Source organism: Heloderma suspectum, chromosome 4, assembly GCF_057233095.1.
Source record: "Heloderma suspectum isolate Gila_16-S chromosome 4, 16-S_ref, whole genome shotgun sequence".
In the NCBI taxonomy this organism is placed as follows: domain Eukaryota; kingdom Metazoa; phylum Chordata; class Lepidosauria; order Squamata; family Helodermatidae; genus Heloderma; species Heloderma suspectum.
This window is the reverse complement of record NC_139461.1, coordinates 263,106,834-263,346,751: the sequence shown is the minus strand read 5'-3', so window position 1 is coordinate 263,346,751 and position 239,918 is coordinate 263,106,834. Positions and strand designations below refer to the sequence as shown.

Genomic DNA, 239,918 nt, shown 5'->3' with positions numbered 1-239,918 from the left:
GATACACTTCCTGCTGACTGCTGGATCTGAACTAAGTCTGTGCTGTAACTCACTTTGATCTCCTCTGCATCTCTGATTTGAAAAACACACACCTTTAGATGGCACTTCAAGCGTGTCATAGCTATTTCAAATAGAAGCTTGTGATGCCTAATTAAGCCTCAGTTTTTGGTGGATCTACTGCAACTTTTGACATCTCTGTTTTTGTTTTCTTTTGCGTTGTTTTGATGGCAGGTAACTGAAAATGTCAGACACTGAAGAGATCATTGAGGAATATGAAGAGTAAGTATTGCTTAAATAGTTTTCATTCTCTTCCAAATCCAGAAGTGTGACAGGTGGCAACTTGGTGGCTTTTCTGTCACTCACAATGATAGCTGTGGCTGTATGGCTGCTCAGATATGCCATGCATATCTTTATTCAACCAGTTACAGGGATGAGAGAAATCATAACACGAAGGGCCAATCTACACTTACGGGTTTTTTTGCTTCCAATGAGGTTTCACCACCCGTCTTTCACACTACGCAGTACCCACCTCGAATTGGAACCGGAATTTCCCACTTCCGTGCTCCCGCTTTCAATACCCTAATATCCTGGTATTTCCCCTTAATGTGCTCTGATTTTCCGCTACCATATCTGGTCGTAGTCCCCTCCCCTGCCTGTCCATATATGGTGGTGTTTGTATTTCCCTCCTGTCCAATCACAGCTCTCGACGGCCCCATGTCGTCTTCCGGCTACTGATCACATAGCTTCCTCAGCACTCAATGTTTCCTCAGCAACAAGCAAAGGGCTGGATGTGTGCGCGCTTGTCTGATCTCGGAAGCTAAGCAGGGTTGGCCCTGGTCAGTAGTTTGATGGGCTTCACATCTTCGAATCTTCAAATCTTCAAAGACCATGCCTGAATTAGAAAAAAAAATTGCAGAGAAGCCATGATTCTTCGAAGATAATGCCTTAATTAAAAAAAAAAAAATCCAGAGAGGGGGACAGGAGGGGGTAAAATTTAGTCTCATTTGAAGGGATAGAACAACCCCCTGCTCAATGCAGGAAGCCTGATTCCCAGGCGGTCGCCCATCCAACTACTGAATGGGCCAACGTGAAGCTTCGAATCTTCAAAGATGCCAGCAGCCCCCCCAAAATGCGAGCGCTGGGTGCTGCTGCCACTGCCGCACTTCCTCGCGCCAGCTGTCAGGGGCTGGCGTGGGGAAAAAAGCATTTGCAGACACCCCCAGCCACTTGCCCTGGCCTCCAGCAGGTGGGGGGAGAAGAGGATAGGTGCCTCCTTCTTCCCTCCACCCCCACCTGCTACAGTGGCAGCAGCAAGGGACAAGCTAGTCATTTTCCCCAAGGCCAGGAAAACATGCGGAAAACGACAAGCCTCTCCCATGCCACTGCTGCGTGGTGGGCATGGAATCAGCAGAAACAGGAAGAGTTTCTGATCCTCCAAGGAGAGCCACCATCTTTAAGAGCAGGAAAACAGCACAGCACTTGAGTGTGAACTGAGCTCGTGCATTTGATAAAGCACCGCAACAGGGAACATGGCTGAGTGTGGATAATCACCTTTTAACGTGAGAGCGTTTAACCCGACAGGACACCGAATTCGCTGCGATGCCGGGCGCAATGTAAATCGGCCCGAAATCACTCTGATCAACCTGGGGGATTCGTTAATAGCAAATCTCTTGAGAAAAATGTCAATACCTGGGGAAGACATTGTTCATAGCTGCTGTCCCAGCAAGAGCTTCACCAAGCCACCTTGATTTCCCATACCCTTATTTTGAAAGATGTATTTATGTGGCAAATAATACTGGGGGGGGGGGCTTGCTCTCAGTGAACCTGACACCCTAAGGTTTTCCTCCTCCTCCTCCTCCTCCTCCCCCCTACTGCCACTGTCCATTTGCTTGCCTCTCACACTGGGCCCAACCCACATCCCAGAGGGAGCAGACAGGACATGTGGGTTATAGCTTCTTCTCTTCACTCCTCTCACTGTTCAGTTGCTCAGAGAGGGCAGGTGAAGCAGTAGCAACAGCATGGAGGAGGAAGAGGAGGAGCAAGACCAGGGCTGGGAGGCTCCAGGGATTGGCTGTGGGCCTCTTATTGGAGCATGGGAATTGACAGATGTCTGATAATGCCAACCCCTGATTAGGGTGGCTCTGTGTCCTAATTTACAGTCTTCTATCTGAAGGGCTGTCAGGGGAAAGTCCTCTATTTGAAGGGCTGTCCTGTCCAGTTCCACTTTAATGATAAAGAATCATCAGCAGGGAGAGCTGCAGCCTTGAAGTTGCCCATCCACAGTGAGCACCTGGACAACAGGCTCAGCAAGCGCATGGGACACCTGGTCACAGTCTCCCTCTCCCCACCTCCGCCACTATAGTGAGATGCATTGTATTTCTATTTAAACCATAGTCATTCTTTTTAAATGTGGTTCTATGCATATGAATCAGCATATGCACATTTCATGCAAATCTGTGTTCCCTTTGGCAATGTGTAAGTGGCCATCCTACACCTGACACTGGCCCTGATGGCAACTACAGAAGGATTGCCTGGCGGCTGAGTCAGAGCAAAGGTCCATTTAGTTCAGCACACTGTCTCCAAGAGAGGCCAGCCAAGTGCTCCTGGCGAACTCACAAGCTTAATGTGTTTGTCCCCAGCATCTGACTGAGGAGTGCTTTAGTTACTATAGAATTTGGGGACAGCATCAAGGCTAAGCATGGCCAGGCACCTGCTGAGAACCCACACCCCTAGCAGGGGCCCACTGACAAGAACCCCCTGGACTTGCTCCTCCTCTTCACCAGTGCAAGCTGCTTGTTCACTTGCTCTGGTCCAGACAACAGCAGTGGTGAGAAGAAGGTGCAGTAGATGCCACGGCCTACTTGCTCACTGGCTCTCTGCCTGCCAAGCAAGCAAGTGATAGCAATGACAAGAACTAGGGGTGTACGAACCCCACTCACCACAGTCCACTGGCAGGTCCACGGGGGGGGGGGGGGAGGTGATCTGTTCCTCTCCCCGAAATCCTCCCTGGCCGGCTCCGCTCCACGGCAAGTCCGCGGAGCTGCCGGCCAGGTCTGTCCGGTTCTGGACTTCCATCCACTGCCGGTCTGCGGATGCAAATGGCGTCTGGCGTAGCAGACGCCATTTGCGTCCCTGCTCTTTGCCATGATAGGCTACATAAAGATTTACATAGCCCATCACGGCAAAGAGCAGGGACACAAATGGCATAGCGGATGCTATTTGCGTCCCTGCTCTTTGCCGTGATGGGCTACGTAAATCTTTACGTAGCCTATCATGGCAAAGAGCAGGGACGCAAATGGCATCCGTTATGCCAGATGCCATTTCCATCCGCAGACCGGCAGCAGAGAGCAGTGTGGTTAATGGATGGACCCAGACCCAGCCGGCGGCAGGTAGGATCCAGCCGGCGCGAACTTCATGGGGTGGCAGAGGTGAGTGGTCCGCCATTCTTAGAATCCGGCCTCATCAGAGTCCACAGCAGAATTCTCCGCCATCCCTAACAAGAAAAAGGATAACAAGCAATAGCAGCTGGCGACAATGGTGGTGGGAAGGTAGACTCCCTGAGGGAGAGGGCCCATTAAGGATGTCTCAGAAACCTGGAGCCAACCCTGCCAGACAGCAATATTAAATACGGGTCAAATGGTCACGCACACTCTTTTGTGGATGCAAAGGGATGTGCCCCCTTGACAGGCATGCCTACTATATAGGCCCATTTGATGGTTTATAAAATAGTTCCTCATTGTATGGAACTAGTGAGTTGGCCAGAAATGTTGGTGCCCCTGATGAATAATTGCATGTATTCTGAAGCACAGGGGCAGAGATGGTCTCTCTTGTGCTCTTCCCAAATAATACCCCTTCTCTGAATATAAAGATTCAATTTTTATTTATTGTAGATAATAGCCATGGATAAACCTAACATTTACATATTTGTATCACATTGCTTGTTTTGAAAAGCCATTTGTGCTAGGGACCACTTCTTAGCCTGGACATCATTGTGGCTTGAAGACTTTGGATACAGGAAGAAATAAATTAGGAACCGCACAGGAACCATAGAGCTATAAATGTCTTAGAAGGCATCGTCCAGTTGTGACTTGGCTATGTTTGCAACCCTAGGAATTCTTCATACCTTTTTGACACCCTATGACTCCCCATCCCTCACACTTTCTCAGTTTCCTACACACCCACAACTCACTCATCAGCTTCTCACATAGTCTCATTTTCATCTCCAAAGACTCACCCAACAGAGACTACCAAAAAATATTCTTGCAGAGCCTGCCTCATTCCTTTTGCGCAGGCAATAGCCCTCCGTTTTTATTAGCACCTGTTCCAGTTACTTGAGCGGCATCTCCAGCTGATGCATAACGTGAAGTCATACATTAACTTGTCCAATATGCCACATGCTACTTTTAACGTGCTTCTTCTACCTCTCCCCCAAAACAAAATGGCCCTAGATCTACATGTCAGTTCATTTAAATATATTCAGATTTCCAACCACCCCGAGCCTAGAACTGAGACAATAAAAACAACACCAGCCAGTTTAAAATCAGAAACCACCCTAGGAAATGGGAGCATTGCTGAGTGTATCCTTAGAATGCCAGGCCCACATAGAAGGAGCACAGTGATGAAGTTTACTGAAAGGAGGTCCAAAGTAGAAAATCAGTCCATCGTAATGACTGACTCCAAATCACACAGTAATAATAGACTGAGGTCAGGGGAAAATTACACAGGTTGTCTAGTGCACCATGGAAGAAATTGTTCCGGCTTGGTAGGAATTGATTAGGAAATACCAGGACACAGACAGGAATGACACACAACTGAAGAGTAAGTCTACATCCTTTAGCTACTATGTGGAAGACACTGAAAGCTTTCAGACTGATGTTGATCTCCTCTGCAGCTGAGCTATGACATATGAGATGCTATCTGTGGTTCACCCGGGATCATGGAGAGCTTCCACACCAGCACCACTCCTTCCTGATGGTGATTTGTATTCTCTAAGCTAATAGTGGGATCGATGTGAGGTTTAGCACCCTTCAAACATTACAGTCATGTCAGGGAACTGCAAACTCTGAGGCTGTTTCTAGCATCTTTCTCATAAGTATGACTTGTAGAGAAAGCCCTAGATACAGGGAGAAATGGAGTACAGAATAAAACATAGAAACAGGTGGACCAGTTGAGGGGGAAACCAATAAAAAGCCCCTGTGGCTGTTCAGGTATGTTCCTAGTTTTATCCTGGAAGCATTTAGAGGAATTTTGGGGTAGTTAGGGTGAAATGCACAGATGATCAAACAAAGCATTCGTGTGTGGATGGCTGCTGTTGTGGCCCAGGAGCTGCAATTACAGCTTTAAACCACAGAGAATGTATGACTGTATAGGGAGCCATTTTGGTACTCCTAGAGCAGTGGTTGCCAACCTTGGGAATATTGTTGGACCTGCCCATCATCCCTGTCTATTGGCCATGCTGGCTGGGGAAATGGGAGCTGTAGTCCAACAACATCTGGGGATCCGAGCTTAGGAACAACTCTTTTAAAGCAGCCTTCCCCAACCTGGTGTACTCCAAACATGTTGGATTTGAACTCCCATCACCCCAGCCATGGCCATGCTGGCTGAGGATGGTGGGAGTTGTAGTCCAACACATCTGGAGGGCACCAAGTTGGGGAAGGCTATTCTAGAGACTTCTGCTGTCAGACTATAAGGACATTTAACTTCTTTCATTACTGATATCAGTGACTGACCTAGCACTGAAGGTGTGCAAAAGACTTGGACAAGGCATAAATCTGAGGCAAAGGCCCCAGTTTGGAGATATTCAGACTGCTTCTGGATCAGATGTGACTCAGGTCTGAAGTGGCCTGGACTCAAGGATTCAGAACCATCTTGGAGATTTGGGGGTTGTTTTCACAAGCGATTTAGTGTGAAGTTAGAGCAGTCTGAATTTCTTTGCGACAATGATGTCATCACCAATCCACTGCCAACCAGCTGCTTCCCTCTTGAAAAGCCACATTTTCTGAAACTCCTTTTATTCAGACTTTTTTTTTAAACTGAAAAAAGGCTCCCTGGAAGTTTTACCACAGTGTGCCATGCCCCCCTCCCCACCCCCACATTCAATCCTGGGCCTGCCTCTGTGACCTGGCAATGATGTGGTCAAGGGGGTAGGATGACCCATTCCCTCTTGTTTCCCCAGTGGAAGTAGTGGGAGCACTCATTGATCTTAGCTAGCCTGCCTTTAATCTTTAAAATATCCCCGCCCCCCATGCCTGTTAACTCAGAAGTAAGAAATAAATCTCGCTCCCCTGCAGTGAAAGGGTTAAAGTAACTTATAGCATGCAGCAAGCACTACTTGAATACTGTGTGTGTGTGTGTGTGTGTGTGTGTGTGTATCTATCTATCTATCTATCTATCTATCTATCTATCGAGGTTGGTGTAAAGCGGCACAACAGCAAAACATCAAGGAGGCTCTGGAACCACTGTGGATGCAGTCAGTCTTAATGTCAAATATATAAGAAAGATATTCAACAAAATACATTTAAGCTCAACATTTAAAGAGCTACTGATGAGGGCAGAAGCCGAAACCTTTAGCTTTACACACACACACTGTTGTTAGTCTTTCTATCTTTAGATAGATAGATAGATAGATAGATAGATAGATATAAAATATCACAGTCACACAACAAAGGACACAGCAAATTTCCCAAGCAACCACAGGGGGAGAAAATTGGTTAGGTTTCATCCCCTCAGAATGGGTGGCTATGCCTGCATATTTCATCCAATTCTGTCCCTGAATTTAAAAACAAACACACGCTATAGACACTTGTCAATATTCCCGTTATCATCAACGGGGAAGACACCAGAAGATGAGGTGAGACTCTGCCTGGAATCGAAGCTGAAGTATGATTTCATGCTGAGGTGCCGAGCTGAGGGGTGCCCCCATCGAGGTCACCAAGGCAAGTTCCAAAGCGAACAGCCCTAGCAAGCATCTCCCGGTGCCCAGGTGGGGCGTGATCCCTTGACAAACCGTTGATTAGTGTAGCAGGAGGTGTGAGGTAGCCCAGGTGTCTGTTTTTCTGACAAGCTGCCACAGCCCACAGCCTCCAGTAGTGGTATATGAACTGCTGCCACCTGCTGGATAGAATCAATTTAGCAAAAACAACAACAACAACCCCACACCAGATTCTAAAACAGACAACAAATAATCTTGCGACACCTGAAAGACTGATAGATTTATAAACTTTTATGTCACCAGACTCTTTGTTGTTTCTGTGGCAATAGATCAACGTGACCACCCATCTGGATATTGATTCTAGCACAGTCTCCCTAAAAATGTACGTGCAGGGGCCATGGACCACATTTTTCTATCCTAAATCATGTTGTCGTTTTTGAATGGTCAGATATGATCCTAACCTAGCTGTTTTCCATTCTGCTTTACAGGGAACAGGAAGGTAAGATAACAAAAACAATTGAATTCAAGGGGTTTTCCAAATGATCATTGCAGCTCTGATCATGCTGTCTCTTTTCCTCTCTCCCGGTGTGCTGCAGAAGACTGTATCGAAGAAGGTAGGCTTCCATCATTACTACAAGAGTTAGGGTTGGGGATGGTTGTGTGTCTTACTGATTCATAATGACATGTGCTTTTTACAGTTACCTGCCATGTTGGTCACTATGCGTTACAGTGTAGTTAGTGATGAGCTCATCATTCGATGAAGGGCATTTGCTCATGCCACTGCCTTTTGAGCTGTGATTGGTGGTGACGTGAGGGAGGGCATTTTCTGTGGTAGCACCCTATGTGTGGAACTGCTGGCCACATGAGGTCAGGTTATCTCCTCCTTTGCCAGTGTTCTGTGAACATTTGTAAACTCTCCTGGTCAAACAACATTTCACTTTCTCTGCTGTGTAGCTCCCCACCCTCTCTTTGGTTAGCCTGGCTATCTTTCTGTGTAATAGTATCTGATATTTTATTGGTGATTTTATTAGTGTTACTGATATCTTAATTATTGCCAATTCTTCTTTTATTATGTTTTTATAACAACTGTGAACTGGTCTCAGTGTCTCCATTTGGAGGGGGAAAGCAAGTTATACACACTGGAGGCTGGTGGTCCCACTGAAATTTTGGAAGCCACCAGCCACCACTGGTTATACATGGTTTATAAATAAAAACAATGGGTTGATTCCAACAATTGCACAAGCAGATGTCTGCTTGTGCAGTGATCTCCACTTGCACAATGGGACTTCCCCATCCTCTCCTCCCCTTGCAGCCCCCTGTTCATGTCCCAAATCTACTCCAGAGGGTCCCCAACCCTCTGGAGCAGATTGGGGGGGCACACAGGGGGCTGCGGGCAGGGGGGGAGGGGAAATCCATCCCACTAGTGGTTTCTATTCTGCCAGTGGATGACCAGCATTGGATCCAGCCCACTAATAAATAACCTTGGACATGTAAAGTATACTTTATCCAAATAGCCTTAAGGATGTCCAAAATAAATTTTGTGAGGATGCCATTTTAGTATAACAAAGAGCTATGGGAACTGAAGATAGAACAACGGGGTGTTTACTTGTCTTAACTTGTAGCCCTCCAGATGTTGTTGGACTGCAACTCCCATCAGCCCTAGCCAGCATAGCCAAGGGTGAGGATGATGGGAGTTGCAGTCCAGCGATATCTGAAGGGCCAGAAGTTACCCTTCCCTGACTTAAACCAATATTTTCGGGACTATAGTGAATTATTTCTGTGCAAACCGGTACATGGGGAAATCAGCTTTCCCATGGAGTAAGCTTTCTGCTACTTGCATAAATTCACTAGAAGCTATTCAACGTGCCTTGCATTTTTTACGTGCATGCTTCCTCTTCTATATATTTGAATGAGGGCATAATTACTGATGTCTGTTTGTATATGAATATGTGAACATTCTGGATATTCCAGGCTTGAATATCCTATTGCCTTTACTAATGCCTGGCTTCTTAACTGCTTAGCACCTGAACACTAGCGATGTGCACAGACATGAAGCAAAGATCAACACTGAATGAGAAATCCATGCTGTGTATAAATGTTCTAGCTTGACGCCACAGCTTACTGTGATCCCTTGCTAACCTTCTTTACTTATTCCCTTTCACCATGCTTTTTTGCCCTGGTTAAGAAGAGGAAGAATGGATAGAGGTGGAAGACGGTAGTAGAACATTTCTTTTCATTTACTCTTTGCTCTTTCATGCACGGGAAGCATATGCCTGTATGTACTGTGCATCAACCATAGGGCAAATCTACCCCCAAACAATAACCAGATGAGATATTTCTTCTTCTTAGGGAACTCTGGCAACTGTAGTTCTGGGACAAGGGCATAGGGATCTCTCACAGAGAATTCTCAGCCTCTCACCAAAATACAGTTGCCATAATTCTTTGGGGGAAGGCAGGATGATGAAGCAGTCTCAAATTGATACAAGTTTGTACTATAGATACTATATTGTCTAGCCTTGTGCCCTCCAGATACGTTTGTCTACAACCCCCATCATCCCTAGCATTGATGGGCATTGCAGTCCAATACCTCTGGATGGCACCAGACTCGGGAGGGCTAATAAAAACCTGCATAATAGTGTAATCTAGATTTCCCTAGCAGAAACCATCTGTCAATGGCAGGTCAATTCTTGCCTGACTTTCATTGCCAGATATTTTGCATCATTTATTCCCCTACCTGATATTTAAAGTGGGATGTTTCTGAAGACCCTGTTGTTCTGCATTTCAGAAATGCACAATTGCGAAACAAGTGCAGGATGGATGATGTTGGAGTTGGATTCTCCTTTGCCGCATCATACCTCTTGTTTAAGGATAGACTTTCATACATAAGAAAAAAGTTGCTGGATTACACCAAAGGTCCATTTAATTCAGCATCCTGTTTCCCACAGTGGCCAGGCAGATCCCTCTGGTAGCCTACTAGTAAGATGTGAAGGCAAAAGCTTTTCTTCACTATCGCCACCCACCCACCCACCCAGTAACTAGTATTCAGTAGCATAGGAACTGTGAAGGAGGCTTTTACTTGTACAACATTTGTATAAGCCCCTTTTAAAGCCATCTAAGTTAGTGGCCGTCACATCTGATAAGCACTTTGTGCACTGTATGAAGACATATGTCACTTCAGTTTCACTCAGTGATGCAGCTGAGGCTCAACCTTGGGGCCAAAGTCTAGCCGCCGCCCCCCTGCCAAATAACCACGCAGAGACAGAGAGCGACAGATGAGGAGGGCTTCAGGGCAGCATAAGCCAACCCCATTTTATTCCTGTAGTCATGATGGTGCTATGATTTCAGTGAACTTAAAATGCAAAACTGCCTAGTTTTTAAAATGCTCAGAGTATTTAAAAACAAAACAAAACAGGGGCTGGCAATCATTTTAACATGCAAGGAATGTAGAAGTAATGGCAAGGCATGGAATAGTGATTGGAGGCAAAGAGAAAAGTGAGTTGTGTGCTTCACAACTGAAATAATACAAAAGGCCATCTAAAGCCCCCCCCCCCGCCCCCAGACCATTATGTCCAAGGTCTAAAATGACCTAGCTGCACCACCAGTTTCACGGGTGACCCTGAGTTCCCGTTTTATGAGAAAGGGAGGAAAACCTTGTGCTGTCCATTGTCCTCACACATTGCATAACATTATAAACCTCTTATCATGGCCCCTTGCCTCTTAATTTCCTGTTTTTATCAACAAAAAAGCCTCCAAATGCTCTAGCTTAGCTTTTCCCTGGAGGGAAGGTGCTCTAACCCGCTGAACATTTTGTTTGCCCCTTTCTTCTTTGCTGTTCTTAACACTGAGGGCTTCTCCACATGGGGCTTTTATCCTGTGATTGAGATTGGTTACTCACAGAAGTTTGTGGGTCCTTTACATGACGTCGTCAACCTTCAGGACGCCTCCCGTGCTAAATGACCTTTATCCCGTTTTTAAAAGATCGGAGATAATGAGCTATCAATTTACAGCATGTTGAATTTCCTCGTGAAAAGAGGGAGTTGAGCAATAAGATGAGCTAGACCACAGTGCCAACTAGTGGCTGTATAGTGAAACATATAGAACACAAAGATAAGGGGGGGAAGGGAAGCATGTGTAAAGGGAGCCCATTGTGATCCTGCATTTAAAATGGAAGCAGAAAGCCCCAGTAAAGTTGCAGGATTTTAGCCTGGTGTAGAAATGCCCTTAGTCTTTAACACTGTTGAGATGGACCAGGAGTGTGGGACGCTCCCACTTGGATGCACCCTCAGTAACCTACCTCTGTGTTTGAGATGTGTCATGATGAGGGCTGATGGAGCTCATCTCAGATCCCCCCACCCAAAGAATGTCATTAAATGTTATGAAATTGAACCAGAAAGTGTTCAGTTTAAGATGGCCATCCTGAGTGATCACTATTGTCATTTCACCATATTCTAGGATTATGCTTCTTCTCTTCTTTGACTGACATCCCAATGGCTGGGGTTCATTGCCTTATACAGAACTTTTGTCAGCCTACAATTGAAATCCTCAGAGGTCTTATTGTTTTCCTATTGTTTTATTACATAGAACAAGAAGAACAGGCAGAGGAAGACAAAGAAGATGCAGAGGAAACCACAGCAGGAGGCATGTATTGACATCCTAGTGAGCCAGCCCTGGCTGGTACAAACCTTGTGATCATGTGCCCTTTGCAGGGATGCAAAGATGGGGTGAACCCTGAGCCCAATAAATAAATAAAGTATATTGTAAAATTCAACAACATTGTTCTGGTCAAACCGTAATGGGCGTAGAGTTGTAGGGTGTTTGTTTTAGGGGGAGGAAGTGAATATAAAAAAGTACAAATGAGAAATATTATATTGCTTTATTACTTGTAGTTGTATGATACTTTGGTTTCTTAGGTGTGTAACAAATCTATTATCATGATGTCTCATACCTCTATGTGTCTATTTTCCTGCCCTCTCCCCCTTACTGTTTCATCAGCATGAGCAGTAGGGGTACCATAAGAAACTTCAGAGGTATGGGAAGGTAATCTGTGTTTTCTGAATGGACAACCTTCCACTTGGCAAAGGGATCCCCAAATATCCCTTCCTCCCTTGGAGCTGCATGGGAGAATATCACTGCTTTGGAGAACCATCAGTACCTTGATGACGTCAGCAGTCATCATTACACCCAAAACAAATATGATTTTTCCGGTGGGAAAGGAGAAACAAAACATAATGTTTTCAAAAGAAATAAGTATTAGGAAATGGTATCAAAACCTGGCATCTCTCTCTCTCTCTCTCTCTTGCTCTGTGTATTTTACTGATTAAAATAGCCCTCCTTTGGTGCGGCCAAGTGCTTTGGTGTCCATAACACTGACATCACATCATAATCTGTCCTGTAGATTCTGGTGTTATAAAAATTTAGGAGAGGGGAGGCTGCTGCCTCTGATCACCAAATACCAGAATGCCAGCAATGTGAATCTTTCCAGCAATGAGTGAATGAAGTATGAAGCATGCTAGGAATGATGTCAGGCCCAGCTTAGAGGAAATAAAATGTATCAACAGGGAGTGGAGGTTCTTGATGCAACTTTGCCCGTGTGGTAGAACCCTAATCAAAATTCTTTACTCCTATTTTAAAACAGAACAAGAAGAGCAAGCTAAAGAACCGGAAGAAGGTAAATGAAAAGGGGACTCCATGTGCAGCGTGGCCACCGCCTAAGGAAATCTCATTCCTTTTGGACTGATACTTATATTGCGTTCAGTGACGTATCTGGCATGAAAAGATGAGAGGGAGACAGGGCCATTGTGACCATTAGGCAGAGTGAGGCAACTGCCTCAGGCAGCAGATGTTGGGGTACAGCGGCTGTTCCTCCTTAGTCTCCCAGCCATTTCCCCTCAGCTGGTGGGCGGAGCTGTGTGTGTGTATGCCACTGCCACACAGCCTGTCCTGCACCCCATAAGCTAGCCTGCTGCCCTCGGGTGCAGCAGAGAATGCTGTCCCCTCACCAGCTTTAAAGCAAGGGCCATCTTGTCCTTTGCCGCAGGGAGCAAAATGTCTTGGGCCAGCCCTGAAGATGAACATGGAAAAGAAGCACAAACTATACGATTGTCTCCAGTGATTAACAAAGAAAGATTAAAAAACAAAACTTTGTGCTGTGATGTGGCACCTAGAACCATTTCTACCCATAAAAAGTAGTATAGGCCTTAGAGGTGTCAGTGGGAATACTGGAAGTCCTGTCTCTACCATTTATCTTCAAAGGGAGCAGATAACTATCTTTGTTTTATCTTAAGTGTTCATTTGGTTTCTTGCAGGGGAATCAAAACGCAGGCCCAAGTAAGTATATATATACACCTTAGATTTAATGTTGTGGTAAATTATGCAATTGCTGAGGTGGCAGCTGCCATAAAGAAGGGAGAAGATGTTAAGGGATTAAAGAAAAATGGAAGAAAAATAAAGACAGAGGTGCCCATGCTTGATAACGGAATTGGCTCTCCCCTATTCATTTTTCAGCATAGTAACCCTATTGCATTCTCCTGGGTGCTGTTTGAACATGTGCAGTATTGTTGTTGTTTTTTAAATAAAACTTTCCCCATGTATTTATTTAGTTAGCTAAGTTATACCCTGCCTTTTCACCAAAGAATGGCATTCAGGGTGGCTGACAATAATAAGATCCAGATTAAAACAAAATTAAAACATCATAACACTAAATAAATTAAAATCATAGTTAAAAACACAACAATAAAAGAAAAATAAATGATGTAACAGTGTGGTATAGTGGTTAGAGCAGCCTTCCCTGATCTAGTGCACTCCAGATAAAATAATAATTATTGCACATTTTCTCAGATAATCTCTGCGGGCTACATTCAGCTGTGAGCCTGTGAGAGATAATGATTTTCCCAAGGTCATCAAATGATTGTCAAAGCTGAGGTGAAGAAGAGGAGTGGGATTTGATAAATAATATTTAGTTATTTTTTAAAAATTATACACTGCCTTTCTTTATAAAATAACCCTAAAGGAACTACAAGTCCCAGGTTCAAATGTGAGCTTAGCGATGAAATCCCAAGATAGATAGTCTTAAATTCACTACCTCTTAGCCTCAGCATATCACTTCTGTAACATGAGGTGCAATGTGGTTGAGCTGCCCAGTTCCATACTTCCATCCCCACTGCTGTTTTTCGGATCCCATGACTCTTTAGGAACCAGTTGACTTTAGGAAGTTCTCTTTGTCCACTTCCTGTTGCAAACTCATCAGTAGGATCAGTCCTACCCAAAGGTTCAGGGAAGGGCAGAGATGAGGTTCAGATATGAGGGTTGGACTGGGGAGCCATATGTATCAGCTGTCTCTGCAGTCTTCCTCTTCCTGTATGCCATGTTCAGTCAGGACTTTTCTACTCAAGGCAGTTATGTGCTCCTCATTCCCTACTTATGGCTGTTTATGGGTTCTTTAGACAATGTCATGACACTCCAGTTTCACTTCTGTGTTTAACAAGCACTTCCTGTGAGGTTTTTTTTGGGGGGGGGGTAGGGAAAATACGGTATTTAATTGTGAAAGTGAAAGAAAGTGCTTTTTTTACTTGTTTATTTGTGTTATTCCACTATACCACAGTGCCAGCTAAAGGCTATGTAGTAGAAAAGCAGGAAAGGAAACACTCTTAGTGTAGCGCAATTCTGCAACGAAACCGAAAGTAGATACAGCCGATTAACAACCTCATGTAGAAAAGCTCTCAGAAGGCTCTTTGGTGGACACAACAATGGCTCCAATCTCACTTAAGCTACTGAATTTTCAGAAGTGCTCAGTATAAAACCATAAAATACAACAACCTGACATATGGGTAAATACTGTTTACCGATACGTTTCTGAGCCCGATTTAAAGTGCTGGTTTTTACCTTTAAAACCTTAAATGGTTTGGGACCAAGTTACTTGAAGGACTGCCTTCACCCATATCCTTAGTAGCCACCTGTCTCATCTAATTTGTTGGGGTCATCTGGAGGAGAGCCCACTGAAGACGATCTTAGGGTCCAGGCAGGTATATATGGGAGGAGACGATCCTTCAACTCACCTAGCCCCAAGCCATTTAGGGCTTTGAAAGTTAATACTAGTACTTTCGATCAGACCCAGAAATGGACTGAAAGCCAGTGCAGATCATAAAGCACTGTAATTATATCATCACACTGACTGGTCCCTGTGAACAATCTCGCTGCCCTGTTTTGGAACAGTGTAAGTTTCCAGACCATTTTTTTACATTTGTATCCCGCCCTTCCACGAAAGAGCTCAGAGAGGCAGATTGGTTTCAACATTTCTACAAAGACAAAGTAAGCTAGAAAGAGTGACTCCCCCAAAGCCATCCGAAAGCTGAGCACAGACGTCAACCTGGATCTCCCATAGCCACAACCCATTAACCATGCAAATATGTCTAGCCTGGAACTAACTAGAGGGTAAAGTGCAGTGATATTTTAGGCTTCCTAAAAGGAAATTCATGAAAGATTTGTAGCATAGCTTACGTTTCATCTGTTTTCACACTACAGATACTATTTTTTAAAGTTTATTTGGTTTTTACTTATATTTTTATCTTTAATTATAACAATATATAAGAACAACAATAAAAAGAGACAATCAAGCTGCAGTCCTATACCCACTTCCCTGGGAGTAAGCCCCACTGAACTCAACAGGCCGCATGTCTGAGTAGACATGTATAGGATTGTGTTGTAAGGCTTTAATCCTATGTGCACTTATGTGGGTGTAAGTTTTATTGATCATAATAGGATTGCACTGCAAAGATTGCACCTTTTAAGAAAAATGAAATTCAGAGAAGCAAATACACAATCTCTTTGGGTGGTACAACATTATCTAGAATATTTTAAAAACATTTTTATTTAGTGCTTGCAAGTGCAGAGACACTGTGCAATGCGACAGGGTGTACAAGCTCACAGACAGAGTGCTATCTCAAGGATAACATTCCCACTCCACATGCCCAGATATAAAGTTATTACAGCTGCTCAGTGGCTCATATAAGGAAAATAAGACCACAGTGACAGGTGTGGTCATTGTAAAAGCCCATGATGACATTCCATGTGGCGCCCTCGAACAAGCTATAAATTGTTCCCTTGGCTTGGAACTATATCCACATTGACAACCAGTTTACATAAAATGTGCACAGTGAGTTCTAACAGGAGCGAGTGTCGGTTTAGCTCCCTCCCAGGTTTTCATTGTTACAGATTTGGGTTTCATTCATGTATCATTCCCCAGTATGGGATCTTTTGTGTTTCATAGAAAGATTCTACTCACAGATGCTACATCTCTTTTTTTCATTTAAAGCATAAGATAATGACCTTTTGATGAGACTATCTAGTTATTAGACCACTGGCCAAAGGGATGAATATAAGAAGTTTAGTCTGTGTGTGTGTGTGTGTGTGTATTTAAAAATCATCTTTGTCCACCTCAGGCATTTAAGAACTCATGAGATTAGTATTACAGACTTAGATTTTTTTTTTAAATTATTCCATTCATGCCACCTTTGTTTACATATAACAGCAGTTTGTGCCCCCCAAAAGGGCCGTCATATGGCCTGTTCTAAACAAACATCTCATCCTATGGTAAAACTGTTCCTGTACTATTCCATTTGGACTGTATACTGGGGCATTGCATAACTGAATGCTTCCCCAAATTAAAAAAAAAATGAAACAAAACATCCCCGCACATAGAAAACTAGATGTTGGGGAGATAGGTTGTAGCCTAACCCTGATATGCTGGTTTTCTAGATGTATGTGGTCCCCCCCACCCCATTGGTGAGCATCCAAGCAATGCAGTTCCCCACCTGTAGGCTGAAGTGGTACTGACAAAGGAAGAGTTTTACAAGGGAAGAATTGTCTGTATTGTCTTGGTCAGATTGTCTTGGTTCACATTTGCAAACAGAGAGACAGACCCCCATTGAAAAAAATGGATTAATTGTGGATTCTTACAGGGGCTGCAGTGAGACGAAAGATAATTTCAATAAATATTTAGGTTTACAAAAAGAGGTGGGCTGAAACAGAAGCCAGGGGTTGCAATACCAATGGGTTACCGCTTTGTTTATTTTTCCCCTCCTGATTTCAGGCTCTTTATGCCAAATCTGGTGCCTCCGAAGATCCCTGATGGGGAGAGAGTAGATTTTGATGTGAGTACACCCACTGCCATCTCAACAAACCAGTTTTTTCTCTGTCAGTCAGTTTCTTTGTTTTTGATAGAAGGGTACCAAATCTTGGCCATGTCTTTTCTCCCTTGTAGGACATTCATCGCAAGAGAATGGAGAAAGATCTGAATGAGCTGCAAGCCCTGATTGAGGCCCATTTTGAGAATAGGAAGAAGGAGGAGGAAGAGCTGATATTCCTCAAGGACAGAATTGTACGTCAAAGAGTTGCACACCTCTTATCTAGGAACCTTTAATGGGTCCCTAGATTTGTTCCTCTAACAGGGCTCAGGTTCAGTCCCCTAATCAGCTGGCATGCTGCTACTGGTAGTAATAGTTTTACTGTTCTATGACCAAGTGCCAAGGTCATGACCACTTGTGCAGCCATTAATGTTTATGGCCCAAATACAATTGTCAAGGTTAGGGTCCATAGACACCATGGGAATCTCTTCAGGGAACCTTACAGTTATGGTATTTAAGATTAGAATCTAAGGCTGTAATCCTCCACTTAACTAGGGAGGAAAGTTATTGGGCGTACGTCTGACTTAACATGCATCTCAAAGTCATGGTTTATTTAGATGCTGAGTTTTGGAAGAGTGCCATCTGTTCCTCTCTTTGACCTTGTGGCCCATCGTGCCCCCCCCCCACACACATACACATGGATCCCCCCAAATACTATTTTGTTTTCAGTAAGAAGTTGGGAACTGGGAACTGAGAAATGACCAGAGCTGGCCCTACCATTGGGCAAAGGTAGACAAGGTACTGTAGGAAGCAAAATGTGTGCATCATTAAAGGGGAAACATACTATCAATTACATATTAACACTGCAATCTTATGCCTATTTATTCAAACGTAATTCCCATTGTGCTCAATAGGACTTACTCCCTAGTAAGTTTGTGTAGGATTGTAGCCATAATATTCTATATTTTACTGTTGGGAGGCACCATTTGGATTTCCCTGCTCAGATGTCAAAATAGCTTGGTCCAGCACCAGCACTATTGACAGCAGAGGTATTTTAGCATCACCCCTGGCTGTCTCAGGCCACGTTGTTTGTGTTCAGAGCAGGGGGACATCGATCAGAATATATCAGGACTCCCCTGAACAGTACTGGGCTTTCTTCTTCCTACAGGAGCAGCGGCGAGCAGAACGAGCTGAGCAACAACGGATCCGTAGTGAGCGAGAGAAGGAACGCCAGGCCCGCTTGGCTGTGAGTACAGTTGTTGTTGTTGTTGTTCAGTCGTTCAGTCGTGTCCGACTCTTCGTGACCCCATGGACCATAGCACGCCAGGCCTTCCTGTCCTGCGCTCTCTCCCGGAGCGTGCTCAAGTTCAGTGAATGTTAATTTCAAGGCCTTTGAGAGTTTGAAAAGAAATGGTTCTGGCAGCCCCCTGCCTATGCATGGAACAAATTGTTCACCGAGCTGTCTATGTAAGGGCCAAACAAAACATTCTGCTAATCATGCATAATGTAGGAATGCGTGATAGCTTTCCTTACTCTTGTGTAACCATGTGTGGCCCAGATTCATATCAGGACCACAGCATCCTGGAGAGGGGGACCTTCTCCCCCTCCATTCCCCCCCCAAAATTCCACCTCCTGTGAAAAAAAAAGAAAAACGTCTCCATTGGGATTAGCAGAATGTTTAGCTTGGCCCTAAGAATTATGCTCAGGCAGTACAAGTCCATCATCCTTTGTCTGGGTGCTATTCCAGTGAACAGGAAGCCTTGGAAATGGGTGATATCACTTACCTAGGTTTTATGCGCACCAGACCAAACCAGATTATAATTCCTCAGTTTATAATGCAAACCCAGCCAAACTGTTCCATATTTTCTTACATGTCCCCTGCCTTCAGGCGCAGAAAAACCAAACCAAACAAGGAAGAACCTATTAAGAACTGTTATTATTTTGGCTAATCTTCCAGCATATTGAATAGCGTTGATGATCCTCCAGAAACACTGGAGTCCGAAGCACCTGTATACCATCCTTTCTGAGTTGTGTCCATCCAGTCCCCTACACAATTGGAAGTTTGGATTTGACCTTCCTGTAAATTACCTTTACCTCTCTGTACATTCTGAAACACTATTGTGTTTCTGTCCTTGGCAGGAAGAGAAAGCTCGGAAAGAGGAAGAGGAAGCTAGGAAGAGGGCCGAAGAGGATGCCAGGAAAAAAAAGGCTTTCTCCAACATGCTCCATTTTGGAGGCTACCTACAAAAGGTACCTGTACAGCCTGAGTGATCTAGTACAAGCTAGGATGGCTTGATAGGACATATCACAAAAAAGAGAGGAAATGCGTCATCAAAAAAGAGGACAGGAGAGGGCAGAGATTTGCTTAAAATTTGTATATGCTAATTTGCATGTATAAATGTATGTTTAGAAAGAATTCATCTAATTTAAATAGAAATTTAATACATCTCACCTGAGTGGGGAACACTGTGACCTGGGGGGATCTTCGCGACAATGGAATGAGAAGCGTGTTGAAGTATTATCCAGATTTTCATGAAATTGGAAAACACGAAGCAAGAAAAGCTGAGTGTACCGTACCTTTAAAACCCGGTTTTCATGGGTCACACGGTGCTTGAAAGGAACATACTTCTAGGTTGGGTGGGGGGGAGTAGAACTGAACATCATCAACCAGGCAGGTGCTGCTCAACCAATGAGAGAGTCTTGTTTCCCGCCCCTGTCCAGGCTCCCCCGGGCTACCATGTTATTATTCCCGACAGCATCTGAAGTTTCCCTATGAGAGCACCCCACCAGCACAATTTTGCCCCATTCCAGCCAATAGGGATTTAGAGCTTCCACCTCCTTTCTCCTTCTCCAGGGAGTAAATACAGGGATCTAGCTGCTTTATCCATTGACGGTCTGCAGCCTGTGTTGCCCAGTCATAAAAACCCAGTTGTGCACTTCCAGGGAGCAAATGCAGGGATCAAGCTGCTTCACCCATTCTCATTCTGCAGCCTCTGTTGCCTGCTTTCCCCCCATGGAGAATCTGTAGCATCTTTTTCTCATTGAGAAAATCTAGCGGCACTGTTTCAAGTACTAGCTATCTAGTGAGAGGAGGCAGGCAGAAGCGGGAGTCTGCAGCCCCAGTACTTCGCTGTATCGATGGGGTGATAACAGTGAAAACTGAAGGATGCAGGAGAGGCAGCAGCAGAGAAGCAGTGCCCATTGAGAATAATAGGCTCACTTCCCTCTGCACCCCCCTTTCCGTGCTCAGTGATATGCAAAGAGACAACCAGCCTACTTCCCCAATCTGACGCGCCCCCCCCAATTGATGTGGAGCAAATTAAATCCAAAATTAAACTGGGGCAGTCAGCTGTTCCCTTACTTCCAACTAGGGACGCTGAGCATGTGCTTACCCTTTGGCAGGAGTTCTGCCCTTTGCTCAAGTGCATTTGAGGGCAATGAGTTCCCCAAATCCTGATGGCCGCCATCCCACAAAGCAGGGATGAGGCAGGGGAAAAAGGGGGGCAGCCCACCTATGATGATGCAACAGCAGAACACGCCCCCAACACACATGCAAAAAGCCACATTTAGTTCGGGGATATGGGGCACACTGCACTGGAAGCAGGCGGAAGCCAACTTAAAGGGAAAGTGCAGCACACAACGCCCCTGAGAAAACTCTGGGTTTCAGGGTGGAAATGACGGCTTTGCTGCAGAGTAGCCATGACATCATGTGTCCCTAATGACTTTAAGCCACAGCAACACTGGAGAAAACCTCCCATGTAGACGGGCCCCAGGTGACCTGTGTGCTTGCTGCTCAGTCTGCTGTCGAGATGCTAACTGTTGATGGACAAGCTCAAGGCCCTCTGCTCTCCCTTCTTAACATTTTTTTTCCATCTTAAAACCAGAGGTGAGCTGGACAAACCTTCAAATAGAGGACTGTCTTCTGACAGCCTTTCAAATAGTGGACTGTCCTTTGGAAAGTGGGACACATGGTCACCCTTGTACAAGCTGAAGCCCATATCTGGGGGCAGAATTTCCTGTGTGTGTTTGTGTGGCAATTTATCCTCTTGGAAAGGCTGGGAGAGATACACTGAGAGCATATCACACTTGCATAGCCCTTGGAAACTCTTCAGCTTTCTTTTTCATCCATGTGTACTACTTTCACCTTCCATGTCCAGAGTTCATGTACCTGATGAAGTGGGCTTTTGCACAGGGACATTCTTGCCCCATTCAAGCTCCAATCAGTTGTTAAAGTGCCACAGCATACTTTGAGCCAAGCTGACAACAACAACAACACGTTATGCTAATCACGAAGCATGTAGCTGAGGCTTGTTTTATTTTTTACTCTAGTTTAAGCATGCGCAACACTGATTTGGATTGGGACCACCGTGCTCCAGGTGGGAAGGGTCAAAACTCCCCCCTCATTTCCCCCTGAATTTCCTCGACCATGGGAGGGGTTAAAAATAGGGGGGAAGTTATAAAAAATGGTTGTGTGTGTGTGTGGGGGGGAGGTTAACCTTCTTCTCCCACACTGTGGTGGTCCTGATCTGAATCAAGGCCATGTGTGCTTATACTAGAGTAAAAAGTGAGACAAGCTGCAGGTACATGCTACGTAAGTAGCGTAACATGTTGTCTGGTCCTTTGTCACTTTGATTTCTGCCTGAGTCCTTGAACTCACCATGGAGAAGAGGAGGAGGGATTTTGTTAAACTCAAGAGACAGCAATGCCACTCATGAACTGCTTCCTTTAGACGGAGAAGAAAAGTGGGAAAAAACAAACAGAGCGGGAAAAGAAGAAAAAGATCCTCGGTGAGCGTCGGAAACCTCTGAATATTGATCACTTGAATGAAGACAAACTGAGGTGAGAAGGAAGGCTAATACCTTGGTCAGCAGAAAGAATCTCAAATGCCAGTAAGGAACCCATTTCTTCATTAGACCCAAGGCATGGTAAAGAAGGAATCAGAGAAAAACACAGTCTTTTACTCACTACTTTCCACATTTTGAAGGTTAGGTATGATTTGTGGTTCCTCGGGGTGAAACTAGACATGACGCTAAATGCCGGCCCTTGCATTTAACATGGAAGGGGTTTGTTCTGTTTTAAAAATGCAGATGGCACCAACTTGGGGGAGGGGTGTTAATTAATGCAGTTCTGAAGAAATCCCCTCCTCTGAAGCTAGTATATGCATTGGGGGTGGAATCCCCCACTGGTGCCAATGCCACCCTGTCTGATGATGCCATGTCACAACTTGTTTGCCTCTCTCACACATATCAAGGGGGGGGGGATTTGCAACAGAAAGCCACCGGTGAGGTCCAGGGACTGATTGCACAGCCCCCCACAAACACCTAAATAACAGCAAAATGAACAAGGGGAGCAAGTGAAGGCATTACTCTAGAGCGTTATTGGTAGTGCCTGCACCGCCTGATCCATTCTCCTATAAATCCCATGATCTAAAGACCTCCTCCATATGTTGTGGGATAACAGTCGACTACGGCTGTCCACAGCCGGAAGCAGGAAGACCAGGTGGAGGGAGATAGGAAGGAAGGGGCCTGTAGGCATGGCAACAGCAACTGCCCCTCCTCTTGGTGCTTTTCTATAGACCAGCTTTCCTCAATCTGGCATCCTCCAGGTGTTTTGGACTTCAACTCCCATCATCCCCAGCCGGCATGGCCAATGCTGGGAGTTGTAGTCTCAGACATCTGGAGGCCACCGGGTTGGGGAAGGCTGGCCTATAGGCACTACGTCTGGGAGAGGATTAGGTATTGTAGTTATAGTAATCCTATTCAACCACATCTCCCAGATTTGAATGGCTGGAGTAATAAGGGGGACAGAGATGTTAAGGATGGAGGAAGAAATACACTGGAGGCATGATGGCCTGAGCATACACTGAGATACTAAAGCATGCATTGTAAGAGTACCACAATTCCATAGTGTCATAATGAACAACATTCACTTCATGGAATCTGATTCCCACATTCAAAGCTCTTCTCCAGCAAAGAAGGAGAATAAGGCCTTCTCCATATGATATAATTTGGGGTTACATATCATGTGGTAATATGTGAAGACAGTGAGATGCCAAGGCTTATTGCCATGACAAGTTAGGTCCAGGTTAGCTTCTAGTAGTGTATCAGTACTTGGAAATGTAAACACTGCTTCGGATATGGGTGCATATGCACCCGCCCACAACACACCTTAAGTGATGGCAGAGGGTCTTATATCCTAAACGGTTACATGTCAAGAAGTGTGAGAATTGGTATGCAATTGTAATAACGGCTACTCATACAATTATCATGCATCCGTCCCAGGAGGCAGGCAGTTAGACCACTAGAGGGTGCAATGACCGCACGGAAACAAACTGAGTTGGTTGGAGGCAAACCTCCGGTAAACTTAAAGACGGATGCACAGTGCCTCAGTTTTATCCAGGTTGTTCCACACTTGCCAGAAAACCTAGTTCTGGCAAAGTGGTCAGCATTAGTATTGATGAAGTAGGAATTATCCAAAGCATTTATGTATTTAAAAAGAAATAAAAGATAAAGGACATAAATGGGTGGAAGGGTGAGTGACTGGCAGTTGGGACTTCCAAAAACTTAAAGGATATTCTGGTTAAACATTACACAAAATCCATAAACAATACATATATCCATATTCACAGACTGAAACACACACACAATACATCCACAACCAAAACCCAATATGCATACACAATACATACACGAAACATTTTTTTCCCCAAGGACGTAGAATATCGTCACACATGTTAACACTGTGCATGTAAACACTGGCTACCACCTTGACTGATACTGCATGTTCTCTTATCAGGGAAAAAGCCAAGGAACTGTGGCAGAGTATCCATGACCTGGAAGCTGAGAAATTTGACTTGCAGGAAAAGTTCAAGAAGCAGAAATATGAAGTGAGTCTGAATGTCTGCTGGAATATCTGGTTTTCTACAGCTTCAGTTTCTATGCAGGGTAGCTGGATATTCCTACTAAGCCTGAGCTGAAAGAGAGGGCACTTTTCACAAGCATTTTCAGCAGTGTCAAAAAAAGTAATTGCCCTTTGAGCAATTTTTCAGATATTTTGTCAAAAGAGGGTGAAAGTATTTGTCCATTGAGAGGGAAGGCAATTCTTCCTGAAGGCTGCTTCATTTGCTCTCCATGACATCTGATTGGCTACAGCTTGTTTCACCCAGAGGTTTTATCCTGCGATTGAGATTGCTCCTTCACTGAAGTTTGTGGGCTCTTTACATGACGCTGTGACCCTCCAGGGCATCTCCTGCACTAAATGCCCTTTGTTCCGTTTTTAAACAGATCACAGATAATGAACAATCAAATTACCCTGTTGTGTTCTGCTTGAGTTCCCTCTGTGAAAAGAGGAAAAGTTGCAAGAAGAGAAGTGAGATCAATGAAAGATAATGGAAGACTCAGATATGGGGAGAAGGAGGGAGAAGGGAGAGCGGGAAAGGAAGCAGGTGAGAAAGGGAATTGTTGTGATCCTGCATTTAAAATGGAAGCAGAAAGCCCCATTTTAAATGCAGGATTTTAGGCTGGTGTAGAGACATCCTACATATTGTCATGTCATCATAGATGATCCCCGATTGGCTGGGATCACCCATGTGACTGATATAGGAAGCATGGCCCTCCCAATCAGTTTCCTTTGTCCTGAGGGACCTCATCATATCATTCTGTCACGACGTCCCATTCACTACACAATCCCGGATTGGCTGGGATCACCCATACTACTGTTCTCAGGAAGAAGACCCTGTAATTATAAACAGGGGTGGGAGTGGGGAGAGAAATGGCACTGAAGCATTGCAGCAGCTTGAGGACATCATGGTGATGAACAGATTTGGGGTGGGGGGAACTTTCTCATCATTACGGCTTCCCAGGAAATACTTTTCCTTTTCTAAAAGCACTACTTCCAACCTGAAAACTGAACATTAAACACAACACTAGTTGAATTTATGCATCATCTTTATTTTTATTACAAGGTAACTCCCTTCTTCCACCCTGCTCAGAACAAGTACAGACAGACAGGCATGATTCATCTGACCTGTCTCACTTGAAGCTAACTTTATCACCATTTGAAGCCTGCCTCAAATGGCTGTTTCAGTGAGTGGAACCAGATACTTCCCTGCTTCAAACTGATGTAGCTTTATGGGTGAAAAAGCACCAGTCCGGGCTCGTGAAGGTTCAGGAGGCCACAAATCATGCCTTAAGCTACAACAGACTCTGTCGAAGCTGTTCTGGCCCGGTTCACTCTTCAGCAAATATTTATCCTGTACTGAGGAGACCAGGTCTCATTTGCTTTGAGAGCACCTACCTGTGCGGTCGTGGTTGCATCTAGTGAAATAGGGCCACAGCTGCTTAATTAATCTGCACTAAAACTGGAGTGAAATATAGCATCTACCTATTCCAATTTCTCATTCACAAACTAATCATAACATAAGCTAGGGCCAAGCCGAAAGTGAGAATTTTCAAATATTTGGCTTAAAATTTGGGAAGCGGGGGAAAGGGAGGCTGAAATTGGGGGCCATTTGGGGAAGGAAATTGCTAGGCAGTAGTGGCAGTATTTTTCTTTCTTGGGTGGGGTGGGATGCTGTCTCTTCTCTTTAGTGGCAGTGGGTCTCCTGTTGGCAGTTTCCTGATATTTGTTTTGCTAGAATGCCTTTGACTTAGCATTGTTCTGGGACATTACTAGAGAAATTGTGCTCCCCCATTTATTTTGTGATGGCCACCATTTCCTCCCAGAATGCCCCACCATAATTCTATGTCCAGGGCATTCTGGGGATGGGTGGGTGAGGGGGATGGTGCTGCCAAGAGGAACTCTGCCACTGGGGGTCAATTCATCACCACCACCCGATATATATTCTCCACCCCTCCCCAAAATTTGTTCCGCCCATGAATTGGAGAGTACGGCAGGCAGGAGGGGGGAGCATTTTGGCTTGGCTCAAATATAAGCCTCTAGATTTCATCAGCACACCTTAACCCTCCTCTGAGGGGCTCCAGCCTCTTCCAGGCTAAGTGCTCAACTTTCAAAGGCAAGCAGAGATATTGCAAGAGGAAGCAGAAATGTTCAGCCTGTTCCTTTAGAGGAGCCACTGGCCATGATGGCTGGGAATTATGGGAGTTGCAGTTGAACACATCTGGGAGGTGCCAGGATGCGGAGGGGTGTTTTAGAACTTGCAGCAAAAGCCTTTGGCTAGTACTCTCTCCTCATCCATCAGCCAGCTCTGCAAACAGCCTTTACAGAATGCCAGAGCTCTGTCCCCCAACCCCCTGAGGTCAGGAGACAACTTGAGCTCTCCTGAATCATAGCCTGTCCCCTATTTGCCATCTGTTGTGTGGTGGGCATAAGATTCCCGTTGGCTTGCTGCTCTGTACCTCCCAGTCCCCTTCTATATTGATAAAGCCCTAGTTCCATACATTAAAATGAGCAAGGACTTTTGTCTGAGATGCTGCTGCCACTGATCAAATGCAGGGCCACAATGCAGTGTTTATGGAGCTGGTCAGTGGCATGTGCGTCTTGTCGTTGGCTACCCTGCTTACTTTCAGGCCTCACCATAATAGACACCTACAACAAAATTTTGCAGTATGGAGTGCTCATGTTCAGGATTACAGCCAGCTGTGCCCTTTTCCAGGTTCCTTCCCTCCTCTCAGTTTTCCATTTTCCCCACCCCAACAGACACTTAGCATTATGTGGCCATTGAGCATGCTCAGTCCTCATTGGACTAATTTCAGGGCTCCTCCTTTCTTAGAATTTTTATTCTGATGAGTTTTGTTTTCTTGATGGGGGGGGGACTTCTGCAAACCTTGAGGTTCTTCTAAGCCTACTGACACCTCCTTCTTGTGCGTGGATGGTGCCATTTTGGTTACAGAAGGGTCAGCACTCTAAGAATGAGTTTGCTACTAGTATATAGGATGCACTCTACCATAACCCATAGTTCTGCTTCTCGTTGTGCATATTGACCCTTGTTCAGCAAGGTGCTAAGTGTCCTTAACTGCATATTGAAGACTGATTTCTCAGGTCACCATCTTCTTTCTGTTCACGTTCCCTTTTCCAGGGCTTTCAGATCTGTAACATTCTCCTTTCTCTAACCCTAACCAGATTTCCATACTCACTGCACGCTGCGATGAGTTAAGCAAGTAGTAAGTATGTCCTGCTCCCTGCAAACAGCAAAGTACAGTGATGAATGATATACCGTGTGTGCAAAGCCCTGCTCTGAATATTGCCCTCTTATGGCCCAGTAAAGTTTGGATGCTGTCAGTATCTTCTCAAGGTTGCCTTTTGTCGTCTTGCATGCTTGTCCTGCTTGGCTTGCAATGATTTCTAGAATCAAGATTCAGTTTACTGAGATCAACCAGTGACTTCTCTTATCAGCCAGACCATGGGCAGGGGTAAGTACATGGGCAGCGCTTTTGGAACCTCTCTTCTGTACTTTGGATCTTTACACCAGAGAAGCAAGAGTGAGTTGGCATCTTAAGCAAACAAAACTGCATTTCTAGCTATCCACATGGTCTTGTGCTTTGGCTTTACACCTTTGTCATTCTCCTTTCCACATTTGTGGGAACTTCATGAGCAGGGCATTCTTGAACAGAGAACAATACATAATGCTCAAGCTCTAGAGCACTGCAGAGATGCTTCGAAAGGAGCATCAGGTCCAGGAAGTGCGGATCTTGCCACAAATGGCTCAGCTTTGCTTCCAAGCCCTACTATTGCTATAGAAAAGAGGATATTTACTGAGGATTCTGTTGCTGGCCAAGATCACTATGGAACCTCGCTGGCGAAGCACCCGTGAAATATATATCCGAAGTCTTCCAGGGATTTGGGAGAGCTGGCTTTGCCTTACTTCCTTCACCAACCATGCATGCCACATTTCATTTCAGCCAGCTAGATTTATAATCTCTCCATACTGAAAGAGTAGCATGTGGCAGAGAAGAACTATTTGAGAGTTATTATGATATAAGAAAAAGGATAGGGTCTGATGTAGGTGAACACAAACTGTTCTTTCTGGTTCCTAGTTCTGCAAATGGAAATTCCAACAATCCACAAGAGGCATTATTTATATCTACAATGGTGCTCCACAGCCCTACTGACTACAATACTGCACATGGTTGGTGTAGTCCATGCTCCATATTCTTTCCTTGCAGTTCATGCTGTCCTGACACAGTAGTCCTCCTCCGTCCTACATAGTGAAGTTTTGCCATAAAGCTTCACCTCTTGTCTATTTCTCTTGCAGATCAATGTTCTACGGAATCGCATTAGTGATCATCAAAAGGTGTAAGTACTCGGGTCGTGTAGTTATCCCTTCCTCTTTCATGGCACGGAGCACTCCCAATAGATCTTCCACAATCACCCATTTTTATTACATGCACACCTCTTTTTCCCTTCCCTTCTGTGGGATGCCTTGGTAGAGCTGTCCAGATTCTCTTTGTGCTCTACTTGCCTGCTTACATTCTTCTCTTCCTCCTTTCTCTTCCACTTTGTTAGTGTCTGCCAGCCCTGTGCTCTTCATTTCTTGCCTTCACTTTCTGCTCTAGCAATCCATGGCTTGTAAATGATGACCATATCCTGTGCTTTGGCGTTCAAGAGTCTTGGATCAAGCACTTCTGGCTATCCATGGAATTGATACTATTTGATCACTTTTTTAAAAAAAAAACACCCATTGTTGTCACCACCTTTTCTAACTTTCTTCCTTCATTTCTAATTTCAATTGGTGTTTTTTTGTTTTTTGCTGTCTTCCAACTATAATGTTTACACCCTTTATTTCCTGCTTCCTCTTCCCTGGGTTGGATCCAGAACTGGCTGTTCCATGAATGGGCTCCTTCCATCCATGGAATAAAGTCAGCTGAGGGCCCCTGCTGGAGGAAGGTGGGCGGGGGAGAGACAATTTTCACTGATTCCCCACTGCAGCCCCTCATGCTCCCTCTCATGTGGCTCTGGAGAGTCCCTCAGCCCCCCAGAGAAGTCTTTCAGGGGGCAAAGGGGGCTGCACGGGGAAGGAGGGATCACCTCCCCACTCCCTCCAGCATTAGCAGATAAGTTTGGATCCAACCCTATGTCTTATATTTGCTCCACCTCTTAGCCCTTTCCCTCCCAATCCATCCTTTAGAGTTTGCTTCTGCTCCCGTGCATTTCTCCATTTCTTCATTAACTTTAAGTTCTTTCCTATTTTTCCTTTTCCACCTGTTTTCCTCTGATCTCTGAACTCTATTGCCTCCTTACAGTCTTTGGTCTTCACCTTGCTCGTTCCTTCACAGCGCTTCCCCTTCTAAGAATGTTCTATAAGCATTATGTTCGAAGTGGCTTGGCACAGTGGAATTTTGCTGCAGCAGCTGAGCTGTCCAGCAGTGAGGCCTCCAAGTGGAAGCCATTTCCCCCCCTATGAACCTTGTAATCCAACAAATGATACATAGAGCATCCAGCCTCTTTCCCCATGAGTCAGCACCTCTTCTATGAATCTGACTTCTCTGCTTGTATAAATTATTGGGTAACTCTTGTGGATTTTCCATCATGCTTGCCCATTCCCCTCTATTCCTCTTGGCCATCACCTCCAGTTCAGAGATGAAGAACAGTGGCCCAGAGAGGCAAAAAAACCCCCCCTTCCTCGGTCTCATATGGCAGAGTGGGGCATGGATCATCGCCTGACCTCTCGACAACAATTCCGATCACTGTACAGAGCATGCTTCAGCCCACTGATGTGGGCAAGTGATGTAGCCACCTTGCCAAGTGGCTATGCAGCAGCGGGAGTTGTTGCAAGATTCATCTTTTTAATCCAGCAATCCAGAAACAAATGGCAGCTTGTATTAGGAATCCCTCTTTTCCTAGTAACCTTTTAGGTGGTGCATCAGACCAAACCTGTTGGTTAGCCAGGAGTTTTATGTGCTACTTATACCCTGTTTCTTCTCTTGTTCCCTCCTTACCTGCTTCAGAAAAGGGTGAGTCGCATGTTGTGCCCATTGGGATGTGGTGGTGGTGTGCTGTGATGGCTTGTAGTGCAAGTAATTAGGGGAAATGGCTTTACGTACCCACCCCAAGGTAGGTCTTGAGTTTCTGTATCAGGGATGCTTCAGGTGGACACCTGCTCCTTAAGCCACTGGGTACGGCTTCATAGGGAGGGGCACTTTCTTTAGCATTTGGGAGTTGAGGAAAGAGGATATATCAAAATTCAAAAAGCAGCAATACAAGATTTTGACAATCACGTCTCGGACTATCAGCCTCTTCACACATTACTTTTAAAGGTGTGCACATATGATTAAGTGTACACTTAAAAATGTAAGGTGCAAATGTGACAAACAAGTGTTTCAAAAAGTGTGTAGCATGCAGGCGTGCTCATCAGAGAGCTGGGATTGTTCCTTTGCTGGGTGTATACAGGGTAGCAAACTCAGGTTTGCTGCTATGCATCCTATCTCTTAAGTTGCACGTCAGGATTTCATGAGCTAAAATTATAAGAAGTAAAGGTCCTGCATCCTGGATGATCAGTGGGAAATCACGCCATACAAGACGTGGAGGACAGTTTGGTGAGGACAACAGATGAGGGAATGGGGAAAAGCAAAAATGAATATCAAAGGCTGAGGGTGATATGGGAAATCTCTGTACAGTAAATAAGGGCACAATCCTATGCATGTTTAGACAGAGAAAAGGCCTACAACCCCCAGCATTCCCCAGCCAGCTTTGCTTTGCTGGCTGGGGAATGCTGGGAGTTGTAGGCCTTTTCTCTGTCTAAACATGCATAGGACTGCACCCTAAATAACATTCTTAATCTGATGATACGAGGACCTCAGATTTAGAAACAGCTGCTTTCCTTTCTAAGAAGCAAGCCAGATGCACTGGCCGGTCACAGAGGGATGGGAATTAGACAAATATTTAGACATTGCCTGGCTGGCTCATCAGTGATTTCAGCTGACACGAAAGCCTCAGTCAATATACATCGAAATGACATCACTGGCTTCACTGACACTGTGTTCTTGCTCTTCCAAATGCTTTCTGACCAGCTCATTTGTGGCCCACTTCCAAGATAACATCTCACTTGGTTTACTTAGAAGTCCAGGCCCCTTGAGGACTTGCTTGAATGAACAGTAATCCTAGGCTAGTAAAATGTTCACAGTTTAAAACTGCATGGACAGAAGTGGGGCTCAGAACCTCAGGTCTGGGGGCCAAATACAGCCCATCTGGGGCTCCAATCTGGCTGTCTGAGGTTCCCCAGATGACTACACCCCTTTCTTCTGCCACATTCCCTTTCCCCTGATCACTGATGGTTTGGTGGTTTCCGGACTTTTATGTAGTCCCCCCCCCCCAATTCTAAAAGGCTGAAATACCTCTCCTCAGGCTGAGTTACTGGCAGTAAGAGTGTTAAGCTAAAATACGTTGGAATTTTTGCCCCTGCCCCTTTTGCCTTTGGCCCCACTCACCACTAGAATGCAGCCCCCAAGAGCTTCTCAAAATAGAATTCAGCCCTCAGGCTGTAAGAGGTTCAGCACCCCTGCGTTGAGCCTTAGGGCATTTCCTGCCACTGCTTGGACCCAATCCTCTTTCTGCTCACATTTACTGAGGTAGTCAAAGTTGGGGGAAGTGCCTTAGGGTGCAATGCTATGCATGTTTAGACAGAAAAAGGCCCCATGACTCCCAGCATGCTCCAGCCAGTCATGCTGGCTGGAGCATGCTGAGAGTTGTAGGACTTTTTTCAGTCTAAACATGCATAGGATTGCACCTTTAATATAGAATTCCTCCTTGGCACAGACATAGCTCTTGCTCACTCCAGCACCAATCCTGCCACAGGTCACAATATGACTATTACTTATTCAAGAATGATTTATTTTGCATATTGAGTCACCCTGATACATTTTATTAAAGGCTGGGCTATATGTCTATTAAGCAAAACAACAGCAAACAGCCCCCAAAGGCTGTAGGGAAGATCTAGAAATAGGAGGCTGAAGGTGGGTGATGTGGTTCATTAGTGTACCAGGTTCATACGTTAGGTTGTCTTTTGGATGGAAACATCCAACAACTGAAATAAAGATCAGATCTAATTTCTAAAAATAAAGAGGACTGAGTTTCCCAACTCAACTGGCAGTGGCTTGTGGACATTCCTCTACTCTCTAGCTAGTGAGGGATGAGACAGATCTACAGTACATACTTGTACGTGCTTTATACTAATTTAACTATCATGCCCTCCTCTAAAAACTGCAGTCTTTGGGGTTCTCTGGGGAGAAAAAAATCACTTTTATATCAGTTTAAGTCTGTGGTGTAGAGATGTTTAAGTTTCTACTTCCTGGGTGCCCAGCTCATTATTGAATGTGTAGAAAGAAATGACAATGTTGCATGATTTGCAGCTTATACTCTGCTGCCATTGCTCTTTCCTCGTGTGGCCTGCACATCCCATGCATTGCCACATTGGCCAGAATGGCCAATGAATCTGGTTGGGCTGTGGCCAGGCTCTGTGTGGGAGCTGTTGAATGAGGTCACCCGAGACCTAAAAGAATCTCTGTTCAGAAGCACCCACACAGGCTTTGTCCAGAGCCAAAGTGGACCCTCCCATGCTCTTTCCCATCTGCCTTTTGCTTTGACCTCACCATCACCTGAAAAACTTCATTTCCTTCTCTGTTTCCTTAACAGTTCAAAGGCTGCCCGTGGAAAGCCTGTGGTTGGTGGCCGATGGAAGTGAGAAGTCATTTGTACCTAGCCTGTGGAGAAGGCAGAGGAGCAGCTCTGTGCTCTGGCCAGCTCTTGATCCAACGTCCCAGTCCACGTGGTCCAAAGGAAAGCACCAACTGCACCAGATTATTCAGATCAAGCCACCTTCCAAAGGCCTCACTCTGTAGAATGACCGTAGCTGTGTGTGCAGCACTGTCACACATGGAGCAAACACACTGCTGTGTGGCGATTACCGTGTCACCAAAGTTAAGAATACTGTGTCTGTAAATAAAGCAAATCATGCAGCAACTCTTTCTCTCTCTCTCCTTGATTGCCTATTACAAATCCTAACTGGATAATTGTACAATCCTGAGTAGAAAGGACATTGTTGTTGTTCAGTCGTTCAGTCGTGTCCGACTCTTCGTGACCCCATGGACCATAGCACGCCAGGCCTTCCTGTCCTCCGCTCTCTCCTGGAGCGTGCTCAAGTCCATATTCATTGCATCGGTGATGCTATCTAGCCATCTCATCCTCTGCCGTCCCCTTCTCCTTTTGCCCTCAGTCTTTCCCAGAATCAGGGTCTTTTCCAGAGAGTTTTCTCTTCGCATTAGGTGGCCAAAATATTTGAGCTTCAGTTTCAGTATCTGTCCTTCCATTGAGCACTCAGGGTTTAATTTCATGGCTACAGTCACCATCTGCGGTGATCTTGGAGCCCAAGAAAATAAAATCTGTCACTGCTTCCATTTCTTCCCCTTCCATACGCCAGGAAGTGATGGGGCCAGATGCCATGATCTTCGTTTTTTTAATGTTGAGTTTCAAACCAGCTTTTGCACTCTCCTCTTTCACCCTCAACAAGAGGCTCTTGAGATCCTCTTCACTTTCTGCCATTAGGGTGATATCATCTGCGTATCTGAGGTTGTTGATAATTCTCCCAGCAATCTTAATTCCGACCTGTGATTCATCCAACCCGGCGTTTCTCATGATGTACTCTGCATATAAGTTAAATAAGCAGGGTGACAATATGCAGCCTTGTCGTATTCCTTTCCCAATTTTGAACCAATTGGTTGTTCCATGTCTGGTTCTTACTGTTGCTTCTTGACCCTCGTACAGGTTTCTCAGGAGACAGGTAAGGTGGTCTAGTACCCCCATCTCTTTCAGAATTTGCCACAATTTGTTGTGATCTACACAATCAAAGGCTTTAGCATAGTCAATGAAGCAGAAATAGATGTTTTTCTGGAATTCTCTTGCTTTCTCCATGATGCAGCGAATGTTGGCGATTTGATCTCTAGTTCCTCTGCCTCTTCGAAACCCAGCTTGTACTTCCAGTAGTTCTCGGTTCGCATACTGCTGAAGCCTAGCTTGTAGGATTTTGAGCATCACCTTGCTGGCATGTGAAATGAGCGCAATTGTATGGTAGTTTAAACACTCTTTGGCATTGCCCTTCTTTGGAATTGGAATGTAAACTGACCTTTTCCAGTCTTGTGGCCACTGTTGACTGTTCCAAATTTGTTGGCATATTGAGTGCAGCACTTTAACAGCATCATATTTTAGGATCTTAAATAGCTGAGCTGGAATACTGTCATCTCCGCTAGCTTTGTTGTTACTAATGCTTCCTAAGGCCCACTTGACTTCACTCTCGAGGATGTCCGGCTCAAGTTCAGTGACCGCACTATCATGGCTATCAGGGACATTCAGATCTTTCCTGTATAGTTCTTCTGTGTATTCTTTCCACCTCTTCTTAATCTCATCTGCTTCTGTTAGGTCCCTGCCTTCTTTGTCCTTTATCATGCCCGTCTTGCACAAAACGTTCCCTTGAGATCTCTGATTTTCTTGAAGAGATCTCTAGTCTTTCCCATTCTGTTGTTTTCCTCGATTTCTTTGCATTGTTCATTTAAGAAGGCCTTCTTGTCTCTCCTTGCTATTCTCTGGAACTCTGCATTCAGTTGGGTATATCTTCCCCTTTCTCCCTTGCTTTTCGCTTCCCTTCTTTCCTCAGCTACTTGTAAAGCCTCATCAGAGGCACTGATAGTTCCTCTGGCACTCTGTCTATCAGGTCTAATCCCTGAAATCACCTCACCTCCACTGTATATTCATAAGGGATATGATTTAGGTCATACTTGAACGGTTTAGTGGTTTTCCCTACATTCTTCAATTTAAGCCAAAATTTTGCAAGAAGCAGCTCATGATCTGAGCCACAGTCAGCTCCAGGTCTTGTTTTTACTGACTGTATGGAGCTTCTCCATCTTTGGCTGCAAAGGATATAATCAATCTGATTTCGATATTGACCATCTGGTGATGTCCATGTGTAGAGTCGCCTCTTGTGCTGTTGGAAAAGAGTGTTTACTATGATCACCGTGTTCTCTTGGCAAAACTCTATTAGCCTTTGTCCTGCTTCATTTTATACACCAAGGCCATGCTTGCCTGTTATCCCGGTGATTTCTTGACTTCCTACTTTAGCATTCCAATCCCCTATGATGAGGAGGACATCTTTTTTTGGTGTTAGTTCTAGAAGGTGTTGTAGGTCTTCATAGAACCCATCAACCTCAGCTTCTTCGGCATCAGTGGTTGGGGCATAGACTTGAATTACTGTAATGTTGAATGGTTTGCCTTGGATTCGTACTGAGATCATTCTATCATTTTTAAGATTGTACCCCAGTACTGCTTTTCCCACCCTTTTGTTGACTATGAGTGCTACTCCATTTCTTCTAAGGGATTCTTGCCCACAGTAGTAGATATGATGGTCACCTGAATTAAATTCGCCCATGCCTGTCCATTTGAGTTCGCTGATTCCCAAGCTGTCGATGTTCAGTCTTTCCATCTCATGTTTGACCACCTCCAGCTTACCTTGATTCTTTGATCTTACATTCCAGGTTCCTAAACAATATTGTTCTTTACAGCATCGGATTTTCTTTTCACCACCAGACACATCCACAGCTGAGTGTCCTTTCAGCTTTGGCCCAGCTGCTTCACTCTTTCTGGTGCTACTTGGAAATACCCTCTGCTCTTCCCCAGTAGTATATTGGACACCTTCCGACCTGAGGGGCTCATCTTCTGGCGTCATCTCTTTTAGCTTTGTGATACGTTGCATGGGGTTTTCTTGGCAAGAATACTGGAGTGGGTTGCCATTTCCTTCTCCAGTGGACCACATTTTGTCAGAACTCTCCGCCATGACCTGTCCATCTTGGGTGGCCCTGCACGGCATAGCTTATGGCTTCACTGAATTACGCAAGCCCCTTCGCCACAACAAGGCAGTGATCCATGAAGGGGAGAAAGGACATAGGCTTCCCTTAAAAACATGGCCCCTCATATATTGCTAAGGGTGCAGTCCTATGCATCTTTCGACAGAAACAAGTCCTACAAGCCCCAGAAGACCCCAGCTAGCATGGGTTGCTTTCATGGGAAATTGCATAGGACTGCACCCTAAGTGAATGTGGTTTGAAAAAAAGACATCCAAGTTTGGCATTATTATTGTTTTTTAAAAAGCCTTGGAGGGAGCAATCCTATGTCCCTCAGACAGCCTCTGGGCAGACATAGGATTGTTCAGTTTCCTGGCTCTGAGCTCATAGACTGGGCTCCGAGCTGGGAGCCAGGAAACCGTGTCCCCCCCCACCCCCCGGTAGCTGGTGTGAGGAGAACCACACCAGATACTTCTCTGTGCTCGCAAAATGGAGCACGGAGATGGGGGAAGGGAAGCATTCCCGGGGGCAGGGAGGGGAGGAGACTGGGGACATGGGGCTATGCGGTCTCCCCAGCCATCCCCAGCCTCCTTCCCTCTCCCTCCCCAAAGCCTCCGTTAGATGGGCGAAATAGCCTGTCTCGCTAAAATGCAGAGCAGGAGGGGTGAACTGCCTCCTGCTCTGCATTGCATACATGTAAGCCTCCATGTTCAGAGGTTTACAAGTACCCAGCACACATCCGATAGGATTGCACCCTTAATTCTGTAAAAGGGTGGTGCCAGATGTCCCTAATTTGGAGGGACACCCTAGATTTGAAAGCCATCTTTATTATACCATCCATAGCACTTTAGAAAGAACAGATGTGGCATGTTTTTAGTTACATTTTTATTTATTATTACATTTATAGCCCACCTTTATTCCTCTTGCAAAGAGCCCAAGGCAACTTACATGGTCTCCCTCCTCTCTGTTTTATCCTCACAACAACCCTGTGAGAAAGGTTAGGCTGAGAGTCAGTGACTAGCCCCAAACCACCCAGTAAGCTTCATGGCCAAGTGGGGATCAGAACCCAGATCTCCAGAGTCCAAGTCCAACACTCTAACTACTGCTCCACACTGGGTCTCTGTTCCTACCCGAAGGGGCTTACAGTGTAAAATAGACACAGGGAAACATTGGAAACGGAGGCATGGATAGACAAGGGGAGATAATGTGATTATTTCAATTACACATTCTTTAGCCTAGTTACAATAGGGTATATGGTAATGTGTTAGGTTTTGGTGAGGACAAGTAGTTTGAGGGTCCAAGAAAGGGAAGTACCATGAAATGTGACGGCTATCTGGATGAGGGAGCAGCAGTTTCAGAAGGAACAGGAGACGGGAGGTGGGGCTGGGGGAACAAGAAATTTGGAGAGAAAGAGAGGGAGAGTATCTGTGGGTGCCATAATGTTTGAAACTGGCATTTCAGGAGTTCTGGCACTGAGGACATCCACAGACTCTTCAGGGGCTTTTGACAGTTGCTGGGTTTTTGAAGGGGGGTAGGGCAGAGAGCAGCCACCTGGACAAAGATGTCACACACACGCAAGGAGTCCTTAAAAAAAAAATACTTTTTATTCTATTTTTTAACTTTATAAATGAAATAAACCATACCAACAACCTAATCAATAACTACAATTTCCCAACAATACAGTATTCTTAAGAGGACACAGCAATAATGGAAAAGAAAGAGAAAACAGGAGAAGGAGAAGGAAGAAGGAAAAAAAATGAAAAAATATATAAAGGATTATTTAAAGAAATTAAATTTAAACTCCATTACACAGAAACTTCAAATCCCATTCTGCTTAAAAATTATACCTATAACACTGGCAATATTACAATTCAGTACAGCATAAATAATCAACCTAACATTTCAATATCATATCATCAGTCTTATAGCAAGGAAGCAGGCCTACAATTCATTTCCAGTAACCATATATTGCCCTTCAGCTAACATATAGTATTAAAGCTTAACAATTTAACCAGCCAAAGATCTTACTAACCAGTAATAATGGTAATAATAATTTAAAAAGGAGTTTTAAAAGGATACATCATAATAATAACAAATCACTAATACATTTTATAATGTTATATAATAATAAAGCTTAAAACCAACCTCACAACAATCACTAATATATTTTGTACTAAATATATAAATTGTACAGTATATCATGAAGGATTTGAAGACACCCAAGGAGTCCTCATCCACTTGGAGACTCTTCAAGCATAGCCTCCTATCCCAGTCAGAGTATCACCCTCTCATGGATTGTAACATCTATCCTTTCTCTCCTAACCACTTCCCATGGGTTGAGGTGCTTTGTGTCCAGTTTGCAGATATACAGAATGATGGCACAGACATGTAACCTGCTCTACACATGTTTGTTAAAAGTTAGTCCTCTATGTGCAGCGGGGACTTGCTTCCTTGAAAGTATAAATGGAATTTCAGCTTAAGGCTGCAAACCTAACCATACTTTCCAGAAAGTAAGTTCCTCTGAGCTCAGCCATATGAAGCTATGCTCAAAGGGCTTCCACACACAAATAATCTCAGAATTACTTAAAACAACCCTGGCTGATAGGTCAGTATTATTAACTCCAGATGAATATGAAAGATTGGTTTGCCAAAGCCCTCTGGAGTATATAATTCATGCTCTTACAAATATTAATAAAGGTCTTATCTTAAACCAAAATGGGTTTAAGTGCAAGATTAGGATGGAGCTACCATGAAATGCATTTTAATAAAATTAGGTAAAATAAATCCATAATACAAAGAGTAAAAAGTAGTTATAAAAATTTAATTTTATGACAACACATAAAAAATTGTATCAAAATGGAAAATGGACAGTCCCAAAGCTTATTTAACATTCCTGATTCAAAATAATCATATAATAAGTTATACTAATACACATCAACCTATCCCAGATGTGTTTCAACCCCAAGGGGCTTCATCAGTGAGATAAAAAATATTACCATAACTATAACCCCCAAACATTCAGTTTTGTTAAATTAATTTTTGAAATCGGAAGTGCAAGGGAAAAAAACACAAAAACAAAGATAGCAGGTTATAGTCACCCTTCACCACTTTCATTAAATGAAACACAGAAATTTAAAGTGATAAAGATACGTTTTCCAGAAAACCACTCTTCTATAGCCTGTCCGTTTCATCTACTTCAGTCGGTTACTGGATACAGCAGGAAGAGAAGGGGGGAACACCATTCCCATCTATCTCTGAAGTATACAAAGAATGCAGAAGCATAGCATATTAATTGGCCGTAAATGGCTTGGCCAAAGACCAAGCAATCTAGAAGCAACCCAAATGAAAATATTCTTACTATAACCAGTGGCTTGCATATGCCGACCCAAAGCATACATCACATTTTAGATAAAATCCTGCATATGAAAAGTCTATACACCACAGGTTTGGGTGCCATAATCCCATTTTTTTGAGGTTTTGTCTGTTAAATACCAGTCAAGGCTAAAGCCCTGTGTGGCTGTGTTATCACCGCATTAGGGAGTAGATAATCACAGTGGTCTTCTCTTAATTAAATCACTTCAAGGTCTGGAGCACATGGCTCCTGATCTGAAATCTTACCCCTTAAGGGCACACACAGGGCTGCTACAATTTCAACAAATACAACAGTGCTCCAACAAAGCTGAGATAAAAAACCAACACACTATACTATACAAAATCATATCTACAAACAATGGCAAGTAAAAAGCAGAAAACAAAGTCCAGTTCAGGGGGCAAGGAAGAAAGATGGGGAAAAGGAGGAGGTAAACACCATATCATCAGTTCTTTACTATGTGAGTCCTGTAATAGACTCTCAAAGTACACTGGTTGTGCTACCCTAGATCAGTTTCTCGTGTGTGTGTGTATGTGTGTGTGCGCGCGCGCGCGTGCGTGCATGCACGTACGCGCACACGAGAGAGAGATTTCTGCCAAACCATACTTTGGAGAGAGGATATGCCTGTAAAGAATACAGGCAGCAAGGGGAATGACTAAAGATTCATGAATGAAACACAAAGGTAGTTTTCAGAAAATGGATTTGTCAGCCAGAGAACATGCTGCTCAGCCCTAGTCATTCAATATGAAGAAAGGAAAGATCAGCAAAGAGGCCAGTGTTATCCTCTACTGTTGCCTTCCTAGCTGAACCAAAAACTTGGATGCAAAGGGAAAACTCCAGTGCCGTATATTTCCCTTCCCTTGACACAGGGTGGCACCCTGACATCTCTCTCTCTCTGACTTTGCCTTTCTAGTAGGACTGTGCACCACTTCAGCCCAAGGCCTGAACCCTGAGTTAAAGTGGGCTGCTTCAGGTCATTTTGTGCCCCTTCTGAGGAGAAGCAGAGTGGGCATGAAGCGCCCTGGAGTGGGTTGGGGGCTCTCTGGAGCACTCAGTGTGCTTCGGAGCTTCGCCCCCTGGCTCAGCCCCCCTGGCCCAGCCCCCCCGGCACCTCCAAGTCCTTACCTGAGCTGCTGCCACTATCGCCCTCCTCACCACCACTGTCGCCGTTCTCACCACCGCCAGCTGCCGAGGCCTGGACGTGTGCAGCGACTCTTGCTGCAGGGAGTCGCCATTTTTAAAATGGCGACTCCCTGCAGTAAGAGTCGCCGCGCACGTCCAGGCCTCAGCAGTCGGTGGTGGCGAGGGCTGCGGCGGCGTGGGCGGTGACGAAGAAGGTGGCAAGGATGGCGGTGACGGAGGAGGTGGCGGCAAGATAAAGGGGTTTGCGTGGGGGCATCGGGGGGGGACCCGAAGTGGGGTTCAACATCCGAACCCCACTTTGGGCTCAGGGCCGAGGTGGGGGCCCAAATCTTCCTGAGCTGGATTGGGCCTGCCTCAGAATCTGAGTCGGATCAGGGGGTCCCTGCACAGGCCTACTTTCCAGGACCAGGACCCCGCCCTGCTTTCCACAGTACATTTTAGCAGCCATGCCAAGCTCATGGTACTGCCACCTGTCTGTTTTCTTTCTGCCTCTCAGCCCACTGGTGTAGCTGAATCAGACAGCTGAGTCAATGAGTGGAGAAGCGGAGAACAGCAAACCTCAAAACCAACACCCTGCAGAACTTGTCTGACACCTGCTCTCCGTTGTCCATTGAGGGCTCCCTTTCTACTGTCCTCTTGAAGGGCCAAACCATGATGTTAATGACATTAATGTGCCCCTGAGGACAAGCTTTTTCATTCAGAAATGACATGGTCTGGATCCTGTGGAGGGCAGGGGGCTGCAAAAAGTTGCAAAAACCATATAAGGTATCCCACTAAATCCATGTAAGGCACACTGATTCGTGATACCAAAAGGTTTCCTTGGACAGCAGTTATGCTTTTGTTGTTGTTCAGTCGTTCAGTCGTGTCCGACTCTTCGTTACCCATGGACCATAGCACGCCAGGCCTTCCTGTCCTGCGCTCTCTCCCGGAGTGTGCTCAAGTTCATATTCATTGCATCGGTGATGCTATCTAGCCATCTCATCCTCTGTCGTCCCCTTCTCCTTTTGCCTTCAGTCTTTCCCAGCATCAGGTTCAGTTATGCTTTTAGTAAATCTTAAAAGAGCAGCTGGCAGTTGAGCCATTAATACTAACTGGTGGATTTGCCACTAGTTTTGCGTAACCTGGCACCCTTTTCATGCTGTTAAAGTGGCCTTGTCCAGTCAAGGCTTTACCCAAGGGGCGGGGAACTTGTCTCCAGATGTTGTTTGACTTCACTTCCCATCAGCTCCAGACAGCATGGCCAGCCATCCGTAATGATGGGACTTCACTCCAGCAACACCTGGAGGCCCACAGGTTCCACATCCTGGTCTAAAAAAAGACTTCTTAAGCATCTGAAGTCAAAACCGGTTCCATATTCTATCTTCCTTCATCTCAGCTGATAAGAACTGGAATTCTGGATGAGAGAGGTTTCTAATGTCACACAAGGAATCTGTTGCATTATGCAGAATTAGACCTGGGCAAATTCTAGGCATCCTGTTCCCTTCTCTTCCCCTCCGTCTACCATGTGTATGTGTGCACACACTTGTGTGTCTGTGTGCATGTGGCATGTGAGTAATAGCAATGTTTGTATAGTAATTAATTGTCCCAGCTGGAACATGAATATGATGTATTTATTGATTGCATAAGCCACTCATTAACATAAATAAAATTTCTTCAATGCACATATAGGCATATTTCAGTTTATATCAGGCATTTGTCACCGTGACCCAGCACACAACAATGCCAGGCAAACGTTTTTTCTAACTTTGACCAGTGCCAATTGACATGTAAAGGAAAGGGCTCCACTGAAAGAAGAAAAGCTATTAGTCTCTCAACAGAACAGAGCTCCTGAGTCATGCGCTTTGCATGTTGCTTCTTGCCACTGTTTTGTATAAATGTATTAAATGCAACTTGCAAGAAGTGCATTTTTTCTTGCCTAGCTCAGGAGTCCTTGGAAGAGGGAGTTAGGATTCATCGTCGGTCTGAAAATTCCACACCTACCCTTGTCCAGGCTTCATCTGCAACAACAACAACAACAACAACAACAACAACAATGCATCTGTATCTGTATCTGCACAAATACACACACACACATATGCAAACACGCATGCATACGTGCATACACGTCAGTTCAGACAAGACAGATATTTACTGTGAGTGGTCAGTCTTCCTAGTTTAGTGGCATTCAACCTGCTCTGGAGGGCCTTGCACTCCCCCTAAAGGAGCAAGTCCATAGTTTGGTGGCAGGGGCAGGGGGGACGGGACTCCTTGACCTATCATTGTTAGTGAGGCCTCAGTGGCCTGGAGCACCTGTTATCATCTTAAGCTGATGTACCAATTTATGACCCTATCTGGACAGATATTACCTTTGTGACAGTTACTCATGCTCTGGTAACCTCCTGTTTGGATTTTTACGGCACATTATATATGGGTCTGTCTTTGAAAATGGTCCAGAAACTTCAGTTAGTCCAAAATAGGGAGGCTAGACTGCTATCTGGGACTGGCAAATGTGATCACGTAAAGCCAACACTTTCCCATCTGGCTGCCAGTCTGTTTCCAGACCCAATTCAAAGTGCTGGTTTTAACCTTTAAAGTAGGGCTGCACTTGCCCCCCCCCATCTGCCCTGGAAGCTGCTTTGGGGCTTCCGAGGTGAGCCTGATCCACTTTGGGCTGATTCGGGGGGCCTCCAACCCACTTCAGCCTATGGAGCCAAAGCGGGACTTGAACATCCAATTCCCACATCGCCCCTGGCCCCAACATGCCGCCCTGCCCCAGCTACTTATCTGGGCCCTTATGCTGTCAGCCATCTTTTTCTGGGGGGCAGAAAGCCACCCTTGCCCAGGGAGCTGTAACCGCTGAGGGAGCCACTGCCAGGCAAGGCACCACTGCCAGCACCTGGACCCTCCAGACACATGCCAGCAGCTGTCTTGTTATTTCGGAGGGGGGGGCTCTCCCACTCTGGAACAACAAGACAGCTGCTGGCACGCATCCAGAGGACCCAGGTAAGGAGCTGGGGCCTGGGCAGTGGCAGCGCAGCTGGGCTTGCAGATTGTGCCGAAGCACACTGAAGCACTTTGGAGTGACCCAACCTGCTTTGTGCCACTTCATGCTCCTTGGAGGCACCACAAAGCATCCCGACATGCCCCGCTTCGACTCAGAGCTCAGGCTTCGGGTCGAAGCAGTGCACAGCCCTACTTTAAAGCCCTAAACAGCATAGGGCCAGGTTACCAGAAGGAATGTCTCCTTCTATATTCACCTACCCATCATCTGAGGACCTCCCCCTGGTGCCCCCACCAAAAGAGGTGAGACAGGTGGCTACAGTGGTGGTACCTCATTTGTGGAATGCTCTCCCCAGAGAGGCCTCACATTCTGTTCATTCTGGTGCCAGGTGAAGACCTTTTTATTCTCCCATGCATTCAAAGAATTGTTTTTAGTGCTCTCAATACTTTATTCTGCTCCTAGTTTTAATTTGGTTTCATGATGTTGTAATGGTTTTTTTCTTTGCTCTGGCACTATTTTGGGGGGGGGGTTGGTATGGTTTTTATTTTTTGTTATTATGTTTGTATTTTATTTTTTTAATGTATTGTGCACTGCCCAGAGAACTTCAGTTATTAGGCAGTTTAAAATACAGTACTTACATACATACACGGAACATTCATCCCATGTGAACCAAACTATTATTCTCTCAGACATAGAGAGCACTGCTGATAAACACATTTGATCCACCATCCCCCCTCCCATTGGCTTCAGATGAAAACAATATTTGTGGCCAAAATCATGCATGTATTTTCAAGGGCTTGAGAATCTTTCACCTCTTTAACTCTATTAAGTTATATTTTTCTGCTTTAAATGCTACCACATACTAATGTGCACAGGAGAAGGCAGTTTGGGCCAAATGTTAGCCCAAAGCGCCCTGGGATTAGACTGGCCTCTGGTGAAACTAATAAGGTTGAGGGCGGGGAAGTCTTGTCAAGTGCTTGCTTTTCTTTCATCCTCCCATACTTTCTAGAACAAGGGTCCACAACCCCTGGCCCATGGACTGGTCTATTAGGAACCGGGCCGTACAGCAGGAGGTGAGCATAGGGGTGTGCGAAACCCACTTACCTTGGGTCCACAGGGGTCTGCGGGGGGGGGGGGGCGATCCGTCCCTCCCCCTCGGAATCCTCGCCAGCTATGGCCGGCTCCGCTCCATGGTGAGTCCACAGAGCTTCCAGCTGGCTTTGGCCGCTGGCAGACTTCCGGCTGCTGAGATGCAAATGGCTTCCACGTAGCGGACGGCATTTGCATCCCTGTTCTTCAAGTAATAGGCTACATAAATCTTTACGTAGCCTATTACTGCAAAGTAATAAATGTAATGTGCTTGAATCATCCCGAAACCATCCCCCCCGGTCCGTGGAAAAATCTTCCATGAAACTGGTCCCTGGTGCCAAAAAGGCTGAGGACCGCTGTTCTAGAAGGTGCTAGGGAAATTGACAAGGACAAGGGAATTTCTTGTCAATTTCTAATGTCAATGTCAACAGTGTCTTGTCAGTGTGTTGTATTTTAATTAACTATGTGTATCCGCTGTGGTGTACTACATACCATTTTGAAGTGGAATGGGGGACCCAGATGAGTGAAACTGACACCATTTTCTCCTGACATTGTCTTATTGATTGATTAATTGATTGATTGCATTTATATCCCGCCTTTTTTCCTCCAAGGAACCCAAGGAGGCATACATAATCCTCCTCCTCTCCATTTTATCTTCACCACAACAACCCTGTGAGGTAGGTTGGGCTGAGAGTCTGTGACTGGCCCAAAGTCACCCAATGAACTTCCATGGTCGGGTGGGTACTAGAACCCAGATCTCCCAGCTCCCAGTCCAACACTCAAACCACTACACCACACTGGCTCTCTGTCAAAACATTGTCAGGTTTGCCAGACATGTATGGCGGGGGGAGGATGGCAGTGAAGGAAATGGTCATGTCATTCCATTGATGACTGTTGCCAGGGCCAGTCCTTCCATGAGGCAGAGCGAATCCCCTGCTTCAGGTGGCAGATCCCAAAGGGTGGTAGATTCCAAGAGAATTGCGAGCCCCACCCATCCTTGCTGGCCACTCTGCTGCTGTAGCAGGGATGGCTGGCTCAGCTCTCTGCCACCTGCCTGATACCTTGCATTAAGGACCCCACAGAGTGCAGCATTGGGCAGGTAGGCTCTGGGAAGCCCCACTGGCCCCTCAGAAGAGAGAGTGGTCAGTGTAGTTCTCCCGAAAGCCTCGCTCAGATGCCCCACTGTGAGGAGTCCTTTCTTAAAGCAAGGCATTGGTGGGGAGGTAGCCCCGGAGATTGCCTGTGCTGTGGTGGTCTCCAGGGCCACCTCCACAGGTGGTCTCCAGGGCCACCTCACCTCTAATTGCTTTCTCTGAGAAAGGAGCCACAGTGAGGCCTCTGAGGAGAGCCTATGGCACAGCATGGCAGCGCTATGCGGGGAAGAGAGGGGGCAGTGGTGGTTTCTGCCACCACAATTGTTGGGGGAAGAGGGGAGGAGAGCCGGGCCGAGCCGCTGTTGTGACATCATGGTCGTGGGGGAGGGGTGGCCTCGGGGAGCAGCAGCAATGGGGAAACTGAAGAGGAGCAGGCAGGCACTGCCCCCATCATGATGTCATGGCTGGGGGGAGGGGGGAAGAGGGCTGTGGCCATCATCATCGTCGTTGGGGGGAAGGAAGGAAGAGAAGCAGGAGAAGAAGCTGCTGCCATGGCCAGGGGGGAGAGAAGAGAGGACAGTGGATGAGGAGGGCCAAGGAGGGCAGGCACCACCATGACTGCCATCCTCCTCCTTGTGGGATGTGGGGTGGGAGGACGAGGGGCCAGGCAGTTGTCACTGCTGTCATAGCAGCCAGGATGGGGGGAGAGAAGAGAGGGTGGCGGTGGGAGGCCTTGTGCCAGCCCTGACCATGGCCATGGTTACTGGAAAGGAGGAGGGATCTGAATCAGGTAAAGGAACCACACAGCACCTATTAATGGCAACCAGAGACACTCTTGCACAGGAGGAGAGGTTAAAGTTGAAAAAGCATTTCTCAAATGTGCACAGCTTTCTGGAAGAAATGATGGGTGGACTCCACCTGGGGGAGAGCTGAAAAGTCAACTTCCTGCATGGATCTGATGCAAGGTGAAACTGCTTTTCTGTCTTTCCCGTTGGCGCACCAACAGTAGACAGGAGCCGAAAAATGCTTTAAGTAGCAGTAATAAAGCCAGTCTAAGTGAGATATGGACATATAACCTTGATAGATAGGTGCCAAGGACCGATTCCTTCCCCTAGAGTTCATGAGAGGTGCTGGATCTTTGCATCCTCTCTCAGGATCAGGCCTGAACTTGAAGAGGCTGGGTGTGTGAGTTTTGATTGGCACAGTCCCATGGATGACTATAAAGGCAAAGAAAATGCAGGAGGAGGTTCCTACAGAGGGGAGACGACATCTGACTCCACTTGTACACACTATTTAGTTTATTTATATTTTAAAATTTGATTTATACCCTGCCTTTCCACCAAGGGAACAGTGCTCAAGGCAGCTAACAATAATAGGAAACAAACTCTAAAATAAAAACCTGGTCAAAACAATCATAAAACCAATACATTAAAAACACAATTAAAAACACGCAACAATAAAAGAATAAGAACAGCACACAGCCCAACGGGTCAGCTTAGATGCCAAAGGCCTGCTTGAATAAAAACATATTTGCCTACTGGTGAAGACGACAAAGAGGGATGAGCCAGTGTGGTGTAGTGGTTAGAGTATTCGACTGGGTTATGAAGCCCACTGGGTGACTTTGGGCCAGTCACTGCATCTCAGCCTACTGCACAAGGTTGTAGTGAGGATAAAATGGAAAGGAAGAGGACCATGTAAGCCACCTTGGGTTGCTTGCAAGAGGGAAAAAGGTGGGATATAATAATAATAATAATAATAATAATAATAATAATATATTTTTTTTAACCTCATTTGACAAGAAGTTCTAAACCATGCAGCAGCCACCAAGAAGTATGACAGCAGTCCTCTGAATGCCCTTCTGATGGTGGCGGTAACAAGCAAATGGTTCCCGAAGATCCTAAAGCTCAGACTAGGGAAGTCATGAGCGTCCGGTTGGTGGCTCGAGCTTGGTGGGTTCCTGCCAGTTCAGCCCCCCGGACAGGAGTCCGAGGACCCCCATGCTTGCCCCACTTGGTGCACACTGAGTCAGGCAACCACGGCGATCTCCGCTGCTCCACCGAGCCGCCGTTTTGCGCAGAGTGGCGGCTTGGCCTATTCCATGAATCACTGTTTTACGTAAATGGCAGATGTAAAGAGGTCCATTTATGCAAAATTACAGGCGTAAATGGCCCTCTTCACGGCAGCCATTTATGTAAAATGGTGATTCCTGGAAAAGGCCAAGCCGTCACTCTGCGCAAAACGGCAGCGGGACGCCGCTGGCTGCTTGCTGGGTGCCTGCGGGCCGCTGGTCAGCTCACCATCTGTGGCAAGCAGGGTTGGGTGGCAGGTGGGGGTCCAGCGAGCGGCACAGGCAGGGGTGAGCTCACCCATCGTATGAGAGGAGCCTAACGTTCAGGTAGCCTGGTCCCAAGCCATGAGCAGCACTTTGAAACGTGCCTGGAATCAGTCCGGCAGCCAGGGAAGCTGTTGTAACGAGGGAGTCATGTGCTTCCCATAGCTGGCCCTGGTCACCGTCTGGCTGCTGCGTTCCAGACCAGCTGCAGTTTCCAAATGCTTTTCAAAGGCAGCCCCACATAGAGTAGTCCAAACGGGATATAACTAAGGCTGTGCAACCATAGCCATGCATGGCATTCGCAGAGATGCACCTTCTGCTCAATAGCAATGACCAAGATGTGTGTGCAGGGAAAGGGGGGGATCTCCCCAAACCAGGAGGAGGCCCCTCCATGAGCCTTGGGGATCTCCCCTTGCCCCACACTGCAGCCTACCCCATTCACCAGGGTTCCCCAACCCTATGTGTAGCGTTTTGGGAAGGCTGGGGAAGCTGCCATGAGGAGGAGGGTTGGGGAAGTCCACTTCAACAGGCCCAGTCACATGTGCCTAAATCTGGATCCAACCCATAATGAAATCACCAGGGTTGGTGGTTTCTTTATGATGAATGGGAGGCAGGTTTTGTCTGTTCCTGAGCTGCACAAAGCAAATAAAACTTCTCCTTCGCAAGAGGAGCCTTGGGAGTGCAGCTTGTTTCTCTAGGCTCTCTCTGAGTCACATCTGCCTTTCCATAAGGCTCAGCTGCTGATGACAAGAGATATCAGGAGATTGGACTGTGTTGATCCTTTGTTTCACTAGAAGGTGTGGTGTGAACTCCAGGCACAGACTTGAGGAGAAGCCTGGGAATAGGTGCAGGGCCAGACCACTGCAGACTCCTCCTAGGACTGAAGCGTTGGCAATGATCATTCTTTGAAGTCGTAAAAAAATCCTTTACACTGAAACTTCAGCCAGTAAAGCCATCCAATATCAAATACTGAGATTGTGTTGCCTACTATTCAAATTCCCAGGAAACTCTCTGTGCATGAATAAGCATGCACAATGTATTCCAAGCGAACCAAAGATATATACACTTGCTCAAATCCAGATGCAAGCAAAACCCTGTTGCACAGCTGCATGCACACAGAGGCATGGGCAAATGCGGCATGTACCCCTATGAACAGGAAAAGGATTACACACAGAGATATTTTGAATAAAATGAAATGACTATACACCACAGAAGAACAGTAGCCTTGCTCAGATTAGTTTTTCTCTTTGAGCAGGCATGTGAGCTTTTCTTAGACAAGGACGTTAATCTTCTGTATCTACTTTCTGTTTCATCGCAAAACTGAGAAGTGAGCACTGCACAAAAAGTGTTCCCTTTCCTGCTTTTCTGCTACATAACCTCTAGGTGGCACTGTAGTATAGTGGAATAGTGCAAATACACAAGTGGAAAAAGCATTTTCTTTCACTTTCAGAAACACTACCGCATTTTCCCTGGGTAAAACAATTCTCCAAAAGTGCTCTTTAAATACAGAAGTGTAACTGGAGGGCCATGTCATTGTCTAAACAACTCATAAACAACTATGAGTAGGGAATGATGAGTGCCCAATATATGCCTTATGAAGAAAAGCTCCGTATCTTTTCATCAGTGATATGAATAGCACTATCCAATATATATGCTATTGACAGATGTACAGCTAGAGCAAGTATGGTGTAGTGAAATGGGGGGAGAGAATTGCATTTAACAGCAAACTCCAATTGCACCATAAAGCTCCCCTAAAGTTTAATTTGACATCTTAGGTTTAAGCAGTGACTCTGCATGCTCAAACCATGTGGGTAGGACTGGCTTTGTATGTCAGGAACATATACACAGTCAAAGATAAAAATCACAGAACTGCACCATTACTCGCTCTGGATTTATTTATAATGCATTTCAACACAGAGGGCACATTAAGTATCATATAATATAGACTGGATTACGCTATAATGCAGCAAAGTCTTTTTGAAAGTTGTTTATTTCTTCGTATGAATTTCTTCTCTTTTGTAACTTCAGCACGCTCAATGGCCTCCTTTGGGCTGATTCATGCAACCCCAAACCAGACCTGTTTTTCAGCCCTTGCTGAATTTGTGAATTAGTTTGCCATGAGCACAAATTGTATGGTGCTCTCGCGGCAATCTGATTCGGAAAACCCACACAGCTCATTTGTGGGAAGGCTGTGCCTATCTGTGCTTCTACTGAGCATCTGTCATGCAACAAACTGATCATGGGCACCTCCAATCCATATGAACTTTCAGCTGTTCTTGCAATATGGGGACATAGTAGGCAGCAATAGGAGCGTGATTGGTGATGGTTATCGACAGTTCAGAGATTAAGAGTTATCAACCATCCATCTAGCTCCACATCTCGTGTCTGTGGGTGCTTCCAGGTGAGGCTTTTATTCTGCAATCGCTCTGCCTGTTTCATCAAACTTTAAAAGGAGACCAGACACTGTTGCCTTCCACTTGTAACCCCCCCCCCCATGTCTTCCCACTGCTTCTCCCATCTTCTCTCTTTCCATAAAAAATCCATAAAGGAGGAGGAGAAGACAAAACAGCTGCACAATGCCTTTTCATTGGTACCATCACGAGATCTCTACCTGGAAGCATCCGGACAGTGACTGCTGTGTGTGACACTCACGCGCATACTCCTTGAGTGCAGAGCAGAGGAACCTGGTGCCAATGCAAGGGAAATCTTTCCTACGGATCATGAGGGTTGGATTTAATTTTGCTTTGTTTAAAGACATTTCTGCCAGAGATTATAGATATGATTATGAGGCAATAATCCTTCTCACTCAGTTAGCACTTTTCATCTTCAAAGAACGTCAAAAACACAAACCCATTAAAGCAGCCACAGCATAAGTGGATGACTAAGTGCTGAGCAAAGTGGCACACCATTCAGTCTGCCTGCAATATGCCCTTTGAAGATTCTAATAAAAACTCTCGTGAAGGCCTGGTCGCTGCTTGGACTGGCGTGACCCGAAATGGAGACTTTTCTTGGCTTCAAAGCCGCTACTGGGCCAAAACCAATTAGTTGGCAAAGTTGATTAATGCTGCAGCTGGGGGAAGCAGTGTTCAGGCAGTGAATTCACAGCCCTGAAGAAAACCTGTTCCATTGAAAATCCAATTCAGCCCATGAGACAGTTGTGTTTTCTTCCAGGCCTGATGTAATGAACTGATGTTATAGTTTAACTTTGCCAAAGGGCTGTCTTTGGAGGCAGCACACTGTATGTAGCCCTTGCAATGGAAAGCACAATGTCCATCCCAAAGATTGCTGTGGATCCATACAGCAGCATTTCAACTTCAACTTTACACACACTCACACCCACACCCACTCCTTGGGTTTTAAAGATACTTGTTTGTTTCTAGCTTTGACACATGTTCTATTCAATGCAGATTTAGAGGATGCTACAGCCAGTACTGATAAGATGATTAATGCTTAGTTAATCATACTGCAGGTGTTAATTAACCTCTCAGTGCCAGGATGTTTATCAATACTATGTTGTAAATGTTCACTTATTTACATGTATTTAAGCTTTCATGTAATTATCGCTGTTCACATGTCTTGCAGTTCATCTCCCTCTGACCTCACTGCTAACATTTATTTCCCGTCCTTTCTATACCCACGTGTATATATACTTGCCAACTCAGGATGGCACTCCATATATCTGATGGAGTGGGCTCTGGTCTACAGAAGCTTATGCCATAATCATGTGTTAGTCTTTAGGGTTCCACAAGACACAATGGGCAGTACGCCAGTTGCTGGGGAACATAGGTGGGAAGTTGCTGTTGCACTCATGTCCTGCTTGTGGGTTTCCTGTCGTGCTGGTTGGCCACTGTGAACAGAATACTGAACTAGATGGACCCTTGGTCTGATCCAGCATGTCCCTTCATATGTTCTGTGCACAATGCTACCCTGCGCACTAGTGAGACTCACTACTAGCACAATGGAAAGCCAGCACTTCATAAGGCAACCAGAAAGAGCAGAAACACTTGTTTCCAGAAAGGGGCAAGTCAGTGGAGCTCTCAGAAGGGAGCACCACTAACCTGTCCCATTCCAGAAACAAGCATTTCCACTCATTTCTGGGTTGCTTTTGGAGTGCTAGCTCCTGTTGTGCTAATGGTAGGTCCCACAAGTGCAATGGAATTAGCAGAGGCACAGTGGTGGTATTGGGCACTGTCCTTTGTGTTTCCCATCTGGATCAGTTTTTGTTTGAAAAACCCCTGAGGCTTTCTTCTTTTTTTCTGCAATACTTTCTATCTGCTGGGGCAAAAAAGCACCCCAAATGCAAAATTCAGTTGATTTCTTGGGATATTTACTGTCCCAGACACTTTTTGTTTACAGAAAGAAAACTATAAATGGTAAGTGGCTGAAATTTGGGGAAATTGTTTACAGCTGTGCAGGTGATAATGTCCTAGAAGGACTATCTTATACTGTAGCTCTACATCTGTATAAATTCTGTAATGAAAAGTGTATCCGTGATAGGATTTTGTCTCACATTTTGCTGAAGAAGGTTTTGGCTGCAATCCTATACCTACTTACTTGGAAGTAAGTCCCATTGTATTCAGTGGGGCTTACCTCTGAGTAGACATGTATAGGATTGCACTGTTAGCCTTCTTCTGACACCACACACATGGATTTGTTTTGGGATATTTTACTACCCTGATACATTGGAATTTATCTTGAAGCAGTACAATGATCCCCCAAAGGCTATGTAAGTTTCTTTGCACCTGTGTAATTAAATAAATTGCTATATCACTAGAACCTCAGTTATGGGTACTCCTTTGCGTGATGCTAAAGGAAGTGTGTAATAACTTCCAATTTAATAAATACAACCTAGCTCTCATTGTTTGAAGGAACATCAGTTTTTATATTTCTTTTCCATTCCTTAGAAATACACCAGAGTCAGCCTCAGAAAATAAATGTGTCATTCTTCGTTCTCAGTTTACCCATTACACTTTGTCCTTAATCATTCAAAGTGACGCCACACCAATGCATCACCTAAGGCTGCAATCCTATGCACACTTCCCTGGAAGTAAGCCTCATTGAGCCCAGCAGGACTTACTTCAGAGTAAATCTGTGTATTATTATTATTATTATTATTAATTTCTATACTGCCCCATAGCGGAAGCTCTCTAGGCGGCTTACAGAAGTTAAAACATTAAATACAATATAAAAAGTTTGAAAGCACGCAGACAATATACACAAATAACATAACTAAAAACAACTTTGAACTGTCAGTCATAACTAAAGACACATCAGGGACCCATTAAAGCTTATCATGTGCTGCCAAATGCCTGGGAAAAGTGATAGGTCTTAACCTGGTGCCGAAAAGATAATAATGTTGGTGCCAGGCAGACCTCATCCAGGAGCATATTCCACAGATGGAGGGCCACCACTGAGAAGGCCCTCTCCCTCATTGCTGCCTTCCAAGCTTTCCTTGGAGGAGGCACTCGGAGGAGGACCCTAGATGCTGAACATAGCATGTGGGTAGTAGGGATGTATGAATCCCTTACCTTGTTCCAGGTGGGGGCATCTGCGGTGGTGGGGGAGGTGATTCGTCCCTCCCCCCGGAATCCTCCCTGGCTGGCTCTGCTCCACAGTGAGTCCGCAGAGCTGCCGGCCGAGGCTGGCCACTGCCTGACTTCTGGCCGCGCTGGTCTTTGGACGCAAATGGCGTCCAGCGTAGCATACGCCATTTGCGTCCCCTGCCTTTTGCTTTGCCATGATAGGCTACATAAATTTTAGATCTACGTAGCCTATTACAGCAAAGAGCAGGGGTGCAAATGGCGTAGCAGACACCATTTGCATCCCTGCCTTTTGCTGTGATAGGCTACGTAAAGATTGAGTTGCAGCTTCCAAACCATCTTCAAAGGCAGCCCCGCATAGAGCGTATTGTAATAATCCAACTTGGAGGCTATCCCAGCATAGATGACTGAAGCCAGGTTATCCCTGCCCAGATAGGGGCACATAGCTGGGCCACCAGCCACAGCTGGTAAAAGGCACTCTGTGCCACTGAGGCCACCTGAGCCTTAAGTGACAAGCTGTGAAGCTTGTGTGACTCAATGCCGAGTACTCTGTCCCAGAGAGTAACCTGTCGGGCTTCTAAAGTGTTTTCTATACATCATCCTTTCCCTGGGCAGAGACAGCCCTGACCATTCTCAGCCTGTACTAACCCCTCTCATGAGTTGCTCGCTGTCAAAAATCTTGATGGACGGCTTGACTAGTGGTTTCTAATAGCATACAGCTTTATCCAGCTACCTGCACCATTATGTCCCATGTGGATGAATCTGTGATTGTTGCTTTTAATGGCGTTTAATTTGAAATCGACACAGAATTTGTTTTATTTATTTTATTTATGAAGTGTGCTCAAGAACAAGAACAATAGTAGAACACAATAAAACACTAAGGCATTAACTCCCAATGTTCTCCAGCCAGCACGTAGGACTGTTTTCTGTCTGAACATGCATAAGATTGCACCCTAAAACAATTAATAAAAAAGAGTGGAGATTTTCTTTAGGATAGAACAGGGAGTGAACATTAAAATCCATTAAAAGCTCATTGGAACAATACAGTCTTCATACCCACTGAAAACACGGTAAAGAGGAAGGCTAATCTAAGGGAGAGATTTTCAGAATTGGGGTGCTGCTACAGAAAAGGCCCTGTCTCATGTACCAACCAACCTAATGTCTTAGAGGGAGCAATCCTATGGCCTCTAGACAGCGGCTAGACAACCATAGGATACGCTGTTTTCTGGGAACCGACCTCGGAGCCCGCGTTCTGAGGTCAGTTCCCGGAAAACCGACCTCCCCGCCACTTCCGCACTGCCTCCAAGGCAATGTGGAACAGCCCTGTCCTCTGCACTCGCAAGACGAGCATGGAGGGGCCAGAGAGGGGCATGGCTGGAGGGGGGTGTTCCAGGGCAGGGAGAGCATAACTGCCTGTACGACGCATCCAGTGTGTCGTACAGCAGCCTCCTTCCCCGCTCCATGCTCCCGTGGCTAGACAGCCGCAATCGGCTGTCAAGCAGAAAAACCAGGGCAGGAGTAGCGCGGAAAGAACGATCCCCTCTGTGCTTCTTTTGCCCTGCTTTGGATAGGCAGTTGCCTCCGAGTTTGGAGGCAGCTGCCTATCTGGATAGGATTGCGCCCTAAGGGGGGGGGCATATAACAGCACCTCTGATGATGATTGTAAGTTATGGGCAAGTTCATACAGGTGGAGGTGATCTCTAAGATACTCTGTCCCCAAGTTGTTTAGACCTAGCACCTTGATTTGGTCTCTGAAACAAATAAGAAGCCAGTGAAGTTGATTCAAGACAGGTATTATATAGTCTGTAAAATGCACACCAGATAGCTGTCTGGCTGTCACATTTTTGACTAGCTGTAGTTTCTGGATACTTTTCAAGGGCAGCCACACGCAGAGCACATTACAGTCATCTAGATAAGACATGATTAAGGCATGGATCACTGTAGCCAGATCTGCCTTCTCCAGGAGGGATGTAGCTGGTGCCCCAGCTGAAAGCGGGCAAAGGCATTCCGGGCCACTGCCACCACCAGGAGCAGTGGTGGATCCAAGAAGACACCCAAGCTGTGAACCCAGCCTGTCAGAGGGAGTGCTACCCCATCCAGAACAGGTTGTACTCCCTCTCCCAGGTTGGTTTATCTACTGACCAACAAGACCCCTGACTTGTCTGGACAGAGCCTGGGTTTACTCACCCACAGCCAATTCCTCGCTGTACCTAGGCAACACAGTTCACTGCATCCAGGCAACAGACAGACAACACTGTGCTGATGCAATGGAGGCAGATAAAGGAGAATTTTTCACTGCCATGGAATAGGCCCTAACATGGGCTTTAACCTATGCTTGATCAGATTCGGCCTAAGTTTTTCGTCACCATCACTCTAGTTGTCTGCCCAGGTGCTTCATTGCCCTAAGCCTCTCAGAAAACCAAGGACCCCATGCTTTGCAGGATGCTAAGGGGCAACCATGACTACTACCCAGATAATCTCCCCATTTGATAGATCCAGAAAGGCTTCGACAAGATTGCCATCTCTAGTGCCCCGAAAAATCTCCCAGAGCATTCAGAGCTCCTTCAGGATCTATTAGTCTCTGCAGGTGGATCAGTTTAATAGACCTCAGACCCCTATGGAGATTCCCAGATGTTTCTTCTTCCTTCTGCTCCATTGCCCTGTCTACCTTCACCCCTCCCATTGCCTGTTACAACAGTAAGGCATCTCACAATGTTATTACAGAACTAGAGAGCATCTGCATTGTATGTTTTCAATGAGAGGGTTCATAATCCAACCATATTTAAGAATTGCTGACCTTGAAGGTTAAGAAATTGCTGAAGACTAGGGAAAAAGGCTTCAGAAAACTCCTGGCATTTCAGTGCTGGATAGAGAAAGTGGGTGCGGGAGAAAGAGAGATGCTGAAGTATTTGTGCCATGGCAATTGGTGCTTCCATCTACCATGTTTGGGTGAGCAGCATTCCAGTGTAAGGGGCTAGAAGCCAGGAGCTGACTATGCTATCCATTGTCATGCTGACAAGATCCTTAGAGTGCCAGCCTCTTAAAGGTCTAATCTGTGTAAACAAACCCAATCCAAGTTAAATGAAGAAGTGCTGACTGGGCAAATGCTAAAGCTCTGGGCCTGTCTTTGTGCCTTGCTTTCCCACATTCTCTTTGATTGAAGTGCAGCTGTGATTCACGCTGGATCTGTGCCAAGACCTGAGCTGAGTCCTCTTTATCCCTCCTTTTCCCATGCCAGGTAACCACAGCAAGAACATGAAAGTTTCTTCCAAGAGCTCCTATGGGACTGGTTTCTGGGACATAAAGCCACATGGGTGTGTCTTTTGTTCTGCAACACCCCGCCTCATGATGTCATAGCTTTAGGGAGTGTAATAACAATAACCTGTTCCACCCAAGGCAGTTCTTTAACCCTTCCATTGCTGGTAGTTCCTGCTTACAATATGAATTATTTCTAATAATTTTGAGTCATTGTGAAATCACACAGACAGGTTTTATTGATTCACAGTTGAGAAATATCTTTGTTAGGGCCAACCAAAATTCACAAAAATGTGTAAGGCTTCAAGTTCTCCAGAATTCTTCATCAGGCTAGATGGTAAAACAACAACAGAAAACTCCCAAGATTTGTTCAGATATTATAGCCACAAGTCTGCAGTTTAGATAGACCCTGAGCTTTTCTACATGGGGGTGTTAATCGGCTGTTAATCCAGAGCATCTGCTTTTGGTTTCAGCAAAGAATTGAGATCTGAGCACTACAAGAAGAGCATTTCCTTTCCTGCTTTTCTGCTACATGACCTCTAGGTGGCACTGTGGTATAGCAAGAATAGTGCAAATACTCAAATGCAAATAGGGTTATTTCGCTTTCACAATTGCTCAAAGGTACTGCCTACCTGTGGATCCATCTCAACTATGGATACTGTTAAAAAATGTCAGGCACACTTACAGAAATTAGTAGGGGTGGCAATATACTTCACTGTTATATGAGGATGGAGGGCTCTCTGCCTTCTGAGAAGAAACACAATAAACAACTGTTTCCTTAGAGAGTCAGATTTTACTGGAGAAGGGGGATGCCAGCAGTCACACTATGACCTGGTTCGCATGTACAAGTTGAGTATGGGTTGTCATTGAATTATGAGTTGTTGATGAATCATGGGTTTAATCCACAGTTAAACCATAGTGCAGGCTTCGCACATAATGACAACCCACAATTCAACCCACATTCTGGGTAATGACAAGCCAAGATTCAACCCATTACATAACCATACTCTGGGTTGTCATTATGTGTGAACCAGGTCTAGAAGAAGTAGTGCTTGTTAAAAATTCACTGCAGCTGCTCTTCCAGGGCTTTGGAATTGCTGTAGCAGCCACCCAGCAACATCTGCCTTCAAACATGCAACCTGCTCTTGTGGATGACTGAGTGCCTTGATATAAATGAGAAATGGCCTCAGTGACAACTTGGAAAATATGAATAGGTAAAGTTCATTAATTATTTGCATAATTTAAAAGACACACCAAACCAAGCCTAGAGACACTTAATTCAGCAATGTTAGAAATAAATTGTAACCGGGTTCTTCTTTCCTTCCTTCCAAAGAATTTGCAGTTGAACTGTGGAACACACTGTCTTGGGATGAGAAGGAACATTAGTACAAGCTCCTCAAAATAAAAAGGAAGTGAGAGCTCTCTGATGTTACATGGCAATTTCTGGCCCGATCTACAGGAATATCCCATTCTTATGCAGCTTCTGTTCATTTCCACGTCTGCTTTTCCAGAACATCCCAGTGGATTGTGTCCATGGTTAGGGCATGTAGTATCCTAGGGCATGTAGTATTGATTTATGATTAAATCAATATGGTTTCACAGTTGTGAAACCCTGAAACGATCTTGTTTTATCCTGTTAATAACACAACCCCCCAAATTCTCCCATAGTCATTCCTGAATCTCAGGATGTGTAAGACGAGTGTGATTATAAACATAACTGTGATGCTCTTGTGTATTACACTTTATGACCATGTACACATGTGTATCAATATGCATATTAAATGAATGTACTATGTATCTTCAATGTTAATGTATAGCACATTTCTTCTTATCATTAATCATGCATTCATGGAAATTCATTAAGGTTAAAGCCCATGTGATCTTGCATTTTATTTTTGGTGTAACCTACAGACTGTTTACCAGCAGGTAGAGTTTGTGTGCTGACCAAGAAATCAGGGCCAGCATCAAGGGTAGGCATGGTCAGGCACCTGCCAAGGGTCCACAATCCAGCAGGGGACCACTGACAAGAACCCCCCGGACATGCTCCTCCTCTTCACCATTGCAATCTGCTTGTTCACCTGCCTCTCGCTCTGGCCCAGACAACAGAGGTGCTGAGAAGGAGGAGCGGGAGAGGACACTGCCTACTTGCTCTCTGGCTCTCTGCCTGCCAAGCAAGCAAGTGGGAGCAATGATGAGAGAGAGGAAGAGGAACAATAGCAGCTATGGCAGTGAGAAGGTAGAGTCACGGAGGGAGGGGGCCCATGGAGGGTGTCTTGCCCAAGGGCCCTCCAAAACCTGGAGCTACTTCAGGGAAGGGGAGCCCCTCACATATCCTCTTGCCTTGGATCCGACCTCCCTTTAGATCAACTGCGCTGGTAGATGTAGATTTCCCCATCCCCACCCCCTCCTTCCCATGGCAGTCCCTGCAGCCCCCTGAAAATGCTACACAGAGAGTCAGGAGACCCTGCTGAATGGAGTGAGCAGTGGCATGGGGGGAGGGGAGGGGAATTCCCCCCAAATTAGGCAGAGGGACTTTCCATGAGTGGACCCCTTCCTCTCGCAGAAGGTCCATTCCTCTCTAGCTTGGCAGGCAGATCCTGGATCCAATCCTGTAGCTGGGAGTGTATTTGCTGGGAATTGCTCTGCCATGTATGCTTGAGGGTTGAGGAGATCATCCTGCTGGTTTATTCATGGAAGCTGGTCTGGTAGGATATGAGACATCACACCATGGGGCATTTAATATCTCTCAGCAACACTGACCTTATCTGCTAATATGTTTCTCAGCATAAGATTGGCAGTCTTAATCTACATGTCAGCAGTTTACAAGAATTCCAGTGCCACCTTATTTACTTAGCTGCCTCTAGGCTTTACTTTTTATATGGTAAAATGTTCCATAGAGTTCTTCTGTTTGATATTTTGATACAAAACCCGAGGTGCATGCCTTAACCCCCAAACAGTGCCTCAGCTCCAAGAAAAGCCTCTCATAAGCCAGCTACAAGCTACTTAAGATTTTTGGATAAATAATAACACACCAGCAGGACTGTGGAAGAAAGGGTGTTAGATGTCATTCTCCATAGATGACTCCTCTTAGGACATTGCTAACAGGGAAAATTGCATGATGATCTCTGTCTAGTCTGTGCATTTTGCACTCAGATACTTGTATTACAGTTTTATAATAGTGTTTTGAAGTCTTGCAGCACTGATTAAAACAGCAATTACTCCATTCTAAAATATCAGAATGTCAGTCTGCTGTTACTTTGCTGGGAACCCACACTGAGCTATAAAATGTTTGCCTTCGGCTGTGTTGACACTATTTAAAGTCATGATGTGGCTTTATTTCAAATGTACAATAGCAGAGTGTTGTAACTTCCCTTTGTAATGTATCCCTTTCCATGGGACCATAAAATTGAATAACAGACCTGAGGCTGCTAATGACATAAACATAAATTAAAGGATCAAGTGTCTTTGTTGCTATTTCTGACAGTGCTTGACAAAAGAGTACACTGGACAGCATTATCATTGCTGCACACAAAAGATCACTAGTGTTTAGCTATTCATAAGAAAAGGGAGCGGGAAAGATTTATTATTGATCCCTCATGTTGAATTCTTTGGGATATTGCTTAGAATAATAGATTTCAAGGTTCGAAGATCCAATTACAGTTTATATTGCTCTATGTTTAAGTTTAGGTTTGTGAACTGCCAAGAGAGCTTTAGTTATTAGGTGGAATAGCAATGTAATAATAAATAAATATTACAATATGAAGATAAAAGGGGCAGCCAATTTGGAATGAAAATCCATGGTCCTGCTTCCCCCTCCATGCATTCATCACAAACACTTGGAGAAGAATTTGTGAAGAGGGCTTACCACTTCCTCTATGAACCCACACACCAACCGCACGCTTCAAATCAGGTCCCGATTCCTGCATTCCACCAGTGCAGGATGTTCAAACTGTAGCTGCAAGAAGCCTTTACAGCAATGGTCCTGAAGCTGTGGGAATGATCTTCCTTCTAAGGTGCAGGGTTATACCTCCCTACCTGCCTTCGGAATGAACTGAAGGGTGTATTGGCCTATCTTATAGGCAGGGATGCGACAAAGCCTCACAGCAAGATCATGTATGTGGAATGCTTTGAACACTAAAAAAAGCGTTCCATTGGCTCTTCTGACATCAGCTGCCTTTGGTCCTCTCTCAACTGGCACCTAGCAGAAGCCTTTCCAGTTCACTGCAGCAGAGGGAGAGAAAGGAAGCGGGGCTATTCCATCAGCTCTGCTGAGAGGCCTACTGCCTATGGCTCTTCTCCCCCCTCAGTTGTCACCTAGCAGCAGCCATTCCATCAGACGACCAAGCAGTCTCCCATTCCAGCTGGTTGTTATAAGAGCACTGTAACTTTAAGAGCTAGGGCCACAGTTTGCTTTTCTCCTCCTCCACCCGTTCCTTTTTCCCCTTTGTGTCATGTCTTTTGGATTGTAAGGCTGAGGGCAGGACTGTCTTGTTGTTGTTGACTGTAAGCTGCTTTGGAAGCCTTTTCTGATGAAGAGCAGGATAAAAATACTTTGAACAGCAGATTCATGACCGATAACTTAAAAAAAGCCACACGCATTCATTGATATAAAATGTGCCCTATGCTGAAAATGTAATAAGCTTAAAGGAGTGATTACTGACCATCTTTCTTCATACAACAACCCAGGACTAGCATAGTTATTGTGTCTACATGCTGGGAAGTTATTTTAAACCTCGTTGTTCTAGAGCTAAAGCTGATCAGCAATATCTGATTATTAAGAGTTAAGCTCAAATTGTCATGGAAGAGAAGATCTGACTCCCCCCCCCCCCCGCTTTTGCAGTCATGCCTTTTTCTTTGGTACTACTTGCCACTGTTTATGAAAGAAGGAGGAGGAAACATAAGGATGAACTAGCTAGGTAATTTCTATATTCTGGTGTAGGATTTAAGTGACAGGCTACTGTGGACTAGATAATAAGCAAACAAATCCCATAGGATTTGCAAACGTAATCCAGATATCAGCATACTTCAAAAACTCCAGAAAGTGAACTTCTGATCCCCAAAGTCAGGATTTGACATTTACAGCACACCATTACTTTTTTGATACTTCGTTTTTGATCATGTGGCAATGATTAAACTAATATAAATTTTAGACCTTTCAAAAGAATACTGTAATGGCATATAAATAGAACCTAACAATGTTGGAAAGCAAACAAAATACCTAACTTCTATCTCTGCCTTAAAAAAATAGTTTTATTTGAGAGGGGAGTATCACAGGAGTTTGGGTGAGTCTTTCAACTATACTGTATTAGCAAAAATGGTAATTTCTTCTCTCATTCTATAGTGGGAATCCTCAAGAAGAAGGTGATAGCAAAAAGATGCAATATAGACTGAATAGTTTGTATTGATTAACTGAACAGCTGGTTGAGCTGGGACTTCAGTCAAGTCCTGTCAGCCCCTGGTCCAACACTTCTCTGTTTGACTACAGTTGCCTCACATCTGAAAAAAAATAAAAGCATTTCTGACACACTTTGCAGCGTGTTCACACACACTCACGCCTCCCTGTGAAATTGTGAGATCCCCACGGTACCTGCTTGCCGCAACAGACATGCAGCTGCAGGTTCCCGGCTTTGGTGTAGCGTCAGCTCAATTATCCCCTCCTGTCCTTGGAGTGAAATCAGATGCAATCTGGAGCAAAAGCAGGGCAGCCAATCAGAACAGAGGACTCTTCATTTCTGACTTTAATTTATGTTTTCATATGCACTTGTTTCATCTGGTCGTGTCTCCACAAGCAGCTGGTGTCTGTAAGCCAGTTTGGTAAGAAGGAGGAGGAGGAGGAGGAGAAGGAGAAGAAGGGGAGGGGGGCTTTCCAAAAGATGCCAATGCTACAGTTTCTTATCACAGCATATCTAAATTCCTTCCACCACTCCCTACTGAAATGAATATGCAAGGCTAACATTTACAAGTCTCTGAACAGAACCTTCCCATTTTTGGAGCAGCTGCTGTCCTCAGGAAAGAGAGCTTCAATGGATGCTACTGATAGCACCAACAGGGCTGGTAAAGCTGTGCTTAAATTGCTGGCCTGGGGGGAATTAACAGCCTCCTGTCATCAGCAGATCCAGCATATCACAGGACTGGGTTCTTGAAATGGGAGGCAGGCCTAAGGTTCCTACACTGCAACCCACAAAGCAAGGGCTTATCTTTAAATGCACTGGCCCCATGTGAGATGAGATAGCTGTGGCTGCTCCTGCCATTCCTCTCCCAGTGGAATGAGGAGGAGGAGAGCGAACAAAATGATGGGGGGGTAGGAATGGGCAAGAGTGACCTCATCTCCCACTCGATCGATGCATTTAAAGATCAATGCTCATTCTCGGGGTAGCAGCAACCCATCCTTAACAAGACAAATGAAACCGTTAGCTGAGGAGCAAGGTGCTCAGGGCCGGCCCATGGCAGTTTGCTGCTGAGGTACACAGACAGAAGACAACCAGACTAGCAGCTGAATCTCACTTCCAACACCGATGATGGGGCAGCATCCTCCAGCGCAGCTGACCTGAGGGCAGCAGCCTGGTTTAACGGGTGCACAGCAGCAGGCCATACTGTGTACAAGGCTTTGTCTTCTGACAACTCACTGCCACTCCCTGCCCTCCAGCATCTGCTGCCTCAGATGGCTGCTTCACTTTGCCTCATGGTCAGGCTGGCCCTGAAGGTACTTGCTGTTCTCCCTAAGCCCATCATTTAGGCTTCTTTTGACTGGTCCAAGAGATCGCAGATTTGTTCCTCCGTATCTTTGAGTACATCGATCTTAGCCAAGAGGCTGAGAAGCAGTTCTCGCCGTATCTTTGAATTTGTCCAGTTCAAGGAACATCTGCCACTTTTTAGAAGGTTGTCTCTTTTCGAGCTGCTTTAATGCTGGTTTACTACTCCATTGGTCTTGCCCTGTGTATGATGAGACCACACAGGTCAGTGCAGCGAGCTTGAGCTGGTTCACATTAGCTGCTGAATGAGGCAAAATACTCTGCATTTTGTAACAACTTCCTTTCTTTTTCTGAGCTGCTCCCTCTTTACCTTGCTGCCTACTCACCCTACTGACGCCATCACATTTTTTTTTTCTTGAGAAGCCACAGAGCAGCTTTTCCCAACCTGGTGCCTTCCAGATGTTTTGGGTGACAACTCCCAGCATGCTGGCTGTGGCTGATGGGAGTTGTAGTCCAAAATATCTGGGGGATATCAGGTGGGGGAAGACTGCCACAGAGTATGGAGGAAACTGATGCTGTTTTGGCTCATTGTTCTTTTTGGCATGGGTGGTTGCCCTTATTTATTCATATGGTGCTTCATTTAGAGCAGGGGTGGGCAAGATGTGGCCCTCCAGATGTTGTTGGACATGCAAGGATGAGGATGACTGGAACTGCAGTCCAACACCATCTGGAGGGTTACAAGTTGCACACCTTGATATAGACGGTACTGTGTGAATCAGTCAATAGTTACACTTCAGAAAAGTGTGGTGTTTAGCTAAAAGAAATCTGATGAACATTTATCTTAGGGGAACTAGAAGGTCTTCTTTTAAGAGTGTCTATCAATTCATTAGCTTTATACTAATTAATGCAAAGGACTGGGTTTAAACGTCATGCAAGAACCAAAACCGCGTGTACTTGTTTATCCCTTTGTATGGTTTGGCTTTTGCTAAACACTGGATACTATTTACATTAAAAGGGACCCTTGAAGGAGAACACTGAATTATTCAAGTTGTATTATTTATCAATATATTTCGTGGCAGGCAGAAACAAATAAACCACAAATAGCCAAAGTTAAAAGACCTTCCAGCACTTTATTGATTTCAGTTGTTCCAATGAAGCAAATACACATACAGTACAGGAAAAACAATGATGACATGGGATTCTTGCACATATATCTTACAGAATACTTTGTATAGCTCAGCATAGGTGGAATAGTGCTATGGGTGGTAATAAAAGGTAAGTAATACAGCAGAAGAATAAAGTTAGCTAAAGTTCATTTCTAGTTGTGCTCATGAGTCTTCTGGAATGATCCATTGGACATCCAAGACATCCTTTGGCTAGCATTTTACAAGGCATAAAACAAAGCAAACCCTGATAAAAAAAGCACCAGGTGCTTTTGCTAGGCTGAGGTCATAACTAGCTGTAGCATTTATTTACATGAGTCATATCTTAGGCAAACTCAGCCCTGTACATCTTGCTTTTTGTGTGGCAGGGCCAAAAAAAATGTGCAGCCCATCCTCCCAAATAATATTCCAGAACCATCCAATACACACTGGCAAATGATATATACACTAGATCTAGTTCTTATCTGGATAATATGAGGTGAGTCGGGAGAAGGGGGCTCAATGACATGATCAGGCAACGTGAACCATCATAGTGCCGTTGACATAACTTCTCTTCAAAACCAGTGGCTTCCTAAACAGAACAGCTCAACTGATGTGAATGATGCGTTCACCATATGCCAAAAATTTATGAAACTGGTTTGTAGAAGGGAAGCCCAGATGATTGGTAATTCTTGACTATTTGATCACTGACTAGTTGCATGAAAGCTTGCTATTAACTCAGTGAGTTAGAGAAATAACTTTCGCATTACTATTTTGTTTTGCCTAATACTTAGGACAGCACGACCAATCCAATGTATATAGAGACACTCAATGTTTATATGTCAGAATATGCCAATAGGACTATTACTAGCTTATTATTATGAAGCATCTAATGCTTAATACTCCCAGGCCCAGCATCCCCAGCAGCTCTTGGGGCTCCAGTGCCCTGGCATTGATGCCCACCCCAGGCCTGCCCCCCCCCCAAATGTTTTCCCATCAGCTGCTGCTCTGAATCAGCTCTAGGCACCACCATTTAAATTCCCACAATGCTGGCACATTACACTGGGGACACTGTGGGAAAGTAAAAGGGCAGTGCCTGGTTCTTCTTCAGAGTGCTGCTGTTGCTGCTGCTGCCTTCTGCTCTCACCGCCACTGCCCGGGCCCACTGAGGTAGGAGGGGGCCCACCAAAGGGCAGCTTTGCCAAAGGCCCTCACAAACATGGAGCTGGCCTCATTTATTAGAGTAGCAATGGGAGTCGGCAATCTCTTTAAGAGCTAGGACGTACAAAAACTAGAAACTGACTGCCAAAAAATGTGGTTGTTTATTTAGAACCAATTTGCAAATTTCAGCATTCTTCACCTTTGTTGTTCCAGCCATGTACACCTCTCCTCTCCACCCATTCTCTTTCCCACTCTCCATTTCCCTCTCACACTCTTTCTTCTCAACCTCTTCTCCTATTTATTCTGTATCATTATATGCTCCCTTCTTGTTTTCAAGGCTCCATTGCTTCCCAAAGTCTGTGCTTCCTCAGGCTGCTCCTGGCTGTTCCTTTCCTAGTCCCCTCCTTGTTCTTTTGCTGTTCACTGTTTACTTAGGTGCACCAAATTCAGGGCAATTTTCATCACCCCCAGCAGCACCCCCATCCTACATTGTTCAGGAAAGCCTCCAACCTTCCAGAAAGGCTTTTCCAGGGGCACAAGTGGGGAAGGGGGGATGGGAAACTCTCCTTTCCTGAATGTCTTTGAGATGACTTAACTTAGGGTCAAAAGAGACCTTTCTTTAAACCTGAGTCTAGCAGTAATGTCATCCCCCCTTTTACTCTAGAGTAGGTGCAGGGGCCTGATCTGGATCTTCCAAAAACCCTCCCCTCCTAGGGTCAGACTCTCTGCACCTACTCTGGAGTAAAATGGGGGGAAAGATATATCTGCTAGACACAGATTTAAAGTAACACCTGTTTGGGTACTTAGTTTTCAAGCCCTGGTCTTTTATTTTTAATTCCAACAAAACACCTGCTTAATCTATTCCTAGCAATTTTCTTTCACAAAGCCTACTTTCATCCCTGAATCAAACCCCACCATTTACCTGAACTATAGGCCCTCTAAAAATGGCACATCAATCACAGGAAAATTACCACTGGAAAAATGTACAAAATGGGATGTCTCCATGAGGAGTGAAGAGTGAAATGGTATCTGGAAAGCAAACAGCAAGTCTAATTTAGGGTGCAATCCTAAGCATGTTAAGACAGAAAAAAGTCCTACAACTCCAAGTCCTAGTATTCCCTAGCCAGCACAGCTGGGAGCTGTAGGACGTTTTTCTGTCTAAATATGCATAGGATTGCATCCTTACTTGCTCAAGAAGAAACTGGTTGGTTTAACAAAGAATAATAACCACCTCTTTTCTCCCAGGCTTCACTTTTTACTGGTCAAGTTGAAGTGAAGTAAATCTTATTACACAGCAAGCTGTTGAAACTGTCCAAAAATAAACAGCTCTATTCCATTGGTTACTTGTTAGGAAAAGACTCTGATCCTGTACTCTGGAAAAGTCAATTATGTCCATTTATCTACTTTCTAAGCTTATGAACTTGACAGACTTGTTCAGATGACAGAGTTATTAAAATCTGTCAGCTGAATAATATATTAAAAAAGAAGAAGCCAGGATAGCAATTTTGATGAAGTTTTTCTTTTCTTTTCTTTTCTTTTCTTTTCTAAGAGCTACATGCAGTCTTGTGTAAAGCAACCTTAGTAAAGTATTACTTTGGGAGTTCCTGTCTTCCACACAATCCATTACTCATATAGTATAAAAATAAAGTTTTTAAAAAATTATCAAGGACCTACTAAGAGAAATTTCTCTGACATGAATTTGCTTCTTGGCATTTAGAAACCAAGTGACCTATAAGGAAAAAAACCATGCTTAGCAGTAATGTGGAATATGAAAGCAGATCCTTGATTTCAGTAAAGTTTAGACCAACAAACAAAAAAATCTCAGCAATCTAAAACAAGAGCACTATGCTAAGTATCTATGTATAATGACCACTGACAATGAAATAAACACATAGGGTGTTAGTAACCTTACACTGTTGGTTGAAAATGAGGAATGAAAAGTAAGTCACTATGTAAGCACATCACTATGCATGTGTATTTAGAAGTATACCCCCCTGTTTTCAATGGGGCTATCTCCCTGGTAACTGTGCTTAGGACTACAGCCTTAGGCTGCCACTCCTGTGTACGTTTACATGGGAGCAAACTCTACTGAACTCAGTGGGACTTATTTTCCAAGTAAACACACATGGGATTTCACTATATCTGGCACCCAAATGCCTTTTGTGACACTATACTTCTCTCTCTCTCTCTCTCTCTTCTAGCCTTGGGTCCCCAGATACTGTTGGACTGCAATTCTCATCACCGGTCAGGGGTGATGGGAGATGTAGTCTGACAGCATCTGGGGGACCCAAGGTTAGAGAAAGGTGCCTTATACATATGATGACTAAATATAGACACAAATAGAGAGAAAAATAATAATTTCTGAAGCACTAAATGATTGTTAGGCACTATCTCCCTAAAAGTCTTCCTAATACAGCAGCTTGACATTGCCTGGGGAGCTGGGTGCCTAACTTATTCTTTATACCTTTCAAAATTATAAGCCCCATTTTTTTTACAAGAATAATGATTGACATCTACTGCCATTAACCTTCAATCTCCCTACCCACCCCCAGACAAAAGAAAAAAAATTAAAACATCCATTAAAACAAGATACTTATAATCAGACAATACAATTTTCATACCTAGTTTTACAACCGAGTTGAAATCTCAAAACACTGTATGTCTTTTAATGTCTTAACTAATTCCTTGAAGATTGAGGTCTCCAGACAGGAACCAGTTACAAACTCTGAAAGAAAAGGAAAATCTCTGCAAAATTAATAATTTCAAGGCATCTGTCACTCACTAATGCACTGAGAAATGTCACCATGTAGCTTTTAATGAGCAGTTGTGCATGTAGGAGGGGATCAGCAGCATAAGACTCAATGGAGTCTTCTTCTCTCCCCCAGTCCTCAGCAACTAGTGCATAGCTACACATGGATCATAGTGTGCTGGCCATTATTCAGAATGGGAGGCTGCTGTATGCCCCTCAAAGGGTCATCCACACACTTGTCCCTCTCCTTCCCAGGCCTGTAGTAAGCAACTTACTCCTGCTGCCAACCCTGTGTACGTACAACCAAGGAGAGTGTGTAAGAAAAGGGGATTCCATTGAGCCCTATGGCGATCTGCTCTACAATTGCACCCTCATCTTGGTTTGCTGTGTGGATCACAAGCTGTGTTGACTTGTCAGGATGTGTTGCTTGCTATAGCAAACTAGGGATGTACGACAAGTTTTGCATTGCTTCATTTTTGACTCAAATGTGCCCTGTTCGCACCTCTGAATGTGAACACGAATGTGAGCACATTTTTCAGGAAAAGCTCATATATTCCCGAACTTGAATTTGGATTTGGAAAACATGCACTTAAAAAAAAAAGTGCACTTTTAAAATGTGCATATTCATGCTTTAGTCTATAGGGGGGAAGCACACACTTGGGTGCACAGTTTCAAAGAATACATTCTGAAATGTGCACTTTCCCCACTTGAACAAAAAGAAAAATAGACTGTGAATGAAAATGGGAGCAAATGAGCTTTCAGGTGGAATTCAGAGACCCTCAGTGACTTTGAGCCTCATTGATTCTCCCATCCCTACAGGCAACTTCCTAAGGGCGCAATCCTACATAGATAGTCACCAGCCTCTGGAGTCATAGGCTGCCAACTATCCTATGCAGGTCAGGGAGTTTGCGCGTCTAGCCAGGGCTTCGGAGAGGGGGCAGGAACGGGCCTGGAGACTTCCACAAGGGCTTCTGCAGTCTCTTCCCCTCCCTGTCCCCGGGAACACCCCCTTGTTTTCCTCTCCATGCTCCATTTTACAAGCACAGAGAGGCAGCTGTGGCAGTTCTCTCCACACAGGTTATGAGTGGGAGGGGGCAGGGAGAATGGTTTCCTGGCTCTGAGCTCGGAGTGCTGTCTCTGAGTTCGGAGCCCAGTAACTGAAACATCCTATGGCCCTCTAGACAGTGTTTAGTGGCCATAGGACTGCTCTCCCCAATATTATCAGTGCATTGTAGGAACTGTTGTATACACTGTACCCATATTGCTGCATAGCCTGCACCCATATTCTTTTGCTAGAATATGCAGATAACATAACTGCATTTCTTATCCATCTAATTGAACAGAGTTGCTTCTTATGATACCTTCTCAATCAGATTATGACAGTCCAAAATACACCTGTAGTGTAATGGTTATGAAAGCTACACAGATGGATATACATGTAGCTTTTCTTTGCAAATGGAGTCCCAAGCCCTTTCTGATTGCTGCTCATGGCTTGAAGGGAAAAGTCACAAGTCACACATATGCACACTTTTTATAAATGTGCAATATCTAAGTATTTCAATTTTGTACACAGGTATTACAACTCAAGTACATAATTTATCCTAAGAAATAACCTTTATGCAATATTTGAAAAATGTGACATGCTACAGTCAATGTTTGCAATAATTTTATATTATTCACTAGGCCTGATTAAAGAGAGGTTTGAGAAAGAAGTTGGGCAAGAACAAGCCAAAGTTACACTCTTTAAGGCCCTCTGGTTTTACTGGGAAAGTTAAGCATGTGCTTAAATTGCAGCTATTAAAATCAGTAGGATTTAGAAACTGTTTAAATTTGGCAGGATGGTACCACATTGTGGGGTTAATGGGTGGGAACATCATGAGTACAAACTATGTCATCGGTACCATTGGAAAATAAGCACAGCAACATTTGCATCAAAGGATATTGCTGGTTTTGCTTTCCTCTGAAATTATCATCAACAGCATCATCCTCTCCCCTTTTGACTATCAAAATATACAAAATAATGTAAAATGCCATTTTTAAAATGGAGTTATATTTTGAAATATATACACACACACCCCTCTGTATTTATTTATACCCAATCTGTATATAATATTTATACCCAATAAAAACTAATTAGTAGCTACATTAATCAGAGCAGCAGAAACAGAAAAATGGGTAATCTGGGCAACCAAAAGCCCTCTGGAAGAGAAGTGTCTTGTCTTGGTGAGCTTCCCTAGAAAGAACATTTCAGAGTTTCAGTGCCACTGCAAAGAAGGCCCTGTCCTGGATTGTCACCCACCATACTCCAGATGGTGGGCACACACAAAGCAGGGCCTCCAAGGAAGACCTCAATACATGAAGATGTTGCAGCATTGGTATACATGATCCATGCACCAATCAATACACCAGTCACCACATTTTAAACAATTTCTGGATGCTTTTCAAAGGCAGCTCCGCATATAGCACATCACACTGTTCTAATCTAGATGTGACTAAGGTATGAATCACAGCTAACAGATCTGTGACTATGGTTTTTCTCCAAGTTTGAAAATTTCGCAACATTATTTACCTGCAATCCAAACATGCAATGAAGATCTCTTCTTAGAATCTGGAAGACAGGGTCCTGAAAGCACTTCCTGTTAAGGATCCCATCATATTCTTATCATATCCTTGCTGCAGAAGGAGCCGTGGAAAGAAGGCAGGTAGTGGATCAGGTAAGGAGAAACCAAATAAAGAACCACTTAATAGTAATAAGACAAATCATATGTTTTCCCGGAAGGCGAATATCTGGATGCACTCACAAACTATACATGGTGGGTATATATAAATCCCACTAAAGCCATTTGCTGCATCCGTGGGAAAAGCGAGGTTTGAACCAAAGACTTTCCAGCCATGACGCAGCACATCTCATCTATGTGCACAAGCATTTGGTGAAGCTTCTGAATGCATAAAGCAATCCCACTTTTGTAATTACTGTTTTTATTTCCTTGCTACATTTTATTTTGCTTTTCCCCATGGAGCTCAGAGTGCATGGCATTCCTATGCAGTCTTTTATTCATGCACTAGCTGGGCCCAGACTTCCTGAACCCATTATTAGTGGAACTCCATATTTCTTTTCTTTCTGCATTGCCTTCCATCTGCAGACAAAAGGAGCTCAACCCACAAGACTTTAGAAGAAGTGTTGCACTAAACACATTGCTGCACTGAAAATGCTGCAAATCACATAAATCATACAGAGATATGCAATATGTTAGACGTATACAAGAGTAACCCATAGGAGGTATTGACATTTGACATCTAAAAGAAATTGCATGTCTCTAAAGCAGGGATGGGCAACTTTGGACAGTCTGGGGGCTAATCCACCTCCCTTGGACCTCCCTGTGGACTGAAAACAAACGGTAAACAAAAAGAAAAAAAAAGGTGATTTGCCACCAAAATTCAACAGAAAACTGCTATGGAGGCTTACTAAGGACAAATTTAGTTTGTTTTCAAGCTAAACATTTTAGGAGTGACAGGTTGCACCAGAGGCCACACTGGGGGAAGGGCGCATACCCATCCCTGCTCTAAAGCAAGCATTCTATACAGGAACAAAACAAAACAGACTCCTGCTTTTGAAAATGCTCTTACAGTCACCCCCTCTTTTCTTTTCTATACTGTTTCTATTATTTTAGGAGACATTTGCCACAGGTTTAGCAAAACCTTTTATTTTACTGGGTGGTGTTGTCACATTGTTTTATTAGAAATAGAGAAAAGACAAGACTTAGTTCTCTTACCTGTTTCAGAATAGTCTGGAGCTCCCTGTTCGACCATAGGTCAGACAGTAGCATACGAGCTGCTTCAGCTGCTTTCGGATAGGATCTGTAAACAAGAAAGAAGGCAAATGAGCTTAACCAAAAGGACAGATGGCATTAACACTCTGCACCTTATAAACCGGAATTGACTTTAAGCATGTCAGTTTGGAGCTTGCAAGGCCCCTCCTTCGCTCGCACTACCAAGTTCAACTTGGATTTCTGATTATTTTTTGTGGCTCAGATAAGCAGCCTCCTTCTGATCTATGTTCCATCTTCACTGAACATTAAAGTTCAGCAGCTGGATAGTTACCACATTTTCTAGGTTGAATAGGGTAATGTCAGGCTTCATTGTTGTAGCAAGAAGCACATGATTCACACAATTATACACTTGGTAGGTTCTACTTCACAGCATCGGTGGCTTCAGAATATTCAGAGAATATTCTCAAGGACTGTCAATGGACAATATCCATTTCATTTCTTCAGGAGTCAAAATCCCTGTTCAGGCATTCTGAACCTGAATAGGGCAAATGTGTGAGAAGAGGGAGTGCTCCAGCCTTGTCCACCTCCATTTTTGTGTTTGTTGCCCTCAACTTGTGGAGTGCAAATTTCTGAAGAGAAGAACCTCCTGCATCTGTGGATGTTCTCCATGTAAGCCAGAATGTGAACTTTTCAGTGTTTTTGCTCACGTGGAGAGCCTCCATGGATACAGGAGGTTCTCCTCCTCAGACAGTCGCCCTCCACAAGTTGAGGGTGACAAGCATGATGATGGAGGGGGAAGGGCTGGAGTGTTCCCTCTCCTTGTATGTTAGCCTTGTTCAGGTACTGAATGCCTGAACAGAGCTACTTTTCAAAAAATGAAGTGGTTTAAGAGTATTTACTGTTATGTTTTATGCATACTGTTTTGATACATAAGATCAACATTAAAAATGAACAAGAAAAACAAGGGATTGGATCCATATTTAGGCATGTGTGATGGGGCTGGTGGAAGTAGACTTCCTTTCCCTCTCCTCCCCATGGCAGACTCTTTAGCCACCCCAAAATGCTACACAGGGGTTTGAGGGACCCTGATGAATGGGCTATGCTGTGTGTTTTGGGGGAGCTCTCCCCAAATCAGGTAGAGGCGCCTTCCATGAGTGGAGCTCCATTTACAGAAGGTGCCTCCATTCAACTGAAGATCCCCCCCTTCCCCCTTCACCATAGCTTATCCCATTCAGCATGGTCCCCCAACTCCCTGTGTAGCATTCTCTGAGAGCTAGAGGGGGCTGCTGTGGGGATGAGGGGGTGGGGAAGCCTGTTCTGTTGCACATGCCTAAATCTGGATCCAGTCCACTGTGTGTATTTGGTATTATGACATCTCTTCAGAATACACATGCTGTTCACAACGACTTGTAAACTACATTGAGTTTACAAGATCACCCAATGGCCCATTGTAAAATACTACTAAGTTGTCATCAGTCATGATCTGACACCATTCCATGGTATTAATATGCTTCCAGTTTTGTCCAGTTCAAAGTTTAGGCACATTACTTCAATATGTAAGACTCTGCACTGTGACCACAAATTTTAAAATGCATACTATGCATTTTAAATATTGAAGCATTTAAATAATGCTTATTATGACATGTCAAGAATGAGGGTAGAAGAAGCTGAAGCCATGATGGCCGATCGGGTTGTCATGTACAAAGTAGCCACTTGGAAGCTGATTGGTTTGGGGCCATTTCTCAGCCCAGCAGCTCAAGGCCACACTCTGCTCTGGCTAACTGGGAAAGCGATACAGCTGTGTCTGGTGGGAAGATTCAGCCTCCTTGGAGGGTGGAGTGGGTTGTCCTGGTACTGGGCTATGATTGGGTATTTCAAATCTGCCTTGAATTGCTAGGGCTGGGCAATAAATAGAGGGCGGGGGCAAAGAAGGGGCAGGTGTCTCTTCTTTTGCCCTGACGGTACTAGGGTGTGTTGAGGCTCAATGGCTATCCTGAGAGGCCCATACTTTGGTATGTATAGGGTAGACTAGCTGGCTTTATTGGTTTGCTCCTGGGAGTGTGTGCCCTGGTGATTGGCGTTTCTGGCTTTGGGGTATTGTATCTTGCTTGTAATCTCCTGTACAACCTACCACCCCTCCCCTTTCCCTTCCTCTTTGTTCCTTTCCCCTAATAAACTTTTATCCAACTTCCAGTTGGTGTGGTGTGTCCTGTATAACTTCAGTGCTAAATACAGTGCCTATTGGCCTGGGAGGGAAGCTACTGGGATATCTTGGGAAGAGTTGTGGCCGAGTTGGGCCTGGCCTACCTTGCAGGGTTGTTGGGGTGAGATCAACAATCCTTTACATGACGCAACACTGTTCTGCGATATATTTGAAATAAAGAAGTTGTAAGCTGAGAATATATATTCTCTAAAGATATGCTCTAAAGGCAGTTGCAAGCCTCTCATATGCCCACCCCTCCTCGCCATTACTCACCCATTTCGGCACAGGCCTATGACATTATTTATCATGCTGCCTGTCAAGTAGGGCTTGGCTATCTGTGGGTTGGACATGATTAGGTTCCTCAGGGTGTAGCAAGCAGATGTCATAATCTCTCCAAAGTTGCTGGAACCTGGAGTCTGGAGGGCTAGAAGACGAGTCACATCTGGGAGGACCTGATGAGCTAAAAGGGGGAAACAAGACTACCATGAAATACAAGCTGCATAAAGCTATTGTGACTAAATATGGTCTAGACTCTAGAATCAGGCTCTAGGGGAAATGCTGGTCATCCTCAGAGCTGTAACAACAGACCCTACTTTGGCTGCAAGCAAAGTGTTCATGCAGGAAGAGCCACAGCAGTACAGAAAATGCATTCAAACTGCACGTATCAGTTTATGTAGCTTTTCCAGTGGAACTCAAGCCCAACCTGAATGTCAGACATTCTCCACAACTGGCCCAAAGAGACCAGGAAACAGAATTTTATTGTGAGAGAAGCAGCACGATCCAGAGATGGGTAAGTAACTCCGCTTCAGCTGTGCTTTATGTAGGGATGGAAGAATTGGTCAATTTTCAGTTCCTCTCAGTTTCGCATTTTCCCAATCTTAAGTTCAATTCAACTTTTTAAAAAGTTCACATGAAAAGTCATAAGCATTTTTGTGCATATTTCTCTCAATACATGCATTTTTGTATGAATTGTTGCCTAGTATACACATTTTTTTGCAAGCAGTTTTCCTAGTATAATGCATTTATGAACATTATTTCCCCTTATATATGCATGATTTTTGTACGCAGTTTTTGACTGGAAACTTTGTTCAAAATGGCAAAATTAGGTAAGTTTGCATTCAAATGTGAACTGAATGAATTTCACCCTTATCTCTAGTTTTAAAGCACTAGACAACACAGCCAATCTTGAACAAACATGGCACATATAAACAAACAGGGGGCTGGTAACAGTCACTGACAACATTTGTAAGAGATTTTCAAACAGCAAAATGGGCAAGGTAGAACAGGGAAGGTGATAACAACTGAATAGCTTTTCACTTTTTCCTTCATAAAACGCTTCTTCTGATAGATGAGAGGCTAATGGCATTTTTAAAAAAATGGATGACAAATAACACAGTGGGACTTCTACAGTTTTAAAACTATTATGAAGTGTGTGTGTGTGTGTGTGTGTGTGAAGAAAAGAAACTAAATGAGCCCATGGAATACCAAATGGTACTTACCCATGGTTTTGTGGAGAATGGGATGCCGAGACATATTGCTCAGTAGAGATGTTCCAGATCGGACAACTTCAGCATTATTGGACTGCAGGAGTCGTGCTATACGGGGCAAACCTTTCTCCTTTAAAGCGATCAGCTGGCTCATTCCATTTGACATCTAGGGAACAAAACAAGCTGGCATTTATAACAGTTTCTGGAGTATGGGTTTCTTTCTCACAAAAAATACTAAACCAATGAAGACCTATATCATCTCAAATTAGGAGAAAAAGTGGAGCATTCAGAATTTCCTTATGAATGAAGAAATCAAATAGCTGTTGTAAACTCCCAGTGATGTAGTGAGCCAGGGGGGCTCACAAGGAAGTAGCACCAGCATTTTCGGATAAGCAGGGATGCTGTGTTATCTGTGTCATTCCTCCCCCTCCCCCCGCACGCACACACAGACACCTCTGCCCCGGCAGAACTTCCTGTTCCCTCTGAGCTTAGCTGAAGCCCCACAGTAGCTGGGGGGCGGGAATTAGTTTTCCCAGCAACAAGATATTGTTTTCTGTTGTAATACAAAGTATTTTGGGGTTGGCTTGGTCTTGAATGGGCAATTTACAAAACCTAACTCCTGGTGGAGGTGAAAACTGCAAAAACTGGTTTGTTGATATGGATCAATACAGCCGCCTGTAGTTTTGGACTCTCCTTGGGGTTTTAGCTATGGTGACTGTAATGATGAGCACCTGCACTTCAAAACTTACCACTCCACCACTGGAAACTCCTAATCATATTTGGCATGTTATACAGCTCTACCTCTAGGGAACACTGTGTACATACCCAAGGCATTATAAGAAACTTTCTCTCTTTAAAAGCACAGACAATGGTAATTGAAAAACACTGATTCTCCAAAGGAATATTATGCCAATATTATTTTTTTTTGTAATGTTAATAATTGTGTCAAAATGATCCACTATCTTAATTTCTATCAGTATGTTGACTGAACAGACAACATGTTTCATATTTTGTTGGATTTTGATCATGCCAGCTATTAGATGTTCATTCTTTTCCTCCTTTTTGTCTTTGCAATAAAAAAAGCAAATTTGTTCTCCCAGATGTGGAGAGGAAAAAGATACTGTGTTTACCAGTCCTCTGCTTGCAGTCAGGTTTTGCAGGGCTCCAGCACAGGCCTCCAGGGTGGCATCTTTCTTGCTCCGATCCATCAGAGACAGGTATGTACGGATGGCATCGGAATGGTACAGCCAGCTGGACCCTCTGGGCTTACAGTCCTCTTCAGGAAGAGGCACGTCATATTCATCATACTAAGGATAAAAAAGGGGAAATCTATGAAGCTGGAGGTATATGAAAAGAACCAGCGTAACAGAAGAATGAGTGGCGGAATGATTGGCAGGAGGGGCCAGAATCAAATGATGGGTGGAGAGCAGCTGGAAAAGTCAGTGAGTGAGCAGGATCAGAGACAGGAGGGTAGGCTGGAGAGAGTAGGGTGGGGGAAGTTACTGAAAGCACAGAGGTGGTGTTAGGTTTTAGAACCATTATTTATTACTATTTATCAGACAACTGTTTGTTCTGAATGTTGACCTGTTACATATATGAAATATATTTTAAATCTTTTTGATTCTTCTGGCCTAGTCTGACTGGCATATCTCACCCCACAGGGTGGCCTTGAAGTACACAGCTAAGGATATAAAGAGGAGAGCCCTACTGTTCTGCAGATCAGTAGGAGGTGGCAGCTGGTGTTTTGGGGAGTCCTAGGGAAAGGCTGGACTCAGTGACCTCTAGGGGCCAAGTCCCATGGGGAATCCTAGATACATCACAATTTGGTGGTAGCTGGGAAATGCCAGCCTTCAAGTTTTATTATTCTATGTTGATCCGTTTGGTCTGCATTTTGCAGATTGTCAGATGCTTTCCATTCTGTCGTCCACTCATTGGCGGAATCAGATTTTTTTACTTTCCTGAATTTGTGCAAATTGACGTTTGCATTTGTGAGAATGTGCAAATGCCCCCCCCATGCACAAATCCCCCCCCCCCCAATGCTCATTTTCATGCTTTAGCCTATGGGGAAAATGTGCAATTTGGCTGGTGTTCTTTTTTATTTTGCGATTTTTTCTATTACTAATTCCAAAAAGTTTTTTTTAAAAAATTTCCACAAGTCCATGGAATTCATGCCACCAGGGAAAAGCCGGTCTGCTGCAGAATCTGTGGATTGGATTCATAGAAATCCAAACTCTTTTGATCCTGTTGACGATTTCTCCGACATCCCTAAGTGTAGGGATGGGTGAGAATTTTGCTTCAGTTCGTTTTTGGTAAGAATTTACCAAAGTTAGGAAATTTCTTCATGTTTGGGATGGAAAGAACTTGAAATTAAAAAAAAAATTGAATGTGGGAGAAATCAAAATGGACAGAGTCATCCATCTCTGCCCAGGGCTTTGCGTGCTTAGCTCTTAAAAGTCTGATTTTCAGTCCCCGTGTATTAAATAGTGCTGTATTAGGGTTGGTGCTATGGCACTGGCAGGCAATATAGAACATGGTGTTCTCAATGCTGGGAACATTTGTACCTGTTGAATTTAGCTGGTGTAGATGGGCAATCATTTTGTTCAGCTCATTTTTGATAAGAATTTACCAACGTTCACAAATGTCTTCATGTTTGGATGGAAACAACTTAAAGTTTAAAAAATCAAATGCAGGAGAAGCAACACTGACAGATTCATGCATCCTGAATAAAGTGCAGATGCTTAAATGGCATATATAAAGTGCTTGAAACATATAGTAGTGTTTTCCTGAAAACCTTGTTAATTTCACCAGATATCTAGCTGTGAATGGCTAGACTTTCCTACTGTTTTAAAGAGTCATTTTTATGCTTTTCCATGGTTATGTTGGGCTATGTTATCTTTTCTGATGAGACTTGATAAAGTAGCAAGAAGTAGGGAAAGGGATCTCCACTTGAATACACCATCCTGCCATTTGTAAATGAGGCTGCTCTATGGACCAGTTCTTACCTCCATCTTCCCGCCTCTGTTGTTGAAGCAGCCTGTCAGGGTTTTGTCTGTGTAAGTGCTCCTAGCCATGTGGTTAAGCTGTGTGTATTTGTTGGGCACCTCAGAATCCAGACGGTAGGACAGATTGTGCAGAATACAGATGCAGTTCTCCACAGACTAAAATAATAAGAATAATCAATAATGTCTCAGTTATATCAGCATACATGCTATCATTATCTTAACTGACCACTAACACATATATACGTTACATATGGCAGATACAGCCTGATGTTTCAGAGAATACCTTGGTTAAAGACTTATCTTGTTGCACAGAATTAAATTATATTATCCCAAGAATAGGTCTCCCAGTGAAGTATTTGTTGTAAGCTTTCTACTAGAAAGTCATTTAGCATATGACCCATTAGTATTCCTGGAGTCTGGAGATGCCCCAAACAGTAGGAATTCATCATAAATGCTCTACCATGTAAAATGTGTAAACCCCATGTGGGAGACAGAGGCTAAGTGGCTCATCTAAGTCAATTTTCCCCAAACTGGTATCCTCCAGATGATTTAGACTATGACCCTCATCAGCCCCAGACAGCCTGGTCAATGGTCAGGGATGATGGGAATGGAATTTCTAAACTTCAGAAAGGCACCAAATTGGGGGATCACAAAAAGATTTGATTGACTCCCTCAGTACCCAGCTTTTGAATTGACCCCCCCATACCCAGTTCCAGTTTAAGAACTTCACTCAGGTTTTTACATGAGCTCGGTACAATAGGTAAATGCTTAGAGCTACACCTAATTTGATTCTATGCTATGCTTCCATCATGATACAATAGAAGATGGTAATGTTTAGTACATGGACATGTGTCTGAATAGAGACCTTCCTTCCTTCCTTCCTTCCTTCCTTCCTTCCTTCCTATGTATGTCTTTATTTTCACACAACTTGAATGACTTTCCAGACTTCTACTATCAGAAATTCAGTCCCTCCTAAGGAATACACATTCTCAATTTCTCTACAATGCATTGCATCAAGGTAGCAGTCCCTACCTTGTATCCAATGGTTGCACAACTGGAAGGTAGATTATGCAGTCCATCTTAACCTTCCCCTCTTCCCTCTTACAACTCCTTATGCACCCCTACCCCCATGTCTCTCCACAGGGTCAAGGGAACCTACGGAACATTGTTGGCTTTGTTGTAGGGGGCTGCACTGGGATGGGGGAATCTCCCAAAATCAGGTGGAGGAATCTTGTGAGAGCAGGGCTTCCATTTGAGCAAGATCCCTCCACCCTATTTGGGACCTTTCATTCATGCAACCTCTGCATCCAACCCACTGGTATAAAAAATAAAATAAAAATGTGAAATGAAACTGGGTTTATTAGCAATATTAGCAAGAGCTATATCAGCTGCTAAGGTATGCACAAAGATAGTTCTGTGGCTGTTTGCTACCTTATCATCTGGCCGGTTGGCTGCCACACAGTTCTGGGAATACGCCATTACAGAGTCAATCAGTCCAGGGTAGTTTCTCATGGTTTGGCGTCCAGCATCTGCTGAACTCAGGTTCCTATAAGTAAGAGGCATTTGATCAATCAAACAAAGCAGCTCACATAGTTATTCCTTGCTTGCACCCAAGACCTAAACACAGTTCTCTTTGATTCTGTGTGGGATATTTCTAAAGAGGCCCAATAAAGAATGTATCCTAGAGCTATTTTGAGAACAATATCTAAGAAAAGCTTGAGTTCAAAGACCTGTGCAGATTCACACACTGTTGTTTTAAAGCAATAGCACTCCTTATCCCACAGCCTCTGAGAGAGTGTGGAAGTGGGGAGGCATTGTGCCCCAGCATGGAGAGGAGCGAGGTGCTACCATGAGCCAGCAACTGGCACCTGAACAGGTGCATGCATCCTGGACAGCTTGAGTTTGTTAGGCAGCATCTCAAGGTGCTGAGATCTATCTCTATCTCTATCTCTATCTCTATCTCTATCTCTATCTCTATCTCATCTATCTATCTATATACAAACACACACATACACCATTTTTGATATATAAACTAGTCCTAACTTGCTTTAAGATCACTGTGAAACTATTTTTACTGTTTCCTGTAGTCACACTCCTGCAGATTCAGAGACATGGAGCTTGTAATACGGCCATTTGCTAATCTAGTGCACTGAGTCATTTCATTAGGGAGCTGTCTCTTCCTGCTCCATCGAGGCAAGAATGGAAGTACTGGGTAAAATCCAACTTAGAGTAGACCTGTTGAAATGGATGGGACTTGACTAACTTAAGTCCCATTCATTTCAATGGATCTACTCTAGGACTTCTGTTGGATATTACCCATTAGCTACTATTTTAAAATGGTATGAGACCCCCTGGACAAGTAAAGTTGTAGAAGTCACTGGTGCAGTTCATCTATTTCCTTTCACTAAACAATGCTAGGTTTTATTTTGGTTGTACTGTTATATTGTGGTTTTAAGCTTTCATATTTTGTATTGTTTTATACTGTGCTTTGTAGTTTTAATTTTTGTGAACCACCCAGATAGCTTTAGCTATTGGGTGGTATAGAAATGAAATAAACAAAATAAATGAAATGAATGAATGAATGAATGAATAAATAAATAAATAAATTTAGCTAATTTGTATGGTTAGGGTGCTATTGCTGAATCTCCTAAGGTTGGTTCAGTTCATTGAACTTTTGTGTCCTCCTCCATCATCATCATTATCATCTCAATTTATAGACCATCTGACTATAACTAAAAAGACAATCTTGAAGCGGTTTACAAGATAAACATTTAAAATATAAAGCAATAAACATTTAAAATACAGTTTTTTAACTGCATAGCTGTTATATCTGCCCATCCAGTAGTTCCCAATTGCTGGCAAGCAGGCATTGCTGGAAATTGAGAGAAGAAATTGCAAGTAGACTAACATCTGCATGCCAAGGAGTTTGGTAGATTTTCCTAACCAGGAATAAACCCACTCCATGCCCATAAATTGGATTTTTACAATGTAAACTGGGATGGTTCTATGGGACCAAGGAAATCTGATGAAGGGACCTAATGCAAAGGGTCATTCAGAAGTATTTGCATAGCCAGAAGCAGCCATCAAAATCCTATGAAGAGTGAGAAGAAGGTTGGTGTTTTTAACATATAATAGTTCAGCGTTCCAGCATACACCCGGCACTTGCATTTCAAGCTATGTGTAACACAGATGCAGTAAAATATATCTGGATCACTGCTATGTGAAAATGATTTGGAAGCTTCAGTCTATGCAGAATGCAGCAGCCAGAGTTTTGACTGGCACCACTTGCTTGGATCCCATTTCACGAGTCTTAAAAGCACTGTGGTGGCTGCCCATTTGCTCCTGGGCCCAACTCAAAGTGCTGGTGTTTACCTTTAAAGCCCCAAACGGCTTGACACTCAAATACTTGAAGGAGTGCCTCCTCTCATACCAACCTGCTTGCCCACTAAGATCATCAGCAGATGCCCTTCCCCAAATGCCACCTCCATCAGAGGTAAGGCTCACATCTACATGGCAAAGGGCTTTTTCAGTAGTGGAGTCCAAGCTCTGGCATCCCATACCCAGGGTGGTAAGCCTGGCTCCAACACTGCTGCCTTTCAAGTGCCAAGCAAAAACTTCTGTATTCACCCACATATTTCAAACTCTTTACAAAGCAATCCTATTACTGAGAGGATATGACTGATTCCCCCTTCCCCCAAGGCCATAGACACAGCTATGGCCTTAGAAGGGGAAAATCTGGTAGGGATTTCCCCCCATCCACCCAACACTCCATGGAAGCTCCCCTTCCTAGGTCACAACAGCAACATGGGAAGAGGGGAGGGGAAGGAGACAAGGGGGTGGGTGGGGTGGGGAGGGGAGGGGGAAGGAGGGACATGGATCTGCTGGATCCACAAGCCTTTCCATCGCCCATCCCACCCACTGGAAGGTAAGACAGCTAGACCTGCTCAGAGACCTGTCTAGCTGAAAACAACAAAATTGGAAGAACAAGAGGATGTAAAAGCCCGATGCTCCTCCCGCCCTGCCTGGCTCTTGCTGGCAGGGAGTTGTATAGATGGAGGGCTCCAAGGTCTGAGCACTTCATCTATCAAGAAGTAGTATCTTAAATATTTTTAACTGTCTGGGCAGAGTCCAACGGGGCGCATATATCCTTGCCAATACCTTTCTGCCCTGCTGATTCCCTTCCACAAGTGGTGGGTCCTACCAGTACCATTGCGTAAGCAGGACACACCACTTACACCAGAGAGATTTAGCGCTTCTTAGGAGAAGCCCTGAAATGAGCGTTTCTGGAAGGAGGTAGGACAGCAGAGCTCCCTTGTGTGAGCTCCACCGACCTGCCTCCTTCCAGAAATGAGCATTTCCACTCATTTCAGGTTGCCCTGGAAGCACTAAGTTGCTACTACGCAAGCGTTGGGGGTGGCTTGTGCAACGGAACTGGTGGGGTGGAAGAGAATCGGCAGGGGTGGAAGCACCCCGTTGATTCTGCCCTCTGATCATTAATTTCACTTTCATCCACTACTTTGTTTGAATTGTTTCATCATTTTAATTTTTGTAAACTGCCTTGAAATGATTGATAAAAGGCAGTATATATATAATTGCAAAATACATGCAAAAATATATTTTGGAGGGTAGTTGCAGGATCAGCTAAAAAATGCATCTCAGTTTTTTTCATACGCTCAAATAATATATCTGCCAACCTACCTCAAACAGCCAGTGGCATTGAAGAATACCTCCGGGTCAACAATGTCTTTTGATCTATTACAAACGCCATCAGACCAGCCAGAAAAAGGAATAATAACACGATCGGTCAGAACAGGGAGAGCTTCATGTAACAAATCTTCTTTCAGCTCATCCGTGGATGACAGGTTCCAGAGCAATCCTGGAAAGCAAATGGCAGAGACAGACACATTGCTATAGCTTCCTGCTGGTTTTATTTGGATACAAGATATAGGAAATAGTAAAACTAGTGTGTATTATGGAAGTCGGTCTCTAAGAGAGCAATCTATGGTCCCTGGACATTGTTGGAGGGGGTTTAGGATGCTGTGGATTTACCCCTCCAAGACTGTAGACAGAGCAACAACCTGGGGGGAGGGAATCCCCACTCGGATTTCCCAGTCACCCCCTTCTGCCAAGCTCTACGGTGGCTCCCTTTCCCGGGGTCAGTGTCATGACCTTAGGAGGGGAAGAAATAGGTGTTCGGGGGCGGGACTGTGGGCCAGAAAGGAGGGAAGATATGGATTTTCTAGATCCACAGGCCTCTCAATTCCCACCCCCACCCACAGCCAGGTAGGTGAGCCTGTCTAGCTCAAAACACATAAACATCTGTAAAGGTCTCTGCAGCTCCTCCCACCCTGCCTGGCTCTTGTTGGAAGGGTTTACCATAGATAGAGGTCTTCAAGATCGGAGCCCTCTGTCTAGCGGGCATAAATCCTGTAGGATTGCATCCTAAATGTTCAGTGAAGGCATTCAAGCTTCTGGCATATTAAAAGAAGTTTTTACCTGCCTTCCTATCAATTAGGCTGATACTGAGAGTGTCTGTTCCCTACTAGGCCTGAATCTCCAGATGACATATAGATGTATTTTAGTTCTGGTGTGCTGCTGGGATAGGGAATGCAAAAGAAAATATGAAAGATTGCCTTTTCTTCTAACAAAGTGGCAGCTTTTCTTTATTGAACAGTAACTTATCTTCAGCTTGCTCCAATACATCAAAAAGCACCTATATGGAGGTTTTCTAAGATGCAAATTCAGTTAAATCTGGTCGATTTGTTAACTGATTTGTTAAAAGGAATGATTAAGCAACTCAAACTCCTTTAATCTGCTGACAACCCTAATAATGAGCCTTGCTGACTTTAAGTGCCAGAATTTCAGATGCCCCAAATATCATTGACATTCACAGTGGAATCCTATATGTGTCTATGCAGAAGTAAGTCCCACTGAGTTCAATGGGGCTTACTCCTAGGTAAGTGGTATAGGACTACAGCCTCAGTGATTCATTCATCCCACTGTTTCTACATTGTTCTAAAAGGAGGAAAGGTACCTGTCAGCTGCTTCTGTATTTCTGTGCTCTCGGTTCTCCTCAGGAGGCTCACAGACTCTCGAATTCCATTCTGCCGCCGGGTTTCTAACTTGTTGGTTGGATTTCTGAAGACAAGGTTTCGAAGGGCCCCAGCTGAAGCCTGCTGCACAGTCTCATCTGTGCTACGGAGAAGTTCAACAAGCTTGGCAATGCCACCCAGTCGGTAGACCTGAGCAAGATGGAATTGAAATACCCGCTGATCAAACATGCTTCCATATAAACCCCTGCTGTTCTTTTCTACAAATAACAAGCATCTATGCTAAAAGTTAACATAAAGTATGAGATATACTCACTGGTATAACGTTGAACTACTCTAAGCTGTTATGGGATGTTCTGACCCCTTTGCACCTGCACAAGCTTCTAGAGAGGGAATTCATTCGGATCAGAGGAAAAGAAGTGTTTTCCTACTGATCCTAGTTCTTCTCCCCCCACCTCAGAATCCTTTAGCTTCAAAGTGATCACAGCCTTAAAAGTTTGTAGCATCTTGGACTGGCAGTGGGGGAGGCAAAGTAAGGTTTCCAGATGGCCTGCTTGTGGGTTTCCCATGGACAGCTGGTTGGCCACTGTGTGAACAGAATGCTGGACTAGATGGACCCTTGGTCTGATCCAGCATGGCTCTTCTTATGTCCTTAGAAATACACCTTATGGCTTGAATCCCCTTACCCTAATTCCCCACGAGGCCAGTGTCAAAGGTAGGCATGATTGGGCATCTGCTGAGGGCCCACACCCCAGCAAGTGGGTGTGGGCCCAGCAATCATCAAAGTCCCCTGGACTTGTTCCTTCTCTTCACCATTGCAACCTGCATGTTCACCTGCCTGTCACTCTGGCCCAGACAACAATGGTAGTGAGGAGGAGGAGACGTTGATGCCACTGCCTACTTGCTCACTGGCTCTCTCCCTACCAAGCAAACAAGTAGTAGGGAAGATGAGAAAGAGGACGAGAAACAATAGCAGCTGATGACAATGGTAGTGAGAAGGTAGACTCACTGAGGGAGGGGGCCCAGTGAGGGTGTCTTGCCCAAGTTCAAATGTTCAAATACCTGGACCTGGCACTGTTCCCTGCCTGTATTCAAGATACTTCATGCTGTCAAGGGCTCAAGCAGACCAATTCTGCCTCCCCTGCCATTTTCCTCCCCCCCCCAACTGACACCCTCAATGGGCTTCCTGAAGGTAATGAGCATGCTCACTCATCTTTATGCCATTTGTTTGTTGTTTTTTTAAAACTAATTCAAAAACAATTTTTCTGTATGGCTACAGAGTTCCAGTAGTATACAGAAACCACTGTCTTGCCTATGGTTGCCCCATTTTACCGACCAGCTGATAAGCCTGATAGCTCAGTGTACTGGATTTGGTTTTGGAAGGATGACGAGGAGTCGGATGTGAATTTACATAGCGTTATATGCAGTGTTCAGTAGCATATGGATAGATTTGTTAGAGCAGCTGGCATTTTTTTAAAATGGTTTTAGAGTTGGTTCTCATAGCTGTATTCACATACAAGGAAGGCCAGCTTTTTGCTACCAACAGGAGTTAGACAATGCACAGTAGTTGCTTTACACAGTGTGTACGTTCTAGCTGAAAGGATGCTTCTTTCTATGCTGTGAGAAACTCTCTTTCCTGCCAAGAGAGAAGGCCTTGGTAAAGGGGGGTGGGGCAGTCTGTGTGTACTTTCTGACAGTTTTCTAGCTCAGTGAGACTTGCTGTATAAAATTCTGAGCAAATTGGCCTGTTACCTCTTCTCATCTGAGAGGGGGAAGGTGCACCACCTGCTCAGATAACCAGCCCCAGGATGGCTCCCATCACTTCTTTGGAACCAGAGTGGCTGTGGACTGCAAGTTGGGGGGCAAATGCAAGCTTAACTTGGCTTCTTATCCTCCACATCCATTTTCCATCAATAAACTCTATCATTCTTTCACACAAGTGGAGTCATATTGGTACCTTTGAATCTGGTTAGTGTGGGACCTGGCTGGACCAAGCCCCAGATTTAAGACACTCAATATTAGAAGGAATAATTATAAATAGTTCTGTGTCCAGAACAGATACATTTCCTAAATTGTGCCAGATAAATTGTGCCAGATTAACTTGCCCTGTGTACCTGTTTGTTCCAAGTAGACAAGGTATACATCCATGAAGGCAGCATGCTTATATTATTCTGTAAAGTACTGTGCATATTTAAGTCATGGTATATATGTATTGCCTGGCTGTGGGCTTTGACCTCTTAATTTAGAGGTTCCAAGATGGTGATAAATCAGACCCAGGTTTACTTACAAGGAGTACTTTACTGAGTAACTTACAGCTAGGGGTGTGCGAAACACTTACCCTGTTCCAGCCAGAAGTCCACAGTGGGGAGGGAGGTGATCCGTCCCTCCCCCCCCAGAATCCTCCCTGGCCAGCTCCGCTCCACGGCAAGGCCGCAGAGCCGTTGGCTGAGGCCAGCCGCAGCCGGACTTCCAGCCGCTGCTGGGCTGCGGCTGTAAATGGCAGCCACTACACTGGCCGCCATTTGCGTCCCTGCCAAGCCATGATAGACTACGTAAGTATCTACGTAGCCTATCATGGCAAAGAGCAGGGGCGCAAATGGCTTAGCGGCCGCCATCTCCATCCCTGCTCTTTGCCATAATAGGCTACATAGATACTTATGTATCCTATCACGGCTTGGCAGGGATGCGAAAGGTGGCTGGCATAGCAGCCACCATTTGCGGCCGCAGCCCGGCAGCGGCCGGAAGATGACCTGGAGGCGCCGCCGTTCCGGGGTGGATTTCAGGGGGTAGCGGGGGGGTAGTCCATTCCGCCATGGACCCAGGGGGGGGGCAGATTTTAAAGAATCCGGCCTCACTGGAGTCTGTGGAGGAATTCTCCAACATCCCTACTTACAGCACACAGGCATACCCAATGGTTGGATCAGACAGCTTCTCTGAACCCAGAGCCATGGGGTACAATGTGTTTTATACCATACATGTTAGCAATCAGGCAGCATAACAGCAGCAAGCACCCCCTAGCGTTCATTCCCAGCATAGACTAACAGCACTTGGTTCTCATCACAGTCACCTGTACATTTAAGGTAAACAACCTTCACTTCCCAGGCAGAGTGCTTGATAACACTCTCACTCATTAGTATGGAATGTGCTAGGCTGCGCTATTGGACCTTTGTCTCATCTTCACATGTTCAGAGGATTACTAGCAAGGGAATTGCACTAATAATGAACTTAATCAAGGCATTATGGATCTCTAGGCCCCTCTGACACTACAGGTGGCTTGGTTACGCTCCTGGGGCCAATACAATATATAACTAAGCTAATTGTTTTGATTGGCTTCTTTCTTCATGTTCCTACTGCCAATATATATTGATAATCTGAATGTTTATCTGAGAGCTTAATTTAATTCTCATTTACCTTCAGTGGGGATTTCAGAAATGGAAGTTATTAACCTAACTGTTCTATAGGAACAAATATTTAATGTTGAATCTTGACACATTTATAGAATTTGACTGATGCTTTGCTACTGTTGCCACTATTTCAGAATTCAAGTATTCAAAAATTACAATTTTCTGTTGACTTGGTAATTTAATCATACTTCTTAGATTCATAATAAAATTATGAATAATATAAAACTATATTTTAATTATCATTACCTGAAAATACACAAAAATGTAATTCCCCACATGCATGTTAAATGCATTTGCCTTCATTCAAATAATCACATCTGAGTTTACTCCAAGATGTTGATGTTCATACCAGTTGTAAATAGAACGCTATGCCTAATAACCTAGCGCTACCACAACTCGAAATGTATTGGTCCATCCAATGCGTCCATAGCCATACCCTTGGTATTGTATTACCTCTTAGTGTTGAATGGACAAGATTCCTCTTCCCAATCTGACCCCCTCTTCTTTCTCTTGGAGCTACAGGAAACACGAGTTCTGACATAATTCCACATATTTAAGCATCTACCACAAAACCACACAAAACTGAAGCATCGTGGTGAGGAATATCTTTACCTCTTGCTTGGCAGATTCATCTTGGTAACAGGTATGCTGGAGATAGTAAGCACCCATGGCTTGGCACTTCTCATCTGATGAACACAGGAGTTGGATGGCTTTCTGGATGGTCATTGTTCCACAATCCATCTCGTCGTTATATATTCTAAATACAAAAAGAAAAAAAAAGACATCACCAACTTTAAAACTACTTTGGTTGCCCTATGGGTTGACTTTTTTTCAAGAAAACAACAGGGGGAGTGTGGCCCTGTGGATTTTCGTAACCTGGAGCCCTCCAAATGTTTTGTATTATAACTCCCATAATCCTTGACCCCTGGCCATGTTGGTTGGTGCCGATGGGAGTTGTAGTCCAAAACATCTGGAGGGCACCAGGTTATCTACCCCTGTAGATAAGCAATGTCCAATGCCATTAACCATGTATAGACTGTTTGAGTTGGGTTTTGAGTGTACTGCTCTGCAGTGGTTCCACCCGTACATGGATGGATGATTCTAGAAGATGTTGCTGAGGGAATGCTGCTCAACCCCTTGGCAATTGTCCTGAAGGGTTCTATTCTTTCCCCCATGCTGTTTAACATTTACATGAAAACGCTGAGTGAGGTCATCTGGAGATTTGGGATGAGGTGCCACCGATATGCTGATCTTTATTTCTCTTTTTTTCATCAAAGCCAGGAGAGGCAGTGCATGTTCTGAACTGTTGTCTAGACACAGCAGTGGATTGGATGAGGGCCAATAAACTGAGATTCAGCCAAGGCAAGATGGAGGCGTTGTTAGTGGATGGGTCATCTACTCATTTTACTGGTATGTGTCCTGTTCTGGAGGGGTTGAAATCCCTCTGAAGGTTCATAGTTTGGGTGTACTAACTGACCCAACACTGTCAATGGGGGTTCAGGTGGCCTTTGTGGCTCAGAATGGTGGGTCATCAGTTTAGGTTAATAAACCTAAATGCCAGGCCTACCTCACAGGGTTGTTGTGAGGACAAAAAATGGAGGGGAGGAGGACCATGTAAGCCACCTCGAGTTCCTTGCAAGAGGAAAAAAGGCGGGATATAAATGTAACAAGAAATAAACCAACTGTGACCTTATGTGGGCAGAGACAGCCTTGCTAAAGTTATGCATGCTCTGGTAACCACTGTAATGAATTGTTTGTGGGGCTACTTTTGAAAATGATCTGGAAATTTCTGCTGGTCTAAAATATGGTGGCAAGATTGTTAACTGTGACTAGATGATTTGACCATAATATGCCAGTGCTTTGTCCTCTACATTGGCTTCCACTCAGTTTCTGGACCCAAGTCAAAATGTGCTGGTTTAATCCTTAAAGCCCTAAATATTTTGAGGCAGGTTACTTCAAGGATCTCCTCCTCCCACATGTACCAAGTGAAGTGTAATGGATAGCTACCAGACAAAGGACCCCCTCAGTGGCAGCACCTCAGATAGGTTTGCATTATTTTTAGCAACTGATGAAGACTTGCTTAACATTTTCCCAGGCTTTTAATGACTTCTTAAGGGCATTTGAAGGTTCAAAGAGCTTCAAGTGTTTGTGATATTGAAAACTCTGAAGTTTTTAAGATCTGCTGTTGCTCCTTGAGGATCCTACTAATTTTGACTGATTTTATTGATTTATGTTCTCCTTCCTACTTTTTATATTTTTGCATTTTTATGGTTTGCATTGTATTTTTTTTAAAATTATTGTAATCTGCCCAGAGAACTCTGGTTATGGGCTGGCACATAAGTGTCATTAACAATACATAAGTAAGAACAGAAGAACATAAGAGCCTTGCTGGATCAGACCAAGGGTCCATCTAGTCCAGCATTCTGTTCACACAGTGGCCAACCATCTGTTGACTGAGAACCCACAAGCAGGGCATGAGCACAACAGCATCCTCCCATCCATGTTTCCCAGCAACTGGTATACATAGGCTCAGAGTCCTGTGGCTTAATAGCAAGGTAGCATAAGATTTACAAGAGGGCCATAGAGGTCAATAGGGAAGTGCAGGAACTATGCACAGGGCAAAAATTGCGTTCTGTGACCCATGTAAACTCTACCTTAAAGCTTCCCTTCTCAGTTTGCTTTCTCTGTGACTCCTGCTCTCTGCTGATAGAACATCATAGGCTGGATTGTGTGGCCTGATCTGTGGCCCTCTGATGCTTTCCAACTCTGGTATGGTATGGTATGGTATGGTATGGTATGGTATGGTATTCTTTTCTATTCTATTCTATTCTATTCTATTCTGCTGGCAAAGACGGGTTCATAATTGTATCTAAACTAAATGAAATAAGTTCTGAATATATAACATATGAAAAGTTAAGATTAAAACCAAATAAATTACACCAAGATTAAAATTCCAACTACCTCCTTGCCAAAAAAGAAAAGAAAAAAGCACCCCACCCTCCCATAGCATATCTAGAGAACACCACTCCCCATAACGAAAATGATTCACCCAACTCGTTCCTTCAGTGGAAGGACCATGGCAAACCTTTAACCCAGCTGCATCCTTCTTAAACCCAGTTTCTTCTTCAGTTCCTGTTCTAGCATGCCCCCCTTCCTTGCCCTAACATTCAGATCCATCCACCTAACTAGGCCACAGTGTGGCTATTACCCAACCAGATTGAAACCTAAGGCAGGAAAAACACTAGCTCAAAGAACTTCTCAGACCATCCACCTTTCATAGAAGCCATGTTGTTTTCTATAGCAGAACTAGGCAAATTGTGGCCCTCCAGTATTTTGCCCTACAACTCCCATCAGCCCTAGCCAGCATAACCAATGATGAAGGATCATGGGAGCTATAGGAGGGCCACAAGTTGCCCACCCCTGTTCTATAGCTTCAGTACACAAAGGAAAGGAGTGATCTGGTGAGCATTTTGATTAGCCGCTGTTTACTTCCTTGATATAATGGAATACAGACCTGTTTTTAGCTGGATGGAGAAGAAATGGCTAATATGAGGCAAGTGACATAGGCCAGCTGGGTACCAACATAATCCTTGTAAGCATGTAGATGTAGTGAATGCAAATACACATAGCTACATAAGATCTTCTGACTAGGCTTTGACTTGGTGCTGCAACATGGAGTCACAGGCAATACTGTGTAGTGACACAAACTGTATGCACAACTGTCACATGCAAAAGCAGCTGCATAGCGGTGCTCCAAGAAAGCATATGCATGCAAGATTATTGTATTTTTCTTCATTTGGATCAATCTGGAATAACTATAATGTAATTCCTCTTTAAATAATCATTTTGTGTGGCTTAGAATCCGCTCCCTCAAACTTAAAAAAATAATAATAATGAGGAAAATCCACCAGTTTACAACTGTTTAACCAAGGAGGACCACTGGCATTAGTGAAACCAGTGTGCATTAAGTGATTTTGAATATGTATCAGTCCAGGGAGATAGATAGAAAATACTCTGAAGTTACAGCCTTTGCAGCCAGAAGCGGACAACTATCTTTACCTGTTGCTTGTTATTCCACAGTATATAACCCTTAATAAATGAGGCTGTTCTAAAGGAAGAATCTGGGGAAGTGGGTGAACCCAAGAAATAAGTTGGTGGTTGACTATTAAATTTACTAAATAAGGTTAACATCCATCAGCTCTATTCCTAGCCAGTGTCATTCACAAGATATTACTGTATAGTTTCCACCAACATTTTGTTGCTGTTGCTACCAATATAAAAGGAATCTATGACTCACAAAGTATCACCTTGACATATTTTGATCTACCCAACACATTATTTTAAATTTTTGATGAAACTTCAGCATTATAGAGAGTCATCTACATGGATCTGTCTATGTTCTATGCTCTACCCACAAGGGAACAACCACTACTGCACCATTTCCTGGAAATTGAAAGGGACAATGCCAAACCATGACATAGTCTGGCATGGCCATAGCCACCTTGAGTGCCATTTTTTGCTAGAATGGCGGGGTGCAAAGAAAACAAACAACCAAACAAATAAATGGGGCTATTATCATTTTTTGTGGGGAAAAGTAAATGTGCTTTAGGAGAAACACAACTCATTCTTTCATCAGAACTAGAAGAGGGCCAGCTATAAGAAGCTCTCCATGGACTGGCTTAGGAATGGCAGGAGCCCTTGAGTGAACTACATCCCCATGCTGTTAGGAAGCATGACCAAGATGAAGAAGGGAGGGAAAAAAACCTTCCCTCCTCCATTTGCTTTTGCTGCTGCTCATGCACCATCACTAGTTTAAAGGAAGGGAAGGGGGAGTGTGTTAGGGGTGGTGGGAACATCTTTCAACCTGAGCTGGAGGAGAATTTGGGGGCTTCTTAAGCTTGTTTCCCTTTCTGAGGTGGGCTTCACGACCCCCAAACTTGGAAGAACTTCACTTGCATCTCACCAGAAGACCAATGACTAAAAATAGCTTTCTACGCTTATAAAAATGGAAAGGAAACTCCTAAGCCAATACAATGTAAAACCAGTCCTTAAGATATTTGGCATTGCCCTGCATGCCATCACTTGAGGAATAGAACATGTATTCCCTCATGCTGACCTTCTCCACATGGAAGCATGCATCTGTCATGAACACTAATATGCAGTGGCTGAGTATGTCAACTTTCTACTGCCTAAATTAAGAATAAAGAGGGTATTTTCAGTGGTGGCCCTGAACCTCTAGAATTAGCTTTTATTAGGGGTTCTTTGCAGGTCTTCAGGAAGGCTCTGAAGACCCACTTTTTCATTGGCCTTTATATTGCCTGTGGGGTGCAGGTTTTATTGGTGTTATCTGTGTTTATAACAATTTTATTGAATATTCATAGAATCATAGAATAGTAGGGTTGGAAAGGGGCCTACGAGTCCAACCCCCTGCTCAGTGCAGGAATCCAAGTCAGAGCAACCCTGACAGATGGCTGTCCAGCCTCATCTTGAACGCTCCAGTGTGGGAGAGCCCACCCCCTCCCTAGGTAAGTGGTTCCATTGTCGTATTGCTCTAACAGTCAGGAAGTTTTTCCTGATGATCAGCCAGAATCTGGTTTCCTGTAACTTGAGCCCATTATCCCGTGTCCTGCACTCTGGGATAAATTGATTGATTTTATTGTATTTGCTTTGTGTAGTTTTTCATCGTGTTTATCTTGTATGCAGCCTTGAGAGGGTTCTACCCGTAAAGGCAGCCTAAAAATAATGTCAAATAAAAATATAATTAAAAACTAGAGTATTCATAATTATCTTTTCAATATTGGTATTGTATTAAAGATCTAGCCTTAATGAATCAGTTTTTGATTCACAGTCGTGTCTCACTCATCATCATTACAATTCATGAGGGGGGGATCACTGTCCCATTCATTATTGTACATATGGAGGTAACCAAATTTTCAAGAATGTGTGTATTCCACAGTTCCACACTGGTACAGAAAAGGCACTCAGTTTAGCGATGGGCATAGAATCCAGTGGCCTGGGAATCTCAGATTTCAGTGTCTAAAGAAGCCTGTGCTAGCCCTTATACCTGGGAAAATAGGTTTGGTATAAGGGCAATACCTGATGAAATTTCCAAAGACAGGGGGGCAGCTTTATAGGATTTCCAATTATTAGGGTGGTGGGGTTTGGAATACAGCTCCTTTCCCCAGATGGCTAGCATCCAATGGGATCTTTCCTTCTATTGTTGATAGCAGGCGCACCGCTCAAGTGGCTGAGGTAATTCTGATTGGGACTGCAGCAAGAGCAAAGGGTTAAAGCCCCCTCCCCACAAGCCACAGTCCCAATCTGGCTCAGCCCCACCACCCATAACAACCAGCCATTTGCTTGACAAAAGTCAACTATGCACTGCCAAATTACACTACAGCCCCCCGGTGAGAGCCACTCTTATATCACATGCCCACAGCAGCTAGCAGTGCCCCTTACGAAAGCTAACTGTTAAGGCGATCAGTCTGAGCACTTCTTAGGGCCATCCCAGGAGATGGCAGCAGATCTGGGGTGTCACAACAGGGCAGCAAATTGCTATTTAATTTATTAATGATTGTGTATTTTTACTGCCAAGAAGGGGGAGAGGTGGGTTTTTCTTCCACAGGTGCCAAAATAACCTGGCTTTCCTTGGGCGCTATGTGCCTTGACTTGGGCTGGGGTGAGGAAGCCACCTGCTGCTAGCAAAATATCTTGGTCCATCCCTGGTGCTCCTGGAGGTAGGATGACCTTGAGTACTTTGATGGAGCCCCTTATTCGGGTGAGCAGGAGTGGGAGAAATCAGGCTTCTTCCAACCTATCACATCCCCACAGACCCAAGCTAACCACTGAGGAGGTTTTTCCTGCCTTTTTTCCAGGGAAGATTTCGTGGTCAGCCCTCTCTCTTTCTGGAAATTGACGAGGGAAGCGGCTGGTGCCCTCAGCTGAAGGAAGTGTGGGGCCGTAGCTCAGTGGCAGAGCACAGGCTTTGCATGCAAAAGGTCCCAGGTTCAATCTCCGCTGCCTCCAGTTAGGACTGGAAAAACTCCTGCCTGAAACCCTGGAAAGCTGTTGTCAGTCAGTATTGACAATACCGGGCTGGATGGACCAATGGTCTGACCCAGTATAAGGTGGCTTCCTATGTTCCTAAATACTTGCATCAATTAGCAAGTATCAATTAGCAAGTATCAATTAGCAAGTATCAATTAGCAATTAGCAATTATCAATTAGCAATTATCAATACTTGCATCAATTAGAGCTGGGTATGGCAGAGTGTGGAGGCTTGGACCCCTCTTTTTGAAGCATTGCCCAAGGTGTGTATGTTTCTTTCAAGAAGTCACTCTGTACCATACACACACACACACACACTGCTGATCTGCCTTTCTCTCTCTCTTCCAATGAGGGAAGAAGTACAGGGTGAGTAGCTCTGGGGCTGCTGCATTGCCTGCAGAAACCATTATGGCAGGAGGGAAAAGGCAACGGGGCGGGGCAGGGGGCGGGGCAGGGGGCAGGGCAGGGGGCGGGGCTCTCATCTTGGGTGTAGAATACTGGTGGCACTGGCTACCTATACCATTCTCCAACTTCCAAAAACTCCCAACTTTCCTGCATGCGTTTTTCCAAAATTAAGTTTTAGAAAGTCTGTTCTGGAAGAGTTGCTTAGGTACTCATGGGCATGGCTGAAAAAAGCAGTTTCCTGTGTTGAAATGTGGGAACAAACTTTGAAGCCATGCATACTGCTTAAGACTGTGGTCAGAAGCTGTGGTATGGCATTACTGGAGAGGCAAGGGGACAGGGCATTTTTCTGGTGGAAAGGTAGGTCTTTCTGGAATGTTTTTTGCAAGCCCCAAATGTTCTGCCTTCAACCTCAAGAAACATACGTCAGCTCATCACATGATTTTCTTCTCCCCTCATCCCTCAAAAGCTATTATGGCATGTGATTATGACTCCAGGCTTGGAGTCAGCAGTCGGCATGGGTGAGCAGTTGCCAAGGGCCCAGAGTTCAGAAGAGCCCCTCCCTGCCTCAGATCTTGCTGCAAAGGCAGAACTGGACCTTTTATGAAGGAGATGGTACCTCCCTACCTAGATAAAGATAGTCCTTACCAACACCATTCCATTTACACCTTTATTCATTAACAATGCGATCTTATACATGCTTACCTAGCAGCAAGACCCATTGAATGCAACAGGGCTTACATCTGAGTAAACATGCATAGGATTGTGCTATTAAGTCTATCAATTCTTGATAATATATATGAGGAATATGAAAATCCAAGTGCCCAGTTTCCATTAGTGCCTTTAAAAATATGTGCTTGATCACTCGCTTGCAGACGAGGACAGGAACTCCTTTTCTGTCTTCTAGGCCTTTCTTTTCCTGTTTTCCACTCAATACTTTTCTCCCCATTTGATCTCATTTTCCACTTTCTTCTTTTCCTGACCCCCCCTTTTATCCACCCCACACACACTTTATGTGCCCCCTCCCCAGGCCTTCCTTGAAAGTAGGGCTTTCTAAAGGCACCATTCCACTTTCCAGGACTTCTTTCAATGTTGCGGCTCAGCTCCGGAAGACATGCAGTGGTGGTGATAAAGCCTTGATGCTTTTCAGATGTTTTGGATTGCAGCTCCCATCAGCCCCAGCCACCATGGTCAATCATCAGGAATCCTGGGAGTTCTAGACCAAAGCATCTGGAGAGCACCAAATTGGGGAAGCCAGGCCTCTACAGTGCTTTCCCCTCATTAATGAATAATCACAACCAGCAACCATACTGGAGAAAGGACCCCCAAAACAGAAGCTTTAAATTACAAGTAAGGTTGAACCTGACAATTAAGCACTGCCTGGTGGTGTCAGCAATAGTGTTGCTGCTGGTAGTGATGGTGGTGTGTGTGTGTGTGTGTGTGTGTGTGTGAGAGAGAGAGAGAGAGAGAGAGAAAGGGGGGGAGATGAGAGAGAGATGACACACCAACAAGAGGAGGAGCCATTGGTTCAGTCAGGTCTGCATATAGAAGCTCTTCTCCTTTCCGTCATCACTCGTGTTTCCAACCATTCCTCTTTTGCCCACCAATTCTGTTTTAGAATGGCCAATGAGAACAGGCTAAAGGACTAAAGGTCTAAAGAGCTGCTTAGTCCTTATAAAAGCTTCTAAGTGGAAACAATTATACTAGGATGGTGATTAGCTCATGGAGCTGATCTATCAGAGAAAGTGCTAGAACACGAAGTATATTATAACACCCCATCCTGGGATGTTTTATATCCAGAGATCATTCTATTCCCAAGTCTCAACTGGTAATCGTTCTCCACAAAAGACTACCTCAGCCAGTCCAAATTCTATTGGTGCATAGTGGTCTATTACACTATGTACCAGCTAGAACGTGTATTGATTTTCAGGGAAGCAGAAATAACTTCAAAGCTCCATCAGAACACTGTGCAAAAAAGAAGGCGCTGGAACATTTATCTAGCGATCATTGCGCCAGGTTTGTGCTTTGGGTTTAGTCATAGTGTTTCACAAGAAAACCACTTCTGCAGCTTGGACAAAATTATATCCTCTCTTTAAAAGAGTAAAGTAACATTCTTTTTTCAAGTAAGAGAGCTACTTTCTAAAAAAAACTATTATGGCAAGTAATTATGACTCCAGACCCAGTGTCAGTGCTTGGCAGGGGCGAGCAGTTGCTGAGGACCCAGAAGTTCAGAAGGACCTGTTGCAGCTGCCACCATCCTCTCTTCTTCTCTCTTCTGCAAGCCTTTACATATTGATATCCCAGAACTAGTTAAGCACTTTGCTTCCTTTATTCTAAATATAACATACACACACACACACACACACACACACGGTAAACATAACAAAGGGGTGACTTTTTAGTGTAGGAAAGTTCTTTCATAGTTATTAGACCATGCCTAATTCCCCCACCCCCCACCCCCAGTGATAAGGAGGAGGAGGCTGCAGGACAACTAAGTCTTGACATTACCCTCGCTCCTAGGAGGGGAGTGTGACTGTACCCGTGACTGGATTGCCTGGCTCCAGCTTTGTGCTTCAGCCTGGTGCCAATCCCACAGAGGGATTGTGCAATGGGCTTATGTGGCAAAGCCAGTACCTAGCTATTCCATACAAAGCACTGGTGCTGACATGCCCTCAATCAGTTCTGGTTAATCAAGGGTAGTCCTATAATAGTGACAACTCTGTGCACATAGTAAGATCAACAAATGACAAAACTATAGAAGGCAAAGAGTCTCTCTCCAAGGAGGACTGGGACAACAACTTCTGCTTTGCTGAAAGCCCAGTGAAACGGTTCTTGCCAAATTTTATCCTTGGTCTTAAAAGCATAAATTATCTGACCAGAATTAGGTCTTTCTAGGAATGGGGGATGGGCAGGCTGGGAAATATTCCCAGAAAAAACCATTTTGGAGCTAGGTTCAGCAACTTGGATAGCTCCTTCAGAGTTCTGGCTGGTTCTGACTGAAACCCAAATGCATTTACAGCCCCACTGAAATTGGAGGCACCAGCCTCCACTGTGCCCAAGCTGTAACTTGAACATTCGGTCTGATTTCTGGTTTGGCTAGAATTTGTGCCACTGGCAATTCCAGTTCTTTCTCCAAGGGAAACAGTTTCTGTATCTTAGGCAGTCCTATGAAAATAGAATCTACAGAGTGAAAACTATTTTTTAACTGATCTGGCATACAGAACAAATGAAAAAAGAAAAAGAAAAAGAGAGAGGTCCAACTACTCTTGGCATGCATCTTCAAGTATTCTTTCATTTCAGTGAAAAGGAATATTTTAAATGCATGACCATGCAAAAAAAGAAAGGAAAAAAGTACTTTCTGACTGGTAAACTGGCCTAACTCATAGGTAAAGAAGACTACCCACTAGCTAGAACCATTTTTAAAAAATTGAATGCTGACTGGTGCTGCAGAACTATGCAAATACTCCCAATTCTGGAAATCAGACAACTCCCCAACCAGAACCAGTCCTACTGGAAGGAAGAGTCACCAACCAGGCCCAGTGTTTCAAGACAGACAACGCCCAAATCTGAACCAGTTCTACAAGGTGAACCACACCCTATCAGGAAGGGTGCTACAAAGGGGACCACTCCTGAGAGAGATGTCTGGCAGAGGAGAATGTTTCCCACACAACCGTTGTTCTGGAGATGAAGTCGAAGCTGTTCTTTAACAGAATACTTTGTAATAAATATCCCTTTCTACTATAATTTGGCCTTTCTTAGAGAGAAGTTTGAGGGACTGGCTAATTCTACATTCCAGAAGGTGTGGCTGTGTTGGTCTGTTTCAGCAAAAAATGACAAAGAATCTTGGGGCACAGTAAAGACTAGCAAATTGATTATGGCATAAGCTTTCATGGTCTAGAGTCCACTTCATCAGATGCATAAAGTGGTATCCTCAGCTGGCAGGTATATATACAATTTGGTTGTATTTATTTTATTTATTTATTACATTTCTATACTGCCCAACAGCCAAGGCTCTCTGGGCAGTTCACAACAATGAAAACCATGAAATGCTACATGATAAAACACAATATACAACTTTGAAATGTTTAGAAGTGCCATGTAAAACGAAAGGAAAACCCAGCAGCAGTTACAGTTACAGCCCAGGGAAAGCCTGGTGAAAAGTTGTGTTTTCAGGAGGCATTTAAAAGAAGTTACGTTTGCTGCCTCCCAAACCGCACGGGGAAGGGTTTTCCAGAGGGTGGGGGCCACAATGGAGAAGGCCTGCTGTAAATATACAACAGCCCTGCCAGCATCAAGACCTGCATGCTGCACCTATCTCACACGCACCGTATACCTGCTGTATGTAGGATAACGCTTCATACATCTGATGAAGTGGACTCTAGTCCATGGAAGGTTATGCCATAATCAATTTGTTTGTCTTTAAGGTGTCATAGATTCTTTGTAATTTTAAGCTGATGCACCACAGAGCAAGCCCTCTTCATTGATCCCATGTCACATGGCTCAAAATTCCAATGTTGACAACTAACTGGGAGAATGTAGGAATACACCAATTTTCATTGGATTTCTTTTTAGTCCTGTGCTTTAGACCTTTTAAATTTACCACTACTTATGTCAAATAAAAACAACATTTCCCATTTGTACCTTTAGATTTTTGCATACAGTCTTTAATCAGGAGGTACAGAATCAGTGAGTAGATACTGAGTTGAAGCATATATACTCAGTACTGAATATTTGATGGTCAGCAGTGCAACAGATCAATGGTCAAAAACACCCTGATCTGCTGTTAAATGTGGACACCAGGTTCTATAACAGGGGTGGACAACTTGTAGCCCTCCAGATGTTTTGGCCTACAACTCCCATAACCCCTAGCCAGCATAGCCACTGGTGTGGCATGATGGGAGTTGTAGGCCCAAAATCTGGAGGGCCACCAGTTGCTCACCCCTGTTCTATAGGGTTCTTCCCACCTAACTGAGAGCCGAAGCATGCAATGCTATGCATGTTTACTCGGAAGCTCCACTGTATCTAATTTGGCTTACTCCCTAGTAAGTATATTTAGAATTGCAGCCTCAATGGCTGAAGCCTTAACTCAGGCAAGTCCTGTCAAAAATCAGGGGGAGGAATGACACAATAAGGTTCTGATGGAATTAAGAGCAAGCAGAACAGTTTTTCAGGAGGGTGATGACAGCAACCTACATCACCTTGCAGACCAAATAATTCCCAGACCATTATGCTTACCAGGCCCTGGTTTCCCACAGAAGAAATCAGTGGAGGCTGGTGGCTCCTCTGTCAGTGGGGCAGTCAGGAACAGTCCGAACTCTAAAGAAGCTATCCAATCACATCTTGGATAGCTCCTTTAGAGTTCGGACTTATTCTGATTGAAACCCAGAGTGGATGCACAGCCCCACTGACATCGGAGCCACCAGCCTCCACTGGAAGACGTAATCATGGGCAGAGAAGACTTGCATGGGAACTTACTTTGAGTTGGAGTGAGTCTGTCCATAGACCATATCCTGCTTGCTAGCTGAAGGCTGGGAATAAAGCACGTCTTGCTTGTTAGCAGAGGTGCAGGAGTCGCTGTGGACTGGAACTCTCTTGTTTGTCCTCGTTAAGGTTGTAATTCCATGCTGGTTGCTGCACATGCTGTTATAGAAGCTGTTCCGATTCAGACTGGCCTTCTGACTCACGCGGCTTCCACTCTGGTTTCTCCTTAGGGTGCCCCGTGGAGGGTCATAGCAGAGGTCTGGCTCACTCCGACTGCTCTTCATATTCTGCAAAAAGCAGTAATCACTGCCAGGACTGGTCGGACTGTAGACCTTATTGTAGTTCCGGCTGCCCCAGCCATCCATCTGACTGTAGGAGCTGTAGCGTCTGTTCTCTGCCGCCTCTCTTTTGAGGGTCCCGTTGTACATCTGATGAAGATGGAGGACAGGGAGTAGGGAAAGCATATGAAAGAAAAGGATTACAGCTTGTTTGATTTTTTAAGGATTTTCAATTGCTTACCAACTGCTAATTGGTAAGAGAGCCAGCGTGGTGTAGTGGCGAGAGTGCTGGACTGGGAGCCGGGAGATCTGGGTTCTAGTCCCCACTCAGCCATGGAAGCTCACAGGGTGACTTTAGGCCAGTCACAGACTCTTAGCCCAACCTACCTCACAGGGTTGTTGTTGTGAGGCTAAAATGGAGAGGAGGAGGATTATGTATGCCACCTTGGGTTCCTCAAAGAGGAAAAAAGGTGGGATATAAATGTAATAAATAATAATAATAATAATAATAATAATAATAAAGGCAAGCTAGATCCCGAGAGTTACTGATCCAATAAAAGTAACCTTCAGCTCATTTACTTTGACAGGAGCAGTGGCAGTCCCAGGGGAATCACTAGGGACTTAAAAGATTCCGGGTCCAGACCCATAGGACACAAATAAGAACACAAAAAGAGCCATGTTGGATCAGATCAAGGGCCCATCTAGTCCAGCATTCTGTTCACACAGCGGCCAACCAGCTGCCCATGGGAAAGTGACAGGCAGGGCATGAGTGCAAAAGCAACTGATTTACAAAGGCATACTGCCTCTGATACTGGATGTAGCATATAGCCATCAGGACTAGTAGCCATTGATAGCTTTATCCTCCATGAATTTGCCCAATCCACTTTTAAAGCCTTTAAAATCTCCATAAAACTTGCATATGCTAATATTCGTGTGTGTGTGTGTGTATACAAATTTAGAAGTAACTACTAGGATTTATTTAAATTTCACAGAGGGCAAAGCTAGCCAATTAATTTCTCATCCACATCACCTCAAATAAAACAAACTATTGAATTAATTTGCACCTCACCCCAGATCATCCCAAATCAGGGAGTTCCTCTTCAATGACCATTCATTTGCAGTCTCTCACTGTCCCATCCCCACTTTTCTCTCTCACCTCCCACTTCTCTTTCTTTCCCTCCTATAGGAAAATTGCTCCCATGCAATTAAGCTTAAAACAAAACCTTCCATTGGCATCAATGGACACCCAGGGCTCTGGGGAACAGATCCAGGGCCCAGGGAAATAGATTTGGGGCTGAAGCCCCATGGGCCCAGGCCTAGCAATGTCCCCTGGCCAGCCCAAGACATTGGGCAGCCTGCAGTGAAGCCCAATCGGCACCCCCCACACACACACACACACAAGGGCCAACACTTTAACAACTCAGTCCTATGCATGCTTCCCCAGAAGGAAGTCCCATTGGATTCAAATGGGCCTTACTCCCAGGTGAATCTGCATAGGGCTGCAGCCTAAAAGTGTCACTGCACCATTCAGACATAAATTCGTGCCTTGATCTATCTCCCCACCACCACCCCATTCATGCTATCTGGAGGAAGTTGTTTCCCCCTGCTGCATGGCAGGGCCAGCCCTAAGCTGCAGGTTATAGCACTCAGCATCTCTCAGGATTTGTAGATGTTACTCTCAGGATTTATCATTGTCATTACACATTATCATTCACTGAGTGTATTTTGACCGCCCTGCCCCCCCACGTATCCAGTCCTAATACCAAAGCAAAGGAGAAGCGACACAACATTGTAAATAAAACAGGGAACTGCTGCTATAGGTCATAGTTTGTCTTTGAAAGAGGCGAGCATATTGACAGAAGGGAGAAAAGAGTGTGTGTGTGTGTGTGTGTGTGTGTGTGTGTGTGAGAGAGAGAGAGAGAGAGAGAGAGAGATCCTGAAGTCTCTCCAGTTTATGTTCTTTCTACTTCTATAATCCAGCTATAGGAGTGAGAACTCCCCCCATCCCTGTAACTGACACAAATTAGTGTATAAGGTTGTTCACAGTAAACACTTGTACAACGCACTGTTCTCATTTCCAAGACTTTACTGTCCCATCAGATAGATATTCACTGAAGTTCAATGCTACATTCCAATAAGTTTCTAATAACATTTCCAACTAATTTTCCCCACCTCATGGTGACTTTCTGTATCTACTTAGTAGAGGATAGCTACATGTTCAGAAACCTGTGGTAACTGTGGCTGGGACTGCAGCCTTACAGCACAATCCTGTGCATGTTTATTCAGAAGTAAATCCCATTGAACTCAATGGGGCTTATTCCCTGGTAAGTGTGTAGAGGACTGCAGCCTTTGGGGAAGGATCCAACAAAGCAGGAAACCAAGTATTGGTTTCCACTAGTGCAATGTCAGTAGCACTAGTGTGAGCATACCATTGGATCCTTCCCTAGGTCTATGTCAGGGTTGTACCTGAGCCCATAGAGTCCCAAAGCAGCTCTGATTCTGAGGAGGAGAGACAACTCATGAGGGAGGAATGCTCTCAGACTTCAGAGGTGCAGCTGGAGGGGGAGCCCCCGCTTCTCACATCCCTGGGAGCAACAGAGAACCAGGCGTGGAAAGGGAGGAACAACCTGAACTTTTAGATGCGAGGTGCAGATGCAGGCACAAGTGACAGATCGCAGGAGCTGAGCTTCGGCGCTCAGCCTGATTGGCTCAAAGTCAACAGCTGCACCCAGAAGCATCACAAGAGAGGGGGAGCTCTTCCCCTCCCACCCCTTAAGTTCAGAGAATTGCCACGTTTTTGCCAAACGGAGATCAACTGACGTCCTAACCCTTAGAAACCCCCAGATGGCTGTTCCTTTGTAGTTTCTCTGAGTCTCAAGCAATTAGAATCTGTACGCCTCTTTAGGATGAATGGAATTAAAGCCTTGGAAAGCAGCCCTTTTGTCTGAATGTTAATTTTGGCTATTGGAGAATTCAGTAGGCAACAGGGGCACTGTGACAGCCTGAATAGCTACAAATTGCTTTATGTACATAAAGTGATGTGTAAATTGATAGCACTGATGTGATAATTGCTGTTGTATTATACATACGCACAGAGAGATTTTGTTCTGCCACCATTTAACATCATTGGGATTCAGTCGTTTCCCTTAGATCTATCCCTGTGAGGAATATTTTCCAGTTAAAATACACCTTAATTCAGCAGTCCCCAAGCTTTTTGGCAGCAGGTACTGGTCTTGTGGAAGACAATTTTTCTACGGACTGGGGGGTGGGATGGTTTCACTGGTGGACTTCAGGCAGCTGGGACGCAAATGGCGTCCCTATTCTTTGCAGTAATCGGCTACGTAAAGATTTACATAGCCTATTACTTTAAGAACAGGGACACAAAAGGACTATGCTGCAAGTCTCTTGGGCTGCAATCCCATACCCACTTACCTGGGAGGAAACCCTACTGAAAGCAGTGAAACTTACTTCTGGGTAGATCTGTACAGGATTGCACAGTCACTAAGCTACAGCAGTTCTAACACCAGAAATAAAAGTCTAACATCCACAGCAACTACTTGCTGTGCCCCAGAACCTGCTCGATTAAATAATTATGAATCAGCATTATAAAAGCTTCCCAGGGCTGACCTTTGACATTAATATAAAATAATAATTGACATTAATAACATAAAATTATTATTATCGCCCACAAATACGTCCCACTGTGATCAATGTGGCTTAACTCCCCAGCATGTTGAGGATTGCATATTACTATTATGGAATTACTTTAACTTTCATCATCATCAATAACGCCAAAGGTCGACTGTGCTACATTTTTATGATCCTGGCTTGTTATCATTTCTTTAAACGAGGACACTCCAGGCGCAGCCGTGGCACAAACGGAGAAGCCCTGCAGTGGCGGCAGCTTTCCCAGGCTGGCTGCTTGCTGCCCCATGAACAGCCTCCCGATGAAGAGGCATGCCGCTCCATCCCTTTCATTCATACTCGCATTCACATGCGTGCAGGGGCCGCCTTCAGTGGGAAGGCTTTTCAGCCCTGCTCCTCGCCATCCCATCCCGGCCCGGCCCCGGAGGACTCACTGAAGTAAAGCCTGTAGTCCAGGCTGTTGGGGCAGCCGCGCTCCTCCACGCTGTAGCCGGCCATGGTGCCCACTCCAACCTGGCCCCGTGAAAGCGTGGGGCCACGAGAGCAGAGAGAGAAGCACCCCATGCTGGCCGCATATTAGCCAGGGCCACGGCCTCCTCTCCGCCCATCGCTGCCCTGCGCAGGTGCACAGTACCCTCCCGCTCCATTTCATCAGCCACACACCACACTGGATAGAGCACTGCGCAGACTCAGCAATCCTAATCTGTTTCGCACACCCCTACTGCGGCCCGGTTGCTAATGTCAGGGTGGACACTGAGCCCATAGAATCCCAGAGTAGTTCTGATTCTGAGGAAGAGCAGTCGCTCCTGGGAGAGGAGCGCGCTCCTCTTTCCCAGGGCCCACAGCTGACAGAGATTCCTCCCACCAGCATTCCTAGATTAGAAAGCAGTCCAGGGAGTGACCGAGCAGAGATAGCAGACTTGGTGGATGTGCGACGCAGACGCAGAGAGTGGCGCCAGATGGAGGGCGCGGAAAGGAAGCGTAGTGCCCGGTTGGCGCGCAAACAAAGGCTGCGCCCAGAGGATCCAAGGGAAAAGGGGAGGGACTCTCCCTAGTCCTTAAGTTCAGGGGTCTGCCAGTAATTCCCTTTCAAACAGGGACCAACTGTTTCAACTTAGGGCATAGGTACTCTGCTGCTCAGATCTAGTTGCTACCTGTAGAGTTGTTAAGTTGTAAAAGAAGAATAAAGCTTTGAAAGGAATCCCTTTGTCTGTGTCTGGACTTGGCTACTGGATTAGACTGAGAGAGGCCTCCAAGGAGCCCTTGACAGCTAACAGGCCATGGACCGGGACTGGCCTGTTAGCCCGTCTGTGTCTGTGGCCCGGGGGTTGGGGACCCCTGCCTTAATTCATGCTTTAGCCTTCCAAATTCAGCCAGGCATTTTGCAGACAGAATGTACCCTCGCTGAGAAAGAGAGAGAACTTTTTCATTCCTGTTAACCTTGAGAAGATATGGTCACTTCCCAGCTGCTGTCTGTCATAGCACATCAGAAGTGCATTTATGACTTTTATGTTTAACTTGCAGATGTTTCAGGATGAAATAACAAACTGCAATGCTTAGAATCTTGGGAAAGAATGAAATTCAGAACTTTTAAAGTCAGAGAACCCTGTGATACCAAGGCCACAACGTCTAGCAGAATGCAGGCACCAGTTTTAATCATGAGTTTCTTTTTATACAAAAGAAGCTGTTTTTCCATATCTCTGCAGGAGACGTCTTGTGTATCTCACCCCACCCAAGCTGTACTTGCACTGACTTGCTTCTAAGGATTCGTTTAACAGAAAAGTGTCTTTCCAAAGCTAATAACTTGGCATTCACAGTTCCCAAGCTTCATTGGGAAGAAGAACTTGTTAATATAACTCAATAGCAATGAAATGTGGTCTGGCTTTCCAAAACGCAGGGCAAAAAAGGAGATTGATATTTGTACACATGTTGTACACAAACATATTTTTGTTTATTCTCCTTCCAGATATGACATGGGATAAATGCAAAAGAAAACAGGATCCTCACATAAATAATATCTTATTTAAGTCTTTAATGGAAAAAGAACAGCTAGCTTGGATTTGCAGCAAATGCCCCAGGGCCCCAGCCTCTCTGCCAGGTTGTTGTTCCTATTATTCCCCTTTGCTGGAATAAAAGCATATTTTGACTTATCAAAGAAAGTGTAGCCAAGGTAAGCTTATATGATCAGACAGCCTTGAATAGAGCCAAAATGAATTTGGATGCAGCCAAGGAAAACTCTGGAATAGGATCTAGAAAGCAGAGGCCTGCCTGCTCATTTCTCAAGATAGCATTAAACTGGAAATACAAGGAATGGAACTGGGTAGAGGAATGTACAAAACTGTGTGGAATTGAGTACACCAGCTTCTGGACATCACTCATTTAATTTTATGCCAACAAGGCTGATCCCACTTGTTCCCTACTCTGTGGCTTGGTCTGGGATGGGGGATCAGCTGCAGAATTAGAATAACCAGGGCATTTTGGGTACCAAGGGCATTGAATCAACACAGCTGATACTGAAAATAATATAGAGGCAACATGAATGTGCTGAACCCTTTCAGCTTGATGGGAAACAAATGTTTGGGCAAATCTACAGCACAGACTAATTTAATGGTGATTTACTCTTCCCAAGGAAACTTTTTAAAGGGGGTTTGGTGTAGGATCAGGTTCTATTCCCAGGTCACAAAAACTATGAACTGACAATGATACTTTGTCTGCTCTCTTTTACCTAGTAGACGCATATCCATTTCCAATAGAAGATGGCTGCTTTAAGCAAATCTGTTTCTACTTGCACCTCTGAGCAATGCTGGATGGATGCAGCTAATGACATTAAATGCTACAGAAATGTCAAGATGGGGGATCCTCATTGTCACCACATCCTTTATCTTCAAATTTGATATGAAGTTTGTGTAATTAAACCACTGCTTCTTGCCACAATGATGAACATAAGAAAATAAGAAGAGCCATGCTGGATCAGATGAAAGGTCTATCTAGTCCAGCATTCTAACCCCCTGCCCCACTGGCAGTTTGCTAAATCAATCAGCATAACATCAGCATACAACAGGATCCTACAGCACTCTAACCAGGAGAGATGGAACATAGATTTCCACCACTACCACCATCACTGTCAGCATCAGCTTCATATAGTTCTTTAGTGCTGCAAGTGCTTCACAGATAATATCACAGTAATCCAGGCCTACACACCTTGTCACTCACCAAACCAAATACACTCCACCTCCTTTTTTGAATCATTAAATCTCTCTCAACACCCTCAAGAGTTGAGTAAATAACTATTATTGCAATTTATCACATGGTGAAAATGATTCACAAAGCAATTAAGGGACATAATAATATATTTCAATTTGTATGGCTTTAGATATGTGGTCACCAAGTACTTCTTAGAAGTGCATCACTACCATTCTCCATGCTGGTTAGCTGGAGAAAGTGAGGCACAAAAACAGCTTAGATGAAAACTGAATGCAGCTATGGGTGTTTCTAATTTCTACAGCTAGCAAACCAATATTTTCTACAAATGATCTGATTGATTAAAACACACACACACACAGCTGGTGGTTTGTGTCTAGAGCAGCAGATGACGTGGAGGTGAAACATTTTGCACAAACATGTTGAAGTAGGGAGTGTCTCTCAGGCCGGAGGGGAAAACCAAGGCAATAAAATATGATGGTATACCACCCTGACTGATGTGCGATGCACACCCTTGATCTTTCTTGCGAAATGAATTCACTCCAGACTGTTACACTCAACTGGAACAGAGAAACTGCAAAACCAGCAAGAAAAATCCTCCACATTTGAAATATTCCTGCCCTTCTCTGTTCTGAATTTTTCTTTTATAACTTTCCATTTCTATTCTTCTAATCTTCCTGAAGACAAAGCAGATCTGGTATTTATTAGATATTTATTTATTTATTAAATTTATTAATCGCCCATCTGGCTGGTCACCCAGCCACTCTTCACTCTTTTGTACTGCTCTTCATCATTTGGTGCAAAGGTGGTTTTCTCATAGTCTGATGAGGACCTGAAGGTAGATTCGGTGGGAGAACATTTTTCTCACACTCTAATTTTTCCAATTGTCTTGTAGTGAGATCCATGTAAAATGCATCTTTGGAACTATCTGGCACAAGTCCCAATCATGGGCAAGCTTCAAAAAATAATGTTTATTCAACTATTCCTGGCTGGCGATCAGCATTCATTTGACTCTACAAATGATCCAGTTCCATAAAAATCTCACTACACGGTGACCAGGAAAAGATGCTTTGTGCTAAATATAGCTCCCCTTGTCTCTAGGTTAGAGACTGGCAACTTGTGGACCTCCAGATGTTTTGGCCTACAACTCCCATCAGCCCTAGCCAGCATAGCCAAAGGTCAAAGATTATGGGAATTGTAGGCTAAACCATTGGAAGTAGCCCACTCCTGTGGTAATTGATGTCCATGGCTTCTATGTCCTCTATCTTAATCGAATTAAGAGGCTTTGCCCTCCTGCAGTATGCAAACCTTGGGAAATCTGGATAAATGAAAATTCCTTCCTGAATGACAGGTAACCACCCTGGTCAAATAATCCATGAAGGCAACTTTAAATCGGCCAATCTAATGCCCTGGCAGGAAACATGGTCCAATCCAAAAGTATCCTCATCTCAGGATAGATCACAGTAGGATAAAGCACCAGCTGGCACCCTTTGTTCTAAGTAATTGTCTCTCAGAAGAATGGCTTTTGTAAAGCTTAGCTCAATCAAGATGCCAGGAGTCGAGAGGATATCTTCTATTCATCCCCAGATCCACACTATTGTATCATTTCTTCAACCTCACCCTGAGCCTACCCAAGTCATTGCTCCTTTGTGCTCTGAACCTGAAGTTTATAAGTACTGTTAGGTCCAGCCAGCCTGTGCACTTTTTAATTATGGAACTCTGTGCAGACAGACGATCTGTCATGCAGCTCTAAGATCTGCTCAGGGTTCATCCGGCTTGCTGCCCAAAGCTCATGATCCATTCCCAGCACACACACTCTCTTTCTCTGGTGCCAAACCCACATTTCCGGGGCCTTTCCCTTTTGCTTGTGCTATCTTGTGCTAGGCAGGCATTTGGGGTGGGTTAGGATATTTTTAAACAATGTTTTAATGTGTAATTTTACTGTTTTAAATTGTACGGTTGTACATTGCTCAGAATGGCCAGGTGACCAGCCAGATGGGCGAGTAAGTAAGTAAGTAAGTAAGTAAGTAAATCTATCTATCTATCTATCTATCTATCTATCTATCTATCTATCTATCTTGCTTGCTGCCTGAGAACCTCAGATAGAGTTTCATTCCCATGAAACCAACATCGCTGCAGACAAGCCCCTTCCATTTCAATGTGGCTGCCCAATTCCACCCTGAGTTCAAAAACTACCTTTCTGGGACCCCAAGGGATCTCCTGTTTTGGAGAACACAGCTGCAATATCAGGGCCACTGACAAGGGGGTCTTGTCATGAGAGAGAGCAGTATGACTGCTATGAGTTGCTGACATTAAGCACAGTGTTTTATTCCTCCTATAACCAAGCTGAGAGACAAGGGTGTTGAGCTTAGTTTTCATGGAACCTTGAACCAGGCACCAACACTTTGCTAGCTTCCCTTTCTTTCTTCTGTTTCTTAGGTTCCCTCACCTCTGTTTCCATTATTTTTTTTGAGTGAGTTAAGAGTCAAGACGAGACTGTGTTCCAGTGCCCTCTCCATTACATATTCTATTTTTTAACTCTGTTCCACATTTGTACGGGGCTCCAGGGTCCTAATAATGGCTTAGCTGGCTGTCAGTCTGCCCATCAGTCTCTATATCAAACCATCTTTGGATATATCAGCCTTTGGGTGTGTGTGTGGGGGGCACATTGTGGTCTCCCACTCCCATCTGGACTGAGGCCCAAAGGCTGATAAACTCCAGGGTAGCCTGTGCTCACCTACATATGTACACACACACACACTTGCGTGCACGCGTGCACGCACAAATGGATGTGTGGATTTCCTTACAGTGTATTTAGGAGAAGAGCGTTTGAAAATGTTACCATGTCATAGTAAACAGCAACTTTATATCCTGACCCAGGTCATGGGAAAATCATACAGAAATGGATTTAACCAACACCCAACAGATTCTATTATCCTTTTGGTCCCTGCCCCCTTTATTACTTGCACAGCATGTTTGTTCTCTCATTTTTGCCTGAATCTGTCTGACAGTAGCACCTCCTGCTTTGAGTTTATATAGCACATTGTTAGGTGTGTGCTCTGCAATGAGTAGCCTTCTACCCAGCCTATAAATACCGCCGCTTACAATTTTTTTTTAACATGCGTCAGCAATAGTCATTTCATGACTGATTAATAAAATATTTCTAAAAAAAAGAGAACCTAGAAACTGTCTCTTTCTCTCTGTATGTGTGTCTATATCTCTGTCTGTCTGTCTGTCTATCTATCTATCTATCTATCTATCTATCTATCTATCTATCTATCTGCATATATATACACACACACACACACACAGTGTTCTCCTGATACCTGGGAAACATTCTCCATATTTCGGATTGTAATACCCATCAGAGTCTGGGAAGGAGATGATAGCCATTCCTCTAGCTTAATAGGGGACAGAGAAACAGTTTGGAGCCAGTTTGCAGCTTGAATTTGAGAGAATAGTTTAGGTAGAATTAGCTAAAAGGCGATGAGAGGCAGGTGGGGTTGCAGCACCTGATTTCTGGGAAGCTGATACAGGATTGCTGGCTATACTGTGTGCTGAAGGCATGTACAGTATATGTGTATACTACATTCCGCTTGCATATTTGCATGCGTGCGTGCATGCGTGTATGTGTTACTCCAGGAACAAATGAAGAACACTTTAGTCACATGTGTCTCATTTATGTATAAGGGATCAGTGGAAGAAGATATGCAAAAATGAAAGCAGAACAGAGCACAAGCTCTCATACAGAAACCTTTGAGTCTAATGTCTGATGGCCCTGTAGCATCTTGAAGGCTAACAGATTTATTGTGGCCTCAGCTACTGTAGACTACAAACCCCTTCATCAGGCTGACAACTTTGGTAGTCAAACTCCACCTTAGGTAAAATGTAAGGTCCTTTTCCCATACAGGACAAATATACAGCTTGTTCTGGGACTTATTTCTGTACACATTCAGTGGTTGCTATGAAGGGAGGAACTAAGAAAATGTTATGGTATAGGCTTCAACATCCCAAAGGGACAAATATATACCAGAGGATCTTTATTTATATACAGTTACCTTGATTAGTAAAGTGTTTCTGAGACCACAAGGCACACAACCCACACAAAAGCCATTGGATTGCTACCTGTGGAGTTTACCTATCTGTGGAGTTTACCTACCTGTGGTTTTACCTATCTGTGGAGTTTATCTACCTGTGGTGTTTACCTTTCCATATCATGTTGGCTGTGGCAGCAGGACTGGGAGACCAAGCTGTTAAGGAGGATGGGAGGTGGAGATCCCAAGCTTTTAAACATTATGTTAGGCCTGGTGAGGCTACGAAGGTCTAAAGGTGCTTGCACATGGGTTGTTCCTGGCACTCCACTAACCAACTTTTCATCCTCAATTGATTTTCCGTGGCAAGGAAAGAGATGGAAGAAGTGGTGGGTAAATGGGAGGTCTACGAGTAGAAGACAACAATGTCTGGGCACTCCATAAAATTCCATGAACAGGGCAGGCCAATGGCAACATCAAAGCCTCGTCTGGAAGAACTCTTAATGGGATATGCAGTCACTTCCTGGACCTTACTAGTTGTTTCTGTCGGAGATTCCCTGTTCTTGACTGTGTGGGACACCAAACTGGACATGACACTAAATGCATATTTTCTTTTAACATGCTGGGTTTTTTTTTAAGTGAATCACATCAGTTGTGGGGTGAGTGATAGTTATTGGGATCACAGCAGCAATGGAGGGGAATTGTAACCGTTTCTTCTTCCTTCAGAGGAAGAAAATCGTTCCTCTGAAGGTGCTATTTGCATTGGGAAGAAATCTCCCATTGGCGCCAGTGGGTGATTTCTTCCTTAAGCCAATACTAGCTTCCAAAGAGTGACTTTTCCTCAGGCCCACATCAGTGGGCCCTCCCCTCCTCACAACACAAGGATATATACAAGTGCTGTGATTCTGGTTTTCTAGGCAACAAGTATTTGCATTTCTATATGCAATTTTGCCTAATATACACATTTTAGCAAGCAATTTTCCTAATATAATCCATTTGTAATGTGATTTTCATGACTAAATGCATTATTTGTGTGCATTTCCCCCCAATATATGCATTTTTATATGTATTTTTGGATTGGAGAACGCCGCTGCAAAATTTGGAGAAAAGCAAATTTCGAAGGATAACTGAGTGTCAATTCTCACATTGGTTCGAAAGTGTGAAATTAGGTAACTTCGTATTTCTGTGTGAACTGAACAAATTTCTTCCCCATCCCTAGCCTGTGGTTCATCTGTGCTTGTCTTCCTAATGTGTTTAAGGGGATTGTCGTTTTCGTTTTGAGGTTAGTGGGAGTGGGAAGGAAGCAATACTAAGCTCTTCTCCTGTTGTGGCAGGAAGACCATTATAAGGAAGAGAAGCTCTTTAGTTAGGAAAGGAGTGGAAGGTGCTCTTAAATGTAGGAATTCTGCAAAGCTCTCTTAGTGGGATGGGTGTGGTGGACTCTTCACAGTAGTGCTGGGAGGCTACTGGGTGGGGAACACCCTACACAATCCCAAGGGGTAGGGCAGGGTCATGGATAGGGATTGGCTCAGGATTGAGCCAGGAAGATGCCCAGTGATGAAAGAAGTGGGACAGCCAGGTCAGTTCCCCTGGGCATGGGTTAGGCGCTAAGCAGCTACCCTGCACGCTGCTACTAGTGCTATCGCAGGTGCCATCTTTGAAAGAGTTACAAGGTTGCAGCCTGTGTTTAGCCAAGTTCTGGCGTCTCCCTTTCTTTTACTACTCCACCATCTTACTTGTTCTGTTCAAACACTGCTTCTGTTTGGCTCCAGCAAATCTCACAAGATCTCAACAAGTTGTACAGATACGTAGATTCAGAGGGATCTCTTTGCACAAGATAATTGGGATCTAGAATAACTAAGACAGGCCGCTTAACAAGATCAGCCTCGGATGGCCTTCTCTCTGCCCCGTCAGCCAGGACAGCTAGACTGGTGGGGACGAGGGAGAGGGCCTTTTCTGTGGTGGCCCCCACTCTGTGGAACTCCCTCCCTAGGGAACTCCGTCATGCCCCCTCTTTAATGAGCTTCCGTCGTGCATTAAAAATGTGGTTGTTCAGGCAGGCATTTGGGGTGGGTTAGGGTATTTTAGAAAATGTTTTTATTGTAGAATTTTATTGTTTAAAACTGTTTTTATTGTATGTTGTACATCGCCCAGAGTGGCTGGGTGACCAGCCAGATGGGCGATTAGTAAATTTAATAATAAATAAATAAATAAATAAATAAATTGAGCAACACTTCAAATAGCATAACAGCAATGTCTCGTTCTTGTTTTGAAGGAGCTACAGTTCTAAGACAGAAAATTGTTCTCTTAAAGTCTTCCTTTATGGCAAGAATTAATTCTTGCCTAATTCTTGATCTTCTTGTATTGCAGGGGTGTCGAACCTGTTTCAGCCCAAGGACTGAATTCAATTTCAGAGAAGGACTGTATTCAATTTCTCAGGGGCCGCATTACAGTGGTGGGTGGGGCCGAAGGCAAAACAGGCAGAGCCAAGAAATACTAGAAATACCAACGTAATACCAACATATTTTATCTTAAAGCTTTACTGCCAGTAATTAACACTTAAGGAGAGGCATCTCAACCGTTTAGAATGGGGGGAAAACGTCACAAAAGCCAGGAAAACACCAAAGAATCAATGGTTGAGGGAAAGGGGCGTGGCCAGCTGGGAAACCCCAGAGGGCTAGATTGGGAACCCAGGTGGGCTGGATTTGGCCATGGACCCGAGGTTCAACATCCCTGCTTTATCGGGTGCTTTGTAACTGAAGATCCCCACCATCAGGTCCAAACATCATGAATAGGGAGGGTCTAAGAGAAAACCTTACCGAATGGCCCCAATTGTTTCCTGTGTGGGCTTTGGCATAGTAGCTACCACGGGCTGTTCCATAGCTGTAACCATCAGCCAGACCATCGTACATGGAACCTGCAAGCAGAGCAAGAGTGTTAGGTGTGAAAAAGATGAGCTCTGAACTCTGATTCAAGCAGAGTACTTTGCACTCTCAGGGAAATAAATCTCTCTCCTCTGTCTTTTGAGAGTAAAAAACAGTGGGGTCAAAGAACATCAAGGAGAAGAGAGATGTTTTCCTAATGGATATGGCTTCATTATACACAAATCTAAGCAGCTATTGGCAAGTGAAAGCCAGTTCACCTGACTCTTGTTGGGTCAAGACAAAGTTCTTAAGTTGTGTGGAATTCAGAAAGTTGAATTTGAATCTGAAATCTTACCAGCTTCTGGATTTGTGTATAATATCATTTCAGCTCAAAAGCTGCTTAGACAATTCATTCAGCTGACCATTCATTTCATGACAAAGATGTCAAATTATTCTTAGTGTTTTTTTTTACATGTCAGATGCTGGATAGTGATGGGCAAACATCCAAGGGAGAGCACTCATATCACCTCTATCATATAAAATCCAATTTTACAAGTCAGGCTGCCAAGAGGATATTCTGCAACCCATACACTCCTTCTTGATATATGCTAGGAGATGTGATTTCTGTCCATTTGATACCCCCCGAGCCCCCCACAACAGGTTAAACTGTACCCCCACACACACACACACATACAAAGCATCTGTAACACATATATTCAGTATAAGCAAAGATGATCTGACCCATACCTTAATTTGTGACATAGATCATCATGATACTGTACATTGTTCTCTCACAAAAGTTTGTAATGGAACCATTCCTTTCATAGAATCTTTTCCAAATGCCCTTGTTTCCAAAGCCCTATGAGGAAACTCTCACTTCCCTTTCCTTTGAATGTTAGCATAGTGTACAAATATTGACCAAGGCCTTGTTCACTGTCTTCAGCAACAAAAATCAGAAGTTGTCAAATCCTTAATATCTCATTGAGAAGGCAACAGAATGTAAACAGATGTCTAAAATGATGAGAAATCTTTTGTCCTCCAAAACTTTCACTGACATTGGATGCGTCAACAGTAGACATCCAAGGTCTGATTAAAGGGAGGGGAAAGCATGTAAAATTAAAGGCGATTTGCACCAAAGTACCTGCCCTTTCTGAGCAATAAGCATCACACAGAAGATTTGATGAGCGTAGCCTGGAGTCAGTTGCCACATCTCGCTGTTTTCTGAGTGATTGTGCTATATAGACAGTTGGCTGTTGTGGGATATTCCCAGAGGAAAAAAATCTATAAAAGTGGCCAAGGCAATTATATTTTATAGGACCAAGTCCTACTGCTGCAAGAAGTAGCCAGGCTTTTGAGTTATCAAGGATCTCCATCAGCAGATATTCTCAGCTGTATATGACAAATTACAGAGGGGTAGCAAAATTACAGAGGGGTAGCAGCAAAAAATAAAACAGCGCAGGGAGAAAAAAGCACTGAAACAGAATATACAAAATATATTCTGTAACATTTCACAAAATTGATATGATTTCTCATAATATGTCATGTCAATGCCCCACCTGGTCTAGAACTTTGTAATAATGGTGTGCGAGAAATGCATCAGAGGAGGTAAGCATGAAGCCAAAAGTTGGCCATAACCACTGAGTTGCAATTATTAGCAATCAAATGAGGCATGGAGACACCCAAAATATGAGGCTGAGGCTGAAATACTATACCATACCCACTTACCAGGGAGTAAGCACTGAACTCCATGGGACTCACTTCTGAGAAGACATGTACAGGGTTGCACTGTTAATCTCTGCTCATTACCACTATTGGCCATTTCATATATACAAAGCATTCTCAAAGAGAAAGGTCTATTCGTGGCCACTCGAAGGGCAAACCACCCATGCAGGAATGAAGGTTTACTTGAGTATACATACAAGAGAACCCTAAGGAAGCTGCAAATAACCCATTTCACACTTCCGATGCAAAAACAGTATATTTCCTATTGTGGATAAGTGTTCTGAACAGGGAGCAAGTATGAGAATTTTATCGTTCGATCCATGGAAAAACTAATGACTGGATGCGCAAAGTCTGTGCAATTGAACTAATTATGGATGTGGTGTGTAGCAATTATTCAAAAATATGTTAATAAAATTCTTATAGAGATTACTATGTTTTTGAATGAGGAACATGATGCACAGTTAAGCCAATTATGGGTGGTAATACGCATCCAATGTGGAACAATGATTCAAACATACATTGTGAAGAACACATATCTTTTCTTACGGCTACATCCCAAACATATAACAAGGGTTTGTGGGGAGTTAAAGAGACATCCATAAAGAGCTTAGTGGTGCGATATTTTGGTGCTGTGGTATGAGGGCTCTTTTATACAAGCTGTTGCTGCAAGCCAAGAGTCCTGAGCCATTTCCCATACATGCAGGATGGAGAGTAGGTTGGATGGTTCACAGTTTCTCTCTCTCTCTGTTATCTTTGTTTCTTGGGAATTGTGTGCTTGCATTCCCAGCTCCTCATCATCATAATTTTTAAAAACCCAATCAAACCTCTAGCCACTTTCTGTTCTATGAGGTTATTCCCTGTCTTAGAGCACTCTCCTGACCTAGAGCAGATCGGCCTAATAGGGGCAAGGAGAGGCTGGGTTTCATTACAGGCTTAGCAAGTTTTCCCAGACTTGCATCTGCTTTTTGCAAGTGTAGTATTTTATTTAGCTCTAGGAGATTAAGGAAAAACCCTTTTGGAATTGCTACAAGGAGAAAGGCAGTCTGGGGTATTCCATTCTGAAAGTGCCTTGGACTGTGTTGGAATAGTGGCTACATGGAGCAGACTTCCCCAACCTGGTGCCCTTCAGATGTGTTGGACTGTAACTCCCATCTTCCTCAGCTTCTTGGATGGTGATGGTGGGAGTTGTAGTCAAAGACACCTGGAGAGTGTCCAGCTGGGAAAGGCTGATGTAGAGTACAGTGCTCTCAGGGCATTGTCTGAGGGTAAATGATGCCGCCACCTTGCTCAAGCTAAGCAGGTCTGGCTTTGGGCACTGCCTGGAAGGGAGACTGCCTGGGAACTCCATGTAAGCTGCCTTGAGATGATGGATAAAAGGTGGGATGGCAACATAATCAAATAAAAGGTTCAAATTTGGCCAGCTTCACAATTTATGTGGCAACTGTGTTTGTCTAGGATACACTGTGGTTAACGCTGTGTTTGCTACAGTAAACACATGAAATGTGAATGAGAAATGTATGCCTACGTGGTGCACACATGCCAGGGACCCATGGCCCATTGCAGCTTAGAGGAATGCATCTCCATCACACTTTATGCATTTACACAGCAAACACCAGTATAGCTATAGCAAACACAACTGCAACATAAAACATGAAGTACCTCTAAACCAGCAAGGTAACTAGTTATTGTTCTTCAGCAAATTGCTATCTCTTACCGGGACCCTGGCCTAGCTCAAGGGGTTGTTGTGAGGTCAAAATGCTGTTCTGAGCTCTCTTCTCCAGCATGCTGCTGCACAAATGGGCATAGAATCCACTCAACATTACACTCATATGGGAATGAAAACACATGGAACTCTCTTGAGTTACTGGTGTTACAGTTTTGACACTCAGTGGCTCCATGTACTATCTGAACATGATCCCCATTCGTCAATTTCTCTAATATAAATTAGAGCCAGTGTGGTGTAGTGGCTAGAGTGTTGGATTGGGAGCTGGGAGATCCAGGTTCTAGTCCCCACTCAGCCATGGAAGCTCACTGGGTGACTCTGGGCCACTCACAGACTCTCCACACAACCTACCTCACAGGATTGTTGTGAGGATAAAATGAAGAGGAGGAAGATTATGTGCGCCGTCTTGGGTTTCTTGAGGAGGAAAAAAGGTGGGATACAAATATAATAAATAAATAATATAATATAATATAAACGCAATACTACAGTGTATTGCTTCTGTGGGAAGTGTGCAGGGCCAGAGGAGTAGTGTACAAAATGGCATTTTCTCCTAACATGATTCTCTTATGGGACGGATGTTATATAAATAGGTTGACATGATGACAGACTACACTTACACATTTTTTTTGCCTTAGTCCACTGGGAATAATTTTACAAGGTAGCATTCTTGTAAATGCTTCCTTTACAAGCATACTGTAATTATTCATTGGTCCTTCTGTTCATTTCATCAGGTCCCCACATGTAATCCAACAAGTCTCACACATACCTGAAGGTCTCTGAGTGCTCACAGGAGAAACTATGCTGCCACTTCACCTGCAATAGTTCTGTGACAATAATCTACTTCCAAGACTGCCCCCAAGATAGCAATAAGATAGGCCCTTTCCCCCACCCAGATACTGCCAAACAGAACTACACGGATTGAGTCGTAATCATATTTCTAGGACAGGAAGGCCTGGCGTGCTATGGTCCATGGGGTCACGAAGAGTCGGACACGACTGAACGACTGAACAACAACAACAACAACAACAATCACACCAACATAAAATTGAAATCATTTTTCTTACATTCAGTTTGGTGCAACTAGCAGCCTAAGACAATTGTTCAGAATCTGTTCGCCCAGATCCTGTAATCATTTATAGAAATAGGCACTCTGATATACGTACAGATGTCCCAGAAGATCTTTCACTCTCCTCATTGGAAGAATGCAACTCTACAAGTGCAAAGAGATACATGGACAGACCTGCCACCTCCACTAACATGGAGGATCGTGGAACACCCAGATTTTACAGGCCCTGCCAGAAGGAAGTACTTTTTCACACAGCACATAGTTAAATTATGGAATTCACTTCCACAAGATGTAGTGATGGCCCCCAATTTGGATGGCTTTAAAAGGGGACTGGAGAATTTCATGGAGCTTAAGGCTATCAGTGGCTACTAGTCCTGACAGCTATGTGCTACCTCCAGTATCAGGAGCAGTATGCCTATGTACACCAGTTGCTGGGGAACTTGGGCAGGAGGGTGCTATTGCACTCATGTCCTGCTTCTGGGTTCCCTGTGGGCAGCTGGTTGGCCACTGTGTAAACAGAATGCTGGACTAGGTGGACCCTTGGTCTGATCCAGTATGGCTCTTCTTACGTTCTTAACTGAAGTATGCCAAACCTGAAAAAAAAATCAAGCAGAGCCAGTTCTGCTACATGTTCATCTTCATATCACACATGTGTGCAATAAAAGAATGTAGTGTGAATGCCAATACCTGCCAGTTTTGCACCATCGTGTAGGGCAGCCTCCCCCAACCTGGTGTCCTCCAGATGTTTTGGACTTCCCATCAGACCCAGCCAGCATGGTCAACGGGCAGGAATGCTGGGAGCTGTAGTCCAAAATGTCTGGAGGACCCCAGGTTGGGGAAAACTGATGTCGGGATTTGTCCTTTAATAAGAAGTGTGTGGAGGTGACTGGTGCCATTTGGAAGGGTGCATATGCTAAGCCTGTACGTATGCGTATTGGTCTCCCTGTCACTACCACTCGGCTGAGAAAGCCAGCCCAGAGAAAAGCTCAAGCTCTTTCCACAAAGTAAATCAACTGTCTCCTGGTTTTTTCCCCTCACTCCACATTTCAGCTGGTGAAATGTCTATGGGGCCACCAGCACCTTAGACAGGTGCAGTAGTGCATTCAGGGCAAGACGTCCAGGATCCCACTCCACAGAATGAGAAGGAGGCCCTCCAAATGCAGCAGGGCGGGCTTACCATACTTGAATCCCTTTAACTGAAAAAAAATCACTCCTGGGAGAAAGTAACTCTGCACACACCCAGAGGGAATTAGTCCAAGGTGCCAGAATTTTTGAAAACAAAAAATGGCATGCAGAATCTGTGTGCGCGTGCGCACGCGCTTCGCAGCATTGTTACTGCTTTGGACTGGGGTGTTGTTGTTTCTGTTATGGTTTCTTCTTGTTTTTTTTAAAGGGTGTCTAACCAGCAAGCTATTCTAATCTTTGAATGGAAAGCAAATCCACACAGGTAAGATTATGGCAGAATTTATGGCTGGAAATAAATCAGCTGTCCAGGAATCCTACAGTACTGGGAGAAAGGAAAGGGCATTTTTCTGGAAGCTCACACATTGGCATTCTCCACGCTTCACCTTTCTACACATTACTCTAGTTCATTTTTATTAATAGGTGACCATGACTGGATTTTGTAAACCCAAGTGTTTTGAATGGCATAATTCCAATTATGTAGACAGCCTGAGGCTCTTAGAACATCCCCAGCAGCCGTATCTTTTAATCTTGCTGGGGTAAAAATGTGCTCACATTTTCACTCAGAAGGAAAATAAATTAATTTGTGAAAATTGTGTGAGACAGAGCTATTCTACACTTTAATGTTACATCTTCCTTTGGGTTTTGGATATAATGTCCCAGCCATGTCATACTCCATAACTATGAACGCTTTATGGCTAGGTAGCTATTCTAGAGCATAGAAACTGGTAACACAGTGTATGGCAACATCTAGAGCAAGGCAATGGTATGGTCTGGTCATTTTGTGCCAATGCTTTGTCAGCTGCACTGGCTCCTGGTTCATTCCTAGGCCCAATTTGAAGTGCTGGTTTTAACCATTAACCCCTAAATGGCTTGGGACCAGGTTACCTGAAAGACTACCTTCACCCATATGTACCTACTCTTGAGTGGGTCCTCTGATTGAAGTGAGGTGGATAACCACCAAGAAGAGGGCCCTTTTGGTAGTGGCACCTCAGTGTCAAGGGCTCCTTGGAGGGCTCTCTCAGTCTAATCCAGTAGCCAAGTCCAGACACAGACAAAGGGATTCTTTTCAAAGCTTTATTCTTCTTTTACAACTTAACAACTCTACAGGTAGCAACTAGATCTGAGCAGCAGCATCCCTATGCCCTAAGTTGGAACAGTTGGTCCCCGTTTGAAAGGCAATTACTGGCAGTATTTAAGGACTAGGGAGAATCTCTCCCCTTTTCCCTTGGATCCCTGGGGCGCAGCCGATTGAGTGCGCGCCAACCGGGCACTACGCTCCTCTCGGTGCCCTCCATCTCGTGCCACTCTCTGCGTCTGCGTCGCGCATCCACTAAGTCTGCTATCTCTGCTCGGTCACTCCCTGGACTGCTAACTAAACTAGGAATGTGGGTGGGAGGAATCTGTCAGCTGTTGGTCCTGGGAAAGAGGAGCACGCTCCTCTCCTAGGAGCGACTGCTCTTCCTCAGCATCAGAACTACTCTGGGATTCTATGGGCTCAGTGTCCACCCTGACACTCAGCACTTATGGAACAGTCTTCCCAGATAGATTCACCTAGCACCATTCTTATGGTCTTTTCAGCATCAGGTGAAGACTTTCCTGTTCTCCTAGGCCAGATAACTGTACCTACTTTGTTGTACCTACTTTGGCAAATATGTAAACAGGCCTAATATAGAAGAGTAGGAAAAGTGCTTGAGTTAAATGGATGCAAGATCTGATGAACCAGTAGACATGCTGCTATAAAGACAGAGTCCTACTTCTCTAAAAGTTCAGATTCTACCACTTAAAGAGGGGTAGAAAATATGAAAATGACTATCTTTGGGGGAAACAACACCAAATAATGCTATTTTTTCCTTAAAAAGCCAGCTATGCACAAATGTTCTGATGCAATGAGCACCTGAAGCATGCTGATTTTTGAGGCATGTGACACATCCTAAGAGATTGGGTCACTAGTTTAAATTTTTAACATTTCAGAGAAATCTCTCATTTCAGTTCTTGTCTATGGACTTTCAGCTCCAATTATTTGTTGTTGCAGATATTCTGTCAAATGTTTACCTTAGGCTGGCCTCCTACTAGTAGCCAGTTGATTTATGAAGAACCAAGAAATGATGGTATTAGCCAAGGATCTCCCCTACTTTGTACATGAACAATATAACATTGAACATTTCAAATCATAAGTGAAGGCCTGATATTTCCTCCTTTCCTCCCAGTTTAACTGGAAGATTTTCATTTGATGCCTAGTTGTACAAATTAAAGAAGCACAACTATACTTCCTGTCTGCCTAGTTCATGGAAAGCCTGTTGTCTTCTTACACTTCTGTCTATATCAAGTATAGTTAGAGACCCTCTTAAGAAGCATACAAAAATATTTTATCCCATGATTACTTTTCACAAGTCTTCAGGGTTGTAAGTATCATCACCAATGTTATTATTCTTTAGCATCTAAAACCATGCTAACCTATGCAATTCAGAACTCCACTGCCTAAAAAGTATTAGTCTCATACCTAAATAAAAACAATTTACAGCTGATTCTATGATATCATGCTAGCCTAAATGTGTTTCAATGAATGCAAATATATTGCATTAAAGTGTGATGTCAAATATATAGAGGCAAGGTGGAGCTGGGTGGGGCCAGGTTAGCACTGCAAAGAACTTTAACACTTTTCACTGGTGTGAAGGCCTACACTACACATTATGGGAAAGATCTAGCAAATTTTATGCAGTTTTAGCTTCCATTTATTTCAGTGATTGAGATTCAAGCACACACTTAAACCCTTGTATCACATGGGTTCAGGAAGTCAGGATGGGCCATTGGACAAACACCCATTTGCCAAAATGTAATGTGTGAAGTGGGCCGACGATGCTGCTGATCAGTGACAGGTAACACCTTAAAATAAAAGTAAGCATTTTTTCCCAAAATATGTCTTTCTTAAAATGAAAAAACAACAGAAGACCTCTTCACAATCCTTGTTCTTGTTCGGTTTAATATCAATTCATGTTATTCTTTATCCTGAGATCATTTTTTTCTTGCTGTAACCAATACATAATCCTCCTTTTTCTCCCTCACCCATTTATTCTGACTTCCTTTGCTGACAACAGATGACTTGCCAACATAGATTTACATTTTCTCTGCGTTTATTCCGTTGACCTCTCTGACCACTGCAGATAATTATCTTACTTTGTTCCAGAAACTATGCACAAAAATTAAAGCTAATTTAAAACCAATCACAATGATATATTTTAGATCTTGCCTCCTATCATACACTTACTACATTGCACTTATCCTGCCTGCTATTGTACTGCCAGCCAGCAGGCAATTTGAGAGTCCCTCATTAAAAGTATCATAAATGGTGCTGTTTTTAATTAATAGTTTTACTTCATGGACTCCTCCCGCCCCATTTCCCCAACTATTCTTGTTTTCAGAATGCATTGGACAAGACAGATGTTGTTGAATATCTTGGGGCATTCCTCAATTTCTGATTCTTGTTTCTAATGACTAAAGGCACTTCCAGATGAGGTTTTGATTGTGCAATTGCACTACCTTATTCATGGAATTTTACATGGGCTCCGTATGTCGTCATCTAACCTTCCCATGTTTTCCCACTACTTTTTCTATCTCTTTCCATCCATACTAGAGAAAATCTATTAAGAAGGGAAAGATGGATTAGTTCCACAATGTCTTTTGATTGGTAGCGCTAGAAGCCATCCATCTGGAAGCATTGTAAGTGATAGATGCACAAACTTCTCCTGTTATCCAGGAACTATTAAAGCTTCCTCAAAAGTCTTTGAGCTTACGATAGCTTTCTGAAAATGCAAGTATGATGAAAGGACTTTATTACCCCTACTAATCCATCTGTTGAAGAGGAATATTTATAGACTGCATTATTTCTTTTTATAAAACCATGTCAGTCACCTATGTTTACTCTGTTTCTTGCTATAATTTTTACCGTGATGAAAGATACTCAATTTAGGCTTATCTGCTTCTACCTCTTTTACATACTGCCATTATATAAGCAACTTTTCATTCCGGCAGGCTGCCCAAAATGGCTATTTCTCTGCAATTATTTATCTGTGTTCCATCAGGACTCTAAAGAGATTACCATCCGGTTTCAGTAACTTATTATTGCTCAGTTGTCAGGTTTTTTTGAGAATCCCTTTAGTTGCCCAGCACTTTTACAAAGTTTACATATATCCTCTCCTGCCATAAATCACACATTTTAATGTACAATTCATTTGAAAAGAACATCTAACCTTAGTACTTCGATGTTAAAAAAGGACATATATTTGGGTGTTTCCTGAGCTATTTCTATAACTAAAGATCAACACCCGGGTTCCATTTGTTTTTCTGGAGCAGAAAAACCATAGGGTTGTTCTATGACTGCAGAAGGAGCTTTAATATGAGGTAGAAAGTAGATGAGTGACTTTTAAAAGGAATGATATTTTCAATGATTCCAAATGGAAATATTGATCTTGTGATTGATCAACCACTTTATTCAATTTAATGTAAACTAAAGAAATTAGGGATACTGGAGAATTTCATTCAGTCTACTTTTTTTCAAAGTGAACTGACCTAATTTTCACTTCTTGGACTAATACACAGATCAGAATGCAGTTAACTTCAAGAAGGCACACTTCTCCGATTTTTCTGATGCAGTTCTCGGCTCAAAAATGCAGACAAAGATGCAAATTTTAGGGGGGGAAATGCGTATAATTTAAATGCACATGTTTGTGCCTCTCTCTCTCTCTCTCTCACACACACTGTGTGTGTGAGAAATACACACACACACACAGTGCGTGTGTGTGAATTAATAGAAAACAGAACAGAATGGACCTATGATGAACACATGCGAAACTGACATGGGATTGGAAATAAACCGATCTGTCCATCTCTAATAGATATAAATGTTTTGGGACACTGCACAAAAGAAATGTGCAAGTAATGCACCTGCTGAGATGTACTTGAAAGCAAAATGTCAAAATTTTGACATTTCAAAGTGATGTCTTTGATACCACATTGGGAAGGTGCATCGATTTTTGATAGGACCTTAAGATCGTCCTCAGCGGTCCTTCTCCATGAGACCCTGCCAACGGACGTGAGGCGGGTGGCTACTAGGAGGAGGGCGTTTCTGCTGCCGCACCCCAGCTGTGGAATGAGCTCCCTAGTGAGGTTCGCCTGGCACCTATACTGTATTCTTTCCAGCACCAGGTGAAGAACTTTTTATTTTCCCAGGCATTTTTAGCATTTTAGCTTACTAGACCTTTAGCTTTGCTGTTTTAAATCTGTATTTTAAATCCCTGCATCGCTGGTAGGTTTTATTCTGGTTGTATTGTTATACTGTGGTTTTAATGTTCTATTTATTTTAAATTGTTTTATTGTGTGCCGTTTGGTTTAAATTTTTGTGAACCGCCCAGAGAGCTTCAGCTATTGAGCGGTATAGAAATGAAATAAATACATACATACATACATACATACATAAAATAATAGATACTGTTAGCCTTGTTAGTCCTAGTAAGCTTGTGTTTTTCACAGCCTTAATTCATAGAAGGGTAGACTTAGTTTATAGAACTGTAAATCATAGACCTGGTTTAATTTTTTAAAATCCAACTGTTGCTATAATGATATCTTGTAAGGTTCCCCTAAATGCACATTCTACTCCATGGCACAGAGTTTGTTTCTCTTCAATGTTTTCCTTAGAAAGCGTGCCAGCTCTGGGTTTGGGTGGGCCTGCCTCTTCCTCACCACTGTTACATCAATGCCCATTCACTTGTCCTCTCCCTCTGACCCCAGTCTCACAGCTGCCCAGAGGGAGAGAGAACCAGGCAAATGAAGGAGGAGGATGATTCGTATTCTTGTCACTGCTTCCATTCTTAGTTGGAGAGGACAACTGAACAGGCAGTGACATTAAGGAGGAGCAGAAGCAGAACTAGGAGGTTCCAGGGATCTGCAGTGGGCCCCCTGAATTGGCGTGGGCCTCAGCAGGTGCCCAACAATGCTGACCCCTGGTACTGGCCTTGCTTAGAAATGAAAAGCAGACTCGGAAGGTATGTTTGGAAGCAGAAGAGTGATGAGGCAGGTGTGGCCTAATCATTCCCTGAGTTGCCAGTAGATTGACACAGGAGACAATCTTTTGCTGAAAAAATTCTGCAGATGTTTTTCTCTACCCCTTGAAAAAAGCCTAAAAGTAAGAAAAAGGCCAAAACACACTGGGCTTCCTACAATAAATTTCTTTCTTGTATCCCAAGAACCCATTTTTCTTCTTTGTTATCTATTTTAGATGCTCACCTTCTTCTGTTTTCCTAACCATTCCCTTGCTTGCAATTTCGCCACCTCCAGTTCTTTTCCTGCCCACCAGGGAAAAGATATAGAGATGCTGTGCATTTTCCACCTCAGGGAGAAAAGGAGATGGGGCAAGTGATTTTTAGGATATCCTTTCCCCCGTAACTTTTCCCCGCTGGATGGGAAAGCATCTTGGAGAGCAATTTTTTAGCATCTTGGGAGAGCAATTCCACAAAGGAGTGGAATGGACTTATGATTATGTGTTAAGCAGTGCCTTCCTCTGACACTCTTCTGCTCCCAACTTCACCTTTCAAGCCCATTTTTCATTTTTTTAAAAAAACATAAGGCAAAGAGACACAAAACTATGGGGCTGTGCACACAACATGCTAACCCACATTCAGTGATTGAACTGTGGGTTAGCGTCTTGTCTGAACCCAGGACATTTTCTACAGGGTGGCTTGTTAACCATGCAGTGTGTTTTGTTAACCACCCTAAACAACCTAACAACAAACCATGGATTCTCAAGGTGATGTGTTCAAGAAAAATAAGCTACATTGCATGGTTAACAAGCCACCCTGCAGAAAACGTTCAGACAGCATGCTAACCTACGGTTCACCAAACAACCCACAGTTCACCAAACAACCCACAGTTCAACAACAACCCACACTCAACCACTGAGTGTGGGTTAGCGTGTTGTGTGAACCCAGTCTATGTGTCATATTTAGCTTTACCTTGAGATGAACATTACATCAAAAGTGTTGCTTTTCAGAGATCCCCCTGCCACCCAAAGCCAATGATGAGAACGTCTGATCTTTGATCCTGTCTGCAACCACCCACTATGGCATCTCTCAGATTAGGCAGATTAGTATAAACCTTTCAGAGCCAATCAGGTACCTCAAACTTCTGAAGGACAGTTTCCAACCTGGGAAACAATATATTTGCTGGAAAAATTGTTGTTGTTCAGTCGTTCAGTCGTGTCCGACTCTTCGTGACCCCATGGACCATAGCACGCCAGGCCTTCCTGTCCTGTACTCTCTCCCCGACTGTGCTCAAGTTCATATTCATTGCATCATTGATGCTATCTAGCCATCTCATCATCTGCCTTTAGCCTTGTGATACGTTCCATGGGGTTTTCTTGGCAAGAATACTGGAGTGGGTTGCCATTTCCTTCTCCAGTGGACCGCATTTTGTCAGAACTCTCTGCCATGACCTGTCCATCTTGGGTGGCCCTGCATGGCATAGCTTATGGCTTCACTGAGTTACGCAAGCCCCTTCGCCACAACAAGGCAGAGATCCATGAAGGGGGCTGGAAAAATAGTGTAGTATAAATGACAATGTTAGATTGTATTTCACTCTAGATAAATGTGCAGGCATTGTCTCCATGGTGCATAAATAAAGAGCAAACAGGCAGACCTTTCTTTAAAATCCAATTTCTCCAACATGAGAAAGTCATATGCAAAATGGTCTCTAAGAAGCAGGAAAAAAAACCCTTTATATCCCTTGCTAGCATGGACTTTCTTTCTTGCTAAATCATCACTTTCCAGTCTCTCCAGAATCCTCTCTTGGGAGGGTTCCTCCCTTAAACCCAGCATAGAAATCAAAATAAATAAATCTTATTCACCATTTAAAAACAAAAACAAAACACTCCACAGTCTTCACCGCTATTTCAGCAATGAAATCCAGACCACAAAACAACAGATGCTCATGCTCTAAGTAAACATAATTAGGTCTTGAATAAAAATCCGCACTTTCCTGAAAATTGGCTAAGACAGGTTCCAAGAACACTTAACCAGCCTCAAAACTCTTGACCCATCGTAGTTCTTGCTTAAAGAAGCAGGAAAATTTGATGCAGAAGATATGGGTCGCGGGGACCATACTGTTCTATCAAATCCAGCAATGAAGAAAAAATGGCCAACTTATTTTATCCAGGAGAGATTGTTTGGGATTACAATTACAGAACATGAACAGGTTTATTGTGCTCAGTTCTGCATAGCTTTGCTGAGTGACCATAAGCAAATGTTTTTGCCTTTCTAAGAAGGGTTTCCCCATTTGCAAATTGGCTTACACAGAGGTTAACCTTTCTTTCAAGAAACCTGTGGCATTTCATTCATGAAAGTCCTAGGTTTTAAGTAAGAGATAGAAAATAATGCTAAAGACAAAAGGTCATCTTTACCAATTAAAAGTCAAAGAATTGATTCTTATTCTTTCTTTCCAAGATGTATTTAAATTTACAAGGGCATGGGTCTGACATACAGAAGACTCTCAAATCTGAGATTCAGAGGACAGACTAAACCACATTTAGGTCAGCATACAAATCCTCAGCATTCTCCAGCCAACAGCCCTGCCTTAAAGTGGAAAGCAGCATGTCTTCCTGGCTATTTCTAAGGACCACCAGGGATGGTATGTACAACTGTCTAGCGTGCTGCTTCATGTTAGTGCTCTTAATTTGCATTGTTGCTTCTCATAATCCGTTGTGAGTAATTTTAAGCATAAATTCTTCAAGACCTGAGTCATGAAAATCTAAGATACATTTATAAATTTGGTTTTAACCAGGCTAATTCACTGCAAAATGATGATGATGATAAATGCTTGCAATCACAAAACTTCACAGCTGCAAATAATAGGAGGCAGTGTGTTAAAGTGTTCCAGAATTAGATTTTAAAGATCCCATTTTTTGTATAACAGTCATGAACTGGGGAAGCAAAGGCCAGGTTTTCAGGTTTGGTCAATAATCCTAGGGCACTGATTAAGGACAGTCACACAAAAAGCACAAAGTTGCAGACTTTGATTAATTGTGCATCTGTAGGATAATCCACTCCCTGCCCCCCCACACACACAACCCCCAAAGTCATTTACAGATAAAACTGTAGAAAAGTTGACACAAGAGCTATAAAATAAAAACCTGGAAAGCTACAGAATGTGTACACTGGTCTGGTGGCAGAAATAAGTAATAATAACACTCTCAGTTTGACAGTCACAACATATCCATGGACATGCATTAATTCCAACTGTACAACTTTCCTAGAAAATCCAGTTGAAAATCCAGACAATCCCAATCCCTTGGATTTCAGTTAAATTGTACTTTATAAATCCCACTGATTTTAATGAGAGGTGCGACCTTTAAGGGGAATACTTCATGCTGCCATTGAAGTCAGTGGAATTGAAAAGTGCTTAACTTTGGCTGGGCTGTGCCTGTTTTTAACACCAATGAACAAAACTGCAATGGAATCACAGAACCTTGAGGCTGAAATGGGCCAGAATATGTTCGACTTCAATTCTCTGTCTCAAGCCAAAAGCATCTGCACTTTGCCCCACCACCTCCACCATTCCAAATCAACCCACATAATCCAAAATCAAAGTCCTTTGACTTTCTCAACATCATTGCCCCTAAATTGTAGAAGTACCAAGACTGGGATCCCAAGTCCCTAGTCAGGTGCTTATCCTGCCATATTGCAAGGCTTCCCTGATATTGTGTCTCCATCACAACAGAATCCTGCAGACAGTTAAGGCAGACGAAGTCCAATGAATGCAACATATTCTTAAGCTCACAAAGGCACCTGATGGGGCAAGTGACCACACTAATGGCAAACTTATCACGCACAGGGAGGGAACATCCTTTGCTATTCAGAGCAGTAGTAGGAATTTACCTCGGTTGGAGATGCCTGCTGCATTCGACGCGGATGACAGGGAGGACTTTTGCTTCTGCCGTTTCACCGTCATCAGCACCTGCTCCTGGACCCTTTGCTTTCCTGTCCCCCTCGTTTTCAGCTTGTGATCCGAGGGCAATGCTAGAGTAGAATTGGCCTGATCCTGGAAGCACTCGTAGGCCAGTGCTGTTTTCAGCGGAGAGGGAGAGTGAAGCATGATGGCAGAGATGGGGTGGTAGTGAGGTGAGATGTCACCTGTCTCTCCTTCAGAACTTCTAAACAGGAACAGCAGTAGCAAAAATTCTGGGTCTGCTGTAGAGTGTCAGGGAGCCCTCCTTGCCATACGTCCCTCTGCCGACAGCTGCTCTTTCCCCACACGCTGCTCTCCTGTGTGCGAGTGAGCAGGCACGCCCTTGGCTAGACTGGATATACAGCCTTCCGTCTGTGTCTGTGCACACACCCACTGCTGTACTCTGGCTGCAGGTCCCAAGGCAGCACAGCACACTCACCCAGGTGCTGTAGGGCTTGTGGCTGTGTTATTGCTTCTCTTGAGGTGAACTGTCTTGGAAAAGTCAACAGTTCGGAAGCAAGGAATAAAGCAGCCGTGGCAGGTGAATGGAGTGGTGTAAAAGGTAACAGCAGTGCTGGCTAAAGACATTTTGCTGCCTGAGGCAAAGCAGTACCCCTCCCTCCAAATAATCCACACTCCTATTCTGCCTGCCTCCTGTTCCCATAAGCCCAAAGATATGGGCTCCCAAACCCCAAAGAATTCAGGAGGGGCCTGAGATAACATGTGCTCTAAGATGCAGTATAGCCTATGGGTTGATGCATGCATTGCCCCTGTTCCCCTTACTTGCATTGCCTGATCCCACCCATGTTGTAGGGGCTCAGGAGGAATGGCTGGGGCAGCTGCCCACCCCCTGCCCAGCATCTGCCGCCTGAGGCAGCTGCCTCACTTTGTCTAATGGTAGGGCCAGCCCTGAGCTGGAGAGGGAATTGTGTCCTATGTAATAACTTTATCTTTGGCTTTACATTGCTGATTTAAAAAAAAAATCACTCTGAATGGGGTTTTGACCCTTTGGCCAGGTTTCTGCTGTTGCAACAGGTTAGTACAGCCTGCTCTGAATGCACTCTTTCCGTCTTTTCCATACGCTGAATTAGGTCAGTAGTTAGGAATCAGTTGTTCATTTGTCAATCCACAAAATAATTTCAGACATTCCATTTGCAGGGAGAAATGGTGGCCTTGAAGGAGTTCGACAGAGTTGGATCCACTTGGGCTGCACCATAAATTCTCTGAAATGGTTGATTTCAGTGTAGCTCAGAACAAGTTGACATCTGTGTAGCTCAGTTCCCCAACCACAAAATGAAATGAATCATGTGCCTCCTAGACCAGATGTTGTGGGGACGAGGTTCTATCAAGGTCAGGTTTGCACATGACAGCCCCCTTTAAGATTTTTGTGGCTTCCACTGAATCTCCCTTTCCCCACTATGCAGCCATCTAGCTAGGCAAAATCTCCCTCCTACAGATTTGGAGGCCAAAACATCACTTAGGGCGAAATCCTATGCATGTTTAGACAGAAAAACATCCAACTCCCAGCATGGCTGACTGGGGCATGCTGGGAGTTGTAGGGCTTTTTTAGGTCTACACATGCATAGGATTGTGCCTTAAGAGGCCCAGCATGGCCAGGAAGAATGAGGCTACGTCCTGCCAGTGCCAGGGATATGCAATCAATGAGCAAGAGGACACAATCCTCCACCCTTCCCAGCTGAAGCAACGTTTCAAGCTCACCATGGCTGGAGGAGCAAGAGCTGGTTGCAGCAGCTTTTCTAGAGGGTTGTGAAATCTTATTCCCAGTGTGGGCAAAAAGGAGTACAGGGTATCGGTTGCTGCTACTGAGCATGCTCAGTAGCATTAGAATAAGGAAACAGATTAGATCTTTTTAAATGTTACTGAGGTGTACAGAATAATGTGGTACATGTTGAGAGGGGAAAGAGCAAGGAAGTGGGGTAAGGAACTGTGATCCTGGAGTTAGGGAGTAAGGAAGGGGTGGGCAATTTGTGGCCTTCCAGATGTTTTGGACTACAACTCCGATCAGCCATAGCCAGCATAGCCAATGGTGAGAGATGATGGGAGCTGTAGGCCAAAATATCTGGAAGGCCACAAGTTGCCCACCCCAGAAATAAAGGCTGTATTTTTCTTCACTGCCCAGGGAGTTATCTAGTATTGCATCATATTAATCGCCATGTCCCTTTTTAAAACCAAAACATAATAACAGCTCTTTGGAACACATCGAGTGCTACTAATTTCAGAACATTCTAGTTTCACAGCCTCTTCTAGAACAGATCCCAGAACTCCAGTATTTTTGACATTGTGCGTCGTCAACCTTAGCTATGTGTGCGTTGGCATTAAACATCTCTGTAAGCATTTTCTAAAAACACACAGCCACAAAAAACTGTCTCCCGTGGCAAAGTTAATTTTGTGTCGGTCTTTTATCTCATTCCTTTTAATGAATAAAAATAAGGTCCCTACTTCCTAGGAGTGAACTTTGTTTTTTCAGTAAAGAGACTCAGCAAAAATAAAGATGTGTACCTGGAAAAAAAGGTCAAAAAACAAAATTAGATCCAGGATCATAAGTAGGTGATGAAGCAGACATTAATATATGAGCATCAAAGTGCAGTATGTCCCAATATTTAAAAATGCAAAAGAGGTTGTTGTAAGCTTGTTACTCTTACTGTAATAGTCTTTCATCTCCAGTTTGTTTGTTTATTTTAGGTATCTATACCCTGTAGCTTAAGCCCAAAGAGTTCTTAGAGCAGCCTACATTCTGCCAATCTGTTTCCAAGCAAAATATAAAGTGCTGGTTCTTGCTTTTAAAGCCTTACATGGTCTAGGTCCAAGGTACCTTAGGGAGCGCCTTCTCCCCTACATCCCAGTCCGCCACCTAGGGTCCTCTGAGGGCTATCTGCTGCGGCTGCCTAATGTGAGACTGGCAGCCTCATGCAAGAAGACCTTTTCCTTTGCCATCCCTCAGCTGTGGAATGACCTGCCAGGTGAAATATGCCTGCTGACCTCTTTGAAGGGTTTTAAGCGGGAATTAAAGACCCTAGTATTCTGGCAGGCCTTCCCTTTTTAGAACTTTTGTTCCCTTTGCTGACTCTTGTATACTGTTTTAAGCTGTGTTGTTTCTATTGTTGGATTTTTTGTTAAATTATTTTTAATTCCAAGTTGTTTTTAGTTAGGGTTAGGGTTAAGGTTTGTGTATATTGTCTATGTGCTTTTATGTAAATGGCTTTTAAACTCTGCATATTGTATTTTAATGTTTTAACTTTTGTAAACCACCCAGAGATCTTTGGCTATGGGGCAGTATAGAAATGTAACTAATAAATAATAATAATAATAATAATAATAATAATAATAAACATTAGTGAAAACAATAAAATAAGGGCACAATCCTATGCTTGTTTAGACAGAAAAAGGCCCACAACTCCCAGCATTCCCCAGCCAGCTTGGCTAGCTGGTGCATTCTGGGAGTTGTAGGCATTTTTTCTGCCTATTTCTAAATAGGCTTGGATTGCACCCTCAGTAAGCATCTGCTGAAGGTAAATGAGGGATGGTATATTTCGGTAAATTCAGATTCATATATGTGCTAAACAAGAAAGGTTCTTGCAATAGCTAGCATCTGAGATCTTGCCACGTCTACCTTGCTCATCTGAACTAATTCACTATGGAAATGAATCTTGCAAGGAAGATTTATTTGATTATGATCAGGCAGCATTATTTTGTCTCCAAATTATAGCCTCTTACCACTTAGCATTTTCTTCCTGGAAAAATATCTCCAGTGTGGGACATAAAATATCCCAGAATCTTTTAATTTCTCCATTGGTGAGTCTTAATGTCCCCCAAACCAGGCAATATATTGGGGGTATAAAAATGTCCCATGGATTTTCCAAAGAAAACTGGTCTAGGGAAGCAAGTACTCTAGGTGTCTGTAGATTGGCACAAGCCATGGGATTTCATTGGACGTTTATCTTACCAGAGACAGATCTGTCTTCAGGGTAGAAAAATACCCCACAACATCAAAAAAGTTAGCTCTTAGTAACAAAAAGTGTTACCTAGAGTTTTACCTTGACAGTTTATTATACTTCTCTAATATTCTGAGTTTATAACATACTTATTCTGACACCAAAGATATGTTTGTTTGTGGGGGCATTTTACCACTCAGGATACACTGGAAAATGGCTTGGGGTAGCAAAACACCCCACAAACATATCTTTGTATATTTTGTTACAACCACTGCATGAAGGTTAACCATTATAAAAGTATCTTGTCAGTAATGTTATCCCCAGTTCAGTTTGGCTAGTGCCCCTAGGGTTTTGTTGCCTTCCATTGTAGCACATGCTTAAGTTACTTGCCTGAATCTTTGCCCAATAGGATTGCTCCGTCCACTAATATAAAAAGTAAAAGGCATAGATTACTTTTTTAAAAAAGTTGCTTAGAAATACAAAAAGAAGAAATCAGCTGCAATTCAGAAATGGGATACACTTGTACAAGTTTTGGAGGACTGGCTGGTCTAACTGCGCCTCTCAGAAGCTGTTGGAAAATTAATAGAAGTTAAGGAAGAAGCCCTATCCTAGTGTGCATAAACCAAACCCTAGGGAGTCTGTAGAGAATTGGGAATTGGACTGGGATGGGTAGATAGCAAGGGAAAGTCGGTGTTGTGGTGGACCCTAGAACAAGTGATAGAAAGGAAGTGGCAGCAGTGACATGGGAGGGACTGGAGTGGGTAAAAGAGAAAGAGAGAGTGGCAAAGTTGTTCATCTTTCTGAATCTTGGCTATGATAGTAGTTTGCTCCTAAGCATACCCTTCCTAATGCTTGCCCATAAGAGCCCATTTTCACCAAGGATTAAAAACCTGAACACTTTTTGAATCCACCATTAAACCAAGTAGTTTTCAGATTAGAATGCTCATTCAAACAGCAGCCACTGTTTACATAGGAGCTTTCCACTAAACTCCTATCCCACTGCCTTGCCTACAGGTTTTGTCACCATCAGACTCATTTTTGAGCAACCCACCAAGTTGGTGGATTTCAGAAGATGAGCATGTAGATTGCAGATTATGTTTTCTGGTTACTTCACATCAGAGATGGGTAACTTGTGGACCTCCAGATGTTTTGGCCTACAACTCCCATGATACCTTGCTATTGGCTATGCTGGTAAAGGCTGATGGAAGTTGTAGGCAAAAATATCTTGAGAGCCACAAGTTGCTCACCCCTACTTTACATTCAACAAAGAAGTTATCACTTGGGGAAAATACCACCAAAATTCTTCTGTAACAAGTTGCAAGAGCAAGGCAGAAAATAAATCTAAGAGCAACAGACACCCCAAGAATAGGGCTGCCAGCTCCTAATCCAAAGAAGGGCTTTTTCTTTTACTTCAGTAGTTTTATGGCAGGCTGAGACACTGTGCAGACACAGCTTTTGCCATCATGGGGCTTCACGTGATGGCCTCTCCAAGTCCCCAAGCTATACAAGTTGCAAGGTCACCTTCGAAGGCAGGCACTCAGGAACCATTGGACTAGTCCATTCTAGTGCTAAATGCTTCACAGTAAGACCTTCTTCAAGCAACAAATGCAGCAGGGACAGGGGGTGCCTGACCCTAAAAAAGATAAACTAGTTGAAGATCTAAAAGGAAATATGCTATCGCCCTTCCTGCATACATACCTAAAAAATAGGCAAAGAGCAAATTCATTTCTACAAGAACAAGGCTAGACAAAGGTCAGGTGCCAGGTATCTAGACATCAAGGAATTATTATTATTTGTAGGTCTTTATTTTTGCTAATTTATATACCACCTTTCCATCCAGAGGTGCCCAAGGTGCACCTCTAACAAACTCAAATAACAGTGTAACATCACACAATTAAAATACAATTTCAGTAAAACATGGAAGGCAGAATATGGCAGATAAAACCCAACAAGCCAGATAGATTTAAAAACTCCTGCTAGATGGCTTCAAGGGGCAATGAAAAGTCATTAAATAAGGTACCAAAATGGATCTCCTGGGGCAGAGAGTTCCACAGTTTGGATGCTGCCATAGAGAAGGCTCTCTCCAGCATTCCTGTCAACCCATGCCTCATGTGCAGGTGGGATACATAAGGGAGCCTCCTTTGTCAATCTCAAGGGACATGCAAGTTCATAATATTAACTTTTTCCTGAATTTCTGGAATTTGAGCTCTTGATTCGACCTTGTGCTGGGCTTAAACATTAGCTACTGGCAATGGACATTGAAGATATTTGTTTCCAGGTCTTCTGAAAGTAACATTACATTGTACAAAGTTCTTAGGTGCTCTAAGAGTGAAATAATATGGCAGCAAGGATGTCTGGGTGGTGGAAGTTAGCAGCTGGAAGAATTTGAAGAAGCCACAGCTCAGGTGCTCAGACTCACATATGCAGCATGTTGTGCACTCGGTACGACATGATAATGCCATGAGTCATATTGCACACCCTAAAAACTAGAGACACACCCTGAGTGCTAGGCTTGTTCAAAGCATTTTTGTTCTGTGGTTCTGGCAGCCCTGCCAAGGCATTGATTGCAATCACAGGTCTTGCTGGCCCCATTTTGCTGCCAAAGGGCTTGATATCTTTAGTTGGAACTTGTCAAAAGCTCTCTGATTGGGGAAATCTATAAATCTTTGTTTACAGTGTCTTCCAGAGAAAGAATAACTTAACATTAGGCCAAATAGCAGGATATTTTAAGGAAGGCTCCTTTGCTGCAGTTCTATCCCAAGCTAAGACAACTCTGCCTATCTGAAGGAAATGAATTGGCTAGTCAGTGGGAGAGATATTGGGCAAAGGTATGTTCCATCTGGAAAGAAATATCCTGAAGGATACTCCTAGGAATTAAAAAGTTAAATTGGAAAATGCAGTTAAGAAGGGTAAATCCAATGGGTCACTAAAATGGCAAGCAAGCAGATAACAACGGTAAGCAAGCAAACCCTGGGGTGGAGCCTCTGTTATTTCCCTTGGGAAAGATTCCAAGGCAGAGAGGCAGAGGCTGAATACCATCAAAGCTCTTTGTGAGCTACCCTATCTTTGGGCCTTTTCAAAGAAAAACCGATGGGAGCAGTAGGATGGAAGAAGAAAATGGTAGGAGGGATGGGACAGAGAAAAGCTTTAATGGATGTTTTCCTCCAAGAAGGAATTATAAATCCTAAAACAACAAAAGTTGGAGATTCTAAAATTTATTTAGAATCTAAGTAAAATCTTAAGGCCTTTGCAGATAATTTAAAAAAGCAGATTTTGTCTGTATCATTATAAGTTTGCTAACCCTGATCCGACAGCAACAGTAAGAAATCCCATTTGTCACCTAGGATACAATTCTGTACAGAGAAATGTCCTACAACTCCTAGCATGTCCCAGCCACCATGGCTGACTGGGGCATGCTGGGAGTTGTAGGATGTTTTCCTGTCCAAATATGCGTAGGATAGCACCCCTGAGGAATGAGGGATAGATTTGCTGTTAGAGATATAGCTTTGCAAGACAGAAGTAACACTGCTGTTTGCAACTGAGGGTGCAATTCTATGAGCGCTATGAGTAAACCCAATAAGAAATGGATGAACTTATTTCTGAGTAAACATGCTTAGGATTGCATTGTAGTTTTGGGGAAAGGTACTGGATGAATGCTACAAATGGCTTTGCATAAGGGTGAGGGTACATCAAACAAGGATTTTTAAGAAATATGATGGAAGCTGCCAAAATGGCAGTGTGGTTACTGATGGGTGAGCAAGTACACCTGGCCAATGTAGTTTCCCAAGGGCTACTGCTCCTGATGCAAGAAGACCTCACACAAGGGAGAAGTCATCTGATTAAAAGAAAAACAAAATCAGAGAATACAAAGGGTGAGACCCAAGGCAAATTTGGCCTTGATGCAGTAACATGAATAGCTGGCTGATTATGTGCCTTGGTAGATAGGATGACTTAAGTACACCAGAAACTCAGAGGCATGGAAGGGACCAGTCCATCTCCATTCATGAATCAGCCATTCCACTTCACCCGCCCCCCAGCCAGATCCATGTATGCTGCTGGGCTGTCTGCCAGGCACCAGAATAGGGGGTGATTTTTTTCATTCCTCCTGTAGCCAGATTAAGTGGACAGGAGAGAAAGTGGTGGAGGTGGTAGGTGCAATAAGGCTTGTAGGATTGTGGGTGTGTGGGAACAAGGGGGGTTGGAGACTCCATTGGTGGTTATGATGCTTGGTAAGAGCCCAAACTCTATGCCATACTTAAATAGTAGTGGATATCTAGGTGGGGGCAAGTAATCTTTCCCTGAAGATAAGAACACTGGGGATGGGATTCTAATCTGAGAGTAAATCCCATATATGTATAGCAAACTGATTCTCCAAGTGTGGATCATGATGTAGCCAAAACCACCAGCCACACACACAGGAGAAAAGTATCAGCAGGCTTGGGGAAACCACAAGATTTCAGAAGTATAACAAATATTGATGACCCCCTCCCCCTAAAGATGGGGATTCCGAAACAGCCCAGTGAGGTCTGGCTGGGCATGCTCATTGGCCTGATTTTGGGAGTGAAGGCAACTGAAAATCTGGGAGGGGGGGATGAAATTGAGTAGTCTGAAAGAGGGCATGGCTGACTGGCTGAAATCCTGAACAGGAACACTCCACTCTGCAATGTTTTGTTGCAGGTCCCACTTGATAGATGTATTAGAAAACAGCAGCTGTACTTATGAGAAGGTCCAGAGACAATTAACAGAGAAGCAGGAAGATAAGGATAAAAGAATGACTAAATCAGAGTTGTCTGTACGAAACTGAAAGAGCAGGCAGGTGAGCTTGAAAATAAGGCCAGAAAGAATAGCCTAATTATTCTCATGTGGAGTCCCTGAGGTAGTGGAGGGGAAGCAGCCTATTGGGCATCTATACACCAGCCTAAAATCCTGCATTTAAAATGGGGCTTTCTGCTTCCATTTAAAATGCAGGATCACAACAACTCCCTTTCCCCCTTCCCTTTCCCCCTCCCCATATCTGAGTCTTCCATTATCTTTCATTGATCTCACTCCTCTTCTTGCCGCTTTAGCTCTTTTTACGGAGGAAACTGAAGTAGAACACAACGGGGTAATTTGATAGCTCATTATCTGCGATCTATTTAAAAATGGAACAAAGGGCATTTAGGGCAGAAGAGGCCATTGATCACGGCATCATGTAAAGAGCCTGCAAACGTCTGTGAAGGAGCAATCTCAATCGCAGGATAAAAGCTCTGTGTGAAGGAGCTCATTGTCTTCATCGAGTACTGAATAGGTTTAGTTAGCAACATGTACTTCAGGGCCCCATCTACACTGGGTTTTTACTCCAGGGCAGGTGCGAGGCGAGGTCCCTTGTGATTGATGATACAGTTGCAACTTCACAGCCATCTGTGGTTTTCGCCTGGAAAAAGCGGAGTTCCAAGGAGGCGTTTTACTGTGATTTTGGGGGTTTGCTGCAGGTTCCCCCCACGGTTGCGGACCATCTGTTCCTTCCCCGACCTGAGTTCACATCTTACAGTGGGCGTGTTGCATGCATGCATAGTGCCTACGTCACTCTGTGATGCCCCTTTGTTCCCCCATACTTTCGCAGCTGTGCAGTTACAGAGGCACAGAGGAGCGTTTTCATTTATTTAATCACACTTTCACACATTTTTGCAGCTTAGTATCTTCTCAACGGTTGCTTTTGGTCTCAGTAGCCAAGGGCTGGGGAGGGCCTTGCAGGAGGAACAACATCGCTCCGGGCACCATTTCAGAGTGATGGCTAGGGCTAGGCACATAGCGCTCACGCTTGTGAGTGCAAACCATCGCGAGAGTCTCAGTCTGGGAAACTGACAAACTGATGGTGCGGATATGAAGGAGCACAAAACACCCAATTTTTACCTAAAACAGGGGCTGGATCTACACTTACCGCCTTTTTTCGCTTCCAATGAGGTTTGACCACCTGCCTTTCACACTACGCAGTACCCGCCTCGAATTGGAACCGGAATTTCCCACTTCTGTGCTCCCGCTTTCAATACCCTGATATCCCGGTATTTCCCCTTAATGTGCTCTGATTTTCCACCTTCGCTACCATATCCGGTCGTAGTCCCCTCCCCCACCTGTCCATATACGGCTGTGTTTGTATTTCCCTCCTGTCCAATCACAGCTCTCGACAGCCCCATGTCTTCTTCTGGCTACTGATTGCATAGCTTCCTCAGCAGCCCCTGTTTCCTCAGCAACAAGCAAAGGGCTGGATGTGCGTGCGCTTGTCTGATCTCGGAAGCTAAGCGGGGTCGGCCCTGGTCAGTAGTTGGATGGGCGACCGCCTGGGAATCAGGCTTCCTGCACTGAGCAGGGGGTTATTCTATCCCTTCAAATGAGATTAAATTTTACCCCCTCCTATCCCCCACTCTAGATGTTTTTTTAAAAAAATTAAGGCGTTATCCTCGCAGAATCGGGGCTTCTCCGCAACGTTTTTTTTCTAATTCAGGCATGATCTTTGAAGATTCGAAGTTGTGAATTAGAAAAAAAACATTGCGGAGAAGCCCCGATTCTGCGAGGATAATGCCTTAATTCCAGCTGAACATCAGGAAAAACTTCCTGACTGTTAGAGCAATATGGCAATGGAACCAATTACCTAGGGAGATAGTGGGCTCTCCCACACTGGAGGCATTCAAGACGAGGCTGGACAGCCATCTGTCAGGGATACTTTGACTTAGATACCTGCACTGAGCAGGGGGTTGGACTTGATGGTCTTATAGGCCCCTTCCAACCCTACTATTATATGATTCTATGATCTTTCTATGTATAATCCCATTTATTTTGATCTTTAGCATCAGGTATATGGATGCAGGTGGCTAAATTTTGGCTAAGGAGTTATGCTTGAAGGCACATATTACTCAATTTTGAGGATCATGCACTACCCCATTTGCTCTTGCCAGTTTCTTGTGATGCACTGCAGTCTACACATTGTTCTGCTGCAGCACAAGAGGGTCTAGTGGCACCTTAGAGACTAATGAATTTATTGTGTCTGAAACTTTTGGGTGGGGTGGGGGCAGAGCCCAGTTTGTCAGTTGGCAGATTTTATACACACACATATGGAAAGAGACGGGGAGTGTCACTATAAAGTGAGGCCAGAGGCTCAGGAATGCTAGAAGTGGGTGTGTTACATTACTATGCAGATTAATGTACTTGTATGTGCTCTACATAGAAATGTGACACTCCTATCTCTTGCATTGCTAGGCCTTCTGGCCTTACTTTGTAATAACATCCCCCTCCCTTCTTTAATTGTCTGTACCGGGGTGTGTGTGTGTGTGTGTGTGTTTCTGCGAACTAATGACAATACTTCATCTACCTGACAAAGTGAGTTCTTATTTCTGGCCTACAAAAGTTTATGCCACAATAAATTTGTTAGTCTTGAGGGAGCCACAAGACTCCATATTGTGTGTGGGTTTTTTTAAAGTATTATGGTCTACACTATGTGGGTTAATTTGGGCTGGCAGATCAGTGGGAGGAGGCTAATTTGCAAATGGAGATTGGCTGGTCCCTTCCAATCTTCTGAGGCCAGTGCTTAGTTAGGATGCAATCCTAAACATACTTCCAAGGGTGTAAACCCCATGGAACACAGTGGGGCTTGCTTCCAGGTAACCATGCTTAGGATTGTGCTGTTAGTCATCCAAGGCATATAACCAGCCAGCTATTCCTATTATCTATATTAAAGCTAAATTTGACCACCCTTCCCAGAGAAGGCCTGGTGTGGGGTATACGAATGTATAGGAGGAGTGACACTTCTGTATTCTCATTCAGCCCACAGTCATTCACTAACAGGTGACTTTGTTCTATTTTCTGTATTTCTCAGGTGGGCTCCAGATGGAAAAGAGATTAATATCAGCTACTGAGTTTAGTTACAGTGTGGATTTCACTATGTTTTTTTTCTTACCTTTGCAACTGTAATTATATCCCATTGTTCCTCCAAGCAGCACCTTCCATTTTTTTCCACCTGCCTATTTTATCCCCACAGCAACCCAATGAGCTAGATTAGGCCAAAGATGGAGATCACACAGTGAGCTTCATGGCTGAGTGAGGATTTGAACTAAAGTCTCCCTGCATCTAGTCCAACATTCTATTCACTACACCACCCTTCCCCAACCTGGTGCTCTCCAGATGTTTGCACTTCAGCTTCCATCAGCCACAGCCAACATGACCAATGGTAAAGAATGCTGGGTGTTGTAGTCCAAAATATCTGAAGACATCAGATTGGGGAAAGCTGCACTACTCCAGATTGGGTTCTTCCAATATAAACATGATAATTGTCTAGAATAATTGGCTAATGTAAGATGATAATGTATATTTTACTAATGTACATTTTTTCATTCATTTGTTTTTGTGTCTCTAGTACCTAGTCTAGGACAGGAAGGCCTGGCGTGCTATGGTCCATGGGGTCACGAAGAGTTGGACACGACTGAATGACTGAACAAAGTACCTAGTCTCAGTGTTTTTTTTTTTTTTAAATTATTTAAAAATATCAGGTAAAAACATTCAATAACATTAGAACAATTTATACTATTTGTTCGTTTTCTAGATTCCTCTGTGAAAGTGCGTAGTTTATTAAGAGGCCATGTCTTTATATGTTATCCCTGAAGGTGTCTCTCCACAGTCCTTCATGTGTACATAGAGGTTGCCTTTTGTTGTTCTGTTCATTAACATATTTCACGAAACCATACCAAGTTGCCAAAAAAGAGCCCATTTCTTGATGTTGGCTTACTTTTCAAATACTTTTCATCATGGCAGAAGCTAGCATATTCTGTTGACATTATCTGTCCATCCATCCATCCATCCATCCATCTATAAAATATTAATGCCAATTGTGAGTCACGCTATTTTTTTTTTTTTGGTCTAGTTCCACTCACTCTCTTATGTTTCAATGGCAATGCTTTAATAATGAGTGGAAAATCTAGCTATTGTTTCCACAGCCTTCCATTGTACATGTGGGGGACAGAAAGGCAGAAATATCACCTAGCTATGATATTGCAAACCAAACTAGTGGTATATTCTCCCTCAATGTGCCATTATGGCTCTTGTCTATATGGGTAAGGGAAAGATATCAATGGGCAGAATCCAATGGGGTGCTTCCACCCCTGTGCCCTGCCGATGGCATTGCCCGCATCACTTCTGAAACAGCGCTTTAGCGCTTCCGGGGCAACCTGAGACATTTCCGCTCATTTCTGGAAGGAGGCAGGTCAGCAGAGCTTGCATAAAGGAGCTCTGCTGACCTGCCTCTTTCCAGAAATGAGCATTTCCACTTGTTTTGGGGCTTTCCCTAGGAAGCACTAAATCTCTCCTGTGTAAGCGGAGGGTTCGGCGTGCACAATGCAATTGTCAGGACCCACCACTTGTGGAAGGGAACTGGTGGGGCCAAAAATAATCAGTGGGGGTGTAAGTGCCCCGTTGGATTCTGCCCAACATATACAATGGCTGAGCTTATAGTGATTTCAGAGAAGCCCTCCCCCCGTCCCTCTGTTTTTTGTTGTAAGCTTCTCGTTTTCTGGAGGTGTAGGCTAACTAGAGATTGGGGGCTTAAATCAGCCCTCCCTAACCTGGTGCCCTCCAGGTAGTTCATTGTCCCAACTTACTCAATGATTTGATTTGGCTTTAGGAAGCCTTCTTTCCAGAAGTAAGGGTGGGATAGGAAAGGCAAATGCTTTGTCTAGCAAAGGCCATGTGTCAGGGTGGACACTGAGCCCATAGAATCCCAGAGTAGTTCTGATTCTGAGGAAGAGCAGTCGCTCCTAGGAGAGGAGCGCGCTCCTCTTTCCCAGGACGAATAGCTGACGGAGATTCCTCCCACCAGCATTCTTAGTTTAGTTAGCAGTCCAGGGAGTGACCAGGCACAGATAGCAGACTTGGTGGATGCGCGACGCAGACGCAGAGAGCGGCGCCAGATGGAGGGTGCGGAAAGGAGGCGTAATGCCAGGTTGGCGCGCAAACAACGACTGCGCCCAGAGGATCCAAGGGAAAAGGGGAGGGACTCTCCCTAGTCCTTAAGTTCAGGGGTCTGCCAGTAATTCTCTTTCAAACGGGGACCAACTGTTCCAACGTAGGGCATAGGTACTGTGCTGCTCAGATCTAGTTGCAATCAGTATAGCTGTTAAGTTGTAAAAGAAGAATAAAGCTTTGAAAGGAATTCCTTTGTCTGTGTCTGGACTTGGCTACTGGATTAGACTGAGAAAGACCTCCAAGGAGCCCTTGACACCATGCTGGCTGGGAATTATGGGAGTTGACAGTTCAGCATAACAGGAGGTTACCAGGCTGGGGAAGCCTGGCTTAAATAAACCTGGAAGTACACACATGCAGTTTCATTGCAGCTGCTGATGTCGTTCATTACTCCAATGTAGTCAATGATTTGATTTGGCTTTATGAAACTTTCCTTCCAGCAGTGAGGCTGGGATCTCGGGGCAGGCAAACATGTTAGTGTTTAGTAACAGATGCTTGCATGACACAGTTTGGCAGAAGGGTACCGCAGGAGGTGTGAGAGAGTTATGCAATGGCACATCTAGGGTGGTGGTGCATGCAGCTTGTGGGGAAGCTTACAGCAACCTCAAGTGTAAGTTGTGCTTATCTAAGCAGTTCAAAATAAGAACGTAGGTGGCTGGGCGGTACCCCAGTCCAATGGATGGAACTGTCTGTTGCTCAGGGGAGGGCAGTTGCTAGTTTCTCTCTGGTTAATATTAAGCCTGCCATACCATAACTCCGTGTGGGCTCTATCTTCAATACTGTGTCTCTGTTGATCTTCCTTCAATATTATGCCCCTGTTTTGGAAATGTTGACTCTTTCCCGGATTCAAGCTACATTATTTTGTCACAGGGAAAATGCTGTTTTCCCTGCAGATAGTGTGGCAGTCGCAGTTTTAAGTACTGTCTGAAACTGCCAGGAGGTGTTTATTCCCTCACTTCATATATCCAGGGGTCCTGGGAGCATGTCTACACCAGCCTAAAATCTCACATTTAAAAGGGGGCTTTCTGCTTCTGTTTTAAATGCAGGATCACAATGGACTCCCTTTACACGTGCTTCCTTCTCCCCATCTCCTTTCCCCCTCCTTCTCCCCCTTCTCTGAGTCTTCCATACGTTTCATTGATCTCGCTCCTCTTCTTGCGGCTTTTCCTTTTTCTTGGAGGGAACTCAAGCGGAACACCAGTGGGGTAATTTGATAGCGAGATCTCCGATCTTTTAAAAAATGGAATAAAGGTAATTTAGTGCAAGAGATGCCCTGGAGGTTCACAATGTCATCTAAAGGGCCCACAGATTTCCATGAGTGAGCAATCTCAATAGAAGGATAAAAGCTCCATGTGAAGAAGGCCTACATCTCTTTCAACCCAAGGGCCAAATTCAATTTTAGAGGAGCTGTTGGGGGACATATCTCACTGGTTGGCAGGGCTGAAGGAAAAAGGGGTGGAACTGAGATATCAATACCACCATATTTTAGCTTAAAGCTCTTAACTGCCAGTAACTAAGCTGTGGAGAGCTGTCAGCTGAGGCCGTCCTCCACGTCCCTCATCTGAGGGAGGTTTGGAGGATGGCATCACTGCCTTGATGTGGCGAAGGGGCTTGCATAACTCAGTGAAGCCATAAGCTATGCCATGCAGGGCCACCCAAGACAGACAGGTCATGGCGGAGAGTTCTGACAAAATGTGGTCCACTGGAGAAGGAAATGGCAACCCACTCCAGTATTCTTGCCAAGAAAACCCCATGCAACGTAGCACAAGGCTAAAAGATATGACGCCGGAAGATGAGCCCCTCAGGTCGGAAGGTGTCCAATATACTACTGGGGAAGAGCAGAGGGTATTTCCAAGTAGCGCCAGAAAGAGTGAAGCGGCTGGGCCAAACCCGAAAGGACACTCAGCTGTGGATGTGTCTGGCGGTGAAAAGAAAATCCGATGCTGTAAAGAACAATATTGTTTAGGAACCTGGAATCAATGAATCAAGGTAAGCTGGAGGTGGTCAAACATGAGATGGAAAGACTGAACATTGACATCTTGGGAATCAGCGAACTAAAATAGACAAGCATGGGCGAATTTAATTCAGGTGACCATTATATCTACTACTGTGGGCAAGAATCCCTTAGAAGAAATGCAGTAGCACTCATAGTCAACAAAAGGGTGGGAAAAGCAGTACTGGGGTACAATCTCAAAAATGATAGAATGATCTCAGTATGAATCCAAGGCAAACCATTCAACATCACAGTAATTCAAGTCTATGCCCCAACCACTGAGGCCAAAGAAGCTGAGGTTGATCAGTTCTATGAAGACCTACAACACCTTCTAGAACTAACACCAAAAAAAGATGTCCTTTTCATCATAGGGGATTGGAATGCCAAAAGTCAAGAAATCACTGGGATAACAGGCAAGCATGGCCTTGGTGTACAAAATGAAGCAGGACAAAGGCTAATAGAGTTTTGCCAAGAGAACATGCTGATCATAGCAAACACACTTTTCCAACAGCACAAGAGGCGACTCTACACATGGACATCACCAGATGGTCAATATCGAAATCAGATTTATTATGTACTTTGCAGCCAAAGATGGAGAAGCTCTATACAGTCAGTAAAAACAAGACCTGGAGCTGACTGTGGCTCAGATCATGAGCTGCTTCTTGCAAAATTTCGGCTTCAATTGAAGAATGTAGGGAAAACCACTAAACCATTCAGGTATGACCTAAATCATATCCCTTATGAATATACAGTGGAGGTGATGAATACATTTAAGGGATTAGACCTGATAGACAGAGCGCCTGAGGAACTATGGACGGAGGTCCATAACATTGTTCAGGAGGCAGCAACTCAATCCATCCCAAAGAAAAAGAAATGCAAGAAAGCCAAGTGGCTGTCTGATGAGGCTTTACAAGTAGCTGAGGAAAGAAGGGAAGCAAAAAGCAAGGGAGAAAGAGGAAGTTATACCCAACTGAATGCAGATTTCCAGAGAATAGCAAGGAGAGACAAGAAGGCCTTCTTAAATGAACAATGCAAAGAAATTGAGGAAAACAATAGAATGGGAAAGACTAGAGATCTCTCCAAGAAAATCGGAGATCTCAAGGGAACGTTTTGTGCAAAGACAGGCATGATAAAGGACAAAGAAGGCAGGGACCTAACCGATGCAGATGAGATTAAGAAGAGGTGGAAAGAATACACAGAAGAACTATACAGGAAAGATCTTAATGTCCCTGATAGCCATGATAGTGCAGTCACTGAACTTGAGCCGGACATCCTAGAGAGTGAAGTCAAGTGGGCCTTAGCAAGCATTACTAACAACAAAGCTAGTGGAGATGACAGTATTCCAGCTGAGCTATTTAAAATCCTAAAAGATGATGCTGTTAAAGTGCTGCCCTCAATATGCCAACAAATCTGGAACACTCAACCGTGGCCACAAGACTGGAAAATGTGATGATTTACACAAATTTGGCTGTAATTTGTGTAATTGGTGCAAATTGCAGCAGGAACTTGTGTAAATTATACGATATGTGCCCAAAATTCGCATTTATTTATTTATTTATAGTTATTTATTTGTTTATTTATTTCTATACTGCCCAATAGCTGAAGCTCTCTGGGCAGTTCACAAAAATTAAAACTAAACGGCACACAATAAAACAATTTAAGATATATAGAACATTAAAACCACAATATAACAATACAACCGCAATAAAACCTAGCAGCAGTGCAGGAATTTAAAATACAGATTTAAAACAGCATAGCTAAAAGTCTAGAAAGCTAAAATGCGAAAATGCCTGGGAAAATAAAAAGGTCTTCACCTGGCGCCGAAAGGAATACGATGTCGGTGCCAGGCGAACCTCACTAGGGAGCTCATTCCACAGTCAGGGTGCCACAGCAGAAAAGGCCCTCCTCCTAGTAGCCACCTGCCTCACTTCCTTTGGCAGGGGCTCACAGAGAAGGGCTGCTGAGGATGATCTTAAGGTCTGGGCAGGCACGTATGAGAGGAGGCGATCCTTCAGATAACCTGGCCCCAAGCCGTTAAGGGCTTTAAATGTTAATGCCAGCACTTTGAATCGGGCCCGGAAATAGACTGGCAGCCAGTGCAGCTGGAAAAGTACTGGCATAATATGAGCTCGCTAGCCAGTACCTGTTAACAATCTTGCTGCCCTATTTTGGACCAGCTGAAGTTTCTGGACCGTTTTCAAAGGCAGCCCCATGTAATAATCAAGATGAGAAGTTATCAGCATGGATAACAGTAGCTAGGCTATCTCTGTCCAGAAAAGGGCATAGTTGGTATACTAGCCTAAGCTGATCAAAAGTGCTCCATGCCACTGAGTTCACCTGTGCCTCAAGTGACAGTTCTGGATCCAAGACCACTCCCAAACTACAAACGTGATCCTTTAGGGGGAATGCAACCCCCTTCAGAGCAGGTTGAATATCACCTAGCCGGGCAGACAAACCACCCACTAACAGTACCTCCGTCTTGTCTGGATTGAGTTTCAGTTTATTGGCCCCCATCCAGTCCATTACCGTGCCCAGGCACTGATTCAGAACAGCCACTGCCTCACCTGGTTTTGATGAGAAAGAGAGGTAGAGCTGGGTGTCATCTGCATATTGATGGCACCTCAGCCCACACCTCCGGATAACCTCCCCCAGCGGTTTCATGTAGATGTTAAACAGCATAGGGGATAAAATAGAGCCTTGTGGAACCCCATGGCATAGCTGCCAAGGCACAGAGCAATAATCCCCCAGCACCACCTTCTGGAATCGGCCATCCAAGTAGGAGCAGAACCACTGCAGTGCAGTGCCTCCAACGCCCAACCCAGACAACCTATCCAGAAGGATACCATGGTCGATGGTATCGAAAGCCGCTGAGAGATCCAGGAGAATCAACAGGGTCACATTCCCCCTGTCGCCCTCCTGGCAGAGGTCATCCCACAGGGTGACCAAGGCAGTTTCTGTTCCAAAACCAGGCCTGACTCCCGATTGAAATGGATCTAGATAATCCGCTTCATTCAACAGTGTCTGGAGCTGTCCTGCAATCACCCGCTCAAGCACCTTGCCCAGGAAGGGGATGTTGGCCACTGGCCTATAATTGTTAATATCCTCCGGGTCCAGATTAGGCTTTTTCAGGAGTGGTTTGATTACTACCTCTTTTAAAGAGGCTGGCACCACTCCCTCTCTCAATGAGGAATTTACAACTTCCTGGACCCAGCCGGACATCCCCTCCTTGTTTGATGTAATAAGCCATGAAGGGCAAGGGTCAAGCACACAAGTGGTCGATTGGACTTGGCCAAGCACCTTGTCTGCATCCTCAGGCCTCACAGTAACTGAAACTCATCCAATAAAACTGGACCAGATGGTGCTCTGAATGCCTCTACCAATGGAACTGCATTAATCGTGGTGTCCAATTCATGACAAATCTGAGCGACTTTATCTTCAAAGTGCCTTGCAAACTCATCACAGCGTGCCACTGAGGGTTCCACCGTGTCTCTCCCTGGCCCAGAATGTAACAGGCCGCAAACCACTTGGAAAATCTCTGCTGGACGACACTGAGAAGATGCAATGCTGGTGGGAAAGAACTGTCTCTTTGCCACCCTCACCACCACAGAGTACGCTTGATAGTGAGCTCTTACCTGTGTTCAGTCAGACTCAGCATGAGTTTTCCTCCACCTGCGTTCTAGCCGTCTCCCTTCTTGCTTCATTGCCCTCAGCTCAGGTGTATACCAAGGAGCTGGCCGGGCTCTGCTGACACCAACTGCAGTTAAAATTTGCATAAATGACACCAATTGCAGTCAAAATTTGCATAAATGACACCAATTACAGTCAAAATTTGCAGAAGTCACGCAAATTGTGCTCCTGGATTTGGGGCCCAGAAAATGTTCCTGGATTTGGGGAAAAGCCCTGCAGCTCAGCCCGCAAATGCAAGCCAAATCGGCTGCTTGCTGGGAGTCTGTCGAGCCTCCAAAGGGCCAGATCCCACAGCGATGGACATCCCGAATTCTGGCATAAGCTTTCATGGACACTCTCCACTTCATCAGATGCATCTGCCAGTTTCAAGTTACCACTTTATGCATTTGACAAAGAGAATCATGTCCACAAAAGCTTGTGCCAGAATAAATTTGTTTGTTTTTAAGATTCCCCAGGACTCTTTGCTGCACATGGAAAATGGCTGCCTTCTATAAACTAACTACCCCAAATCACTGGTCAACTTTTTCCTTAACTTCAAATCTTGAAGCAGGTGTTCAATCAGTGTAGGTAAGCAATATCACATTAGAGTCAATCTAGGCTTTCCACTTTATATCCCACAGGCATTGTCCTTCTGGATCTAAACCCAGCCCTGGTTATTAAGTGAGCACTTTTATTGTATCCCGTTACTTTCTTTACTAAAGCAAATGTTAAGGAAATGGAAACAAACAGTTATTCAAATGACTTTACAAAAGTCATAAAAATCACACGTTACTCCTATCAACCAAAGAATAAATTCGCAATGGTGGGTAGAACCCTGAAATTATTCCCTATGAGTAGACTAAGGGTGCAATCCTATCATGATGCTCGTAAGCCTCCAAACTCGGAGGCTTACGGTCATCCAAGGCAGAGTGGGAAGAGCAGCAGAAGCAATCTTCACTCCCCGCACCTCCTGCTCTGCGTTTTTGCTAGGTGGGCTTTTTTCCCATCTAGCTGGGGCATTTCAGAGTGGGAGGCAAGGAGACTGGTGGGGCCTCAGGATAGCTTGTTTCCTGGCCTCGCCAGTCTCCTCACCTCCCCGCCCACTGAAATGCCCCCTTTCTTCATCCTCTGAGGTCGAGTTCCCAGCCTTGGAGAGCAGCTGGTGTGGTTCTTTCTACACCAGCCGTGAGTGGGCAGGAGGGGAGGAGAGCTCCAATTCCCAGCTCCGAGGTCACATTGCTGGCCCTGACCTCGAACTAGGGAATCCAAAATATCCCATGGCCCCTTGGATACTATCTAAGGGCCATAGGATTGCCCCCTAATAGCAATGAGAGTTAATGTTTATTATGGACTGTTATAATGATGATTATCCAATGTCACATAGTGCTTTTCATTAGGGCTGTGCATCGCTTCAGTGCCAAATCCGAATACTGAAGTGAATCGGGGTGCTTTGGGGGTGCCTCGGTGAGATCCGAAGCAGATCAGAACAGCACCAAGGTGCTCCTAAGTGAAGCAGGTCACTGCCAAAGCGCCTTGGTCTGCCTCGGAGATTCGGAGTTATTGTGATGCCTTCTGAAGCCCAGACAGCCTGTCTCTAGAATGTATCAACTTGTGAAAGATCAGAGAGGGGGCGAGGAGGAGGAGGACGGAGGGACTGTTGCAGAACCCAGAGTCAGAGAGACCACGGAGTGAAGGAAAAAGAGATTCTTTATTTAACGCGCGGGCTTAAGGCTGGAATCGTTTCCAAAGAGCCAGAAGCCCCGATTTACATTAGCACATTGGTTTTATAGACATTGTGACACATATGAAACGGCTCCTCCTCCCCCTCCCGCATGGGGTTGCAATCCTCAACATTTTTTCTCTTAGCACTATTGTTTATAATACAAGAACTGGGTTATAGGGTAGCCATGATAAGGAGAGAACAGAAGAGAACAGCAGAGAACAAGATATACAATTGTATGACCTTTGACAAGATAAGGAATTGCTGTGTCTCGTCAGCTTACAACAATATATTCAAGGGAGAAAGAGCTCAGCAAGAACATGAAGCATGAGACTGCATGAGGCTACTTAGTCTGACCCCCGATATGGCTGCTACATTCCCCCCTTAAATGCATAATTTCATTACAATTATAGCATTTCTGATAACTATACAAAGCTTTTTGTGACATACATATTACTTAGCCTCTTGTTGGGCTATTAGAGCGTAGAGGGCAGCAGTTTTACTAGCTGAGACATAAAACAGATTGGTTAAACAGCGCATAAGACAAGGAACGCAGAGACATAACAGAACTTTTATGAACAATACTGGTAGAATTAGGATGAACAATGCTTTTAAGCCAGCTAAGATCTGGAAGCCAAGGGGTTAACTAATTGAGCTAATTGTTTTGTCTTATTGTTTTGTTAGCTACTATATTGTGCAGCTTGTTGATCTGTTCATCTACAGCATTGCCATTATTAGTTAAGTTAAAACAACAGAGCTTTTGGTGTGTCTCACAACTTAAATGATGAAGAAGGAAGAGGTAATCTATACCAGCTCTATTTTTTAGAACTGCACCTCTTAGATCACGCAACTCTTTATTTAACGATGACAATGCTCGTGAGGTGGCATTTATGCTTTTGGCTAAGCTGCAAGCTAACCAGTTGTTCTTTAGACCATTAGCCAAGGCTAAACCTGGAACCCCAACTAGTGACATTGCTAAGGCCAATTTTTCTGAGTCAGAATATAACTGCACATGACTATTACAATTTTTAGTTAGTTGGAGTGCTCGAGGCTGCCGTTGACGGATTTTCCCGGGCTACAGGGGAAGAATTGGCACCAGTTCAATTGGCGGCTGAGGCAACATGGGTGGTTATCAGACAAGTTGGCAGGAATGAATGACCAAGTGCGGGAATTACATGTCTAAAACTATCCATGAGGCAAAAGTATGTGGGCATCATTAAAAGATATGTTTTGAATTTTATTTCAGTGTAAGGGGGCCAGGGATAGCTTTATATTTTCTGGAAAATTTTTGACAATTAAGCATTCGTGCACACGTAGCATTTGTTTCAGCAATGATGGGGGTGCGTAGAGTGAACTCTGTAGGGGGTAGGATCTTTGCAACTACGCCCCAATTAGCATTTTGGGAATAAGTTAAACTTACACCATAAACTCTTAACATGGTATCTTTTTGAATGTTCCCAGGATGTCTACAGACAGGTATTAGGCAAGAGCTAATAAGCCTGTTTGCAGGTATACCTCTTGGCAAACAAAAATGTTTTACTCTCGTGATGTTAGCCAGGTGAAGCCAGTAATTATCAGCAAATCACTGGGACAAACTTCTTTTTCCAGGGGCAGACCCCCCTTTTTGCACCTTATTAAGGAAACACAATGCAACACTACTAACACTACAACACGCATGTTTGATCTTCTTTGGGATCTGACCGTACGCTGGGCAGCTATTCACCTGGCAAGCTGCAGTAGGGTCTAGTCCCCTTCTTCAATTCTCCAGTTGCAGGTCTGACCGTACGCAGGGGGACAGTTTCCTGGTGTGTCCACAGTAAGGTCTAGCCTGAGTCTTCTTACTGCTTTTTCAGAATGATTTTTAAAGGATTTTCAGGATTTCTGTTTACAGTCTACTCTCCCCCTCTCGCTCTCTTGACTCGTGTCCAATGTATCTAGGGTTTAACTCTAGCTGCTTTCATAGCTGCGGGGGTGGAAAGTATGACAGTTCTGAGTTCTTTCCATCTGGGAGTCAAAGGGTTATTTTTCCCTCTTTAACTCATACTTTAATTCTTGGTTGGAAAGGATGAACTTCTGTGATGGGAATGGCTTATTTTTTTAAGACAAAGCGACGCTGGGCTTGAAGAACTTTGCTCAGTGTTTGAACTTCTTGTTTAAGGCTAACGTTTGCTTGCTTTTGATGCCACTCCAGTGTCAATCATGAAGTCAATGTCACTGCCCCTCACAGTCAATGTCACGGCCCCTCTCAAGCTGTCTCCCTCTTCGCCCATTCTGGCCCCTTTGGTTTTCTCCTTTGTGTATTTGATTTATTTTATTTGGGCATTCATGCCACTAATGTCCATCTTGTCCACACTGGGCACACTGGTTCTTTTTTAAGAATCTTCTGCCTCTGCTGGGTCTTCTTCTTTTCTTCTTTCATCCATGTCTTCTTGGGCCTCTGGGTTGAGGGAGGTATACTGGTGATAGGCATTTGAAAGACGCTCCAAGTACGCTCTGGGGCCTCGGTGGCACCTTGCAGCACTTTAGACACTTTGGTCATATTAACTGACTTCTTCATACCTGCTTTCATGGCTTCTAACAGCAGGGTTTGATACTGGGTGAGGCGCTCTAGCCCCACTTGTGTTTTGGGATTCCAGCGGGGGGGGGGGTACTTACAAGGAGGCTTTATTGGGTAACTTACAGCACACAGGCGTACTTAATGGTTGGATCAGACAGCTTCTCTGAACCACGAGCTATTGGGCTAAATGGGTTTTATACCATACATGTTACCCATGAGGCAGCACAACACTAGCAAGCATTTTCAGCATAGGCTAGAAGTGTTTGGTTCTCAGGCACAGCTTCCTGTAAACAATTTCGCTTCTCAGAGTGCTTGATAACACTTTTATTTATTAGTATGGGAAGACAAATTTTTTCTCTTTTTTTTTGCTTTCTTTTTCTTTGCTGATCTGCCTGTATTGCAGATCATGTTTCAAACTTTTTACACAAAACTTTCTGCTCCATGCACCAGCCTTGTCTCTTTATTTGTCTTTTTCAAGTTAAACTTACTTAAACCTTTCTGCCTTACACTAGTCCCAATGACACACATTTGGGATAGGCTCTTCTTCTCCTTCTAGTTACATTTTCTTTATCTTAAAGAACTATTACATTATTGTGGCTACTTTATTCCAGGTAATAAGCTCCAGGCACAATCAGCTGCTTTTAATTTACCCTGGGGGCAACTATGGCCACGCTTCTTTTTTACAAATGTTTTTTCTTTGCCTTTTGCCTTTTCTTTTTCTCTCTTCTCTATCTGTCTTTTACTTTCTCTATTTTTTCTTTTCTACTTGCTTTTGTCTTTTCTCTTCGTCATCCATTGGGAACTACACTTAGTATCATTTGGAGTTGCAACTAACACTAATTTGCAAATATCACATATATTTCATGATATTTAAGAAATCATAAAATATACACAACAAACTTTTTCTGCAATTTAACACAATGAATGGAAAACACTTTTTGCATGGTAAGGCATGATGGAGCAGATCCAGCAATTATACTGCTCTTCTGGCTGAAAGCTCAGGGCTCATCAAAATCAAGGGAAAGGCATACCCACACACACAAAGAGTTCTAGGTCACCATTTTTGCATCAGCAACTCTATGCTGCATGAGTTTTAGCAGAAGGAAATTTAAAAGTTATAAATCAAACTTAGCCTGCTGTACACTGAGCTGACTACAAACATAGACACATGGTCCACAGCGATGAGAGTTCAAGTTTATCAAAAGCTTCACAGCACTGTCCATGGCAAGTCTTTGACAATTTAAAATTTTAGTTCATGTGCAGAGTGTCTCTAAAAAGCCCAGATGATGATGAAGGCAAACAGTGAAGGCTCTGGGCAATGAAGATGCGATGTTTCCAGCAAAGGCTCTCTACTTTTGTATGAGTTTAAAAAGGGAAAGTGTGGCCCTACACCCCTTTTGACAGACAAGGGCCTTTAACTTTTTAGCAAGGCCTCTGTCTAAACAGAGCGGCACAGCTCAGCTCTCTAGCCGTGACACTTTAACCTGGGCAACTCCTCTGTAAATTTTATTTTACTTCTGTCAGGTTCTCTCACAGACATTTTAAAAACTTACTCTTTTTTTTTTTTCTTCTAACCTGGTACACGAAAGCACTGAAACACTGAGTGCCGAAACTCAGGACGCTGGGGGGTGATGGGCATCGCTTTATACTTGCATTTTTCAGGCAGCCATTAATCTTCGGGAAGGCGGTGGGGTGATTTGCAGGACTTCAAAGGCAAGCTTCTCAGTTTGTTTGTATTTGTAAATCCCAAGCTCAAAACAGGACACGATGAGGTACAGGGCCACCAAATTCTTGCTTTGGCACGGGCAACAAATAACTCGGGTCAGCTTTCTTCGCTGGGGTCTCAAACAGGAAAACAGTCTTAAAGTTGTAACATCACTGACAGCGTCAGCCAGCCAGCTACACAGATCTCATTGTTTTTTTAAGACAGTTGCTCCAGTGTCTTCTTTTCTTCTCAATCAGGTTGGGTCTCCCAGCTTACACAGTTTATTGCAGCTTTCAGGAGCATGGCAGTAGCGTGATTTTGGCTTGGCCAGGAACATGCTGTCTGGTTTCTCGGTCTCTTCAGCACACACACTTAGGCAGTGTAACACTGGACACTCAAATCAGTGAGATTTCTTCATTGCAGGGAATCCCACGGCAAAAGCTTAATGGTTACGCTCTTCAGAAATCATATAGCCGATGGTCAGTAGCTACAGGCTCTATGCAATTCTAACACAGTTCAAAGCTAAACACGGTTACCTTGACAGAGATCTTCAACATGGTCTTTCCGCTTCATTCTGCTTTGGGACAGTCTTATGGCACACTTTTCACTCGAAGAGGGGTCTAGCCTGTGCTCTGGGGGCTGATTCTTCACCTTTATTTTCTATTTTGCCTTCATCTTCTGGGTCTTCATTTTCAGTTTCCATTTCTTAGGGATTTTATCTCAATTAGGCGAGGTGATGATGTTGCACAACTCAGAACGTTGTGGGCAATTTTCCTGCCCCCCCTCTCTCGGCGCGCTAGGCTAACAGCTACTTCTTTGGCCTTACACTCTCACGCTCCCACGCTTTGTTAAAAGCCAGACTGTCCTGCAACATTTTTCTAATTAACAGCCTCAGATCTTGTTTTTTTTCCTCTCAGCTCGACCTTGAGCTTTTTGCTGTTTTCTCTCTTTATTCTGAATCTTTTTAAAAAAACCTTTTTCCTTCTTTGTTTGACATACATCTCAAGGGGGTGCAAGGTTTGCTTCCCCCACCACCCATAGCCTCCCTCCTAAATTGAAGACAGACACAATTAGGGAATGGGAATTGGTCAGTGAGTAAGGGGTCTCACTGGCCGACACAAGAGGATTTTTCACACCACGCACTTTGCTACTGGCCTGGGCACCCGGACGGTCAACGGTATGCGTCAGAAACCGCAGTAGCCACTCACACAATCATCAATCTCTCCACTACATCCATATGTCCCTGCCACCCACTTTTCCCACTTTTTACCAGAGCGGAAAACGGCTTCCCCAGCTTCCTCAGCTTCCTACTGAGTACTGGCGTGCTAGGTACTGGCGCCCACTCGGGGGTGTGATCAGGCCCCCCTTCTACCCGCAAGGAGTAGGTTCTTTTGTATACGTATACCACCAACACTGACCTTCTTCATAAGGCGGGGCCCTCTTTTTTTCTGCCCAGTGGCCTTTCTCCCTAAAGGCGGGGCCCTCTTTTTCCCATATACTTGCCTTTCTCCTGAAGGCTTCCAATGTGGGTTTCAACTCAATTGCAGCTGCGATACAGGCAGGGCTCAAGTTCCTTCCTCCGTTTCCCAAGGTTCTCTTGCTGCTCACTACCGTTTGGGCGATCCCGGTGCAGGCTTTCTCCCATTCACTCGACAAAAAGGTCGGTGGCGCCAAGAAAGGGAGGCATGCGCCGAGCTCGTCCTCCCGGTGCGGCGATCAAGAGCAGGCAACTGCCACCTGTCTGGCTCAGAGCCTGCCACATCCGAGTCACGGCACCATTTATGTTGCAGAACCCAGAGTCAGAGAGACCACGGAGTGAAGGAAAAAGAGATTCTTTATTTAACGCGCGGGCTTAAGGCTGGAATCGTTTCCAAAGAGCCAGAAGCCCCGATTTACATTAGCACATTGGTTTTATAGACATTGTGACACATATGAAACGGCTCCTCCTCCCCCTCCCGCATGGGGTTGCAATCCTCAACATTTTTTCTCTTAGCACTATTGTTTATAATACAAGAACTGGGTTATAGGGTAGCCATGATAAGGAGAGAACAGAAGAGAACAGCAGAGAACAAGATATACAATTGTATGACCTTTGACAAGATAAGGAATTGCTGTGTCTCGTCAGCTTACAACAATATATTCAAGGGAGAAAGAGCTCAGCAAGAACATGAAGCATGAGACTGCATGAGGCTACTTAGTCTGACCCCCGATATGGCTGCTACAGGACCTTTGACGAATGGCAACTCTAGTTGCCAAATTAGGGCTGAACTTAACCCAGCTGTCTCCAATCAGCGACAGTGTTAGAGGAGGATGGGGGAATACTGTATATATTGGAGAAAAGCTGCGTTTGTTTCATTGCAAGGGAGAGAGAGAGAGAGGGAGACAGACAGACAGACAGACAGACAGACAGACAGAAAGAAAGAAAAAGAAAGAAAGAAAGAAAGAAAGAGAGAGCGCTGTTAGAGGTAGTGGTTACTGGAGAGAGCTGTCAGAAAGAACTGGTTAGTTAGTTGGCTAGATCTGTGGTGTGTGTATGTGTCGTGTTCTTTGGCTCCCCCCCTCCACCGCCCTTCTGAATTATTCAGCCATTCTTATTAGTTTTCTCTTTCTTTCTTTCTTTCTTTCTCTCTCTCTCTCTCTCTCTCTCTCTCTCTCTCTTTCTTCTTTAAAAAAACAAGAAAAATTTAAAAAGTAGTTTAGTTTCATTGCCTTGCCTTATTCTTTGGCTCCCCCCACCCCCACCCCCCACTGCCATTCTCAGTTCAACTCTTTCTTCGTAGTTTTCCAGCTAGATCATACATACATACATACATACATTTCCTTTCCTTGTTCTTGGCTCTCACCCCCCACCCTTCTCAATTCCTGTATCCTTCCCTTCCCATTTTTGAACTCTACACCTTTTCCCTGAAAAAAATAAAATCCCAGTCATATGCATCTCCTCCTACAGATCTGCACCAACTCCTGATTTGTTTGTTTGAGAAAATTGAAAATTTAGCAAGCATCTTGATACTGAAAGAGACACCTTCAATTTCCATAGTGAAACACAATGTGGCTAATAGATTTAAGATCCTTTACTTTGAAGTATATCTTTGTACAGCAAATATTTACATCACAGATAGTTATTTTATATATGCTTAAATCCATGTATTTTATTATGAGTAGTATTTTAATGTTGTTTTTGCCTCCCTGTTCAAATATTTTAACCGTATGAAACCATCTTAAAACGATTTGCTTCACATTTGTCAATTCTCTCTCTCTCTGTATATGTATGTGTGTGTATGTATGTATGTGTGTGTGTGTGTGTGTATATATATATATATATGAGGATTTAATTTTAATTTTCAGTAACATGTTAACACATGAACACTTGAGACATCATAAGGAGTGATGCTATGAATCATGAAAACTGTCTTGAAGCAATACCTTATGTAATGAAATTGAACTGATTTTCTTTATGTATTTGCAGCACAATCCTATATTTGAGTTACACCCACTAGATGAGAAAAAGATCAGTACAAGATCAGTTCCTTGCACCAATACAGCTGAAGTATGCCAGCATTGTGGATTGTGCCATTAGTGATATACTGCTGGTATAAGGGGCAAAAAAGGGCAGAATTGGTGTGGCATGAGAGAAGCAAAGCTCAGTCAGAATCCTTTGTTGCTCTGCTCAGAGGCTAACCCCACCCAGGGCTGGCATCAAGGGTAGGCATGGTTGGGCACCTGATGAGGGTCCACACCCCAGGGGCCCACTGACAAGAGCACCAGGAGCTGCTCCTCCTCTTCACCATTGCATCCTGTTTATTCACCTGCCTCTCACTCTGGCCTAGACAATGGTGGAGATGAGAAGGAGCAGTAGATGCCACTGCCTACTTGCTCACTGGCTCTCTGCTTGTCAAGCAAGCACGTTGTAGCAATTATGAGAAAGAGTGTGAGGAGCATTAGCAGCTGGTGAGAATAGGGGAGAGAAGGTAGACTCACTGAGAAAGGAGGTCCATTGAAGGTGTCTTGGCCAAGGGCCCTCCAAAACTTTGAGCCGGCACTGACCCAGCCCTAAAGTTATTCCTGCAAAAGAGATGGTTTAAGATTTCAACTCTCACTGAAATCAAACAACTGTTTTTCTCCTCATCTATTCCCATTTTGTCCCTGCTCCAGCCACAATAGAGGATGGAAGTCCAAGTAGCTCTGCAGCCAATCATGGATGGTACTCCTCAGTGATATATGTAAGCCCCAGCCTGAAGGCATGTAGTATGGCCTTGTGAAGGTTTGAGGCCTACAGAGGCAATGGGGAAAAGGGTCAGGCTTAGAGGCCTGGAGTTTTTGTTGGGAGGAGGTAATCCTGAGAGCAGGAATTTCATTTCCCCAGTTAAGTTTCAGTTTCATTTCCCTGGTTAAGTTTCATTTCTTTAGGTTTGAAACAGTCAGTTTTGAGGGAGGAGGGTATATAAAGACAGCGAGAGAGCCAGTAAGAGCAGAGTCAGGGAGACCAGAGCCTGAAGAGGAAGCAGGAAGAAGCAGCCTGGAGAAGTCTAAGTACAGCTAGGGTAAAGGAACTTGCGTTTTGCAACTTTTATTTTCTCTTAATGCCTTTTAGTTGTGATTTGCTTGCTTGAATTTACCAATAAACTGTTATGGTTAAACCCCATGTCTAGAGTGTCAGTCACCCCACGCCTACAGCCTAAATCCCATGTTACCATAAAGGGGAAGGTAAAAGAAGAAAGGTGGGACTCTTAAGGAGGCAAGAGATCCTTAAGAAGTTGCTCAGGGGATCCAGGTCGTAAGGGGAACCCTGACAGGCCTACATTGCTTTGTCCTCATGTCCAGAGAACTTAAGAGCATACAGTTGGGAACTCTGGTGATGGGAACATTGATGAAAGGACACTTTGCCCCCAGAAGGAGCATTGGAACCAAGAGCTGGGGCTAATGACAAACTAGGAAGGACAAGCTGCTAACTAACACTTATCATCCTTGAATTGTTGCAAGTACTCTGGCTCAGGGCTCCAGATACAAAGGCTCAAATGGAATCTCCATGCCAGCCTCTTGTTCACTGAATTATAGCAGAGGTCCCCAACCTTTTTAGACCCGTGAGTGCATTTGGGAATTTGAGATACTGCTGTGGGTACCACCACAAAATGCCTAATCAGCGGATCACCAGTTTGGCATCCATCTTTCATGTCTATGGATCTTAGGCTGTATCTTATTCATTAAAAATGTTTGTTTTGTGTCTACTGGATACTGCAATGCCTCTTTAATAAGGGTTTGCCTAATTCAGTTTATTGCTGGCAGTGCAATACAGCTAATACTTCTTTTAGAGATATGTTTTGGCAATGTCCAGTAGATACTTCTTTTTGTGGAGAGGTTATTACATAGAATTTTTTTTGTACTGGAACAGTTTTTAATATTCACTGATGTACATGCTCTTTTAAATTGTTTTTCTGCTTCGTGGAAATTAATAAATGGTCAGCATAAATGGATTCTTTGTACCCTTCTGACAGCTAAATCACTAATATTACAAAAAACTCACCTCCTATAATGCAATGGATTGAGGACCTTACAACACTTTCAACATTTGAAAGGGTAGCATATAGATGCCCCCTTCAAATGGATACTTATTTGGATATTTGGTCCACTTTTGTTGCATCCCATGTATGACTGCTAGAATGTTGTATGCATTTCATACAAATCCATGTATGTATTTTTAAAAATGGGAAAAACATTTTCAAGTGCCCGCGGGTACCACATTGGGGACCCATTTGTGGGCACTACTGGAAGGGCCTGGGAGTGGTATGGTGCCCATGGGTGCAGAGTTGGGAACCACTGGATTATAGGGTTAGTTTGTCATTATAACCATAACGTCTGTACCTCCATTGCTGCCTAGCTCTGGCTGTTTGTACTGGAAGGACTGCAACCCTCATCTAAATGGAATGCTGGGGTTTATGGCTGCATGGGTCTCTTGCTGCCCTCTTCCCCACTGTGCCATGGTACTTGTACAATGGAAAGCATCTCATAGGGTATTACAATTGACTGGTGTCTTCTATGGATGGGTAATATGGGGTGTCATCTAGGTGCAACATGGTGATTGATGGATGGTGAATAGGTTGCCGTGGATGCTGTTAGAGTGTCTGCCAATGTTGCTGCACTATATCTTCTTTCTATTGGCATTGTTTTACTTTATACTTCACTGGTGGTGGTGGTGCATAGGTGTTATTTAATTTTGTTTCTGCTCTAGCACTGGTACATTTATTTTATTATATATTTGTTACATTTTTTTGTCCCACCTTTTCCTCTAAAGAGCACAAGGTGGCTTACATGATCCTCCTCCTCTCCATTTTATCCTCACAACAACCCTGTGAGGTAGGTTAGGCTGAGAGTCAGTGACTGGCCCAAAGTCACCCAGTGAGCTTCATGGCCAAGTGGGGACTTGAACCTGGGTCTCCCAAGTCCCGGTCCAACACTCTAATCACTATACTACACTAGCTGATATATTCTTACTCTTATCCATTCTCCATTTCTTTTGCTCAGGCTCCCTGTCTATGGAATACCAAGCCCTACATGCGCTGTCTGCCTGCTGCTGCTATCTAGGGGGAGTACATCTCTGATCTGCCTTTGTTTTTCTTCTCAGAACATAGAGAGAAACTAATAATACAAATTCAACAAAGGTTTGCTTTCTGCCAACCAAAACAACACTGCAAAATACATAAGGGGAAAAATGCACTGTTTTTATGGCTAGCTTGCCCTGCCTCTCTGAGAACAAAACTTCCCTGCTTTACACATTGAGAACATACATCAGTTTGTCATTTTCAAGGCTGGGAAAGCTAAAATGAAAATTATTATTATGTTACAGGCCCCTCCCTGAAAGACACACCGATTACTACAGTGTTGTTCACCTTCCAGTCTATATATCCATGCATGTGCATATACACTTTCATGCACGCTGGAGTGCCTGCATCACATCCCTAGCCTTTCCAGCTTGAGTGCTTTATGTATGGGGAAGATTTTCCCACCCGCTCCCTTGCATAAAAATTGTCCCACACTATACAGCCCCCAACTTCAACTATGCCCACTCTTCCCATGATTACTCAGCATTTAAGGTGGCTTGAATGATGATTGTTGTTGTTGTTCAGTCGTTAAGTCATGTCCGACTCTTCATGACCCCATGGACCATAGCACGCCAGGCCTTCCTGTCCTCCACCCTCTCCCGGAGTGTGCTCAAGTTCATATTTGTTGCATCAGTGATGCTATCTAGCCATCTCATCCTCTGCCGTCCCCTTCTCCTTTTGCCTTCAATCTTTCCCAGCATCAGGGTCTTTTCCAGGGAGCTTTCTCCTTGCATAGGTGGCCAAAATATTTGAGCTTCAGCTTCAGTATCTGTCCTTCCAATGAGCACTCAGGGTTGATTTCCTTTAGGATGATGGTCTGATTGAATGATGATACAAAAGTATTGATAAGTTCTTTGTTTTTGCTTCTCATTCCACACAGCACACTTCCCTGAGGATATCCAAACAACACAGACATTTGGACTGTGGATGGGGGAAAAATTCATTCAATTCAAATTTTAATGTGAACTTAGCTAATTTTGTACTTTCAAATCAACATGTGAACCAAAACTCACTATCCTTCGAAATTTGCACATTTCCAAATTTTTGCAATGGAATTCTGCAATCAAACAATGCATAGAAAAATGTTTATATTAGGAGAAAGTGCACCCAAAAATGCACATATTAGTGAAAATAGCATTAAAAATCCAATCTATTAGAAAAATTGCTTGCAAAAATGTGTATATCAGGCAACACTGCACATCAAACTGCATGTCTTAGGAGAAATGTACACGAAGGCATATGGATTTTTATGCAAGCATTTTTTCTTTTATTTTTTAATCTCAAAGTTCCAGGTGAATTGAATTTAAGACTGGAAATATTAGAAACAGAGAGAAACCAACATGGACAGATTTGTCCATCCCTAATTTGGATATGTCAGAAATCAGATTGCAGCTCCCACACTAATCAAGATGGGATGTTGCAACTAGGGATGTCATGGGAGTCCGGGAAGGCGATGGAGTCTGGCAGACTTCCCCCCACTCAGCCTCCCAGACGCCAGTCTGCAGACTGCCACACTGAGCAGCTGTTTTGTGTAAAAATGGCAACTCTGCCTTTTTCGTAAATCCCGATTTATGCAAATGGCGGCTATAAAGTGGCTATTTATGCAGGATTATAAATTTATTTATTTATTTTATTACATTTCTATATTGCCCAATAGCCAAAGCTCTCTGAGCAGTTTGCAAAGATTAAAAACATTTAAAAATATAATATACAGATTTTAAAAGCCAATTCCATTAAAAACACACGAACAGACAATATACACAAGAATATCTATCTAAACAACTTTAAACAAACAACCTCAAAGCAAACAACCATAACCATAAACCATTCCAGGATCAATTAAAACTTATCATATACTGCAAAATGCCTGGGAGAAGAGAAAGGTCTTAACTTGAAAAGTGAACAATGTTGGTGCCAGGTGGGCCTCGTCGGGCAGATCATTCCATAATTTGGGGGCCACCACCGAGAAGGCCCTCTCCCTTGTCGCCATCTTCTGAGCTTCCCTCGGAATAGGCAGCCAGAGAAGGGCCTTAGACGTTGAGCGTAGTGTACAGGTAGGTTCATGTCGGGAGAGGCGCTTCATCAGCTATTGTGGTCCCAAGCTGTGTAAGGCTTTATAGATTAAAACCAGCACCTTGAATCAGATTCAGAAACATACAGGCAGCCAGTGCAAGCAGGCCAGAGTCAGTCTTATATGTTTGGACCTTCTGGTCCCCGTTATCAATCTGGCTGCATTTTGCATGAGCTGCAGCTTCTGAACCATCTTCAAAGGCAGCCCCACATAGAGTGCATTGCAGTAATCTAACCTGGAGATTACCTGAGCATAGACAACTGAAGCCAGGTTATCCCTGTCAAGATAGGGGCGCAGCTGGGCCACCAACCAAAGTTGGTAGAAGGCACTCCGTGCCACTGAGGCCACTTGAGCCTCAAGTGACAAAGATGACTCAAGGAGAACCCCCAAGCTATGAACCTGCTCCTTCAGGGGGAGTGCAACCCCATTCAGAACAGGTTGAGCACCCTCCATCTGCTCAGCAGAACTACCCACCAACAGCATCTCAGTCTTGTCTGGATTGAGTTTCAGTTTATTAGCCCTCATCCAGTCCATTGTCTCAGTCAGGCACCAATTTAGCACATCCACAGCCTCAACTGAAGAAGATGAATAGGAGAAATAGAGCTGTGTGTCATCAACATGCTGATGACAACACACTCTAAAACTCCGGATGACCGCACTCAATGGTTTCATGTAGATGTTAAATAGCATGGAGAACAAAACTGACCCCTGTAAAACCCCATACTGGAGAATCCACAGGGCTGAGCAATATTCCCCAAGCACCACCTTCTGAAGCCGATCATCCAAGTAGGAGCGAAACCACTGCAATGCAGTGCCTTCCACTACCAGCTCAGACAATCATCCCAGAAGGATACCATGGTCAATGGTATCGGAAGCCACCAAGAGATCAAGGAGAATCTACAAGGTCACACTCCCCCATCTCTCTCCCAACATAGGTCATCATACAGGGCGACCAAGGCTCTTTTCATGCCAAAACCTGGCCTGAACCCCGACTGAAATGGATCTAGATAATTGGTCTTATACAAGAGTGTCTGGAGCTGGTTGGCAACCACCTGCTCAAGAACCTTGCCCAGGAAAGGAACATTTGCCACTGGCCAAAAATTACTATTAAGATTTTCTGGGTCTAGGGAGGGTTTCTTCAGGAGTGGTCTCACTACCGCCTCTGAGGCATTCTGGGACCACTCCCTCCTGCAAGGAGGCATTAATCACCTCCCTGGCCCAGCCAGCTGTTCCTTCCCTGCCAGTTTTTATAAGCCAAGAGGGGCAAGAATCTAGTATGGAAGTGGTCACACAAACCTGTCCAAGCAACTTGTCAACATCCTCGAGCTGCACCAACTGAAACGCATCCAGGAGAACAGGACAAGACTGCGCTCTGGATACCTCACCAGATTCACCTGCTATAACACTGGAGTCTAAGTCCCGGTGGATGCAAGAAATCTTATCATAGAAGTGCCTAGCAAATGCATTACAGCGGGCCTCAGAGGGGTCTACAGTGTCCTTAGGGCCAGCCTGTATTAGCCCCCAGATGTAATTATAGGCATAAATGGGCCATTGGCACAAGATTATAGGTGTAAATTGCCCATGCTACATTCAACCAAGGGCAGGAGGGAGGTGCTGGCCAAATAGCAAGGGTGGTAGGCTTCCAGAGTCCCTGAAGCACCACCCTCAGTTTCAATGTGGGTACGCTGTGTATGCCTGCCCACTAACCCCAACATGCCTGAATTCTTCTGCAGGGCCCCCAAAACTGATCCTTTGACCTGATTGCATGGGCGTGCACATCAACTGAGTATCCATGGTACCAGGAATTTCGACAAACATCTAAGCATTTTACTTGGGGATACGACTCCATCAAATCTCTTTGGTGGGATGGGTACCCTCTTCAGCATCATTCAGCTGCTACTAATTTGTATATTTTAGTCACATATTATTTATATGCCATTTTCATACAGTGGTCTCAGGCTCGGCGCACACTGAGACAGGCAAGCACTGGAGTCTGTGGACTGGCATTCAGGGGGACAAGCTGGCAATTTCTCACCAGGCTTCAAGCCCCAACCGGGCACCCACGCCATCCCTACTCCTATGACTGTTCCTCATAGGACTTGGTTTCTAGTTCCCTCACCATCTTCGTCACTCTCCTCTGGATGCGCTTCAGTTTGTCCATGTATTTCTTAAAGTGTATTTCTTAAAGTGAGGTGCCCAGAACTGGACACAGTGCTCTAAATGTGACCTGACTAATACAGAATAGAGTGGAACTATTACTTCCTGTGACTTGGACTCTATGTTTTTCTGTTAATGCAGCCTAAGATTTGCTTTTTGAGCAGCTGAATCGCACTGCTGGCTCATATTCAGCTTGTGATCCACTAAGACACCTAGGCCCTTTTCACATGTACGGCTGCCAAGCCAGGTCTCCTACATCCTATACTCATGCCTTTTATTTTATTTTATTTTATTTTATTTTATTTTGTACCCAACTGTAAGACTTTACATTTATCTCTGTTGAATTTTGTCTTGCTAGTTTCAGCTTGGTGTTCCAGCGTGCCAAGATCCTTTTTCATTTTGATTCTATCTGCTATGATGTTGGCCACCCCTCCTCGCTTTGTGTGAGCTGCAAATTTGATAAGCATCCCCTCTACACCTTTACTCAGATCATTTATAAAAATGTTGAACAACACAGGGTCTAGGACAGAGCTGTGCAATACTCCACTCAAGACCTCTCTCCACATTGGCGCAAAGCCATAATGAGCACTTGTTGAGTACAGTTGCTCAACCAGCTGTTGATCCAACTAATAATACTAGCAGCATCCAACTCTCTTCTTGCCATCTTGTCAACAAGTATATCATAGGAAAACCTATCAAATGCTTTGCTGAAGTCAAGTTATACTATGTCCACTGTGTTCCCGTGATCTACCAGACTAGTAGCTCTATTTAAAAAATAGACAAGTTTAGCCTGGCATGACCTACTCCTAACAAACCAGATACAGTTCAGAATCATCTTCTGCCATTGATTAAGGATTCTGGAAATGTGTGACCCACTTCTAGGGGCCTACATCTGGAAATTGTAGTACTGATATTCTAGGCCTATACTGCCCCTCAGTTGCAGATATTATCCCCATTACTATGGGATGGTTTTCCTCTTCAGTGAGAACTCAGTTTCTCTGCTACTGTGAAAGTGCCAGCATGTCTTGTTGTGTCTTGCAAAGTGATGTAATCCTGCAGAATGATGAGCATCTGTAGTCATGGGACATACTCCATGCTGGAATTCCTACAGTTGGACTACTTCATATGTTCCCCTGGGAATCCAAGATCTTGCTCATTCATTTCCTTTATTCCATTGGAATAAAGGTGCTCAGGTCTGTTATTTACCTGGTTTATGTAGATTTATTAGGAATCTCCTCACTTCCTTGCCTTCAGCACTGTGTTCTTGAATTAAAGGCAGCTTGTCCTCTGCTGCCATAATTAAGCAATGCAGCCCTGCTGGGAAATCGCTGTGACATTAGGTATTATTAGATAAGTCACATGAAATTAGCTCCCTAGGCATCGCCACATCTGTGCTAGCCTGTTATATTCTGCCCCATGTTCTGAGCTCTGCAGTCTATAAATTAGACCTCACTATTTGCATTGTTCTCTGTGCCATGCGTTCAATGTCAGCGAAAGCCACTGGCTGCCATACCAAGAAACATAAGAGAAGAACATTAGTAAGATATAGGAGTGCACGCTATGATATGCCATGTAGCTCCACAGTGTCTGTTTACCCACCCAATTTGTCATGAGTTTGCAGGGCCGGCCCTACCGTTAAGCAGAGCAAGATGAACACCTCAGGCAGCAGTGGCTGCCTCCTGGCTGTCCCATCACCAGTTCTGAAGTAAAATTCAGCGGCCAGGCCAGTCACCTTCTTATGTGGATTGGGGAGGGGGCACCATCTTGTCCTTCACCTCAGGCAGCAAAATGTCTTGGAGAGTTTGCTAGGAGTTAAGGGGAAGAAAATGGTACAGCAAAATGTGCTACCTCTTTGCAGGTTGGATGCACATCAGCTTTGTGGCCCGTGCCATTCTCACCAAATCACAGTTTAGTTTTACACTGACTTCACACCTAGACATGGGATTCAAGCACTAACTGAAATAATTGCCAGCTACAAAGGGTCTGCAGTGGCATCACCATGGGATCCTTCTGTCCCATGCCATGCCATGCACCTTTATGGTGAAGATTGCCCAGGTAAAGACATTTTTATTTTACCGGAAAGGAATTGATGGTTGTGGTTGTTTCACAATTTTCGTGTATGTGTTATTATTTTCTTGATATTTTAATGAAGGGTTATATTTCAAATAAATAAGTAAATAATAAATCCCTGTTTTCCAACATATAAATGGTATTGTGTGACCCCTCATCCCACATCCTACCATATCAGAACAGCAGGAAGCATAGTTACAGACATGAGGGTTCATAGTGTAAAACCGTGTAACTAGATCAGTATAACACAGGAATGGAGAACATGTGGCTGTCCCGATTTTGGGATTGCAGTGCTGACCAGGGCTGAGGGGAGACACAGCCCAGCAACAGCTAGAGCACCATATGTTCCCCACCACTGGTAAAATGGAAGCAGGGAAGAGGAGGAAATGATAAAGGGAAAGCGAGAACTGAACTGAACCACAGAACTGAAGATAGCTGTGAAGTGAAAGCAAGTACAAAAAAAGGAAAAATAGTAGGTTTTGCAGTCCTTGTTGTTTGGTCTTGCTTTTGGCTTAGAATGGACAATATTTGGGCCCAAGCTTATTTATCCCAAACCTGTGCAGCTTTGAAGATTCAATGGAATGATTTATCTAATTTTCCAGTAACGTGTAAATTGAGAAAATGTATACTCCTTTCTCCAAGTTCATGGAAGACAACAAGCCACTATGCATTGCTACTTAGAGAAAGATCAATGTTTTTTTAAAAAAATGGGGACGGATTGTACCATTTGGCTTCCCAAATTTGGGGATAGCACAATAATCCCACCCACATTTTGTTGTTGTTGTTGTTGTTGTTGTTGTTGTTGTTCAGTCGTGTCCGACTCTTTGTGACCCCATGGACCACAACACGCCAGGCCTTCCTGTCCTCCACTCTCTCCTGGAGCATGCTCAAGTCCATATTCATTGCATCAGTGATGCTATCTAGCCATCTCATCCTCTGCCATCCCCTTCTCCTTTTGCCTTCAGTCTTTCCCAGCATCAGGGTCTTTTCCAGAGAGTTTTCTCTTCACATTAGGTGGCCAAAATATTGGAGCTTCAGCTTCAGTATCTGTCCTTCCAATGAGCACTCAGGGTTGATTTCCTTTAGGATTGACTGATGTGACCTCCTTGCAGTCCAAGGGACTCGTAAGAGTCTTCTCCAGCACCACAGTTCATTTTGTACTCAGCGCTTATTCCAAACTAGAACCTTGGAATGGCTTGAACTTGGGCAAACTAGTATTTCAATAAATCACTTTATAGCAGGAAACCACAGTCCTCTCAAGTACTCTACATATCAGCCTTAAAGTACAACTAGTAGCTTGTGGTAGTAAGATACAACTAGTAGAATCTTGCTCTTAGATTACCACCCTATTCAAGTTATTGAGGTTCACATTCCTCTTTAAGCAGATACCACAAGGAATGTCCTCTCTGAGGACATTGCACCATGCCTGGAACATATCCTCTTTCTTGGAACTCACACCCCTTTCCCAGGAACTAAAGAACAAGGACACCATGAGAAGGATGGTGTTTTTCAGTCCTTTGGGCTAACCTGCAATTAAGAGCAGCTTTCCTTTCTCTATAACAAGGTGTAAGCCAAAGCCAGAGGCACTGAAAAGAAGCTTCCGATATGGGCATATATTTTAAGGTGTCAAACAGAAATACCAGCTAGAACCTTTGGTTGATAGTGGGCATCTGAAAATGATAGGCACTCACAGTAGGAGGCAATGAAACAAACTCTCCACCATTATCACCACCACCACCTCCACCACACAGGTAGATGCGGGCATAGAATGAATTGCTGACTTTTAAAATTATACTCATGTAATAAAAACAATATTATATTAAACAAATATAATATCAATAGTAGTCTCACAAACATTTTGTAATACTTAAAGCACTTCCTAAGTGAAACAACTTTGGTAATACAACTTCTCTTTCCCCTCCCCTTCCTTTACTTGGTGTTCTATTAATTACCAACTTTAGGTGTCATACGAAATGCAAATCTTTGAGCCTGGAACAAGTAAGCCTTGGGACCATACCTTAATTCCATCCTTCCTCACTACCCTGCTGTCTCCGGGTAGAAAGTAGCATAGGACCCAATGAAGTGCTAGGCTAATTTTTACCCTGATCTCCTTAAATCTGGTATCCGCACTGTCCTCAGTCCAAGAAGAAATAGCAGGTTCATGGAGATCCTTGGTACAGATGAACCTCGTATTGTACTGGGTCAATCACAGGGAGGGCAATCACAGGATATGTTAGAATTAGAGAAGGTGCTAAAAAGAGATTTCTAAAATAATCCAGCAGGCTTAAGTAGTTGAGGCTTCTTAGCTTAGAAAAGAGGCAAGCCAATTATGGAGTGTGTGTAAGGAAAAATGAGTCTCTCTCCAATATAACATCTCAGAGATATCCACTAAAATAGGTAAGCAGGGAATGTACATTTATTGAACCAAATGGGTCTAGTTGTTGCTGTTGCTGTTGTTATCATCACCATCATCATCATTTTACTATGTTTTGTTGCTGCAGAGGTCTTCTGCTCCTCCCTTTTTTTTACTATAGTTTGCTGCTGTGAAACCTCCCATTTTGTGCCAATGGAGGCTTACCTTGAAATACGTCTTCGTCTTCGTCTTCTTCTTCTTCTTCTCATCATCATCATCATCTTTGGAGAGGCAGTTTTTCTCAGGAGAGTGGCAGGGAAATAGTTACACTTCCCCTCTCCACCCCCTCCCCCAGTCCTTTGGCTGCTGTTTAATTCATGCAGTTCATGTCACATAGAGCTTGGCCCTTAGTATTGTAAGCAGCATCTTGACTCTCAGACCAGGCAAGTCAGGGTCCACCTGCATGTACAGAAGACACATATTCATTGGAAGTGATCCCCAGTTTTGAATCCTGCAGAATCAAGGAAGAGGGCTGGGTGAGCTGGATCCTCCAATCAGGCATGGCCATGTGGGACTAGTCACTAGAAACACATCTAGGGGCAGAGTTTGGACACAAGGGACATAGCTGGTCCAACACATATACAGAGGAGCACCTGGGGAAATAGGTCATTGGCACCCTTGCAGCAATCCAGGGCTGGATCTACACTTACTGCCTTTTTTTTGCTTCCAATGAGGTTTCACCGCCCGCCTTCCACACTACGCAGTAGCCGCCTCGAACTGGAACCGGAATTTCCCACTTCCGTGCTCCCGCTTTCAATACCCTAATATCCCGGTATTACCCCTTAACGTGCTCTGATTTTCCGCCTTCGCTACCATATCTGGTTGTAGTCCCCTCCCCCGCCTGTCCATATACAGCAGTGTTTGTATTTCCCTCCTGTCCAGTCACAGCTCTCGACGGCCCCATGTCTTCTTCCAGCTACTTATCGCATAGCTTCCTCAGCAGCCCCCATTTCCTGAGCAACAAGGGCTGGACGTGCGCGCGCTTGTCTGATCTTGGAAGCTAAGCAGGGTCGGTCCCGGTCAGTGCATGGATGAAGCTTCACAACTTCAAATCTTTGAAGATCATGCCTCAATTAGGAGAAAAAAAACACATCGTGGAGAAGCCCTGATTCTGCGAGGATAACGCCTTAATTTAAAAAAAAAAATCCGGAGCGGGGGATAGGAGAGGGTGAAACTTAGTCTCATTTGAAGGGATAGAACAACCCTCTGCTCAATGCAGGAAGCCTGATTCCCAGGCGGTCGACCATCCAACTACTGACTGGGGCTGGCCCCGCTTAGCATCTGAGATCAGACAAGCGCGTGCAGGAAAACAGCAGGAAAACAGCACAGCGCTTGAGTGTGAACCGAGCTCGCGCATTCAATGAAGCACTGCAATGGGGAAAATGGGTGAGTATGAATAATCACGTTAACGCGAGAGCGTTTAACCCAACGGGACACCGAATTCATTGTGATGGCAGGCACAATGTAGATCGGCCCCAGGAAGGTGTACATGAAATATGAGGAGAGGGAGCTCTTTCCAATTTATGTCTCCTTTGAGACAGAACCATGAACCACAGTTTCCTGCCTGTGTGCATGGAGAATGTTTGACATGTGGTAGGTAGATTGCTAGGAAATGGGGAAGAAATACTGGGTGTTCCTTTCTTAAAGAGACAGGTGCTTTTTTCTCAGGCCTTTCTCCATATTAGTCTCCTGAGACAAGGTAGTGACAGACTGAAAAGTGTGGGGAGGGGCAGACGAACAAGGCTGGGTTTGCAATCATGAAAGCCAACGCCCAGCTTCTGAGCCGGAATGCTGGCAGGAATGCCAAGAGAGCAATAACTTTTTTTCCCAACAGGAATAGTACATTGGTCTTGCTCTGGGGCTGTGCTACTTAAAAGGAACTGGGGAAACTCCCAGATAATGTTCATCTTGTTTCTGGGACAGGCCTAGAGACACAACAGCTATCAAACTTGGTTGGGTGGCAGCTAAGCGAGACAATTACCCAGAGAATTGTGGCGAGGATTTCCCCACCACCACCCAAAACCCGAGTCACCACAGGGAAGCGTTAGGCTTCTCCCAATGGGACTGGCTGGCTTCCTATTGCCTAGCTGAGCATGTCCTGATTCAGGTTGAAAGAACTCACATGGCTGCCAGTGGGGAGGCTTATGATGATGCAACCTCTTCCCCATTTCACAGGATTAGCATTAGGTTAATCAGCTGTTTGCGAAGGGTTTTGGAATGGCCAGATTAAAAGGTAGTGCAGCATACCCATCAAGCAGAGCATTTTTGGTCTATGAGATCAAAGATGGGAAGCAGAGTAGAATCAGAAGGGAGGTGCACTTGAAGCAGGACTTTCTCTCATCTAATGCCAGTGTTGTATGGATGGAAGAAACAAAAGCACTCAGAGACATACGTTGGGTGAATGATTAATTTGTAAGAATGGGGATATGGATTTAGGTAGTATGATGGGACTACTTGTTGGTGTACTGGATCACCAACCAGCAGCTCCCCAGCTCTGTCTCTAGTTTGTTAGTTTGTTTAGAATGATTTTTAGGCCACCTTTAAGAGTAGAACCCTCTCCTGGGCTAGTCTTGAAAATCCTCTCCTCTGTCAAATAAGTGCACCAACTATGTTTTGTCATGTGAATAAGAGATACAAAACAGAACAGAAAGCAAGCAAATCAAGCGACCCACTTGTCAGAGATCTTGTTTTTCATCCATCATTAAAACATTTTGAAATATTTAAGATACAACCATATGCTGAAGCATCTGGCAATGGCACCCAACATGGATACTTCACCAATTCCACAGTGGCAAACGTGTCCTTGCTACTAAATGCTCCCTTGTCGGGGATCTGTGGCCAATCTTAACTCCATGGTGAGTGACTTGCATAAGACACATTTTTGCAAATATGTGTTTGCTCTTCCTCTCATCCATTACATTTTTGCATGTACATGTAAAATATTTTACAGGCACCACCTTAAAAACATAGCACAAGAAGGGCTCCTGGATGAGTAATGGGCATATATTAGAGGAAGCAAAAATAAGTTAGATCCTCTGTAAAAAAACAAACAACAACAAAAAACGCAGCCAAACAAACCTGGGCAGTCTACTTTATTATATGGCTTTTTCTGTCAGTGTGACCAGTCTTTGAGGTGGTTGACAGAATAAATACTAAACATGCTATTCTTCAAGTGGCCCACTCCAGCTAGCAGATGCAATGTATCCAACTCCTTTGTTCTTTTTCAGTGGGATCTACTGATGGATTTTTCATTTCCACTTTAGTTGGTGTTTGCTTGTTTGTTTGTTTGTTTGTTTGTTTCTATACTGCCCAACAGCCGAAGCTCTCTGGGCAGTTCACAAAAATTAAAACCACAAAGTGCAGCATAAAACAATACAAAATATGAAAACTTAAAACCATAACATAACAGTACAACCAGAATAAAACCTAGCAGCAATGGACAGATTTAAAACAGATTTAAAACACCAAAGCTAAAAGACTAGGAAGCTAAAATGCTAAAATACTGAGAGAATAAAAAGGTCTTCACCTGGCGCCAGAAGGAGTACAACGTAGTTAGAAGAGAGGATCTTAGCTTATTGTTTTGTTTTATATCACTCTTCCTCAAAATGACCAGCTTCTCTTAAGGATCGGGGAGAAATTCATGCTGTTTGAATTTTAATGTGAACCTACCTACTTTGCACTCCTGAGACCAATACGTGAACTGAAATGCTGTATTTGTACTTCTCCAAATTCTGAGGTACAGTTCTCCAGTGTGTACACAAATGCATCTATTAGGATGGAGGTGCGGAACCTCTTCCAATACGAGGGCTGAATTCAGTTTCAGAGAAGCTCTCGGGGGCTGCATCCCAGTGATGGGCAGGGTTTGACACAAAAGGGGGTAGGGCCAAAGGGGCAAGCCAAAATATGAACAATATTGACCTATTTCGTCTTAAAGCTCTTACTGCCCCTAGCATGCAATCCAGTCCCAGGCCCTCAAAAGCACATCTGCAGCTGTTTCTGAAGCATGATACTGGTATGTTTGTTAACCAAAATGGCTGGAAATGTGCCTGTGTTCTGCAGAAGAAGTACCAAACATGAAAGCTATGTACTTCGATACAGTAGAAGTACATGTAGGTCTACTCTGTCAGTTTCTGCTAACTCTCCCACCACTGTCTTTCACTCAGTCCATGCCTACTTGTTCAACCTGCATGATATTTACAGACACGAAAGGCTCAATGTAGACATAACGAAAGACATTGGCTGATCATTTGAAACATAACGGGGTTTGTTTTTTTCCACACCAAGTTTACTGAAGCCAGTTTTGGTATTCCAGATGTTGACACCAGCCTTACAAAAACTTTACAGGATCATCTCAAGTTGGTTACAACACACATCCAGTTTTTATCTTTGGTACCTTGGCAGATGTTTTTCCTCTGTTTAAGCACCTAAGAACAGGCTTTCCTTTCCTACTTGAGAAGAAGAAGAAGAAGAAGAAGAAGGAGGAGGAGAAGGAGGAGGAGGAGGAGGAGGAGGAGGAGAATGCTAGCAGCAAATAGTTCTTCTGGCTTATTCATTTTTTTCCATGAGAGAAACAAATCCATCAGAAGAACACAATATTTACTGCTGCGCTTAGGAAAAGTCCCCCCTAGTGGAGAAATAGGGATATTTCTCCCTTCCCGGTTTCCCAACTACTGTTTGGGTAACATAGCCTTCCCCAAATTGGTGCCCTCCAAAAGTGTTGGAGTACTGGCTGAGGGTGATGGGAGTTGTAGTGCACCAGTTTGGAGGAGGCTGGTAGGATGTATAAGCAATTCTTATTCTTCTAGATATAAATTCTGGGGATTCTCCATGCCATTGTTCTGCCAGCGATCCTCAGATGCAACAATGATGTGTACATAAACAAATGCATTGATGAAAACCTGAACAGCTATGGTGGACACAGTGAAGAAGCATTGATACGCACACACGCAAGGCTTCTGTGCAGTAACTATTATTCAACAGGGGCCATAGCTCTGTGAGAGAGCACATGCTTTGCATGTATCAGGTCCCAAGTACAATCCCTAGGCTGTCCAGTTTAGAGTTCTCAGGCAGATGAGAAAGAAAGACCCTCTCCCTGCATGATGGTTGCATCAAGTCTGAACACACACTACTGGGCTAGAAAAGATGAACCAGCGGTGGAACTCGGCTTCATATGTTCAAGAACATATGAGGAACATATTTAGAACAGAGGGTCTTGCTTACTTAGGCTTACTTAGGCTTAATATTAAGTTTTCATTTTTCTTTGGCTAATACCGGTAAGGAAATTTCTGAAATAAAAACATTAAAAAGCCTTTCTGGTGACATCAGCCTCTTGCAAGCATGTGGGGACAAGTCTAAGGCCACTATAACTCCTCACTTTCTCTCCCACCGACCCACCCACCCACCCACCACAGTCTGCTATTATTGCTTAGCAAAAGAAAAAAAAAGGAAAGAAGAAAAAGCTTTATGTTTTTAATGTGATGCTTGTGTGCACCCACCATCTCATATGTCTTTTTCAAACATCATTCCTTTAGTGCTCTTTCACTGGACTTTTGTGGATGTTTATACCTCAGATGAAACCCACTAAAACCACCACAGTTATCTCTTGGAGACTGGCAGGAATTCAGGAGCAGATACACTCCTCATTAGTTCTGTGTGCCATCAAACATTTGATAGGATTGCCTAAAGATGGATTGTGTTGTTTAGCTCTGTCACAACAATATTTTTGCTGTATAATCCATCTAGTTTTGGACTTGCAGTCAATACAAGATGCATTTGATATATAAGATGCATTTGATGCAAGTCACAATGCCTAATTATATTGCTTTGCTGTACATCTTTCGCTATTCTGGATTACAATATCATCTACAGATGATACAGAAAAAACATACTATTTTTCATAGCTTAGGTGAAATATGCACAGAAAAATGCACAGAGCGGCAGGTGTATGTATGTGCCTTATTTCACTGGAACATTTGGGAAACAATCAGGATGCAACTCGTTGTTCAGTGACCCCCCCCCCCCCAAATAGTCTTTATTTCACTTTTGTTCGTGGGACAAATGCTGTCAGTTCAGAAAAACACAATCTTTTAAAAATGTCATTTCTGCTTTAAGGTTAATCTCATTTAAGAATGTGTGTTTAATATATAGATATTGTAGGGGTGGTATTTTCCCACTTCTATTATTTGTTAACCTTTCTAAAAATTAACTATGCAGTCAGGTATATCCAAAGTAATGTTTGAAGCTAGTGAGATGTTTCCTGTAAGCTTTGGTATTCTTCTAGACTGAGGTATCCCAAATATTTAAACTCTACTCCCAGAACATCCATGAAGCACATTTTTCCAATAGAGCCATTGTGGGAAGAACCCAGAACATTTGAAATGAAAATCCCACAGGTTAGCTCCAAGTACTTTTACACACAACACCTTTCTGCTACCCCACCCCAGTTACAGCCCTACCGCTACACATAAGTAGCCCATTATAGTTGCAAGGCTGGCTTTCCTTCCTGTGACCCACCACAGTGTTCATCCTCCAGTTGTAGTTCTCTCTTTCCATTCAAATTATGATGTTTCCATTCGAGTCTGTGGTAAGAATATTGGGATTCTGTTCTTTGAAGGACTTATTGGCAGAATTGCATGCATGTTTTCAAAAGGCTTCCCTGTTATGAAAAACTGTAGAAAAAGAAGAGCTGCTGTTTTGATCACATTTGATGTGCCGGGCAGAGCCTTTAGGCTGTTGACATCAGAGGAAATATGCATCTTTCAGTAACAGCTTCAGTTCTACAGGAAAACATCACACTGGAGATTGTGCAAAGCTGGTACAGTGCAGACCATGCTAAAAAGCAGATTCTTCCACAGAAAAGAGAGATGAAAGAAAGAGAAATAAGACTTGAATAAAAGGGAAATGTCCACAGAAGAGGGATTACATATATTATTTAAATTTCTCTTTGTGTGTGTGTGTAGATTACGAAGTAGTCTAATAAAACTCTGATCATTCTAAGACCTTCAAGGCAAACCATTTTGTATGTATATTATATAAATTATTGAATTATTGATTTGGAGTGGGCTTTTTTCATCCCTTGCTTCTATAAGCAACCAAAAGAAGAATCTACAGAATTTGGGAAGTCAAGAGAGTAGAAGGCACAGAATGAAATCAAAAAGGGGATTCCATGGTCCTCCAGATGCTGTTGAATTCCAACTCCCATTAGTCCTAGCCAACATGGTCAAGGATAATGGGAGTTGTACTCCAACAATATCTGGAGAGACACAGGGTCCAAACTCCTGTCCTAGTGCCTTGGCTTCAGATATTAATTCTTGGGGTTAGATGGACCTGTCATTCTTGGTCTTGGCAAGTGTGCTGGTTTTTTGAGCTCAATTTTCTTCCATCCTGTTTCCATACAAGCATGTGATTATTTAAAAAAAAAAATCTGCATGAATATTTGTACCCATTTTTCATAAAGTACACATTAATATACACATTTTTAAATGTACGTATTTCTGGATGCATGCACCCATTGACTAAAGTGAGCTTGAGCTCATTTTCAAAATGTACACATCTTTCAAATGTGCACATGTTGTTGAACTTCTTTTTACTTTGCAGAATGCATTGAAGCTCAGAAATGTATGGATTCCTGCTGGCAAATTCCATTCGAGTCCAGGGTTGGGAGGTGCAAATTGGGTAAATCGATACAAAAATTTAGGGATGGTGGAGAATTCCGCCACAGATTTCAGTGAGGCCGAATACACTGGCATTCAGCCCCCCGAAACCCATGGCAGAACGGCCTCCCACCCCCCGCCACCCCACAGAATCCCCCCCGGGACGAAGCTTGCCTGGGGCGGATGCGGCAGCGGCTGGTCTCTCAGCTGGCTGCTGCAGCCGCAAAATGGCAGCCATCGTAGCAGCCGCCATTTGCATCCTGCCAGGCTGCCGTGATAGGCTATGTAAGTATTTATGTAGCCTATCACAGCAAAGAGCAGGGACGCAAACGGCAGCCACTACGCCGTTTGCACTGCTGCTGTTTGCCGTGATAGGCTACATAAATACTTACGTAGCCTATCACAGCAGCCTGGCAGAATGCAAATGGTGGCTGCTACGATGGCCGCCATTTGCAGCCACAGCAGCCTGGCTGTGGCCAGAACTCCGGCTGCGGATGGCCCTGGCCGGTGGCTCTGCAGAGCCGCCGTGCAGTGGAGCCAGCCAGGGAGGATTCCGGGGGGAGGGACGGAGCGCCTCCCCCCCCACAGATCCCCCACTGCGGAGCCAGGTAAGGGATTCGTACATCCCAAATTCACAGGTGTAGATGGTCTACACAGGTAGACCATCTACACAGGTGCAAAATCACAGGTGTAGATGGTCTAAATAGATCCCTGCACTCACTTGCTCGATTTGGTGTGCACCGAGTCAAACAAGTGTGGGGAACTGCAGATTGGCATCTGGGGCGGGGGGATAAGCCAGTGAGAAATCGCTGAGCTTCTAAGCCCAACCAGATGCCTGCGACATCTCTACTCACATTTGCTTTCTACCTTCTTTGCTGGCAGGCCCAGTGCATGATTCTCTGAAATGTGAAATCATTGTGATAAGGGAAAGTCATGGGTCCTTGTCAAATGTCCTTTTGTCTAATACCAAGTTCCACTGTGGGCTGACTAACCAGCAGAGAGAAATCAGCAATAGAACAAAATAACTGCTGGAGCTAGATAGATTCTTGATATTGGCTGGGCCAGGATTTCCTTTGCCATGCTTTTTTTTTATACATCCTGTCCATACCTTTAAAAGTGTTAACATTCTACCATAAATTCACAGCTGAACTCAGGGAAGGACTCTAGTCTGGAGCAACTAAGGGACACCAAGTATTAATTTGCTTCATGTAAGTGGCAGACCTCAGCCATTCTTCAGTCTTTACCTTTTATGGTGACTTCGGCTTTGCTGATTGCTTGGCCTAGTTCATTGATGGCCACCGCCTTGTACTGGCCTCCATCTGATGGTGTGACTCCCGGGATCACAAGCGAGCAGACCCCAAAGTCATTTTTGCTGAAGAAGGTATAATCCTGAGATAGATCCTTACCATCCTTGTACCAGGTTACCTGAGGTGCCGGATATCCAGTTACAGCACAACTCATGTGACATTCAAATCCTAAAGTCACTACATGCGGTTTAAGTTGGACCAGGAATCTTGGAGGCTGAGCTCGGTTGATTCCCTTGTACTTTGGAAGTCTGACCTCAAATTTACCTGGGGGCACAGAAATAAAACCAGGACACAAAGGGAGAAATTAAGAGTTAAGAGAATGACCTTCATGTGTTATATTTGACATTTATGTCTGACATGCAACTGGCAATATTGGCTTAATTGGGTGAGGCTGCAACAGTTTCTTTGACTTTTCTTGTTCTATTAAGCAAAGTTCTGAGGTTTCATCAACAAACAGACAACAACATGGCTCAGACAGATAACTCTATTTCCAGTCTGTGTCACTTCCACATATGTTCACGCATATATCTATTCCAACAGGTTTCTGCATTAATCTATGTTTTTCTTTTTACAAAAAGTATGAAAATTTGCATTTTAATACATATTTGAACATGTTTGGTGGGGGAACTGGGAGGGGTCACTCTCTCCCAGTTGTGCCCTCCTGGGTACTTGGTGCAGCACCAACACCGACTTGAGGGTCGGGGAAGGGGGGTTGCCGTGGTCTATAGGAATTCAATCTCCTTCTCCAGGCTTCCTGCTCATTCGAGTGCAGATCTTGAGTGTTTGCACCTTGTGTTGGGTACCCGGGACAGATTAGGGATTCTGTTGGTGTACCGCCCACCCCGCTGCCCATCAGACTCCCTGCCTGAGCTGACGGAGGTGGTCTCGGACTTGGTGTTGAGGACCCCCAGGATGATGGTCCTGGGGGATCTCAACTTCCATGCCGAGGCCGCTGTATCCGGGGCAGCTCAGGACTTCATGGCCGCCATGACAACCATGGGGCTGTCCCAACATGTTATCAGCCCAACGCATATAAAAGGACACACGCTTGATCTGGTTTTCTCGACTGGGCAGGAGGATGGTGATCTGAAAGTGGAGGACTTAACATCTGTCCCTTTGTCATGGTCAGATCACTTCCTGCTGAGGTTTAGACTCCTGGCGGCCTTTCCCCTCTGCAAGGGTGGGGGACCTATTAAAATGGTCCGCCCCCGGAGATTAATGGATTCCGATGGATTCCAGAGGGCTCTGGGGGATTTTCCTGCTGGTATGGCTGGTGCTCTTGTCGAAGCCCAGGTCGCTCTGTGGAACGCAGAGATGACTCGGGCGGTTGACACGATCGCGCCCAAGCGCCCTCTCCCTCTGAGCAGAGCCCGGCCAGCTCCTTGGTATACACCTGAGCTGAGGGCAATGAAGCAAGAGGGGAGATGGCTAGAACACAGGTGGAGGAAAACTCGTGCTGAGTCTGACCGAACACAGGTAAGAGCCCACTATCGAGCCTACTCTGTGGCGGTGAGGGTGGCAAAGAGACAGTTCTTTTCCACCAGCATTGCATCTTCTCAGTGTCATCCAGCGGAGCTTTTCCGAGTGGTTCGCGGCCTGTTACATTCTGGGCCAGGGAGAGAGACGGTGGAACCCTCGGTAGCATGCTGTGACAAGTTTGCACGGCACTTTGAGGATAAAGTCACTCAGATTCGTCATGAATTGGACACCACCATTAATGCAGTTCCATTGGTAGAGGCGTTCAGAGCACCGTCTGGTCCAGTTTTATTGGATGAGTTTCAGTTACTGAGGCCTGAGGATGTGGACAAGGTGCTTGGCCAAGTCTGATCGACCACTTGTGTGCTTGACCCTTGCCCTTCATGGCTTATTAAATCAAACAAGGAAGGGATGTCCGGCTGGGTCCAGGAGGTTGTAAATTCCTCATTGAGAGAGGGAGTGGTGCCTGCCGCTTTAAAAGAGGCAGTAATTAGATCGCTCCTGAAAAAGCCTAACCTGGACCCAGAGGATGTTAACAATTATAGGCCAGTGGCCAACGTCCCCTTCCTGGGCAAGGTACTTGAGCGGGTGGTTGTAGGACAGCTCCAGGCACTCTTGAATGAAATGGATTATCTAGATCCATTTCAATCGGGCTTCAGGCCTGGTTTTGGAACAGAAACTGCCTTGGTCGCCCTGTGGGATGACCTCTGCCAGGAGAGGGACAGGGGGAGTGTGACCCTGTTGATTCTCCTGGACCTCTCAGCAGCTTTCGATACCATCGACCATGGTATCCTTCTGGATAGGTTGTCTGGGTTAGGAGTTGGAGGCACTGCACTACAGTGGTTCCGCTCCTACTTGGATGGCCGATTCCAGAAGGTGGTGCTAGGGGATTTTTGCTCTGTGCCATGGCAATTGTGCCATGGGGGTTCCACAGGGCTCTATTTTATCCCCCATGCTGTTTAACATCTACATGAAACCGCTGGGGGAGGTTATCCGGAGGTGTGGGCTGAGGTGCCATCAATATGCAGATGACACCCAGCTCTAATTCTCTTTCTCATCAAAACCAGGTGAGGCAGTGGCTGTTCTGAATCAGTGCCTGGGCACGGTAATGGACTGGATGAGGGCCAATAAACTGAAACTCAATCCAGACAAGATGGAGGTACTGTTAGTGGGTGGTTCGTCTGCCCGGCTAGGTGATATTCAACCTGTTCTGGAGGGGGTTGCACTTCCCCTAAAGGATCAGGTTCGTAGTTTGGGGGTGCTCTTGGATCCAGAACTGTCACTTGAGGCTAGGGATGGCGGAGAATTTCTCCCCGAAACTTCGGGGGGCCGAGCTCCAACGTGTTCGGCCCCCCGAACAAGTTTCGGGGAGAAATTCTCCGCACCCCCCCGCACCCCGCACCCCCCCTGGGATGGGACTTACCTTTGCCGAATGTCCCTCCCGGCGGCGGGTCCGGCCAGCGGTTCGGCGGGTGTTCATGCGGGGCGGGAGCGGCAGCCAGTCTTTTGACCGGCTGCCACCGCCGCCATTCCAATAAAAGAAAAAAAACGCCCCCGTGATAGTCTACATGACGATTAACGTAGCCTATCATGGCTAGATTTGCAAAGTCAGCCGTGATAGGCTACGTAAATCGTCACGTAGCCTATCACGGGTGACTTAAAAAAAATAAAAAAAGCGCGTACGGATAATGGCGGCCCCCATAGGGAGCCGCCATTCCCGTTCCTTATTTGGTCACCTTGTTGTGGCGAAGGGGCTTGCGTAACTCAGTGAAGCCATAAGCTATGCCGTGCAGGGCCACCCAAGACGGACAGGTCATGGCAGAGAGTTCTGACAAAATGTGGTCCACTGGAGAAGGAAATGGCAACCCACTCCAGTATTCTTGCCAAGAAAACCCCATGGAACGTATCACAAGGCTAAAAGAGATGACGCCGGAAGATGAGCCCCTCAGGTCGGAAGGTGTCCAATATGCTACTGGGGAAGAGCAGAGGGTATTTCCAAGTAGCGCCAGAAAGAGTGAAGCGGCTGGGCCAAACCCGAAAGGACACTCAGCTGTGGATGTGTCTGGTGGTGAAAAGAAAATCCGATGCTGTAAAGAACAATATTGTTTAGGAACCTGGAATGTCAGATCAATGAATCAAGGTAAGCTGGAGGTGGTCAAACATGAGATGGCAAGATTGAACATCAACATCTTGGGAATCAGCGAACTCAAATGGACAGGCATGGGCGAATTTAATTCAGGTGACCATCATATCTACTATTGTGGGCAAGAATCCCTTAGAAGAAATGGAGTAGCACTCATAGTCAACAAAAGGGTGGGAAAAGCAGTACTGGGGTACAATCTTAAAAACGATAGAATGATCTCAGTACGAATCCAAGGCAAACCATTCAACATCACAGTAATTCAAGTCTATGCCCCAACCACTGATGCCGAAGAAGCTGAGGTTGATCGGTTCTATGAAGACCTACAACACCTTCTAGAACTAACACCAAAAAAAGATGTCCTCTTCATCATAGGCGATTGGAATGCTAAAATAGGAAGTCAAGAAATCACCGGGATAACAGGCAGGCATGGCCTTGGTGTACAAAATGAAGCAGGACAAAGGCTAATAGAGTTTTGCCAAGAGAACATGCTGATCATAGCAAACACTCTTTTCCAACAGCACAAGAGGCGACTCTACACATGGACGTCACCAGATGGTCAATATCGAAATCAGATTGATTATGTCCTTTGCAGCCAAAGATGGAGAAGCTCCATACAGTCAGTCAAAACTAGACCTGGAGCTGACTGTGGCTCAGATCATGAGCTGCTTCTTGCAAAATTTTGGCTTAAATTGAAGGACGTCGGGAAAACCACTAAACCGTTCAGGTATGACCTAAATCATATCCCTGATAAATATACAGTGGAGGTGAGGAATAGATTTCAGGGATTAGACCTGATAGACAGAGTGCCTGAGGAACTATGGACGGAGGTCCGTAACATTGTTCAGGAGGCAGCAACGAAATCCATCCCAAAGAAAAAGAAATGCAAGAAAGCAAAGTGGCTGTCTGATGAGGCTTTACAAGTAGCTCACGAAAGAAGGGAAGCGAAAAGCAAGGGAGAAAGGGGAAGATATACCCAACTGAATGCAGAGTTCCAGAGAATAGCAAGGAGAGACAAGAAGGCCTTCTTAAATGAACAATGCAAAGAAATCAAGGAAAACAACAGAATGGGAAAGACTAGAGATCTCTTCAAGAAAATTGGAGATCTCAAGGGAACGTTTTGTGCAAAGACGGGCATGATAAAGGACAAAGAAGGCAGGGACCTAACAGAAGCAGATGAGATTAAGAAGAGGTAGCAAGAATACACAGAAGAACTATACAGGAAAGATCTGAATGTCCCTGATAGCCATGATAGTGCGGTCACTGAACTTGAGCCGGACATCCTCGAGAGTGAAGTCAAGTGGGCCTTAGGAAGCATTAGTAACAACAAAGCTAGCGGAGATGACAGTATTCCAGCCGAGCTATTTAAAATCCTAAAAGATGATGCTGTTAAAGTGCTGCATTCAATATGCCAACAAATCTGGAACACTCAGCAGTGGCCACAAGACTGGAAAAGGTCAGTTTACATTCCAGTTCCAAAGAAGGGCAACGCCAAAGAGTGTTCAAACTACCGCACCATTGCGCTCATTTCACATGCCACCAAGGTGATGCTCAAAATCCTACAAGCTAGGCTTCAGCAGTATGCGAACCGAGAACTACTGGAAGTACAAGCTGGGTTTAGAAGAGGCAGAGGAACTAGAGATCAAATCGCCAACATTCGCTGCATCATGGAGAAAGCAAGAGAATTCCAGAAAAACGTCTATTTCTGCTTCATTGACTACGCTAAAGCCTTTGATTGTGTGGATCACAACAAACTGTGGCAAATTCCTAAAGGGATGGGAGTACCAGACCACCTTACCTGTCTCCTGAGAAACCTGTACGAGGGTCAAGAAGCAACAGTAAGAACCAGACATGGAACAACCGATTGGTTCAAAATTGGGAAAGGAGTACGACAAGGCTGCATATTGTCACCCTGCTGATTTAACTTATATGCAGAGTACATCATGAGAAATGCCGGGTTGGATGAATCGGAGGTCGGAATTAAGATTGCTGGGAGAATTATCAACAACCTCCGATAGGCAGACGATACCACCCTAATGGCAGAAAGTGAAGAGGATCTAAAGAGCCTCTTGTTGAGGGTGAAAGAGGAGAGTGCAAAAGCTGGTTTGAAACTCAACATTAAAAAAGATCATGGCATCTGGCCCCATCACTTCCTGGCATATAGAAGGGGAAGAAATGGAAGCAGTGACAGATTTTACTTTCTTGGGCTCCAAGATCACCACAGACGGTGACTGTAGCCATGAAATTAAAAGACGCTTGCTCCTTGGGAGGAAAGCTATGGCCAACCTAGACAGCATAGTCAGAAGCAGAGACATCACCTTGCCGACAAAGGTCCGTCTAATCAAAGCTATGGTTTTCCCAGTAGTAATGTATGGCTGTGAGAGCTGGACTATAAGGAAGGCTGAGCGCCGAAAAATTGATGCTTTCGAGCTGTGGTGCTGGAGAAGACTCTTACGAGTCCCCTGGACTGCAAGGAGGTCAAATCAGTCCATCCTAAAGGAAATCAACCCTGAGTGCTCATTGGAAGGACAGATAATGAAGCTGAAGCTCCAATATTTTGGCCACCTAATGCGAAGAGAAAACTCCCTGGAAAAGACCCTGATGCTGGGAAAGACTGAAGGCAAAAGGAGAAGGGGACGGCAGAGGATGAGATGGCTAGATAGCATCACGGATGCAATGAATATGAACTTGAGCACACTCCGGGAGAGAGCGCAGGACAGGAAGGCCTGGCGTGCTATGGTCCATGGGGTCACGAAGAGTTGGACACGACTGAACGACTGAACAACAACAACAAAATCACGGCTGACTTTGCAGATCTAGCCGTGATAGGCTACGTTAATCGTCACGTAGCCTATCACGGGGGTGTTTTTTTTTTTTTTTAAACTTTGGAGTTCGCGGCCGGGCGAGGCGAGGCACCTCCTCCCTGGCCTGAATTTCGGCCGGGAGAGGCGGGAAGCCTCCACCCCGGCCTGAATTTCGGCCGGGGCGAGGCGGGAAGCCTCCCCCCCCGGCCTGAACTTCGCGGGGGGAGCAGCGAAGCGCCTCCCCCCCACCGCGAACAAGCTTCGACGACAGGTAAGTGACTTTCGTCCACCCCTACTTGAGGCACAGGTGAACTCAGTGGCACGGAGCACTTTTTATCAGCTTAGGCTGGTATACCAACTACGCCCATATCTGGACAGAGATAGCCTAGCTACAGTTATCCATGCTCTGATAACTTCTCGTCTGGATTACTGCAATGCGTTATATGTGGGGCTGCCATTGAAAATGGTCTGGAAACTTCAGCTGGTCCAAAATAGGGCAGCAAGATTGTTAACAGGGACTGGCCTGCAAGCTCATATTACGCCAGTACTTTTCCAGCTGCGCTGGCTGCCAGTCCATTTCCGGGCCCGATTCAAAGTGCTGGTGTTAACATTCAAAGTCCTTAACGGCTTGGGGCCAGGTTACCTGAAGGATCGCCTCCTCCCATATGTGCCTGCCCGGACCTTAAGATCATCGTCAGTGGCCCTTCTCCATGAGCCCCTGCCAAAGGAAGTGAGGCAGGTGGCTACTAGGAGGAGGGCTTTTTCTGTTGTGGCACCCCGGCTCTGGAATGAGCTCCCTAGTGAGGTTTGCCTGGCACCTACATTGTATTCCTTTCGGCGTCAGGTGAAGACCTTTTTATTTTCCCAGGCATTTTAGCATTTTAGCTTTCTAAATTTTTATCTTTGTTGTTTTAAATCTGTATTTTAAACTCCTGCACTGCTGCTAGGTTTTATTGTGGTTGTATTGTTATATTGTGGTTTTAATGTTCTATATATTTTAAATTGTTTTATTGTGTGTTGTTTGGTTTTAATTTTTGTGAACTGCCCAGAGAGCTTCGGCTATTGGGCGGTATAGAAATAAATAAATAAATAAATAAATAAATTTGCATTTAAAATACATATTTATAAAATTACCGTAACTTACAGTATACAATTCTAAATGTATTTTATCTTAAAATGTGCCTTTTCTAAAATGCATGTTGATGTTTTTGAACTGAGAACTGTGTCTCAGTATTTGGAGAACTGTGAAGTCTGATTTGTTGTTGTTGTTGTTGTTGAGTCGTTCAGTCGTGTCCGACTCTTCGTGATCCCATGGACCATAGCACGCCAGGCCTTCCTGTCCTGCACTCTCTCCCACAGCGTACTCAAGTCCATATTCATTGCATCAGTGATGCTGTCTAGCCATCTCATCCTCTGCCGTCCCCTTCTCCTTTTGCCTTCAGTCTTTCCCAGCATCAGGGTCTTTTCCAGAGAGTTTTCTCTTCGCAGTGAAGTCTGATAGAAAGCTTCATTTCAGTCAGCACGTTAGTCTGGGAGATGTAGATCAGATCTGTTTATGTTGGAATTCTCAAAAGTCAGCATTTCCTGTGAGCGAACACATTCACACAGACATGCTCTTTCTAATTGGACCTATGATGCACAGGTTGGATATGCTCCCTAGCCAGTTGATAAGAGAGTTCCTCTCTCATCATGGGTCATCCAATGAAAGTAAGTGGCAGTAGATTCAGGCCAGGCAAAAGAAAGATCTTCACTCAGTGCATAATTCATTTATCAACTTCAGTCCCATCATAGTGTAGCAGCCATATCGGGGGTCAGACTAAGTAGCCTCATGCAGTCTCATGCTTCATGTTCTTGCTGAGCTCTTTCTCCCTTGAATATATTGTTGTAAGCTGATGAGACACAGGAATTCCTTATCTTGTCAAAGGTCATACAATTGTATATCTTGTTCTCTGCTGTTCTCTTCTGTTCTCTCCTTATCATGGCTACCCTATAACCCAGTTCTTGTATTATAAACAATAGTGCTAAGAGAAGAAATGTTGAGGACTGCAACCCCACGTGGGAGGGGGAGGAGGAGCCGTTTCATATGTGTCACAATGTCTATAAAACCAATGTGCTGATGTATTTCGGGGCTTCTGGCTCTTTGGAAATGATTCCAGCCTTAAGCCCGCGCGTTAAATAAAGAATCTCTTTTTCCTTCACTCCGTGGTCTCTCTGACTCTGGGTTCTGCAACATTAATGGTGCCGTGACTCGGATGTGGCAGGCTCTGAGCCAGACAGGTGGCAGTTGCCTGCTCTTGATCGCCGCACCGGGAAGACGAGCTCGGCGCATGCCTCCCTTTCTTGGCACCACTGACGTTTTTGTCGAGTGAATGGGAGAAAGCCTGCACCGGGATCGCCCAAACGGCAGCGAAAGGCAAGAGAACCTTGGGAAGCGGAGGAAGGAACTTGAGCCCTGCCTGTATCACAGCTGCAATTGAGTTGAAACCTACATTGGAAGCCTTCAGGAGAAAGGCAAGTATATGGGAAAAAGAGGGCACCGCCTTTAGGGAGAAAGGCCACTGGGCAGAAAAAAAGAGGGCCCCGCCTTATGAAGAAGGTCAGTGTTGGTGGTATACGTATACAAAAGAACCTACTCCTTGCGGGTAGAAGGAGGGCCTGATCACACCCCCGAGTGGGCGCCAGTACCCAGCACGCCAGTACTCAGTAGGAAGCTGAGGAAGCTGGGGAAGCCGCTTTCCGCTCTGGTAAGAAGTGGGAAAAGTGGGTGGCAGGGACATATGGATGCAGTGGACAGATTGATGATTGTGTGAGTGGCTACTGCGGTTTCTGACACATACCGTTGACCGTCCGGGTGCCCAGGCCAGTAGCAAAGTGCGTGGTGTGAAAAATCCTCTTGTGTCGGCCAGTGAGACCCCTTACTCACTGACCAATTCCCATTCCCTAATTGTGTCTGTCTTCAATTTAGGAGGGAGGCTATGGGTGGTGGGGGAAGCAAACCTTGCACCCCCTTGAGATGTATGTCAAACAAAGAAGGAAAAGGGTTTTTTTTTTAAAAAAAGATTCAGAATAGAGAGAGAAAACAGCAAAAAGCTCAAGGTTGAGCTGAGAGGAAAAAAAGAACAAGATCTGAGGCTGTTAATCAGAAAAATGTTGCAGGACAGTCTGGCTTTTAACAAAGCGTGGGAGTGTAAGGCCGAAGAAGTAGCTGTTAGCCTAGCGCGCCGAGAGGGGGGGGGCAGGAAAATTGCCCACAACGTTCTGAGTTGTGCAACATCATCACCTCGCCTAATTGAGATGAAATCCCTAAGAAATGGAAACTGAAAATGAAGACCCAGAAGATGAAGGCAAAATAGAAAATAAAGGTGAAGAATCAGGCCCCAGAGCACAGGCTAGACCCCTCTTCGAGTGAAAAGTGTGCCATAAGACTGGCCCAAAGCAGAATGAAGCGGAAAGACCATGTTAAAGATCTCTTGTCAAGGTAACCGTGTTTAGCTATGAACTGTGTTAGAATTGCATAGAGTGTAGCTACTGACCATCGGCTATATGATTTCTGAAGAGCGTAACCATTAAGCTTTTGCCGTGGGATTCCCTGCAATGAAGAAATCTCACTGATTTGAGTGTCCAGTGTTACACTGCTTAAGTGTGTGTGCTGAAGAGACCGAGAAACCAGACAGCATGTTCCTGGCCAAGCCAAAATCACGCTACTACCACGCTCCTAAAAGCTGCAATAAACTGTGTAAGCTGGGAGACCCAACCTGATTGAGAAGAAAAGAAGATATTGGAGCAACTGTCTTAAAAAACAATGAGATCTGTGTAGCTGGCTGGCTGACGCTGTCAGTGATGTTACAACTTTAAATTAAGACTGTTTTCCTGTTTGAGACCCCAGCGAAGAAAGCTGACCCGAGTTATTTGTTGCCCCTGCCAAAGCAAGAATTTGGCTGCCCTGTACCTCATCATGTCCTGTTTTAAGCTTGGGATTTACAAATACAAACAAACTGAGAAGCTTGCCTTTGAAGTCCTGCAAATCACCCCACCGCCTCCCCGAAGATTAATGGCTGCCTGAAAAATGCAAGTATAAAGCGATGCCCATCACCCCCCAGCGTCCTGAGTTTCGGCACTCAGTGTTTCAGTGCTTTCGTGTACCAGGTTAGAAGAGGAAAAAAAAAAGAGTAAGTTTTTAAAATGTCTGTGAGAACCTGACAGAAGTAAAATAAAATTTACAGAAGAGTTGCCCAAGTTAAAGCGTCACGGCTAGAGAGCTGAGCTGTGCCGCTCTGTTTAGACAGAGGCCTTGCTAAAAAGTTAAAGGCCCTTGTCTGTCAGAAGGGGTGTAGGGCCACACTTTCCCTTTTTAAACTGATGCAAAAGTGGAGAGCCTTTGCTGGAAACATCTCATCTTCATTGCCCAGAGCCTTCTCTGTTTGCCTCCATCATCATCTGGGCTTTTTAGAGACACTCTGCACATGAATTAAAATTTTAAATTGTCAAAGACTTGCCATGGACAGTGCTGTGAAGCTTTTGATAAACTTGAACTCTCATCGCTGTGGACCGTGTGTCTGTCTTTGTAGTCAGCTCAGTGTACAGCAAGCTGAGTTTGATCTATGACTTTTAGATTTCCTTCTGCCAGAACTCATGCAGCATAGAGTTGCCAATGCAAAAATGGTCACCTAGAATTCTTTGCGTGTGTGGGTATGCCCGTCCCTTGATTCTGATGAGCCCTGAGCTTTCAGCCAGAAGAGCAGTATGATTGCTGGATCTGCTCCATCATGCCTTACCATGCAAAAAGTGTTTTCCATTCATTGTGTTAAATTGCAGAAAAAGTTTGTTGTGTATATTTTATGATTTCTTAAATATCATGAAATATATGTGATATTTGCAGATTAGTGTTAGTTGCAACTCCAAATGATACTAAGTGTGGTTCCCGATGGATGACAAGGAGAAAAGACAAAGGCAAGTAGAAAAGAAGGAAATAGAGAAAGTAGCAGACAGATAGAGAAGGGAGAAAAAAAAGAAGAAAGAAAAGGCAAGAGGCAAAGAAAAAACATTTGTAGAAAAGAAGCGTGGCCATAGTTGCCCCCAGGGTAAATTAAAAGCAGCTGATTGTGCCTGGAGCTTATTACCTGGGGTAAAGTAGCCACAATAATGTAATAGTTCTTTAAGATGAAGAAAATGTAACTAGAAGGAGAAGAAGAGCCTATCCCAAATGTGTGTCATTGGGACTAGTGTATGGCAGAAAGGTTTAAGTAAGTGAGTTTAACTTAAAAAAGACAAATAAAGAGACAAGGCTGGTGCATGGAGCAGAAAGTTTTATGTAAAAAGTTTGAAACATGATCTGCAATACAGACAGATCAGCAAAGAAAAAGAAAGCAAAAGAAAGAGAAAAAATTTGTCTTCCCATACTAATGAATAAAAGTGTTATCAAGCACTTTGAGAAGCAAAGTTGTTTACAGGAAGCTGGGCCTGAGAACCAAACACTTCTAGCCTATGCTGAAAATGCTTGCTAGTGTTGTGTTGCCTCATGGGTAACATGTATGGTATAAAACCCATTTAGCCCAATAGTTCGTGGTTCAGAGAAGCTGTCTGATCCAACCATTAAGTACACCTGTGTGCTGTAAGTTACCCAATAAAGTCTCCTTGTAAATAACCCCCCCCTGCGGAAATCCCAAAACACAAGTTGGGCTAGAGCGCCTCACCCAGTATCAAACCCTGCTGTTAAAAGCTGTAAAGGCAGGTATAAAGAAGTCAGTTAATATGACCAAAGTGTCTAAAGTGCTGCAAGGTGCCACCGAGGCCCCAGAGCGTACTTGGAGCGTCTTTCAAATGCCTATCGCCAGTATACCCCCCTCCCTCAACCCAGAGGCCCAAGAAGACGTGGACGAAAGAAAAAAGAAGAAGACCCGGCAGAGGCAAAAGATTCTTAAAAAAGAACCAGTGTGCCCAGTGTAGACAAGATGGACATTAGTGGCATGAATGCCCAAATAAAATAAATCAAATACACAAAGGAGAAAACCTAAGGGGCCAGAATGGGCGAAGAGGGAGACAGCTTGAGAGGGGCCGTGACATTGACTTCATGATTGACACTGGAGTGGCATCAAGAGCAAGCAAACGTTAGCCTTAAACAAGAAGTCCAAACACTGAGCAAAGTTCTTCAAGCCCAGCGTCGCTTTGTCTTAGAAAATAAGCCATTCCCATCACAGAAGTTCATCCTTTCCAACCAAGAGTTAAAGGATGAGTTAAAGAGGGAAAAATAACCCTTTGACTCCCAGATGGAGAAGACTGAAAACTGTCATACTTTCCACCCCCGCAGCTATGAAAGCAGCTGGAGTTAAACCCTGGATACATTAGACACGAGTCAAGAAAGCGAGAGGGGGAGAGTAGACTGTAAACAAAAATCCTAAAAATCCTTTGAAAGGATTTCTTTCCTTTTCAAAAATCCTTTAAAAATCATTCTAAAAAAGCAGTAAGAAGACTCAGGCTAGACCTTACTGTGGACACACCGGGAGACTGTCCCCCTGCATACGGTCAGACCTGCAACTGGAGAATTGAAGAAGGGGACTAGACCCTACTGCAGCTTGCCAGGTGAATAGCTGCCCGGCGTACGGTCAGATCCCAAAGAAGATCAAACATGCGTGTTGTAGTGTTAGTAGTGTTGCATTGTGTCTCCTTAATAAGGTGCAAAAACGGGGGCCAGCCCCTGAAAGGGAAAGTTTGTCCCAGCGATTTGCTGATAATTACTGGCTTCACCTGGCTAACATCACAAGAGTAAAACATTTTTGTTTGCCAAGAGGTATACCTGCAAACAGGCTTATTAGCTCTTGCCTAATACCTGTCTGTAGACATCCTGGGAAAATTCAAAAAGATACCATGTTAAGAGTTTATGGTGTAAGTTTAACTTATTCCTAAAATGCTAATTGGGGCGTGGTTGCAAAGATCCTACCCCCTACAGAGTTCACTCTACGCACCCCCATCATTGCTGAAACAAATGCTACATGTGCACGAATGCTTAATTGTCAAATTTTTTCCAGAAAATATAAAGCTATCCCTGGCCCCCTTCCACTGTAATAAAATTCAAAACATATCTTTTAATGATGCCCACATACTTTTGCCTCATGGATGGTTTTAGACATGTTGTTCCCGCACTTGGTCATTCATTCCTGCCAACTTGTCTAATAACCACCCATGTTGCCTCAGCCGCCAATTGAACTGGTGCCAATTCTTCCCCTGTGGCCCGAGAAAATCCATCGACGGCAGCCTCGAGCACTCCAACTAACTAAAAATTGTAATAGTCATGTGCAGTTATATTCTGACTCAGAAAAATTGGCCTTAACAATGTCACTGGTTGGGGTTCCAGGTTTAGCCTTGGCTAATAGTCTGGAGATCAACCGGTTAACTTGCAGCTTAGCCAAAAGCATAAATGCCACCTCACAAGCATTGTCATTGTTAAATAAAGAGTTGCGTGATCTAAGAGGTGCAGTTCTAGAAAATAAAGCTGGTATAGATTACCTCTTCCTTCTTCATCATTTAAGTTATGAAACACACCAAAAGCTCTGTTGTTTTAACTTAACTGATAATGGCAATGCTGTAGATGAACAGATCAACAAGCTGCACAATATAGTAGCTAACAAAACAATAAGACAAAACAATTAGCTCAATTAGTTAACCCCTTGGCTTCCAAATCTTAGCTGGCTTAAAAGCATTGTTCATCCTAATTCTACCAGTGTTGTTCATAGAGATACTGTTATGTCTTTGCGTTCCTTGTCTTATGCGCTGTTTAACCAATCTGTTTTATGTCTCAGCTAGTAAAAGTGCTGCCCTCTACGCTCTAATAGCCCAACAAGAGGCTAAATAATATGTATGTCACAAAAAGCTTTGTATAGTTATCAGAAATGCTATAATTGTAATGAAATTATGCATTTAAGGGGGGAATGTAGCAGCCATATCGGGGGTCAGACTAAGTAGCCTCATGCAGTCTCATGCTTCATGTTCTTGCTGAGCTCTTTCTCCCTTGAATATATTGTTGTAAGCTGACGAGACACAGGAATTCCTTATCTTGTCAAAGGTCATACAATTGTATATCTTGTTCTCTGCTGTTCTCTTCTGTTCTCTGCTTATCATGGCTACCCTATAACCCAGTTCTTGTATTATAAACAATAGTGCTAGGAGAAGAAATGTTGAGGACTGCAACCCCACGCGGGAGGGGGAGGAGGAGCCGTTTCATATGTGTCACAATGTCTATAAAACCAATGTGCTGATGTATTTTGGGGCTTCTGGCTCTTTGGAAATGATTCCAGCCTTAAGCCCACGCGTTAAATAAAGAATCTCTTTTTCCTTCACTCCGTGGTCTCTCTGACTCTGGGTTCTGCAACAATAGATAATTTTAAAAGGAGATTGGACAAATCCGTGGAGGATAAGTCTATCAAAGGCTAGGAACTGTAATGGATATTTGCAAACTCTAGATACAGAGTCAGGATGCCACTGAATACACCAGTTGCTATGGGGAGACAATGGGGAGGGTGGGCTGTTGCCCTCATTTCCTATCTGTGGGTGCTCCAGAAGCATCTGGCCACTGTGGGAAACAGGATGCTACACTGAGCGGGACTTCGGTCTGATCCAGCAGGGCTCTCCCTATGTTCCTAGCTTTGCTGATTCTAACTATTAACTTTGTGGTTTTGGATTCTGTATAGCAGCCTCCCCATCCTGGTGCCCTCCCATTAACTTCCATCAGGCCCAGCCAGCATGGCCAATGGTTTGGAATGCTAGGAGTTGGTCCAAAACATCTGGAGGGCATCAGGTTGGGGAAAGCTGCTGTACATTTTATAATATGAGGGATATCTGTTTTAAACGGATTTCTCCCATCAATATTAACTGGCATAGCAGGGGTGGAGAAACCATCACTTCACTATCAACCCCATTTTGCAGACATAAGAACAGAAAAACATAAGAAGAGCCATGCTGGATCAGACCAAGGGTCCATCTAGTCCAGCATTCTGTTCATACAGTGGCCAACCAGCTGTTGATCAGGAATTCACAACCAGGACATGAGTGCAACAGCACCCTCCCGGCCTGCCCATGTTCCCCAACAACTGGTGTACATAGGCATACTGCCTCTGATACTGGAGGTAGGACATAGCCATCAGGACTAGTAGCCATTGATAGCCTTTTCCTCCAGGAATTTATCTAACCCCCTTTTAAAGCCATCCAAATTGGTGGACATCACTACATCTTGTAGTAGTGAGTTCCATAGTTCATCTATGCTCTGTGTGAAGAAGTATTTCCTTTTAACTGTCCTGAATCTCCCACCAATCAGCTTCATGGGATGGCCCTGGGTTCTAGCATTATGAGAAAGAGAGAAAAATGTCTCCCTATCCACATTCTCCACACCATGCATAATTTTGTACACCTCTATCATGTCTCCCCTTACTCACCTTTTCTCCAAGCTAAACAATCCCAGCTGTTGTAACCTCCCCACATAGGGGAGTTGCTCCAGTCCCTTGATCATTTTAGTTCAGTATACTTGTCCAACTACAAACAACTTCCTTTACTAAAAAAAAAATCCCTAGGGATATCTCTAGGGTTATCTCAGGTCAAATTGCATATGATTCCACTTACAAGACAGTGAATACACAGTCAACAGACAAATACTGGAGTGTGGTTTTTTTATATATTTACCCCTCTCCTTTTGAATGCTCCAGGGCTGCACGGTTTCAGAAGGCTCACTGATTCCCATACAGTTTTTTGCCAGCACTCTGAAGAAATATTGCCGGCCTGGGACAAAATTTGCAACGGTGCACTTGTTGGTGTAGATCAAGTCAGCCACCATTTGCCACGATCCTTTGCTGGAGTCACGCCTCATGACCATATAGTTTAGGGTATTCTCCCTCTTCTCTGTTGGGGAGGGTTCCCATATCAGAGTCACCGTATCAGGGACCTTCTCAACAAGCTGTATAGGACCAGGAGATTCTGGGACATCTGCACAGTGAAAACAAGAAAAACCAGAAGGCATAGCCAGAATATAAGATGGGACAAGGTCATAATGTATAGACTACAAGAGGTGCAAGTATATTGTAGAGTGAGTATCATGTCCATAGAACTCAGTCACTTATGTGGAACACACTCCTTAATGTAGTTAACTGAGTACAAATCTAAGCATGCAATCCTATGGGTTGTGCTCTCATGAGGCGGAAACCTCTGAGCACTGTATCCAATGTCCTGCTGAGCAGCGATGGAGGCAATTTTACTTTTTTCTCTGAGCCTATCTGAAGGGATTGGGCCAAGCACCTCTGCAGAGGCATCCCCAACAGACATGAGTGATTCAGAATCCAAGGGTGAGGAGGCAGAGGGGTTTGCAGAGGCATCAAGGTTACAGAAGACTGGCAGTTCCAGAGGGGCGGTTGTCCAGGTGCAAGCCAATTAGTTGGAAAGTATCCAGCCAAGGCCCAGGAGAATGCCAGAGTTGGAGGAGGAGGAATTAGAAATATGAGATCTCAGGGTGAGATGTCAGGCTAGGCGAGAGGAGCAATATCAACTCATAAGCTGTTCCAAAAGGCTGGCCACACAGGGAATGTCTCTCTGGAAAGACCCACCCTAAGGGAGGGGTTTAACCAGCCACTGTGGTTGTCCAAGAGACGGCTGGTACCAGTTTTTGTTGCAACTATCTAACATAGTGCATTTACCAAAGGGAGTTGCCTGTAGCCTAAGTGGTCCTGTATTATGCAAAGCTGCCCAGAGACTTCACAGCTGTTCATGGATTCCAACTGTAACCTGAGGAACTGCTGATCTAACTGTAGTTTGCATAATAAAAGCAAAACTGTTTTGCACTTCAACCTCTCTAATCAATCACAAAGAGAGATTTGAGGCTGGGCACTTGATACCGTCTAGAGAGGACACATTGGCAGGTAGGGATGGACGAAAGTCCCTTACCTGGTCCCGCAGCTTGCTTCGCGGTGGGGGGGAGGCACTCCGTTCCTCCCCCCAAAATTCTTGCCGGGGGGGAGGCGCCCCATCCCTCCCCACCAAAATTCTGGCCGGGGGGGAGGTGCCCCATCCCTCCAGCCGCGAATCCTCTGCTCCTGCCGGGTCGCAAATGGCGGCGGCCATAGCCGCCGCCATTTGCGTCTCTGCAGTCAGCCATGATAGGCTACGTAAATCCTTACGTAGCCTATCATGGCTGACTTTGGGGGGGGGGAAAGGCGCGTACGCAAATGGTGGCGCCCATGGGCGCCGCCATTTGCGTTCCTTATTTGGGCACGTGTAGTCTACGTAAGCATTTACGTAGACCATGGCGAAAATAAGGGCAACGCAAATAGCATTGCCCTTATTTTCGCCATAGTCTACGTAAATGTTTACGTAGACTACATGTGCCCAAATAAGGAATGCAAATGGCGGCGCCCATGGGTGCCGCCATTTGCGTACGTGCTTTTTTTCCCCCCCAAAGTCAGCTGTGATAGGCTACGTAAGGATTTACGTAGCCTATCACGGTGTTTTTTGAAAATCTAGCCATGATAGGCTACGTAAATCTTTACATAGCCTATCACGTTTGCTGTTGTTGTTGTTTTTTACACTTGGAAATGGTGGCGGCGGCAGCCAGTCGGAAGACCGGCCGCTGCCGCGCCGCCGCTGCACCGCCGCTGCACCGCTGCCGCACCGCCGCCGGGACCCGCCGCCGTCAGGGACATTCGACCAAGGTAAGTCCCATCCCGGGGGGGGTGGCGGGGGGGGGTGGACCATTTCTCCACCAATTTCAGGGGGCCGAATGCGTTGGCATTCGGCCTCCCGGAGATTCGTGGAGAAATTCTCCGACATCCCTACTGGCAGGGGTGCAACTAGGGCTGGAGAGACCATAGGATTCCTTGTATTGTGGCCTCTCCACGCCCTGCCCACTGGCACACCCTCTTTCTGACATCTCCAAGGCCACTTTTCCAACCTCAGGAAGCAGCAAGCATGGTTCTTTCCATGGTGGCTGCAAGAGGGGGCGGGGATGGGGGGTGGGATCAGATACCAGAGCCCCCTTCTGAGGCTGTAGCGGTATCTACAGCCTTGGAGGGGGACTCTGAAGAATTCTATGGTCCCTGGGACGCTTTCCCGGGCCCATAAAATTGCTCTTTAAATCATGTAGGGAGCCTTCACAGACAAAGAAGACTCCCCACTGCAGAAATTCATCTTCCCAACTTGAGGAAGGTGAAGAAGCCAGTGATGGGGGATACAACAGAGAGCAGGCTGGCCCAGGGCATTTTGTAGTTTGAGGCAAAAGGTAAGTTAGTGGCCCCTCCTATTCAATGTCCAAATGCCTACTAGACTGTCACTTGAATCTTTCTTCAGCACTGGCAATGGAACAGCTTCCTCCACCATATCTGTAGGCAGCAACCTAGCTGATGGGTGCAGGGCATGCCCCACAGCTCTTCTCCACCACCTTGCTGCTGCCTCCCAGCCTCTACCACCTGAGGCAATTGCCTTATTCCACCTAGTGGTCGAGTTGGCCTTGACAGAGGGTGTAGGGCAATGAGGTCATCCCTATTCTCCTGCTCACACAATGATAACCTGTAGGGGAAGAATGCCCAAACAGGGCTAAAGTGTATTATGGCTCTGTTGTTAAGACTGGATATCTGCTGCTATCAAAAGGGTAGTTGAGGTTGCTATATCCTTTATGACACAGTTGTGTACATCTCTTGAACTAACTGAATTTTCTTTCCTGTGTTTTCCGTACAACACTTGGTTTGCCTGTGTTGGCTGGCTGACAAACTACTTTCAGATGGCGCCAAACGTATGATGGGTTGACTAAACCTTTATTTTAATTAGTTAATTATTCACATTGTTAAAAGTGAGGCAATTAACAGACTCATATTTGAAGTGTTATTTTGCAATTCCAATGCATCCCGAGGTGTAGAGATGAGGACGGCTCGACATTTCATTTTGATTTTAAAGGAATTAAAAAGTGGGCAACGTTTGCTTAGTGCTTGCCTATGGAAAAAAGCCAGTTTTCACCCTCTTTGTCTCCCAGACAGAAATGCTTGTTGACAGTTGGCACAACTGTTTTTGTAAACTGTAAACGAAGGGGCTGACAGACTGTGATACTTGCAGCTGGTGTCTTATTCCATTTGTTGACAGTTTCCCAAAAGGTTCTGCTATGGCATGTGCTCCATGATCCCTTTTTTGGAACTGCTAAATATGCTGATTTGTGACCTCTAAATGCTCCACAGGCTATGTCCCCTCATGGGCAATAGACAAGCCTGCATCACTGACATGTGCCTAGCTGAGGGAATATGGTACCATTTTAACTTTCCAGATGAGGGGTTATCATCACAGATTGTACGAGCAGAGTTGCAAATTCTCTGCGTGGCTTTTACCTACAACTTGGACTAGGAAGCCAAACGTCTCTTTGTTCCCGCGCTCAGTTCGGAGGATGATGGTATAGTGCCCACTGTCAGAAAGGTCAGCCACTGGTATGATGAGCTGGCTCAGGCCTTCTCTAGTGGCAACTGTAGCTTTTGCTGGCAGAGCAAGCCCATCCTTTAGCCAAAGCACCTCAGGAGTTGGGGAAGCCTATAACATGGGAAAGAGACATTAAGACTTAGGCTCTTCTTAGTAGTAACACACTGTTTACATAGGCCAGGGGTAGGAATGGGGAAGAAATGTGTTCAGTTTGCATTTTAATGTGACCTTATCTGATTTCGCCATTTCAAACCAGTAAGTGAAGTGAAACTCGGTTATCCTTCAAAATTCGCACTGCTCCGAATTTTGCAATAGATTTTCTGATTTTAAAAAATGCCCACAAATATGTGTATATTAGGGGAAAGTGCACACAAAAATACATACATTTGTGAAAATAATGTTTCAATCTATGAATTGTCATGCAAATTTTTAAAAAAAATCTGAAAATTTGGGACAAATCAAACTTCAGATTGGAAAAATGAGAAATTAAGAGAAGCCAAAATTGACAAATTAATCCATCTCTAGACAGGGGTAGCCAATGCCTCTACTTCCAGAGGTTTCCTCTATTTGTTATACAATGGTTTGAAGGCTGAAAGTAGATTTTTATTCACAAACCAATGTTCTCATGAAGCTTGATAATAAAGTTGGTGCCCATCTAGCAATAAGAGCTTCAAAGTAATGAAGCACAGGCACTCAGATATAGCATTGGAGAAGTATAATGTATATATTATTACATACATGTGACATAAAAAAATAAAAAGAATCAGATGCAGCATTAACTGCAGAACACCTCTGTTTTGTACAATTCAAATCAAATATATTTTATCTTATGAGTGAAACTGGGCATTTTTTAAATATATATAAACATCTATGAAAGTGTGGTAGGTCTGCCAAGGATCTGGAAAATAGCATGAGAGGAAGGCGCTGATGTGTCCCAAGCAGAAGATATTCTCAGGTGCCTGAAAAAAAAAAGCCTTTTATTGTGCCCAATGCATTTCGGAAATAGTTTTCCTTTCTCAGGGGCCATTTATCTTTCTCCATATATGTCACAGAAAATCTTTCCAATGCTTCCTCCATTTTAAAGTGCTCCAAAATGTTTCCGGGGCTGAATCAATCCCAACAGGTACCATTTAGCGATCCTTGGTGTTGGCTATAGCTTTTTTTGTGTAATACTAAATTGCTTCCCTGATGCTACATTGTTTCTTTACCATCTGGGACTAAGAAATAATAATAATCAGCTGATGGACAAGTAATCAGGACAGTCCAAAGGAACTGAAAAAGGTTAGTTTGCTTAACTCTCTTCCATTCAAAATCAATGGGAACTTGAAAGTACTCAAATTTGGTTGGATTCTGCAAGGGCTTCCCTGCAAATGCTTCCCTGTTCACTTCTATCAGCAAAGGAATGTTTCACATACAACATAGGCATTTCCTTTCACAGAAAAGGACTTGTTGCACCTGCATGTACAGATTTCAATTGCATCTTTTCAACATTAGATTTAAGAATCACTTTGCAGGGTCATTAGCAGCTCACTCGTAAGCATCTTTAATTAGAAGTAAGTTCAATTGAGCTATATGGAACTTACTTTCTAGTCAGGATATATATGACTGCATTCTAGGCATGGAAAATTATTCTAAATATTATAGCTGAGGTGCAAGACCACTTGCCACAGGGAGGATATTTTCAGCATCCACATGATGAATCTAAAGTGACTAAAAAAAAGAGGACCTTTTAAAAAGTGCCCAGGGTCTGTAAAGTATTACCAACTTTACAAGTTGTGCTATTGGCCTTTTAATTTTGATTTCATTGATTACATTTCTATACCACCCAATACCTGAAGCTGTCTGGGTGGTTTACAAAGATTAAAACCTTAAAAACACATTATACATAGTATAAAAACCATTTCCATAAAACATTTAAACAGCCAGCACACACAGAGACACACATATATCTAAACAATTTTAAACAATCAACAATAAGAAAAATCCAGGTCCTGATTAAAACCTCATCATATGCTGTCAAATGATTGAGAGAAGAGGAAGATCTTAACCTGGCACCCAAAAGGTAACAATGTTGGTGCCAGGCAGTTCAGGGAGATCATTACATAAGGGGGGGGGCACCACCAAAAAGGCTCTCACCTCCCAGCCTCCCTTGGAGGAGCATCTGGAGGAGGGCCTTAGATGAATATAAGATAGATAGATAGATAGATAGATAGATAGATAGATAGATAGATAGATAGTGTGTGTGTGTATGTGTATGAACATATATAATATTCTTAATATAAGAAAGGACGGATATCTTGAATGATACATTTCTCACAGGGGTTATACTTACTTCAAAGGGAATGCACACACGAATGGTATTCCCTACTTTCACAATCATAAAACTTTTGACAATGTCTTTTACTAAGAGCCTGGGATGAACTGGAAAGAAAAGAATGTATAAACAAATTACAGATTTCACCTCATATGAGATAACACCCATAGCACTTTGCCTGTCTATATTGAAGACAGCTTAGAAAACAGCATCCACTGCAAATAAAAGGACACACACTACCCAACCTGAGAAGTTTTCACAACAGATGGAACAACTTCTGCAAATAATCTAACAATAAACTACCAACTGCTGTTCTGTGCATGCAGGGAGTTGTAGCCCAACACATCTGGAGGGCACCCAGGTTGGGGAAGGCTGGTTTAAGCACCTGAATTTATTTTTAAGATATGATTTATTATTTGAGGGGGCAGCTAAATAGATGGCACTTCCATATTTGCTGAACATTAGGAAAAACAATCTTTTCTCCACAATCTGATGCAGCCATCTTCCATAACCTCTACAGCCTCAAGTACAAAGGTTAATCAAAAATGTTTTAAGTACAGTCTCCCTCAGTTTCTCAATTAGTGTAAATGTGATTTATCACTCCTCAGTTCTGACCACACTGGGGCTGAATCTGCACATAGCAGTTTCACCATTATCATACTGCAGTGATAACTATTGGTGCCCATTGGTGTCATGTGCACCAATAGTTATCATTGCAGTATGATAATGGTAAAACTGCTATGTGTAGATTCAGCCTGGGTTGGATGCAGTAACATCTTCTGGTGCTTGGCTTTCCTTCATCGTTCTCTTCTTGTCCTTAAGGACTTTGGAATTCATGCTAATGGCCTCACAGATTCCTCACAGCGTCCCCCTCCTTCCCTCCCGTTATTGTATTTTTTGTCTTCTCTGTACCCTCCCAAGTGTCTGTTGTGGTCATTTCCCCAAACCCATACCCTCTGAATGTGTACAGAGACAAACCATAGCTACCTGAAAATGCACCTAGTGGAAGTGCTCACTGCACAGCCATGCAGTGAGCGCCCATTATGCACAGCTCACTTCTCTGGATTTCTGAATGGTCGCTAGAGGTGATAATGCTGGTCTTATCACCTCTTGGAAGGTGAAAGATGATCACTCATTTATATTGTAAAAGCTACCACATAGCAAGTCTTTAAGCAGTTATTTTGGAGTCCCACTGGTTTTAGTCCATGACCCCCACTAAATTATTTCTTGTTTTCAAAGCTCTCTATCTCTCCCCACACCAATGATGTCTCCTCTCCCCCTCACTTCTCTCTGCTTAAGCTCATCCCCTCTCCCATTCATAGAATCATAGAACAGTAGGGCTGGAAGGGGCTTACAAGGCCATGAAGTCCAACCCCCTGATCAATGAAGGAATCCAAGTCAGAGCATCCCTGACAGATGGCTGTCCAGCCTCGTCTTGAATGCCTCCAGTGTGGGAGAGCCCACTATCTCCCTAGGTAATTGGTTCCATTGTCATATTGCTCTAACAACAGTCAGGAAGTTTTTCCTGATGTTCAGCCGGAATCTGGCTTCCTGTCACTTGAGCCCACTATTCCGTGTCTTGCACTCTGGGATGATCGAGAAGAGATCCTGGCCTTCCTCTCTGTGACAGCCTTCCAAGTACTTGAAGAGTGCTATCCTATCTCCCCTCAGCCTTCTCTTCTCAAGGCTAAACATGCCCAGTTCATTCAGTCTCTCTTCACAGGGTGTTCCTCTCCCCATGCCCTTCTGTCTTGCTGCTCCCTGTGATCAGCCTCCATGTCTGCCTTCATCAGGCTGCCTCCCTTTTCTCCTTTACATTCCTCTATAAAACCCACTTCTTTAATGAACCATTTCAGCAACGATCGCAGCCTTGACTTACCTGCCCTTCCATTGGAATTTACCCAGTTCTCTCCCTTATCTTCATTACTTACAATCAAACCCGTTATCTGTCCCCAACACCAAGACACCCCCAGGCAGTGAGGGCCACATCATGTTTGTACTGTGTGCAACACCTAGCACTAAATATGTGCATAGTTATACTGCTGCTTCTCTGCTACTGCACAAGCAGCAGCAACAGTAGCAGTATGGAATTTCATGCAGATGTGATATTTCTGAATGGATTTTGCCTCTGTAGACTTTTCATTCCCAAAGCAGAAGTTGCACATTTTAACTCACCAGTAGGAGGTACAGCTTGGACGCAAGTGTCTAGTTCGACAGGCTCACCAAACCCCCCATCATTGATTGCTCTCACACGTAGGAAGTACATCTCCCTGGCTTTTAGCCCCCTAACGGTGAATGTAGTCATTGGTATCGGGAGGGCATTACACTGGGTCCACTTCAGAATATTAGTGTGTCGCATCTCTACGACATAACCCTTGGCATGATTTTCTTCCTCTGGCTCTGGTTTCATCCATGACAAGGAGATGCTGCAGTAGTCAGTGTTTACCACTTTAAGATCCCTCACTGGACCTGGAGGTTCTGAAATGAGGAAGAACAACTGACATTTCCAAATTCCAAGGAGTTTTTGGTTTTGGTTTTAAATGCTGCCTCCCATTGTTTATCTTTGTTTCATTGCTCTTAAAGTGTCTTAGTTTAATCAGCATACGAATGGAAAATGCCAACCTTCATCCTTCCTACAACTCTGACAATAATTCCCTACCCCTTTGCCCCTCTGCAGTACATTCTCCTTATCATAATTAACTGGAAATCCACTCTACAACAGACAGGAAAATTCTTATATGAATATATCTATCTGTCTATCTAACTATATATTATACTGGCACCCATAAACCCATACAGTTTTTTTATATAACACATAGAAATGTAATTATGCTTTATTTCTCCCTCATGTATCTTCTTCTCATGGTACAACTAGTGGGTGCAACTAGTGACTATTCCTATCATTTGGGCTTTCCTTAATCAAAGATGCTAGGTTAACAGTACTGAGGTGACAGAATAGAACCTATATGCAATTTTAAATGTGAATGACGGCACTCATGAAGTGATCAGTTGAGTTCATAAACATAAGGAAATATTTTGTGTCAAACATCTCTCTCTCTCTCTCTCTCTCTCTCTCTCTCTCTCTCTTTCATTCTCTGTGCTATCTATGTACTTATTCTGTGCCATGCCCAGTAGGATAGATGGACAAAACCACTTACTCATGGGATCCCGGGCAAAAACAGCTTCTGAAGGTGCGCTGGCTTCACCCACCCCGGCAGCATTAACTACAGCCACGCGAAATTCATACTGAAGCCCATCCTTCAGATCAGTCACTGTGTACTTCCTGTCTGTAGAATGAATAAGTCAGTGTGAAATAATTATGCTCTAAACAAGGTTGGGTTTTCTGTGCGGTGCAGGGTTGCAACCTGTTATCATAAAGTTGTTCTACTGTGGGTTATGTGGTCAACAGCTGCAGGAGAAAAACTGTGAAATAATGGCCCAATTCACACATAACGAGAAGTCACCATTGGTGAATTTTCCTGTGGGCCTTCTCATCATAGCGGTGGCTGCCATTCTGAATATTTGAGCCATGACTTGGGTATGACAGTGGCACACCATAGGTTGTTGTTACATGCAAATCTGGTGAGGGTGGGTTGTTGGGGTGGTTGACAAGCCACCCAGAACCTTTGGGCTGTTTTAGGGTTGCAGGTGGCTTATTAACCACCTCATCAACCCACCCTTGCTGGGTTCACATGGCTACCACATGCCCCAGCTGTGGCTCAAATATTCAAAATGGCTGCCACCACAATGAGACGCTGCATGGGGAAATTCACCCTCGGTGGCTTATTGTTACAGGTGAACCAGGTATCTTTTGTCATATATAGTTGCAAGTTTCCTGACAAAAAATAGATAACAAAAATTAAATACTCTCTGCTCTTTGTATTAGATTCTTATAGGCTATTCTGGCCATATCCCCATCAAGTTAAATGTCAGAGGATGACAAATAACACCTCAGGAGTGTAGCACAGGGTCTGTGTAACCTCATGAGTGGCATCAGTGCTACTATGGACAAGATGCAATTGGACCAGTATATTTCTTATGATTATTCAAAAGGGCATTTCACAAGAGTCTCTGTGATGTGGAGACCTGCATTATGGCTCTAACATACAGTGGCTTCTGCTCCTGCTCGCTTGTGTACTTCTGAGCATGAAGTTGAAGTTCTTCGACAGAGGAGGGGTAGAGAGATGAAAGGCTGGCTGGGGAGTGTGTCAAAACTAAGGAAGAGAAATACATGTTGGGAGCAGAGGGTGCACGAAAGTCACTTACCTGTCCTCGAAGCTTTTCGCGGTGGGGGGGAGGCGCTTCGCTGCTCCCCCCGCGAAGTTCAGGCCGGGGGGGAGGCTTCCCGCCTCGCCCGGCCGAAATTCAGGCCGGGGAGGAGGTGCCTCGCCTCGCCTGGCCGCAAACTAAACAGTTAAAAAAAAACCAAACAAACGCCCCCGTGATAGGCTACATGACGATTAACGTAGCCTATCACGGCTAGATCTGCAAAGTCAGCCGTGATAGGCTACGTACATCGTCACGTAGCCTATCACGGGTGACTTTAAAAAAAAAAAAAAGTGCGTACGCAAATGGCGGCCCCCATAGGGAGCCGCCATTCGCGTTCCTTATTTGGTCGCTGTAGTCTACGTAAATCTTTATGTAGACTACGGCGAAAATAAGGGCAACGCAAATAGCGTTGCCCTTATTTTCGCTGTAGTCTACGTAAAGATTTACGTAGACTACAGCGACCAAATAAGGAACGGGAATGGCGGCTCCCTATGGGGGCTGCCATTATCCGTAGGCGCTTTTTTTTTTTTTTAAAGTCACCCGTGATAGGCTACGTGACGATGTATGTAGCCTATCATGGCTGACTTTGCAAATCTAGCCGTGATAGGCTACGTTAATCATCACGTAGCCTATCACGGGGGCGTTTGTTTGTTTTTTTCTTTTATTGGAATGGCGGCGGCGGCAGCCAGTCGAAAGACTGGCTGCCGCTCCCGCCCCGGACGAAGACCCGCCGAACTGCCAGCCGGACCCGCCGCCAGGAGGGACATTTGCCAAAGGTAAGTCCCGTCCCGGGGGGGGAGTGTGGGGGGTGGGGGTGTGTGGAGAATTTCTCCCCGAAACTTGTTTGGGGGGCCGAACACGTTGGCGCTTGGCCCCCCGAAGTTTCGGGGAGAAATTCTCCGCCAACCCCAGCTTAAACTCAAGGGAGGAACTACTGAAAATTTTCAGTGTGAAAAAGAAGGCTTTTGAAAGGGTAAAAAAAAAAAAAAAGACCTAGAAAAACCACCAGTCTTTTTTTTTTTTAATGGATATATTCACAGGCCCATTTATAATGCCACTTCAGTACCATTTCATTATTCTTCTCTGCATGATCCCAGCCAATTAGAGATCCTATAGTGAACTTGGTGATGTCGCAGCACCATGCAGACAATCCGATTAGGCTTAATGCAACACTGAGAGCAAAACTTTACAGAGCAAGATCTTTCAAGTGAGGAGGTTTCTGACATTTGTTCAGTGCCCTATTTTCCATAACAGAATGTAATAGAGGTCAACTCCCTATTATAATTTCCCAGAGCTAAAGTGGTAACCTAGTTATACAACTGGGTACCCCCGTACCCAGCATCAATTCCTTTAGCTCAGTTGCTCTACCAGAAATTTATGAGCTGCTTACCTGTTACGGGTAAGTCAGTCACGGGTGTCCAGGTGTTACTGCCTTGCTTGCATTTCTCAACTATGTAGCCCAAGATCCGGGAATTGCCTGTTTTACGCGGTCCTGCCCATGACAGTGTTATGGTACCCTTGTTGGCACTGACAATTTTAGGAGCAGCAGGAGGACCAGGAAAAGCTAGGAAGAATTCAATTCGTTATTATTAAAGATCTCTACTCCACCCCTCCTAAAAGAAGAATATTTTCTAAGTGATTGCTTTTCCTCAAATTAGTATTTGAGGAATACTCAAATTAGAGCACCTTTTCAAACCCTAGGCTGTCCATTAGGAACGTTAGAAAGAACATCACCTTGAGAGCTGTGCAATGTTTAGTCATTCTCGCTAAGAACATTTCAAGTTATATTTTATTCTTTTCTAGACCACCTAGTACCATTGAGATGATTTGGATGACAACTCCCATCACTCCTGACCAGTGGCCATGTTGGCCTGATGGGTGTTGTGCTCCAAAACATCTCAAGGGCACCAGGTTGGGGAAGGGTGTGTTAAAATATTGCTGGAACTATAAAATGGGATGCCTTATTGGCTGTGTTTGCACATAATGATAAACCAGGAATCCTGGCTTAATAAACCACATTGTGAATGAGTTGCATGCAGCCTGTTCACTCCTGCTTCATTCCTCCTTTCACATGAGTGGATAAACAAACTAGGCAGGGGAGAACTTTGTGTTGCATCCAAATCAAGGATTGTGGCTGACTATGCCTAAAGAGAGCCAGTGTGGTGTAGTGGCTAGAGTGCTGGACTGGGAGTCGGGAGATCCGGGTTCTAGTCCTCACTCGGCCATGGAAGCTTACTGGGTGACTTTGGGCCAGTCACAGACTCTCAGCCCAACCCACCTCACAGGGTTGTTGTTGTGAGGATAAAATGGAGAGGAGGAGGATTATGTACGCCACCTTAAGTTCCTTGGAGGAAAAAAGGCGGGATATAAATGTAATAAATAAATAAATAAATAAATAAACAAGACAGGATCATAAACCAACTTTAAACCAGGGTATGTTGCTGGTCTATAGTCCTGGCTTGTTTGGGCACACTTAACCATGATCCCAGTTTCAGACATAATGCAAAGCTCTCTCGTTCCTTGCTTGTACAAATGGAGGAGTGAACAGGCTGTGTGCCCTCGCACACAGTTCATTCACATTGTGGTTTATTAGGCCAAGATTCCTGTCTTATTACTACTCATGAAAGCAAATTATGCTTCATTTATGCTTCATTTATGCTGTTGTTATTGTTGTTATTTTTAAACCACCTTTCTTAAAAGGCTCAAAAACATCCAGCCCATTCAGAATGGAAGTTTAACCCATCAGTGGGACTTTAAAGGCTTTTTTTTTGGTCAGGGAGTATAGCTTCAGTTTGAGGCAGAAATTGATCCTGGAGAAGATTCGACGTGAGCATAGCAGCAACAGCTTCAAATTTCACCAGATAACTATACACATCTGCAGTAGGGGGATAATGGCACTGACCTACCTTACAGAGTTTTTGTAAGGATTGCCAAGATAATGCAAGTGATGCTAAGAAGTGATATATAAATGCGAAGTATTCATGTATCATCATCATCATCTTGAGACAGAATGGAAATGTTCAAATCCAGGCAAACGTGGTCTACGTTTCCATATAGTGACAAATTTATTATGTATTTATACTACTATTATACTATTTAATATCCTAAATAGTGGTAAACTGCCACTAAGCAGTTTACATAATAGCAGTTTACTTAATAGTGGTAAACTTAGTGGTAAACTGCCACTAAGCAGTTTACATAAAAAATTCGTATCATACAATACAAACACCAATGTAAAAATAATATAAAACAATAAATGCATTAAAATATTACAGCAGGAACAATAGTAGAGCAGAGCAGTGTCATGGTTGATTACATGTCAGGGAAAGCCTAAGTAAACAAATACACCTTCAAGAAACTTTTAAAGCTCACCAGTTTCCGTCTCTCAAACTACATGCGGGAGAGCATTCCAGAGGGTGGGTGAACTGCTCAGAAGGCCTGCTTACACATGCCATTATCTGGCGTCACATGATTGGTCATGGGACAAACAAGAAGACCTCCTTGGAAGATCTCAGGGGCCGATTTGGTGTATATAGCAGAAGGCGTTCAGCTAAGTATCCTGGTCCCGAGTTGTTTAGGACTTTGAATGTCAGCAAAAACTTAAACATGGATCAGTAGCTAATTTGATGGGATGTTAGATGTTGCTGTGACAATTTGTCAAACATACAGAAGGGTTTCCATTACCTTTGGTTGCAGCCATCACCTCATCAGACTCAAGCGATTCACTGGTACCCTCAGCATTCACTGCTTTCACCCTGAAGTAATAGCTTTTGTCATGTTCCATTTTGTTGGTTGTGAAAATAGTGCAGCTTCCACTGATTTCTCCCAACGTCAGCCAGGTCTTTCTGCCAACCTGCTGCCTCTCAATAATATAATGCTGGACTGGCTTACCACCATCATCTTTGGGGGGCTTCCACTGAATAGTTATGCCACTTGTGGAACAGTCCACAACTTCTATGGGTCCCACTGGTGGCTGTGGCTTATCTGAATGGAAGAGAAAAAGACAGCAAATGAGAAAGGTCTTTGCCTGCGCTTAGTATTAGTATTGTTGCCATTTCTCTTGAGCAGTGCTGGCAAGATTAATGCAAGGATTTCCACTGTGTGGACAGAAGACTTAGGCTGAAGACAGATGTAATATAAAAATGGGCTGTTAGTTCTTTTCATTATATTAATTTCTATCTATAGCACACCAGTGAATTGAATGTTGATATGTTATTCTTGCTCCTCTCCACTCCCTCACCTCTCTGATTGCTACTGCTGCTAGTTCTTCTTCCATCTGGGATACAAAGTGTCATGCAGCCAGGTGCCTGAGATGGTAGAAGGCTGAGCTGCTTCCATCTCAGGCACCCAGCAGTGAGGGTCTATGTTTCCCAGGAGGAGAAGGTAGTGAGCAAGCAGATGAGCAGCCAGGGAGGGACAAAAATGTTCAGTTTGTTGGTATGTAGACAGCACTGACAGTGCATTCACAGTGCTGTGAACAACAGTCTTACATTATGTCTGTCTGCAGCCATAGTCAAATGTTACATACTCTACTTTGCAATTATAAGCAGTTTCCCACACACTGCCAGTAATAATGCTTCCCTCTCCAATGTGTTATATATAAGATTTAAAGTCCTCTATAAAGGTGCTTCATTCTTTCAGGCTTCATCAATACCAGGGGTCTCTCACCTATCACTACCAGCTTGAGAGTTGCATCAAAGCTTCCACTCTCATTCTTCAGCTTCACTTTATAATCACCACAATCCTTCCGGTTGGTACTGGATATGGAGAGCCGGGTAAAGTTGTCTGAATAATCAGTGTTGATCCTGGCATCATCCAGAAGTTCACCTTCATCCTTTAGCCAAGTTCCTTTGATTGGCTTCCGGCCTTCAAATGGAATCTTGACCATGACATTCTTTCCTGCCTTAACCACTATAGGTTCCTTCCTCAGTTTTTCCAAAAGAGCAGAGTCAACATTTGGAGGGTCTGAACATAGAAACAAATGGTATGCTGATTTAGTCCCAAGGTGTGAAGAATGCCCTGCTGACCATATTTAATAGCCCACAATTACACCAAGAGATGGAGAAACTTGATATTCTGCAGATGGTTGTCAGAACCTCAGAATCCACAGAATTCTTAAACTCTTTCATCACAATGAAGCTTGCTGAAAACCCAATGAAAACAAGACTAAATCCCACTGCCACAAAACCAACCACTTGATATTGCTTTACTGTGAAAGTGTGCTAAGAGTTACTTAGAACAAAGAAGTGACACAGCCCTTCACCAAGAGAACTCGCATTACATACAATCTGTATGAGATGGACAAGATCCGGATGGGGAAAAAGGGTCATAGGTTGACTAATACATATCAGGAATAGGGTGGGAGGGAGTCAAATGGTAGCAGGATACGTGCCTACGATAACTTTTGAAAAGGGTTTTCTTTCAAAAGTGAATTCTCAGGATGGGTCTGAAACAGAAGTGTGAATCAGCCTTATAAAAAAGTGAGGGATGGGGCTGTTCCAAGGCAAAGAAAACAGCATGGAAGAAGGCAGAGAGATGGAAGAGCAAGAGAGGAATGAAATGGGGGAACCAACCTTTGTGCAGCAGATGGTGTGAGAAGGGATGTTCAGGGTAATGATGGGCAGAGGGAGTGATTCTTAAAAGTGAGAACTAGACTCTAATGCTTGCCTTTAAGTTTCTAGAGGCTTGAAGTTGAATACAAATATGATAGAGAGCCACTAGAGGGAAGTAAGGAGGACGTGTGATACATAACCAATAGGAGAGGCAAATGAGGTTATCAGAGGCATTCTGAACTGACCACATCACAGTTAGCTTCTGTTCTTAGCTTCCAGGTTACCTGAAGGATCGCCTCCTCCCATATGTGCCTGCCCGGACCTTAAGATCATCGTCAGTGGCCCTTCTCCATGAGCCCCTGCCAAAGGAAGTGAGGCGGGTAGCTACTAGGAGGAGGGCTTTTTCTGCTGTGGCACCCTGGCTCTGGAATGAGCTCCCTAGTGAGGTTCGCCTGGCATCTACATTGTATTCCTTTTTGCACCAGGTGAAGACCTTTTTATTTTCCCAGGCATTTTAGCATTTTAGCTTTCTAATTTTTTAGCTTTGCTGTTTTAAAACTGTATTTTAAACTCCTGCACTGCTGCTAGGTTTTATTGTGGTTGTATTGTTATATTGTGGTTTTAATGTTCTATATACTTTAAATTGTTTTATTGTGTGTTGTTTGGTTTTAATTTTTGTGAACTTCCCAGAGAGCTTCAGCTATTGGGCGGTATAGAAATAAATAAATAAATAAATAAATAAATAAAATGTTCTAGAATTTTGATTCTAGTCATATACCTGTTGAATTCATCCATTTATACATGTCACAGAAATTAATATCCAGCCATGAATTGCCTCCCAGGTGACCTCTGTTCTCTGTTTGTGGAATGATGAGATCTGGTTTATGTGGATTATCGATTCAATTACCTTCTCACCCCTCCCATAAAGTATGATATTAAAGGCATGATTCAACCGGCAGCATTTTAGCATCATGTTATCTGCCAAATGACAGGCCTTGACTAGACTTGCCTTCAACAAATATGGATGCCTCTGTTCGGACACCTTTGGCTTCAAATTTGTATTTTCCAGCATGACTATCTTGTACTTCATCTATTATCAGTTTGTGGACTGGGCCGTCCTTCTCACTGGAGACTCTGTCCAGGCCAGTTATCTTGCAGGGAGGTGGAAAGAAAGCAGAGAAATATTCTCTCTCAGAAAGTACATGTAACATTGAAACCACAACAGATCACAGCCTAATTCACAGCTGACTTCACAGCAAACACAGAGAGCCCTAAAGTCAGCCATTTTTCCTGTACTAGTTTCAAAACGCTGACGCTATAAAGATCCTGACTCTGCTCCAGTGATTCAAATACTGCTAAAAGTTCCTGGAAGGGGAGGGGGAGAATAAAGGGCAGGAGGAGCCCAAAGAAAAGAACTGTTGCCTGTCACCACCTGTTTCTATGAAGGCTCTCAGTGGCACGTGTTGTTGGTGCAGCTTCAAAAATTCTTACTAGAGCTCTATCTTGTAAGTAAACTCCCAGTACTCAGGAAACATTTTGTGCAGGTGAGAATCTACTCTATAGGGCATGGAATCTTTCCCAATAGATTTCAACTGCAGGCAGAACATGACCAGGGCAAACTCTCACACCACTGAATTGTAAGGATGAGGCTGTGCGTCAAGCAAAAATAGCATGTGCGATGTGTAGAAACACATATGAAGTGTGTTTATTTATTTTGATGGGTTTAAAAGATATATACACCATCTTTTAGCGAAAATCTAAACTACCCTAAATCTAAACTGCCCTAAACATTTAAATCAAGAGAGCAGAACCTCAGGCCTAGGGGTCAAATCCAGTGCTCCAAGGTTCCACAGACAGAATTTTTAAAAATTGGAATACCAGAGTATGTAGGAACTATCCAGAAAGGCAAAGTCCCTGACCTGAGGAACCAATACTATATATTATTGGACCTACTGAATGCAAAAAGCAAAAACAGGTCAACAAAGTCCATGGGGGATCTAAGTTGGTTCCTGAAATATATCAAGTGAAAATGTGTTCCCCCTACTCCCACTACACAGGTGTTAGTGCTCAGTTACTTGCTACTCCATAGTTTAAATCTGGGGTGTTGAAACTCTTTTAGTCTGAGGGCTGGATTCCATTTTGGAGACACTCTCGGGGCCCACATTCCAGTGGTGGGTGAGGCTGGAGGCAAATGGGGCTAGGTCAAAGGTAAAAGGGGTGGGCCCCAAAATACCAAACATATCAGCAGATTTTAGCTTAAAGCTCTTGCTGCCAGTAACTAAGCCTTAGGAGATGCTGTTCAACCTTTTAGAATGGGGAGAAAAACTGAGCAAAAGCCTGGAAACCACCAAACCAACAGTGGTCAGGGCAGTGGAGGCTGGTGGCTCCGATTTCAGTGGGGCTATGAATCCATTCGAGGTTTCAATCAGAACCAGCCAGAACTCTAAAGGTGCTGAACCCTAGGCCCAAAATAGGTTCAGCACCTTGGATAGCTCCATTAGAGTTCTTGCTGGTTCTGAGTCTGAAACCCTGAATGGATTCACAGCCCCACCAAATCGGAGCCACCAGCCTCCACTGGGTCAGAGGAAAGGTGGAGCGGCTATCTGGGGAATCCTGAAGGGCTGGACTGGGACCTCAGAGTTGGCCCCGGGCCTGTGATTAGACACCCTGGTTGTATTGTTATTATTTGGAGTTTCTTCTTTTGCTGCCTGCATTTGAAACTTTATTTCCAAATAAAACGTCATGTGGAAAATATGAATGTAAACTTCAAGAGACATCCTCATGATGTTTACAGTCTTCAAGGGAAGCCTGTCACAAGGTAGTGAAGTCATACCTTGAAGCCATCTTTAAACCAGGTACCCTCAAGCTGATCATTATTGAGGACACAGGATAGCACAGCTGATCTTCCCTTCTGAGCATAGACGTCAAATAAACCTTGATTGAAATGGCAATGTGGTTCTGCATGGGCAAGAGAGACAGAAGAGCCCACTTTTAAAAGGGCTCCTTTTTCTAGTTATGAAATACCTAGAAATAACAGATGTTAAAAATGTAAATAAAAAAGAAGTAACACAATATGTCAGCCATAAATATATAAATACCTCTCATGTCCTCTTCAAGCTGACTTCCTTCTCTTCCCTTCCTGTCCCTGTTTCTTGAGATATCAGCTGAAGTAAGTATACTGGCATCCAAGTCAGACAGCTGTCTTCTTCTGTCACCAGCAAGGGATCCAGCATCGTAAAGGCCAGAAGACCGACCATAGCCCAGAAACTCTTCTCCAGGAATACCAGAGATTTTCTCATGCAGTGATCCATCAATACTGCTAGCTCCCCTGCCACCACCAACTCCACCTAGATTACCATCCCTGCCATAGAAGTAACCCAGTCCTCTTTCATCACCATGTCCAGCTCCACCAGCACCAATTTCACCTAGCCTACCATCCTTACCATAGAGTCCATGAATGTCCCCAGAACCACCAGGTCCACTAGTGCCTGCTCCACCTAGCATACCTTTCTTGCCATACAGTCCAACCATACCCCCAATATCACCAGGTCCACCAATGCCTGCTCCACTTGGCATTCCATCTTTTCCATAGATTCCACCAATGCCCCCAGTACCACCAGGTACACCAGTGCCTGCTCCATCTGCCATGCCTTCCTTGCCATAGGATCCATTAATGTCCCCACCATCACCATGTCCACCAGCAGCAGATCCACCTAGTACACCATCTTTGCCATACAGTCCACCTAATCCCCCAACACCACCAGGTCCACCAATGCCTCCTTCACTTGGCATTCCATCTTTTCCATAGATTCCACCAATTCCCTCAGCACCACCAAGACCACCCGTGCCTGCTCCACCTGCCATGCTATCCTTGCCATAGAGTCCACCAGTGCCCTGAGCTCTGCCATGTCCACCAGCACCACCTAGTACACCATCCTTACTATAGAGTCCACCTTCTTCCCTAACACTACCAGGTTCAACAATGCTTGCACTAGCTGGCATTCCATCCTTGCTATAGAGCCCAGCAATGCCCCCAACACCTCCAGAACCACCAGCACCAGCTCCACCTAGTGTCTCACCCTTGCCATAGAGTCCTCCTTCTACTCCGGTACCACCAGGTCCACCAGCACCAGTGCCTCCTACCATACGATTCTTAACATAGAGTCCACTAGTGTCCCCAACCCCACCAAGTCCACCACTGCCTGCTATACCTGGCATTCCTTTCTTGCCATAGAGGCTACCTTCTCCCCCAGCACCACCAGCACCAGCTCCACTGACCACACCATCCTTGCCATAAAGTCCAGTTACTCCCCCAGCTCCACCTAGCATACCATCCTTGTCACAGAATCCACCTACTCCCTCAACACCACCATGTTCTCCAATGCCTACTCCAATGCCATCTTTTCCACAGAGTCCAGCTTCACCCCCAGCTCCCCCAGCTCCACTTAGCATACCATTCATTCCATAAAGTTCTCCTACTCTGGCAGCACCACCAGATCTAGCAGCACCAGCTCCACCTGGCATGCCATCCTTTGCACAGAGTCCATCAATGCCCCCAGCACCACCAGATACACCAGTGCCTGCTCCACCTAGCATACCATCCTTGCCATAAAGTCTGCCTACTCTTGCACCCCCAGGTCCACCAGCACTAGCTCCACCTGGCATACCATCCTTGCCATAAAGTCCACCTACTCCCCCAGCACCACCAAGTCCACCTGAGCCTACTCCACCTGGGTTGACATCCCTGCCATAGAGTCCACTAGTGCCCCCAGCTCCACCAGTGCCTATTCCACCTGGCATGAAGTCCTTGCCATAGAGTCCACCAATACTCCCAGCATCACTAGGTCCACCAGCAGCAAATCCAACTAGTATACCATTTTTGCTATAGAGTCCAGCTACTCCTCCAGTACTACCAAGTCCAGCACCACCACCTTCACCTGGCATGCTGTCCTTGCTATAGAATTCACCTATGCCCCCTGCACCACCAGGCCCACTGACAGCACCTACACCTAGCAAACTACCTGTCTCATAGAGATCATCTACTCCACCAGCACCGCCAGGTCCATCAGTGCCTGCTCCACATGGCATCCCATATTTTCCATAGTGTTCACCAATGTCTCCAGCACCACCAGGTCCACCAGCCCCACCTAGCACACCATCCTTACTATAGAATCCACCTACACCCCCAACACCACCAGGGCTGGCAGTGCCTGGTTTACCTGCCATTCCATGTTTTCCATAGAGTCCACGTACTCCCCCAGCACCTGGCATTCCATCTTTTCCATAGATTTCACCAATGGCCAAGACACCACCAGGTCCACCAGCACCACCTAGCACACCATCCTTACTGTAGAGTCCACTGATTCCCCCAGCACCACCAGGTCCACCAGCACCACCTCTACCTGGCATGCCATCTTTGCCATAACATCCACTAATGCCTCCAGCATCACCAGGACCTCCAGCACCATCCAACACACCATCCTTACCATAGAGTCCACCTACTCTCCAAATACCACCAGACCCACCAATTCCTGCTCCACCTGGCATACCATCTTTTCTGTAGATTCCAGCAATGCCCCCAGCACCACCAGGCCCACCAGTGCCTGCTCCACCTGGCATGCCATCCTTGCCATAGAGTCCATCAATGCCCCCAGCATCACCAGGCCCACCAGTGCCTGCTCCACCTGGCATGCCCTCCTTGCCATAGAGTCCACCCATGACCCCAGCACCACCAGGTCCATCAGTGCCTGCTCCACCTGGCATGCCATCCTTGCCATAGAGTCCACCAATGCCCCCAGCATCACCAGGCCCACCAGTGCCTGCTCTACCTGGCATGCCATCCTTGCCATAGAGTCCATCAATGCCCCCAGCATCACCAGGCCCACCAGTGCCTGCTCCACCTGGCATGTCATCCTTGCTATAGAGTCTACCAAGGCCCCTAGCATCACCAGGTCCATCAGTGCCTGCTCCACCTGGCATGCCATCCTTGCCATAGAGTCCACCAATGCCCCCAGCATCACCAGGCCCACCAGTGCCTGCTCTACCTGGCATGCCATCCTTGCCATAGAGTCCATCAATGCCCCCAGCATCACCAGGCCCACCAGTGCCTGCTCCACCTGGCATGCCATCCTTGCCATAGAGTCCACCCATGTCCCCAGCACCACCAGGTCCACCAATGCCTGCTCCACCTGACATGCCATCCTTGCTGTAGAGTCCACCCATGCCCCCAGCACCACGAGGTCCACCAGTGCCTGCTCCACCTGGCATGTCATCCTTGCTATAGAGTCTACCAAGGCCCCTAGCATCACCAGGTCCATAAATGCCTGCTACACCTGGCATGCCATCCTTGCCATAGCATTCACCTATGCCCCCAGCACCACCTGGTCCACCGCTGCCTGCTCCATCTGGCATGCAATCCTTGCCGTAGAGTCCACCAATGCCTCCAGCACCACCAGGTCCTCCAGTACCACCTAGTACACCATCCTTGCCATAGAGCTCACCTACTGCCCCAGCACCACTAGGTCCACTAGTGCCTATTCTACTTGTTATTCTATCTTTGCTATAGAGATCTCCTATACCAGATGCACCAGCACCAGCTCCAGCTCGCATGCCATCCTTGCCATAAATAGCATCTATGCTCCCCTGTCCACCAAGTCCACCAGTGTCTGCTTCTACTGGTATACCATCTTGGCCATAGAGACCTCCTACACCATCAAGTCCAGCCCCATGCCTACCAGCAGTAGCACCATCGATAGTACCATCTCTACCATAGATTCCCTCTTCAACCCCTGCACCAGTTCCAGGGATACCAACTCCACCTGGCTTACCATCCTCACCACAATGTCCATCTCTTCCCCTTGCACCACTAGTACCAACTCTGCCTAGCTTACCATCCCTGCCATAGAGTGCTCCTGTCCCACCATACCCAGATCCAGGCCCACTTGCAGCACCTTGACCACCATCCTTACTATAAAGACCTCCATCAAGGCTGGGTCCAGGCCCACCTAGTATATGCTTATTTCCATAAAATCCTTCTGTCGCTGCTGGCATTCCAAATCCAACTCCAACACCACCAATACCTCCCACACCACATTGGTTGCTGTCTATATCTGCACTTCCTAACATGGAATCTTGGGCTGCTGTGCCATGTGCTCTGCTGAATCTGTCACCAGGACCTGCCCTATTAAATGTGGAACCTTCCCCCTCTGACATTTTCAGTCCACCTCCAGATCCAGTGCCAATACCTATGGCACCTACCAAAGCACCTTTATCATACAGTGAACCCATGCCAGCCAAACCACCTGTTTCTCCACAAACAGCATTTCCACCTAGCATAGAATTCTGACCAGGATGCATAGCTCTACTATTACCTCCAGCAAACTGATCCCCCTCTGCCATGGCTACCCCTGCCCCAGAAAACTGTTTCATCTTCCCTTCTCTTCCCAAAGAACCATCTTTTCCCAAAGAGTCATAAAATCCTCCTCTGCCATCTTGGCCATTTCTAAACTGGCCATCTTTGTCCATGCTGAAATGTTCTTGATCTTCAGGCCCAACTCCCTGATGAAATTTCTTAGCATGGTCTTTGTCTAATAGTTTGCTCTGCTGTCCAGTTTTATCATCACTGTCTCCTCCAGTCTGTTTCCTCTTTCCTTTACCAGCTGCATTATAAACATAGTGGTGGTTAACTGAAAATGCAAGACCATTTACAAGAAATACACTGGGAAAATGAGGGGAGAGGAGACTCTCTTGAAATTTCGTGCAAACCAGTTCCATCGTAATGAGAGAACCACATCAATCAAATAAACATTAGTCCATCCAGTTTTACATTATGAAATAGAGCAGTCCATTTTTTTTCCATATTGTGATTGATATTATACAGGAATTGAGGTTTGTTTGCTTTTAAGTGAAAGAAATTGAAACTGTTTCTCATTCCTAAAGAGTAACTGATCTTGACAAAAACTAGCAAAATGCCTATTATTGTAAGACATGGGGCGACATATCACAAGACGTGATAGCCACTAGATTAAGTGCCCAGTCCTATGCATGTTTAGACAGAAATAAGTTACAACTCCCAGCATCCCTGGGAGTTGTAGGAGTTATTTTTGTCTAAACTTCCATACGATTCCACCATAAATGTCCTTAACAACCAACTGGACAAATGAAGAGTAGGTCTGTCAATGGCCATTAACTATGAGAGCTAAAATAGAATCTCCATATTTAGGCAGAAGCTAGAGACAAATAACACTGTGTCCAGAACTGTTTGCACATTGTGCTGGACTGGATGGTTTTTTAATGTTTTTACAATTTCATGAAATCCTCCATACAACTCTTCCCTTTTCAAACAAATGCATTAATAATATGCGTTAAACATGCTAAAAAGCAATTCAAACATAGAATTAAAGTGTTACAATTTCAAGAAACAGAAGTAAGCAACAATGACAAGAAGCCCTAAGGTTTCTTCTGATATCTCTCCCATTTACATCAGCTTGCACTCCACAGTTAGGCACTAAGCAGAGAGTTTTGGGATATAGTACTGTTAGGTGGTATTAGAGGACACACCACTTTGCACTGGATTATATTGTGAGAGATCAAGATTAGATCACCACTCACGTTCAAGCTCAAGCCAGGCACTTGAAGAACAGCTTCCAATGTCAATGGTGTAAGTCCCTTTGTCAGAGGGCTGGGTGTTTTTGATGACTAGACGGTGAGTTAGGCCATCTTTCGAGACTGAGATTTCATACTTGTCATTTGCCTCTAGATGGATTTTTTTGTGAAACCACACAGCATTGAAGGAGGGATCATAGAGGGTGCACTGAAAGACAGCATTTCCTTGCTCATGGCATCTCAGATCACCAAGTGGATAGCGAAAACTTACTGGAATGGCTGCAACACCAAATTGACGGTAAGTAGACATGCAACAGATTCTACCTGCAGGGCTGCTTTGAGAGAATAAATCGAGATGGAAGGAAGAACATGGGAAAAGCCAGTTCTGTTCAGTGGTGGTGAGTGAGGCCTGATGATCTACCTTCCAAAATGACCCACACAAATGCTAACATGTGGATAGAATGTCCAACACCCATTTTGGCTCCTAAGCACCTCAGCCATCTGGTACAGACTGCATGTGAAAAGCTAGGAAATATGCTACTTTTATTTGTGCCTCATTTTTAAAATCTTTAAAACAAGAATATTTTTTATTACCCACAGATATTCCATTAAAAGTTACACTCAGGTATTAGCTGAGGACCATATAATAAAGCTGGGCTGGTGGGTAGCTCGGTGCTATTATGATTTTTGTAAAATGAAGTCCCAAAGCCATGTGCTAATTAATGGGGGGGGGGGATATCCATAGCTACCCAACTAGAAACTGGCTGAAACTGGTCCTTTCTGACCTTCTAAATCAAGTACCCAATCTTCACAATACCTGTATTAATGCTGAGCTCAATTATGACAGTGAGGGCTTTATCACTTGGTATGAGGCTTGAGACACTCAGACTGCAGGTGTACACGATCAACTGAAAATGCATGCTTGTTGCATGCCCATATTGCTGGTTTTAAGTGTGCATTAACATATTTGACAGTTATACCCTGAAGGAACCCTAAGGACATAGTTTGAACATTTGCTTTCATGGTTCATTTTTAACACTTAGTAAGTGTTCAACACTTAGTCCTATGCATTCTGTAATCCTTGGAGCAAGCCCCATTAAAAACAGTGGGACTTACTTCGGAATAAATATGCATAGGATTGTGCTATAAGTTTGAGATTTAATTACTGCTGAGACCAGGGGTGTGTAAGACATTTTTTCCGTTTAGTTATTCCAATTGTTTTTGTTATTAAACCCTCATTTATTTCATTATTCATTTCCTAAAATCACATTCTTTTTTGTTATTATTTCATTCATTTTCATTACTCTCATTTACTTTTATTTCCCTGCTGTCTTGAAAGGGATGCCCAGCCCAGCTGTACTTCTATGACCTATAACTCTGTACTATCCATCCAAGTGGCAGGAAATTTCAGGCATTCTACTACCCCTCCAAGGGATCAGACCTGCCAAATTTAAGACAAATAGGAAAAGGGTATCTTTTAAAGGTAATTTTTAAAAGGTACACAGAGAGGCTCACAGAGATCAGCCTAAGGATTACTAATTCTCTCTCTAAACTACAAACTACAAATGGCTAACTAAGCACAATGGAATGGGAAAGCTAGTGAAAATTTGTGATAATTTCTGTGATTATTAGTTAGTGTGGTGATAATTTGACCGAGTCCTTTTTTGATCCGTTCATGGGGAGGAGGTATGAAAATAAATCACCCTAGAAAGGGGGGGGGGATTGTCAATGAAATTTCAGGGGTGGTAGTTGTTTGCTATCTTAATAATTAATATTAAGTGGTGGCCAAGGGGTGTGGGTGTTCTTGCTTTTAACATTAAAAAAGAGTCTTCTTGCACTGCTCTCTGGCACTCTGCTACCTTCCTGGCCAGGGTGCTCCCTGGAATGCCCATGGGAGGATGTTACATCATAATGTCCTCCCATATTCCAGGAAGTATGGGCAACCAGGAAGACTGCATGTGGAATGCTGGTGAGCAGCACAAGGAAGATTTTTGTAAACTTAAAGTAACACTTTCACTTTTAAAAAAAGGTTCCTTTAACTTTTTTTTTTTAATTTCCTCATGCCACACTCCAGTGTGCTGCAGGTAGCCTCCCCAGCTGCCCATGTTTCCTAGAATGCCATTGGGAAGATATCATGGTGTAATATCCTTCTATGGGCATTCCAGGAAGTGTGCTGGCTGATTACACTGTCAATCTCCCTTTCCTTACTCTCTCTCCACTTTCTATGTAACCTCCCATCCGATCTATTTTGGATCTAGGTGAAAACAGATGGCTATAAAGAAGTGACAAAAGAACATATGCCATTCAAAACTCATCCATGACCCTAGCATTTGTTTCTTTACTAGTAACAAATGAAATGAATGGACCCCATTGGTTTCCATTTTTCATTCATTACAAAACAAATGTGAACCCCTATCGGATTCTGTGCATGGCTCTGTGGTCATCAAACCTTACATTCTGCTTCCAGCTCAGTTGAGAAGATAACTACATCTTCTACTTTGATCTGGTATACACCAGCGTCTTCGAGCTGTAGATCGTTGATGATAAAATAGTACTTTTTGCCAACCTGCCGCAGGCAATGCTTTATGGTGTCACTGTCAAATCCAAAATGGATCATCTGGCCATCCTGAAGAGGGAGGAGAGGAGAGGAGAGGAGAAATTCACAGGAAGGACAATGTGTCATTGTAAAGAAACAATCTGAATCATCTTATTTAAGTGAAATGTGCTATGAAGAAGCCCTGAGTGAAATGTCAAAAAATGACCATGTTTGGATGATCATATCTGAGCTTAATAAGCAGAGATATGAATGGGCTTTGTGGCCCTGAACACAACTGCTTTGCTCCTCCCTTCATGGGAGTGAGCCAGGAAGTCTTCAGTTTCCTCTTGCATCCAAACTTGGAAACTATGCTTAATGGCTTCTGAACAAGCCAGGATATGAAGCCATAATTTAAAGCTGGCAGAAAATCCTGGCTTGTTCAGAAGCTGTTAACCATAGTTTCCCAGTCTGAATGTAACAAGAAACTATAGTTAACTGAAAACATCCTGGCTTGTTCATTTGGCTGCACAACAGAAGAGCAAAGTGGCTGCATGTGGCTCTGAATGCAGTCAATGTAAAACAAAGTAAGGCCAAAATGTTCTTTGTGAATGTCCACCATACAACTCGCCAGGGATCTTTATCATTAGTAATGAGTGTACAGGTAATTCAAATTCCATGAACCTTCTGTAACTATTTGGTAACTATCTACAATAACTACAGTAACTATCTGTAACTATTATTGGTAAGCCCCTTGAGAATTTTGACCAAAAGAAAATAAGTTTATCAGGGATTTAAAATAAACACTAAAATTAAGATATTGGATTTTGAGGGATAGTAAGGGATGGTTCATTCTGAATATTGTGTGATCAGTACTCCTGCTTAAGTGGAAGATTTGAAGCTCCTCACTTCTATTTTAATTCCCTTCCTATTTGTGTTGTATATATGACCATGGAAGGAGGGCTGCACTATAGGATGACACTATCAACACTGCTCCTGAGCAAAAGTTGCCACTACTGAGTCCAGCAGTGCTGCTATACATTTCTCTGTTTCTCTCCTTAGCTAATTAGCTCCAGTTCATCCCAGTCATTTGACCTAGTAAGGTACAGTGACTTGACCCTAATGAGCCACTTTATCCTTTCTTACCTTGTACAGGTAAATGCTGCTCTCTGGATTTTTCAGGTCCATCTCTAGATCAAAGGAAGCATTTCTTTGCTCCTGGTTGACTCTGACATGCCTCAGGTTTGTGATACTGGTCACATACTGTAACGAACAAGGAAGATGTGCAAGCATATGGCTATAGTATAGAATTTCCAGGGCCATTACATTGCTTAAATGGGTTATAAGCTGTTCTGAGGACAACCAAATCACTATTGCAAAAGCAACAAAGCAGGATTGCTCCTTTTTATGCTTTTCAGACAAACCTGAACACCTTTCTTTCTAAGTCGAATGAGTTGGATCCAGACTCAGTCATGCTTAGAGTGAACCTACTGAAATCAATGAGGCTTAAGTTAGTCGTTTGTTTGTTTGTTTTTATTTACAACATTTGTATACCACTCCCCATCTAAAACAGATTCCAGAGCAGTGAACATAAGAGGTACAATAGTAAAAAAGATTAAAGATTAAAATTATTAAAGATTAAAGATTAAAACACCATATTAAAACTATTAAAAACAGAATACCAATCAAAACTTTGGCTGGTCATTTAAAGAATGCTTCCTAGAACATAACTGTTTTCAAGAGACACAGGACGCAGTACAATGTTGGCTCCTGCCTGACCTCTGGGACAGGGAGTTCCAAAGAAAGGAGGCCACCACTCTGAAGGCTCTTCTCCAGGTAGACTCCAATCGGGCTATAGGTCCATGTGGAACCACCAGGAGCATAACCTCTGTTCACTTCATCGACTGGGCAGGTTGGTAAGAGAGAAGGCACTCTCTCAGGTATCTTAGTCCCCAGTTATTTAGGGCTTTGTATGCTACTACCAAAACCTTACACCTGTCCCGGTAGTGAATGGGCAGCCAGCGCAGTTCCCTCAGTAAAGGAGTTGCATGCTGAAAAGGGGCAGCTCCAGGCAAGTGCTGAGCTGCTGCATTCTACACTAGTTCTAACTTCCGGAGCATCCTTAAGGGCAGCCCCACATAGAGCACATTGCAATAATCCAGTCTTGAGGTTATTATCACCTGTACCACTGCAGCCAAAGTATCCCTCTCCAGGAGAGGCTATAGTTGGTGAACCAACCAAAGCTGGTAAAAGGCACTCCAAGCTGCCATGGTCACTTGGGCCTCCAGCAACAATGATGGACCTAGGACTAACTTGCCCCATTGATTTCAATAGGTCTTCTCTAAGCATGACTAAGTCTGGATCCAATCCAATGTGCTATGGGAAATGAGCTCAAACCCTGGGGCATTGTCTTTTCTTAAGGGAGAATTAGAATCTTGGCAATGAAGTTTCAAATTCTACTATTCGATCATTTAATCAGCAATGGAATCTTTTAAAGAATTGTGACACAACTATGGTAGAAGATAAGAATTTGCGTACGTAGACTATAGTGTTACAGAGAAGGCCTTACCTGTGACTGTTTGTCCTCACTTTCCTTCTTCATCTGCTGAAGCCTCCTCAGCATCCCACGGAAGTCAACAATGCCGTACTTCAAGCAGATCTTCTCGTAATCCTTCCTATCTGCATTCAGCAGTAACTGCCAGACCTGTTCCACATCGATTTCCTTCTTTTGAGGAGCTGAAGGTGCTCTGAGGGTTATCCCCAAGAAGAGAAATCCAGATTGTATGTGAATGGCAGCCAACATTGGGGCAGGGGGGCGTATAGGCTGCTTTTCATTCACTCTTTGAAATCTCCTGCAGATCCACTGGCAACATACTAGAAGGACCCCATTTATTTTAAAAACATGATATCATGTAATTTTTAATTGCCAAGAGCACCCAGAGGCATTTCAAGTGAGGCTGTTGTTCTTGAAGCCAATGGTAGGATTGTATTGTATGGGCTGGATCCAATGGTGTCATTCTGCTGATGGAATGGCTTTCATCAGTAGAACTCTGAAGGGGGCTATTCCCTCCTCATGGCTTTTGATGCACACTCAAGATAAAATCTGCTCTGGAAGGCTGGGAATTCTTCCAAAGCAATTTTTCAGGCAGCATGGAGGGCTGCACGGGAGAGCAGAGAAGGCGGAAGTCCCACTGTACTAGTGCACATCCACTAGTGTGACTTTGGTTTTAACCCAGTAGTTAATCAAAAGACAGTATTTATAGAAGCAAAAATAACTCAATATTGGAAAACCTTACCTGGGGGTAGGGATGGCTTTTCTGCCATTTGGAATAATTAAACATTTGAAATAATTAAATATTTATCGAAGAGATGATTTAACTCTAGAGAAAATATTTAAACAGATGGTAAATAGATGATCACATTGGCTTCTTGTGTGTACAGAATCTCCTTAAGCAAAGTAAGTAAATTCAGGAGGAAAAGTTACTAAGTAGCTGCAAAACAAAGCTCTGTTGCATAAGGACTCATACTATTGATAGCAACCTCCATCAGAGACAGATCTCCATGATTATCAGAAGCAAGAACACTGCTTTTTTCTTTTCTTTTTTTACTGAGCTCCATTTCAATTTTCTGTGGAACATCCTTCCACATAATACCCTCTGCAAGTGGAAACAGGAATGTTTGACTGCCACATCTCTGTTTATTGCCAGCACACAAGGAAGGAAACACGCAACCCTTTTTTAAAGCAAACGGTTGCTGGAAACACTCACCGTTTCTTTAATGTTTTTCTGAAGTCTTGAATCTCTTTCTTCAGGTCTGTAAGGAATTTTAAAAAAAATTGGGCTCGCTGTGAAAATGGGGCTGACGTAATTCGGAGCTTCAGAAGAGCTTCAGCGTGGTCAACATATTGCCAAGGGGCGGCTGAAGGTTTGTGGGCCTCCAGACGAGTGTAACTACAGCTCTGTTTTGACCGTGTCTGGCTGGAAGACGTACCTGCCCGTGCTGTGGAAGGGACCTCCTTAGTTTTCTTCTTGAAGCCACCTGACGAAAGGGGACAGGAAAGGAGGGAGAGAAAGTGTGTGTGAGAGAGAATTCCTTAATTAGCAACATCATTGTAGGAATGCCTTCTCTAAGCACTGACAGTTGGTACCATTTAGAAGTTAAGCGTCAAGCCCCGCAGAATTTGAAAGGATTAAGTGTTTAGTTCATGCTTATGCCGACTTCAGTGAGACAAGTGGATTCCACTTTGTACTAGGCCAACTGTGAAATTGGAACAAAATATATTATCTATTATGTGTCATTAAAAGACACATTTAAAACATGACATTAAAAATGGGGACTTATAGTTATTAGGAAATGCTTTTTTTTGCCAACTAAACAGGGAACTTCAGTGGATAGGAAATTGCCTTATATGTGTTCAGACTATTTGTCCATCAAGCCCACTATGATCTACTGTGACTAGCACTGGCTGCCCAGGGCCTGTTTTACACAGAGATCATTCACATCACCAGGTATCTCATCCTTTAAACTGGAGATGCCAGGGACTGAACCTGGGATCCTCAGCATACAAAGCATGTGGTCTGCCACTAAGCTTTGGTCCCTGCCTTAGTTATTCTTTGTATCTCTGTGGTAGGACTGCGTAGGACTGCACCCTGAGTGATTTTTGGCCTACAAATCTGTAGGAGGGAGATTTTTCCTAGCTAGATGGCTGCATAGTGGGGAAAGGGAGATTCAGTGGAAGCCACAAACACCTTAAAGGGGCCAGACCTTGATAGAAACTCATCCCCACAATGTCTGGCCTAGGAGGCACGTTTTTCATTCCATTTCGTAGTTGGGAAACTGAGCTGCACATATATCTACTTGTTCGGAGCTACACTGAAATCAACCATTTCAGAGAATTTATGGTGCAGCCCAAGTGGAATTTTGACTCCGTCGATCACCTTCAAGGCCACCATTTCTCCCTGTAAATGGAATGTCTGAAATTATTTTGTGGATTGGTAAATGAACAACTGATTCCTAACTACTGACCTATTTCAGAAGATACTGGCTGGGGAATGCTGGGAGTTGCAGGACTTTTTTTCTGTCTAAACATGCATAGGATTGAACCCTTAGAGATATTTTTTTAAATACAGTGGAGAGCAAGGGTGGAGAACATATGGCCCGCCAGATGTTGTTGGACTACAGTTCCCATCAGCCCTAGCCAGCATATCCAATAGTGAGAGATGATGGGAGTTATGATCCAAGAACATCTAGAGGGCCACATATTCCTCATCCTTGAACTAAGATAAAAAATATTTTCAGATGTATGTCGGTGATTACTAGCACAATCCAATGCATGTTTACTCTGATGTAAGTCTCACTGTGTTCAATGGTAAATGTGTTGAGGCTTGCAGTAACCCATGGCCCCCCAAAATGGCAGCCTGGTAGATCCAGTAGCCTACCCTGTATGATCTTGAGACCAGCAGTGCATGCGGCTTCTCCATACTCATTCACAGCAGTGCAGCGGTACAAGTCAGCATCATCTGAGGTGATTTTGTTTACCTGTAACAAGAAAATGAAATAGGGACTGAGGCAGCAAGCTCTCCTCCTACCTATATAAAATGGTGGTTGAGACACTGACTTCACTGAATTTGCTTTAAAGCTGTGTAAGGTTCACCCAATGCTCTTTCCTCCAGCCTTGAATTGTCTCAAAGGCTGCGGTGCTCCTTTGAGGCGATACATACAGCAAAATTCAAGGGGAAAATCCCACTTAATTATATCCAAGGTTATTTGGTCCTAAAGTCCTGCACTCAGTCCTGGACTCCTTGGGTGTCACAACCCTGACTTGCAGCATAGATACAGAGGGCAAAGGGCTGGTGGCACAGAGAGAGGAGGCTAGTGTAGGTTGGTGGCTCCGATTTCGGTGGGGCTGTGAATCCATTCCAGGACTCAATCAGAACCATCTAGAACTCTAAAGGAGCTATCCAAGGCACTGAGCTCTATCCCCCAAATAGGTTCAGCACCTTGGATAGCTCCTGTAGAGTTCTGGCTGGCTTTGACTAAACCCCGGAATGGATTCACAGCCCCACTGAAACTGGAGCCACCAGCCTCCACTGGAGGAGGCCCTGGGTCCAAGGCTGATACTGAGCCTCAGCTGAATGTAGCCCTCTCCACAAGCTGGAGACTCCTGAGCCTGTACCCCCAAAGACTGCAGCCCTCTCAGGCCCAATTCTATTGAATGGATAGTATCCTCCTCATGAGTGCATTCAAGCTACTGCTGAGAGATCATGAAGAGGCAACCTAGTGCTGGGCTCCAGATGAGAGGCCTGCCACTTTAAGGCTTTCCACTCCTCAGCACAGAGGCAGAGTCCAGGAAATATAAGAGGGTTCAGTTGAGAGCCCTATGGCCAGGCCAAAATTGAGAATTGTGTGTGTGTGTGTGGGGGGGGGGGATGTTGAATGCAAAAGGGGGGTGGGACAAAACTGCCTCCCATCTTTCACACTTTGAGGCTGGGGTCATATTTTGATGGTGGTGGGCAAAACTGACTGGAACTCCCCCTGGCTTTTCTCTGCAGCTAGTCATGATTTTTGTTTCCCCAGAATGGCCTGGAACAGACTTTGCTACATAATGATGTGTCAGAGCACTGTTTTGGTTGATTAAAATGTTTTTATTGTTTCTTTTTAAAATTATAAATAATACAATCTCATGTCAGATTGTACATATTTCCAATGTACGGTCATTATTATTATTATTGTTGTTGTTGTTGTTGTAGCTGTTGTTCCAATCAACTAATATTTTTGTATTGCCTTATACAAAAGGCTATTACATAGCCTTTCCTCCTTGCAATGTTCCCAATAAATCATAAGGTTGCACCTTGTCCTATACTTCATTGTTCCAAAACATAACTAAAACAGGCAATTTTTCCACAAACCTTTGGTTCCCTACCTACCCACTCTAATGCTAATAATGGTGGCGGCGGGGTGTGTGTGTGTGTCAGCATAAACGTCAGTTCCCAGACCCTCTCCATCCATTCACTTATTGGTAGGATGATTTAATGACTGGCTAAACATCCCAGTTCTAATATGTTTGTATATTGCAGTGAGGTCTGTAATGATCTCACATCTCGCAGTTAATAATCTGAAAGAGACATTTATTTAGTGACTGCCAAAGCAAAGGAACCTAAGTACAATATGAAAAAGCAGCAACTGAATAAAATTGGCCCGTACCTTTTCTGAGATACAAGATTTGTCAGTCCTAACATTTTACTTTACTGAACATTAAACTGTGAGAATATATTTATGTGTACAATTATACAGTCATTAATCCTCACTTGCAAGATGAATTCATTTGTGCCAGGAGTGAAGGACATCTGGTATTTCTGAGGATCATCCATTTCCTTACTATTGCGTTTCCACAACACATCTGGCTTTGGTTCGCCCTTGACCACAGCTCTGAAAATGGCATTTTTACCTTGCAAAACAAAAAACCAAGAAAATCATCACTTGTTTTTCAATAGGAAGCAGAAACGCATATTGAAAAAAGTGACCAAGTAACAGAATTCCCCTTTGGAACATTTGTCCTGTGTTCTCAAATTCCCTCCTACATATTAACGAGAAACAAAATGTTTGAAGTGCACCCTTTGACAAACACTGGTCCTGCTTTCATCACTAACTCTTGAGGTGACCCCTACAGTTCTCTAAATAAGCTGCAGCACTGCTACAGCAGGCACACAGTAAGGGCATGAGCATCTTAGGGGCAACAAGTTTGACAGGGTATGCTCATACTATTACCCAGAGATTGATGGATCATAGTTATTCGCTGGTAGAGTAAGTCTTTAGATTGGACCATTATTGGCTTTCTAAAATAAATGGGTTAAAATAAGTGTTGTTTTCTCAGGGATCAGAAACAAAGAATAGAGATAATGGGTCTTTGGGGAAGTCTCACCTTCCTGGAGCGTTAGGGTAATTGGTTTCCGCTCAAAGTCAGGAGTGCTGCACCCTTTAGGAATATCCTCCACAAACTGTGTGATGGTCACCCCAGGGATGGAAGATCTCTTCAAATTTTTGCCTGGAAAGTAATAAATATTGATCCGGGAAAAAGAAAATGCATTAATTAAAACATGAGTGACACCTCAAATCCCATTATGTCCATTTCCACAAAGCTATCAAGTTTCAGAAATTGTTAGGTTTTAAAAGGTCTGAAGTGCCTTCAAAAAAACATTCTGCTCTGAACTCTTACACAATCCAGTACGTTGAAAGGTCAAATGTTGCTGTACAAGTCCATTAGGATGGTATGTTGACTGTTTGCAACCTCAAATCAGAGATAACAGAGGGGACTACCTCCAGCAAGGATTCTTCCAAGGGGCAGGGCTTGGAAGCCAGGCCTCATCCCCAAAGGGACCCCAGGAGGCTCCATGGGCTGGAGTGACACAGGCCCTGCCACCCACTCTCCCACAGCGGCATTTGCCATAGAGGGAGAGAGGAGCCAATAGGGCTCTCTGCAGTTGCCGCCTGGTGGCACTTGTCTTCTGTGGCAAATGCCACAGAAGAGCAGGGGCCGGAGGGGCTCTCCAGAGCAGCCACTCCCCACCCACTGGCTCACTCTGAGGAGTCTCTCAGAGTGAGCCAGGGGGTGAGCGGGATCTCTGAAAAGCTGCTTCAGCTGTAAAAAGCAGCTAGCACAGATGTTCAGAGAGTCAGCCAGGCCAAGATGCCTGACTCTGAGGGGGTCCTTCCTTCAGCACTTTTCCAGGGACACCTCTCCCACAAGGCCTGGGTCTGAGGAAGGACCCCTTCAGAGCCAGGTATCTCTGCTTGGCCCACTCTCTGGACAGCCACTTTTTACTGCCAACGCAGCTCTTCAGAGAGCAGCAGTGGTGGTAGCAATGGAGAGGTAGGTAGAAGACCTGGGGGGAGGGAGGAGATGAGGCAGGGGGCTTGGAGACTTGGTGAGGGGGATGTCTGGGAGATGTAAGGGGATGGCAGATAGGAGACCTAGCAGGGGGCTCACCTCCCCTCCGGCCTGCCATTGTTCTTCCGTCAAAAACTGGAGTTCAGCAGTACAATTTGATGAAATCCTTCTGCAAATAGAGGACAATGTCCCATTAGTTTCAATGGAAAAAAAAATCCTAGTTATTAGAATTTAGGAGATATTGCTTTAAAAATATCCTGTGGGTTGTGGGTCTGACAGGCATGCCAAATTCTGGGTCAGAGCATTAGATAATTAGTCACCCTTCTAGAGGTTTTCCCCACTCTGCAAACTAAAAAAGTGCTTAGAAGATTCAAAGGCTCTAAGGCTGCAATCCTGAACTCACTAATAAGGAAATGATCTCCAGTGAAAACAATTTTAAAGTTGGCCACTTTAACTTAGTTACTTGATTTTAGAGATGATGATGGTGGTGATGATAGCATTTTTATGGTGCCTGTGAGTGTTCAGTGTTTCTTTTTTATGTATATTATCTTTTTGTGAACCTTACAAAACCCCTGAAAGGAATGTCAGTATTATTATGCCCACACTGTAGATGTAGGCTTAGGCTAGAGCAGGGGTGCAGGACCTCTTTCAGCCCAAGGGCCAAATTCCATTTCAGGGAAGGTCTTGGGGGCTTCATCCCAGTGGTGGGTGGGGCTGAATGCAAAAGGGGCAGTGCCAAAATATCAAAAACACCAGCCTATTTTATACCAAAAACATCAGCATACTAACAGTAACTAAGACTTAGGAGAGACATTTCAACCTTTTAGTGGGGTTAAAAGCTACACAAAAGCTGGGAAACCACCCAGGGGTTGGTGGTTAGGGAAAAGAACCATGGCCTTCTGAGGAACTCCAGGGGACCAGATTGGGACTGGAGTTTCTGCACCCCTAGGCTAGAGAGCCTTGCCAGGGCCACCTAGTTGGTTGATGGTAGAGAGAAGATTCAAACTAGTCTTCAGTGGAGGCTGGTGGCTCCAATTTCGGTGGGGCTGTAAATCCATTCCGGCGTAAAGTCAGAAACAGCCAGAATTCTAAACCAGCCAGAACCACCCAGAACTCCAAAATAAGTTTAGTGCCTTGGATAGCTCCTATAGAGTTCAGACTGGTTCTGACTGAAACCCAGAATGAATTTATAGCCCCACCAAAATCAGAGCCACCAGCCTCCACTGCTAGTCTTTCTGATTTGTAGCTCAGTCTCTTCTTGGCCACTGTACTATGTCAGCTTTATGGCTGCTGCATGCTTATTTTAGGTCCAACTATTCAGCCCCAGCTTTTGCCATTACAGTACCCACCCCACTCCTGCCATCCCCTGTATAGAGACCAGTGAGCTGGTCTCACACAAACTCGTATTCAACTCATAAATGGAGAAACTGGACTCATATTACCCCTTGGGTTGAAGTACAATCAAATAAGCCAGAAATTATGGGAGATTGTTTTTGAATGTTTTTCTTTAGCCTTGCATGGAACAACTTTGCAAAATTCTAAAGAAATGGCTGCTGTAACCAGGGAATAAAAAACACTAGATGGTGCTAGAGAGACAGTGCAGAATCAATCTAGGGATGTACAAAAGGTACTTCCCTTTCCGTGGATTATGCTGATGCTGGGGGGGAGGCGTTCCGTCCCCCCCCCGGAATCCTGCCCGGGGGGGGAGGCGCTCCATTCCTCCCCCCCGGAATCCTGGCCGGCCGGCTCCGCTCCGCAGCAATTCTGCGGAGCCGCTGGCTGGCTCCGCCAGCAGCCGGACATCCGGCCGCTGGCTAGCAGGGATGCAAATGGCGGCAGCTGTAGCCACCGCCGTTTGCGTCCCTGCAGTCAGCCGTGATAGGCTACGTAAATGTTTACATAGCCTATCACGGCTGATTAAAAAAAACAAAAACGTGCGTACGAAAATGGCGGCGCCCATGGGCGCCGCCATTTGCGTTCCTTATTTTGGCACGTCTTAGTCTACGTAAACATTTACGTAGACTAAGATGGCAAAAATAAGGGGAACGCAAATAGCGTAGACTTTTTTTTTTTTTTAATCAGCCGTGATAGGCTACGTAAACATTTACGTAGCCTATCATGGTGTTTTTTTTAAATCTAGCCATGATAGGCTATGTAAATCTTTACATAGCCTATCACGTTTTTTTGTTTTTTTGTTTTTTTTACCTGGGAATGGCGGCGGCGGCAGCTGGTCGTAAGACCGGCCACTGCAGCCACTGCCACCGAACTGTCACCGGAGCCGCCACCGGAGCCGCCACCGCCAGGAAAATCCGCCTAAGGTAAGTCCTGTCCCGGGGGGGCGGGGGGCGTTCTGCCACCGATTTTGGGGGGCCGAATGCGCTGGCATTCGGCCTCCCCGAGATCCGTGGTGGAACTTTCGTACATTCCTATTTCCAGCGATGCAGCCTCACATTGCTCACTCTTGATTCTTCTAGATCGTTTATAAACAAGTCAAAAAGCACACGCCCCAATGCAGATCCTTGGGGGACCAACAGGAACCAATCCTTGAGGGACCACTGTTTACATCTCCCCACTGGGAGAACTGACCACCGTTTCCTACTCTCTGTTTTCTGTTCTTAACCAGGTTCCAATCCATAAGAGGACCTCTCCTCTTATCCCATGACTGCTAAGTTTGCGCAGAAGTCTTTGGTGAAGGACTTTGTCAGAAACCTTTTGGAAGTCCAAATAAACAAGGCCTAATGGATCACCTCTGTCCACATGTTTACTGACTTTCTCAAAGAACTCTAAAGTCTTAGTGAGACAGGGGTTACATTTGCAGAAGCCATATTAACTCTTCTTCAGCAAGACTTGTTCTTCTATATCAGGGGTGGGCAACACATGGCCTACAGGCACCCTCTGACCTTTATCACAACACCCACTGTTCTCCCCCTACTACCAAATTTGCTGTCACAGCAGTGGCAAGAAAGCAATTTTACTATGAAACAAGGTGCTCCCTGGTTTAAAGCAAAATTGCCAAATTTTACAGCCACCCAATTTGGGTGGCAAATTTGGTGATGGCGGGGTCAGGGATTCTCCATCCCCCAGAAATTTCCCACCCCAGTTCTATAAGCTTAATAAGGGAGCAATCCTATGGCTGCTAGCCAGCGGCTAGACAGCCATAGGATATGTCGGTTTCTGGGCACTGACCTCGGAGCCTGCGCTCTGAGGGTGGTTCCCTGAGAACCGACCTTCCCGCCATCCTGCACTGCCTTGCAGGCATCTCAGAACAGCCCTGCGCTCCACACTCAGAAGAGGAGCACGGAACAGCCCTGCACTCCACTCAGAAGAGGAGCAAAAACGGGCATTCCTGGGGGCATTCCGGGGCGGGGAAGGTGGAAATGCCAGTATGACACATTGAACATGTCATCTGGCAGCCACTTCCCCTGCTCTGCCTTCCCATGGCTAGACAGCCGAAATTGGCTGTCTAGCTGCAAATGCAGGGTGGCTGAAGCGTGCTTCTCCTGCCCTGCATTGGATAGGTGGTCACCTCCGAATTCGGAGGCGGCCACTTATCCTGGTAGGATTGCTCCCTCCATTGATCTATAATGACATTACTCTACAAATTTACCTGGAGCAGACATTAGGTTAACTAGCCTGTAATTTCCTGCACTTCCCCTGGATCCCTGTTTTAAAATTGATGTTGCATTGGCCCCTTTCCAGTCCTTAGGTGTGGAGGCAAACCTTAGGGACAAGTTACATATATTTTTTAGAAGATCAGCAATTTTACATTTAAGTTCTTTAAGAACTCTCAAATGGATACCATTTGTTAATTTGTAATTTGTCAGCAAGGCCTAGAGCATCTCATCACCAGTATTTGCAGTAGTTCTTCTGAGTCCCCTCTTGAAAGTATCAGTTCAGGCACTATATATTCTTCAATGAAGACAGACACAAAGACAGATATTCTTTGTTGTGAGTTGAGCACACATTTGTCCAGTCTATGGCTTTCTTCACACTGAGCTTTTATCCTGCAATTGAGATTGCTCCATCATGGAAGTTTGCGGGCTCTTTGCATGATGCCCTCCTACACTAAATGCCCCTCATTCCATTTTTAAATAGATTGCAGATAGTAAGCTATCAAATTACCCCCGTTGTGTTCTGCTTGAGTTCCGTCCATGAAAGGAGGGAAAGCCATTTGCATCCCTGCTTTAGCCATGATAGGCTATGTAAATATTTACGTAGCCTATCATGGCTAAAGCAGGAACGCAAATGGTGTAGGGGACGCCATTTGCATCCCTGCTTTAGCCGTGATAGGCTATGTAAATATTTATGTAGCCTATCACGGGCTTGTGTAGGGATGCAAATGGCGTCCCTACACAAGCCCGTGATAAGCTACATAAATATGTAGCCTATCCCCTACAGAGGACACCATTTGCATCTGCACCAGTCTGGTAGCGGCTGGAGGTCCCACTGCGGGTTGGCCTGGAGAACAGCCAGCTGGGCAGGATTCCGGGGGGAGGAATGGATCACCTCCCCCCACCTGCGGAACCCAGCAGAGCCAGGTAAGCGGGGTTTCGTACACCCCTACTCTAATTTCATGCCCATTGCAAACTACATTTAATTCTCATTGGATGAGAATTCTTTTCTTAAATGATGATGAAGTTAAGGAAGGGGTGGGAAGAGTCAAATAACTGACAGGATGCTTACAGCTTCACCGTGAGCAGTCGGTCCTTTTTCTTGTTTCCCTGCCTGACTATGAGAGAGGCACACAAGGAGAAGCACATAATGCACAGCAATATAAGGCAGCTTCCTATGTTTTTATGACCCAGGTGTGGGACTCTGGTCTGGTGAGCGAAGCATCACAACTTTGAAGCTTTGAAGAGCATGCCTCAATTAGAAAAAAAACATCACAGAGAAGCCCCGATTCTGCGAGGATAATGCCTCAACTTTTTAAAAAAACATCCAGAGCAGGGGTAGGAGGGGGTAAAACTTAGTCTCATTTGAGGGGATACAACAAGCCTCTGCTCAGTGCAGGAAGCCTGATTCCCAGGCGGTAGCCCATGATCCAACTACTTACCAGGGCCGACCCCGCTTAGCATCCGAGATCAGACAAGCGTGCGGAGGAAAACAGCAGGAAAACAGCACAGCGCTCGAGTGTGAACCGATCTTGCACATTCGATGAAGCACTGCAGCGGGGAAAATGGGTGAATGTGAATAATCACGTTTTAATGCAAGAGCGTTTACCCCGACAGGACACCGAATTCACTGCGATGGTGGGTGCAATGTAGATCAGCCTGTGGTGGGGCTGGGGCAGGGCTTTGCAGAAGGCCCGGAACAAATTGTCCAGAGTTACCTCTCCTGCTCCCCAGGTAGCCTTGACAACCATGACAGAGGCTTTTGGGACCGTGGGAGCCTCATAAACATTTTTAACAAGGCTGATTAGCTTAAAACAAAATGGTTTTCTACTGAGATCTTGATATTAAGAATAGCTACTGCCAATTTTGTTCGCAGATCAGGCATAAGTTTCTCATCAATACAGACTTGCACAGTACCAAAAAGAAACTTGAAAACAGGTGAACAGAGCTGACCAACATACCAAGTAGTAAACGTGGGGAAGCCTTACCACTTGCTAAAAGCACCCAACATTAGAATGCATGGCGTTGGCGGGAGTGGGGGAGGAATCACACCATATTCTTATGAAGACAGATGACGAAGCAAAACGGTGATAAAAAAAACCACTTCACCACTTGGTAAGTTGATCACCTGTATTGGGCTATTGTGTCAGTCAAAAACACTGATGAGAAACCAGTTTTTGCTATGTTCATCTAAAAAGCAAGGGTGAGGGTCTGTTTGGTAGGGGTCTTTATTTCCCAGCCACATCTTTGTACCCATCAGGCCAGTTGTGAACACCTGGCATCCTAGGACACATGCCAGGAGCCCAGCAGGACCTGGCAGGGTCCCCAGCTGCAGGTTTACCTGGTAGTGCAGTGGTAGGTGCCATTTTAATTTCCCATAATGCCCCCAATATCACATCACCCTGGGGCATTGTGGGAAATTAAAATGGAGAAGTGGGCCCACCAGAGGGCACTTAACTGACAGACTCCTCAAACCTCGAACCAGTCCTGGTACCCATCCTTCAAGAAAATAGTGTTCCCTTTGGTTGCTGGTTGAATACAACTTTTGCTGTATTCCCAAGCCCATCCCCACAATGTACTCAATGAACCTTCTGATAGACTAACACAGTACTAGGGCCAGCTCAAAGTTGACTTCTTCTGAAGGTTGATAGGATTTTACTTTCAAGTTCCAATTTGCTTAAATTCCTCTGTCTTCATCTGGAGCAGCCTTCCCCAACCTGGTGCCCTCCAGATGGTTGGACCACAACTTCCAGCATTCTGGCTGCAGGGTGATGAGAGTTGTAGTTCAACACATCTGGAGGACACCAGGTTGGGGAAGGCTGATATAGAGTATATTATATATATATATATATATATATATATATATATATATAGGTTTTCCTTTCCCTACGCAAGTTGGTTTAGTTTCCATCTTCCCTGTGCAAGTTGGTAATAAACATTGAATCCGCTTTCTCTTAATTTACTGACTCAAATAAAGCCTGGTTAAAGAGAGCAGGAGTGGAAAGCAAATTTTACTAAACCCAGCATAAAGACTTTATGTCTCGTTTCATTGGGATATTTGAGAAAATCATTGCTACTGCTTAAAAGACTGGACTGAATAAAACTATCAGACTAGATAGGGTTCCAAACATGTGAGATGTTCCACACTAAACATGTGTGGAACACAATTCCACACTGAATTGGAGGGGTGTGGCCTGAGTACTCCCAGCAGCTGACTGGGCGGGAAGCTTCAGTCTGTTTCCCGCCTCCCAGCTGAGCAGAGCAGAGCAGAGCAAGCTGCTCCAGCTGGTCCAGGGACTACAGAAGCAGGCAAGCTCCCAGAGAGCGAGCGAACAGAGCGAGCGAACAGGGGGAGCAAACAGGAGTTGGCCAGGAGAGTTGCAGTGGTTGAAGAGACAAAGGAGACAAAGGAGACAGAGGCTAAGAGGTAAGTGGGTTGCAGGAAGCCCAGGGCGCTGCCCTTTATCCTTCTGACTGGCTGTGAGCTCACCAGGAGCTTCTGAGAGCTCCAACTGAATTGGAGG

The 239,918-nt window shown here is 44.4% G+C and overlaps 3 protein-coding genes across 7 annotated transcripts; 1 reads left to right on the top strand and 2 right to left on the bottom strand.

The window, feature by feature from the left end:
- The first annotated feature begins 12,566 nt into the window (after positions 1-12,566).
- Positions 12,567-32,972, top strand: TNNT2 (troponin T2, cardiac type). 2 transcript variants are annotated; one of them, XM_084853591.1, is made up of 9 exons: positions 12,567-12,621; positions 17,019-17,079; positions 17,190-17,306; positions 18,221-18,298; positions 19,192-19,302; positions 21,782-21,891; positions 23,848-23,938; positions 28,265-28,309; positions 32,641-32,972. In XM_084853591.1, coding segments are annotated over exons 1-8 (615 nt in total). In that variant the 5' UTR covers positions 12,567-12,619; the 3' UTR covers positions 32,641-32,972. The 2 variants fall into 2 exon arrangements, with proteins under 2 accessions (XP_084709717.1, XP_084709719.1); XM_084853593.1 differs by lacking the exon at positions 12,567-12,621 and having other exon boundaries at positions 28,265-28,305; positions 32,641-32,965.
- Positions 32,973-67,176: 34,204 nt separating this feature from the next.
- On the bottom strand, positions 67,177-158,412 carry PKP1 (plakophilin 1). Of its 4 annotated transcripts, none has more exons than XM_084853606.1 (15): positions 158,014-158,412; positions 150,495-150,616; positions 115,202-115,299; positions 101,222-101,655; positions 88,910-89,054; positions 84,878-85,085; positions 83,542-83,719; positions 80,275-80,389; positions 78,844-78,999; positions 76,972-77,148; positions 75,854-76,007; positions 74,628-74,814; positions 72,155-72,239; positions 70,951-71,054; positions 67,177-68,357 (listed from the first exon to the last, which is right to left on the bottom strand). In XM_084853606.1, the coding sequence occupies exons 3-14, from the start codon at positions 115,292-115,294 to the stop codon at positions 70,983-70,985; spliced, it is 2,004 nt and encodes a 667-aa protein (XP_084709732.1). In that variant the 5' UTR covers positions 115,295-115,299; positions 150,495-150,616; positions 158,014-158,412; the 3' UTR covers positions 67,177-68,357; positions 70,951-70,982. The 4 variants fall into 4 exon arrangements, with proteins under 4 accessions (XP_084709732.1, XP_084709731.1, XP_084709730.1 ...); XM_084853605.1 differs by lacking the exon at positions 158,014-158,412 and adding an exon at positions 157,781-157,907; XM_084853604.1 differs by lacking the exon at positions 158,014-158,412 and adding an exon at positions 156,359-157,300.
- A 22,290-nt stretch (positions 158,413-180,702) lies between these two features.
- Positions 180,703-237,858, bottom strand: IGFN1 (immunoglobulin like and fibronectin type III domain containing 1). Its single transcript, XM_084851676.1, has 21 exons — positions 237,837-237,858; positions 231,818-231,940; positions 231,204-231,343; positions 229,335-229,434; positions 227,664-227,754; positions 226,466-226,643; positions 225,043-225,159; positions 223,818-223,989; positions 221,370-221,642; positions 215,858-220,417; positions 215,593-215,717; positions 213,769-213,910; positions 211,876-212,172; positions 210,892-211,191; positions 208,598-208,771; positions 206,097-206,225; positions 205,114-205,416; positions 202,957-203,045; positions 200,540-200,735; positions 196,866-197,165; positions 180,703-181,040 (listed from the first exon to the last, which is right to left on the bottom strand). The coding sequence occupies exons 1-21, from the start codon at positions 237,856-237,858 to the stop codon at positions 180,703-180,705; spliced, it is 8,169 nt and encodes a 2,722-aa protein (XP_084707802.1).
- Between the last annotated feature and the right edge of the window lie 2,060 nt (positions 237,859-239,918).

Excerpts from the sequence above, each read along its gene's own strand:
- TNNT2 (XM_084853593.1), top strand. The coding sequence starts at position 17,026 with ATGCCAAATCTGGTGCCTCCGAAGATCCCTGATGGGGAGAGAGTAGAT. Across the intron at positions 18,299-19,191 it reads AACGCCAGGCCCGCTTGGCT|GAAGAGAAAGCTCGGAAAGA; the intron begins GTGAGTACAGTT and ends TGTCCTTGGCAG. Across the intron at positions 28,306-32,640 it reads ATTAGTGATCATCAAAAGGT|TTCAAAGGCTGCCCGTGGAA; the intron begins GTAAGTACTCGG and ends TTTCCTTAACAG.
- PKP1 (XM_084853603.1), bottom strand. The coding sequence starts at position 131,079 with ATGCTTCACTCTCCCTCTCCGCTGAAAACAGCACTGGCCTACGAGTGC. Across the intron at positions 115,300-130,862 it reads AGCAGGCATCTCCAACCGAG|GTTCCATGTACGATGGTCTG; the intron begins GTAAATTCCTAC and ends CTCTGCTTGCAG. Across the intron at positions 80,390-83,541 it reads AATGCCACTGGCTGTTTGAG|GAACCTGAGTTCAGCAGATG; the intron begins GTAGGTTGGCAG and ends TCTTACTTATAG.
- IGFN1 (XM_084851676.1), bottom strand. The coding sequence starts at position 237,858 with ATGCTAAGCGGGGTCGGCCCTG. Across the intron at positions 226,644-227,663 it reads AGAAAAACATTAAAGAAACG|AGCACCTTCAGCTCCTCAAA; the intron begins GTGAGTGTTTCC and ends GATAACCCTCAG. Across the intron at positions 200,736-202,956 it reads GTGTGTGCATTCCCTTTGAA|GCTTCCCCAACTCCTGAGGT; the intron begins GTAAGTATAACC and ends CCCATGTTATAG.